At 38.0% G+C, this 244,418-nt stretch overlaps 8 protein-coding genes across 10 annotated transcripts; 5 read left to right on the forward strand and 3 right to left on the reverse strand.

The window, feature by feature from the left end:
* The first annotated feature begins 5,114 nt into the window (after positions 1–5,114).
* Positions 5,115–55,483, forward strand: LOC140137068 (uncharacterized). Of its 2 annotated transcripts, XM_072158729.1 has the most exons (5): positions 5,115–5,261; positions 16,931–16,972; positions 24,718–24,787; positions 32,440–32,507; positions 55,313–55,481. In XM_072158729.1, the coding sequence occupies exons 1-5, from the start codon at positions 5,147–5,149 to the stop codon at positions 55,318–55,320; spliced, it is 303 nt and encodes a 100-aa protein (XP_072014830.1). In that variant the 5' UTR covers positions 5,115–5,146; the 3' UTR covers positions 55,321–55,481. The 2 variants fall into 2 exon arrangements, with proteins under 2 accessions (XP_072014830.1, XP_072014837.1); XM_072158736.1 differs by lacking the exon at positions 24,718–24,787 and having other exon boundaries at positions 55,313–55,483.
* Positions 55,484–77,961: 22,478 nt separating this feature from the next.
* On the reverse strand, positions 77,962–84,743 carry LOC140146622 (coiled-coil domain-containing protein 92-like). 2 transcript variants are annotated; one of them, XM_072168490.1, is made up of 3 exons: positions 84,623–84,743; positions 80,781–80,983; positions 77,962–80,193 (listed from the first exon to the last, which is right to left on the reverse strand). In XM_072168490.1, the coding sequence occupies exons 2-3, from the start codon at positions 80,950–80,952 to the stop codon at positions 79,400–79,402; spliced, it is 966 nt and encodes a 321-aa protein (XP_072024591.1). In that variant the 5' UTR covers positions 80,953–80,983; positions 84,623–84,743; the 3' UTR covers positions 77,962–79,399. The 2 variants fall into 2 exon arrangements, with proteins under 2 accessions (XP_072024591.1, XP_072024590.1); XM_072168489.1 differs by having other exon boundaries at positions 84,614–84,743.
* Positions 84,744–85,095: 352 nt separating this feature from the next.
* Positions 85,096–170,614, forward strand: LOC140146624 (pre-mRNA-processing-splicing factor 8). Its single transcript, XM_072168492.1, has 44 exons — positions 85,096–85,221; positions 89,220–89,353; positions 90,468–90,636; positions 91,033–91,197; positions 91,948–92,163; positions 92,413–92,625; positions 93,187–93,312; positions 101,764–101,869; positions 102,529–102,719; positions 103,156–103,275; positions 109,288–109,477; positions 110,130–110,249; positions 112,292–112,426; positions 113,366–113,575; positions 114,345–114,461; positions 115,370–115,576; positions 118,481–118,644; positions 119,608–119,734; positions 120,085–120,277; positions 124,127–124,314; positions 126,308–126,472; positions 127,462–127,535; positions 135,051–135,197; positions 136,480–136,690; positions 137,191–137,307; positions 137,819–138,066; positions 139,220–139,399; positions 140,045–140,180; positions 140,493–140,662; positions 141,194–141,323; positions 142,004–142,150; positions 142,969–143,129; positions 143,869–144,060; positions 144,640–144,877; positions 145,952–146,080; positions 146,650–146,763; positions 160,922–161,095; positions 161,953–162,146; positions 163,296–163,459; positions 163,786–164,003; positions 165,217–165,357; positions 166,282–166,421; positions 167,288–167,490; positions 168,511–170,614. The coding sequence occupies exons 2-44, from the start codon at positions 89,239–89,241 to the stop codon at positions 168,663–168,665; spliced, it is 7,020 nt and encodes a 2,339-aa protein (XP_072024593.1). The 5' UTR covers positions 85,096–85,221; positions 89,220–89,238; the 3' UTR covers positions 168,666–170,614.
* Positions 148,115–158,580, reverse strand: LOC140146623 (mitogen-activated protein kinase kinase kinase 7-like). Its single transcript, XM_072168491.1, has 3 exons — positions 158,473–158,580; positions 149,806–150,599; positions 148,115–149,283 (listed from the first exon to the last, which is right to left on the reverse strand). The coding sequence occupies exons 2-3, from the start codon at positions 150,587–150,589 to the stop codon at positions 148,433–148,435; spliced, it is 1,635 nt and encodes a 544-aa protein (XP_072024592.1). The 5' UTR covers positions 150,590–150,599; positions 158,473–158,580; the 3' UTR covers positions 148,115–148,432.
* Positions 170,615–195,492: 24,878 nt separating the features above from the next.
* Positions 195,493–219,420, reverse strand: LOC140143176 (uncharacterized). The gene is made up of 3 exons (XM_072165186.1): positions 219,260–219,420; positions 201,059–201,852; positions 195,493–196,863 (listed from the first exon to the last, which is right to left on the reverse strand). Exons 1-3 carry the CDS (start codon positions 219,418–219,420, stop codon positions 195,899–195,901), a joined length of 1,920 nt encoding a protein of 639 aa, XP_072021287.1. The 3' UTR covers positions 195,493–195,898.
* Positions 219,421–220,012: 592 nt separating this feature from the next.
* Positions 220,013–224,900, forward strand: LOC140143192 (uncharacterized). Its single transcript, XM_072165187.1, has 3 exons — positions 220,013–220,642; positions 220,881–221,906; positions 224,883–224,900. Exons 1-3 carry the CDS (start codon positions 220,013–220,015, stop codon positions 224,898–224,900), a joined length of 1,674 nt encoding a protein of 557 aa, XP_072021288.1.
* Positions 224,901–225,502: 602 nt separating this feature from the next.
* LOC140143208 (uncharacterized) lies at positions 225,503–229,422 on the forward strand. The gene is made up of 4 exons (XM_072165188.1): positions 225,503–226,132; positions 226,371–227,351; positions 228,477–228,708; positions 229,214–229,422. The coding sequence occupies exons 1-4, from the start codon at positions 225,503–225,505 to the stop codon at positions 229,420–229,422; spliced, it is 2,052 nt and encodes a 683-aa protein (XP_072021289.1).
* A 4,264-nt stretch (positions 229,423–233,686) lies between these two features.
* On the forward strand, positions 233,687–236,235 carry LOC140146625 (uncharacterized). Its single transcript, XM_072168494.1, has 2 exons — positions 233,687–234,517; positions 235,465–236,235. Exons 1-2 carry the CDS (start codon positions 233,937–233,939, stop codon positions 236,210–236,212), a joined length of 1,329 nt encoding a protein of 442 aa, XP_072024595.1. The 5' UTR covers positions 233,687–233,936; the 3' UTR covers positions 236,213–236,235.
* Positions 236,236–244,418: the final 8,183 nt, after the last annotated feature.

Genomic DNA, 244,418 nt, shown 5'->3' on the forward strand with positions numbered 1-244,418 from the left:
CCGTTTTTTTTTTTTTTTTTTTTTAAGTTTCAATCAACTTTGAGAAATTTGCACCCAAAATGGTCAAAAAATGCTGAATTTTCAAAAAAATCATAAAAAGCCAGATTTTCGCCCAAATTTCAAATATTTTTGGGGAAGTTTGAAGTTGGTCAAAATTCAAAAAATATAAAAACGGCTCCTAGATGTTTTATCTAGTTTTTAAAAATTAATAAAAACATTTTGGCCCAAGAATTTTTTTGTTACGTTTAATGAAAAAGAAGTGGGCCAAAAACATTATTTTTGGCAGATAAGGCATCTAAACCCCAGATAATGCGCCGTTAGCCCAGATAAGGGACGTAGACCGCCGATAAAGCAGTCCAAACCCCAAATATCTGGGTTTAGACTACGATATGTTAAGGTTAAGGCATCTTAGCCACAGGTAAGGAACGTAAGCCCAGGATAAGGCCGATTAAACCACAGATAAGGCGCTTTATTCCTAGATAGGATGTAAACCCAAGATATAAGAGACATGAACCCCAGATAAGGCGGAAATGACACACTTATGCTTCTGCTTTCATTCAAAAATCACTTACGCTCTACCAAATGGGGGGATTTCTGGGCAAAAAGTATGTTGTAACGTCAAATTAATGTCAGATTCGGATTTCTTGGGGTCGACTTACCGGAAAAGTGCTTCTTTGTACACGATTTTAGGTAATCTTGTTCAAAACTAAATTTTTCAAGATGGTACCGGCCACCATCTTGGATTTCTGGGTGAAAATGATGCCGTAATGTGAAACTAATGTCAGAATCGGAATCCTTGTACTCGACATATCCGAAAAAGTGTCTTTGTGTATGATTATAGGTGCTCTGGTTCAAAACTTTTACAAATTTTCAAAATGGTGGCGGCGGCCATTTTGGATTTTGGCCTCTAGCGAAAAATTCCGGGATTTTCGCGAGGGACATGGTGGCTATTTTGGTTTCTAAATGGTCCATAGAAGTCGAATCAATCGTCAAACCTTACTAGCCAGAGAGTGGTCACCAAATTGAACTTTTTGACCTAACTATTAAAAACATGATTTAAACGGAGCTGCTCAGCTCTGTTATTTATATTTAAAATGCCAAAATTTTTAAAGTCAGTGTGACTGATGTGATACCAAAAATCCTTAGTCAGGATCAAACGAATGATTTTGTTTTGAGCACATTGGAGTCTTTGCGCGTGATATTTGGAAATGCCTGCATACCATGAAGAGATTGAGTAGTCAAAAGGCAAAGAACAAGAGCTGAGCAGATCGGGTTTTTTATGCTATGATTAAAAAAAATTGCTTGCCTATAAAGGAATTTTAGGCGAGAGTTTACTTTCTTAATTATATTAAAAACAATTTGTTCACCATCAAGATATTGATTTAGTTCGAGCCCAAGATAAACTACAGACTGTTTTGCATTGATAATTTGACCGTCACATGTGATGGAAAAATTAGGATATTTGTTTAGTTTACGCTTAGATCCAAAGAGAATTAGTTCAGTTTTGTCCATTTGAAGCGACAATTTGTTTTCAATTAACCATTTATTACAACTTTGCAGAGTAGTGCTAAGATTCTTAGCAATTTTTTCTGGGTCTTTGTCAGAGTACATCAGGGCACTATCATCAGCATATTGTAATAGTAAACAATCAGCAGAGTTTGACATATCATTCACATAACAAAGAAATAAAAGAGGCCCTAAGATACTGCCCTGAGGTACCCCGCATGTTATGGTAAAGGGATCAGACTCAACCCTATTGATGTTAACAAACTGCTTTCTATCAGAAAGATAAGAATGAAACCAAGGTGTTGATTTTACACCCAAAGCCGACAGCTTATTGCACAGAATTTGGTGGTCTACACTGTCGAACGCCTTCTGGATGTCCAGTAAGATCATCCCAGTGTAGTAACCGTAGGCTGTTTGCTTCCTAATGTGATCTTGCAAATGAATGAGGCAGGTGTCAGTTGAGTATGATCCCATAAAACCACACTGAAGTTGATAAAGAAGCTTGTTTTCAACCAAGTAATTGTTCAATTGAGTAAAAATTACTTTCTCTAAAATCTTTGAAACAACAGAAAAAATACTCACTTGGACTTACTTGGACTTTTGACTTATTGCTTTCCTCCCTCGGTTCCTGGGAACCTTGGAGCTAGCAGCCGTTTCACCATGGAAGTCTATAATACTCACTGGCCTGTACTAAATTTCCGGCATCAATTCTGCTTTTCCTTTTGTAAATTGGAATAACTTAAGCAAGTTTCATATCATTTGGAACAATGCCAGATCTCTAGGAAAAGTTAAAAATATAAGTGATGGGACCTTTAATTACATCTGCTGCATCTTTTATAAACCGAGCAGGGATGCCGTCGAGACCGGTACTTTTATTTATATCCAGACTTTGAATCTCATTGAGAACAAATTTTTCACTGACCTCTTGAAGTTCAAAAGAATCGGGAACAATGTCCTTATATTGGTTTTTAAACATCTCTGATTCAACATCATATAATAATAATAATAATAATAATAATAATAATAAGCATTTGTAATGCGCCATCAATCTAGTAGAACTATTCCGAGGCGCAGACATAAAAAACAAATAAGTACAATTAAACATTAACATACATAAAGTACAAGTACAATTAAAACATTAAAAATACATCAGTTACATCAGTTATGTTTGGTATATGCTTTGCTAAATAAATGAGTCTTTAACAAGTTCTTAAAAGTCTGAAAACAATCACAGTTTCTAATATTTTGAGGTAATAGGTTCCAAAGTGTGGGTGCAACAACAGAAAAGGCTCGATCTCCAAATGTAGTTGAAGCCCGTGGAACGACAAGTAATTGTTTATCAGAAGACCGAAGTGTGCGGCTCGGAGTATATGAAAGAAGAAGATTCATTAAATACTCTGGTGCAGTGCCATTCAAAGCTTTCCAAGTCAAAATGAGTATTTTAAAGTCAATTCTCTCACGAATAGGTAGCCAGTGAAGATCTTTTAATACAAGAGTTATGTGATCAAATTTTCGTGTCTTTATAACAATACGAGCAGCAGCATTTTGTGCAAGTTGAAGTTTGCGAAGTAAGCGATCAGTGATGCCAGTTAGAAGAGAATTTCCATTGTCAAGGCGTGATGTAATAAGTGCATGAATAATGGTTGCAGCAGTTTCATCTGTTAAGATTTTTCTAATACTATTTACATTTCTAATGTCTGATGTGGAAGTATACAGACTGGCAAATACGTTTGACATGTTGATCCATACACAAATTATCATCAAAAACAATTCCTAGGTTACGTGCACTTTTTGAAGCATGGATTGTAACGGTACCGACGTGAATAGAATGCTCTTGAATTTTCTGCTGCTGATATTTTGAAGTCATGATTAGAAATTATGTTTTTTCATCGTTTAGTTTGAGTTTATACATTGACACCCATGATATTTCTAATATACAAGCCTCTGCTTGTTTGCGAGCTGACATTTCATCATTTGGATCATATAAATCAAAGGGTATATATAGTTGTGTATCGTCAGCATAAGCATGAACAAACAAACCGTGTTTCCGAGCAATGTTTGCGATAGGGGAGGAATATATGGTGAAGAGTATAGGTCCAAGCACGGATCCTTGAGGAACTCCATAGTGAAGTGGCACATGCGTAGAAACAGTCCCGTTTATGTTGACTGCCTGAGATCTGCTACAAAGATCAGACTGAAACCATCTCAAAGCTAGACCTTCAACACCAATTGACTCAAGACGTTTGAACAGAATATCATGATCAATGGTGTCAAAGGCAGCTGAGAGGTCCAAAAGTATCAGAAAGACGCCACGTTTACCATCAAGTTCGCGCAAAATGTCGTTGTGAACTTTCAGAAGAGCTGTTTCTGTACCATGGAATTTTCTGTAAGCAGACTGATGTTGTTCATATAAATTATTTGAAGATAAATGTTCTGCATGGCGATTTGCAATGACCTTTTCCACAATCCTGGAAACAAAACGTAGATTTGAAACAGGTCGAAATTTTTTCAAATTATCAACATCCAAGGAAGGTTTCTTGAGCAGAGGGGAAACAAGGGCATGTTTAAAATGATTTGGAAATGTCCCACTTTCCAGAGAGAGATTCACAATATTAGTGATAACTGGTGCCAAAATGTCAACGTGATCTTTAAGCATCCATGTTGGAATCGGATCCAATGGGCACGATTTTAATGGTGAAGAAGTGATGAGTTTGGTGGTTTTGAATACATAATCCTCTATGATCCTCTAGACGTTAAAGTTAAAGTTAAAGTAACTTCATTTCGCAAGGTCTCTATTTACACCACACAGTGTCAACGCCCCGATATCTTCATGGTAGAAATCGCCATGGTAGGTTGAATCCCCAGCCACGCATGACCATTTTATTCCGACCTTATGAGACGTATAATTAGCCAAGTGACCTGACTAAGGCTACTGACAATAGCCGGGGTAATTGATTTCTTGCTGTGTGAGTAAGCTTGTATACGACATTGCGGTCAATGGTCATACTGCCTCCACTGGAGTAGTGAGTGCAGCTATAGCCTGCGCGCTGTAGTCCATACAGGACCAATGCAATATAAAATTAGAATTTTGGTCAGATTTTGAGTTCAAGACGCACGGCCTTTTCTCAAGACGCAAGCTAACGACTATCATATCTGTTCAACACGTACTTTCAAGTGTATGAGACCAGATCTGGTTTCTTGAGACGAAATCATTTACGGGAGATATTCATCATTTTCTACCCTGGTATCCGAAGATTTTCGTCTGATATCAAAATCGTGCATAGCAATTCACGTGTATCGATCCCGGGTATTTATTTTAGTAAGTCTGCTGCACCAAATAATTATTAGCCAGGCGATGTCGGTGTGCACCATACGGAATAACACCATACTGTTGAATTTTTTGCATATTATTGCATATGATATGGTTGATAGCCGACTTGGAGGTTGGTTTATTACCATAATTTCCAACATTCCTAACGTTAGAAGTTAAAAGCATAATATTATGTGACACACGTGGCAGTTTGGTGCACCTGTTCCTAACTATGCCTGTCTATGATCTGCCACTTTTGGTTGACGCTCCAACCACTTCGCATCAAAATTGTTGTGTTTTCTCTGGAAAATATTGATTGGTAGTATTCCTATGACCATGGCAAGAGCTATTATAGTAATACTGATACTACTTGGGTGTTACTTAGTGCTGTCTCAAGGAAAGCTGGTGAATGAAAAAGACGTGAAACAAAATGGCGCAAAAAATGGTAAGTTAAATCACTGATTTGCCAAACCACAACACCGTAAATTAAAATGAAATCAAATTCGTTTTGTGGACAGTGCCTTAAAAATGAAGCAGAAAGACCTGTGAAAAACCAAAAATCACTAGTTATTAGGATGACGAATATATATGACCAGTGATTTCGGTTTTTTCACAGGTCTTTCTTAATTTTAACGGCTCTGTCCATATGTCGACTTAAGCATTATGGAAGAAGGATAGATGTACCACTATTAATGAGCGAACGAATGGAAACTGTGAAAGTAATCTGATAAATACAAAATGATAAACATCAAAATGAAGGTAGGATTAAAGTACATCTATATTTTAATTATCAAACGAGTGAGGCTGTCTGATTGGGACCTATACCATGTGAACTTGAACGATGAACATAGTTGAAATGCTACGTGTTGGGAAATTTTGATATGTGCAATTTAGGCGCTCAATATAATGTCAAAAATTTTAACTTTCTATTACCCGGTACTGGTATATGTGACCGTCCGCGGCGAATGAGCCGTAAATTCCTCCCCAGGTCAATTTTGTTTTATTTCGTGTTTAAAAATAAACATCATAAACTTAAAATGGTATATCATTTGACTTCAAACGATATCCAGAAGCGGGGTTATGGTTTGTTAAACTTTGCTCCTTCAACAAAATTATAGCTTTTACGTTTTTACATGTGTCTCTTTTTCCACATTGTTGGCAATAAATATCAAACAGTCATAATTGGCGGTCATTTCAAATCATCCCCAAGTCAACGAGGTTTAAGAAAGTTCTCTCATTGTTAATTGTTGGTTATACATACCTGCAATGCCTGGTAACCCACCACTTGCACAGGATTTAGCAAAAGCAAACAAAGACCAGAGCTATTAAAAGTTCTATAGCCATCTAAGGTAGAAGCTTATTATCCATTTCAACAATAGGATTATTGATTAGTTTATGACTATCGAAATGAGACAGATGTCGGGCCAGCTTAAGTTACCGATGAATACGACCTTCGTACACATTTTACACCGTAACTCAGAATACAATTTAGGGAATTTACGGCTCATTTGTGCTGCCGGGTCACATATTTACTTTATTCTTCCTGTATCTTTTTAGTTTCTTTATCTTTTAAACATTCCAAACACCGGCCAAACCCCATCTCGTCTTCAGGGGATGTGCAATAATTATGTGTACCCGCGGGGTGGTGAATATTTTCTAATCAATTTATGTATTATCTAGTGTCATTATACCCAGTGGCGTAGCCAGTGTGTGTGTGGGGGGGGGGGGGCAGGGGGCCGGTGGCCCCCCCCCCGCTCGTCATGGCCGTCGGTACATGTAAGGCCGTCGGTAGACGGAAGGTTGTTGGTGAAAAAAAAATCTGGTTAAGAATAGACAATTTTTAGCAAGTGTAACAGGAAAAAGGGGATTTTTGTTAAAAAATGATGAAAAATTGAGAATTTACATATTAATACCGCCTATTATCCTTCTTTTTTTTTTTTTGCTCTTCACTTTTTCAAACCATGCAAAAAAATTGGGTCAACAAATCACAACTTCCGTCGGCAAAAAATATTTCCGTCGGTACATTTGCAAGTTGTGCCCCCTTGGTTCCAAAATCCTGGCTACGCCACTGATTATACCAAAGAATACTTTAAAAGAATAGCATAAACAACGTCTCTCATCAATTGCAGCTTTCTCTAATTCATTTTCTTTCTACATTTAAAGTAACAATTCCTACATTTTTATTGTTTTTTATATATCATTGTGATACTGTTTCTTATATAATGTAACTCTCTCACCAAATAAAATAAAGTTGCGATACTAGCAAATTCCCCATTTGCTTTTATTGTGTCCACGTTATAGTTCCAATAAACTGAAATAAAGCAAAATACTTTACAAGACTGTATTTCATGCTTCTTTTTGCATAAACCCTAACACATTCAAACAATAAACGTAAGTATGCATAATTATCATACAGAAAAATCAAACCACCTTTTGATATATTTTAATATGCTCTCCTGGGTACTCTTCGCCATTAATTTCAAAGTTAGCAGATAGGCGAGATCTGCTTATTCTCTGTTGACAAGGGGCAATCTTCAGTGAACGGCTCTTTTCAGAGCCATCAGTAGGCAAGAGGCGGTCTACATGTCTCATTCTTAGGTACTTCGTCCTGAAGAAGTCAGAGCTACTCCTGACGAAAGTTTGACAGTTCTAAACTTGTCCGACGGCGAACCCGCTAAAAAATCCTAATTGTTATGAATTCCCGTCGTAAAAGCCTATCTTCCTAGTTCAATTCTTTCAATCAAAATTTCACTCCTCTCCTAATGATGACAAATGATAATGGAAGTAACACTACACTATCAATACCATAACTATAGACGAATCCAAGTAGCCAAGTCATGGTCAGGATTTGGTCGGACATCTTTGGGTAGCCGCTAGCACCAACCTGATGTTTTGAGCGTCCAATTGTGCAAATAAAATCCACCTAACACCTAGAGAAGATGAAAGGACGAGGAGTGTTAATAGAATAATAGCTAATAATATAATGGAGATAATTCCGCAGGTAATCCCGTCGCATCTTTTCATACATATAGTCCTTTTGTTCGCAAGTACGTCAATGCATAGATACCGCGTATAGTTAATCCGATTATTAATATGTCACTTCAACAACGAATAGACCATGCTGTGTGTTTTGTCGAAGGAACTGTATTGTGTTATTCTTTTGTCTACCTGTGTTTTTCGCGAAAGGTGTAAAACGGGTGATGGAATGCAGTTTAAAATTTCCGCCAAGGCCGAATAATTTCACATTTTGAGTGCATTGTAGCCGACGGCTACCCAACTAAAGGCTGCTAGTCAGGTGTAGGAATGCGTGTATTTAGATTCGTCTATATAGACGAATCCAAGTAGCCAAGTCATGGTCAGGATTTGGTCGGACATCTTTGGGTAGCCGATAGCACCAACCTGGTGTTTTGAGCGTCCAATTGTGCAAATAAAAGCCGCCTAACACCTAGAGAAGATGCAAGGACGAGGAGGGTTAATAGAATAATAGCTAATAATGTATATAATGGAGATAATTCCGCAGGTAATCCCGTCGCATCTACATAGTCCTTTTGTTCGCAAGTACATCAATGCATAGATACCGCGTATTGTTAATCCGATTATTATGTCACTTCAACAGCGAATAGACCATGCTGTGTGTTTTGTCGAAGGGAACTGTATAGATGAGGTGACCTCAATGTTTATCAACAAAGGCAAGGGACTGGTATCATCTTTATGCTTGAATGAACCCCATGCAACCACTACACTGTTTAATAGTCTTATTGTGATGTGGCGGGAGTTTTAAAAACACGAGCCCTGAACAAAATATGAGGCAAAAAACAATGGAAATTGTGATGATGCGTGCGCATACTGTCAGGCATTGACGTCAGAAGTCACATCATCTATAATTGTGTTATTCTTTTGTCTACCTGTGTTTTCGCGGAAGGTGTAAAACGGGTGATGGAATGCAGTTTAAAATTTCCGCCAAGGCCGAATCATTTCACATTTTGAGTGCATTGTAGCCGACGGCTACCCAACTAAAGGCTGCTAGTCAGGTGTAGGAATGCGTGAATTTAGATTCGTCTATACCTTTATTTCGACAGTTCCTCATCTACTCACAATATTCCTTTTAAGGGATGTGGCTATAGGAATAAAGACCAAACAAACAAATTCTTGTTTAAGCCGTAATATTGTAGTCTTTCAACCCTTTCACAACTTCAGCTGTGTAACTTACAAAAAATCCCGCTAAACATGATGCAGCCATGTCTACAGTAGAATTCATCTCGACCTTTGCAGGACTTAACCCCATTAAAAGCTATTAAACCAAGATAACACTCATTGAAACAGCTCAACTGATTAAATCGGATCTTCTCTGGCTGTGCACATGTGACTGTTTTCATGTGCGATATCGCAATAAAGTTTGCGTATTATAGCTTCAGTTGGGTAACCGATTATAAAGGAAACGAAAGGAAACAATGGTATGTGTACTTTTGTTCACGAAATGAGACAATGGCGTGCTTTTTGTAAACCAGCATTCTTGAAAATGAGCAACATAATGATTGTTGACTTAACACGGTTTGGAAATAATTTCTTCATATTTTTGGTGTTATCTGTCGTTTACATATCCTTCCTAAAACACAAAAGTACGACCCTCTCCAAACACCTAAATTAGCTAAAAATTTAGGACATGTTACAAAACTATATTGTCTAGAATTTTAGAAGAGTACTTTTAATATTGGCCGGTTATTTTTCACACAGCGACGTTAACTAGGCAATGTACTATTACCTATAACATTAACTAAAACACCAAAGTACGAATATTTCCAAACATCTAAATTAGCTAAAATTTAGGACATGTTAAAAACTATATTTTCTAGAACTTTAGAAGAGTACTTTTAATATTGGCCGGTTATTTTTCACACAGCGACGTTAACTAGTCATATCCCCATACTTTTAACGTAGGGCTATTTGTAGAGGTCACGCGTCAATGGGAAAGAGCACTGTGTATTGTGTATAGGAAAACGGACAGTAACTGCAGTATGAAAGGGGTTCTTTTAATTTTAGAAAATACATTAAAAATCGCATTGGACTTTTTGTACTGATCGTACTATAAATGACCACCAGCCTATAATGTTCTGATCACACTATAGACTGGGATTACATGTGACGTCATTGCCAGACAATTTGTCTCTATTGTTCCTTGCCCGAAAATATGCCCACGCAGTCAGGGACCGTGCTTTGAAAACGCCCGCCAGATCACAATAAGGCCATTGAACTGTGTAGTGGCCATACGTAGTCGCACTTTCCTTATCGACTCGTTAATAATGTGTGGAAATAGGTCAAGGTAAAAAAAAAAAGGTAAAGGAGACGATCCTGTATAAACAGTGATCGGAGTGCCCATCTCTCTTTCATTGGCGATTGGGCCAGACTCCTCCATGTAATGTTGCTATAGGGGATCGCTACACCTCCTCTACAGCGAGTCTGTTACCTTCCCAGCATTTAAGAATGCCGGTACCCATTTAAACACCTGGGTGGAGAGGAGTAATCGAGATATAGTGCCTTACTCAAGGACACAACACGATGGCGTAGCCGGGGCTCGAACCCGCAACCTTCCGATTATGAGTCAGCGCCCGTTCCGCTAGGCCACCGTGCTCCCTTTAGTTAAGGACGGCATTCTGATAATTCTAATCCTTTCTTTTGAGGTCAATAGAATAAAGAAAAGCCTTGAACACAGGTGCCTGGTTGTAGATAATATTTGATCATCGAAGCTGCTGGCATAAGATATTTCGAGGAGGCAGCGCTTATTATTTCTTGTAAACACAATCTAATGTGGTACTCACTACATGTAGAAGAGATATTGCTTCATGTTCAGGGTAATCAATCAAAATACTATGACTGGATATCAAAAAATCGCGAGGCATTCCTTCTTGTTATGGACGACAAGTATTAATTTTTATATTATTATGACAAAATCCAGTCCCTTTTCAATTGATTAGGCTCCGGGATTAGGCTTTCTTTTCGAAAAATAAATCATAGGGCCTAGAGGCCATGATATAGGCCTAACCTAAACCCATATTCGGTGGGTATTCGGTATGCAGAAACCTTCACAGTCCGGGCGGCGCTTGCACTCGCATCGCATTAAACAGGCAAAGTTCGCTAAACTGAGGTCTGCTTCAATTGCCAACCTTTATCGAGGGGCGAGTTTGAGGTTCATAGTCATCTATTACCTATACCATTTTTCACCCCGATATGGCAGTTACGTTAACGCGTTGAAACGTCTGCTTCGCTCGCGCATCTATGCGGCGTCTTTAAGCGCGTGCGTATGTACACCAGCGCTTTGATCGAACTCTAGCGAGTGAGGCTGCACCACAGAATTAGAGAAGGAGAACCGGGACTCCCTATACCGCCACGTACAATCGCGCCGTCAGCTGTGGGGAGAAAATTGGGGGTATTCGGGTCCTTGCCGACGGTGCGCGGAGACGAACGAAAACAACTCTGCGTCTCATCTGAAGCGTCTTGGTACTCGCGTGCAGGTCGCATCAAGTGCGTCCATCATCTATGTCGCGCTTGCATGACAACGAATGCCTCGAGCGCATTCCGAGGGAAACCGAATACCCCCAAATTTTGCTCCATGCCTGTATCAAGATGGCGGTCGAGTCCTGGTTCTCTGGTTTTAATTCTGTGGGCTGCACCTAATAAAATTCGTACAGTATTGACGTGACGTCACTGTCACATCAGGGTGAAAATGGTATTGAAAATCGCAAACCAGCCAAATTTGTCATAGGTTTGAATAGCTAGTAGAAAAACCGTGAATATAGTGTCAGAAAGTCTCACACATCTTAGCATAACCTTGTCGTTAATGTGACACCGAATGCAGCGCCATGTTTGGAATATATTCGATCATTGTGTGGGCAAATATTTGGTCAAATGTAGGCTTGACATTGAGACAACACTACGTGTGAAGTTTGAGGTAAGTAAAGCTTTTCCTTGTTATAAAAAACAAGGAAAAGGCAGTCATTTTATCACAACGCGATATATTAAAAAGTACATTTTGAGAGGGCCTACGCTGGTTCGTTTGATTCTAGTTTGAAATATGTTCATCACCTGCAGTCCGATTTGGTATCTATGGTTTCATCAAAGTCTTAGGAACTAATGTGGATGGTATTTTGGTTAACAAAAACGATACTGTTAAAAATATCGGTATGCAAGCGACATTTCTAATATGTAAAATGCATTGAAAATTGCCGGCTAAAGAGTGTATAAATTAAAATCGCGAAGAGTAGTAGTAACAATAACTATCCACATTCCAAGCGGAAACGCTTTTCAAAAACATACCACCTTTTTCGGGCAATCGCTGAAACCGAAATATGAAATTCCAGGTCATCTGTAAAAAAAAAGTGCATGGGCGGAAATGACCATGAACTTGGGTCATCGAAACAAATGAATATATGAATACAAAACCCACCCAAGTCCATACGTTGGCCAAATTGAGTTAAGCATGGGAAATTGTTGCTATACATAGGCCTGTCATGTATATGAAAGAACAACTCAAATTCATCATCTGTGTCTATTGAGCATGTGAGAAATAGCATGTATGAAAGAACCACCCAATTACGTGATTTGAGTCTTGTAACACATTGATTGAAATCCAGTATGTATAAAAGTCCACTTGTAACACATTCATTGCCGGAGTGACTTTTGAACCAAAAATGGGTTTAATAAAGGAACGTGTGTGGTTTATATTACATGGCAGAATGCTTATCAACATTATACATACCTGTGTGCTTTAATTTGTATTATCTTACTAGTGGTAATCTCATTCCAACGTTGTTGTCTTTGTATATGATTCAAAAAACCACCTAAGTCCAAAATTTAAAATGAACCCTACAAAGTCCCTGAAATGCTAATCGTCATACTTTATACAGTTTAATCCACTCATTTGCACGTAAAACTTACCATATTGACCAGGTAAATCTAAAATGATACACAGGTTTTTCTCTCAAAATCACTCCCCATGGACTTGGGTGGGTTTTGTATTCATGTATTCAAATGTTTATAATGGTGTCAGGCCTTTCATAGTGATACACAGACTTGTAGTGACTCGACTCGAAATGACTCGACTCGACTCGAGTTTTGGTGACTCGATGACTCGACTCGAGGGAAGGTGACTCGACGACTCGACTCGACTCGAGGGTTGATGAATCGATGACTCGAGGCTTGTGACTCGAGTCACTGTGGCTGAATTGACTTTTTAAAATGACTCGAAAATATAAATTATACCTTAATATTTCTAATAATACCTGCACATTTTCTTCCACACATCTCAGTGTATTGTTTTACACAGTGGGCTTACTATCTCTCAGCATCTTTATAATACCTTAAAATATAAATTATATGTATGTGTGTACAATGTACATGTATGATTGCCTCTCGATCTGGCTAAAGGATCCACCTTTTTTTTTACATGCTTCAAACTTGGCATGGTGGAAAAGTCCATTGTCCATCATTGCTGATTACCAGACTTATAGTGCTCGTACCCGTACTCGAGTCCCAATTTCCATACCCGTACCCGTACTTGTACCCATGGCTTTGGACCCGTACTCGTACTCATGCCCTATTTTGTCTTCGGATTCATGGAATGGGACCCGTACCCGTACTCATGGCCAGGGACCCGGACCCATACTCATGGCATGGGACCCGTACCCGTATTCATGGTCCGGGACACGTACCCGTACCCATGGGAACCATACAGTATATGGCTACACAAATGCAGGAAATCCCACGGTGAGTCCTCTGATCATAATCTAAACAAATAGGTTACATCATGGATGGGGTTGGGTGGAGAGTAACGCATGAATCCAGATAGCAAGCTATAGCAAGTGCCCTTAATTTTATTTTAGCCTGGTCCTGGGCCCTGAAAAGCTCTGAAAAGGTAAATCCAGCCCTGGCTACACAAAATGTACATGAATGCTACACACACACATGTCATTGTAACAGCCTGTGCACACACCCTACATACATGTACATGTATGCTACATGTCTCATTCACACAATGACTGATTAATACAGAAAAAAAACCCAGCAAACTGGGAAAACATTTCGAGATACTTTCTTTTTTGTGGTGAATTTCAAGTTATCATGTTAAAATATCATTATTATAGCTTTTATTAATCATTTTGATTATTCCCCATCCAAATACACTTCTCTACATAGACTCTACATGCTGCACACATGAAGAACTACATTGCAATGTGACTGACTGGTGTGAGCATTTCCACCAGCCACATGTACTTCTTGTGCCCAGGCTTGGGCTTGTGCATCTGAGTCAAATGAATAGAGAGGTTCTTACCATATACAGAAATTTGGGATGTATATGAATTTTAAAATATTAATAAAACATGGATATAATTATCCAGAAGTGCATAATAAGACTCGAAAGCTACATCTTTGCTAAATATATGTTGAAATTAGTATTGTACAGTCTGGCTGTCCATATTGTACATAGACATAGTTTTTTCACTTGCATCCCAAAATGTGCCACCTTTAGGCTAGATTCACTATGACCACCAATATTTGATCTCTTTTTGTACTTGATTAATTAATTTGTTTATACCCATACCCATAATAGGACCCATACAAGTACTCGAGTCCCAATTTCCATACCCATACTCGTACCCGTACCCATGGCTCCGTACCCGTACTCGCACCCTACTTTGGAATGGACCCGTACTGAATACTCATGGCTGGGGATCCGTACCCTACTCATGACCTGAAATCCGTACCCATGGCCTGGGACCCGTACAAGTACACGTGGTCCGGGACACGCACCCGTACCCATACTCATGGCGGGTCCTAATGGCAATACTACAAGTCTGACTGATTACTGATTTCCATAATACACTGGATGGAGCACATAGATTCATAAATTAATATTATGTACTCTCACTGGGATTTTAATTTCAAAAAATACAAATTCATGCAAATTGGGCTATCAAGTTGACAGGTGGTATCATGAGCATATAAAACGTGAAGTGACTCGAAATGACTCGACATAATATATCCGACTCGACTCGACTCGATAGAATGGCCTGACTCGACTCGACTCGACTCGACTGACGACTTCAAATGACTCGACTCGACTCGGACTCGAAGGCTTCATGACTCGACTCGACTCGAGACTCGAGGGCTCGATGACTCGACTCGACTCGGACTCGACTTTCAGTAACTCGACTACAAGTCTGGTGATACAACAATTAGCCCCCAATATTGGCTTTCATTTGAACAGTTATTTGTTAAACCGCGATTTTTTTTGGTTGAGAAATCAATGAACGTATCAAAAAACTTTTCGCAAATCGATTTAAAATTGCCCGTACCGTTAAAAAGGAATTTTTACTATGGTCAAGATGAGTTTGTTTAAATAAAACCATGATAAATTCAATACTACATTAACTATATTACAGATAATACGATACACAATTAAATTATTTTAAGCCGTAGAAGGAAATTAGATAAAATACTAAATGTAATTAAGAATAATATTATCTTTCACTTTGGTTTTGAAATGCTTGATCGTCTTTATATTCTTTATATGTTTCTCAAGTGAATTCCACTTAATTGGGCCCGCTGCTTTTAAGGTTTTATGAGCGAAATTCGTTTTAGATTTAGGAACCTGGTAATCTTCATTATTTCTCGTGTGGTACTTGTGCAGAGTACTCTGCCTTACAAAATACTTTTGAAATGCTTCTGGAAGTTGATTTGTAAAATGTTTATACATAAAAGTACATAATTCAAGATCATAGGTATCGTAGACATTAAGTACTTTATAGTTCTGAAACAGAGGAGCGGAATGACTTAGGTAATGACTATTTGATACAATTCGAAGTGCGCTCTTTTGCAGCTTGAAAAGTTTATCTAAGTATGTTTTACAAGTACTGCCCCATGCTATAATACCGTAATTAACATAAGGAAGTATCAGTGTACAATATAATGAATATAGAATATGCTCAGGTACGAAATGTTTAATTTTGTTAATGATTCCTATACCCTTAGACATGTTTTTTGCAATGTTATCGATATGATTTTTCCATGTCAGGTTCTCGTCAATAGTTACTCCAAGAAATTTTGTATTTTTAACTCTTTCCAAATTCGTGTTATCCAATACAATGTTAACACTATCATTATAAATACATGTTTTACGACTTGTACCGAGTAGCATGTAATTTGTCTTGCTTGCATTTACAGACAGCTTATTTGCTTTAAACCAATTGACCTCTTCTAGTTCCTTGTTAATGAGATCAAATTTAGATATAATATCTGGGTGTGAATAGGTAATAGTAGTGTCGTCTGCAAACAAAGCAAATTCTAGAACAGAGGTAGTATTTACAATATCATTAACATACAGTGTGAATAGTAATTGGCCTAAAATCGACCCCTGAGGTACACCACACGAAATGCTCATATAGCTGCATTTACATGAATTATAATATACATATTGTTTCCTATTGTACAAATAATCTGTAAACCAATTTAATACATTTCCCCTGAACCCATAATACTCTAACTTGTATAACAAAATGCTGTGATCAATTGTGTCGAAGGCTTTAGACAAATCTAAAAATATTCCTGCTGTAGTTTCATTATTTTCACCTGAAGTACTGATTTTATCAACTAATTCCAAAATTGCCATATACGTAGAATGATTAGACCTAAAACCAAATTGTTTTTCATTTAAAATATTGTATAGAATACAACAGTATATATTAGATACAACAGTGTAAATTGGATGCTGGGATAAGTATTTAGAGAGAAAATGCATTTTTATGACTAATTATCTTGATGTTTGGTTATACATTTGATACTGTTTTAGTTACAATCTGTTAGCATACACATAACACTTGCATATCGAGCTAATCTTGTAAGGGGCTGTGCAACAATTATGTGTACCCCCGGGGTGGTGAATTTTCAAAATGGTCTGCAAAATATCGCTTGCCCCCCCCCCCGGTCGTGCCAAAAAATCATTGCCCCAGCCCTATCGACGTGCCAAAAAACCTTTGCCCCTCCCCTCTGACTTGAATGACTCTCGTATATATTTTAAAAAGTATACATTTTGTTTGTTTACTTTGCTTTCTTTTATAACAGTCAATGCCAATACTTCACCTATAAGGAAGCAAGGATCGCCAAGTGAGTAACAGAAAAAAAATAAAAATAAAACTATTATTAAAAACTAGAATCAGAGCCATAACATCCGGCTGAGGACGCAGTTGGTACTGTGAAAGCGCTCCCGGTAAGCGATCAAATTTTAAGTAGTGTTAGTAGTTAAGGTGGACTTTTTTGTACGCTAGGTCAAAGGTCACGATGACGTCACTTCCGGATCAAAGGTCAACTGAGGTCAAAGGTCATCACGGGTCAAAGGTCGATTTGCATATTCATGAGATGGGCGTGGCTAATTAGCATAAATGAATATTCATGAGATGGGCGTGGCTAATTAGCATATGTGAATAAAATTTTGAAAAAGTTGGAAAAAAATGAAAAAATTTTGAAATAAAATTTTGAAAAAAATTTCAAATAAAATTTCAAAAAAAATTTCAAAAAAAAAATTTCAAAAAAAATTTCAAAAAAAAAATTTCAAAAGAAAATTTCAAAAAAAAATTTCAAAAAAAAAAATTTCAAAAGAAAATTTCAAAAAAAATTTCAAAAAAAATTTCAAGAAAAATTTCAAAAAAAAAATTTCAAAACAAATTTCAAAAAAATATAAAAACATTTTTGAAAAAAATAGAAAAATAATTTTTTAGAGTGACCCTTGACCCTGAAGTGACCTTTGACCCGAAATGACCCGTTTTTGTTCTAGAAACACCGAAATTTTAAAAATACGGGAAAAAATTTGCCTAAAATAACGCGTCGTATCGGGCGTGTTACGGAAGGTATCGGCTTCAAACTCGATATATACGGTAAGGGTCGAATTACGAGCTATCCGCGGGGGTCGAGGGGGTCGAAAGGTCAATGCGCTTAAAAAATTAATTTTGTCTAGGGAAATATCGTATTTTTCGTTTTATATTACGTATCGAGGTAAAACTCCCTCACCATGCTACACGGAAGCGACCCTCGACCGGGAAGTGATGCTTGGCCCGGAGCGACCCTTTGACGAACTTTGACCCCTACGTGTCCACGTACTCGTATAAAATGACTTATGATCGGCGTGACATAGAACTGGATTAAAACCAGTTAAAACCAGTCCTACCACCTCCCACTACCACCATCACATACAACAAAATACACCAATGCGTCGATCGCGTAATGAAATGATCGATCGCGTAATGAAATGCGTCAAAGCGTAACGAAATGCGCCGATTGCGTAATGAAATGCGTCAAAGCGTAACAAAATGTGTCAAAATGCGTCGATCGCGTAACGAATTGCGTCAAAATGTGTCGATCGCGTAACGAAATGCGTCAAAGCGTAACAAATTGCGTCAAAAATGCATCATTGCGTCCTAAAATACGTCAAAGCGTAACAAATTGCTTAAATTGCGTAGTAACAAATTGCGTCAAAAATGCATCATTGCTTCCTAAAATGTGTCAAAGCGTAACAAATTGCTTAAATTGCGTAACAAATTATTTCAAAATGCGTCAAAAATAGAGTGACTCTTTACGTAATTTAAATCTGACATCGTTTCCGGTACAAAATGGCGCACTTCCGATACAAAATGGTGGAATATTTCAAAATGCACTTCCGGTTGACCTTTGACTCGGAAGTGACACTTGACCCCTTAATTGCGTCTTTACGTAACAAATTGCGTCAAATTACATCCATGGCGAGACAAAATGCGTAACGCGAAAGGGATGTTAGAGGTTTAAAATTGGGGTAATAACGACTAAAAGAGGCGATATTTTGTTTCTCTACTTTTTATTGTCTTTAAAATATTCTCGGGTTAATCTTCATCGTCTTCGCCCATGGCGTCCTCGTCATTCTCTTCATCGTAATGGAACAGCCCATCAAATTTAGAGCGATGTTTCGCCATCGTTCTCTTCACAGCTTTATCCACCTCAACGCCATTCTTCATTTTCTCCTCGAGATCATCCGCAATCTCCGTGTAAACTCTGTCGTCTTTGAGAAGCGCGTGGCTTCGTAGAAACGTGCTGTACCGTTCGAAAAAGTCGCGTTTTACGGCCCATACCGTTTTCAAATGGGCCTTTTCCCTCGCCATCTCCGGATCCATGCCGTCGCCGACGTACTTTTCGTATTTTGCCCTCCTCATATCTTCCGTAGCTTCTTTAGCTCCCTCGTACCATTCCCGATAAGCATCGTTGTCTTCCAGTTCGTCGCTCTCTCGGTCCGAGACAACCTCATCCTCGATTTCCGAGTCCTCCTCCTCCTCGTCTTCATCATCATCCTCTTCTTCTTCTTCTTCAAGGTGTACGTGTCGCTTGTGTCTCTCAAGATCGTACTTGCGCGAGAATGTCCTGCCGCACACGGAGCAAGGATAAGATTTAAAAGTATTCATGTTTCTTCGGAAGTTATGATCAAAAGGTTTAAAATGACTGACTTATATATACTAAACTTTTGCGTTACGCTAATCATTACGCAATTTACGCAAATAGTTACGCAATTAACGCATTTTAAAGCAATTTATTACGCTTTGACGCAATTTGTTACGCTTTGACGCATTTCGTTACGCAATCAACGCATTTCGTTACGCTTTGACGCATTTCGTTACGCTTTGACGCATTTTGTTGCGTAACTGACGCAATTTGTTACGCAATTGACGCATTGATTCATTTTGTTGTATGTGGCGGTGGGAGGAGGGGATAGGAGAACAGGTTCTATCCGGTTCTATCCGGTTTGATCCGCATCCATATCGCGATTCCCCTTCACTATCGGAATATGAATACTCCACACGGGTCTACGAAAGCGAAATATTTGATATTTATGGTCAAAATGCACTACATTACCCCACTCTTTGACTAATTTTGAAGCATTTTATCGTGCAACTGATGCAAATGACACATTTTGTTACGCAACCGGCGTCACTTCCGGGTCGAGGGTCGCTTCCGTGTAGCATGATCAGGGCTTTTTAAAAGTTTTACCTCGATACGTGCTATAGAACGAAAAATACGATGTTTCCCTAGACAAAATTAATTTTTTAAGCGCATCGACCTTTCGACCCCTCGACCCCCGCGGGAGGTTTGTAATTCGACCCTTACCGTATATATCGAGTTTGACGGCGATACGTTCCATAATACGTCCGATACGACGCGTTATTTTAGGCATTTTTTTACCCTTATTTGTAAAATTTCGGTGTTTCTAGAACAAAAAAGGGTGAAAGGTCACTCTGAAAAAAAATACTATTTTTTTCCAAAAATTTGTTTAAAAAATTTTTTTTTATTATTTTTTTCAAATTTTTTTTTTGAAACTTTTTTCAAATTTTTTTAAAATTTTTCTTTAATTTTTGAAAATTTTTAAACAATTTTTTAGCCACGACCATCTCATGAATATGCTAAATAGCCACGGCCATCTCATGAATATTCATATATGCTAATTAGCCACGGTCATCTCATGACTATTCATATATGCTAATTAGCCACGCCCACCTCATGAATATGCAAATCGACCTTTGGCGACCTTTGACACGAAAGTGACGTCATCGTGACCTTTGACCCATGACCTTTGACCTCGGTTGACCTTTGACCAGGAAGTGACGTCATCGTGACCTTTGACCCATGACCTTTGACCTCGGTTGACCTTTGACCCGGAAGTGACGTCATCGTGACCTTTGACCTCACCTACAAAAAAGTCTACACTTACTACTAGTGTTGAAGCCAAAAAATTCTTCTAATTTAGAATTACGTGGTTTGTAATTAAGGCGGACCCTACACAAAGGTGTGTAAATGACAAAGGTTTGTAAATACAAATAATGTGCAATATGCAAATAAGCTCATTTGTATTCATCAATATGCAAATAACATGACAAAAATATACAGCACATCAGGCCACCATATACTATCAAAATACCAAGTTAGAAGTTGATCGGTTAAGCTGCAAAGTGAATTAATGAAAATGTTTGTTAATGAAAAATTAATGAAAAAGGTTTGTAAATACAAATAATGTGCAATATGCAAATATTGCACATCCTTTTCATTTATTTTTGATGCCGAAACTCATTAGTTTTACTAAATTCCACATCATTTCGACTTTTGCTGTATCGTTTTGATCCGATAAAGTGGCAAAGCTAGCTATAGCTTTGAATGGCTTTTGTCTAACACTCACGTCACGTCACGTCACGTCACGTCACGTCACGTCACGTCACGTCGCGTCACGTCGCGTCACGTTGAAATGTTATCAAAAGTTCATAATAAATTATTAACTCCACAATTACCCTTATCTCCCTACGTGATAAATAGTCCGTGAAATAGTCCATGGAACCTGAGAGGGTGAACACGTGTTCCTTGGGTGATCAGTCCGAGGAAAACATGAAGTACTCAAACATATACTGCTTAAACATGAGAGCCATGCATGGAAAAAAATTACCAGAAGAATGCCTAAACATGCATGCGCCACACAGTGTCATCGACCCTATATCTTCATGGGAGGAATCGCCATGGTAGGTTAAATCCACAGCCACGATTAGCCATTTGGTTCAAACCTTTAAAGCTCTTTTAAACTAATAATTAGTCGAGGGACATAACTAAGGCTACTCACAATAGCCGGGTAATCGATCTTGGTTGTGCGTGATTAAGCTTGTATACCACATTGAGGTCAATGGTCATCGACTTTTATACTGCCTACAGTGAGTGCAGCTGTACTACACGCTGCACGCTGTAGTCCATAACAGGACCAACGCAATATAAAATGGTCAAATTTTGAGTTCAAAGCGCACGGCCAATTTTCAAAGCGCATTCTAGCGACTATCATATCTGTTCAACACGTATTTCCAAGTTTATGAGACCAAATCTGGTTTCTTGAGAAAAAAATCATGACGGAGATATTCATCATTTTCTAACCCGGTATCAGAAGATTTTCGTCTGATATCAAAATCGTGCATAGCAATTCACGTGTATCGATCCCGTGTATTCATTTTAGTGTCCCTTCTGCACCAAATAATTATTAGCCAGGCGGTGTCGGTGTGCGCCACCCCAAAAATGGTTTGGTTTTGAAAGGGGAAACAATATTTTTGAATTTAGGTCATTAAATCTACTACACAGTCTACACTAGCAACAATGAATGAGCAAAAGGGATTCTTGTCAACCAGTGAAGGCAAGCAAGATACCCAGTTGTGAAATGGAACATTTTCTAAAGCATGTAATGTCAACTTTGAAAATTTTTGAAATACACAAAAAAATATTCATCACAAAAATCAACATGTACTTTGCTTTCTAAACAAACACTCGCGTGCGCCACGCTTGTATTATGCACATGTGTCGCATGGTTAAATAAATCGGCGATCATGATAAAATACACCATCTCAAAGCTAGCTTTACTGCAAATGTTCGCTATAATAAACACAATTACTTTACCACGACAACACGAGGGATTTGTTTCGTCCAATCAGAAATTTATAAACAAGCTGATGTGTACGCTGAAGTGGTGGCTGTACCATACTTGAGACGCGCTGACTGTAAACATGCATGTATCAAAAGTCTTTGTGTAACGCGACGACACGCAGGTACTGCGCAAGCGGCACAAGATAAAAGGCGTACATGTACCGAGGGTGAGCATTGAGCAAACATGTTCAAACATGTACATGCAGTCAACATGTCTGGAGCAAATGTTTTGAAAAATGCCATTTTATGGTCCATGCAAAAATACAGAGCACCCGCTATTTTTGAATGTATTTTTAAAAAGAAAACTTGTACAAAATTTATGACATGAAAACACCCGAACTTTTTGCGAGAGTTTAGCACAAAATCGCATCTTGTACTCATAATTTGAAAAAAAAAAAAAATATATCAAAACTTTGAAACACAATCACAACCACATCCTGATTTACTCTTAATTTGGCAGCCAGCGCAGGGGGCACGCTGACGATCTTCACAATGAAAATCGGTTTACACATAAAACATGGAGAACGAAGTAAATGTGAACTTCCAAAATGTCTGTTACTTTTACCAAAACATTTGTTAGTTTCAAAATCATTTTCCTCTTTCCATACATGAAACATTTCCCGATTATTTTATTCATTGAAGCTTTGCTGTGCTTTGCGGCATTGATGAAAAGCTGGAATTCCATGGACTATTTCACGGACTATTTATCACGTAGGGAGATAAGGGTAATTGTGGAGTTAATAATTTATTATGAACTTTTGATAACATTTCAACGTGACGTGACGTGACGTGACGTGACGTGACGTGACGTGACGTGACGTGACGTGACGTGACGTGACGTGACGTGACGTGACGCGTGTGTTAGACAAAAGCCCTTTGAATTGCCTCATTATGTCGCGGGTTTAGAGGTCTGTATTTTGCGTACGGTACACAAACCTGTATTGTCTGTTCGTAAATGTGTAGAACAAGTCTAATTATAATATTCAATTGAATATATGAATACAAAAGCCACCCAAGTCCATACTATGGCCAAATTGAGTTAAGCATGGGAAATTGTTGCTATACATAGGCCTGTCATATGTATGAAAGAACAACTCAAATTCATCCTCCGTGTCTATTGGGCATGTGAAAAATAGCATGTATGAAAGAATCACCCAATTCCATGATTTGAGTCTTGTAACACATTGATTGAAATCCAGTATGTATAAAAGTCCACTTGTAACACATTCATTGCTAGAGAGTGACTTTTGGAAAAAAATGGGTTTAATAAAGGAAAGTGTGTGGTTTATATTACATGGCAGAATGCTTATCAACATTATACATACCTGTGTGGTTTATTTTGTATTCTCTTACTAGTGGTAATCTCATTCTAATATTGTTGTTTTTGTATCTGTTTCAAGAAACCACCCAAGTCCAAATTTTAACATGAATTCCACGAAGTCCCTGAAATGCTAATCGTCATACTTAATACAGGTTAATCCACTCATTTGCACGTAAAACTTACCATATTGACCAGGTAAATCTAACTGAAGGAAATAAAATGATACACAGGTTTTTCTCTCAAAATCACTTCCCATGGCTTTTGTATTCATGTATTCAATTGATTAATGGTATCAAATGTGTGCTATAAACGTATATAATGACGTTGAAACAATTTTACTACATGATAAAATAAATAACACCACAGATTTAAATTTGAATAGATTCTATTCATTTTGACTAGGTTATTTTGAGGGTGTACACTCTCAGAAAAAAAGGTTCTACTTAGAACCTTTTTTGTCCTGTATAAAGAACCCTAAGCAGTAATAAATCTTTAAGGTTCTTTATAAAACCTTAAAAAGTTCTATAAAAAACCTTAAAGATTTAAATAGACCTGGGGACATTCTAATTCATTCATTCAGGGACTCATTACAAAGTTAAGAAAAGTAAAACGTAGTGTTAACCCTTTTTGGCACTAAAAACCATTTTCATGGATAAAAACCCATTGGGTTTCAATTGGGTTCTTTGTAGAACCAAACAAGGTTCTGTAGCCAAGAAAAAGGTTCTTTGTAGAACCTTAAGCTTGAAGAACCTTTAAGGAATCTTAAAGAAAGAACCCTCAAGTTCTTGGTAGAACAGAAAAAAAGGTTTTTTATCCATGAAAATGATTTTTTAGTACCAAAAAGGGTTAACACTACGTTTTGCTTTTCTTAACTTTGTGATGAGTCCCTGAATGAATGAATTGGAATGTCCCCAGGCCTATTTAAATCTATAAGGTTCTTTAAAGAACTTTTTAAGGTTCTTTTTAGAACCTTATTACTGCTTAGGGTTCTTTATACAGGACAAAAAAAAGGTTCTAAGTTGAACCTGAGAGTATAATAATATCGCTTATTTTGGTGTATTTCCTGCAGATTATTGCATCTCTGATGACTTAAGAGAAGTGTGGAACGAGTTTTGGGGATTTCATAACTATCAATGCTGGTAAGAAATAGATTGAAGAATGTTTGCCTGTTAGTCATGGATGGGGATTGGATTGCCCATAATAAATGTACTACTCATAGAGGTACCAATTAGGGAAAGCTGTCGGTAAAATTTAACCATTATTAATCATTTTATTACCTCCACGACCCATTATTCAAAATCGCGCACCAGAGGATGATTTAAGCACTTCCCAGCAAGTCTTGCGGTTAGCACAGCTGTGTGAGTAAACATGACACCACTGTCCGCCCACTGCATACACACGTGCATGGTTAAATTTGAATTTGGACAGATATATTTACAATAAAAAACACCTTCCAAAAGTTGGTCGATTTCACATTTTATGTTATCTACAGAAGGTGTGAATTATCCTTCATGCATACATCACTTTAGATCTGAAATCGACCAATATAATGATGACGACACACGGGCAATTCTAAAGCAACATCTTTTGCAAAGAGTTCAATGGGATTTGAAAAGTAAAGTGGCAGTTGAAACTCTAGTGATAACACTAGTACAGTGCATGATGGGGCTTCCTTAAATCATCCTCTGATCGCGCACTGTGATTAGTTGAAACGCGTCACGTGAAAGCCCATTAATTAGCAATAAAGTGGCCGGGGCAACGAACTTTATGTTCTTCTCGCATCACAGCGCACAGCAAAGTGCGATGCAGTATATTAGCGTCGTTACGCATTCTACGCAAAGCAATACGCTTGGTTACGCGTTCTGCAATACTCGCTATCACTTACGACTTGGCTACGCGTAGGCTCTCCACCTTGAGGTAAACAACTTGAAATATTTGGGCAAAATGGGATATTTTCTCTTTAAATCGCACTATTTTGTGGTAATAGAATAGAAATAAAGGGTGCAGCATTATATCCTTTACACGCAAATAATGTGTCCTCGGCAGTAAAAACGTTTAAATAATGTTACGAATTGGGTTTGGCATTTTGTACAAGTTTCTCACCCTCTGGTTTGGCACCATTTATTTTCAGGAATACTGCCCTCATTTTAAGTTGGAGGGAAATTTAAATTGGGTTGTCAAGAGAGGGCGACAAAATTTAGTTGGGATTTGGCAATCAATTTTTGGAATCAATATTTTGCACCTGTTTTATCCCTTTGTGTGCTTGATGGGAGTTCTTAGACAAGTTGATTTTTCTGATCAGTCTGAGTTTTGCCAGCCATGCATGCAGATCTAAAGGTAAAGAGTGGTGCATTATTACTTGAGTGATTTTTGGGTATTTGGAGAAATGAATTATTTTTGATATGGGTAAAGCTTTGGCTGTTTAATGTTTGACACACAGGTTGTGATAACATGACTTGTGGCCTGGATTTTGTTTTTCTTGATGGACAAGATTTTTGGGCACTCTGAGGATAGTTTTGTGATGAGTTTGTTATTTTTCTTGAGCTGTCGTTGTTCTGGAGATTGCTGATGACGCCACAGCAGTTTCGAGCAATGGTTGTTCTTTGTTGCTGAGAGTAAGGAAATTGAATTCTCAGTTTTAAATTTTGTTTTTCTTGAGCCGTCGTTGTTCTGGAGATTGCTGATGACGCCACGTGAGCAGTTTCGAGCAATGGTTGTTCTTTGTTGCTGAGAGTAAGGAAATTGAATTCTCAGTTTTAAATTTTGTTTTTCTTGAGCCGTCGTTGTTCTGGAGATTGCTGATGACGCCACGTGAGCAGTTTCGAGCAATGGTTGTTTCTTTGTTACTGAGAATAAGGAAATTGTATTCTCGGTTTTAAATTTTGTTTTTCTTGAGCTGTTGTTGTTCTGGAGATTGCTGATGACGCCACAGCAGTTTCGAACAATAGCTGTTCGTTGCATCTGGGAATGAGAAAATTGTATTCTCAGTTTTCAAATTGGTTTTCATTCATTTCTCTAGAGACTAAAATTACTCAGGGTGTTGAGTTGGCAAATTTGTGGGGGAAATTTTAGACTTGAAAACAAATTTTTGCCTGGCAAAATTAACTGGGCGTGGCAGGACTAATCTTGCAAAATTTATTTGCCTAGTAAAATCTGGGCGTGTCAAGTCTAATTAAATTTCATGTTTTTGATTTCCATCAGTTAAATCTTCCCTATGCATTTCAAAATTTGTTTGTGTTTTTGGGTTTTCATTCATGCACGCTTATCACATTGAAGGTTACAGCCGGGGCGGTTGCCGTGTCCTTTGTGAATGATGCGTTTACGCAGTCTCACAATTTTTTTAGGTTAAAGCGCAACTTGCATTTTTTTTTTTTTCCTGTGTATGCAAATTCCTCAAATCTGGCGCGCGGAAATTTCTTTCCGAGGCCGTGGTTTTGCACCTAATCTGACGAAGACTTGGGTTGTCAAACCGGGGTGGCTGGTTGGGATTTGGGTCCTGGGAGCGGGCTTAAAACCTTCAGTGTTTATTGTTGAGAGCATGTAAATGAAAACTATGAAATGCAATCGGTTTTGAAATTAAGTCGCAATTTATTATTTTGTTTTTATTGTCGCGTTTCATCAAAGATATATTTAAAAGGACAAGTATTTATTGAAATCTCATGTTTAGGCCTTGGGTTAAATTTTTGGGGATGTTAAAATTTAGGTTATATCAAAATTTCAGCCTGGGAGCTGAGTATGGCTTTCATTTATGACTACCCTACTTGAGATGTTTTCTAAATTTTTGTCTTGCTGGTTTCCTTGAGAGCTGGCAATTTTCTGGACAAAATAACGAAAAGTACTCAATTGGAAGTCATGAATGAAAGTCTTGGGTTTTTAGGGTGGTTTAGGTTCCGTGCAGGGTCTGCTTGATCTGGCGATAACTGAGTCGCTTTTGGTCCGATGTTGCACTTCATTTTATTCTGGGTCCCATTTTGTTTTAATATTGTTAACTTCTCTGCTCGGAGATAGACCACAGATTAGTTACACAATATGGGTGGTGGCAGCGCTCGGGAGCTGTGGCAGGACTCCCACCGGTATTTAGTTAGGGCGTTAGTGTTTATGATTTCATTTGGCTGTACGTTTAGTGAAATACGTTTTTGGGGTAGCGTTAAGCCCCAGTTTTTAATGATTTCCAATTCTCTTGGGGCTGGAAAACTTCTCGAGGCCAGTAGCGGTAGTAACGCTGCGCGGTGTTTATTTTATTATTTAATGTTAGGGAAAGACGCCATTTTGGATTTTAGTTGGGGCCCAGGATGGGATTGGGGTGCAATTCATCGGATTTGGAGCGATTTACTTGGCCAGATTTGGTACTGATCTGCAGGCGCGATTTTGCAGGGGATTTAGATATAAATTTAAATGGGGGTTTTATAAGTTCATCATTTTCTTACTTGCATGAGATTTCAACTAAATATCATGATCTAAAAATAGTGCAATTCATTTTATAAAATTTCACTGCATAAAAAAAAATGTCTTCAGTGCAGTATACAGACATTAATAAATTATCTGTTTTCTATTAAAATAAAATGTGCAATATTTTAAAATGAGATTTTGATGCTTGTAAAATGAAAGGAAAGCGCAGAAATATAAATTAAAATGATTTTTGCCAATATTTCTTGTTTCATATTGATTTTTATTTGTTGTTAATTAGGCCACAAAATTCCCTCCCCTCTTCAATTTTTGGAGGGACTTATCCATTTTATTTCATTCATTCCCTTTTTGTCGGCCACGCTACCCACGGCCAGGGAATTGTCGGACTTCGTCGCAAGTCCGACTTTTAATCAATTTTCCCAAACCCCTGGTCTGTGACAATAATGTGTTCGGCTGCGCCTCACCCATTATTTACGTTTTTACTGCCTCGGACACATTATTTTCGTGATAAAGGATAATGCATTACCCTTTATTTCTTAAATATATTAGCAGAAGAATTAATATTGTTATTTAATTTCAACTTACACGTATTACATACATATGCATAAAAGCAGTATCAATCATTTTGACTTAAAGGAGTATTTCGTGATCCTAGCATCCTCTATTTATGTCATTTTTCATTAGATATCCACGAACAAAACCTATTCCCAAAATTTCAGTTGATTCCGATTTTGCGTTCGCGAGGTGTGCATGATTATGTGTATTACACTGCTCCATAGACAATGCGTTGTAATTTCGTTCTGGTGCACCAGAACGAAATTCAAATTTCACGAAATCTTTGCCAGAGGTTTCCAGTGATATAAAAATCTCAATTTTTTTTTAGAAAAGTGGGGGGATGAGGCTGTGGCTCACGAAATGCCCCTTTAACTGTCAAATTACCTTCCCATATGGAACAGTGTTATCCCTTGATAACTTTTTGTGACTCATGTCGACATTAGAAAAAGATCAGTGAATTTATTTACCAAATTGTTTGTTGAAAAAGAAAACTGGAATCAGAACAAGTGATTGCTGGTACTTTACTTTTCTGGTGGTTATCTAAAAGTAGCAAAGATCGGCAAAGCAAGCAAAGCAAGCAAGAGACAACTTTGTTGATGTGAATATACCTCATGACGAACTCACCATTGAAAACCTGGTGAGTTGACTCTTAATAAAAATTCCCTTTAAAGGGAAAGCCAGCTTCAATGCAGTAGATGCCTTGTAATAATATTATTAGTTTGGGTGGTGGCATTTTTAGGATCATGCTTTTTTATGATCCATCATGTTTCATGACAGTCCACCAAACCATCAATGATGAGAACATGCACACAGAAACAGCAAACCAAACAACTGCTATAACTTCCTGTCAATTAATTACTCCAAATTGTTCTGTCTTTTTGTCTTTTCTGCCTTTTAGGCTACCCTTAGCTCATTATTAATATAAAGAAATGCAGTTTTTAACTAATTGGCTAAAAATTGCCATCCTACTTGCCTTATACATGCACATTAATTTTATATTAATTCGCAATTTATACTTAATATAGCACATTATAAAATGTATAAAGACTGATATTGTTCAATTATAATAATCCTACATGTATATAAATTATACCCATATCAAAAATAGGCCCTGAAATTGCATCAAATTTTTCCCGTTGAAAAGACAAAACTGATGTTTAAGATATAAATTATTTCATAAATGACATTTTGAGTCATTTTTATCCATAAAACGATACTTGATATAGGAAAGTTTTACTTTGACTTTTACGTCCATAAAGGTTTTAATCATGTTATCAATACACTCACATCTCATGCTGTGCTGATCTCCAGGAGGTTTGCAAATGTAAATCTAAGAACGCCTGATAACAAGGATTCTATAATTTTCTTTCGTTGATATGCTGTGGAAACTATTATAGACCTGGCATGAACTTTTAATGTCATATTTCCTTCAAACCATAACTTTTGAAATTCTCACTCGTTTTCATTCGTTGAAACGGCAAAACATACTTTCTTTTTCTTACAAATCCAATAACAGGTCTATTATATATTTTCACCATAAAAAGTTCCGCAAAGTAATTCAAACCAATGCTAGTACCCCGTAATCTCTTTAGCAAACAAAGACGATCTCCGAATTAGATAGCCAGCTAACGCTGGCGAAAAGCAGTGCAAAGATAAATATTAAAGAGACAACTTTAGCCGGTATGAAAATACCTACGTGGTGAGCTCCATTCGTGATTACCGATAGAGCCGGTTGCTCACTAAAATGCCGCGGTCTTGGCAAAGCTGAGGCTTTCAAAATATAAAGATAATTTAATCGAAGCATGATCTCAATGAAAAAGTAAATATTGAATGGCTGAAACCTTTGTTTTTCAATATATAAACACATAGTGTGCTCCAAGAGACTACTAAAGTCATAAATGCTAATGATTGCTTTTGAAATAACCTGGTAAACTTAATCTAAGAACTGCATTAAAAATTACAAAATCGGACAGAAAAAATGCCTCTCACGCACTTCACATATCCATTCTACTATATGTATCGAGTAGCCTTGTTTGCCAATTTGTGGTGAATATTTCTGCTTGGTTGGCTTTGCTTCTAGCCTAGTAATAGTAATAAACACACACTACCTATTCACGAAGTTGACAATGATAATTCTTATACTCACTAATTGTATATGATTCTGGAAAGTATTTCTGATTTTGTTTTGAATAAGAATAATACCTTAAGATCAATGTGTTCCCTGCCTCCACCATTAATGGGTGCGGATGGAGAGAGAACATTTATCCACCGACCTTCCTTCAATGCCTCAACGACTGAGAATGGCGCTCTCGTTCACAAGCATTGTGCCGAGCAAGCGATACCGTCACACGTGATTGGACGTCCACAGCGCATCAACGAATCATGCCATTGGCCAAAGCTAGTTACCCGGGAAAACCTGATCTTTGACCCGGCCTGAAACTTGCTCTCTGCAGGTGATAAATTGAGTTTCATTGTGATAAACGCGATGAAACTGTATTCCAACACTTCAAATAATTTCCCTAGTCTTCAACATGGCATAACCTATTAATCGTAGGGAGTGGTGGGTGGGCAAATACTTTTGTTGTTCCAAACTGGATAAAAACAGAAGTGTGCTGTGATATGAAAAGCAAACCCCCGGGAGCAAACCCACACAGATCTTAATTTAATAGATCTGCTCCCATTGATTGAAGACTGGATTAGGCCATTACCCCGCCCTATGATTGGATGGAGCTATGATGCACACGCAAACCATAACAACAAATAATGACCTCACCAGGTCATAAGCACCATTTAAAAGTAATTATAGGGACGCAACAATTTCTATGAACGAGTTAATTGGTGTCTTTAGGCTGCGATCACATAGAAGTATACGGTATACGGTATTCGCTATACGAAATACGCTCATTCGATCAGGCTGAGTTCATATAGGAGTATACTATGTGAACTCAGCCTGATCGAATGAGCGTATTTCATATAGCGATTAGCGAGTATAGGCATGATAGGTCAGTTTACCAATTTTAGTAGGGAGTGGTGGGTGGGCAAACACTTTTCTTGTTCCAAACTGGATAAAAACGGAAGTGTGCTGTGATATGAAAAGCAAACGTTTTAATAACATTAAAATGTCGGGTTAAATAAAGCTCATGATAACGTTTTAAAACGTTTTGTATGAAAACACACTACAAAAATATTTTTAAATGTTTCCAAAAAATGTTATTGTAAACTATTTTTGCAAACACTTTTGCCAAATATTGTGTCAATACTTAAATAACATTATGTTAAAATATATGAACGCAGCAAACACAGAAATGTTCATAAAATGGGTTTTTTTCAAAACCTTTTAATAACATTAAATGTCGGGTTATATAAAGGTCATGAAAACGTTTTTAAAACGTTATTGAAAATATTTTTCGAACATGTTTCGAAAAATATTTTTTCAACCCCAAAATAATATTCTGTTTAGAATGTTTTGTATCAAGTTTTCAAGAATGTTTTTGGAATGTTATTAAAACGTTTTTATACTCTTTATATAACCCGACATTTAAATGTTTTCTGTAAAACATTTTTATTTGTTGAGTAGTCATTTAAACGTTTTCTGACAACCTTTTATAACCTTTTGCGAATGATGTCGAAAACGTTTTGTGTTTGCTGGGATCATCAGATTGAGTGTCCCAGGGTAAAGAAGGCATTTGAGCTAGGCAAATTCGCATACAAATTGTAAATTCACTCTGCATCTGTACAATTTGAAAAAGTCAAAACTCTGAAACTTTCAGAGCTGATGTCATCTGACATTTAAAACTTACAGAAATACTCTTTTTCTATTTTTTTACAGTAAGTGTCAGGTTGGAATGTGGATATCCTGTGGGGCGTTCCCCTGGCAGTGTATTCCCGAGGGTTACGGTAATTCAGAATATGATCTTACATTCTTACAAATATTAAACTTAACTGAATAAGAATGAGAATAAAATATAGGATTTTGTCTTTTGCCTATCCAATATCATGTCATAATGGATGGGCTGGCTAATATTTTTATCGTAGTGGATACCGGCTGTGCTGGCATCCATTATTCAAAATACTGGCTAGCCCATCCATTATGACAAAATATTGGATAGGCAAAAGACAAATCCTATATTTTATTCTCTAAGCAAAATGATGTATCTTGAAGCATGTTTAAATGTATTGGAGATTATTATTACATGTAATTATGCATCAGTAACTTGTATGGAGGGTATTGTGAACAATTTAAACAATTTGCCTTTGTATAAACCGAGGAATATCCTAAAGAGCATAGTAAAAGGGCCAAACCAACATGTTATTAGACTTATCACCATGCTCGATAAACTGGTACAAAGTTATGAACCAAAATCATAACCCACGCTTTGCAAAATACAAGATTTCACTCTCGTAAAAATAAACAATTTTAATTGCAACATTCAATTTGCCCTTAAAAATATCAAACTGAACATGCTAAAAATGAACATGCCACTACAGAATAATTCTGGTATACCCTGCGCACAAGTATATTAAAGTCATAATGTACGATCTTTTTTAAGAATTTACCTTTATTTTTTTCAAAACCGATTTTTTTTTTGTGGCATATTTGTAATACTTACACATGTTCTAACTTAAATCTATGAGCAAACTGTCAAATTCGTCCTATTTGTAGTAAAACGGGACGGTTTTCTGTTGGTCCGACATAAAGTCATAATTTTTTAGAATATGACTTTGTGTCGGGCCCGATCGCAAACCGTAGTCTCGTACAAAACTAGCTTGGTTACGCTCCCTCCACATCACAGGGAAAATATGCCACATAGTGCCAGGTTGGCACTTGCCAACTGATGCCAATGTGGCATTTGCCAGGTTCGGCCAAGAAGAATGTGCAAGGGGTACGCACAACCAGGCATTTGCAGTCATGGGCCAAATTGGCATTTGCCATCAATATCCAGAGTGTCAGTATACAAATATTAACTGTCTATGAGTGTAATGGTCGAAATATAATCACGAGGTGAAAGATGGATTGTTCCATTCCACGAGCCGGAACGGCGAGTGGAATGGAACAATACATCTTTCACCGAGTGATTATATTTCGACCATTACACGAATTTAAGACAGTTAATATTTGTTTTATATCACTCATGTATAAATTCTATTACTAAAACACTATTTAAGGTAGGAAATACATTTATTCATCAACATAGCACCATGTTTTGCGGTGATATACTTCACATTTTGGGGTCCACCCCATAACTAAATCGGCGAGTCCAAGAGTCAGCGCACGGCTTTGCGCAGGCGCACTACGGCAAAGCACATGATGGTAAAGACTATCACACGGAGTGGGTGATGGTAAAAATGGCAAATGGTAGCAAATGGTAATCAACCAATGAACTGTCTAGAATTTATGCATGAGTGATATAAAAATCATTGGCATCTGCCAATTGTACCAGGTTGGCAAGTGCCAATCTGGCAGGGGTTGGCATTACCATTTTTTGGTGATTTACAGATTTTTATTATTTTTGAACAAAAATTAAGATTTTTAGATGGTTTCCAGCAGTGGTTCCCAGTGTTTTAGGCACCGTATTGTTTGACCATACAAAAACATTGCATGATCTTTGTTTTCATTGGTTTTTGTTATTTGAATAAATGAAAATAATAATTTTGTACAAAAATAAGCTATTTCTGATGATTGAATTTCTTTTTCGTGTGTTTTTATTATTCTAATTTATTTTGGAACAAAATGCAATTTTTGGATGGTTTCCTGTGGTGGTTCCCGGGTTCGGCTCCAGGTCGTTTTGATAGTAATTATGAATTTGCAGGTTTGTACTTTGATGTGTTTTTGTTATTTTGCAAGATTGGAACAATTACAATGGAACAAAAAAAATGCACTTTTGGATGGTTTCCTATGGTGGTTCCCGATGTTTTCAGTTCCGTGTTGTTTTGATAGTAATTGTGCATTGGTTGATTTGTGCTTTCATATGTTTTTGTTACTTTGCAAGATTTAAATAATTTTGGAACACTGAATGCATTTTGGATGGTTTCCTGTGGTGGTTCACGGTGTTTCGTCTCCGTGTTGTTTTGATAGTAGGCCTACTGGTGCATTGGTAGTTTGGGTTCTCTCATTTGCAAGAATTAGGCCTAAATTATTTTGGAACAACAATTTAATTGTAAGATGATTTCCTGTCCTGGTTCACGGTGTTTTCGGCTTCATTTATGCATTTATAGATTTGTGTTCAGTCGTCACGTGAGCTCCCTCAAATGCTGTTGTGTGTGAAAGAACTCTAATGACACTTTCAAATTATCATACCAAACCAGTAAATGTGCACGTCGCAAAAAAAGTAGATTTAAGATTATTCAGATGAAAAATTAGTGTGTGTTTCAGTCAAAAGTAAGAAGAAACACCATTATTAAACTTCATTTTTTGTTTGCAATTTAAAAAACACAATCTTAAAAATCACAATGAAAGATAAAACGGTTTTGTACACAATACCACGGAAATGGTGTACATATTGGCGTAAATCAACCGGGAGGTTGACAAGTATTGGCGAAGATTAAATAAGTTTTGAAATTTTCAGTCTTTTTTTAAATTTTGTTTACTTTTTTATGGCTTGAAGAACTGAATCGCGTATTACGCTGCCCACCACTCGCATGGCGCAGAGCGCCACGCAAAGTTCATTGCGCGTACCGGCGCGTAATTTGAGCGCAAGCGCGAATAAGCCAAGTTGATTGATCGGTGACGCAAAATCACCCACGCACGAGAAATGCATTATTTACGATCTGCATCATTTTCTAATGGTTGATTTGTGCTTTCATGTGTTTTTGTTACTTTGCAAAATTTAAGGGTAGACGAGGTATTGTTGGTCGAAGCAACCTAAAAATCGATTTTCATTATCTAGATCAATATATTAATAAAAAGTAACACCTTGATGTTTTGCAAAAGTTAATTCTACAAATCGTATAGACCTTTTTCTCAGACGTCACCAATCAATCGATATTGGGGTCCAGCATTCGAGTCATCAGCACCCAAACGCATATACCGCGCCGGCGCGCGCGATGAACATTGCGCCACGCTAGGCGTCCTGCGCGGAATTGCCAGCTCACAGTACGCGTGTAGTTCTTCACGGTGTAAAAAGTAAACAAAATCGTGAAACAAAACAAAGATTTAATTTTAAATAGCATCGCTGTATTTCCGTATTTTTTGTATTTTGTGGCATCAAACTGGAACAAAGGTAGGCCTAAACTATACAGTTCCCGTTTAAACAATTATTTTATTGAAGCTAAAGTGAAATATGACAAAACAGAGGAGAAAATACGCAGTATTTGGTGTTTTACACCGTGGACACGTGAGAAACGCACGTGTTGTTTGTTTACATCTCAGACCCCAATATCGATTAGGTGACGTCATCAGAAAAAGGTCTATACTTTGCAAACTTGCTTAATTTATTGTTGTTAATGAGTTATGTACGTTTTACAAAAGTGTTGTTGCTTCAGCCCTCTTTACAACGTAACTCAAGAACCGCAGCACCTATAAAAGTATATCTGTGATAAGTTAATTCTTCTACACGCTCGCTATGAATTGAGCAATGCAGTTTTTGCCAAAGCTCACTACCATTCGTAAGATGCTGTGAACTACCAAATCACAACAGTTTAAAATAATTAATAACCTTAAATTATTTTGGAACATTGAATGCATTTTTGGATGGTTTCATGTGGTGGTTCCCGGTGTTTCGGCTCCGTATTGTTTTGATAGTAGGCCTAAAGCATCCAGCATACTTTCCTGCCGCTTGCCGCTGCGGCAAGCGGCAGGGCGTTTCAACCAATGACAAGCCTTGATTGTGTCCGTTTGTCTGCAATACGCGTGCGCCACGCCGCTCAGCGGCAAGCGGCAGGGTAGTATGAAACCAGCATAATGGTGGTAGTTTGTGCTCTCATGTGCTCTCTTGCTCTCATTTGCAAGAATTAAGCCTCCAGCATACCTTCCTGCCGCTTGCCGCTGCGGCAAGCGGCAGGGCGTTTCAACCAATGACAAGCCTTGATTGTGTCCGTTTGTCTGCACTACGCGTGCGCCACGCCGCTCAGTTTTTGGATGGTTTCCTGACGTTGTTCCCAGTGTTTTTGGTTCCAGTGCGCGTAACTCTCATGCATCTATACTATTAAAGAGGAACTTGCCGATAATCGATACTTTGAAGAGGAACTGATCGATTCATCGGTATCATCTCGGAGATTATAGATAGATTATAAATTAATAAATAGATAAATAAATAAGTTCTAGCATTTCCAGATGAATGGTAAATGCATAGATAGATAGATAAATTAATAAATACAAATAATTATTTGGATTTATTCGGTAGATCGACCAATGGTGGCCCCGCTATTGTAGGCCTACGGTTCGTTAACGCGTTGCTTCGTTGCTACGGACAAGCTACGCGTATACTATACGCGCATGTTTCGTATTACTTTGTAAAATTGTTTGCAATGGTAGGCCTACTGTAATGTAACCGCTACACAGATGATTTTCGAAAAATGGTCCAAGTGATCTAATTTTTTGAAAGTGATATTAGTTTATCCGTTCGTGGTGACTTCGATGGAGAGTGGGCATTATGCGGCATGGTAACTGCAACCGCTACAATAATAAATCAACTGCATTCGTTTATGATAACTTTCGGAGTCTTCTTTGTGATGACTTTCCGAAAATTTTAAATTCAAGGTAGGTCTAGGCATTATTGGAAAGTAATTTGAGTTTATTCGTTTGTCATGTTGTGATGAATTTCGACGGGGAGTGTGGGCATTATTATCATGGTAACCGCAACCGCTAAATATCTCAACAATGGCGTAGATTTCTTTTTGACATGGGGTAGGAGGGATGAAAACATTTCTTGAAGTAGGCATATTAGTGAATCCGGCATCTTTTGGCAACATTAACAATGGCGTAGATTTCTTTTGACATGGCCTACTGGTGAATTATATTGTGCAAAAGTGGAACAAATTCGCACGAAGACAGCAAAAATTGGCACTTTTTAGTTTCGCCAAAAATGAGGTTAATTTTGTCAGAAACCCACATCTACATGTATTATACATGTTTCAACTTGGGGGTGATTGTACGGACCATTGACCGTATCAAAATATGGGGGGGGGGGGGGGATCCCCCACCCACCACCGGAAGTTACGCCTATGTAAATCAACCTTCTTGAAACCCAATGTTGCTATAGGCCTACTTGATGAAACAGAAACAAATATAAAAGAAAGAACGAACGAAAGAAAGAAAGAAACCCACATACATGCGTCAACATGGAGGTGTATAAGAAAGAAAGAAAGAAAAAGAAAGAACAACGGGAAAGCAAGAAAGAGAAAGGGAGAGAGAAACGAAAAGAAAGAAAGAGAAAGACAAAGAAAAAATAGACAGACAGAAAGAAAGAAAGAAGCGAGAGAGAGAAAGAAAGTGAACAAGCAAGAAAAAAAGAGAGAAATGGAAAGAGAGAGAGAAAACTGAAAGAAAAAAGGGAAAGACAAAGAAAAAATAAGTAAAAAGGGGAAGGAAAGAGGGAAGGAAAGAGGGAAGGAAAGAGGGAAAGAAAGAGGGAAAGAAAGAAAGAAAGAGAAACAATGGGAAAGCAAGAAAGAGAAAGGGAGAGATAAACGAAAAGAAAGAAAGGGAAAGACAAAGAAAAAATAGACAGACAGACAGACAGAAAGAAAGAAAGAAAGAAAAGAGAGAGAGAAAAGAAAGTGAACAAGCAAAAAAAGAAGAAGAAAGAAATGGAACGCAGGAAAGAGAGAGAGAAACTGAAAGAAAAAAGGGAAAGACAAAGAAAAAATAAGTAAAAAGGGTGTTTGGTACAAAAATTACGCAAAAGATTTTATGCTAAGGAAGTCGTTTGCAAAGTAGAGGCAACAAATGGTAGGCCTACCACATCACTAACCGCGTAATAATTGAGCTGTTAAAAGCGATACCAATTGCCATGATTACCATTTCCATCGTTTATACTAACCGCTCCCGTTTACTAACCGCTCCCATTTACTTATCTAGCGGGTACCCGCTAGTACTAATTAATTCATGACATTCCACGAAGAGCTACTAATTTCTTTATTTTAACACGAAAAATTATGACACTTTCAAATTATCATACCAAACCATTGAATGTGCACGTCGCAAAAAATCAAGTAGATTATAGATTATTTTGATGAAAACTTAGTGTGTGTTTTGAACTAACAAATTTCAGTCAAAAGTAAGAAAAAAACACACCATTATTAAACATCATTTTTTGTTTGTAATGTAAATAACACAATCTTAAAAATATATAACGGTTTTGTACACAAATATCACGAAAATGGTGTACATATTGGCGCAAATCAACGGAGGTAGATTGACGAAGATTAAACGTGCTTTGAAATTTTCAGTCCTTTTTAAAATTTTGTTTACTTTTTTATGACATGACGAACTGAAACGCGTATCACGCTGCCCACCACTCGCATGGCGCCGCGCGCCACGCAAAGTTTATCGCGCGTGCCGGCGCGTTATTTGCGTTTGATCGCGAGCGCGGATAAACCGAATTGATTGATCGGTGACGCAAACTTTGCCACGAGAAATGCATCAATTCAGTAAAATTTGCATTTTTCCATCATTTTGAAGAACAATTTAGTCTTATAACAAAAACTTTCTTGTCTCATTATTGAAAAAATATTGAAAAAATATTTTGCGAAAAATGTTTGCCCAAAATATTTTCAATAACGTGTTAAAAACGTTTTCATGACCTTTATATAACCCGACATTTAAATGTTATTAAAAGGTTTTGAAAAAAACATTTTAAGAACATTTCTGTTTTTGCTGGGTTCAAATATTTTAACATAATGTGATCTAAGTATTGACACAATATTTGGCAAAAATGTTTGCAAAAATAGTTTACAAAAACATTTTTTGAAAACATTTAAAAATATTGTTGTGGTGTGTTTTCATACAAAAAGTTTTAAAACGTTATCATGACCTTTATATAACCCGACATTTTAATGTTATTAAAACGTTTTTACCTAAACCAAAAGCCAAAATATAACTTATTTAAAACGTTTTTGTGTTTGCTGGGATCCTATCTACAGTAGGCCTATTATAAGCAACGTGTATAAGTAGGCGTAAAACTAATTTTGTTGGGTTTAATTAAAATGATCTTCGGTTTATATAGGCCTATCAGGTAAAAATGTACCAGTCTCTATTACTTAACTTTCCAGCAAAATCATGAAACGTTTCGTAATATTTTAAAAAGGCCTACAAACGGTGCCTTAAATTTAGAGAATAAAAGATAGGATTTTGTCTTTTGCCTATCCAATATCGTGTCATAATGGATGGGCTGGCCAATATTTTTATCGTAGTGGATACCGGCGCACTTTTGTGTGGACATCCCCGTTGTAATTTTAATTTTTTTTTAATAATTTTTTTTTGCTGGGTTCGTGCAAGATCTCGACAGAAAAAATACGTTGAATTTTATTAGTGTATATTTAAGTGGCATTATTTATTATAAGGGCGTGTATAGGCTAATCTTAAAACATATACAATTTGATATAAATTCTGAAAACAATAGGCCTATAGGCCTAATGCTTCAATTTACATGTAGAACCGTCATAATATATTCAATTTAGTGATACAAAAGTTCAGCAGTTTAAAAATTGTAAAATGTATTCCACATCATTTTGTGCCAATTTTTATTTATTTCGTTTGTACATAAATTAACACGGAATAAAGCTAAATTAACTTTGAAATATGATTTTCTCAAAATCAACTGATTTTGCAAAAATTATGTATGACAAACGAAAAAATGATTATGTCGAAAGATACCAGCCTCTTTCGTCATGCCTAATAATGAAACTGCCGTTGAAATATTAACCATTTTTAGTCAAACGGTAGGTCTACTCATCTTACTCATGGTTGTAAAAGAAATATGTAGGCCTATGTATAATCATTTTCAAATAAACGCAATCTACAGCTGCTATAAGTTCTCAAGAAAGTTTTATATTTTTTGCTTACGGTACTTAAGTTCTTGCTGACGTTTACCCGAACATTTATTTTAACGAACGTCATGTACAAGGTGTCCCATAAAAAGGTTACATGTAGAAAATGAAACGCATTTTGTGATGGTACAACAAAACAATGTGATTTTTTCAGATATTATTTATTCATCCTTCTTGTAACTGGTTTCTAAGTTTCAATTCTGTATCTTAAAAGCAACTTAACTTATATTAGCGCAAGATGACAGGGGTGTCAAGAGCGCGAGCGGCTATAACCATCAAAATATCGCACAACGAAAGTTGAACACAAGTACACCTTTGTTTTGAGATTTTTTCTTTATTATATTTTATGTTTCTCTTATTTTTCATTATTGAACTTATTGCACAAAAGAAACATATTGAAAAATTAAATATTGTACACTGAAAATAAATCAGTTTTAGACCTTCTTGACTCAATCTTTTGCATTTTGCTTGAAATCGATGCTGTTTGTTTTTACATTTCTGACTAAACTATTGAAATAAAATTGAACAAGTTTTATTATTTGTTTATCAAAATAAAATACTCATATACTGCACTATCTGCCATGTTATGACATGGCTGTGACGGCGATATAATGAACCTCGTGTTGCATTAGGCCTATGTCACGTAAAGAGCTTGGTCAGGAATGCCTGGAATACAGGCTTAGTACGTATATTGTGAACTTGACATTCACAGAGGTACTAGTAGAAGGTATATAGATTATGTCATGAAACGGGTATTTATATTTATTAACATTAACTTGGATTTTTTTTCAAAAATCTACATGGTACCTTTATTTTGGGACACCCGGTATATTCCTGAAAACAGTCACCAGCATCTACTTTTCAAATAATTTAGCTATTCTATTTTGATAATTTCATAAATAGTTGAAATTGTAACAAATTGACAAAAAACACCCCAATTATGTTAAGAGGCTGGTATCATTCGACATAATCATTTTCGTTTGTCATACATCATTTTTGTACGACGCGGAGCATGCACGTTGAAAACAGGCGCAATAGTCCAGTCGAATCGGGTCATGACGACGGAAAACCCTATACCCCGAGGGCATAAACAACGTTTAGTCATGAAAATATATGAATGAACCCCGTTCATACATGTGCAACATTCTGCGTGCTGTTAATTTCCTCCACAATTAAAAATACCATTATTTTATACTAAAAATTACCAGTTCCTTATTCTTTATAAAAGTTTTTCCATCGCTATAAATTGTGAGAAAATGTTTTACTTGTTCAGTCCATCGTGTTTGGAAGCGCGCGAACTTCGCGTACATCACTCGCGCTTTTCGTAAATTGCGCGCGTGCATACGTGCGTATATCCTACTCGCGAGCGTCCATCGGTTCTAACGCGGCTTGTCAACCGTTATTACTTAATTTCTTTGTATTTTATATTAAAAAAAAATACTATCTTCAGTAGATAGCGGAAAAAACAAACAAAAACAAACAAAAAACATCCAAAACCAACTTTCCTAACAGATGTTTTCTAAATTTGTGAAATATTTTCTGTTGTTTTATCAGGCCCGCAATGCTATCTTCAGAAGATAGTCGTTTGCGCTCGCATTGCAAGAAAATGATGCAGATCGTAAATGATGCAAGCATCAAGCCGTAAGTGGGCTCGCGCTTGTTCACAGAAGATGATGCATGTCGCAACGGGTGATTTGCAAATTGCACCTGGTATCTTGAGTTGATAAAAAACAAACAGACAGACAAACAAACAAACATTAAATATAAAAAAAAAATATACCAAATGATCTTTCTGACTCGTCTCATGCTAAGCTTATGATTTCCATCTTTTTCCATCAAACCAAACTTTCCTAACAGACGTTTTCTAAATTTGAGAAATATTTTCTATGTTGTTTTATTTAAAAGCCCGTAGGCCTATATCTGTCTGCGATTTCCGAGAAAATGATGCAGGTCGTAAGTAGGCGTTGAGCGCGTTTTTTGACAGCAGGTGATGATGCGTGATGTCGCAAAGGGCCTATAATGATTTGCAAATCACAACCGTAAATTCTACCTTGAGTAGATAACAAACAAACAAGCAAGCAAACAACAAACATGTAATAACAAAAAAATATATACCAAATGAAATTTCTGACTTTCATGATTAAAAAAAACCCAACTTAGTTCATACGGTTTCAAATGGTATCATCAGTAGATAACATAATATTGTCAATCTTTCTTACTTACTTACTTTCTTTGTATTTTATATAAAAAAATACTATCTTGAGTAGATAGCGGAAAAAAAACATAAAAACAAACTTTCCTAACAGATGTTTTCTAAATGTGTGAAATATTTTCTGTTGTTTTATCAGGCCCGCAATGCTATCTTCAGAAGATATCCGTTTGCGCTCGTAAATGATACAGATCGTAAATGATGCAGATCGTAAATGATGCAAGCCGTAAGTGGGCTCGCGCGTGTTCACAGAAGATGATGCATTTTGCAACGGGTGATTTGCAAATTGCACCGTAAATGGTATCTTCAGTAGATAAAAAACAAACAAACAAACAGACAAACAAACATGAAATATTAAAAAAAATATACCAAATGATCTTTCTGACTCGTCTCATGCTAAGTCTTATGATTTCCTTTTTTTTAATTATTATTTCATTAGGTTTACAAATGCTATCATCAGTAGATAGGCCTAACAAAATATATTCAACCTTTCTCAATTTCTTTGTATTTTACAAATAAATACTATCTTGAGTAGATAGCGGAAACATTAACAAGCAAACAAACAAAAGACAAATTTCCTAACAGACGTTTTCTAAATTTGTGAAATATTTTCTGTGTTGTTTTATTTAAAAGCCCGTAAAGCCGTCTGCGAGTTCCGAGAAAATGATGCAGGCCGTAAGTAGGCGTTGAGCGCGTTTTTTGACAGCAGATGATGATGCGTGATGTCGCAAAGGGCCTATAATGACTCTTTTTGCAAATCACACCGTAGATTCTACCTTGAGTAGATAATAAACAAGCAAACAAACAATCTCATCCCGATTCATTGCCTCTTTCTACTCTAGAAGTAATGTTATACATTATTTTCTCTAAATTATTACTTCATCATGTAGCGGCGAATTTTATCTTTCTAATACATCAGTCCCGATCAGAAAGTTTAAAGCGATATTAGAGACTTGTCACTTTCCGCATCTGCCTGTTTCTCTATTTTTACCTCGTTTTTGTCCTTTTTAAAAAAAAAATAGGGCGGCATTAGGCCGAATGCCGATTTTTTTTAAATTCGCGCAGAGTATTATTTTCTCTAAATTTTTACTTCATGATGTAGCGGCGAATTTGTTAATTAATTAATATATATCAGTCCCGATCAGAAAGTTTAAAGCGATATTACAGACTCATCACTTTCCGCATCTGCATGTATCTCTATTTTTACCCCTTTTTTCCTTCTTTTTTTTTTAATATCGCGGCATTAGACCGAATGCCGAATTTTTTAATTCGCGCAGAGTAGCCGTGCGAGTTTTAGGATTTATTTCGCTATATCTACTGAAGAAATCTACGCCACTGCTCTCTATAGGACCATGTTTATTACATTCCATGCTTTGGGCTATTTTTGTATTACCTAAATTTGCTGTTTGGAATATTTGAAAAATCTGATTTACTCAACTCTGAACAAATCAGATTAAATCTGAGCAGTTGGCAGGTATGAAAGCTAGGCCTATTGGGGCCTACGAGCAAAATGTACATTGCAAGCGATGAATGAAGAAAAAAAAAAAAAAATATAGGCCTACCAAATGAAATTTCTGACTTTCATGATTTAAAAAAAAAAAAATTAGTTCATACGGTTTCAAATGGTATCATCAGTAGATAACATAATATTGTCAACCGTTCTTACTTACTTTCTTTGTATTTTATAAAAAAAATACTATCTTGAGTATATAGCGGAAAAAACAAACAAAAACAAACTTTCCTAACAGATGTTTTCTAAATTTGTGAAATATTTTCTGTTGTTTTATCAGGCCCGCAATTCTATCTTCAGAAGATATCCGTTTGCGCTCGTAAATGATGCAGATCGTAAATGATGCAAGCCGTAAGTGGGCTCGCGCGTGTTCACAGAAGATGATGCATTTTGCAACAGGTGATTTGCAATTTGCACCGTAAATGGTATTTTCAGTAGATAAAAAACAAACAAACAAACAAACAGGCAGACAAACAAACATGAAATATAAAAAAAATATACCAAATGATCTTTCTGTCTCGTCTTATGCTAAGTCTTATGATTCAATATATTCAACCTTTCTCAATTTCTTTGTATTATTTTCTCTAAATTTTTACTTCATGATGTAGCGGCGAATTTGTTAATTAATTAATTAATATATCAGTCCCGATCAGCATTAGGCCGAATTCCGATTTTTTTTTTAATTCGCGCAGAGTATTATTTTCTCTAAATTTTTACTTCATGATGTAGCGGCGAATTTGTTAATTAATTAATATATCAGTCCCGATCAGAAAGTTTAAAGCGATATTACAGACTCATCACTTTCCGCATCTGCATGTTTCTCTATTTTTACCTCTTTTTTTCCTTTCTTTTTTTTTAATAGCGCGGCATTAGACCGAATGCCGATTTTTAATTCGCGCAGATAGATAGCCGTGCGCGTTTTAGGATTTATTTCGCTATATCTACTGAAGAAATCTACGCCACTGCTCTCTATAGGACCATGTTTATTACATTCCATGCTTTGGGCTATGTTTCTATTACCTAAATTTGCTGTTTGGAATATTTGAAAAATCTGATTACTCAACTCTGAACAAATCAGATTAAATCTGAGCAGTTGGCAGGTATGAAAGCTAGGCCTATTGGGGCCTACGAGCAAAATGTACCATGCAAGCAATGAATGAAGAAAATATAAAAATGATAGAATAAAAGGGAAATCAAACAAAGCAAGAAAAGAAAAGAGTGAAGTAGGCAAGAATGAAAGAAATTGGAACAAAATTTTCCCCATTTTCTTTTTATTTCAAAATAGGCCTACGTGTTTTATCTACATCTACAAAATACTCAATAACGTTGCAAAAAGCAATATCTAATTGAGATAGGAATGATGGATTTGGATGAACAAAACACATACAAAAAAGAAACAAAATGGGTTACTTCATAATGTGGTCGGAACTAGCTGCTTTGAAACTTTCAGTGCTGGTTATGTTGAGGATGTTTGAAGGGAGGTCGTTCCAGTCCTGTATTGTACGAGGATAAAAGCTGTATTTATAAACGTTGCTGTTGGTTTTGACAACTCTGAATTTGGCAGGATGGTATTGCCTTGTTATTTTCATTGATTGGCGAGTAATATAATCCGGTATGGGTATGGCAATGGTTTCATTTTGTAAAGCGCGCTTCAGACTCCGTATTGTACGCACAATATTGTATGTACAATACTTTTCGTGACGTCAAAAAGTATTACACGTGCAATAAATAGTATGTACCGGGAAAATATATATTTTGCTACAATCATTGGTTGCTTAATTGATACAGAGTTGCCAAATTTCTAAGAGTTCTAAATTTAGTGAGTGCACGGAATGATGAACATCTTTTAATGTCTTCTTGTATTCGACCATGGTAGGTATCATAATACCTACCATGATTCAACTGTACTTGAATTATTATATATTCTTAGTCAGTGGGAGTGGTCTAGTTCGTAGACACATTTCTGATTGGACAATCGCATGATTTCGGGTGCCGTCTATCAGGCCGTAGACGACCCCACGTCATCATGCGTCTTGATAATGCGTAACTCGCGTGTAGAGGTGCGCGTATGTATCGCGCTGGATGCGTAGACTAGTGCGGAATACGCGAACGCGATAGCAATACGCGCAACAGAATACGTGAAGTTGTAAACAAGTTTCGTTCATTTTATAATGAGGGGAGTTTTTATGACGGTAACTTAGTTTTTGCTTAAAAAATTTGTTTACAATTATTAAAATAATATTTAACTGCGCCGGCATCCACTACTCAAAATATTGGACCTGCCTGTCGTCTATCACACGGTAGAGGATAGGCAAAATAAAAATTCCTATCGTTTATTCTCTAATTCTATTACCTCCACGACCCATTATTCAAAATCGCGCACTGTGATTTGTTGAAACGCGTCACGTGAGAGCCCATTATTCTGCAATAATGGGTCAAGCGCCGTAACACATTCTACGCACAGCATTACGCTTGGTTACGCGTGCAATATTTCCGCGATACTCGCTGTCACTTACGCGTACGCGCTCCACCTTGAAGTAAACAACTTTTGTGCCAAAAAAATTTTTCCAAAAAAAGACATTTTCTCTTTAAATTGCACTTTTTTCTGGTAATAGAATAGAAATAAAGGGTGCAGCATTATCCTTTACACGCAAATAATGTGTCCTCGGCAGTAAAAACGTTTAAATAATGGGTTCGGCTGCGCCTCACCCATTATTTACGTTTTACTGCCTCGGACACATTATTTGGGTGTAAAGGATAATGCATTACCCTTTATTTCTTAAATCAATGGGCACCTTTTTAAAGTTGATAATAAAATTGTAATAATAATATAAATGGCACATTCAGATCTTATTTATTTATTTATAGATTTATCTATTTAGGCCTATTTATTTATTTATTTATTTATTTATTTATTTATTTATTTATTTATTTATTTATTTATTTATTTATTTATTTATTTATTTATTTATTTATTTATTGATTGATTGATTGATTGATTGATTGATTGATTGATTGATTGATTGATTGATTGATAACTGATTGATTAATTGATTTAGAGATTCATTTATACTGATATTTAGTCATATATTGATTTAGAAAGTTTAAAAGTATTATTTGTAGGCCTTTGTATTTATTCTGGTTCTGATTTTATTGATACTGATATTTTTGTTAATTTTTAAAGTTTTGGCATAGCATTCGTTACATTATAACACGCTGTGTTATGAATTTGCAACACCTTTTTACATATTGATATGCGTTGAGTTTTTAAAAAGTAATATCCGCCTTTTTTTCTTCTTTTTGAAATGACATACGGTACTTGTTACAAAAACAAATCAGCATGGAAAACATTTTTTTTCGTCAGAGGCAGATATTTGGCCTATTCAGTGTCATAAAGCTACAAAATAGACGATCTTTTAAAATCATTTTTAAATGGCTATTTATTGTTCAACCTTATTGTTTGTATTTGTAATGTTCACACAATCTGAACATGTGCTTGTAGGACAACGATTTTGAATTAAACATGTTAATTGTGATATTTTAATTCCCTAGAACACCACAGTTAAGCGTCCAAAATTGTAAGTGGGTTTTATTTTATTTAACCTCATTATTTCGCTAAAATTACTCGAAAACCCTCCTAAGAGTTGTTGTTACAAATAAACATTTCATAATTTTGGGCAAAGGATAGCCAAATAGTTGACCGAAATCGTATATTTGCACCAATACTTGACTGAACTCGTATATTAACATTACCGCCCCTTCGTGGCTTTATTGGAAGCCAAAGTGTGAAACGAGATTACTTGAAATATATATTTCAGAGTTGAAAGAGTTTCAATCCTACGAATAATATTTCTGAAATATGTCTCTCTGATTGGTTGATGGTCAAGAGGATTACGGCATCCTCAAAGCCTCTTGCTGTAATTCTCTAATCGATATCTATTATAGGACCGATCTTTTGAAATCCATACAACCGTGTCAAATGAAATAGTCTCGAATCATAATTTGTGCACGATCCGCGATACAACGTTGATACGTCAGATTTCGGAATTTTATTAAAAATAGGCATAAATCACATTGAACAGGTTGAATGCTGCCAAATGTCCTTACTTTCATTTTCTCATTTAATTTGTTTTAATTTTGATTAATTTATTTATCCACTGGCTCTCTGGTAAATCCGGTATTGCCAAATATTTCTTGTCCATTACCCGTGTTAATCTATTTATTTATTAAAATGAACCATCTATTAAATTCCTATAATACAATGTATAGGCCTAGTGTATTTGATAACAAATTTGTTTTTATTTTTGATTGAAATTTGGGTTCCATTACACGATTTCATAATAAGATATGTTTGGGCATGGCGGAATTAGTATATGATTAAAAATAGACATACTCTTAGGCCCCTTTTTTAATGTTTGTAGGCCTACATTATTGATATCAATATTTATGTACAAAATGCAAAAGAATGTATATATATTTGATTGTTTTGTAAACATTAAATTTGATGTTTACTCATAATTATGTCTGGAAAGTCAGGGAAAAACTAAGGAGTATCGGTATTTAGTTCCTGGGAAAGTGGATCATATGAGCAGTGAGTAAAAACATTTGCCCTAAATCTTTATTTGATTTTTATTGTTTTATGAATTTATTAGGGCTACTGGTAAAGTGCAGAAAAAACCTCCAAACGCATTCTAGGATTTTTCATCAGCAGCAGTAGAAATTTCTCTTGCATAGATTTTCTGGTGACCTCGCTTGGATTTAGCAAACAATGAACCGTCAGGGTTATAGCGCGTTATTTAATCTGATTCAACTCGTCGTGGCACGTATATTTATTGCACGTGTAATACTTTTTGACGTCACGAAAAGTATTGTACATACAATATTGTACGTACAATACGGAGTCTGAAGCTAGCCTTAAACATGGTGGTTAAACGAGATTGCTTTCTACGTTGTTCCAGTGTTGGCCATTTTAATTTTTTGAGAATTTCTGTCATGGAACCCTTGGCTCTACTGTAATTTTTGGTAACAAACCGAGCAGCCCTGTGCTGTATCATTTCCAATCTTTGGACGTCTGTTGTTGTATGTGGGTCCCACACAGCACAGGCAAACTCTAAATGAGGTCTTACAAGGGCGAAGTAGAGTTGCTCCTTAACTTTCTGCGGGCATCGCCAAAGGTTCCTACGAACAAACCAGAGAGCCTTATTTGCTTTGGCAATTATATTATTCAGGTGGAAAGTCCATTTAAGATTATGCGATATTTCAACACCTAGATAAGGATGATGAGGGACTTGTTCCAGTTGATCATTACACATGTTGTACGATTTGATTAGTGGGTGGTTTTTGGTTGTAATCCTGACAGTTTTGCATTTGGCGGTATTAAATTTCATTTGCCATTTTTCGGCCCAGGTACAAAGAGAGGAAAGATCCTTCTGAAGAATTTCTGTATCTTGGGGTGATTGAATAACTCGGTATAAGAGACAATCGTCTGCAAATAATCTTATCCTGGTAAAACTGTCAATATGGTCTGCTATGTCATTAATGTAAATGAGAAACATGAGGGGGCCTAGAACAGTTCCTTGGGGGACTCCAGATTTAACCTGTGCTGCGTCTGAAATTTCACCGTCTACGACAACTCTCTGCGTTCTTGATGTTAACCATTTTCAACCCACTGTAAAAGGGGACCTCGTATGCCGTAGAAAGTCAGGTTTTGCAGCAATCGCCGATGAGGAACAACATCAAAGGCTTTCTGAAAATCCAATATTTGAACATCAGTCTGCCAATGATTGTCTAGGTTGTGTGCAAGGTCTTCTATCGTAATGATAAGCTGAGATTCGCAAGAATGCCCGGATCTAAAACCATGTTGGAAATTTGAAAGGATGCTGTGTTTTTCTAGGTGACACATAATATGGCGGAAAATGATATGTTCCATAAGTTTACATGTAACTGAAGTCAAAGACACCGGTCTATAGTTTGCAGGTTTGCATTTCTCTCCTTTTTTGTAAATAGCAATTATGTTGGCTGTAAGCCAGTCCTCCGGTAGATCACCTGTTGTGAGAGATTGGGAAAAGATATGACGTATGATTGGGGCCAATTCATGACTTAGGTCTTTTAACAACTGAGAAGGAATGCCATCGGGCCCACATGCCTTTCTGGGATCTATTTCTTGCAGGAGTTTCTCAACACCGTCTAGGTCTATAGACAATTGATCAATTGTAGGAAAGGGCTCTCCATCCAAATTAGGTATTTGATTGACATTCTCGGACGTGAAAACGCTATAATATTGGTTGCTAAGAGCTTCGGCTTTACCCTTTGCAGATGATATTTCTCTACCATCAACATTAAGAGTGGCCACTCCACAACTATCTCTTTTAACGGACTTGACATGTGTCCAGAATCTTTTACCTGCTGATGGAGTTACATTTACATCGCTTGATGTTTTAGTTGGTAGTTCATCAAGCAAGGACATGAAATACTGATTTTTTGCCTTTTGCATACCCTGTTGAACAATTTTCCTGAGTTTTTGGAACTTTTCCCAGTGTGCGTTCGTCTTATACTTTTGATACAGTTTGTATACGCGATGTTTTTTGCGTATCAATCTTTTATTTTCGGGAGTCATCCAAGGGACGTCCCACTTCTGCCTAACTGTTTTTTGAGGTACGTGTTTTTGCATCATACCAGTGACCTGTGTCTTAAACTCAAGCCAACTTGCATTTATTGTACGGGATTCACTTTCGTTTGTGTTTGCTTGGATGAATTTTTCTTGATATTCGTTTGCCTCTTTCTTGATCTCATCTACATTCATTTTTCTAAAAGAAACACTTTGCGAGGAGGTTGTTTGCTATGCTCTGCCTTAACATTAACAACAGCTGTAACCACACTATGATCACTCATTCCCGGATACACGTCAATATTTTCAACGAGATCGGGATTGGTGGTTAACAGTAAGTCCAGTATATTGAGCTTACGTGTTGGCTTACGAACACATTGATGGAGAGCGTGCTCTTCAATTGTGTCAAGTAACAACCTATTCACCTGGTAACCATATTGAGGGGATGGCTTTATGGTGTTATTATCCCACTGAATATCCGGCATATTAAAGTCGCCCCCAAGTATGATGTTTGGGAGAGAACCATTTTGAGATAATTTGCTAAGTGAGATATTTAGTTCGTGCAGTGGTTCAAGTTTATCGTCTGTTGGTCTATAGTACGAACCTACATACAACGGTTTGTTTCCAGCAATACAAATTTTGCACCAAACTACTTCACATTTTGAATCAAGTGAGTATTCAGTAGTTGCAATCAAAGTCTTAGAAATTGCAACGAAGACCCCACCCCCATGCACATTTCTATCCTTTCGGGACACATTATATTCAACAGGAAAAACTTCAGCATTTGTGAATGAACTATCTATGTGAGATTCCTGACCACAAATTACGTCTGGTTTATGGGTCTCTATAAGATCAAGTAAATCAAGTTGCTTGCGCTCGCTTTTTAGGCTGCGGCAGTTAACCAACATGACCTTAATACTCTTTTGGCTGTTTTTCTTTGTAGTTTTGCTTGTACCGTTACCATGGTTACGGGCTTGATCATTTCTAGTATTAACAGATCTTGGACTTGACGTTAACACATTATCAGGAATAATAATATCCGATTCATCAAGTGATTCAAGGATTGAAAATTCATTTGATAATTCAAGATCCGAATCTGAAAATATGAAAGTTAAGGCAGCTGTGTAAGCATACTCTCAGAGATGCATGCAGTAAAAGTACCAAAACTTTGTAATTATTCACGCAAGGCATATAAAAGTATAGGCCTATTTTTTTAAAGGCAACACATCAAGGAATCATAATATAAATGCAGATTTGGTGTAAAAACAATAATTATGAAGAAATTCACAAAAATTCAATTTTTGGTAATTTCTTTTCGGTACATCATAACAACAACAAAAAACATTCTTTCCAAAACATTTTTGTTTTAATTTTTTCTTAATCTTGAGGCTCCATTCCAAAAACGTGTTTTTTTGTTGTTGTTTTTATTTTTATATTGGCCTTATTTTTTTAGATATTGACCATAAGGCATCAAAATGAACTTTTTAAAATCCACAAACGCTTATCTGCACAAAATGATGCCTACAATCTGAAATGGACCAAGATATAAAAAAATGAGAAAATGACTTCTTGATTCGATCTTGCTTTTTGCGACAAGCATAAATTATTTATTATTATTGCTTATACCTATATGCTGTATTATTTTATTGAGTTATCGTGTACCTAAATCGTCAATTCATCGAGAAAGTGAACATGGAAATAATCGCTGTAGCCTGTACTATTTAAAAAAAAACGTATCCAAAAAGCTCAATATCTCGAAAGAAACGACGTCTGGAGTAGGCCTACACAGCCAAGATAAAAATATCCAATTGGACTTAAAAAATGCAAAAATCCCTTCATTATTAAATTCAAAAATCTATGAAGAAAATCGAAAACGGTACAAATAATGAGAAATAATAAAATTTTGTTATGACTAAATTGTTCTTCAAAAATGATGGAAATGGAAACTTTACTGATTTGATGCATTTCTCGTGGGTGATTTTGCGTCACCGACAAGAATTCTGTGGTCACCGATTAATCAATTCGGGTTATCCGCGCTCGTGCTCAAACGCAGATAACGTGCCAGTACGCGCAATAAACTTTGCGTGGCGCTCTGTGCCATTCGAGTGGTGGGTAGTGTGATACGCGATTCAGTTCTTCAAGCCATAAAAAAGTAAACAAAATTGAAAAAAGACTGAAAATTTCAAAACTCATTTAATATTCGCCAATTGTCTACCTCCCGGTTGATTTACGCCAGTATGTACACCATTTCCGTGGTATTTGTGTACAAAACCGTTTTATCTTTCATATTTGTGATTTTTAAGATTGTTATTTAAATTGCAAACAAAAAATGAAGTTTAATAATGGTATTTCTTCTTACTTTTGACTGAAACACACACTAATTTCTCATCCAAATAATCTTAAATCTACCGTTTTTTTTATTTTGCGACGTGCACATTTACTGGTTTGGTATGATAATTTGAAAGTGTCATAATTTTTCGTGTTCAAATAAAGAAATTAGAGCTCTTTCACACACAACAGCATTTGAGGGAGCTCACGACTGAGCACAAATCTAAAATTGCATAAATGGAGCCGAAAACACCGTGAACCAGGACAGGAAATCATCTAACAATTACATTTTTGTTCCAAAATAATTGAGGCCTAATTCTTGCAAAGTGAGAGCAAGAGAGCAAATGAGAGCACAAACTACCACCATTAGGCCTACTATCAAAACACCACGGAGACGAAACACCGGGAACCACCACAGGAAACCATCCAAAAATGCATTCAATGTTCCAAAATAATTTAAATTTTGCAAAGTAACAAAAACACATGAAAGCACAAATCAACCATTGCACAATTACTATTACAATTACTAATTACTAAACAACACGGAACCGAAAACATCGGGAACCACCACAGGAAACCATCCAAAAATGCATTTCTTTTGTTCCATTATAATTTAAATCTTGCAAAATAACAGAAACACATCAAAGTACAAACCTGCAAATGCATAATTACTATCAAAACGACCTGGAGCCGAACCCCGGGAACCACCACAGGAAACCATCCAAAAATTGCATTTTTGTTCCAAAATAAATTAGAATAATAAAAACACACGAAAAAGAAATTCAATCATCAGAAATAGCTTATTTTTGTACAAAATTATTATTTTCATTTATTCAAATAACAAAAACCAATGAAAACAAAGATCATGCAATGTTTTTGTATGGTCAAAACAATACGGTGCCTAAAACACTGGGAACCACTGCTGGAAACCATCTAAAAATCTCATTTTTGTTCAAAAATAATAAAAATCTGTAAATCACCAAAAAATGGTAATGCCAACCCCTGCCAGATTGGCACTTGCCAACCTGGTACAATTGGCAGATGCCAATGATTTCTGACACTCTGGATATTGATGGCAAATGCCAATTTGACCCGTGACTGCAAATGCCTGGTTGTGCGTACCCCTTGCACATTCTTCTTGGCCGAACCTGGCAAATGCCACATTGGCATCAGTTGGCAAGTGCCAACCTGGCACTATGTGGCATATTTTCCCTGTGGAGCGTAACCAAACTGGCCGCGTAGGAGACTAACTCTGAGGCCGCACTCGCTGTCCTAATCCAAATAGTGCGAGATGTTTCGAGGATGATAGAGGTGAAGTTTATGATGTTGTTTCTTTGCAAATTCCCAATGTTTTTCGCGTCCAAATGTATTGGGAACTTTCATAATGATTGCATATTATCATTTTAGAAGAAAAAAAAAAATCTAAAAATTTAAAAAGATCGTACATTAAGGCTTTAAACCTAACCTAGCCCTAACCCTGGGTAATCCAGAATTGTATAACCATATAGGAATACATGGTGCGCAGGGTAAACCAGAAATATACCGCCACTACCAACCAATTACAGCAGCACAAACCCACTGTGGCACAAACCCATGTTATGTGCAAATATGGTATATGAGTATGTGTAAATTGTTCCGTCGCATAGGTTGCATATGCCGAAGGTATTGTGCCACATAATCCTTTGTTAAATACATCACACATGCAGTCAGAAGTAGGCTTGTAAATAACTAAATAAAAAATTTCCTTAACAATTTCGTAATAGTCGGCCTATTATCGTGAGAATATTCCAATCAGAGCATATTGATCGCGATATTGAACACTTTGTTGTGTGACATTAATATCATTGTTTATACATTTTAAGCTTTACTGATGACACTGATTTACAAATTTTACAACACGGATTACAACACGGAAAATGGATTTTAGAAAACGGTAAACTTCGGACTCTAGTCTACTCTCACATCCCTGATCACACATGGAGTCAGAAGTAGGCTGTTAAATAACTAACAAAGTACTACTGATGCAAGTTTTAATATTAATTTTGTCATTTCTGTTATAGGTTATTGATGGGGAATCACTACGTCAAGCCCTTAAGGACATACCCACTAAAGATATGGCCTAAAATTGTTTGATTAGCGTAACATAAACAAAATTAGGGTCGGTCGGTCGGCAATTTTTTTTTACACACACAGTTTATGCTGTAAATTGCTTGGTGTTTTTTTTGTTTGTTTTGTTTTTAAGGGTCGTTCGGGTTACGCCAATCAAACAATTTTTTACGCCTATTGAACATCTACCCAGCAAACACAAAAACGTTTTAAAAACGTTTTTAATAAGTTATATTTTGGCTTTTGGTTTACATAAAAACGTTCTAATAACATTAAAATGTCGGGTTATATAAAGGTCATGAAAACGTTTTAAAACTTTTTGTATGAAAACACACTACAACAATATTTTTAAAATGTTTTCAAAAATGTTATTGTAAACTATTTTTCCAAACATATTTGCAAAATATTTTGTCAACACTTAAATAACATTATGTTAAAATATTTGCACTCAGCAAACACAGCAACGTTCTTAAAATGTTTTTTCAAAACGTTTTAATAACATTTAAATGTCGGGTTATATAAAGGTCATGAAAACGTTTTTAAAACGTTATTGCAAATATTTTGGGCAAACATTTTTCGCAAAATATTTTTCTACCCCAAAATAACATTATGTTTAGAATGTTTTGTATCAAGTTTTCAAGAATGTTTTTGGAATGTTATTAAAACGATTTTATACCCTTTAGATAACCCGACATTTAAACGTTTTCTGTAAAACATTTTTGTTTGCTGAGCAGTAGATTATCAAAAAATGTTTTTTAAGGTTATGAAAAGGTTTTATACTCTTAATATACCCTTTATATAACCCGACATTTAAACGTTTTCTGACAACCTTTTATAACCTTTTGCGAATCATGTCGAAAACGTTTTGTGTTTGCTGGGTAGCTACATGGATTTCTGGAATTAAATACACAACTGCTGCAATTATATAGTATAAGGCCATTATATAGTATAAGGCCATATGTCATAAGTTGGTATGAAAAAGATTTATACTTCGCAAATTGAGAGAAAAGGTCACCAATTCTGATTCAAATGAACAGGACTCTTATTCTATATGTCCGACTGACATGAAGTAAACATATTTTAAAAGATGACTCTATAATAATGCAGAATATGTTAACATCAAATGTTATTATACAGGGTGTGTATGAATTATACAGAAAAAAACCAGTAGGCTTCCAATCATCCCTCGCCAAAATATACGGGATGACCAAAATCATGTATATTAAATAGTGGAATGTTTAATTGGCAATTCATTAATAATTTAGATTTGTGTGTAAACTCTACGGATGATTAGCACTTATTGGCACTTGAATTAAACAATTAATCAAATTTTTGGTTACAAATGATATTTCATTAGGTTAAGGTGTTATTCTTCTTCTTCTTCTTCCTTATAAGTGCCTCCCTCATATGTATGAGTATTATCGCACTGCGTACAGACAAGCTGTACTTATTTTTTTACTCTGGAACCTAGAGTAGATGAGTGTATTTTGAAGTACAGTCAACATGACCGGGATGATCCCCTGCTCTTTTCGAATAGCCTGTGACGTTCTTTAACGTGCACACTACATTAAGGTTATACAGGATTTTGAAATTTTGTGTAGGCAAATTGGCTGCACGTAGCCACCTAAAATATTTTGTTTTTCAAAAAATAAACATGGCAGGCCTAAAAATCATACTTCATCTTAAAGTTGACACTCTAATGATTATTATTGTAATACTTTTAACGTCATAACTCATACACAAATGTACTTTGTAAGTGTTTCAATTTGTGTTCAATTTCATGAGCATGAGGTTTTTTGGGAAAGAGGCCAGGAAAATATGGGGAGAGGGTCCGATTTCATTGCGATTTCGCATATGTGTTACAAACAAACCAATGAAATAATGTACCTATTTATTCTTTCGATAGGTCCTCCTGATTTAAAACAGTAAGCTTACATGTTCACAGAATGTCAATGAAAATGATGGGGTAAATGTCGTCTTTTTTGCAACAACAATATTAATTTAGTGTGCCAATATATTGACACAATTATTCCCTACATTATTTCTTTGAAGTATCAGCTAACACATGCATATCAAAATTTTATGAATCAGGTACGGGAAACATTAAAAATAATTTATTTTATCTCAGCATATCAGGCCAAATGGTCCAAAATGGAGTTCTGAGATATGCACACATTTAGTTTCAAGTACTCACATTTTCTGCTATTTCACAGTATCAATTCACAATCCCATAATATTCCAGGTGCAGTACTCCTGTATTACTACTGATAATCCTTACTGCATGGGAAGTATCAATTGATTTTCACAAAACTTGCAGAAATTGACAAATTTCTGCCAAAACGTCCACACTATCTATATCATGTTCAAACCATGTGCTAAGCTGTTTACAATGCTAGTTGGTGTTGCCAGGGCCAAGGTGATAGTACTTATTTTATTGATTTTGTCTAGTATAGTGCTGGTTGAATACTCATGCTCCACTGTGCTTATGCTTAGTGATTTTAGAAATCAAATGAAAATGATAGGGTTGCCAGTTCATGCACTGGAATAATAATCACTATAAGGGGGCACATCACTAAATAAATGTCCCATTGAAATACATGTGAAAATACAATAAAGTAACTAGGTGCATAATAATTATGAGTCCTGGGGGAGGGTAGAATGGGGGAGGGGGGAGCAGTTTTTGGCAAACCTTTACAGTGCATCTTTATAAGGCTTAGAAAACACTACAGAAACATTCAAATCTGCATCATAATATCTAGGCCATTTAAAGTTTCCACATTGGCAAAGTTAGGCTGCCCGAGAGCAGGGCCAGGGGAGGATGACAGGAAATGTCGGCATACCTTTTAAAATCTAACCCACGGGCCCCCATGTATATTTGGGATTCCCCCTTCCAAAGAAAATGATAGCCCTCACACCTTCTCTTTCTTCCATGAGTTACACCAAATGCGGAAGGATTTAGTGTAGTGTCCCCTTAAAACAAGAACTGTCTTTAAAAAAGAATTTGTGCTGTGGGATATCTAGAGCAAATATTGATACACAAAAATAATTTAAAAAATACTTTGTTGATACAATTTTTTCAATCTACATCTCTGAGATGTTTAATATATACATATACTTCATAAATAAAAATTAAAAAACAAAAGACAAGTTGAGTGGAATTTTCACCCTCCGTAACCTTAATGTGAGAAAATATGCATGTACACGGGACCGACAGCTTAAAGTGCCCTCCGAAGCACTAAGCAAGTAGAGTGAAGTGTCTTGCTCAAGGACACAAAGAGCCGGACCTGGAATATTCGAACCCTTGACCCTTGGGTTCACAGTCCTATGCCTTAACCGCTAGGCCACGCTCTCCTCCTGATTGTAATATCTGTGAAATTTGAGACCCCCAAGAGTAAAACTTTTCCAAAAGGCATCATATTGAACAATTTGTGTGAGTCTATGGCTGCTCCCCTACCAACTGCTCCCTCGATCACCTAGTCCACCCCTGGCTACTTGGACATTTGAAGGATTATCACATTCTTGATCTTCATCTTTTCATCTATATGAAACGATTCACTTTAACAATTTCATAATATTGACATTATATCCATGATCTTCGAGTTTTTATCGGACATAAATGACAAAACTCATCCTTCGAATCATTTAATTTTTTCTTTTTATATGATACGATTCACTTTAACACTTTCCTAATATTCACATTACATCCTTGATCTTCAAGTTTTTAGAGAACATCAACGACAAATCTCACCCGGCACATCCTTGATCCCCATCATTTTATATGATACGATTGACTTTAACAATTTCTAAATATTCACATTTCATCGAATCTTTATAGGACTATATGATATTAATAACAAATCTTATCCGCCACATCCTTGATCTTCGTGGTTTTATATATAGAACATAAATGATAATCTCATCCGTCACATTCTTGATCTTCATCTTTTTATATGAAACGATTCACTTTAACAATTTCCTAATATTCATATTACATCCTTGATCTTCGAGTTTTTATAGAATATCATCCGCCACATCCTTGATCTTAATCTTTTTCTATGATATGATTCACCTTAACAATTTCCTAATGTTGACATTTTCATCCTCGATCTTCGAGATTTTATAGAACAGCAATGACAAATCCCATCCGCCACATCCTTGACCTTCATCTTTTTATATGAAACGATTCACTTCAACAATTTCCTAATATTCAAATTTATCGAATTTTTATAAGATTATAGGATATCAATGACAAATCTCATCCGCCACATCCTTGATCTTTATCTTTTTATATGATAGGGTTCACTTTCAACAATCCCACGATATTCGCATGATATCGGCTTGTTTAGAACATCAATGACAAATAAACGATAATCTTATCCGTCACATTCTTGATCGTCATCTTTTCATCTATATGAAACGATACACTTTAACAATTTCCTAATATTCATATAACATCCTTGATCTTCGAGTTTTTATTGCCAATCAATGAAAAGTCTCATCCGCCATATCCTTGATCTTCATCTTTTTTGGGCGAAAATCGCGAAGCGATTTTCGACCCATATTGCGCTGGGTTTTGTTCTACTTACTTCTTCACGGCGTTTCAGAATAAAAATGAAATATTCGTGCTGTCTATGTAATCAGGAAACTACAGAGGCGATAGTGTCCATTTAAATTTGTCATTACTACTTCATGTTGATATTCAAACAGTGCTATAAAGTTATCTTACCAAGGAATATGTTTGTATTAAAAGAAATAATTGTTTTACAACTTCCATGAACTAGCATTACTTTTATGCAAATCAGAAAATTGCAACAGATATTTTTCATTTCTCTCAGACTGAGCAGTATTGCCAGATTGTACGTACAGTTGGGCTACATTAATTGTTTTACGCTATACCATAGCGTATAGAATATGTTAATGATACTTGGCCTTCACTTGGCTCTGCTGATGTATTTATTTATTTATTTATTGGAACATACACTTTTGTAACAGTGGCACACGCCTAACCAGCGGTGCGTTCAAAACAATATCAAACATAATTATATACAAGAAATGATTTAAAAACAATATACACGCACAATTATTATGGCACAGAACAAAAGCAAAATAAATAAATTGCCTGTGTCAACCCAAGTTGATTTGAAATGGGTCGTTAGCAGGCAAATAAAACGAAATATAAAATAATATTAAAATAATATACATTAACATGGCAAAATACTGGCATTAATTGTGCATAGAATCATTTAACAAGAGAAGCTCTAAGAGCCCAAGCACGTTTAAGAAATGATTTACAAAAAGAATCAAAACAAAAACTACCTTCTTCACTGTCTATGGGGGCCCCCAGCATCAAGCACGTTTTAATGTCCTCATTCCCAGCAATAAATATGTACCAAAAGGCCTCAAGTTGCTGATCATAAAGGTCACTTTCCAGTTTCAGGTACTCTTCTGCGCGAATTGTGTTCAGAGTCCTACAGGTGAAAAGGAAGTGACTAAGATTTTCGCTGCCGCTTTTGCATAGAGGGCAGGTGTCGTCCATGCCCTCGGTCCAACCGTGGATTCTACCATTTAAGGGGAGAGTGTTTGAACGTGCTTTAAATTTGAGGCTTATCCCCCAAAAATCAGTTTTGTCAAGAAGGTAGTTTTCAAAGGCAAGTGTTTGTTTAAACTTAACATATTCAGCCAGAGAAGATTTGGTTTTGGCATTGTCATACCACGAAATTTCATACACATTTTTCATAATTTCTTTACAACATTTGGCCCAGTGTGGATTGATCATGTTGATAGACGCGTCGTTTGTGAAAAGGCGGTTCATATCACATTTATCGAGAGCAGATTTGGTCGAGCTTAACCATTTAAAGCGAATTTTGTCAATATTGCAATCAAGAATGAATAAAGTATTGAAAAGCAGTTTTGGCCATCGATGTAAATCCATTGATCTGAGACGAGCAAAATAGTTAATCCTAATAGTATCTTGAATGGAGGCAATTGATTGCCATCCTAGATCACCATAAAGGGCTGCCGCTGGGGTATTACGCGGTGCCTTAAGAATATATCGGGCCATTTGTAACTGCAGGTTTTCAATTCTTTTGATGTCCGCTTGACTTCCACATGTCCACACTGCGCACGCGTAATTAATACATGGTAGAGCAAGTGTACGCCATAAAATATCCCCATACTGCACCCTATTAAAGTCATCGTGACCATCCAAAATAGATCTAATATAACCAATAAGTCTATTTCCCTTTTTTACAACTTCATTAACATGTGTGTGATCAGAAAGATTTTTAGAAATATGAACTCCTAAATATTTATAACTGTCACATGAGGAAATGGTGCTATCACATAGGTTCCATGTCTTGTCATTACTTACTTGTTTTCCAATTACTACAACATTTGACTTATCATAATTAAAATCTAATTTCCATAAGCGAGAGAAAGAAGATGCAATATTCAGCATTTTCTGAAGTTCGTCTTCATCATTTGCGATCAAAACAACGTCATCAGCCCAGAATAAGCAACCTATTTGAACATCACAAATGCGAATACCGTTACCACTTTCTTTGAAAAGTTTAGCTAGCTGGTTTATATAAATGCAAAATAAAATTGGGGATAAGACACATCCCTGTTTAAGACCTTCTTCCACCTCGAAATATTCAGTGTCAATATCACCAAACTTTACTTTAGCTTCTACATTACAATAAAGACTTTCAATTAATTTCCAAGCACTCCCTCGAATGTAACATCAGTAACGCCCTCACTCAGGCTTGCTGGTTTAACGAGAATCCTTTAATCGGTGTAAATGAATAAGTGGAGCTAAAAGGCGCAAGGTACCATTCGGAAGTAAATTATTATACATGTACCGTGCCAATTGGACTTTCTGAAGGGGGGTTAAGATGAGCTGTAAATCTGTGTATATACTAGATAGAGAGACCTGATACTGCTAATAGGCCTAATATCTGGGTAAACGTGGAAGTTAACTAAAGAACGTCATTTATATTATGACACATTTAAAGCTAAAGACAAAAATGACATGTGAAAATGTTATTCTGATGGCATTTATTGTTAGAACACGGAGATAAAATAGCATTGAATTGTTAGAAGATTTATGCACTTCTCACAACACACGCATCATGGTCATCATGATATCAGGTAAATTACATTTGATCACGCACTAAAAACTTCACACTGTGGAAAGGACATTTACAACCATGCATGACTCATAGATGGATTGATATGAATATTTAGTAGGTACCGAGATTACCCAATCAGCGCACAATGCCAGTAATTGATCACGCAGCAAGTACCATCATGATAATGCACTACTGTTACGTCATGCGTGATTTTCATTGATAGAGCACGGTGATTTCCGGTAAATGATAGACACCTAAATATGGTAATTTTGCAAACATCTATTGATTTTTATTGGCTGAAATTGCACACGTGTTGTTTTGTTTACATGGCCTTTAAAATGAGACCGGTTCACAAAATATTTGAGCACGGGAAAGGAATATAGCGGGTTCATTAAAAATATTGGTTCCCAGTGTTGCACAGTGGCTAGGTGACCGTGTTATGGCTATGTATCTTACTATAAATAGGGAAATGTTGTATCTATGTATGTATCTATGTATGTATCTATCTATGTATGCCTATAAAGGCTCCGTCAGTTTCGATCCAAATGTCGCCAAATTCATACGGGAGATCGATGAATATACGGGAACGTGTTTAAACTTTATTTGGTTGAAAACGGTCAAGAATTGGCTGCAAAAACAGTGAAAATATGGGTAAAAACGGGTTTTTTTATGAAAATCGGTTGTCGGCATACGCGTCACTGCAGCTGGCCGGCAGCGCGTCGGCGCCTCGTGCGTAACGCGCACTACGCCAATGGGCGCGTAAACGGCGCAGAGCCACGCGAGTGCGAGCCAGAGACCAGTGGACATGACGGTACATATGGACGGGTCACGGGATTATGATAACGGGTGAACACGTCCGCAGACACGCTATATGAGAGGACGTAATAAATACGGGAAAAAGATGTTTGTTGTATAAACAACATGAAGCGGTACTATAAAGAAAAATTAAATTTAAATGAGGACAAAAAAGTACGAATAATAGGCCAACGGGTTAAAGTAACTAAATGAAACGGGAACGAAACAAAGAAGGAAAGAAACTAATCAGGAAATGTAAGAAAAATGAAGCTAAAATAATGAGAACCGAGAGAAATAAAAAACATGGAAACGGGAAATCACAAGCAGCAAATAAACAAAGAAGCTAAAGGGAAATGTAAGAAAGAACAGATTTAGAAAAATAAAATGTACCTTTTCAATGATTCTACCTGTTCAGTAATTATTCCTGTTATGGTGAACGCTCCCATCTAGTAGCTTGTAATTACCAGTTGCTCGGGGTTAATATCAGTTGGAAGATGAGTTCCCGGGGTGGGCACTCACATGTTAAGGTGGTACGGGTATGTGCGGCGCTCAAGGGTCCCTTTTTCAGGCTCTCCGGCAGTTCCTTATGCCCCACATTTGGATCTGCTCCAGTTCTTTGAGCCTCAAACTCTGACAATTGTAGCTCTTTAAGCTCAAATTTGGAAATAATTTAGAAATTTTTAGCTCAACAGCCTATAATTTGGCCCTAATTTCAGTTCTTCAAGCCCCTATTTTGCCCGAAAATCAGTTCTTAGTTCCGAAAGTTCGGCGCTCCGCGCCGCACACCCCTACCAAAATTTAAGTTGAGTGCCCCCCCCCCGGATGAGTTAGTAAAATAGTAATATTGCACAGTAATAAATTATAAAATACACCTAGTTTTGAGAAGCTGAAGGGTAGAGGTAAAATCTGAATGTGGTGCTGAAGATATACGATAGAGCTAAGTGTGTTAAATCGGGTGAAGTTTTTGGGTCCCTATACGTGCTCTGTGTGTTGCTGTGTGAGTGGGCCAAACATGGCTGAGGCAATTAGTGGAAGATGTCCACCTAGTTTTCGTAACACTTGACTTTCATTTACCTGTGTTTTCATTGGTCAATAATCTAATGACATTCATATTTTGTTATGGATATGACTGATGCACATAAACTTATTTACATAATAATGTCAACGTAATAACTACTGTGTTATGATGGTGCTTTTATGTTATCTCGATCTTTATAAGATTCTTTTTCCAGTAGGCCTATTATTAAAATTACAAAACTACATTGCATGTGTCTGTAGTAATTATTTGTGTTTCTTTTGAACCACCCTTTTGACAACAATTGCCTATCAAGAATTATGCAGTGTGTTTTTACTACATGCCCTACTTGTCATTTGACAAACGTACAAACATGCTTATTATGAACAATCCCATTTATAAAAACAGTTCGAATAAAATAACTACACCTTTATCTTGGCACTTCCTCAGTGGCTCGCCCTATTCCTTTTTAAAGGAATTTTTATCTATGATTAAAATCACATTACATCCTTGACCTTCGAGTTTTTAATAGAAAGTCAATGACAAATCTCATCCGCCACATCCTTGATCTTCATCTTTTTATATGATACGATTTACTTTCACAATTTCCTAATATTGACATTGCATCCTTGATCTTCGAGATTTTATAGAACATCAATGACAAATCTCATCCACCACATCCTTGATCTTCAATTTTTTGGTGACACGATTTACTTCAACGAATTCCTAATAATTATTCACATTACATCCTTGATCTTCGAGTTTTTATGTACAATCAATGACAAGTCTCATCCACGACATCCTTGATCTTCATCATTTCTATGAAACAATTAATCACATTACATCCTTGATCTTCGAGTTTTTATGGACAATCAATGACAAGTCTCATCCACGACATCCTTGATCTTCGTCATTTCTATGAAACGATTTATCACATTACATCCTTCATCTTCGAGTTTTTATGGAAAGTCAATGACAAATCGTCTCATCCGCAACATCCTTGATCTTCATCTTTTTATATGATACGATTCACTTTCACAATTTCCTAATAATGACATTTTCATCCTTGATCTTCGAGATTTTATAGAACAGCAATGACAAATCTCATCCGCCACATCCTTGATCTTCATCTTTTTATACGATACGATTCACTTGAACAATTTCCTAATAATGACATTTTCATCATTGATCTTCGAGATTTTATAGAACAGCAATGACAAATCTCATCCGCCACATCCTTGATTTTCATCTTTTTATACGATACGATTCACTTTAACAATTTCCTAATAATGACATTTTCATCCTTGATCTTCGAGATTTTATAGAACAGCAATGACTAATCTCATCAGCCACATCCTTGATTTTCATCTTTTTATATTATACGATTCACTTTAACAATTTCCTAATAATGACATTTTCATCCTTGATCTTCGAGATTTTATAGAACAGCAATGACAAATCTCATCCGCCACCTTGACCTTCATCTTTTTATATGAAACGATTCACTTTAAAAATTTCCTAATATTCACATTTCATCGAATTTTTATAGGATTATAGGATATCAATGACAATTCTCATCCGCCACATCCTTGATCTTTATCTTTTTATATGATAGGGTTCACTTTCAACAATCCCACGATATTCGCATGACATCCTTGATCTTCGAGTTTTTTTAGAACATCAATGACAAATAAATGATAATCTCATCCGTTACATTCTTGATCGTCATCTTTTTATATGAAACGATTCACTTTAACAATTTCCTAATATTCATATAACATCCTTGATCTTCGAGTTTTTATTGACAATCAATGAAAAGTCTCATCCGCCACATCCTTGATCTTCATCTTTTTCTATAATTAAAATCACATTACATCCTTGACCTTCGAGTTTTTATAGAATGTCAATGATAAATCTCATCCGCTACATCCTTGATCTTCATCTTTTTCTATGATACGTACGATTCACTTTAACAATTTCCTAATATTCACATTACATCCTTGATCTTCAAGTTTTTATAGATCATCAATGACAAATCTCATACGCCACATCCTTGATCTCCATCATTTTATATGATACGATTGACTTTCACAATTTCCAAATATTCACATTTTCATCCTTAATAATCTCATCCGTCACATCCTTGATTTTCATCTTTTTATATGATACGATTCACTTTAGCAATTTCCTAATATTCACATTACATCCTTGACCTTCGAGTTTTTATAGAACATCAATGACAAATCTTGATCTCCATCATTTTATATGAAACGATTATTCACATTACATCCTTGATCTTCGAGTTTTTAGGTGAAACGATTTACTTTAACAATATCCGAATATTCACTTTGCATCCTTGATCTTCGAGTTTTTATAGGACATCAATGACAAAACTCATCCGTCGCATCCTTTGATTTTTTCTTTTTATATGATACGATTCACTTTTACATTTTCCTAATATTCACATTACATCCTTGATCTTAAAGTTTTTATAGAACACCAATGACAAATAAATGATAATCTTATCCGTCACATCCTTGATCTTCATCTTTTTATATGAAACGATTATTCACATTACATCTTTGATCTTCCAGTTTTGATAGAAAATCAATGACAATCTCATCCGCCACATCCTTGATCTTTATCTTTTTATATGAAACCAATTTCATATGATACAATTCACTTTCAACAATTTCATAATATTCCCATCACATCCTAGATCTTCTAATTCTAATAGAACATTAAGGGCTGGGGTATGAACGTTTGGACAGTATTTATTTTGGGACATTAGAGCACATCAGACATATCGAATTGCATTCTGAATACGAAGAATGTCATTCTGATATCAAATAATTTTGAATTTTTGAAATTCGCAATTTAATCCACATTTTATGGCAAATCATTAAAAATTGATATTTTTGATATTTAACAGTACTTGAAGTAAACTTTATAAATCTGATGATTTATACTTAAAGTGTATGTAGGTGGGTTGAAAAGCCGACGATCAATTGAAAATTTGACCTTTCGTATTGAAGATATGGATTTTTTTTCCCAAAACACCAAAAAAAAATAGGTCTTTTTGGGAAAAAATTCATAGCTTCAATATGAAAGGTCAAAATTTTCAATTGACCGTCGGCTTTTCCTCCCTGCTACATACACTTTAAGAATATATCATTAGATTTATATAATTTACTTCGAGGACTGTTATATATCAAAAATTCGAAAAATATCAAATTTTTATAATTTGTCATAAAATTTGTACTATATTGTGATTTTCAAAAAATGAAAATTATTTGATATCAGAAAGACATGCTTCGTATTCAGAATACAATTCGATAGGTCTGAGGTGCTCTCATGTGCCACAAAAAATACTGTCGAAACGCAATTAACGCTCATTTTAGATCCCTTAATAAATGTTAATCTCATCCGTCGCATTCTTGATCCCCATTTTTTATTGATACGATTCATTTTGAAGAATGTCCTAATATTCACATCACATCCTTGATCTTCGACAATCAATAAAAATTCTCATCCGCCACATCCTTGATTCGATTTACTTTAACAATTCCCAATATTCATATTACATCCTTGATCTTTGAGATGTTAATGGAATGTCAATGATAAATCTCATCCGCCACATCCTTGATCTTCATCTTTTTAAATGAAACGATTCACAATAACAATTTCCTAATATTTACATTACATCCTTAATCGTCGAGTTTTTATAGAACATCAATGACAAATGTCAGCCGCCACATCCTTGATCTTCATCATTTTATATGATAGATTCACTTTAGCAATTTCCTAATATTCACATTAGGGCCTATATCCTTGATCTTCGAATATTTATAGGACATCAATGTCAACTCTCTTCCGCCACATCATTGATATTCATCTTTTTAAATGATACGACATACTTTCAACAATTTCATGATATTCCCATCACATCCTTGATCTTCGAGTTTTTATAGAACATACAATGACCAATAAATGATAATTTCATCCGTCACATCCTAGATCTTCATCTTTTATATGAAACGATTCTCTTTAACAATTTTCTAATATTCACATTACATCCTTGGTCATCAAGGATGCGGCGGATGAGATTAGTCATTGCTGTCCTATAGTCCTATAAAAAATTCAATGAAATGTGAATACTAGGAAATTGTTAAAGTGAATCGTATCATATAAAATAATGAAGATCGAGGATGTGGCGGATGAGATTTGTCATTGATTTTTTTTACAAAAACTCGAAGATCAAAGAGGTAGGCCTAATGTGAATAATTGTCTTAAATAAAAATATGAAGATCAAGGATGTGACGGATGATATTTGTCATTGATTTCCATTAAAAAAAATCTCGAATATCAAGGATGTAATATGAATATTAGGATATTATTGATGAGAATCGTTTCATATAAAAAGATGAGAACAAGGATGTGACGGATGAGATTATTATTTATTTGTCATTGTATGTTCTATAAAAACTCGAAGATCAAGGATGTGATGGAAATATCATAAAAAGATGAAGATCAAGGAGGATGTGTCGGACGAGATTTGTCATTGCTGTCCTTTTAAAAACCCAAGATTAAGGTTGTAATGTGAATATTAAGAAATTGATAAAGTAAATTGTTTTTTGTAAAAAGATAAAGATCAAGGATGTTGCGGATGAGACTATCATTTATTTGTCATTAACATTCTACAAAGACTCGAAGATCAAGGATGTGATGGGAATATTATGAAATTGTTGAAAGTGAATTGTATTATATAAAAAAGATGACGATCAAGATGATGTGAATTATGTGTTTCTCATATGTTAACATTAGGAAATTCTCCAAAGTGAATCGTTTCATATAAAAATATGAAGATCAAGGATATGGCGGATGAGATTTGCCATTGCTGTTCAATAAAATCTCGACGATCAAGGATGAAAATGTGAATATTTGGAAATTGTTAAAGTGAATCATTTCATAAACAAGATGAAGATCAAAGATGTGGCGGATGAGATTTGTCATTGATTTTCTTTAAAAGCTCGAAGATCAAGGATATACATACATACATACATACAAACGATTTTTATAACGCGCTTCTTACAGAGCGATCAGAGCGCACACAAAAAAAGAGAAAACAAAAATAAAACAAAAAATATCAACATTCTGGATACAAATGACACTTAAGCATTTTTTTGAAAGAGTGAAGTGATGAAGCCTCCCTGATGTTACGTGGGAGGCTGTTCCACAATGAAGGTGCCGCAACACAAAACACAAAACACAAAACACAAAGGATGTAATGCGAATGCAAAAATAAAGGTACATGTAGAAGAATTTCTTGACAAGGAAAAGTTATCAGAACAGCCACTTGCAGGGGACTCAGAAGGCTTTGATGGACAGCATTTCATAAGAGTGTTCAGAGTATCTCTCTGATTCACTCAATCTACACAAAGCTCACTTAACACATTGTTTTGCTGACCGTATGCAACTGACTGAGAAAAAGATTTCCGACATACTGGACTGAAGAGTGGTGACAAAATACAGTACTACCATTACTTTATTACTTTTTCAGAAGAAGTTTGAAAGGGCATGAAGGGTGCTTGAGGCAATGGGGAAATGCCCTGCAAGGAGAGGGGGGGGGGTAGAGTATCCCTGACAAAAAAAGAAAGAGAAAAGTGCCTCCTCTGACAAAAAATGAAAAGAGAAAATTGGGGGAGGGGAGGCAACGTGAAAGAAAAGGGGAAAGTTTTGATAGAAAATCAATGACAAATCTCATCCGCCACATCCTTGATCTTTATCTTTTTATATGAAACCAATTTCATATGATACAATTCACTTTCAACAATTTCATAATATTCCCATCACATCCTAGATCTTCGAATTCTAATAGAACATTAATAAATGTTAATCTCATCCGTCGCATTCTTGATCCCCATTTTTTATTGATACGATTCATTTTGAAGAATGTCCTAATATTCACATCACATCCTTGATCTTCGACAATCAATAAAAATTCTCATCCGCCACATCCTTGATACGATTTACTTGAACAATTCCCAATATTCATATTACATCCTTGATCTTTGAGATGTTAATGGAATGTCAATGATAAATCTCATCCGCCACATCCTTGATCTTCATCTTTTTAAATGAAACGATTCACAATAACACTTTCCTAATATTTACATTACAGGCTGAGTCAAAAAGAAGTAAACTCATGTTTGAGGGGCTGTAACTCGAGATCTGCAAGGAATCTACTAAAAATTAAAATACCACTGGAAAGAGCAAATTCTACACGTCTAAATAAAAAAAAAGAATTGTTGCAATTGCTCACAGCCAACTCAAGTTATACTCATTTGAATACAACCACCCATTTTGCACACAGCTGATTGATTTTCATCCATTTCAATTTAGACGAATCAGCAAAGTGCTAACAGGATTTATTGTTGAAAAGACAACTTTTGCTTTTAAGTAATATTCAACAAAGTCCATGACGGTACTATAGTTTGTAGGGATACCAATTAAAGCCTTTACGAACGATCCGGCAGAAGCTTGATTGGGGAATGTTAGGTAAAGGATTGAGCTGATCTTTGGTCTTGCTGTAACGCATGTCTAACTCTAGCAATGTTCACTTGTGATCTAGCAGTTCGTGGTCTGCCTGAAGCTTCCGGCTGTCTGTTCCTTAGTGTCCCATGCACATTGAGCTTGTTCACATTCTTATATACTGCTCCCTTACATGAAACCCGGTTAGCTGTAGGAAATTGGAGACGAAAAAGACGCCGAACTTCAGTGGGACTCTTAGTTTCATGATACTAATCGACAGAAGGTGGAAACGTGCGCTCCCGTGCGGTAAATTGTGGTGCCATGTTGTCATTTGGCCCGTTTTATTATAATAATAATGTAGTGCAATGTGGTAAAATTCATATTGAAAAGAGCCCTTTAACATGTAAGAATTATTGATCGAAACCACACCTGCCACAGAACTTTATTTGCATTTGAATATCGCGCCTTACCAATCAATATAATAGGTAGGCCCCTACTTGGGAAGTGAAACCGTGTGCAGCTACAAAAATGGGTGGTTGTATTCAAATGAGTATAACTTGAGTTTGCTGTGAGCAATTGCAACAATTCTTTTGTTTATTTAGACGTGTAGAATTGCTCTTTCCAGTGGTATTTTCATGTTTAGCAGATTCCTTACAGATCTCGAGTTACAGCTCCTCAAACATGAGTTTACTTCTTTTTGACTCAGCCTGTACATCCTTGATCGTCGAGTTTTTATAGAACATCAATGACAAATGTCAGCCGCCACATCCTTGATCTTCATCATTTTATATGATAGATTCACTTTAACAATTTCCTAATATTCACATTAGGGCCTATATCCTTGATCTTCGAATATTTATAGGACATCAATGTCAACTCTCTTCCGCCACATCATTGATATTCATCTTTTTAAATGATACGACATACTTTCAACAATTTCATGATATTCCCATCACATCCTTGATCTTCGAGTTTTTATAGAACATACAATGACCAATAAATGATAATTTCATCCGTCACATCCTTGATCTTCATCTTTTATATGAAACGATTCTCTTTAACAATTTTCTAATATTCACATTACATCCTTGATCATCAAGGATGCGGCGGATGAGATTAGTCATTGCTATCCTATAGTCCTATAAAAATTCAATGAAATGTGAATATTAGGAAATTGTTAAAGTGAATCGTATCATATAAAATAATGAAGATCGAGGATGTGGCGGATGAGATTTGTCATTGATTTTTTTTACAAAAACTCGAAGATCAAAGAGGTAGGCCTAATGTGAATAATTGTCTTAAATAAAAATATGAAGATCAAGGATGTGACGGATGATATTTGTCATTGATTTCCATTTAAAAAAAAACCTCGAATATAAAGGATGTAATATGAATATTAGGATAGTATTGATGAGAATCGTTTCATATAAAAAGATGAAGATCAAGGATGTGACGGATGAGATTATCATTTATTGGTCATTGTATGTTCTATAAAAACTCGAAGATCAAGGATGTGATGGGAATATCATGAAATTGTTGAAAGTGAATTGTATTATTTAAAAAGATGAAGATCATGGATGTGACGGATGAGATCAACATTCGTTTCTCATGTTCTATAACACCTCTAAGATCAAAGATGTGATGGCGAAAATTAGGAAAAGTGAATCGTATCATAAAAAGATGAAGATCAAGGAGGATGTGGCGGACGAGATTTGTCATTGATGTCCTATAAAAAAAACCTCGAAGATTAGTAATGTGAATATTAGGAAATTGATAAAGTAAATTGTTTCTTATAAAAAGATGAAGATCAAGGATGTGGCGGATGAGACTATCGTTTATTTGTCATTAACGTTCTATAAAGACTCGAAGGTCAAGGATGTGCTGGGAATATTATGAAATTGTTGAAAGTGAATTGTATTATATAAAAAAAAAAAGATCCAGAATGTGACGGATGACGTGAATATTTGTTTCTCATGTTCTATAACAGCTCTAAGATCATGGATGTGATGGGGAATATTAGGAAATTCTCCAAAGTGAATCGTTTCATATAAAAATATGAAGATCAAGGATATGGCGGATGAGATTTGCCATTGCTGTTCAATAAAATCTCGACGATCAAGGATGAAAATGTGAATATTTGGAAATTGTTAAGGTTACACGAAGAAACGTATAAAAACGTATAAAAGACGTATAAAGTTGTTCTCTAAAACCGCGTTTTCTCAGCAATCAAATATCGCAGTGAGTCAAATGTTGGTACATGGATGTATCTTAACATTATTTTAGTTTGTTTATACAAATTTTTAGAATCCGTTTGAAAATCCTTCGTTTAAATCATTTTTACGCACCATGTTCACAAGATCAAAAACACGTTCCATGCAGTTTTTTTCAAATATTCGCTCCGTATAAAACTACGCCGAGTGATTGTTTTCTCCGTTTTTGTATTGTACTACAAATCGACCAAAGAAATAATGTTGCCATGGGGAAGAACCAAAAACAGCTCCGATTAAATTTTATTAGCCCGTTTTTGGGAACAATTTTCGAGAATCTTGTACCACAAAACACTGTTATGTTACATTATCGATATCTGGATTGTGGAACATTAATTTTGATTTCTAACTGTCTACATTATATCTCAAAAGTATGTCGATTCCTTTACCATTTGAATTTCACTCCCAATTTAAGCTACTTTTTTCAAAATTGAGGTTTTTCGCCATCGATACCTCCGACATTTACAGCGGTGATGAGATTGTTTATCATAAGAGCCTGGTATGCACTATTCCATAATAGTCAGTTTGAGATCAATCGATTTCACAGATCACTCAGTAGCTCAATCGGTTAGCGCGCTGGACTCACGTTCGACTATATAATACTATAGTTTTGAGCTGGAAAACTTTGGTACGTGTTCGAGTCCCTAGTGGTCCATTCCATCTATTTTATTTTATTTTTCTCTCACTTTTTTCTTTTTTCTTGTTCGTTTCTTTCTTTCTGACTGCAGCGATTGATTGTTTTTGCCCGTTTTTTTTTTTTATATAATTCAGGAATTTTTAGGCTATACTAGTCTAATAGGCGCGGCCTATGAATATATTTTTACAAATTAGATTAACAAAATATTGGTTGTTGGTTTTGTTATTGTTGTTGTAGTTATTATTGTAGGCCTATATATTGCATAATCAGGGTATAAATAGGCCTACTAGGTCTATCATAGCCTATAGAAGCATTGGTTTTTTCACGACAGATATCATCCAGGATAATTTTAAAAATTGAAAATTTAGAAAATCCAAAGGAAAATGGTCGAAAACGGCTGCCCACAATCACCCCCCCCCCCAGCCCATATGGTCCTATCATGGTCGCCCCTTCCCTATCCCTGCAGCATATAGGATGACTCACGAGCCGCGGTTTGTCCGTGGCCCTAGTTCAGATTGATACACTATTGTACGCATGAGTTCATTCTTTTCTGCATGGCTGTTTCCATTATTAACTTACGCCCCTCTGGAATCAAGACTTGAAAATCAATTGCATTTAACCTTAAAGTGAATCATTTCATAAAAAAGATGAAGACCAAAGATGTGGCGGATGAGATTTGTCATTGATTTTCTTTAAAAGCTCGAAGATCAAGGATGTAATGCGAATGCAAAAAAAAAATTGGTACATTTCAAGAATGTCAGGGGACTCAGAAGGTCAGATGGACAGCATTTCATTAGAGTGTTCAGAGTATCTCTCTGATTCACTCAATCTACACAAAGCTCACTTAACACATATTGTTTTGCTGACCGTATGCAACTGACTGAGAAAGATTTCCGACATACTGGACTGAAGAGTGGTGACAAAATACAATACTGCCATTACTTTGTCATCAAGTCTATCAATCTAATATCAGATTTCAGAGGAAGTTTGAAAGGGTGTTTGAGGCAATGGGGAAATGCCCTGCAAGGAGAGAGAGAGAGAGAGACAGAGCGAGAGGGGGGAGGTAGAGTATCCCTGACAAAAAAGAAAGAGAAAAGTGCCTCCTCTGACAAAAAAATGATAGAGAAAATTGGGGAGGGGAGGCAACGTGAAAGAAAAGGGGGAAAGGAGCCAGTGTCCCAACAAAATTCACCCCAAACTAGTGTAAAATACCAAATTTTTACATGTAGAGTTGCTCTAAAATACTTGCTATGTTACCATTCCCATCTTTCGAAGTCAGAATAAAGCTAATTTATGCCTGGTATGATTGAGGAAATCTTGAGCCTAAAAACTTTGCTCTTGAGGAAGAAATCACAATTTACACCCCTTACCCCATTACCTACCTTGATACCTGTGACTCATCCCGACACCATTTGACCCACCCTGACATCAATTGACCAAGCCACTTGACTCACCTGGACACATCCAAATAAAACTTGACACTCTGTGACCCATCCTAACACCCCATCACCAACCATGACCTAATGACCCCTTCACCCACCCAAATACCTCTTGACCTGCCCATGACTCACAATTTGAAACACACTGACATCACCTGACCAAGCTAAGCCACTTGACCTACCTGACAGCCCTTGACCCAACATGATCTACCCTGTCAACCCATGACTCGCCCTGGCACTTGACAAACCCTGACACCACTTAACCCACATTTACATCACAAGACCCCATGACAGCACTTGAAACCCCATGACCCATCCTGACACCCCTTGACCCATATACACCCTTCATCCACTCTAATACCCGTTGAGCCCCCCTGATTCCATTTGACCCACCCTAACATCGCTTATTCAAGCCACTTAACTAACCTTCTAACAACATGACCCACCCTGATACCCCATGACTCACCTTGATCAATTGACCACTGTTTAAACACCATGACCCAATGTGACATCCCTTGACACCACTTGATCCAAACTCACACCACCTGAATCAACATCACACATACATTTACCCACCTTGACACCACTTGACCCACCCTAACACTGCTTGTCCCACTCTGACACGACTTTATCCACTGACAGCATTTGACCACCCGACACCACTTGACCCAACCTGACACCACATGACTCACCTTGACACCACTTGATCCACTCTGACACCACTTCATCCACTGACAGCATTTGACCACCCTGGCACCACTTGACCCAACCTGACACCACATGACCCACCTTGAACCGATGGGTTCAGAAGCTCGGGCCGCACATCCCCATTGAAAAATAATCCAAGAACCCCCCCCCCACCCTACTTACCATTCCTCAAGAATTGGGATGGCACAAAGCTAAGGTGCAACATGTGTTTTTTTTTATTGCAAAGAAGAGGACAGACAAGTAGTTGCAACACGTCTGTCTAACCATGGGTTTCGATATTGTTTAGAATCAATGCTTTTAATAGTTTCTTTAAAACCACAAAATTACTAAAAAAATTAAAAATTAAAAAAACAACCCTAAAATGAAATCCTAAAAGTAGAACGGTAGATTTCAAGATTGTATAGAAAAAAATAACATGCCAAAAAGTTTAATTAAAACGATAATAAAAAAGCGGAACCGGTCACTGACCCGTGCTCTTTTGTGCTCTCTCTCACGTAAATTCAGATAAGCGTGTGCCAGTCACGCATTACGCAACGCACAACTAGCATTTGCGTGCATGCCATTCTATATCAATACTGTGTTATGAGTCTTTATTTTTTCCGCCTTATATAAGCCGAACAAACAAGAGTACTGGGTCATAATTTTTGTTGTAAAAATGGAAAACTTGCCACCTAATCTACAGACATGGTAATATTCACTTGTACACATAATAAATACAACAACAGGCATAGCGCAATGTATTTTAGATTTTTGAGAGAGACCTTTAATCCCAAATACATACATTGAACACGATTGAACAATGTATCTTTATGTACATTGTGTGATAAAAATGTAAAACTGTGGTAGACTTTTGATGTATAAAAACTTAAACACTGTCATTATACACTACATTATATCATAATTCATATGCACTCCAGCCCAACCTAAAGTCAGTCAGCACCATAAATAAGGTATGTAGCATTTCATGGAACATGACCTTACAGACAAGGGTTGATGACCATAATAAGCATACTTTATAAGATGTTTTCTTTAATTTGAGATACTAGCACAGGGTGTCCCTGAAAGAACTGTATCTTCGTAAACTTAATTGTTTGGGTATTTTAACGCTACAACTAAACATAACTAAATAACTGGTGCGTTTGAGAAATAAATTAGCGATCACATACTTTTTGAATTTTGACAATTTACCACACCGTTTGTGACATATGAATTTTACGAAACTCCCACAGACCTTTCCACAGATTCAAATATAAACATGAATCAATGATTTGTATTCGGAGTGCTAATCACTGCGCATCATCAGCGCATGATCCATCTATTGTCATTTGACATTGATAGATATTTGACTCCGCGAAGCGGGCTGAAAATGAGATAGTTGCGTAAAAATTCTTTTATTTCAAAAACAGAGCGGTCAATTGTCAAAATTCGAAAAGTTTGTGATAGCTGATATATTCTTCAACCACATCAGTTATTTAGTTATGTTTGGTTAATGCGTTAAAATCCCCCCCCCCCCCGAAAAAAAAAATTAGTTTCCAAGGATACAGTTCTTTCAGGGGCACCCTGTATCAGTAACACAAGTGATGCAATATTAACCAATGAACAGTACAAATTCAAAACTTCCATATTGGTGTACACACATCATGCATGTCAGAGATGTTTGCACATGTCCCAACTTTAATTAACAAAATTAAACACATGTCTAATTGGAATCAGCCAAATTTGTTGTTTTTGTAGGACGAACAACAGACCGATTTTAAATCAAAGTCATATTTCACTCAATTTAATTCCCTACCCAGAACTACTCAAGTTAGTAAGTTGAGTTTCTTTCATTTTACCTCATTATTTCGGATTAAAATGGACAAAAAGCATTTCTGCCTGTTGACATAATATTATTTCATAATTTTTGGCAAAGAATAACAACATTTAAATTTGACAGCAATCATAATTATTACAGCTTTTTTTAAAAAAGGAACATGATTTCATCACAAAGTACCATACAAACTATTCCAGTTGAAATTCATACACCTGCTATAGAAGGCATGATCTTAACATGTAATCTCATAGCAGGTTTGAAACCTGAAACCAGGCCAATGAAAAATGCTGATTTGTATTCCATCACATGCATGCATCCAGATAAGAGGGCGCTCGGGCCCTTTTTACCCCATGGTTCTGATGTTATAGCGCCTGGTTGAGCTATAAAAACAAGACCCCAGGCGCTGAAGAAATTCAGTATTGAGCACATTTTCCACATGGCAGGCAAACATGTTGTTTTCTAAATCCAGGTTTCATAAAACTAGGCTAAAATTATGCACATCATTTTCGAAGCAACTGAACCCCTGAAATACCAAATTATGGCCTATCTGCTATGTACACAAGTGATTTTTATCACTTCCAGTGTACTTTAGTAACTGTTTTCCTGACTCTGGAATTGGCAAATTTTTTGCCATCAAACTTTGCTTGTTTTTGTGCCTACATTGGTTGTTCGGTTTATCGTGTCTGTTTGTGCCTACATTGGTTGTTTGGTTTGTTGTGTCTGTTTGTATGCACAGTCTAGTGCACATTTGTATTCCCATTGATCCTTGCTGTTTTTGCAGGTTTAGCACTAGCATACGGTCTAGTCTGTATTTTACTTGTTTCCCCATATCAAGTTGGTGTACTTTGCTCTTTTTCTTTCCATAGGACATACATAATGTACACTTCCGGTGTGGTAACCACAAACCAGTATGTTTTTGTTCACACCATTTAAACGAAACATATCTTGGTGAGAAAAATCAGAGACCCTATAGGAAAAAAAAATCTTTTTCTAGAGTCTGATACCAAAATCTCAGTTATGATGAATATGTTGCGGTGGTGTTTTTCCATATTATATGTTTTAAAAATGTTTTCATGACCTTAATATCACCCGACATATAAATGATTAAACTGCATTTTAGTTTTGGTCAAAACATTTTACTAACATTTTTGACCAAAAACCAAAATGTATTTACATGTTCATAACATTTTCGTGTTTGCTAGATACATTACTTTTCCTTTGATTTATATTGTCACCATAAAATTTGAATGTTTTTTGTAGCATGGTATGTTTATTTTATCAGAAGCTGCATCATAAATTCAATTTATAAAACATACAAATGACAAATCATTAAATGACTCTTTAAAAAAAAAGAAAAATGATGAGTTCACACATAAACACATCACACACACAATCTACCATTCATTCAACATAATATAAAGAGTTTAGTTACAACACGCAACAAAGCTGCCTTATGTGCATTTTTTATATTCATGTTGTATTTTATGTAATTGCAATCCTTTTATGCGAGAGCGCAAATAAGGCTGAGCAGGGTATAAAACGTCCATGTCTTAAAAACAAGATAATACAAAACAAATTTAAAATAAGTGGACTTAATGTAAAATTAATGGCTCGTATGATAAAAATAACTTAAGGCAGCCAATTTAATTTAAATCACATTATGGAAATAAACTCTTCACATCTTGTAACTGATCAGAATTTTATTTCTAATCACTCTTAGACTCTTCAACTTGATATAATTTTTTCTCATTAGAAAACACTTTCTTCACTGCTAGCGTATGTTTTTCTGGCGACTTTGAGTCTTTTCTACCATGAGTCAATCTAGATTTGTCGTCTTTGGCAAGAATGGCTGGACTCGGATGGTGAGGTGTACTCCTTGTCCCCCTCCTGGAATGAATAGGGGGTAAAACAGGGGGTGCTACTTTCACCCCTACTTCTTTACTATTCTTTGGATCGGTTTGAACTAAAAAGGCACTGACATTAACAGTAGCTTCACTCGGATTGTCTTTAGATCTTGCCCGGGAGTACTGTTGCCTCAATTCCGATAAAGTCAACCCTTCGTGTGTTACTCCATCGACGGGTATCGCCCTCATTGGGCGGTGACCTTTGCGGACGGCACCCTCTTCAGGCGACCTTACATGTTTGTGTGGACGGCGAAAGTTTGGACGGGGTTCACTCGGTGGTTGGGGGCTACTAGTTCGTGTGTAGTCCTCATCTAAACTAACAGTTCTCTTATGTTTGCTGAGATTGAATTGGTGGATCTGTGTTGTCAGGTGGGCGATCATTTCTGATTTCTTCTCCAAGTCTGTTTTATACTGATTCCCTGTTTGTTTTTGCTTCTTGATTTCGTCTAAGAATTTCTTCTCTTGGACTTTGAGTTGCTGCTCCAGAATGGCAATCCGTCTTTCTTTTTTGTCAACCTCTTTTTCAAGTTGGTCTTTCTCAGTTTTGCTTTCTTTTATTTCTGTTTCCAAGACTTTGACTTGTTTTATGTAGTGCTCTGAAAAGAGAAAACCAACAGAAAACACAATTAGAGAATATTGTTTTGAGACCCAGTAGCTGTGTCTCTATTACCTAATAAAACAAGGGAGATAGGATTATTTTATAGGTAAAACAATGAGGAAAATTGGCGTAGCGCAAGTCATCCTGGGGGGAACAACCATGATGGGGTAACATGGGGAGGGATTTTCTTTATTTTCAAATCAATTGGGGGCATATGCCCCTATGATGCTACCAGACTTGTAGTATGAGTACGGGTACAGGTCCCAGTCCATGAGTTCGGGTAGGGGACATACATGTATCATGTTTTCATTGCCTAACCGTGGACTAAAATGGTGGATTTTTTGTGTGTATGATATGAAACATAATTTTATCCATCAACTGCTGACTGTAGTTTTAACATTGTGTGGTCCACGGTTTTGAGCAAATATCACTATAATGCATTTAGCATGCATTTGAGTTCTTTTGCAGGGTGAAAGTTTAGGGTGAAAAATCTTGTGTATGTCCTCGTTTGCCGGCAAACACGTGGTCGTACCCGTAGGCACATATTTCTCCTGCAATTATCATAAATGAGCAAATTTGACTAACCTTCATCAGGTGAGCCCTCCTTCATTGCCAGCTCAAACGTCAGCTCAGCACATTTCTTTTGTAGTTTCTGGAGTTCGCTGTGAAGCCCTTGAAGAGTCTGGGCATGCTCTTGCTGCATAAATAATATTGAGCTCTGTGCATTACGCAGCTGAATCTCGACTGGAGCAGCCATTGTGAAAAATATCCTTCGCACTGTTACAATTCTGCAATGAAATACAAAGGTAAATGTTTATTTTAATAATTATTTTGAACTAATCGAGGAACAAAAAGATTAATTTCAGTATTATTTTGAAAAACCACTTCAAATGCATGCATTATTTGTTCTTCTTTGCACATTTTTATTGTGGGTACTTTTCTGAGCGAGCATCCCAACATTTTGTGTGTGTGTATTATTTTGCAGGCTTGGGCGATATAAAAAATGATTTTAACTGGAATTATCATTCTAAAATGACCTCTAATAAACGCCCCTTTTGGAAAATGCAACGCCCCCGAGGGCGACATTTCGTGGAAATACGGTATAGCATTTTGCGTGTATGTCCAACTCGCGATTATATTAGTTTTCAGCAAGGTCCTGCAGTGGTATGATGATTACTGCGTAAACACAAAAACAGGGGTAGCATTAAGGCCCGAAAGTCGGGGTTGTTTTCCCATGTTTTTCACTCCCGAGCTTGCAGAAAATCCAAATACATGGGTAGGCATGTTCACAAAATTTTCAAGTAGGATATTTCACATATCATTTTTGTTTAAAACGGTGATTATTTAACTTAAAAAATGAGGGGTCAACCATGTCTGTAGGTCACAAACTAGCGAAGTTATGGGCAAATGTCTGTTTTTAAAAAACTGCACTTTTCTGCGGCCATCATTGACAATGCCTTACAATGACTTACTGTACAAAAAAAGCATGTAATGCATCATTTTTTACCACGATGATCCATTTTAAACAAAGGCGATTTTATTTTATGAAATCTAACATTCACTGCATGCTGCCTTCTGTATCAAGGATAAAGTACCAGCACTTTTTAGACTACGTCGTCAAGTTTCTGGTGTCCAAATTTCAAATTTTTGTATTTCCCTATGTGGATTACACAGTTAAGCCATTGACTGTGAGCTACTGTGGTCGCAACTTTTTGGATTGAATGTCGCCCTCTATAATAAGCAATGTGGACATGTCTAACATGGGGTGACAATTAAATCTCGGGGGTGAAAAATATTTTGCAGTGTAGTCAGGGGTAGGAGTAAGGTCCAAAAGTAGAGGGTCAGAGTTCACCCCGAGCTTGCACATATTCCCAATATAGAGGGTGAAAAATTAATATTTTTTAAATTTAGGAGGTCATTCACCCCCGATCGGGAGTTAACGCTACCCCTGCACAAAAGTATGGTTCAGATTGGCTATAATTGAAGCACATCGTAATCACATCGGCACCTCATTCACCGAAAAAGCTGCGTAGCATCGCCGATATCGTGTGACCTAGTTCTTTCTACACACTAATCTGGAAGATTTTTTATTTTGTATTGTAACAGTTGTGCAGTTTGTTTATGACCGGAAAACCAGGAATAAATGTTGTTACGGACTTACATTGTACGGTTGTACTTTATACAATCGCAGCTCTTGACCTATCACACACCCTGTTTGTATTATTATAACAAATCCATGAATTATGAAGTGTGACCATCCACAACGAATGCAGTGTACATGATGAGTGGAAAGTAGCAAAAAATTTGTGAAATGAGGGATTTTGAAAAGAAAAATACATCGTGTGTTTCGAGAAATTCGCCATCTTGAATTGATGCAAAATTGCGTCATGCAGTAAAATACTGTCAAACGCGCTTGAAAATACGATACGCGAGCGTAAATCACTGTCAAAACGAGCGTACATCAACTTCTAAGCGTTCGTGCTACGCGAATGCTTGCTTTGGAGTTTGCATCACCGGTTTTGTATTCAGCTCTTTTAATTATGATTATGTCAAAAATTGCGATAAAAAGGGATAAAAACATGGATTTTGGAACAAAATAAAGCTTGTTCGACGAAATAAAAGGTATGTTTGTGTAGCTAAGAACATGTAAAACCTTGATGCGAAATTAATTTGAGAAATTCGTAGTTTTAACCTTAGGGGAGATTGGGGTTAGTTGAAACATTTTTCACAAAATCGTCTTTGTAACGCAAACCGATTACTTTCAAGAAACACTAACCATATCAGTATAAACATATACATACATGCTACAAATACAGCCTTAAATTTTATTGGACCTGCTTATGATTATTCATATAATCCAATTTGAAAATTTGAAAAAAGTGTTTCAACTAACCCCACCCCTGGGGTAAGTTGAAACATAGGGTGAGGTTAGTTGAAACATGGCTTGTAAAAATTTCAAAATAATTATTATTGTGTTGTTAGGGTTATACTTCCCTTGAAGGCACCCTTTAACATACAATCAGTGTGAAAAAATGAATAAATAAATATGTGGGAGCGCGGGTCAATACTTTGGACACAAGGTGACAAGTGTCACCATGGACAAAAATATGAGAAGCCTAAAATATTATAAAATGTCTTTCTGTGTGCACTTTTTGCTTGTATTATATTGCTTTTTAACCATATTAAAGCAATATTGAAGAAATGGTAAACATGTTACAAATTTTTAAAAAGTCAAATTTTTAACCATATTTTTCTATGCGATTTTCACGTTTCAACTAACCCCACCTCAAAAGTTTCAACTAACCCCGATGCCTATTTTTACATTTCAAAGTTCATTACACAAAATAAGAAATACAATAAAACTTTTATTTAACATTATTCTGGGACTTACTACTAGTGCTTATGATACTCAAAAAATAATCCCTGAATCTTCAAACAACATGGAGATAACGCATCTTTTCTGAGGGGTATAAAAATTAGTCAGCAAGTCAAAAACAGATATTCCTTTCCCAAGCCAACACTGGTGGGGCATCAGTGCTGTTGCTAATTTGGTGGATGACCCTTACTAATACCTATTACTAGGTGCCAGTATTTTACCAAATTAATTTTTTGTGTCAGAAAAAAATACAATGTTTCAACTTACCCAGTGTTCCAACTAACCCCAATCTCCCCTATTATAGCTCGGGTGGTCTAAACTATAAAAAAGAAAAGATGCATGATGATCAGACAGGGTCTCTTGAATTCTGCATAAAACCGGGCAACGTTATTTCTATAGATCTGCTGCGCATTCAAATTGCATTGTATTGCATCGTAATTTCATTTGTGTCTATGCTAATTATGTTTACACAACATGAACTCACATGTTTTTAAGCAAATTCGCCGATAATAGGTGATCAAAAGCGATCGGAATGTTACAAAAGAGCAGATCGCATTCAGCTTACTTCATATGAGATGATCTTTGGAAATATACGGCATAATTTGTCTTGGTGTTTGCGGAATGCCATGCAGTAAAATATTAATACGTTGCGGCAATTCATGATTGACGACTAACAATCGGCGTGTCCTTCGTATCCTCCACTGACTGTCAATTTCTTATCCACTCACTAATCCTCACAAAAGCTTTGTGTTGATTACGTAATGTGTGGAGGCAAATTGCAATAAGTACAATGAAATAATGAGTAGGGCGGGCTCCGAGGCGGGTTTCTTCTTCATCTTACGTAACAGTATTGTTCTCCAAAAAAACCGGAAGCTTGTCGTTTGGAGCTCTAGCTGAAATACAGCAAGATAATGTAAGATAGTAAATGTAAACCTGTATTTTAGCTAGAGTATCTCGAGCTAATGATGATGGAATAATGAAATATGAATATGAATATGGATTTTATACATGTCTAAATTTTGCAAAGCAACAATATAATTACCTCACTTACTCCTCTTATTTTACATCATTGGTATGCGAGCATCACTCTTCGGCTTTGGAGTTTAAATCTTCATTTTGAGACATATTTTGACTTCATTTCACGTTTTGTTTACATTGATCAATTTCGTCCATAGAGTTATTTTGGGAAAATGAGGAGTTTCTATTTTTATCCCAATAAATACCTAATGACTATATTTTTATTTTGAAACTTTAAAAATTGTAACCAATTTCTTTTTAAGTTAATGTTTTTTTCAAAATAATATATAATAAGTCTATAAATATTTACTATAAGTCGATAAATAATCAGAAAATTGAAGATGCTATTAGAATTTATTTCTTAAAATAGGGCACCTCTTAATCTCCTTCACAACGCGATCAATCAGAGAGTAAAGTAACATCCTTTTAGCGGCACAGTTCAACATCATCAAAAAGTGACACACATGAATCATGAACTTTCTCTTCTGAGTTGTGAATGACCTTTGACCTGCATCTACTGCGGCCATTTTATAACGGAGCAGCGTGTACGAAAGTACTTTGTTTTCTGTTTTTGATTGGTCCGTGTACACCCTATAAATAAGCTGATAGTTACTGAAGCACCTGCAACAGCTGGTAAGAAATGTTTTCTATTGGAACATTTATTTATTTTGGCGTGAAGAGTGTTTAGGTGGTCATAAATTAAATAATAACGTCATAAACGGACGTTACGTTTCGGCAACGTTTAATCAACAATGCATGAATGTACATGTGTAGCGACTGCCGAATTCGGCACTCATTGAGTCATTCATGCATGACAACTATATTTTGGAACAAACTTGGTTCTAACTTCTATACTTGATTTCAAATTTAATCAGGGCTGTCAACTCTCACTCATTGGGTCACTTTCTGGCAATATCCCTTAATACGCCGGCAGGGTTGTCACTAAACTGAATTTAGTGCCGGCTAAATTTCCATGATATTTGTCCAAAATACTCTCATGCGTCACTTTCTAGCTGTATTTTAGGGTAAAAAGTACAATTTCTCTACTTTAGTGCCAGTTGGAAAGTCCTCATAAGTCATATTCCCTTGAGTGCCGGTTGGTCTGCCTGAGTGCTGGTTACTACCGACCGGCACCGACCAGTGTAGTGACAACCCTGTACGCCGGTGAAAATAAAAGACCCCCTAGCTTTAGACTGCGGAACTCAGTCCTCAATGATAGTCAGTCATTTATCTTTTGGTCGTTATATGACTATCATTTGAGGGACTGAGTTGTTATAATATATCTTCCGAGGGGCATTTTCAGACAATAGCTGGGGATTAGTGGGGCAGAGGTTATCTATTGAATCCTTTCATGACCACTGAAGCATAGTCAAGTCTGCCAAGGACACTCGGTACAAATTGAAAGACCATCACAAAAGAATGCATGCATGTCAGGTCATCGACACCAATTTGGTGTTTGTTATGACACAAATTTGGTGTCTGTTATGCACCTCGAAATATGTACCTTAAAGTCTGTATCTACCCTAGCTTACTGAAAAACTACCCTATACTATATTCAAGACCACTTGATAGAATTTTTTTTCTTTAATAGCCGTTACTCTATTCTTTTTTTTTCCTTTATTTAATACTCTATAATAATAATAATAGTAATAATAATAATAACTCTATTAAAGATTACTTGATCGAATCAACATCTTGGCAATCAATAGCTTTGTCACGACTGAACGCACTCGCTCACACAGGCTGGGGACGGCGCAGCTACCGTGTGTCGTACGGGCCGTTTTATATTTGCCACGACTTAACGCACTCGCTCACACAGGCCGGGCGCGGCGCAACTACGGACTACCGTGCAGTGTGCCGTACGGGCCGTTTTGTCTGTCGGCTGCTTTTAAATAGAGGCATGATTGTATTAAATGTGTCGCAATTAAAATGTTTACTATTTAGGGTTAGGGTTAGTGGTTAGGGTTAGGGTTAGTGGTTAGGGTTGGGTTAGGGTTAGGGTTAGGGTTAGGGGGGCTATTAAGGGAGTATATAATAGTGTCTTGGCTAGCGATCATGCTATATTATTTATACTCCCTTAATAACCCGGTCGCCCATACCTTCAACACGTAAACATGGTAAATCCCGGGCTATTAAGGGAGTATAATAGTGTCTTGGCTAGCGATCATGCTCTATTTAATATTATACTCCCTTAATACGACGGTCGCCCTAACCTTCAACACGTAAACATAGTCGAATCCGGCGTATTTAGGGAGTATAAATATAGGCCTAGTGTCTTTTAACCAAGAAATCCTGAAGCGATTCAACTTGCTTTCATGGGTTTGAGCTACGGTGAACGGCTAGTGTTAGGGTCAGGAACAAAATTTTCTTGTTCAAGTGGTCCTGAACATACTATAACTTTTTTTAGTAAGCTAGGGGGTCTTTTATTTTCACCGACGTATTAAGGGATATTGCCCACTTTCTCACGGTCTCACGCCAAGGTAGTATAATCTCACGCCAAGGTAGTAAATCTCACGCAAAAAGCTGGAAAATGAGTAAAATCTCACGCATCGTCATGAATAATTTGTTGCTCCTACCCCCACCCTCCACTTTTCAGTTTCCCGAGCGCAGTGGCTCAAATATTCATGGTACAAAATGAACATTGGAGACGGCAAATCCCGGTACGCCTCTGGCTCTGTCTCACGCCAAGCAATTACAAAAAGTTGACAGCCCTGATTTAATGGGCTCATACCACTAAACTATCAGTCTGTGCATTACTCGTGAACTCTAGCTTAGAATTTGCACACGATAGTTTTCATATAGTATAATACGGCTTACGTCACGACATGTACGAAGTTCCCGGTGGGGTCACTCAACTTGCAATACTGACCGCACGATCGTTACCAAAATCAAGGAAAAAGGGGTCATTTTTAGGGCGTGTCCGCGGGCAAAATTGTCAGTGAAATTGGAAAAATAGGGGTGTTTTATTGTACAAATGTCAAAAAAAAAAAAAAAAAGGGGTTCTTATTATTTTCTCCTGATCCCGTGGCCAGATAAAAAATCACAGGAATAAATTTGGTTTCCTACTTTGTACTCATCCCGTGATCAATATTGTTCTAGGTTCTGATTTATATGCAAGGGGTACTACTTGAATTCTGTGATGCCCTTGTTAATTACTGAAAAAAAAAAAACATTCATAGGCCTAAAAATCCGTTCCTTGAAATGTTGAAATAGGGTCAAAATTGCAAATGTGTCCTCGGAATCTAAAAAATAGGGGTGTTTCAGAGTACCATTTTGTCCTTGTTTGGGAGTAAAAAAGGGGGTAAAATTTCATGATTTGTCCTTGAAATCGACTCATGAAAGGGGTAATTTGTACTTGTGGTAACGGTCCTATGCGTCCCCCCTGCCAGGGAGTGACCCCACCGGGACGAAGTTACGGCAAGTTCATTGTCTTTTACGGTAACGCATTAGATGCTAGTGCATTGGCCGTTGGTAGGTATGCCTAATCCCCATAGGAAAATACAACAATATGAAATTTGGACACCAGAAACTTTACATAGAAAGTCAAAAAGTGTCCAAATTAGTATACCTTTGCAGAAGTTATACAGTGTCAGTGATAGTAATTTTTTTTCAAAAAAATAAAATCGCTTTTCTCTAAAATGGATCGCCGTGCTGAAAAACGTTGCATGTACTTGCTGTTTTGTACAGTAATTCATTGTAAAAGTACCGTCAATAATTAATGGTCACAGAATTTGGAAAAATATGTTTGCCCATGCATAACTTCGCTAATTTTTGTCCTACAGACATGGTTGACCCCTCATTTTTTAAGTTAAATAATCAGTATCACCTTTCTAGACAAAACAATTTCAGTGTGAAATATCATACTTGAAAATTTGATGATCATACCTACCTACCGTTGGTATCGTTTTTTGGTCGGACATCGGTGCAATTTTTGCACCAGAGGTTATTTATTCTGTTAATGTTGAAATTTGGATGAAAGTTATTTCGATGAACCAACTGTATCTTTTGAGCAACATTTGCCTATTTTTGACAGTCAAATATTTTGCTGAAGTGCCTATTTTTGACAGTTGAAAATTTTGCTGAAGTGTAATTTTAGCAACATTTTTTATGCATTTCGCTTGTCGTGATCGGCTGTGTTTACTTCTGTACTTCCCAGCCCTCGAATTAACCCACTGCACCCATGGCATTTTGCTGTGGGTGCCCATCCCCACTGCCGTAATGCCCTCAAAATATGTCCTTCACCCAAGGCAGTCACTTGCCGTGCCCTCTAATGAAGTTGTCGTCGGTGCCCCAGCCCTGCCCATTCATTATAAAATCATCTATCAGACTGTTTGTGTGTGTTTTGTTCACTTTGCCTTGGTGCCCTTCTCAAATTTTCAACAGTTGCCATGATGCCCTCTTGAAATATTACAAACTGCCGTGCTGCCTTGCCTTTTCACCCCCAGTGAGACAATCTGTGTACCGTACCCTGATAGTAAACAACCCTTAAAGCCACTTGTAAGTGAGTCCTGATGCCGGCTAAATTTAGGTGAACCCAGGACTGGACTCTCTTTTTTTCTACATCTTGTTATGATGATTGATTATGATGAATCAGCTGATGATATTTTGGTTTGTTTTTAAAATGTTTTTAGGTGCTCCAGCTAAACCAAGATGGCTGCAGACTTTGCTGTGCCCCCAGGGGCCTATGTACACATGATGATGCAGCAGCAGCAACAGCAACAGAGAATCCCAGATTACATGGCTGAGGAAAAACTCCAGGACAAAGGTAAAAGGCAAAAACACATGCAGGTGTACACACTCATACAGCACCATGAGCTCATTGGGCTATTCCATTTAAAATCCACACTACCCCTGTGGAAGATTTAGCTAAAGTCTTCCACAGAGGGAGTATGAGTTTCAAGTAGAATAGACTTTGGGTAACTTCCATTTGAAATACTCGGGACGATATAGATAAAGCTATAATACAGGGGTAGTATGGGTTTCAAAATGATTAACACTGACCAATTACATTTGAAAAAAATCTGGGTGAAAAATGGTTTTAAAGAATTTTATTTTATAGGACTGGTTATTGGAAGAGAAAGACAACAACCGATATTTTGTTTCCGAGTATGCGAGGAAGCTTAACCCCCTGGACAATACTGGTCATCTAACAGAATTTTGATTGGTTGATAACTTGAAATGCTCAATTCAATTGCCAATTATGACTAGGCTTTAAACTATTTATGGTCAAACTTGCATTTGCATATGATCTTATTAATACCCTCTTTGATTGGTTCAAAATTGGACACAAGATTCATTTTGGCCAATCGGCAGGTAGTTCTCATGGGGTTAAGTTAGGATGTCCCTAACACTCACCTTAATCCAAACCAGGCTTTGAGTTTTAATTAGGGTGAGTCAGTGTAACGCTCTCGGAAAGCTCACCTTAAGTTGCCCATCGGAGTGTGATTTATATCACACATTTTAAAATCTGCCAGACTCTTTAACTGCTTCAGAAGGGTAGTTTATAGCACACCGACAGCTCGCCTTAACATTTCAAATAGTGCAATGTATTGCACGCAGGCTCCATGGCTAATATTTTCAAAGCCTAAAGCCTGCCAAACTCTATTCTTAACCCCAACTCTATTTCCAATGTAAAATACCCTAAACTTAAAAACTTTTTTGACTAATGACCCTTCGGACAAATGCGTTGTAAACCATACCTAACACTTTTCAGACTAATGACCCTTCGGACAAACGCGTTGTAAACCATACCTAACACTTTTCAGACTAATTACCCTTCGGACAAATAGGTTGTTCCGAAATGATCAAATGATATAGCAGAAATTGTATACCACAAAAATCTCTTACCACAATGTTTTTTTTTCTTTTTTTGATTTTATCTCGCAAATGGCAACAGTTGCAGTCCAAACGATATGCAGAGAAGCGCAAGTTTGGCTTTGTGGAGGCGCAGAAGGAAGACATGCCACCGGAGCATGTGCGCAAGATCATACGCGACCACGGTGACATGACCAACAGAAAGTTCAGACATGACAAAAGAGTGTATTTGGGGTAAGTGGTGGATTGGGTTCATTTTGAAAATCAATGATGCTGCTAAACACAATCAGGGCATTAGCCAGGATTTTGAAAGTAGGGCTAATCTGTGTTGTATTATATCTCCTTTCTCTAAGTCAACATAATTTTGATGTGATATATCTTGTTGTTGTTGTTGTTATTTTGAAACTTTTTTGTTGTTGTTAGGACAGGGGGTTCTTAATACAGGCCATCCGCCTTCCGAGAACCTCCTCATTCAATGTATGTGTTTAATTGTTGTGCTGTTATATTTTATATTTGAATGAAATAAAGATGAATGAATGAATGAATGTGAAGTATCATTTAACACAATATTTGAAGATATTTTTTTCATAATTTGGATTGTACATATTTTCATTTCTTGTATACTCACAGAGCTCTCAAATACATGCCACATGCAGTCCTCAAACTGGTTGAAAATATGCCCATGCCGTGGGAACAGATTCGCGACGTCAATGTCCTCTACCATATTACCGGAGCTATTTCATTTGTCAACGAAGTGGCCAGGGTTATTGAACCTGTATATATTGCGCAGTGGGGGTAAGTAACATAAGTTCCATTTTGATGGATTTTTAAAAATAATATAAGTAAAGTAATGTACCGTATTTGTTCCATTAAGCGTCCAAGGCGCTTAACAAAGTCATTTTGGATGGGCGCTTATTTGTTGTTTAAGCCAACAAAAGTTTTAAAAAAGGCACAAAATATGCATCCATCATCATCAGTGTGTCATATGTTTCAGACCATGATTCAGATTGGCATGGGCAGTTGATAGGCAAAATAACTGATTCTCGATCATGAGAGGATGTACCTTCTGCATCAGCGTACTTTTCATAGAGTAACACAATTGTGCTAACTACATGACATAACCTTGACCTTGCCTAGCAAAGACAGTGTGATTGGTCAATTCTCAAAAGCTGTGTTTGCCCTGTAAGCGCCGGCTGGTGTTTGCGTAGTACGCTCGACGCAAATACCTGTGCGTACCCAAGTTGGCTTTCATGATCGAGAATTAGATATTTTGCTTATAATGTCACAGTTTGCATGTTTTAAAGTCAACATTTGCTGTTTTTGTCCCCCTCTGCGTACCGTCTAGTCTGTATTTTACTTGTTTCCCCACGTCAAGTTTGTGTACCTTGCTCTTTTTCTTTACATAATGTGGTTATATTGTGAAGTTAATTTTACAGCGTATCTCGTCATAATTAGATGACAATTATATAACAAATCACAAAGTAGCCTTTCTATGTGACAGTATGTGAAGCGGACGATGATTTGATGTCTTTTTTTCCAACACAGATCAATGTGGATAATGATGCGACGTGAAAAGCGTGACAGGAGACATTTCAAGCGCATGAGATTCCCACCGTTTGATGATGAAGAGCCACCTCTGGACTACGCAGACAACATCCTGGATGTGGAACCTCTTGAACCGATCCAGATGGAGCTGGACCCAGAGGAAGATGGACCTGTGCATCAGTGGTTCTACGATCATAAACCACTCATGGATGGCAAGTAAGTACAGCAATTATCAGCCTCTAAGAGCTATTTTGATTGGTTATAATGATGGCTGTACAACATGTACCATATATTGAGCCAATCAGATGTACAGTAAGATTAGTCTGTAGGGCTGAAAGGGGGTAAGCTTAAAAGTTGCTAAGACATATCTAAAAACTAATTTGATTGGTTACTCAGATTATTATATCATGTAATTAACCAATCAGTGACTCTGTAAGAAATGTGTTTCTTGTTCTCCCTTTGTAGGTGTGTGAATGGAACCAGCTACAAGTCCTGGCGTCTAACCCTGCCGATGATGTCCAATTTGTACCGGCTGGCCAACCAGCTCTTGACCGACCTGGTGGACGAAAACTACTTCTATCTCTTTGACCTGAAGTCATTCTTCACCTCCAAGGCACTCAACATGGCCATACCTGGAGGACCCAAGTTTGAGCCTCTTGTACGAGATGCAGGATTACAGTAAGTGTAGATAATTACACACAAGCGCTCAGTAATTTTCAGGATTAAAAAAAATAGCGGGCACTACAGCCTACAGTCAGTCTACTCTGAAGTACAAAGTAGCGACGCGGACGCACACATTGTGCCGACTTTGAAGGCACGCATACATTCAGCAGAGACGCATTTCTGCGCAATGTTTACGCGCTGTATACGCGAGCGTTGTCACTTTGTACTTCAGAGTAGACAAACTGTATATCATTTCATAAACCAGTTATTAACAATTTTTGCAGCTTTAAGAGCGCATACCCTAGACATGCCACAATTGATCTTCGCAACCAGGATCCGCTCCCCAGGTTACTGACGAGACAATTAGCAGTAAGTTCCTTGTCCAGGGAATTTCAATCTAACTCAATTTTTATGAGAGCATACTAAACCATCACCAGGGTTCGAACCACGCAACCTCCCCAATCATTTATTTCTCATTACCCCAGCAACCTCTCACACTTTAGGCAAGTACATGTTTTACATCTGTGGTATATATATATTCACTGTATTCTTTGATTTGCTTTTTGTTCATTTCAGGGATGAGGATTGGAATGAATTCAACGATGTGAACAAGATCATCATCAGACAACAGATCCGTACGGAGTACAGGATAGCATTCCCTTATCTCTACAACAATCTCCCCAAATTTGTGGAACTCATCTGGTAAGTGGTTATACAATAAACATATAGTTCATACATACACGCTATATAAGAGCGCGCTTGATTGGTCGAGAGCAGGGCATAAACAACGTTCATGCCCGGTGTCCCGATTGTGTGATCGCCAGGTAGGGAAAGTGCCAGGAAAGTCATAGTTTCTTTTTTAATAATGTTACTTATAATTATTTGTTATTATTTTGTTGAAATAAGAATCACAAAATGTTCTGGTATGTATTGCGCCCCTCGGGCATATACAACCGTTTAGTCATGAAAATATATGAATGAACCCCTAATTCCAAGTTCAAAATATACAACCTAAATGAACAATAGAAGCAGATGCAGATGCATGCAGTAAAATTGGAATTTACTATGTATTGTATCTCTTGAGGGGAAATAGTTTAGGCAGCTTTAAGTAAATGTAAAAAGCAGGCATGAGATTTTCCAGTGGAAACACTGGAATCACACTTTTGTGATGTTAAAATTTCGTCAATTTTGTTTATTTTCAGCGCTTTTTCAGGTGTTTTTGAACAATTTTACGCGCTTTTCCAGCTTTTTTGAAAATGTCCAGACTTTTCATAAATGTGTAGTCTCATGCCTGGAAAAGCTAGCTCTGCATGGTTAGTGTTGAACCATAATGTACTTCCACAAATGTAACACGGCAAAATAAATAAAAGTAACAAAATCACATGGCTTCATGGCTGACTTTTGTTTGGCTCCAATACAAGGGGAACAACATCAGGCAGTAAGCCTGCAAATCAGGATTGAATCAGCCAATCAGATTTACTCATTCACAATCTGGCCACTAGAATGAAATAGATAGACTCAGTACACCGGTCGATCTTACCGTTTCCGATGTTGATTAAGATACTTCTTGCATCGATCCCGAGATGCGGAAAAAACCAATAGTCATTTTGTCCCACATAAATGAATAAATAACAAAACCCCGATCCCGAGTGGACTCACCCATTCGGTGCCGTCACACACCATAATCAACCCTTACCCTCCTTGGTTCCTAGATGAGATAGACGCGTGGATTTTTCTTTACCAACGCTAAGTATCATTACGAACCAAAGGATTGAGATATACAGTTTGTTTGTTACACTGAGGTAAAAACCAACCAGTATAGTCGCTAGGGAGATAGTTTTGACGACATTTTCGCTAGAAAAGTGACAAAACGATCCAAAAACTTAGCTTGTATGTGTGTTTCCGTTCATATACGGGACACACGTTTTCAAATAATAGCCCTTAGGGCGCCATTTTATTTTTGTTCTCACGTAAAACAACTATAACAGACTAGTAAGTTACAATAGATGTTTGTACAGTACTGTGTATACATGTATGGTGAGTGATTATCGCTATGTTTATGGTGTGCTCTATCGTTATATCTTTCAGTGCTGCGTCTGATGGCGCCGAGTTACTGCTAAGAGTTCGGTGGGTTTCGAAGGACCAGCCTGACAAATCTTCCCCAAAAGGTTTTCAGTTTTTCATCCCTTTGTATATATATTTTTATATCATACCACTACATCAGCGTCAGCCACTGTGCGTGTGGGTCTGTTTATTGGGCTTGAGCTTGTGTTCGGGGTAGTGCTGTACGCTCCCGATTACTACAATGTCTAGGCCTTGTCAATCATGCCCTTCCCTTGTACCAGAGTGGGACCCGCATCCACTCTGCTACTCCCACAGGGATTGCTCTAAATCAAATAAGTGTGCTTCCTTTTGCATAGGCTTATCGGACATCCACTTGAGGATTTAGAAAGTAGCGCTTCGTTTAGGTCTTCGACACAGACAGAAGACGAAGACTAAGAAACAGAAGCCTACAGGTAAGATTGATATGGTAGGTACTAGCGAGGCAGGCAAGGGCCACGCTAAGGTAACCTCTGGGGCTCCGGTCCCGGGCAAGCAGGCGGACCCTCCGGGACTGCTAGCGAGCCCGAAGGCCTAACAGCCAGCGAAAGCACTGACTTTACGTCTAAGCTAGTAGCAGGCAGCAGGGCGGTACTTGCCCTAACAGGCGAGTACCAGTCTACCAGTGAGATCTCTAGCGAGCTTCTTGCAGGTGGACACCCGTCTATTGCTGGCGAACGAGCGGGTCTAGCACCCGCGAAGTAGCCGGCGACGGACAGTATGCCAAGGGTACCCGGGCTTGCCTGGGTTGAATCCTAGCATACAGCGTGCAGCGGACTTGCCTCGGCCGGTCTGTAGCACGCAGCGTGCCAGTGGAACCCGGGCTTGCCTGGGTTGATCCACGCACGCAGCACGCCTTTCGTTCCCCGCAAGGGTCGAATGAAAACGTGCATGGGTTTAGCAGAGACGATACCGGGGCTAACGCTTCAGGTGTAGTCTTAGCAGAACCAACTGGGGTTGTCACACGGCAGCGTTCCATGGTGGGACCGCCGAGTGATTCCCTGGGCCTTGGAATGGCTGCCGGCTGTCCTCCGGGACTGGCTAAGCGGCTATACCGGGGTTGGGCTCGCAGTCTCTCACGGGACAGCGACCCAAGTGCAAACAGTGGCAGCTACCGAGGGCGAGCTACGGCTTGACTTCAGTGGTAGCCACTATGCACGCGCCCATAGCTGCCGTGAGTGGTCCGCCACACACAGCGACCTTGGCGAGGCTCAAGAGGTTAGGGTAGGTAGTTTGAACAGCCTGGCTGATCAACAACCCACTTATGTCCTCGAGAGCCAGCAGAGCGTGGGTGATCCATTACAGTCAATGGGTCAATTACCCTCTTATGATCGATCACTATCTATTCAGCGGAGCATGGCTCCATTGATTGATACTGCCTATTCAGGTAGCGAGGTGACTGATCGAGGTATACATCGCTCAGCTACCCGTGATACTAGGCAAGCTCCTTTTAGCCAAGGGACAGCCAGTATAACGGGTACCCATACACTGCAACTTGATCCTCTAGCGGGGAACGCTGTGAGGCATGGGTACAGTGGTACGCAGCCGGGAGCCCTACCGGGCACCTACGCTACAACCACGCAGGTACCGCAGTACTCGTCCTGGTTACCACAGTCTCTGTGGCAACAGGGGGAGGCGGTACTGGTACTGCCGTTCCATGGGGTTTCCTGGTGGCGGATCCTTTCAGGGTCAGCTACCAACAGGGTATGCCCGTGGTATCCGCCGCAGGGTGGTTTCTTCCACGGTCTTCCACCGTGGCAAGTGCCGCCTAGCGTTGGGCAAGCAGTACCACCAGTTGTTACCCAACCCGGCGGCGAGTGGCTAACCCTGATACAGCTCAGGGTAGGCCGCACACTGCTATGGCTAGGGCGCGACAGCAGCGAGAGCGTCACGGATCCCGGGTGCTATAGCTAGCATCTCGGGGTCTAGCGGGAGTACTCCCTCTTCTGCTGGTGTTCAGTTGGCTAGCCACACGGTGGCGACACCTCCCTGTCCACCTTCAGATGCCCGTCGTCAGATCTCTTCCTCATCAGAGAGTGAGTCAGAGTCTGAAGGCGAGGGAAAGGAGTCGGAAGATGAAACCAGTAGCGACTCACAGTCTGTTGAGACTGTGCAGCTAGCTTCAGGTATCCTTCCCCGCTTCCCGTGAGGAACTTCGCTAGCAATGGTCTGCCTGCGGACACCGCTGAGGTGATGAGCCGTGTGGCCCAAGGTTTGGGCCTGGCTTTCTCTCAGGAGGAGTCCGTTCAGGAGGACCAGGGCATCTTTTCAGTAGGATGCCCAGCTAGCGCGTCCACACAAGGGTCGCCTGCACTTGCATTCCCGGCGGACCTCAAGGGTAGGTTTCAGTGGGGCTGTCAGGCTCGCTGGAGCTTCGGGACGCCGCGTGCTTGCACGCTTCCACTGCGTGTTTCGCAGGAGGACTCTGAAACCTACCTCAGGGTCCCTGACATGGATCCAGACGTTGCCAGCGCCTGCCGCTGGCGGCCAAGGCGCCGGGTCGCTTCTCCCCAGTGGGAGGAGGAGCTAAAGCTCATCGATAGCGAGCACGCCGCTTATCAGAGTCTCTAAGCGTCGCTACCACGCTTGCCGAGCACCTCGGTAGGAAGGTAGCGAACGACCTCGGGGCAACGTCGGAACTCTTCCGCGAGGTTAATCTGTTAGCGGTGCTAACAGCTAACCTCAACGAGAGTTCTATGGGCCTAGCCCATAGGATGTCATCTCGCCGCCGGAGAATGCCTGTCTGTCCCTCCAGTCAACTTACGGCTCCGACTTTGCTGATGCAATGAAGAAGTCAGACTCGGTGGAACAGGGGCTACTCGTTGGACAGCCCGTGTGCGCTACGGTTGAGGACCGGGCAAAGAAGGCCACCAATGAGAGCACTCTGAAGAAGTCGGAGGCTGCCCTGACCAAGGGAAGGGCAGTAAAGCGAAGAAGAAGCACAAGAAGAAGAAGTCTTCTAAGCGTTCTTCAGCGCCAGCTCCGGCTTCAGCAGGACGCGCACCACAGACTACACCCGAGCCCGAGGCTACTCCAGCACCTCCCAAAAGACTGGGAAGCGCAAGAGTAGTGCTGGACCAGTATGGCAAGCCCCCTAAGAAGAGCCGTTCTTCTAAGGGTGGCAAACCAGATCGGTCCTGAGGCACGGCGGTCGACAGTCCATGCCGGCAGGTTTGACTTCCCACAGGGATTCCCCTGTGGGCGGCCATGTGCATTACGCCCAGAGATGGCATGCCATGCCATCTCACCGGCGCCTGGGTATTGTCAGTGGTCAGTGGGGTTACAGGCTGGAATTTACCAGCCACCCCTCGTGCGCCTGCACGATTCAGAGGTCCACGGTAGTGCCGCCAGACGGCCCCCAGCGTCGGGCACTACTGTCAGAGGTCACTCAGCTTCTCACGAAGCAAGCGATTGTCCCGGTCTACCCCCTTTCACCAAGGGTTTTGGAGCACGCTTTTTCTGGCTCCAAAGAAGACCGGCGACTGAGGCCCATTCTGAACCTCAAGCCGTTGAACGAGTTCATCAGGCCCAAGAGGTTCAGAATGGAGACTCTCGCTTTCGGTGCTAGCCTGCCCCATCAAGGGTATGTGGGCGGCATCGCTAGATCTCTCGGACGCATATCTGCATGTTCCGATCGCACCTCAAGATCAGAGGTTTCTACGCTTCAAGGTACAGGGTCAAACTTACCAGTTTCGATGCCTGCCATTCGGCTTGTCCACCTCCCCCAGAGTGTTTACACTCCTGGTCAGGGCGGTGGCAGCGTACCTGAAGCGCAGGGGAGTCAACATGTGTTGCTACCTGGGCGATTGGTTCATTTACGGACGCACCCCACTGGAGACACAGTGTCTCGTGGAGTTAGTAGTCCGTGCGGTGCGGGACCTGGGATTTCTGATCAACGTCAAGAAATCCAATTTGGTCCCGACGAGACACCACTATTCTTAGGGGCCCAGATCAACCTCAAGGAGGGATCGCGGCGCCCTCACCCGAGAGGGTGACGAACATGGCGAGGTGTGCCCGACTCTTGGCCGAGTCAGAGGGAGCACCGCTGTGGCATGGATGAAGGTTTTGGGCCTTATGGCCAGTATGGTAGACCTCGTGCACGTGCCGCTTTCACATGAGGCCTATACAACTACACCTTCTAGCCTTTACAGGCCCAGTCGTCACCCAATATCCCTCGCGGTTCCGATGTCGGAGATCGCGCGAGAGGAACTCTGGTGGTGGACCCATCAGCCCAATTTGACTCAAGGTGTCAGGTTCCCTGCACCAGCGGTGCGCCACGTAGTGACGACCGACGCGTCAAAAACTGGGCTGGGGGGCCACATCCACGGGACTCAGTCTCGGCCTATGGTCGGCCACGGAGACGGAGTTCCATATCAACCTTCTCGAACTTTGGGCAGTGGAGAGAACTCTCCATCATTTCAAGAATGTGATCGTGGGATCTCATATCGTTGTCCAAACGGACAACACAACCGTGGTGGCCTACCTCAACAGACAAGGGGGCACAAGGTCACCACGGTTGTGCCTGCACGCACTACGCCTGATAGGGTGGTGCAAGGCCAGGCAGATTACGCTGAGAGCGATGCACATAGCGGAGTCACCAACATCCTCGCGGACGATCTGTCACGAGGAAAGGTGTCGGGACCTACAGAATGGTCCCTTGCTCCGCAGGTCGCCCAGACGATCTTCGAGGTGATGTACCACCCCTCGATAGATTTGTTCGCATCTCATCGCAATCATCAGCTGCCGGTGTACTGCTCGAGGGTCGCAGACCCACATGCATTCGCCGTTGACGCTCTGTCCCTAGTCTGGGGAGGAATGACTGCTTACGCTTTCCCCGATCTCGCTACTCGCAAGGGTGGTGACCAAGATCGGGAGGGATGATTGCAACGTCATTCTGATAGCACCGTTCTGGCCGAAACACCTGTGGTTTCGACCGATGGTGGATCTACTAGCGGCACAGCCGCGAGCACTCCCCGAGTTACCAAATCTACTCCGGCTGCCCGGAGGAGAGGTACCAAGTCTACCACTAGAGCACCTGCAGTTAGCTGCATGGCCCTTATCAGGGAACGTCGGGCGGAGGGAGGCTTTTCATCAGAAGCTGCTTCTCTCATCGCCGGGGTAGACGAGTCTACCCTCCGTGCGTATAGTCAGCGCTTGGCTCCCTACTACGCATGGTGCGATGAGAGAATACATCTCCCACTAGAGCCTCTGTGCCTCTAGTGGCAGATTTTCTGACAGAAAAGTTCAGGTCAGGACTTCAGCAGGCAACGATAGCCAACTATAAGTCAGCCATTCTCTCGATTCATCGAGGATTCAAGACGGGTCGACTATCAATTCAGATGGGTCCCTAAGTCTTCTTCTCGACGGTATGTTCAACGAGCGCCCGCCGGAAAGGAAGGTGGTCCCTCCATGGGACCTCAACACAGTCTTGGAGTATATTAAGGGTCCCCCTTTTGAGCCCCTGTCAAACGCGACCCTTAAATACCTCACTCTTAAGGCGGCCTTTCTTCTGGCGTTGGCTTCGGGACGGCGCTGCTCAGAGTTGCACGCAGTCTCAAGTCAGCCTCCGTGATTACTAACAACGGGCGACGCTGTTTCTTCGCCTGGATTTCCTTGCAAAAATGAGCGGTACATTCCGACACTCGCCCTCTTCCTCCCCAGTATTGGGCAGGGTTCACAATAGCCGAAGACAGGTTGTGGTGCCGGGTGAGGGCGCTACAGCACTACCTTGGCCGAACACAAACCTTAAGAGGGGCTCATGACCGCTTATTTATCACTCACGCAGAACCGCACGGTCCAGCCGCTAAACAGACTCTGGCACGGTGGCTGGTCCAGGTGTTGGTGGACTCGGGGCGGCAAAGACGCCGCCCCAAGGCCCACTCAACCAGATCTATCTCATCTTCGTGGGCCTACCATAGGGGGGTCCCCATAGAAGAGATTTGTCAGGCTGTGTCTTGGAAGAACCCGTCGTCCTTTTCCACGGTTTACTACAAAAACGTAAACCAACGACCAGGCGATAAGTTCTCCAGGGCTATTCTCTGGAGATAATATGGTGGTTGGGTATCAGGTGTTTTATGGACAATCAGAATTCCAACATGGTAAGAACCAGTGTTTCTATTCTTAACCACTGAACTTTCAGTTCAGGGTTTTTGTCTGTTCACGTAGTCTTTCTGTTTCCCGGCCGTGAGGGGGGGAAATAGTTTGACCTCGCGATTACCATGCTACCCACTCTCCCGATCCTTATCAGATGCTGGCCAATCTTGTACCTCCATCCGTCGGTTACTTGCTAGATCGATCTTTCAGATGTTGATGCAAGAAGTATCTTAATCAACATCGAACGGTAAGATCGACCGGTGTACTGAGTCTAGTCCCAAACAAAAATGTTTGGTAGACTCATAACCGGTGCGATCTTACCTTTCCGATGTTGATTATCCCGACCCGCCGCCTCTACAAGTTTGGCCGAGTAGGGGCTGCCCAAGTCGGATAAGGGTGATTATCGTGTGTGACGTCACCGAATGGGTGAGTCCACTCGGGGATCGGGGTTTTGTTATTTATTCATTTATGTGGGACAAAATGACTATTGGTTTTTTCCGCATCTCGGGATCGATGCAAGAAGTATCTTAATCAACATCGGAAAGGTAAGATCGCACCGGTTATGAGTCTACCAAACATTTTTGTTTGGGACTATTTTTGTTAATTTTGCCTCGTTTGAAAAGAGGACACATCTGATAGTGAAATTCAAAATTACACCACCAGATTCCTACTGCTGCCGCCCCCGGAGGTTCAATGCTGCCCAGGTACTTTGTGGCTACCCCAGTGCAGTACTAATCCAGTACCAGTGTGAATACAGTATGTTTGATTCCAATGTGTGTACTCGAGAGAACCGACACAGAGTACCAATAAAGTAGCTGCACAGCAGTGTACCTGTGGGGCGGCAGCAATATTAACCTGGTACATGTAGTGTAGTGTTTGTGAAGACAAAAATTAAATATAAATTTTAACAGAACCTTAAATGATTGCATTACATAATTATACACCATGTTTTGCCTACAGGTATCATACTCCCAGTGTTGTGTTCATTAAAACAGAGGACCCTGATCTGCCAGCTTTCTACTTTGATCCTCTTGTCAATCCTATATCACACAGACATGGAGTCAAGGTGAGTCTGGATTTCATGCATAATGCTATTCGGTTGGTCGGCATGATATCACTTGCGATAGACGGCTTCTTCCCATTAGTTGTTTTTGCCAGGATTTGGCTGTACCATCTTGCACCCTCTGACACAAAGGGGATGCTTACTGTTGCACTCAATGGGGGAAATCACAACATGTCATAAAATAAATACCTCCTGTTGAAACAATTCCAAAGTTCAATTTTTTTAGGGAAATCAACTGCCAAAGAAAATAAAAATTGGTATTTTCTGTGTGCTGAGAAATTTGACTGGAACTGAAATTAAGGTGCTGTAATAGTGCAATAGATGGAACAACCCTGACCAAGAGAATGGTGAAAACATGAATGGAGACCAAAATTTCCAGTTTAAATCCATACACCCCCTATGGAAAACATAAGTCCGTAATCTCCCACACAGGTAGTGTATATTTCAAATGGAGTCACATATTCAGGTAACCCCGTTGAAATTGGATTTCAGCTGCAATAGCCCAATATTGTACCTCCATCATCTGTTGGCAAATCACCAAGATTGAACGATAATGTCATGGAACCTCTTAAACAGAAAATTTTCAGGGCTTTTTTTTAAAGTTGACATTCTGCTTGCAACCTCTTTTAATTCTTTGAGTATATACCATGATGTCTTTCCAGCATCCAGAACCTCTGCCAGATGACAGCGAAGAGTTTGAGCTTCCAGAGTACATAGCACCATTCCTGCAAGACAGACCACTCTACACAGACCACACAGCCAGTGGGATAGCATTGTTGTGGGCACCAAGGCCATTCCATCTGAGGTCAGGGAGACATAGAAGAGCTATGGATGTACCTCTTGTGAAGAGTTGGTGAGTTATGATACTAGGAATTACTTTATTACACAAGTACAGGTACCACAGCTGGTGGGTGAGCACTGAGGCCATTTGACCTAAGATCAGGGATGCATAACAGAGCTATTGATGTACCTCTGGTTGTGAGTTGGTGAGTTATGATACCAGGAGCTACTTAATTACACAAACATGGGTGACACAGCTAGTGGGATAGCATTGCTGTGGGCACCAATGCCATTCCATCTGGTCAGGGTGACATAGACGAGCTATGGATGTACCTCTTGTTACGAGTTCGTGAGTTATACTGGGAGCTAATTTATCATACAAGCACAGGTCAACCAGTAGAGGCCAGAGTCTTGTAGCAGAAGCTTATCAAGTTATATTTGTACTTAATGCACTCAAACACAGGCTGCCAAAGTCACAGGGCTTTTCTTGTTATTTTATGATATTCCAGGTACAGAGAACACTGTCCCAGTGGTCAACCAGTGAAGGTCAGAGTGTCCTATCAGAAACTACTAAAGTTGTATGTACTCAATGCACTCAAACACAGACCACCAAAGTCACAGAAGAAGAGGTAGGTATAGGAGAAAACTGGATGTATTTGCACTATTTGAAGATGTATTGAGGGCCCTCGGTCCATAAGGTTTTGAAAATCACTGCGGTCCTGCCAATACGCTACACTGTTGGTCGTGAAATCTGTCACCAAGGTCAGCAAGACGGACTCAGTGCTGGCTTCAACATCAGTCAATCCATGGCATTAACTGATGTTGATGTGCAAGTCTGAAGTCTTACAAAGTGTCACAAAATGTGAACCAGTATAACATTAAAAACTTGTGCTACAAAGTAGGAAATAGGCTTACAAGTATACATGCAGGAGCATTTCCAAATAGTTTTTTGTGTGTGTTTTTTTTGTGTGTATTTATTTAAGACTAGGGGTCTGTTACCGTCAAGCAAAATTTTAAATATGTGGACAAACTCAAAAAAATAGAAATCCTTGATTCTTTTAGCATGGAAAGGGTTTAGGGGGACATTTTAAAAATGACATTTAAAAGTTGCATTTGGCCTGTTGGCATGGTAACGGACAAAACAAATATTAATCGAAAATGACCAAAATTTACAATTTTCATTTTTGAAAAAGGGCAAAGTTTGGTCGAATGCCACAAATATATAAGATGTGATATGATTTTTTGATTTTTTTTCTTCAGATAGGGGCATGCTTTGGTAGTCCTTGCAAATGAAAAAAGAGCTTGTCACTTTTTTTAAAGATCCTTTAATTTTAAGTAGAAAAAACACATTTTTGGGCAAAAATTGTAAATGCCATTTTACCCCAACATTGAAGGGGTGTAACTGTAAAGAAGAAGTTGATATTTTGTAATTGTATGGTGGCATAGCTAGAGTTAACCCTTGCTGACAGATATATAGTTTCAAAAAATTGGGGTCTCAACTTCTAAAGAAGTTTTGGCTTTTTAAAAGTACCAAGTTTTTGAAAAAATGTGTATTTTTTAAGGGGAATTTATGGCAAAAAGACAAGTTTCGCTTAAAAGGATTGTGTTTAAATAACCGTAATGAAATAATTATTGAATATATTTCTATTGATGAAAAGATTAAGTGACTTCTTAAATTTGAGTCTCAGTTTTAAATGGTACAAACAAGCTATCTTATACATACAGGCCTAACTTTTAAGCATGTTAGCAGGTTAGACAGATCGCAGCGCTATTCAAATACAGATAGAGGGCAGCGCTTGGAAGACAGGTTGCTTTTAGCACCAGACAGCTAGCTACCCAGTCAGTGGCGTAGCTGGGATTTTTCCAGGGGGGCAAGCCTGTATGGGGCGGGGCCCAAATCCACCAAACTAAAAATGGGGGTAGGTGCGGTGGTGCGACGCACTTTTATCGAAAGAAAGTGTACTTTCAAAGAAAAGTACACTTTCAAATATATCAAAGAAAAATAAAAAAACAAAGGTAAATACGTTTAAATTTGGCAATACAGTGGCCCAAGAGAAAAATGGTAAACCGGTTATTACTGAGAAAAATTAGCTTTTTTATTACTAATTTGGTCTTAATAGAAATGAATTTTGGCCATAATTCTTGCTAATTTCCTAGTTAAAGTGCGTGCGAAGCGCACAAAATTTAGCAATGTTACCATATTTCGGTCCAAAACATGGTGTTTTTGGGGGGCCTGGACCCGGTAACCATCTGGTCTAATCGTAAATCCGCCCCAAGTTTGAAATAGCTCAATGGTAAATGACTTAATCGGCCAATTTTGTGTCGATACTGAAAATTTTCGGTTGGGGCATGCTACAAGAAGCATGTTGGACACAGCCTTCTTGACCACCTTTTTCGACTTTTCTTTTTGGGTTGACCATTTTATTGTTTTAGTCAATATACTGTTCCTATAGGTGCTTTTGTGCAATTAGCATTTCAAAAGATTTACATTTCTTTGTCTTCAAGAAGTCATTACAAGTATATTGTCGAGTATATTGATAATAGTCGTTATGGCCCTACATATCGTAGGGCCTATGGATTCCCTCTTTCTCTTTCCCTTCTCTTCCCCATCTTTTTCCTCTCTCTCCATCCTTTCTCTTTTTCCTCCGCACTAGGGGGGCGGGGGCCCAAATATTTTTGCCAGGCTGATTGACAATAATCGTATGGTATTGCATATCGTATAGATTCTCCATCTCTTTCCCCCTCCTCTCCCTATCTCACCCTCTCTTTTCCCCTTCTCTCCCTCTCTTTTTTCCCTTTTTTTCCTTCGCTAGGGGCGGGGGCCCAAATAGCTTAGGGGCACAGGGTCTTAGGGGCGGGGGGCCCAAATAGGCAATTTTGCCAGGGGGCAATGCCCCCCCCTGCCCCCGGCAGCTACGCCACTGTACCCAGTACAAACAACAGAGTTCACCAACTTTACGAGAACACCAATCAGGGGCTGTGCAATAATGGTAAGCCCTGTAGGAAGGGTAAATATGGGGGGTGTCCAAGAATTTTAGCACCCCCCCCCCAAAAGGGGGGGAGCAATTTTTGCAGGTCAAATGAACCTATACCATGTTTCCTAGCCGTCGAGAGGAGCTCATAGGGTAGTGTCAATATACCGTAAACGACATATTTGATTTGCCCAGGTTTTTGTAAGTTTGCCACTGCTTTTAGCATCAGACAGCTAGATACCCGGTACAAACAACAGAGTTCACCAACTCTACGAGAACACCAATCAGGGGCTGTGCAATAATGATTTGCCCAGGTTTTTGTTTGCCACTGCAAGCTAGATGGTGGCAATGGACATTGGAGCACATTTACGGGGCAGACTATACTACAGACACGCTCTGATAAGGGCTTAGAAAAACAGTGCAGAAATGTTCAAATATGCCAAATTCTTTGCTCACTACACTTGCATTATACATGTACATCTAGACCATTATTATAAGGTTTGCAAATTGGGAACTCAAACATATGTCATGTCTTGGGGGGGGCAAAGATTTGTTGGCAGGCGGAAGGGGCAAGCAATTCTTTTGGCACGAGGTTTGGAAGTTTTAAGCTTAGCCCTCAACATCAGGAAGCATGTAAAGTTTCATCTCCAGCAGATGGATCTTCAGGGAATTCAACATCAGAAAATGTTAACCAAGAAACATTTGAAAATCATCAACATCATGAACTATGTGCTGCTTTTAACATCAGGCAGCTACTAGTACTAACCCAGTACAATCAACAGTGTTCACCAATTCTACGAGAACACCAATCAGCAATAGGAAGTATGTGAAGCTGTATCTTCAGTAGATGAATCTACTAGCTACGGTGGATTCAAGAGGTATTGCAAACGCTATTCAGTTACCCAAGGAAACATGTACATCGACATACATAAAGCATTGAAGCATTGACGCTAGTAGCTCACATTCAGTCAGGAAAATATGACAAAATTATAAACATCAAAATTAAAAAGCCTTCTAGCCAAGATAAGAGGAAATACAAACGGACAGCAATGCGTTCTTTCTGAATCAGAGATATGATTAGGTCATGAATTGGCCCTAAAGGTTATATACCACTAATAGGCCTGGGCGATACATGGAAATACGACGAGTAACTATTTGTTTGCATGGCATCTGAAAAGACTGCTTTAAAATCGCTGAAATTGACCAAGTAATATAGCCAAAAAAGTACTTTTTAGGGTTTGATGCTTCAAAATGGTATATTTTCTCTCATTATATGACATTTTTGTTGTAATAGTACCAAAATTCATACGCATTTGCCACGGTTTTAGTAAATATTCGCCTAACATATTGTAACTTTCAGCTTCGAAAAGCGCACTGCCATTTTGAGGTGTTTACGGTTCAGTGCGTTAAAACAAGAAAAGTCTCAGGTCAACCTATGTTGAGTTTTTGATCATTTGGCATCTAAATCATATAGCTTCACCTGATATTAGTGGCATTTAACTGTGAGAGTTCTGAATATGAGAAACGTCCATCCGAAATTAGCCATTTTGCCATTGAACCCCGTGTAATACATAATTAGTGGTATTTAACCTATAGTCAGCAAGAAACAAACAAACCCAATTTCCAAGAAGCAGAAAGAATTTATTATTGATGGGTATGAGCATGGAGAGGTCACTGGGAATCCGGGCTGGGAATAGAGAGAGACCCTTCTGCTGTTGCTAAGCAAATGCGTTTTTTGGCGGATGTAAAATAGCAACAAGAGGGCATTTAGTATGTTTAGCAGGCCTACATCTGAGACGAGTATCTGACCCCACAACACACAAGTAGTTTTTTTTCCGAGAGATCAATGATGAACTTGCAGATCCTGCAGATACAATGGTATATCAAGAGTGCCTAAAGCAAACGGTGCAGAAACCAGAACTTTATCATCCCATTACTCCTACATTACTTAACTTTGGGGACAAATAGATTATTTAGAGTACAAGATGACAAACTTAGCAGTGTCAGCATCAAAACTCTCACAGACATCTGTCAGGCTCTGTTCATGATCTCATTAGAAAATCCCACACATGAGCGACTCACCGTTTATAATTCTAACAACAATCTACACAAAGTAAAGACTTGAGCATCACTTTATGATGGGTTGGCAATGGCTTCACCATGTCCATATTTAACTTTTTAAAAAAATGTGACATTGCATTTTAAAAACAATAATTCAAGTGCATTGTCCAGTCCCCCATGTTTTTATAAACATTTTTCTATTGTTTTGTACAATGTTTGATCGTTCTTACATTTGAGATTTGTTTTCAGTATCATGCAGTCTTAGAACTAGATTTATAGATAACATTGTATAAAACAAAGAAAAATGTTACTTGGTATGTCAGTTGCTGTTGTTGCTATAAACCCCAGATAAGGTAGAAACAACTGGTAAAAAGGACTTTAATATTATAAATCCACGAAATTATCACATTCTCATTATGTTTAAACCATATTTAGATTATTGGTGAGGTATTTCAGATAAAGTCAATCAATGAGTCCAGTAGTGAATATAGGCCTAAATAAGAAGTAGAAATGATTATTATACATGGAAAACCCCTAGCCTACTCCAGAGTAGTGACCAACTGAAATATAATGTGTTTTATTTGGTTTCAATAGTTATAATCGATTTATCCATTGTTTAGGAAGAGTAGAGATTGTATAAGACAGATAACCACCACCAAGAAATTAATGCCCATGGTGAGCATTTTGCTCGGAACTTTGCACATTTTTCATGCATTAAACCATATGGCTGGGGAGGGTCACTGGCAGTTTACTAAGTGAAAATTACTTAAATAAATGATAACCAATGGTTATGATGGGTCAATGAACTATTCTGGGTATGTTATTTGCAAATCATAAGCCAATAAAGGATTTTTTATACTGTGAAAGTGCTATGTAATTAGCTCATTTTTATCAAAAATAGCGAACTTTCTTCAAAGTAAAACTTCGCTATGGGGTAAAGACCCCAATTTTTTTATTGGTTGGTTGATCATCCCCATTCATAGTCATTCTCATCCAACCCCTGACTTTAATCAGCAAACTTCTTCTTGAGAGTTATTGAATTTCAAAGTTATACCACTTTTACTAATGAAAAAAATTGCAAAAAAGAGGGATTTTGCATTGCATATTACACAACATTCTAGGTGGGTGAGAAAACTGGCAATACTATTTTTGTAACGTCTAATACATAGGTATTTATTAGCAGCAATTTAAATTGTTCCATACTTCTAGCAATTTCATTGGTGCTAGCTAGAAAAATGTGTCTTTTTTGAACTGTAAAATTGAAAAAATGAACTTTCCCTGTGGCAATCTTCAAAGAACCGTTACCATGGCAACAAGGGATTTTCGAATTTTTGATCAAGTTACAAAATCATTAGACCCAAATACCTTTCCTATCACAAGATTTAGACAAATTCCATGAACCTTTTTTTTTTTTTTGGCTTTGTCCGCACATTGCTGAATTGATCCAGACCCCCAGTCTTAAGTTGTCAAAATGTTTCAATATAGGGAAACACAGACTACCATTAGAACTAGGACCCTCAAGCTTGGGGAAGATTGGGTTTGCAAGTCAACAAGCAAAGTTGCTCAACTTCTTGATTGAAATTAATTTGATCACTTTTTGTTTTCCAGATTCTTGTTCCGGTCGTTCAAGTCAACCAAATTCTTTCAATCGACGACACTCGACTGGGTTGAAGTGGGTTTGCAGGTGTGCAGGCAAGGATACAACATGCTCAACTTGTTGATCCATCGTAAGAATCTCAACTACCTGCATCTGGACTACAACTTCAACTTGAAGCCAGTCAAGACACTAACAACCAAGGTGAGTTGACCTTTGACCCTGTATATCTAAAGGCATATTAGTGCAGTAATTGGCTAGAAGCTCTGGGGTGTATTTCGCTAAACTTTTAACCCTTCGTAACTCGTTCATAACTTTACGAAGGGTTCCTGTATTAGTTAAACCCTATTACTTATGAAGGGTACCGATCATAAGTCGGTACCCTTGAAGTTTTAGTGAAATGTATTTACTGGAAATCAAAAGTTACGGTTGATTTTGAGTTTATGGAGCTTTGTAAGTAAGTGAAATGGAAAAAAAGTAAGTGAAATGGACCCCTGGACTTTGGATGTGCTGTGTAATAGAGAGATGCTAGTGTATAATCATCGACTTGTGTGCAGTGTAGTTGTTGTCAACCATTCCCCTTGAGAATGCATTCTCAATGTTTGCAACACCTTCAGCATAGCCATTAAAATTTCACACTTTTAACCAAAATCTACAGGATATTTCCAACATGTCTCACAAGAGGGCCACAGATGTAAATGTTGTAGAAGCATGTTTTAAATATGTAAGAAAATGAACACAAAATCTCTTCTTAATATGTAAGAAAATGAACACAAAATCTCTTCTTGGGTTTCTATCAGCTCTAGTCTAAATACTAAATTCATGTTAATCTTTTTTCTATTTATTCTAATTACAGGAGCGTAAGAAATCACGTTTCGGTAACGCCTTTCACTTGTGTCGTGAGATTCTGCGTCTGACAAAGCTAGTGATTGACAGTCATGTACAATACAGATTAGGCAATGTGGATGCCTTCCAGGTAAGTGAAAAAAGGCTGGTAGCTTGTTATCTCAGGAGCGTAAAAACTCTAGTTTCAGCAGTGCTTTTTAATTGTGTCGTGAGATTCTGCATCTGACCAAGCTACATATATTCGTATAATCAAGGGCACCTACAGGGTTAAACAAAACAGTCCATATTTTAAACATATAGTTTTGAACCTAATTTGAATCCCCTCTCGCCCCCATTGAGTTTTTTGGTATACAATATTGATTAAGGGGAGGGAGGGTCATTGAACTGTGAAAGTGTCTCAGCAATTATGCATTTGTTTGTAGTTGTGGACATATCACATACTCTGCATCCTTAACTTGCATCATCCATGATCATCAAAATCAACTTATGTATATGGGCTATTGTATTTTATTAATGTGACCATAATCTTCCACACAGGGAGTGTGAATTTTGAATGGAGTCACCCACTCAGGTAACCGTATTTGAAATTCACACTCCATCTGTGTGGAATATTAGAGTCATGTCTTCTATAGGGGTGAATGAATTCCAAATGGAATCGCCCATATGTTCTGTCCTCAAAACTATTATAGTTTGCAAAAAAGTAAGCTCCTCAGCTCCTAAGTAAGTAGAGTTGGGCGACTATCACTTTTTTCCTAGTCGACTAGTCGGCAGCAAATAGTCGCGACTACGACTATAGTCGCGACTATCTGTGGTTAAAATTGGACTGAAAAATCGGGTGAAAGATTGGTGGCAATTTAGTATTTATAATGCATGATTACAGGACCTGTGATTGCCGGCATCGCATCACAGTTTGCTACACAAACCAGCACTGTTGCGATACAAATTGCTACACTGTATCGCACGTTTGCGATGCAAATATTTGGCTGTAAAATGCTGTAATATAGGCCTAACTTTTCTGTTCAATTAAATTCACTAGCCACTTTCCAGCAACAGCACAAGAAACTTCATATAATTTCTCAAACCTTCAATATTCCAATAGCGATCTTCGTTCGTTCCATGTTTTGCTGTGCATGAAAATATGTAAACATGCCGTGCATATTTTCCATGGTATGCTCATGAACGTGTTGCATCGTGCATGTACGATTAACTTTCACCTCCGACCTACGTCACATGACCTCATCTAGACTACTGCATTTGTCGCTACAGGGGTGGCATTGCAACATTACGACTGTTTGTCAGCTAATTTGTTTATTTTCCTGTTGCTTTCTAAATATTCTGTTACCACAATAAGCATAGCTTTTTGAAATTACTTCTAATCTAATAATATTTTCCTAAATTTTCCCTTTTGGAAAACACTTCTCGGAAGTTCTCGCTGTTTCTTTCCAAAGTTGAAATAATCTCATACCTTCAGTAGTTGGTACAAACACCCAACCTGGGTCTGTACATGCACGCTATGACGCTGCTACACCTGTTATCGCTGCATAAATTATAATCATAATGAGATGTTCGACAGTTCTAAGTAATTTGAGTTTTTTAACGGCTTTTATCTTGTGGGAAAGTAGTTCGATAACAAGTCAATAACACCAATTTAATGATGATTTATGGACATTATGATTACTTGTTGGTTAGTGTTACTATTGGTAAGACAATGACTAACATTTTTTCACATTTTTCGCAGTTTATATGTTAGTATTTGGTTGGTTTTGGTGCGAATAACTGGCACTTTTAAAGTAATTTTTTAACACAAAAATATACTTGCATTAGTCGACTTTTGGTTTTCAATAGTCGTAGTCGCGACTATCAGTAATAGTCGCGACTAAAGACTATTGGCGACTTAGTCGCCCAACTCTATAAGTAAGGTGGGTTTTTAAGGACATATGCCTGTGAAAATCACTGTGGGTCCTTTTTAGCCCCAATTACCTGTTTACAAGAGTTCAAGTCTCTTTGAAGAATTTGTTTGGCTTCCTGAGTGGCAATAAGTAGGGTTGGTATACATGGCTAAAACTGCCATAATGTCGTCATAGCACACAGATTTACAAAAATCAATGAACTATACATTGGCCTTCATGCAACTTCAAAATTTAAGCTTTGTGCATTTTTTAATTCCCGTAGCTTGCAGATGGTTTGCAATACATCTACGCCCATGTGGGTCAGCTGACTGGTATGTACCGTTACAAATACAAACTGATGAGACAGATCCGTATGTGTAAAGATCTCAAGCATCTCATCTACTACAGATTCAATACCGTAAGTACCAGCCATAGATTAATAAACACACAGATTGGAATTTTTCATGCCTATGCCCTCTAAGCGTACTCGAATTCAGCTGATGCCGGTACATCGTTCAGACCTGGCTACATCGCTAATGTTACATGCAAAGTTTCTATTGTGTACGCTCACACTATTTGCGCTATTTTTGAGTTTGCTTAAGCGGTACCTGACTTAGCATTGATCCCCATAGGCAACATGCCATGATTCCGCGGTATGGTATGTGCATTATGACATGTCGTCAGTTTTTTTGTATTGGTATTGTTATTGCTCTTGTGCTCCTCAAAAGGTCCCTGATGTCTTGAGCCAGCCAGGAATCCCACAGACTTTTGGAAAGTCATGGGAAATTTTGAAAATGGCAAAAGTCATGGAAATTTGATATTAATTTAGTCATAGAAATTGCAGAGAAAGGTCAAAGTCATGGATTCTTTTTGAAAGAGAAGGCAGGAATGCAAAATTTTAAAATAGAAGAAATGGGAAAAAACCATTTTTCACAAATTGGGAGGCATGGTCTGCATGATGAGGGGTGGTCAAAAGCTGATTACTAGTTTATGTTGTTGTATCTGTCCGTTTGGTAATTTTGTGATTCTGTCATTTCAAAAAAGACATTGAATTTAAAAGTGAAATCTATGGGAATCATTGCTGTATTATGTTGCACTTACAGAAAATATTATCCAGCACTTCACACTTTCTGGAAGAAGTTTTTTTTTTTCTATATCCGAAAAAGAGCTCTCAAATGTTTAGTTGGCCATTTTTATTCTAAACATGCTCAGTATTGATTCCAAAATTGACACTAGAAAAATCTGTGAAGGAATTTCACAGACAGTCAGGCGTTACCATGATCGGAACTGACTTTGGGATCTTTGTCATACACTGCATCTGCCCCTTGTCATTCACTTGCAATTTCTTGTTTTTCAGGGTCCAGTTGGCAAAGGTCCCGGCTGCGGCATCTGGGCCCCAGGCTGGCGTGTCTGGGTGTTCTTCATGCGTGGCATCACACCGTTGCTGGAGCGTTGGCTTGGCAACCTGCTGTCACGTCAGTTTGAAGGACGACATTCCAAAGGAGTGACAAAGACTGTCACCAAGCAGAGGGTGGAGAGTCACTATGACTTGGAGTTGCGTGCATCGGTAAGTGTTGGGCTCACCCTCCTTCTGTAGAAGATTCAGGTTGAATCTTTCTCAGAGGGTGTATGAAATTCAAATAGAGCTGCCTAATGTGCTAATTCCATTTGAAATTCATACTCCCTCTGTGGAAGATATTTCCACAATCTTCCACAGGGGTAGTATTGATTTCAAATGGAATAGCCCAATGTATACTTCTTGCAATATAGCCTGTATAGCATGATCAGCTCGTAATAGACTCATAATACCTTGGATTGATATAGAATGGCTCTGATGAGAGTTGCAAACAAACTTGATGTGAGAGGCAGAGCAACTGTTTACAAGGCTCAAGCTTGCAGTGTGATGGAATACGCCTCGCTGTCTTGGACGAGTGCCAGCACCGCCACTCTAGGTTTATTAGATTCTATCCAGAGGAAGGCCCTTCGAATCATAGGTGTGAGCGAAGAGGAAGCGCTTACAGAGCTGAATATCACATCTCTCCATCAAAGATGTCAAGTTGCTGCAGCAACAGTCCTCTGGCCAGGTTTTTTGTGTCTATATGTGTGTTAGGAAGATTACGCAGATCATGTGGGGTGCTTGTAGTACTTTTTAGCCTTTTGTAGCCTTGGTAGCATTAGGATTACAATACTTATTATCATCATCAGTCATGTTAAATGCCTAAAAATGGTGAATCAAATCACATGTTGAATTGGTCAGAAAGGTATGCATACTAGTGTAAGCTCAGCTGAAAAGATGTTAAAGTAAAAATATTTCTGACTTTTATTTTTCGCCACAGGTGATGCATGATATCTTGGACATGATGCCAGAGGGTATCAAGCAGAACAAAGCTAGGACCATCCTGCAACATCTTAGTGAAGCCTGGAGATGCTGGAAGGCCAATATACCATGGAAGGTTAGTGATTGGGTGTAAGGTCAACACAATATCTTAGTCATGATGCCAGGAGGTATCACACAGCCTGGAGATGCTGGAAAGCCAACAAAAAACTGTTGCAAAATATAACTTTTTGTGATTTTCCACATGATGCCAGAAAGCATTAAACAGAATAAAATAGTAGTACAATCCTGCAACATTTAAGTGATATTTGAATTTATCAAGAAAAGTAATAATGAACGAGGAGGTGGCCTATATGCTTCACCATAGCAGGGTGTAAGACAATGCGAGACACAAATGTATCTATACAAGGATATAAACAATGCAAGCCAGAGAAAATCCCTAAGTTTTGTCTCGCAAAAATTTTCATATGTCAGTTTGCTCGAGCCCCAAAGAAAAGTAATTGTTAGATTGTTGGATTGATGCTTTTACAGATTACATAGTCACTTTTCATTTGCAAAGGAGTTTGACCCATTTTCGGCCTATATGCTTCACCATAGCAGGGTGTAAGACAATGCAAGACACAAATTTATCTATACAAGGATACCAAAATGGTCTATTGCTGTACTTTTGAGCTTAAATGGCAATCATAATAATCACAAATATCCATTTAGTTATTGCATTGGTAGGTATCTACAGCCTGTAGCCCATCTTATGGCGTTGGCTGTTCGTAATACAATGCTAGATCAAACCCAGTTATATGCATAGTTGGGTGGTATGACTTATCAATAGTCTACCATCCTGGATAAAATACTGGCACAGATTTGATTGATGGTAATTTTTGTTGTTAAATATGCGAAATTTTTCGAAAATTTGGGGGTGGGACTTACTCGAAGGTGAGACTATACTCGCGTCAGTACAGTATTAAATTGCATGAACGGTTTAAAATTTCAGATCAATTAATTAAATGTACATCTCTTTACTCTTAGGTGCCAGGATTACCTACCCCAATTGAGAACATGATCCTCAGATACGTCAAGTCAAAAGCCGACTGGTGGACAAACACGGCTCACTACAATCGTGAGCGTATCCGACGTGGCGCCACCGTGGACAAGACAGTGTGCAAGAAGAATCTGGGCCGACTGACGAGGTTGTACCTGAAAGCTGAGCAGGAAAGACAGCACAACTACCTGAAGGTTGGTTTTAGTTTCCTCCTCCACATCCTTTTCTTCTTCCTTCTCCTCTTCCTCCTCTTCTTCCTTCTCCTCATCCTCCTTCTCCTCATCCTCCTCTTCCGCCTCTTCAACATGATGTTTCTTTTTTTTATATCTTTCCACAGAGCACACAAGGTGCCCTGTGTATTTATTTATCAAACATGATCTCAGTTATACATAGTTATATAAGCCACAATTATACAGAATAATTACAATAATATTACATTGATGAAAGTAACTGTTATTGCATATTTATAGAGTTCCATCTTTTATTCCATTCATACATTTTACCTTTATTGTTTGCAATGTGTTTTTCAGTCTCAGCGACATTATTAAGCATACCTTTAAAACTTTGTATGTCCAACTTATTTTTATTACATCTTGCATTATAAATAAACTTTTTCCCCTGAAGAACAACAAAATTATAATGACAATAATCAACATCTAATATGCCCATCAGAACATCCTTCATGGTAAGAGTAATTCTTTTTTTAAAGATATTGTCTTGAACCTTCTTCCAAAATTGAGCAGAAGTACCACATTGCCAAAATAAATGTGGGATATTTTCTAACTCCTGATTACAAAAAGTACAAAGATTTGAATCAACATAACCATATTTAAATAGATTTTCATTTATACCTATAATTCTATGCAGAATTTTGAATTGAAAATACCTAAGTTTGGTTGATAGGGAGGAAGACAAGGGAATCCTGTAAATATCGTTCCAATTTAAATTCATATCATCAAAAAAGACGGCCCATTTGGCCTCGGCTTTGGGCGTCTTAAACAACTTGTCAACGCAAATTTTGTGAACCAATTTGCAGACTTTCTTAGAGGAACAGATAAGAGCAAGCATATCATCATGAGCATTCTGAACACTTCCCAAGCCCGCCCCCTCTCGACACTTCTGATCCATACATTTGGAATGGCATAGATTAGAGCAAAATATTCCAAAAAGTTACATTGTAAATTATACTTGGTCTTCAAGATATCAAGGGGAAGAAAACTATCATCTTCATTTAAAATATCAGAAATAAATTTAATACCTTTCTCATGCCAGACTTTTTTGTAAACAGTGTTTTGGGCGATAACAATAGATGAATTATTCCATAATATTTGATGTCTAAAATGACTTGAAGGAGAATCATATGTAATTGTACACCAAGCGTTGAGAATTTCACCAATAAACACATTCTTAATAAGCTTAATACATTTCTCCTCTGGTTTAGTGTTACATTCCCAAAAAAGATTACCACCAATCTGTTTCATATAAAACATATAAAAACATTTCCATTTACCATTGTTGTTCACATCCAAGAGACGTTTAACCCAAGCCACTTTAAGCCCATTAATAACTGATGGAATGTGAACCATCTTGAGGCCCCCTTTCTCATAGTCACCAATGATGGACTTTCTGCTGAGCTTATCTGGTTTTCCTGACCAAATAAATTTAAATATTATCGAGTCAACCTCCTTCAAAAAATTATCAGGTGGTTTAGGTAAAACAGAAAACAGAAAAATTAACATGATGTTTCTCCCCTTGTGCTCCCATTCTGTCTCCTTTTCCTTCCATTTGTTTTTACTCATCTCATTTTCATTTGCAAAGGAGTTTGACCCTTTTGGGAGATACCAAAATGGCCAATTGCTGTACTTTTGAGCTTTAGTGGCAATCATAAGAACCACAGACATCCATTTGGTGATTGCATTGCTAGGTATCTGCAGCCTGTAGCCCATCTAATGGCGTTTGTTCGTAATACAATGCTAGATCAAACCCAGTTATATGCATAGTTGGGTGGTATGGCTTATCAATAGTCTACCATCCTGGATAAAATACTGGAACAGAATTGAATGATTCATCAATTCATTAAGGGGGTACTACACCCCTGTGGTAAATTTGTGATTATTTTTGCATTTGTCTCAAAAAATAATAGCACACTGATAACAAAAGTTATGTATATTATTGGGGCAAGGAATCCAATTACTACACTGAAATTTCAGTGACTCAAGACAAGCGGTTCAGTATATATGATAGGAAATGAGGTACATCCTAGCGATACCTTATTTCTTATCATAAATAACGAACCGCTTGTCTTGGATCACTGAAATTCCAGTGTAGTAATTGGATTCCTTGCCCCTATAATATACATAACTTTTGTTACCACTGTATTATTAGTTTTTGAGAAAAATGCAAAAATAGACAAAAATTTATTGAGGGGTGTAGTACCCCCTTAAGTGATCGCAATTAAGCCAATTTATATACCTCTTTGGATCATTTCTGCATGATTTTTTGCAACTATCTGAAGGTAGGTTTTAGTTTCCTCCTCCTCATCCTTTTCTTTTTCCTTCTCCCCTTCCTCCTCTTCTTCTTCAACATAATGTTTCTCCCCTTCTGCTCCATTCCTTCTCCTATTCCTTCCACCTGTTTTCACTCATCTCATTTTCTTCATTCTTTACATCTCTAGACAGGAGTCCTTCTTCTCCTGCTTGTCCTTTGCTTCCTCCTCTCTCTCTCCTCTTCATCATAATCTTCCTCCCCTTCTTTTCCCATTGTTTCTCCTTTCCCTTACGTCTTCTCTCACTCCTTTGATTTTCTTCACCAATTTACATCTCCAAATCAAGAGTCCACCTTGTCCTTGTCCTGTATGTCCTCCACTTCCTCCCCTTTAGTATAATCTTCCTCCCCTTCTTTTCCCATTCTTTCTTCTGTTCCCTCCCGTATTCTTTCTCTCACTATTCTTGTTTTCTTTCTCCCTCACTGACTCCATTCAGGACCCTACTGCCATGCTTACACACTCAAATAACACATTGTTGAATTCACAAAAACAAATTTTAGTGGGGTATGTTTTTAATTGACTTCATGTTGTTTGTTGTTGTTACTCATCACAGGATGGTCCATACATCACTGCTGAAGAAGCTGTAGCCATCTATACCACCACCGTGCATTGGTTGGAGAGTAGGCGTTTCTCACCCATTCCATTCCCTCCTCTGTCATACAAACACGACACCAAGCTGCTCATTCTAGCCTTGGAAAGACTCAAGGAAGCATACAGGTATGGTCTAATTATGAAAGCAATTTTATCCATTTAGTTTTATTGCATCAAGCTTTTAAATGTTTAAGATTTTGTAAAAGTGAGCTTGTCCTTGGAAAAACAACTACAGGCTTTCAAACTCTTTGATACCCACAAGTTTAGCCATAACTTGGGTAAATTCAGGACCATTGTGTCTTTGCTGTTGTAGTTTGGCTTGTATCTCAATCTCAGTATTAACTACAGCAGACTATTCAGTCACATCAGATGAAACCAAGGCAAAATATCAATCTAACAAAATGTAAAAACCTGCTGTCCGAAATACTACAAAATTTACTATATTAGAAAATTGGTGTCATTCAAACTAGTGTAATATTCCCTTTAAAGAAGTGAAGAAATGAAAATATTTCAAGTGTGGATTCAAAAGAAAGTGAAAGTTTTGTTGGGAGGGTGCAGTATTATTTAGCATCAAAAAAGAGGAAAGATATTCAGTGCACTATGCCATAGCCAGGGTTAGATTTAGTCGGCCCAGGTCCAGGGGCCACGATTTAGGGGGGCCCAACTTTTTAGAGGAGAAAATATAATATTAAAAAAAATTGGAAAAAAGAAGTAGAACTGCAAATATCATAACACACAGACAACCCTCAGAATTTTAGCATTGAAATAGCAAATTTGTGTGCACAATTTTCTATCTAAAATGGTGATGAGGACCTGTCAACGGGATTGCTTGGAAAAAACTTGGGTTACAGTGGTGAGGGTGGAGATGTGACAGTTCAATTCAAGGAGCCAAGGAGTTGGGTAGCCATGAATCCAACTCTGGCCATACCCATAAGGTGCTCTGCACACTTCATATCTAGTGGGTCATGCACATCCATTTAGAACAAAGATTCAATGACAATTGTGTCAAGGAGTTTCCTCAAAGTTGCCAACATTTTTATGACAATTTTTGATACAATAATAACATATATTTACTGATTTGTTTTTCAGTGTCAAGTCCCGTTTGAACCAATCACAGAGGGAGGAATTAGGTCTGATAGAACAGGCTTATGATAACCCTCACGAAGCCCTCAGCAGAATCAAGCGTCACTTGCTAACACAGAGAGCCTTCAAAGAGGTAAGCTTTGACCTTTGACCTACCACTAACTAGTGTGGTTGCCTGTTTCTTCAAATCCTGACCACAGACACCAGTGATTGGACATGGTTTCTATTGTTTGGAACAATAGTAACACTGATAATCTGCTGGATCTACTAGGACGCCAGTGTATGGGTTTGGTTTTGAAGCTGTCCCTAATATGTGATACAGCATTACTTCGTAACAAGTCTTCATAGAGCTGAGCTGAGTTTGTTAATCTTTGCTAATCTGATATTGTTAAGTAAGTCATCAGTATTGTTAAAACTGGTTAAATAGTTTTTAGTTTTTCAACCCTCGTAAACCTGTTTACCCATCTCATTAACCCTGTTTAGGTTGGTATAGAGTTCATGGATCTCTACAGCCATCTGATCCCTGTCTATGATGTAGAACCTTTAGAGAAGATCACAGATGCATACCTAGATCAGTACCTATGGTATGAGGCTGACAAGAGGAGATTATTCCCACCGTGGATTAAACCAGCTGACACAGAACCCCCACCACTGTTGGTATACAAGTGGTGTCAAGGTATGACTTGAAAATGAGTGGATGGGAGAACCTTAAATTTGGCTGTTCCATTTGAAATCCATATACCCCTATGGAGGACATGACCTTAATCTTTCACACAGGGAGTGTGGATTTCAAATGGGGTTACCTGAATGGGTGAATCCCTGTGAAATCTACATATGCTGTGTGAGAGCTTAAGGTTTGATTCGATTTGATTTTGTTTTGTTCTGTTTGGGTTTTGACAACCCTGGATAACCCAAGGAAGCCTCTATTGAAGCTTGTTTCCATTGGGGTCCATTTGAACACCAGGATGGGTTGGGAACAGTCAGGGGTTAACACCCTACTCTTTTTGAAACTGGCTGTGAGATACATGTACAGGTATTGCTCTCTGCACACAGGACCGGCAGCTTAATGTCCCCTCAGAAGGACAGAGTACTTTCATGATTCATTTAGCCAATTCTAAAGAAACCAATGGGGAGAGCGGAAGTCAGAATTAAATCTACAGAGGTTGCCACCTAATTTCAGATATTGTTTTTCCAAGTCAATATCCCAGCAAATCGCCACCGCTGAATTGAACCAGGGACCTCATGCACTAAAGGCAAGTACCCTAACCATTAGGCCATGCTCTCCGCTTTTGTCTTCTATATGGATTTCAACTAGAATAGCCCATTGTATGCTCTAGACATCTGTTATTTAGGTGAATTGAGACTAATGTATACCTATGGGTGGGACCTACTCACTGATACCATTGCATAGCAGGATATTTTAGCGTTACTATTTTGTGTGTGCAAAATTTGCAGTTATGAGCAGTTTTGCCAGGATTTCCCAGTTTCAAAGATAAACATATTAAACCCAGCGTGCAAAGATTTTTTCATACTTCCAAAAAAAAATTAAAAACCTCCAAAAAACATGGAAAATTTCTTTCTATTTAGTCATTTAATTTAAAGTATGAATGTGATGGGGTTGCAACAACTCCCACCTGGTTAGATTACAGTTTAAACTTGAAAGAAAACCTAAGGGCATGTCATGAAAAAAGAGAATTCTGTTGCCACATATATACTAATGACAAATCTTCTGGAATGATGCACTTCAGTGTGTTATACATATAGCCACTGCTTTTTTGGCGTAAGTGGCAATCATAAAAATGGGAAACATTCATTCATATGGTGAGAGAATTAAAGTTTGTCTTCAGGTGTCAAATGTTAAAATGGCATTGGTAGGTATCTACAGCTTGTAGCCCATCTATGGCGTTGGCTGTTCGTAATGCAATGCTAGATCAAACCCAGTTATATGCATAGTTGGGTGGTATGGCTTGTCAATAGTCTACCATCCTGGATAAAATACTGGAACACACTTTATTGTCATGATTGATTGATTGATTGATCGATCAATTATAAGCAGTTCATAGATATGTGACTTGTAGTACCAGATGTGAGTTCTTATTTCGAAAGACAAGAGATTTACCTTCTTAATTCAAAATTGATTTAGAAACGATAAAACAATAATTTATCACACATGTGATTCGTTCAATTACAACCCACAAACGATGGATAGTTCCCAATAAGTAATTAGATTTAACACCATGGACACAACTTACAACATCACCCCTGATTGGTTAACTACATGATATTATCATCTGAGGAACCAATCAAAATACAGTTTAAATCCATGGTCAGTCACTACTTCCAACAGTGCCCCTGATTGGTTAATTAAATAATATAATCATCTGAGTAACCAATCAAAATAACGCTTTTAGATCTCTAGCAATTTTAAGCTCAATCCCCTTCAGACCTACTCACCATTCTTACCATATCTCTGATTGGCCCAATCAGTAATGTAGCCCTCTTTGTAACCAATCAAAATAGAACTTACAGTTCGATAGTGCTCATACGGTTAATGATAACTTAAGGGATGGGTTTATATGTGTGTAAATGGAGGAGAAATGGGAGGATTTTGGCATGTTTGCTGTGATTGTTTGCCTAGCAATATTGATCACAAGTACACAATTGATGGTGCATATCAAGGACCAAACTCTATAGTTTTATATTTGAGCACGATCACTTCTGTAAGGTCATGGGAAATTATGTAAATCGGCTTTTATATTTGATGTTGCATATCGGCTCACACACTTTTTTTTTGTACCCAGTATTTCACAAAGTCCCTGTACTCTGATGACCCTATGACTTATTGCTGGTATGTTGAGCACTTTAAACAATTAATTATAGTACTTACCTCCTACTTTAGGAACATGCATATGCCTTAATGTATGTCGACCATGTCAACAACCCAGTGTAGTTTTACATGGTTGGAAAAGTCTATTTCCTTTCTCTATTTTGCCAATCATAATTCATACTTTGTCCAACTTTTTTGACAAAAAAGAGTTTTGCAACTATTCCGCCAGCAAGGAAACACAAATTTATGTGTATCCAGTGCGTCCTTTACGTGTAAATAGTTCAGTTTATTGTCAAGTTGTGCCTCTATACGCCATATATTTACGGAATTGATGATACAAGCTGATACGGAATTTTTGAACCCAAATTTCTTGAAATATACATTACCTTTTTAACTTCTCGCCACGAAATTGGATTCATAAGAAGGTCAAATACAAGCCTTCCATTATGGCTGGTATCATCATCTCGATTGGTGTCTTGTGTTAGTATTATTCCATATTTTGCTGGTAGAAGTTCAATGAAACCCTCCATAATTCACGACTTCTGTCACTTGTGTTATAAACTCGATGTGTTTACTATATTGTCGCTCGGGTCCGCGACTAATCGCAGGGACCGGTCTATCATTAGCTATTCTATACACTTTTCAATAGCCTTATTGTGATGTGTGGGAGTTTTAAAAGCCGAGCCATGAACAAAATATAAATGCGAGCACCCCGGGGGGGGGGGGGCATCAACTTTAGAGGTGACGGTATGTGCCTGTCTATATATGCCCCTCTTTTGAAGCCGACTATACCCGATGACCAGGCACCTTCAGTTTTCAAAATATTATACCCAATGACCCCTTTTTCATTTTGATTGTACATAATGACCCTTTTTTTTATTTATTAAAAAAACCCCAACGGTTTGTACTGATTTGTGCCTACTTCGCGACGCTTGTACGCACATATACCTATCAATTCTAAAGTTGAGTGCCCTGGGCGAATGCGATACTGCGGGCCAATGAACAATGAGATAGTGGCTTTTCTGATATAGCTTTGAGGAACTGTTGAAGTATAAATCAGCCAACGAGTAGGTGTGTCCAAATTGCACATCTTGAATTGAGACCAAGACATGCTGTTATTTCAATTGTTATACCGTTCCGGTTGGTTTATTACCTACCATTGCCTACGAGATGCAGTTCTAAGGTGACAGAGGGACAGGTCTGCAATTCGATTCCACAACCATTCATACCTTTCATCTGTTTTATTGTATTATCGCATGCGACTGTTCCGTGGTACCTTACGGGTACCTGAATTTTATTTGAATGAAGGTGACTCTGTCATGCTTTCGACGTCATATTGCATAATTTCTATACAGTATATGCAATAAACCAACCAGAACAGTATAACAATTGAAATAATAGGTTAAGAAGAATATAACGTCACAATTCTGTATTATTATTCAAGGTTGTAAGGTGTGTCTATGCTGTCATGTAGGCCTACCTGGCAACAGACACGCCCCCGGTACATACAGATGAAATTTGTAGAAAAGCGTGATTATGACAAAAAACATTAAAAAATGATACTTTGAGGTATTTTTTTTAAATTTTTGTATGGCAGATCATACATACACATGTGCTGAGGTCAAAAAGGTAAAAATTTTGTTTTTGACCCCTGACTCACCTGTCATTCCAAACAACCCCTTAATTCTCCCGATACAGGCATCAATAATCTCCAAGATGTGTGGGACACGACAGAGGGCGAGTGCAATGTGATGATGGAGTCACGATTCGAGAAGCTTTACGAGAAGATAGATTTGACGCTACTCAACAGACTGCTGCGTCTCATCGTAGATCATAACATCGCCGATTACATGACGGCCAAAAACAATGTGGTCATCAACTACAAGGTACTAGTCCAAGCATTGTGTTAGGGTCTATTCAGAGAAGATATCTTACCCTTCCCAGAATCCTTTGCAACATGATACATCACCTCATTTCATCAAATGACACTGCTGTTATTTTGTATAGTTTCCATTTGTTTTTATAAAGTTAAACATGAGTTGATAGTCATGAAATAAAGATAATTTGCAAGATCTGGAGGTGCTCTGTATCGACCCATGTTGCAGTGGATAGCAAATCAGTACAGGAAATTGAAATGAAGGCAGTGCATTGTGGGAAGTGTAAGATATATTCTCTGGGTCCCATTGCAAATCTAAAAACATTTCTGACTGAGTTTTCATTTTGCTTGTGTGAATTAGTTTAAAAGTTTCAAATAATTATGTCTAAAAAAATATGTTACAGATTTTACATTTTTCTGCATTTGGCACTCTGAGAACAACTTGCATGCAAGTGAACATGTAATGTTGCACATTAGCGCAAAGTGCACATTAGCTCAAAACTTTTGTTTTCATATATTGTTGGCCTTAACTCAAGAACCACACTGCAGTTTATTAGTTCAATGACTAAAACTAGACAAATATGGCTCCTGCTTCAGAATATGGGCTATTCCAGTTGAAATCCATGCACCCTCTATGGAACACATGACCTTTATCTCCCACACAGGGGGTGTAGATTTCAAATGGAGTCACAAATTCAGGTAATCCCATTTATAAGGTCATATCTTTCATAGGGAGTGTATGGATTTCAACTGGACTAGCCCAATTAGAGATAGTATACAAATATATACTGCCATGAGAGGTTCTGGTTAAAACTATGGGCCCGAGGTAAGATCAATAAAAATAGTATTAATTGATCTCAACGAGGGACCATAGTTTTAACCAGAACTTCGAATAAAGGCGGTATATATTTGTTTTATATACTTCATTAATATGTTCTTTGTTCATTGATTGGTTAAAAGAAAATTATTTCAAAATGTTTTGACTCTCCAGCTTCTATCCTGAGTGAACAGCACAACCAATTTAAGCACAACCTATATTTTGCCCTTCAAAAAAATCGAATAGGCTAAAATCGGGCTAACCGATTACAGCAGCGCGAATTCACGCTATGGCAGTTTCGCGTGCGTGCATCAAATGCGCGCACGCGGAAGGCATGGTCAAAAGTACTATTCACGGCTTAAAGGTACTATTTACGGCTCATCCGGGACATTGAAAATACTATTTACGGCTTAGAGGTACTATTTACGGATAGGAGTACTGATGGTAGAACTATTTTTGGTCATGTGATCCACTTTTAACCAATCAATGAACAAGAATATATTAATGAAGTATATAATATGGAATAAAAGAGTGATGTAACGCAAGTAACCAAATAACTTGGAATTACCCATATAGGGTAGAGATTGCATTGGTAGGTATCTACAGCCTGTAGCCCATCTAATGGCGTTGGCTGTTCGTAATACAATGCTAGATGAAACCCAGTTATATGCATAGTTGGTTGGTACGGCTTATCAATAGTCTACCATCCTGGATAAAATACTGGGACAGATATTATGGACTATTTTCGCAGCAGTGTTATCACACGTGTAAAAGTATCTACATGCACCAAGTAACACAGAACACGCTGAATTTCAATGCTGGTGCCGCTGACTGGAGGTAGGGAAGTAGAGTATACCTACTTGCTCTATTGGTCTATTCCAGGTACCAGTTGAAATCCATACACCCCTAATGGAAAACATGGTCTTAATTTTCCACACAGGGAGTGTGAATTACAAATGGGGTTACCTGAATGAATGACTCCATTTGAAATCTGCACCCCCTGTGTGGGAGATTTAGGTTGTGAATTCCATAGGGGGTGCAATGTGCATGTGTTTCAACAGGAATATCCCATCTTAAATGATAGCTAAGAAATAAGGTTTTTCAGTATCAAGTTCGTGAATTTGTGTCAGATCAGTTAAAAAATCTTCACATTAAATTACGACACTCTGTTTTTGTTTTCCTACAGGACATGAACCACACCAATTCTTACGGTATCATCCGAGGTCTCCAGTTCGCCTCCTTCATTGTACAGTACTATGGCCTGGTGTTGGATCTTCTTGTGTTAGGTCTACATAGGGCTAGTGAGATGGCTGGCCCACCACAGATGCCAAATGACTTCTTGCAATTCCAGGTCCGTATTGTTCTTGTCCATTCTTAGATTTTTTGTATAAGCAAGTATACCGTATTTCGTCAAATAATCGCCCCCCCCCCCTCAAGTAAACGCCCCCCACCACTTTTTTTCAACCAAGATGTTTCAAAAATTCGATATTTCCATGCTATCTTGTGTAGTAAGCTTACCAAGTTGCCCACATGGTCAATAATAGCGTCAATAAATGGCGAAAATCTGCATCGTAAACCCGGAAGTGAACCAAAAGTCAGTGTCAAAAGTTCATAGTTCGTCATTTTAGCGTGACTTTTAAGCTTACCTTTAGAATGATTTTAACGGGAATTGTCGTGCTAAAAATGACCTCTAATAAATGCCCCCCCTTGGGAAAATGTAACGCCCCCCGGGGGCGTTTATTTGACGAAATACGGTATCTCTTGCAGGGTTGTAGCTACACTGGGCGGTGGTGGGTGACGGAGCCCACCACTCAGTTTAGGAGCCCACCATTCAGCTGCAATTTTAGCACTAGAGCTCACCACTCAGAGGCCAAAATTGCACAATTTTATAGTCAACAAATTGCTAAATATGCAAGATTTTCATTACATGCCACCCAGCACAAAAAATATCCTAGCTACAACCCTGACCTCTTAAGAGCCCATGTCGACCATTTTGATCTTTCTACTGGTGTTAGGTCTACACAGGGCCAGTGAATGACATGCCCCCTACCACAGATTCCAAATGACTCACTTGACTTCAGAGCCCATAATATTGTGGGCTGTGCAACTAACAGAGCTGTGTGTGAAACCCAGTAATTGTAATTGGTACAAAGTTTTTCTTCAATGTGCTTAATTAGCAATGACAATCCAACAGGAATTGTCTGCTTCTACTGTATCTTTATTTCAATGTATCTATAGAAGTCATTTAGATTAGACTATGTTCAAATTTATTTGTCATTGCTAATATATTGACGAGCACTTTTATATATATTGACGAGCACTTTTATTATTTTTCCACAGGATGTTGCCACGGAGACCAGTCACCCAATTCGACTCTACTCCAGATATATCGACAGAGTTCATATTTTCTTCAGGTAAGTAAAGGAGCCATTCCATGGCAACTCCAGGGATGTGCACCGCAGCACCTCTTTTTCTGTGTGGTGGTAGATATTGATGAGAAAGTAAAATCCTGAAAATTTGAGCTTCATACTCCATTTCGTTTTCCCGTAGCATCAATTTGAAATTGAGGGGGGTCAGCATAAAAAATGTGTCGCAACGCGAAAGACGATGTTTGGAGGTCCATAAATGTATAAAGGGAACCCCCAACAACTTTGAAAAGTATGTATCCTGAGGTACGTTTTTGTGTAGAATTCAAATCTGGCATAAGTAAACTTGTGTCTCCTTTACTTTAAAAGATATAGGGCCCTCAAAATGCAACTTCGTCCATCCAGGACCAACTTCAGGGGGTCAGAACTCCATTAGTAAAAATAATTTTAGTGTCCATTTTTTTGCCAGTCAGCCCTTTGGTAGGACATTACTCTTATCCCATATTGAGCCTATTAGAATACTTTTAGCTGAGATATTACCCATGCAAAACAATTGTACATTTTTTGTACATTTTGACCCCCCTGAAAACCAATGTCAGACATTTTGCCCCACCATCAACTTCAGGTATGTTGAAAATATGTTCTTAGACAACATTTCTGAGAGATATTGGCTTTGGGACTCCATGACTTTGCTTTAAAAACATCAGTTAGGTTTGCCTACTCACATATACATGTATCTCATTCAACCACATCAACAAAATGGGTTGGTTGGTCAGTGGCCATCCACTCAAATTTTGCTGAAAATCATTTCTAGCATACCTCTATGAGCATAATGAACACATGTATGGAAAAAAATGAATGCTCAACTCCAAGCGGTTTTGGAGATATGGCTTGTCAAAATTTGGCCCGGGCCCCCACTTTTTGCTCTCTCAAGTTGCATCGTTGAATTAGTAGCGTTTTGGAACATGGAATGGCTCAAAGGAAGTATTGGCTATTCCAGTTGAAATCCATACACCCCCTATGGAAGACATGACCTTACATCTCCCACATAGGGAGTGTGAATTTCATATTGGGTTACCTGAATGGACATGCCTTCCATAGGGGTGTATGGATTTCAACTGGAATAGCCTATTTGGGTGGGTCTAACTTGTTACCAAATATTATCTAATTTTGGGGGCAAAAAGTTATGAAGTACAGATTTGCTGTGGCATATATTGCATCTTTGTGGTCACCCATATTACCACATTCCATCACAAAAGGGATTGCATTGCTAGATATCTACAGCCTGTAGCCCATCTAATGGCGTTGGCTGTTCGTAATACAATGCAAGATCAAACCCAGTTATATGCATAGTTGGGTGGTATGGCTTATCAGTAGTCTACCATCCTGGATAAAATACTGGGACAGATACTGTAAGAATACCAATGAGGAAAAACTGAAGCTGGTACTATGGAAATTATTAAATATACGGTGATGGAAAAAAAATGCCCCATTTTACGGGCCCGACCAACCCAGATTTTTACGAAATTGGGGATAAAAAATTTTCCTGTGCAAATGAATGCAAACCAAAATTTCACGAAATTTATTTTGTATTTCAAAATATTTCAAAATATTTAGTCATTTGCCAAAAAAAAAGTCCCACTGAACTTACTTGAAAGGTCCGTTCAACTGTAGAACAGGGTTATTTTTCATCCCCTGACTCATTTCAACCCTTACGAATTGTAAGTTTTCCTTTGGAATGATCATGCATTGATGATTCCTCATTGATTACTGACCTTTTCAGCAGGTGTTCAGAAATCTTCAGAAATTGGTTTAGGAAGATGCTGCATGCAGTAGACAAACCACACAACCAATACAAACACTGTCAACAGTGTGTTCAAAGAGTATGATATTATTGTTCACACCAATCATGTATGGTGTTGCTCTTGCTTGATGCAGTGTTTTGAACATCATGATTGTTTGATGTGATCATTTATTAATTTTTCTAACAAAACTTCAAATTTTCATTTCTAGACCAACATTTATCATATTTTTTACCTATTTTTAACATAGATTTTCCTTTCTTGATCAAATTTGTCATCTTTTTCTGCCTTTTTTGTGGTAATTTGTATCCTATAAATTGTATATTTGTGTGCAAATTGAGGGCGCTATTTACATATATTTTTAAGTTTAACTTAGCCTAATAATATGATATGTATGTTTTTTGCTTCTAATATCAAAACTACTGTACTATGATCAGCTCGTAAGTGGCGAGAATTATTCGGTTTTGTTACTGCGCGAGTCAGTAAAGTTCCAACTTACGCACGCCTAAATTCACAAAAGTGTACATCAGTCATGCAAAGCGCAAAGCAGCTCTTGTAGATGCTGCGCCCAGCTGCGTGGACGCCATTCTATATCAGTACACAATGTTTTATGAATCCCGCCTAGATTATAAGCTGATCAGAGTATAGTGCAATTAACTCAAATGATTATTTTAGTACATGCCTCAATATGAGGTACAAAACACAATGTGAAAAAATCTGACCATCCACCTTAAAATACTGAACCTATTTGCAAACAAGTTTTCCATATTCATCCTAATTAGCACCCCAGGCACTTAATTCAGTCATTTTCAGGTGTCCCCCAGTTAAAATTATGAAGTGAAAGTTACAAATTGCAATATGTGTACATCCATATAAAAACGATGCACTTGTCGGCTGCTACATGTGTCTCATTTCATGTAATAGCTAGGAATAAATATCAGAGTCATCTCAAGTGGAGGTCACTTCCAATCATCCCAAGTCATCGAGGGTTAAGGAATGTTCTATGTATTCCTAAACCATGTGACTTGGGATGATTTGAAGTGACCTCTGCTTGAGATGAGTCTGGTATTTATTCCTAGCTATTATGTGAAATGAGACACATGTAGCACCCGACAAGTGCATCGTTTTGATATGGATGTACACATATATGTGCACAAACATTCAAAATACAGTGTATCCTGAAGTCAAAATCATCATCCTAAACATCATCAAGTTGTACAGGTGTACTGAAATTGGGTCGCTTAGGCAGATGTCACTCAAAGACGTTTTCTAGGGGGCACTTATTTGAGAAAAGGTGCTAATTTAGTCAAATACAGTACAGAGTATACTAGCAGAGGTAATTTATAGCTCCTCAACACGATTCTGTAATCTCCCTTTTATGGACAAGTTTATTTGCCGTTGCAGTGTGACATCAAAATCGATTGTTGCATTATATTGCTAGGTCAACTGGTCCATGCTATCTGTGTTCAGAACCACGATCAAAATGATCACAACACAAAGTCAGTGGGTTGCAAATATACAAGTAGCAAAAGTTTTGATTACTAGTCTGTACTGAAAAATATTGAGCTATTCCAGTTGAAATGCATACACCCCTATGGAAGACATTACCTTAATCTTCCACACAGGGAGTGTGATTTTCAAATGGGATTACCTGAATGGGTGACTCCATTTGAAATTGCACACCCAGTGCGGAAGATTAAGGTCATATCTTCCATTGAAGATTAAGGTCATATCTTCCATGGCAGTCCTAGTTGAATGGTACAGTGCTGAGGGTCTGCATGTGAATGGATTTCAAGTAGAATAGCCCATTAAAAATGGTAAACGAGGATCATGGACTATTTTGAAATCACTAATCATAGTCGCGTTCTTTTCTTTTGAATGGACTTCCTTTCATTGCAGTTCCATTTATTTCAACATAAAGACAGGAGTCTGTGCTTGTGCTATAGTCAGTTGAATATGTGCCATCCTTGTTGTCCTTGGCAAACCATGTGCGGTCTGCATTCCATCTGCGATCATTATGCTCCGTTGAAACCGATACTTTAGCGCCACCAATGGTAATTTTGTGTCCACTGTGATCAACAGTTTGAATAATGGCTGTCCTCCTTTTCTTTGCACATGGCAGTCCTAGTTGAATGGTACTGTACTGTGGGTCTGCATGTGATGTCCACCCTATATCGTACAGATCTCGCAGCAATTCTTGAATCTTTGCCGTAGCAGAATGGTGATACTCGGTGAAAACAAAGTCTGTCTTGTGTGATACAGTAGTAGGTAGCTCTATTCGTTGTAGTTCAGTCAGTCTGTCCTTGATTAGTTTTCGTGAGTTCAGGAGCTGCATAGAATTGCTCATATCACATGACTGGTTAGCAAACTCAGAGGCGCTAGTCATTTGGGCGGCGAGAGAGTCTATGGATACAATGCTTGCGGTAACATTGTCCATCTCTTTCTTGTACAAGTTTTTCAAGTCGGTGTGAGCCATGGTGTAGTTAGTGTCAATCTGTCGGTGCAATTTCTGTACACAGTCTTGCATTTCTTGCGCTTTCTTTTTGAAGTTGATAGTTAGAGTTTCTTGGCGGCCTTCCAGTACCAATCGCTTGCCAGCCAACTCTTGGTTTCTTATATCAACTTTTTGTGAAAAACATCAATAATGTGAGCAGTGACTTCTGGTAGCTCAATAAGGTCGTGACCCCGATGGTCAAGAAGGCCGCATGTTGCACAAACTGGCATTTCGCAGTCCTCTTCTAGACAGAACATAGTCACATCTTGCTTGGGATGTTTTGTACAATAGTGCTGCTGTTGCATCATGGGATTGCATTTGTTTTCTTTTAGCTCCAGCATTGTTGAGAGGTTATGGTGTCTGTGAGGGCCAAATTGCTTGTGCGCATCTAAGCATCTCTGGCACAGGAACAGACCACAATCATGACAAAAAGTAACTGCTTGCCGTCTATCACAACTGCCACAAGAGATGGATGAGTTCAAAATATCTTGATACTCCTTCAGATTTTCCACCATGAAGTTATTAGGCAGACTATCGACAGTTCCCCCTGGTAATGTGATCACTTTGCGACATTTCGGGCAGTCAATCTTTGATTGCGTACCAGCAATTCGTTGTAGACACGCCTTACAATATGTATGTAGACAAGGCAGACATTTCGCTTTACGTTCATAATTGTTGTACGACTTCGCGCAAATGGAGCAAGTCGAAAGCTCTTCTGTAAAATCTTTCTTTCTTTGGACTGATGACACAGAAGCAGCCATGTTTTTATATTTCAGCAGTTAGTACAGATATGATGATGTAACATGAACAGGATGAATTAAAAAATTGGCTCTTCGATTTGAAATCGATACACTCCATAATAGAAGACATGACCTTAATCTCCCACAGGGGGGTGTGAATTTCAAATGGGATTACCCGAATGGGTTACTACATTTGAAATCTACACTCCCAGTGTGGGAGATTAAGGTCATGTCTTCCATAGGGGGTGTATGGATTTCAACTGGAATAGCCCATTGAGTAGGTTTGTTTATATAGCCAAGTATTGGTCAGTTCTGCATGGTACACACTGATAAGAATGGCGACATTTTGTACTTGTCTGAGTGTTCCAAGATCTATTGCTACGGTTAGAAAACAACCCTGATCTGTAGTTTCATGTGCATTCATAGGCCGTATCAAAAAGCAAAATGTGTAAAATTTATCACTTGTTGATTCATTGTCTGTTATCAATTATGTACATTTTTTATTGACTTGAAACTGGAAACTCTCTATATACTACATGTACATCCAGTGTTACTAAACTTGTGATATATATTGGAAGCCCAATTGGGTGTTTTACTATTTTAAAGCTTTTGAAGGCAAATTTGGACCATTCCTACAGAAACTAATAGTTAGAGAAACTGTTAGTGAGAGTCGTGTCCCACAGAAACCAATAGTTATAAGAGAAAAAATGGCATCGGCTACTGTAGTTTTAGTGAAAATCTTATCTCATAGAATACGAGAGTAAAGAGAAAACTGGGGAACTATAACATTGGGTAGCTCAATATTAGGTAGTATCCTGTTCCATAAACTAATACATAGTTAAGAGAAAAATTGGGTTATTTTCCAGAAATTTGTCTGAAAATATATGGCAAAACCCTGTATGTATCCTGTTTGAAAAATGATAATGTTTCAAGTGTTTGTACATATATTATTTATCTATATTTTTTAATCAGTCATTGACTTGGACAGGATTTATGACAAAGTAACCTTTTTCTGTGCATAAGTTAGTTAACATACATATGATATGATCTAAGCAGCATTTGTCGCTAATATTGATTGGGTTAGGAGCAAACTGTGTTTGGAAGGTGGGACTAAAATAATAATAATTTTTATACAGCGCTTTGCATCAAAAGCTCCCAGAGTGTTTACAAAGTACAAAACCACCAATTTATGCAGACAAACATTTCTCTAATATTGATTGGGGGAAAGCCCAATAGACCTTTTCAAATCAAGATCGGAAAAGATCGGAAAACCACAGTATTTATTCAGTAAGCTATTGGGGCACATACCCTTTTGAGTGAAAATACAACATATTTAGCCAAAATCAACATGAGTCATCACAGAGAAATATTTCTAAGGTATTGAACTTCAACTTCCACTATTTGGCACTTCACAATGTGACAGTAAAAGAAAGAAAAAATGCAAATGACTGTCATCTGCAGCACATTTGATTTGGTCTTGGTGTGGTCTTCGCAATTGATATAAATATCAATCTCTTGCACAAGCCATACCCAAACGCTTGATTGTGTCTTTCACACAAATATGTGTTCAGATCAGTCAGATGTAATAGTTGCGTAGATGACCCGGAAATGTAAGCGGGTCATCCATAACAAACTTCGGAAAACTTCGATTTGAAAATGTCTATTGAGTTGGGGGGGTCAAAAATGACCACATGGAGTAAGATTTGAAAGAATAAAAGGGTAAATTTGTGTGTGTTTTTTGTATGCTTGAACCATAGATTTAAGAGAAATAAGATTGTGCCCCAACACCCAAAGTCCCCTTGCCTTGTATGCAATGAGGATTCTCCCATATTCATTGGACCTTATTAACAGATGATGTTGAACTTTGCTAGCTGGTGCACAATGTCTCTATTATTTGTCATCAATGGTTAGAACTGTCAACCAGGCAGACTTGTACAGAGACAAATTTCAGTCTATGCACTGGAGTTGAAGTAGTACTGTATGATGTACTGCTACTCGGAACATGTGATCTGGGCAATGAACCCAATACACTTGATTGATATTTTAGCCAATAGGCATGATTATTACTCATGACTCCAAGTCTGTGAATTAAGTTACAGTTATTGTTAGAAAACATGCTAAGTAAGGGGGGGGGGTCATCATTTTTTTGTTCTAAAATTAATTATTTTTCTGACATTGGGAACAGAACTGTATACTGTATAAGGGAACAAACCAAACGTTTGATGATATCCTATAAATGAAAGTCCTTTCAGGGGGAGAGGTCAAAAAGTCTGATAATGTTTATAAAAACCTAGTTAAAATTTCAGTCAATTGATATTTCAGGTTGGAATATTTCAACATTTCACACTTACGTTACAGGGACTTAGGGAGGGTCAGACTCCAACAAAAGCACTTTTGTTTGTAGGTTGTCATCAAGCCTATGGTTAAGCCATGCTTTGACTGTGGATCATGTTTACTTTGAAACCTGACTTTTAGACTTGCATTATTAATCAAATCTGATACAATTTTTCATTTTATATATTTACAGATTCAGTGCGGAGGAAGCCCGGGATCTCATTCAGCGCTACCTGACAGAGCACCCTGATCCTAACAATGAGAACATTGTAGGATATAACAACAAGAAATGTTGGCCCAGAGATGCACGGATGAGACTTATGAAGCATGACGTCAACTTGTAAGTTGAACCCCATTATTGGCACTATCCTTTAGTCCACCTCAAGTTTGGTAGTGACATATGTGCATATTTCTCTGGTCGTAGTATCGAATCTTTGCGTAAAGTTACATGCAAAGAGCATACACTCATGCATACAAAGGTGGTTTGTTGGTACGCCTGCTGCGTAACCGCGACAAGGCATTTGCGTCACTACCAAACTTGAAGCAAAGCAATGTATACCAGCATACTTGGATACACAGAGACCTGTATCAAATATGGACAACATTTGAGTGTGTTTATTATCTGTTCCAGTTCCAGTGATACCTCATGTATATTGTCCTGGGTAAGATTAGGCTAATATTCACTGGATGGGCACGAAAGCTAGCACTACAGCCCTGTTATATTGGTTTTTCAAAGTAAAATGCTAATACCTATTACAACACATTCAAAGGTCCAGGGAAATTAATGAGGTGTCACAGACTCACCAGAGCTGGAATAGATTTACACAGTCCAGATTGTTTTTTTTTGCATAATATTCTATTGTTATGATAACCCATATTTACCAAGTTATTATTATTATTATTATTATTACAAAGGGATTGCATTGGTAGGTATCTACAGCCTGTAGCCCGTCTTATGGCGTTGGCTGTTCGTAATACAATGCTAGATCAAACCCAGTTATATGCATTGTTGGGTGGTATGGCTTATCAATAGTCTACCATCCTGGATAAAATACTGGGACAGATACTGTAAGAATACCAACAAGGAGTTGACCAATTACAGTTATGTGGAATTCTTCATTTTATGTAAATTTCACATTTGGTCAGTGATGCCAAATGAACAAGATCATATATTATTAGCAACGGTGAATATTTTCCTACATTTTGTTCAAACTACGATTGTGGTGTTTCCTGGGATCTCAAGAACCGCTTGCCCAAGTCTATCACCATCTTTATGTGGATTAGAGACAGCTTTGTAATGACATACCATCATACATATTATTCTTCTTTTTATAGGTTTTGTGGTGCATCCTGGGATCCCAAGAACTGCATGCCCAGGTCTATCACCAATTTCGTATGGGTTAGAGAAAGCTTTGTAATGATATCCCATAATGCATTTCTGTATTACTGATTGTCATTATCAAAAATACTTCATTTCCACAGGTTTTGTTGTGTATTCTGGTATCCCAAGAACTGTAAGTCCAGGTCTACAACCAAATTTACAGAGGTTAGGGATAGCTTTATAATGATATCCCATCATACATATCTGTATTACTGACTGTCCTTATGTTCCATTTCCACAGGGGTCGTGGTGTATTCTGGGATCTCAAGAACCGCTTACCCAGGTCTATCACCACCTTCATATGGGAGAGTAGCTTTGTGTCTGTGTACAGCAAGGATAATCCCAACTTGTTATTCAACATGTCTGGATTTGAGTGTCGTATCCTTCCCAAATGTCGCACCACGGCAGAGGAGTTCACCCACAAAGACGGTATATGGAATCTACAAAATGAGGTAAGCTTTCAAAAAATATGAAGATAGTGATAAATTGCAAGATGTTGTAGCCCAGTTTGAATGTAGTATTCTACCCAAAAGCCACACTATCCAGCGCTATGATAGACAGTGATCCCATTTATGAATATCTTTGCTTGGACGCTGGTCAGGTTCCATGAAACCACACTACCCTGTGTCTGAGGATCGTACCCATGTAACAATACAACCCGGGGAAGATACAGTAGAAGAGAAAAGCAAAGGTACTGGTTTTAAGTAGATACTTTGTGAGAATCAAACGATTGCCGCAAAATGCTGGCATTGATTCTCTCACTCTGCAACAACATTCTTGCCCTGATATTTTGTCACTTAATTTAAACGATCCTTCACTCGGTAAATTTTAAAGATAATAATCATAATATCTCTGAATTTGTCTTTGTTCCAGGTCACCATAGAGATAGCTTTGTGCTAATATCCCATCATGCATGTCCGCATATTGATGATTTTCATGTTCCATTTCCTAGGTCACCAAAGAGAGGACAGCACAGTGTTTCCTGAGAGTGGATGATGAGTCCATGGGACGATTCCACAACAGGGTCAGACAGATACTCATGGCATCAGGGTCAACAACCTTTACCAAGGTATTTGATTGACAGTTTTCAGTTTCCATCATCAGTTCACAAGTTTACCCATAATTAGGAAAGATAAATGTAACATGATCAAAGGAAATGGGTCTAATGGTGAAACATATTCAATTTCAAGTCTTTTTACTAGCTTTTCAAAAGTGGTTACCAAGTCATAGTCAATTTACCAGTTGCTGAAAACAGTAAAAAACAATAGAATTTGAACAACTTTTTTGCCAATAATTCAAGATCAATATTACAACATTAGACTCATTCCTGTGTACATCAGAGAAATTGCCAATTAAATCTGCACATATATGTAATAAACAAAGCTTTCAGAATAATATAATGTGGTTGTTTGATTTTAGCTGAACTGAAATATTGGCCTGATATTCTGCAGGCCTGATGAATCTTATGTATTCTTTTAATTTTAAAGCAAAAAAAATTATGAAATCATTGTGTAATATTAATGTTCTCATAGCTTTTGCATTTTCACGAAGTTATTAAGTATCTTTATGTCCTATTGTAGATTGTCAATAAATGGAACACAGCTCTCATTGGTCTGATGACCTACTTCCGGGAAGCTGTCGTCAACACCCAAGAACTGCTGGACCTTCTGGTCAAATGCGAGAACAAGATTCAAACACGTATCAAGATTGGACTCAACTCCAAAATGCCTAGCCGTTTTCCTCCCGTGGTGTTCTACACGCCCAAAGAGTTGGGAGGACTGGGTATGCTGTCCATGGGACATGTGCTCATACCGCAATCAGATTTAAGGTAAGAAATCAGTTTGAATATATCTAGACTCCATCCAAAATGCCTAGCCGTTTCCCTTTTGTAGTGTTCTACATTCCTAAAGAGTTGGGAGGACTGGGTATGCTGTCTATGGGACATGTGCTCATACCATAATCAGATTTACGGTAAGAAATCACAAACTTTTTCAGGCTTTTTTTCAAAACACTTCAGGTTTTTTCATGGATGATCATTCTCATGCCTGATATATAAATTTTTATGTTAACCCATTTTTAACCAAAATTTCATCGCAAAAGGAATCGCATTGGTAGGTATCTACAGCCTGTAGCCCATCTAATGGCGTTGGCTGTTCGTAATACAATGCTAGATCAAACCCAGTTATATGCATAGTTGGGTGGTATGGCTTATCAATAGTCTACCATCCTGGATAAAATACTGGGACAGATAACTGTAAGAATACCAATAAGTCAGAGACTTGATCAAAGATGGCATAATACTCTATTAATGACTGTTTTCAAATGTTTAAAGAATGAATATCCATCATACTTATCTTCTCAATTTGATTTTGTTCATGATAACCATAATCATATAACTAGAAATCATACTTCTAATACATTGATTGTACCAAAATTTAAATCAAATTCAGGTCAACGTACTTTTCATGTCAGGGCAGCCTATGCATGGAATTCTTTGCCACCGACAGTAAGAGCTCAGATGGAAAATATGACTTTAGGCCAATTTCAATCAAAAATTAAAGAAATTTAGGCCTGTCTTTATCTATATTTTATTCATTTACTTGCTTGATTTTTGTATATAAATATAATTATTGTATTTCTGTATTTTGAATCATGGTATTTATAATTATCTTGTAGTTGATGATACCATTATACTTATTTGTAATATATTGTAAATACATTGTAAATACTGTATGATACTTTGTAAATATTGTGTATCGTAATATATTTTGTTGCTATATAACTTGTATCAATGAGGGCCTGCTTGAAAAGCAGTGCTTGTCACTGAAGCAGTATAACCCTCAATAAAGAAAGAATAAATAATAATAATAATAATAATATAAATCTGTAACAGTGATATTTTACATACATTTTGTTCAAACTATGATCATGGTGTTTCCTGGGATCTCAAGAACATTGCTAAGATTTTATTTCAATTACAGGTGGTCCAAGCAGACGGATGTCGGCATCACTCATTTTCGTTCCGGTATGAGTCACGAGGAGGATCAACTCATTCCCAACTTGTATCGCTACATCCAGCCATGGGAGAGTGAGTTCATCGACTCACAGAGAGTGTGGGCAGAGTATGCGTTGAAGAGGCAGGAAGCTAATGCACAGAACAGGTGGGTGTGAATTGATATTGTGATTTATTGAGATACTTTTTTCACCCTGAAGTGGCAGTGACGCCAGTGTGCATTCATTAGGCACAGCTTGAATCACCCGCAGCTTGCCCAAAGACGCCACATAGATCGTGATACAATTTTTTGGGTTTTTTTTCAATTCTTTTTACGCTATGAAGTAAAGATAATACAGATGTTAAAATGGATGTCAAACTGACCATACAAAGTCCTATATACTAGGAGGGGCATGATGAGTGACGTAGAAAAAAAATCATACCGTAAACACTCGATAGTTAGCGTATGTGCTTACTATCAAGCGCTCAAACCCTTTATACTTTTGTGGATGGGGCTCTTGATTTTGAAGTTTCAAAAGCGCTCGATACTAAGCACATATGCTAACTATCGAGTGTTTACGGTATTGGCCAGACTATTCATTTGTTCAAGGTGACTGTCACACCATTTGCATGGGAAGTGAGCATATGTTGGTTGAGTTTAAATATGAAAACTTAACCATATTCCTAAATACAAATTTCATCATGCAAAATTTAAAATCCATAACAGCTCAAAGTTCTAAAATGTTTTTCTTTGAAAAATATTTGTCCACTGTGTCTTCAATTTAATGATTTTGCATAAATTTGTGCTTTGCAGACGTCTGACTCTGGAGGATTTGGAGGATTCCTGGGACCGTGGTATTCCCCGTATCAACACTCTGTTCCAGAAAGACAGACATACGTTGGCTTATGATAAGGGATGGAGAGTCAGAACAGACTTCAAACAGTACCAGGTGAGTAGGCATTGATTACTTGATAGAAGCTTGTATCACACAAGTTTTTCCCATAACTGTAACCGCTCAGGTGTAAACCTATCTCCTAGATGAGAGATTCTTAACCCAAGGGAATAAGATCATCTAAATGGAAGAGATTATCTATCTACAAATAATCTAACATGAACTTTGTGGGTAGACCATACCCAATCTCACTTAACTTATTTGATATACACAGGGTTAAAAAAATTGTCGGCCCAATAACCGGAGACAGCCATACAGAATGAGATTAATTTTTAATGCAAGAATCTGTTTATTTCTTCATTAATCTAGGTCCTGAAGCAGAATCCATTCTGGTGGACCCACCAGCGTCATGACGGTAAACTGTGGAATCTGAACAACTACAGGACAGACATGATCCAGGCCCTGGGTGGTGTGGAAGGCATCCTGGAGCATACATTATTCAAGGGAACATACTTCCCAACATGGGAAGGTCTTTTCTGGTGAGTATGATTGAATTGAATATAGAAATGTTATGATAGAATGTATTTTTAGCAAACTTTGCTCAAAGGATTATACTTTGCTACATGGGGAGGTAATTTTCTGTTGATACATACATGACATAATGCAGGTCCTTGGTGATATAAAAGGCATTCTTGAAGAAATGTTGTTCAAAGGAGTATACCTATTTCCCTAGTATGATGGATATTCCTTTCTGGAGTATAAAAGAATGGAATTTAGAAATGTGAAATGTCACATGAATATTGTTCTTCAGTGTATACCCTGCAGAGGGAACATACCAACTGCTTAGAGCACAAAAAGGTTAACTAATAAGGTTAAACAAAGGCAGTTAGTGTTTTTGTGCTTTTTAGCAGTTAACTTTTTTGTGTTCCAAGGAGTGGCTAATTTCCTTCATGGGTGCGTCTTTACCCGAGTGTGTGAATGAATTTCATAACAAAAATGTCATAATATAGGCCCTCTGTGGTGTAGAAAGTATTGAATATTGATCGTTTGCATATATTGTATTTTTACAGGGAGAAGGCCAGTGGATTTGAGGAGTCAATGAAGTACAAGAAACTGACCAATGCCCAGCGATCTGGTTTGAACCAGATCCCCAACAGAAGATTCACCCTGTGGTGGTCTCCTACAATCAACAGAGCTAATGTAAGTGGTGTAAACCAGATACAGGGAGGGGAAAGCTTTCAGAAATTGACAACCAGAAAAGTTTGAGTGAAAGATGGAAGACAGGTAACAAGTGAACGAGAAATTTGTCACATAATAGTTTGACAATTTTTCTTATGGTTGTAGTCTTGTGCAGGCATATAATTGTTGATGCTGCTGGTTCTTCAAACATCATTATTCAAGAGATGGAGATTTCAAAGAGAGGTTAATTAAATCTCTCCATGTGGGTGTCGACTGCAGACGACAAGTTTCATTTTAAAAAAAATTCAACAATTTCAGAATTGTAAATTTTCATGACCATAATTGGAATCAGCATGAAAAATGCATTAAAATGAGTACAAACAAGCATATATGGTATTGGTTCACTGGTTCTTCAGGTAGCGCTTGATATTTTGAGAAAATATCTTAGAACTTTGACATTTTTATATGTTGAAGCATATGGCTGGCAAGCAGAGCATTAGGAGAGAGGTGAAAAGGAGATGGGCACAAGTGAGAGAGGGAAAAGGAAGGAGAGAGACCAAGGAGTAAGATATGTCAGAAAGAAGGAATTTGGAAAGCAAGGGACTGCGAACACAGGGGGGACTGATAGCTAACAAATAAACAGCAAAATAAATGTATAATACTGGTTTATCTTTGTTATTTGTTCATTCATTGTGTTACAGGTGTACGTGGGTTTCCAGGTCCAGCTGGATCTCACAGGCATCTTCATGCACGGCAAAATCCCAACCCTGAAGATCTCCCTTATCCAGATATTCAGGGCTCATTTGTGGCAGAAGATTCACGAGAGTGTGGTCATGGACTTGTGTCAGGTAAGAGCTCAATGAAGTAAAATGTTGGATGCAGACTCCACCATGTTGCTGAGTTGTTTATGGAGGGGAATATAGTGTATCAAAGTATCAAAAACTGAATTGTGTCTCGTCTGCCGACTGTGCATGTCATTGCGTTATAATGCTTGTTGCTGAAAACAGCATTCCAAGTTAAAATATATGGGCGTGACTTGTGGACTAACACATATTCTGCCATGCCTGTTGTGTGTCTGCATGCCGGTGTGACAGGAGCGCATGATGAGTGCTTTGAAAATGCCGAATTCAGCAGGTTTAAAAGTTAACTGGATACAACTGCAGGGTCAGTTCCCCAGATGTTTGAGATCAAGTGGGACAGTAGCTTAATAAGAATGTTCACTGACTGAGAGCACCAGTGCATGTGTACCATTGTCCTGCTATGCACATAGTAAATTTGTCCATACAGGATGCTGCAAATAGAGCACTGAGTGTGCATACCCTTGTAATGCTCATGCTCTCAGATCCTGGGATACCTAATATCGTACAATTATTAACTGTTATCTTACAAGAGTCAGCAGACTTCTAAATCTCAATATGCATAAATGAAATGAAAACTCGCTTTTGTAAAGTGCAAAATGTGATTAACTCCCTTCGCTGTGCGGCTTTATGGAGTCCACCTCTCACTGAAAGTTTTGATAAGAATTGTCTGAAAGAAGAGATGTAGACAAAGCAAGACTTTGCATGACAAATTCTGGGTTGTACAATGCATATGACTTGGATTGGAGAAGAATACAATGTGTTTGGGTTTCCTTATGTTTATAAGCATCATCGTTTTTGTGTTGCAGGTGTTTGATCAAGAGTTGGATGCATTGGAGATTGAGACTGTCCAAAAGGAAACCATCCATCCCAGGAAGTCTTACAAGATGAACAGCTCATGTGCTGATGTCCTGCTGTTTGCTGCCTACAAGTGGAATGTATCAAGACCGTCACTGCTTGCTGACTCAAAGTAAGATTGAAAATCATTTGTTGACGACAGAAATGTCACTTTTCCAGAAATTTCCTGAAGAAATGGGCTATTTCTGTTATGATGAAATTTTCATAGAAAGCAAGGGAGAGAGAGTTGACGCAGCGGTTGTTCCCTCGCCTTGTACCACTGAGGTCCCGGGTTCAATCCCCGGCGTGGCCCAAGGACTTGTGCACTTGGTTTATCCCGCTCCCATGCTCGCTCTCGCAACTTAACTCTGGGGTCTCTGGTTTCCTCCTGCCTTTCCAAAATCAGTGATTATTAGTTGTGTGGTTATCAAAAACTTCCTTTACCCAATGGAATTAGGGGAGCTACACAGATAATTGGTGGATTTTACAATCTAAGTGTGAATAGTGTAGAACAATTTAAAACTTATTCACACGAGCAATAGTAAAATTTCACTTACGAGTGGAATTTTCGTGTCTCATCCAAGATCACTTCTTCAGCACTGAGTTGGCGTAGTACTGGGAGGCGTACCGCTACTCTAAGTGTGAATAGGTTTGCGACAGGTTCAGCTGCAACCAGCCTAGTTGATGCGATCTGATTGTGATGAATTACCATGGCAGCAAAATTACAGCGCTGTTAACCCTCCAAGATCTGGGAAAGCACTGTACTAAAAATCCCTGCATTCACAGATATTCTTAAAAAAATTAGACGCCTACCCTCACAAAATATGTGAATATCTTTTTTAATGTATATTACTTTGTTATCAACCCTTCAGGGATACAATGGACAATACAACCACACAGAAGTACTGGATAGATGTGCAGCTGAGATGGGGAGACTACGACTCTCACGATATAGAACGTTATGCCAGAGCCAAATTCCTGGACTACACCACAGATAACATGAGTATCTACCCATCTCCAACAGGGCTGCTGATTGCCATAGATCTGGCTTATAACCTGCATAGGTAAGACATTAGGGCCAGTTTCTCAAAGCATGGCTAATGGTCAGGCTTCTTAAGCCATCAGGGTTAAGCCCAATTAGTCCTATTTACCAGTGCTTACAATTTCACATCGTAGATCGCCTAGAAATGGATCCACATTGGTAAGGCTAGCATGCAGGCTTAGGAAGCTGGACCACTAGACAAGCTTTGAGAAATTGGACCTGAGTGACTTCCAACTAAAATTCTTCTAGAACTGAGCAGCCAAATGTGTTTACTTAAGATCTACATAATGTAACATGATCAAGAGATATTGGCAAACTGCCAGAAAATAATGTACAAAACTTCCAATTGAAAATTCCAGACATGCGACTCATTCCCCTTGATCATGTGACATAATTATTCTGTGCAGTGTTTTTAAAAGCATGCACTGCACTTAAGATTGATATAGTCCTTGATATATGCATGCATGCCTTTGTATTGCTTATATTCAAGCACTTATGTTGAACTCTGTTTTCATGTAAAAATACAAACACCTGTAAAGCTTAACAAAATAGATTGATCTGATATTTTACCCAAAATCCCCTGAATTTATTCCATTTACAGTGCATTTGGAAACTGGTTCCCGGGTTGCAAGCCTCTCATCCAGTCGGCGATGGCCAAGATTATGAAGGCCAACCCTGCGCTGTATGTGTTGAGAGAGCGCATCCGTAAAGGTCTGCAGCTGTACTCATCAGAGCCTACTGAGCCGTACCTGTCATCGCAGAATTATGGCGAATTGTTCTCCAACCAGATCATTTGGTTTGTGGATGATACCAATGTGTACAGAGTCACCATTCACAAGGTAAAGTGTATAGAGATGAACATGATACACTATTCTCAGTTGGTTTAGCAGGCCATCAGCATTGGGCTATTCCAGTTGAAATCCATACACCCCTCTATGGAAAGACATGACCTTAATCTTCCACATCTGTGTGAAAGATTAAGGTCATGTTTTCCATAGGGGGTGTATCATCATGTATTAATGGATTTCAACTGGAATAGCCCATTTACTTTCTGAAGCAGGGGCCATATTTGTCTAGTTTTAATCATTGAACTAAAAAATTGCAGTGTAGGCCTACTTTTTAATATTCAAACACTTGTAGGAAATGAATGGAAGCCAATAATCATAGCCCATTTTGGATTTCAGACATAGTAATTATCTTCACCCAATGAAGTCTGTATTTTATGGAAGGAAGTTAGACCACAAGTTCTTTATCTGTGTACTGCAAAATGTTTGATTTACAGAATTTAGCAGAAAGATCATGTTTAATTTAAAGCAATATGATGACTCTTTGTGACTGGGTTTTTTGTGGTGCTTGGTTCCTTCATTTCTTTAAATTACCAAAGTATAAAAGGTTATGGATAATTTTGGATTTCAGACATAGTAATTATCTTCACCCAGTGAAGTCTGTATTTCATAGAAGGTAAATGACACTATGTGTCTCAAGTTGAGAGTACAAATTGTACCATCAGTGCGTTTACGTGATTGCTCGCCAGCGTACGGACTTACTGCACTCGGCTTTTACGCGCTGCATACGCTCTGTGGGATTAGGTTAGCAAGCTCGATTCAAAACTGCTACTGCGACATCAAACATGGTATTACTCGTAACTTCAGAGAAAGTAGCTGAATAAGTCGCCCATTTCCCATTTCCGCCATATGCGAGGAGGGCCTCTATCTGGCAGCATACACAAATGGGAATTGAACCAGTCATATAACATTGTGTAAAGCTACAGAATTCTTCCTTTCATGTCTGCTGCCAGTTCGAGACTCTTTGCATATGGCAGCACTATGCAATGGGCGAATAGAACAAGACCACTACTCAATCAAATTTCAACCAAAATTAATTTCAGATTTCCATTTCTTTGTCTTATACAGACCTTTGAGGGTAACTTAACCACCAAGCCCATCAATGGAGCCATCTTTATCTTCAATCCAAGAACAGGACAGCTTTTCCTCAAGATTATCCATACCTCAGTATGGGCTGGACAGAAACGTCTTGGTCAGGTGAGTGATACAATCTCGGGGGTGGGGGGGGGGGGGTAAGTTTTTGAATGACAAAGCATTCCATGGGCAAGATTTTGGGATAAGGGGCTACCAATAATGAAAGACAGAGATAAAAAGACTAGTTCGCATCTGAAATTCTGACAACTAGACAGAAAATGCCATACTGCGCAGGTCGGCAACCAATCATGGTGCGCCTTTGCCCTGACGTCAGATGCGATTTAGTCATTTTTTCTCTGTTTTCATTATAAGGCTTTGGGGTCAAGATTGAGACATGTGGGATGTAATACAGTCATGATTGATACAAGATTTTTATTTTTTTATTAATGCATCAATGCAAATTGCTGATCTGGTGTTAATTATTTCAAAACCCATACTCCTATATTACGGTAGTATATTTTTCACAACTCGAGTATTTCAAATAGAAGTGACCCAATTTGGTCAATTCTAGTTGAAACCCCATGCTCCCTCTGCGGCAGATAATGTCAATCTGCTACAGGGGGAGTGTGGATTTCAAAGTAGAATAACCCATTGTAAATGAATACGCTGTTATTCATTCCGTCACATTTCAGCTTGCCAAGTGGAAGACGGCTGAAGAAGTTGCCGCTTTGATCAGATCTCTGCCAGTTGAGGAACAGCCAAAGCAGATCATTGTCACTAGGAAAGGCATGTTGGATCCACTTGAGGTGAGAGAAAATATAGTTTATACTCTGATCAGCTCGTAACAGGCGGGACTCATATCATCATGGATTGATATAGAATAGCGTACAAAGAGGTTGGTACACCACCTTCGTGAACCGCGCTTTGCGTACTGCTTGACTGACGCTTGTTTTTGTGAATTTACACAGGCATAAGTAGGACCTTTATTGACGCGGGCAGTAACAAAAACCGAATATTTCGAGCTGATCATGGTACAGTTCAATCTTTCTGTTTTGAGGGTAACAACTTCAGTGACCAGCACTGCTTTCCAAGCAGCCTCTCAGTCAATATAAAACAAAATATTCATATAGTATAATACAGTATAATAGTACACAATAGTGATACAATATAAAAATAAAAAAGGCAGTGTAAAATCAGGAATTCATAAACATCTTTACTTTAACATGAAATAAGAATATATGCTTTGAATTGTCACAAAGACATATTTTCCATGTCAGTTTGAATCATGTGTGATAAACTGTTCCAAATATGGACAGCTTTGACATGAAATGTACGCAAACAAGAATTGGTGTTGAATTTTGGAACAATCAATGTATTAGAAGAATGATTTCTGGTTACATGAGAATTATGAACAAATTCAAACTGAGATGATAAATTTGTAGGACCAAGATTTCTTAAACATTTAAATACTTAAGAATAAGCATATGATCTTTCATCTGTCACTTAGTTGGACCCACCCAAGTGAGTTTAACATAATCTATTACTGGTGTCCTAATAAGGCGGCCTAAAGGCCAGGCTATTAAAGTCTGATGTCTTGCGGGCATTTTTTTCCATTACACAACCAAACTGTTTTGTCATTGACCCCTTATGCAGATCGTGTCACATATATATCCAATAGGAAACAGCAATTCAGCTTGCATGGGGTTAGAGGGAACACACTTGTTCTTGTTATATGTGTTTATACATTACCTTTAAGGGATCTGGAATGACCGTTTTGAGCGTTTCGACAGTATTTTTTGTTGGACATGAGAGCACATCAGACACATCGAATTGTATTCTGAATACGAAGAATGTCTTTCTGATATTAAATAATTTTCATTTTTTGAAATTCATGATATAATACAAATTTTATGACAAATTATTAAAATTTGATATTTTTCGTGTTTTTGATATATAACAGTCCTCAAAGTAAATTGTATAAATCTAATGATATATTCTTAAAGTGTATGTAGCTGGGAGGAAAAGCCGACGATCAGTTGAAAATGTTGACCTTTCATATTGAAGATATGGATTTTTTTTCATAAAAAGACCTAATTTGTTTTGGTGTTTTGGGGAAAAAATCCATATCTTCAATACGAAAGGTCAAAATTTTCAATTGATCGTCGGCTTTTCATCCCACCTACAACCTACATACACTTTAAGTATAAGTCATCAGATTTATAAAATTTACTTCGAGTAATGTTAAACAATTTTTAATCATTTGCCATAAAATGTGTATTACATTGCGAATTTCAACAAATCAAAATTATTTGATATCAGAAGAACGTTCTTCGTATTCAGAATGCAATTCGATATGTCTGATGTGCTGTAATGTCCCACAATAAATACTATCCAAACGTTCATACCCCATCCCTTAAGCTCTTAAATACACTGGATATTTGTACAAACATGATTATGAGATATTTGTTTTTGAAACTACATGGTGTATTTTAGAATGGATTTCTCATAAGAAACCACCAGTGATCCATCAGGTGTCATGGACAAATCACAGGGAGAGTACAGTCTCTTGGCTATGCATTGTAGGAATTCACCTGTGGGACCGTATCTGTGAATGTGACCTGTGCTGAATACTACAACATCTTGTACATCTATCATCATTGCAACGTAAATGTTATCATTGTCGTCACACACTATACCACGTGATACGACCCCTCTACATGTCACATCCTCATCTATCTTGGGTGTGAAGCTAAACACCTCATTACCTGAGTAATCTATTGCTACTACCTTACTGTACATTGAACCTGATGGTCGGGAATGAATCAGGATTTGATTCTTGCTATTGACAACCATGCTTGCACTATACCCTATTGAGTATTTGATCGTATCGACTATCCTACGATCTGGACATGTATGGATTGTGATGATATTCATCTCCCTATCACCTACCAATAACCGCCCTTCTCTATCTATGGCAAGACACTTACTCTTAAAAGATGTATTGGAATCGTCATCAAGTGTGAAGCAGTGATTGTATTTCCCTTCTGTAGTAAACACATGGACATATCCACATGAATAACTTACAACAAAGATGTATCCTAGGGATACACATATGTTATAAACTGTGTTCATTTTAGTGTCAGAGTCTGTTTCAGGTGACACCAGCGGCCTTTTGCATTTTCCCTCACCGTCAAGGAGATAGAGTTTGTCCCAAGCAGCCAAGACCATGTCTCCATTTGGACAGCAGGCAGTGTGGCAACACCCAAGTTGTTTTCCTTGATGTTCAGGATGGATTGCTCTCTCTAATGTCCAGCAAGCGCCTAATGCTATGGAAAGTGAAAGATGCAGATAAATCATTTACTATTTCTCTGTATTTGACAGGATTCAAACATGTTAGTGTAACATGTATACAGGGAGGGGCCCGCCCTTGCTCCCACTGAACCTCGGTGATATGCAAACTGCCAATATGTACCACATAATCATAGCGTTCACATGGCCTTGTATCTTCTGTAGATGTGTGTCTGTGCTGTGTCATTAGCATTGTAAAGAATGCATTGAAAATAATGAAAATGATTTTTGCATGTGTGTGTGTGTATTAAATAATTGTGGGTATTGTACCCATGTAGTGAAATTGTTACACATGATTAGAAGAGCATGTAGTGTCTCATAATTATTGTGACACAAACACATCCATTCTTTCTGATGCTGAAACCCTGTATCTCTTTTTACTATTAAATTTTAAATAAAATCACAAGCATCATATTTTCTTCTTTCTTGAATAGTTTATTATGTTTATCGTGATAAACTTTGTTCAGTTGGTATAATATGCAAGTAATAATTCTACATACCCTTTGCAATTGATGCACTTGTAGGCCGTTGTTTAGGATCACTATTCCAGCATTGCTGCATGATATCTGACAGATCTTCGGGACAGCCTTCCGGTATGGATGGCTTTGCTCCGTTGCCAACTTCAAAGACCACCCGGTGCCATTCCAAGTGTTGAAATGGTGGTTTCCTTGTGCAGATGGCTAGTAGCAGCATCCCATAGGCCCATATATCAGCTGGTCTTGAGTAGACAGCCCTTCCACGCTCATTCCCCACATGAATTTCTGGTGCCATGTAGCGGCAGGTTCCCTTCTGGCTGGATGTTGTCTGAGACTCTTCTATCTCGCGTGCAAGACCAAAATCACACAATTTCAAGAGGTTGGCTTTGAAGAGAAGGCAGTTCTGAGGCTTAATGTCCCTGTGCAGGAAGTTATGTCCATGGAGATATTTGATTGCAATTGCCGATTCTTTTGCCCACTTTTTCTGCAGCTCATATGGGAGTGGCTTTGATGGATCTTTTAGGTAATCGTGCAGTGAACCATTAGGTGCATATTCCATGACAATAAGTTTAACACTTGCGACTTCACAAATTCCAAGCAAGTTAACTATGTGTGGATGATGTAGTTTGCTCATGACTTCAACCTCTTGCTTTGCTAATGTATAAAGTACTGTTTTGCTGGCAGCTTCTTTGTATCCTTTGTAGGGCTTTTTAAATGAAACACGGCTGACGGACCCAAATCCACCTTCTCCAATGCATTCATGGAAGTTGATATTGCTAGCATCCAGTTTATCAACAGAAGCACCCATTTTGATGTATCTGAATTTAAAATAAAATAGAATTTAAAAACAGTAATAAGAATTTGCTTTAGAAGACCCTGCTTGAAAATTGGACAATACAAATCTGAAAAGAAAAGAAAAACCAACAAACAAAGGAACAAGCAGTAAAACATACCTCAAAAAAAGAAAGTTGCTGGGGATCTCATACTCAGCAAACTTAAACAAATAAAATTAGTTCTGAAAGTGTTATAAAAGCATGGTTTTTGTCAAAACATTTCAATAATATTTCAAAAGTGTATGTAAAACATGAGTGTTATAAACGTGTTATGGTTTTGGTCAAATATCGGGTTATATAAAGGTTATAAAAGTATCTTTAAAATGTTTGATCAGAAAAACACCACAACATGCTATGTTATTGCAAGACATATTTTTGGAATAATTTTTGTCAACATATTTTGTCGGCACATAATAATTAACATGCTAGAATTAAGCCAGCGGTCGGCACTGTTTTTGATGTCGCCATGTGGGAAAAATTGATACAAAACTACAGTGCGCAAAAGAAGGTACCCGTCATGTTCACCTGTATATCCTACACTAAGACAGATATGTCCGAATTGGAACCAGCAGCCAATAGCTGCATCTTTTAGCTCAGACTGTTGGCATTAAATTCCCCTGGACAAGGAACTTGCTGCTAATTGTCTTGTTGCAACCTGTACGAACTCGGGGAGCTGATCCTGGTTGCGATGGTTATTTGTAGAATGTCTAGGGTATGCGCTCTTGAAGCTGCAAAGTCCCTGTGTTGTTCTTTAATGCTTTGTGGGATGATGTTTGCCCGTAGTGGTCAGCGATAACCTGTGAAGTGTGCTGAGGCTTGTGGATCAAGGTCTAGGTGTTGTGCCTGTGCGTAGTGCACTATAAATAACTGCCTTTTTTTAATAGCTCCCCAATCCTAGAGTCCAATCCAATAAATTCTCAAAACCATTGTGCAAGTCATGTTAAATTTGCCATAATTGGCGGAGATACAGTACCAGGGTTCACAGTTTGCTATCAAATAACCGGGTCCACTTTTTTATGCTGGACCCATTCAGATACCATTTAGTTGAAATTTGCGGGTCCCAAATTGATTTTTGTGGGTCCAAATTGTACTTATGTACGAAACTCCAGAAACAGCGGAAATGTATTTTCAGTACTGGCGCAAACGATAAATATTAAAGTATGCTGAATTCGGCACCCAAAACTTACCAAAGTCGAGTCAAATTACTGGGTAAAAGACGACTTGCCGCGATCAACCAACTTTCTCATAAAGAACTATAATTACTACCTAATAACATGCACTACTTTAATCATCTAATTATTTGGTTATTTTGTTATATTTACTCGGTTTAAATATATACAACTACCGCAAAAACGTGTTTTCGTGATGTCACCAGGAATTGACCCTGTTTTGTTGACATTTTTATTGTAACATAATACGATCCGAAAGAAAATCATAAGTCAACCTCTTCCACAGTTCCCCTCGTATCGCTGATCAAATATCTGTGCATGAAATAGCGATGAGGTGTGTATCATGTTGCAGCGATTTTTGTAATTGTATGTAATTTATGAATGAAAAGTGAGCTGATTCAGCTGGGTTATCGCACAATGACGATCTATGATGATATTTTCTATTTCTTGGATGGGATTTTTTCCGGGTCCAAGCACAGCCTGCTGGACCCATTCAGGTTACATAATCTTACTTTTTCCGGGTCCAGTGAGTTCAAAAAGCGTCCTGGACGCGAAAACGCGATAAACTGTGAACCCTGTACAGTACTTATAGCGCTAATCACTAGAGGCTATGGAGGCATTTCAACAGCAGCCTTAATTTGTTGGGAAAGGTCCTTGAAAACACAGGGGTCTAGTTCAAAATTGCTTGGACTTTGTTAAAAACACACAAAATATATACCTCTATTCATAAGGATTCAGAAAAAGTATAGTTTGACCTATCTACAATGTCTGGTTATGGAGTTGTGTTCAACAGGTTAACATTGTAACTTCATGCCTAATTTTGGCCCCACATAGGACAAAAATGAAATTGCTCAAGATTATTTGTTACAAATGGTCTCATATTATTTGTCCTCCCATGATAAATTAGAAAAAGAATAGTTTGCAGTATATTGGATATTTCATTATCTTGGTAACACATCAAAATAGGACAATACCCATTGAGTTGCATTGAGTTTTGTATTGAGTCAATTTGCCCTGACAATTGTTGTGTTACCTCGATAAGAAAGCACCACAGATAGTTAGAACTATTCTTGTTTACAATTTCTTGCAACAAGATAAATAATTTGAAATAATTTTCATAAAATCACGGTTGTTTGAATGGATCATTTATAAGTTTTTCAAACAAAACATCATGTACAACCAAATTTTAGGCTTAAACAGCTAAATGTGATATTATACTAATGTATACAGATGCTTTTGAGTCATTCTCAACTTAACTTTCCCCTCTTTTACAAAATTATTCACTTTTATAGCATTTTTATAGGTTTTTCGGGTATAAAATGACAAAATTGGTGGCGCTATTTAGTTATTATGAAATTACTCTTTCAAGCTTTTAATACAAATAATTCCTTTTATTGTTTGATAAAATATGTTTATAAAATTTCCTCGTTTCTTGTTTCAGCTATTTCAGCTGTTTTAATGGCAGTATTAATCACCTATCCCTTGCAAATAAAGAAATATGATTTAGGATAAATAGCGCCATCTATAGTTTGCATTTAGTTAATAATGAAGTTAATTCTATATACATCAAACAACCGTGAAATTCAGAGCAAATTTCATTTTCGCCCCCTGCTGGGGCAAAATTAGACATGATGTCACAATGTTACTCTATAACCATACATCATAGATACATGTATAGGTCAAAGTACTTTTTAATCCTTATTTGCCAGAGGGATCACAATGGTGCTGGTTTGAGGTATTTTGAACTTGACTCTGTGCAAAACTTCAATGACCTTTTCCCATTAAAATAGGGATACTGTTTAAATGCCGCCATAGCCTAGATTAATCGGCACTATAAGTAAACTGTCAAATATGACAACTTACACATGATTTGCACAATTATAGTGCATGTGAACTGAAATCTCTTGCACTACTAGTCAGCTAGTCTATGTAAACCAAGTGTTGATTGAATATGTCATTGCACTATAGAGCGCAATTTTATCAGGGTTATGCAGTCACATGGGCTTAGTTAGAGTGTTTTGTAGAACATTTTCAAAATTGTTTTCTGAACAGTATTCAAACTTCACCCTTTATATAACCCGACATTTAAACATTTTCTGTACAATGTTTTGTGCTAGCTGGGATTGTAAGCAAGACATTAGAGAAAACATAAATAAATAAATACACAAATTTCTGTGCCCTTCAGGTGAAAGTAGAGTGTTGTGAGGCCTACACGATAGAAACATGTAAAACATGATTTGGGGTCATTCTTCGGTAAGGTGCACGATTGCAGTCCCTCCACTTTCAGGAGTCATAACTAAAATACGAAACATGATTTCGAATTTTATTTTTTGCAGTTGTTTAGTATTGTTGTGGTCACAGGTTATCAATTACGGCCCCCTTTTAATTCTACTCAAGAGTTATGTTGATTACGTATAAGCATGTGATACCTGAATATCCATGTCTTAATTAATGGACACGTCACAAGGGAGCATTATCATAACAGTCCATAGCTCTTTGCAAGAAGCTAACAACCTCCTGAAGGTCTCTTAACAATACAATGTTAACCTCATGGTCCACCCAGATTTCTTAGTAACAAAGGTAAACAAAGGATACCAGTGTTCCTCACATTGTTCTACTCGCCCACTTGCTCATCTTGGAAATGGTACCTAATGAATATTAACTATTACAGTGATTGGTTAATGATCTGGCTACACTTATTTCTGAGGGGCCTTATTGGTCAAATACTTAGTTTACAGTGATCTATTATTTATCTTATAGTGGTATATACTTTTTGCCTTTGCCTAAGGAGAGGGAGTAGAGCAGTAGAACAGTAGATGAGTAGGAGAGATTCAGTGCAGTATTCTAAACAGTACTCTTAGGACTTTTACAGTTGTTATCTGACACCGATCTATGTTACGTGTATTTTACGCATATCTAATAAACCAGTAACTAACACAAACTTGGAAGTATATTGTTCATTAATGCTTGTGGCACTTCATCTTACTTCATGATAATATTGTGAACCCATGGTTTACAACACTGGTGGCAGCGTCGGGATAAGAATTGCACACGTTATTAATTTGACAATTCTAACTCACGCTACCAAAAATTCAGAACTTTAAGAGAAATAAGGAGCAGCATAATGGCATACCACGTACATGCACCCAGTCTGTTTTTGATTATTTTATGTTTGATCACCATGGGTGTGATCATTGTAGCAGCAAATACAAAGGACCAGGTCATAGGAAAGGAGCTCAACACATTCTATGTGGATTCTGGAAATAAAAGTGTCATTATTATACGTGATTATGAACATGGAAACGTGGACATAGATTGGACAAAGAACTTGAACTGCGCTTTTAAAACTCAGCAATATTGGATGAAGGACCGCTTGCCCATGATAGATCGGAAGGTCTATGAAGGCGCACTGTAGCATGACACAACAAGACATGATCATGTTCAACTCCAAATTCAGGCTCAGCAAGCACGGACTCCAAACTAACTTTAGCACTTCATTTCAGTAAGTTGCACTTACGAACCTTCAATATGGCTTTCACCAACTAAGCTAAGTAAAATCTAGTTTGTTACCTATTCAGAACTGTTTTTGGTGCGCATTGAACTGAAACAATAACTTTGACAATGAACTGACAGCCACAAACATTTTGTCTATAATACTAGGATATTCTGCTGACTTTAGAATGATGGTAATCTTTATTATTAATGATGTGTGTTGAAACTTCACGGAGCAGTATGGCAGTATCTATGTAGACTGGGTCTACATCCTTTGGAACTGTTTAGGGTGCACTCACCAATCAGTTGCCAACACTTTAGCATGCCTTAGAAACATGGCCAAGTTTCGTTAACAAGGCACCAAGGAATTCTCCAATTCCTCCCAGTGACGATCACTATCGTCGGAGTTTTGGACATTACAAAGAATTAGCGAGTCAAAATAGGGGACATGACCAGTCCCGTCCGGAAATTTGAAACGGCTGATGATGCTTTGTCTAGTAATGCACTGCATACTGCAGCAGAAGTATATGGATTGATCATGAACATGACGAGACATCTTCCAAAGATGGGAGAATAAGCTCCCATAATGGCCCGAAAGCCAACTAGAAGTTCTCAGTCACCACCATGGATCAATGGCTACACATCTTTAATTAAGAAGAAGATTCCAACTCATTGGATCTCACGCCGTCAGCAAATAACTTTGGGTTGATAGCGCTTACAAATACCGAGTTCTGGATTTCAGAAGTAAATTGCTTGCGCAATTACCCTTTGAGCGATATTTTGAACATGGACTGCCAAACACAATTTTTAAACAAAACGGACAAACAGATGCACAAGTATTCATTCTGGACGCTTATCTTCAGAGCATTACTGTACTTGAACTTGGAATTGAATGAACTGCTTATAAGACTGTCGATACACAATTTTAAAAGTGAAGACAAGTTCAAATAAGGACCTTAGTACTGAGTTAAAGAATTTTGTGACATGTATTGTTATTTTTGATTCTGTTTACTATAAGAATAACAATTCAACTGGCCTTTAACAGATAAATTTAGCGGGCTTTTAGGCAATATTTAGTTAAATTTTTGATCTTGCAGTGTCCTAAATTGTCTGCATTGTTAACAATTTAGTTCTTTTTCTTGAAACAAGATATTTGGATCTAGACAATGTCATGCAAAACTGTTATCAATCTGTTCTAACGTGTTACAGGTTGATTATGAAGTATTTGGAATATAACTCTGTGAGTTCAAATTCAGTGATTTTTAAATGTAAGGAAGTTTTTAATTGTCTAGCTTTCATCTAAAGTTGAATTGGAATATGATTAAGTTTGATTATAAAGAAGTATAATTGTTGCACCAACATGTTCCTGTACACATGTTAAATGAAAGTAACCGAAGTAGCGAATGTGTATGTATTAACCAATTTCGATAAGTTTACTAACATACGATTTCATTGTAAAGTTAAATATTGGAATGTCACTAATGATGTGATGATTCATGTTGGCAAAATTCAACAATTGTCATAATAATGTCTATAGATTAGATTGTGAAAGGAGGATGAGTAATTATTGAAATTAAGCACCAAAGAAAAATCTTGCGCATGAGATATCACATCATCTTATTCATCTGTTCAAGAAAAACCCACAATTAATGGCAATGTCCTACTTATATTCATAAGTTCTTTAGCTATTGTTGTATTTTCCTTGAAAACCTTGTAATTAGATGGTTAATAACTTCAGGTCTTATGTAGCAGTGAAAAGTTGTTTTTGCCAACTAATTCAGCAATTAATTATGACATATTTACAACAGTATCTTTTATATCTCAAAACATCAAAATATTAAAAGAAGTTCTTATTTTCGAGAAAATTGCTTATACAGGGTGTCACAACCCCGAAACCCCATGTCCCGATTAGGGGTCATCAAAATTTTGATGCTGATATATCTTTTAGTGGATAACTTCAGCATTGTAAAAAACACCGGGAATGACAAGTTATTTATTGTATATTGTAGAAAAAGTTATTGTAACACATCTTTCATAGCCAGGAGTAAAAATAATTTCACCCTATATGTCTAAAATGTCCTGTCCCTATGTCTGCGTCATCTACCGTCACGAAAATTTAGAAGCGCCTGGAGAAAAATACTAATTTTGTAAGGTCATTTATTTGACCTAGAGTGCACAAGTCAATATGCAGTAAATTCATTTAGACATTTTTTCCTCATGTTGGCACAATAAATTCATCAAAACTATAACCATTTCTTCACTAACACGGGTGGGTACCTTTATTAATCATCATCTCCGAACGCTTCTGATACCTAAAATGTTCGCATTATTTATTTTACTTTTTTCAAAATTACAACAGTTGTACGTTTATTTCTATTCACCTCCTTTATTGACCATGTGTATGTTATAGTTGTACCACTAGGGTCGTAAATTTGTTAATTTCGTAATATACCATCACGTCATATCCGTCACAATTTTGTGACGGATATGACGTTTGGGGTGATTTTCACCATGAGAGAATCATTTCCGTCATGTGACGGAGATGATACAGCAGAATTTCCATTCCTTGACATCATCTCCATCACTCTACAGATAACGCCCTGCTTTGACCTTAAAACTGGTCAAATGGAAATGTAATGATATGTTGCATAATCTTGGTTATACTCCCTTCCTCTATAGGTAAAAAACAAATGTTCAATGTGTGACACATTTTTGGTATCAGTTGAACTTTGTTGCAATTGTGACGGAGATGACGACCGTGATGGAGATGACATTAGCTGCAGATAAAGCCAAAAAATTACATCAAGCTGCTAATAAAGATTGAGCCAAACACTTTTTTACTTCACTGGAGACATGTCTCTTTGTTAATCTGTAAAAAAATTTAACAGAAAAATCATTTTGAAATGTCTATTTTCAAAACCTTCAAAAGTGCACCTTACCGAAGAATGACCCGTAGAACGCAAGCATGCGTGCAAGGGTAAAAGCGTTGTAAGCATTGTGTATGTTGTTTTCTACATTAAATGTCCACACAGTTTATGTTCTACTCTTTTATATTCTATTTGCTATATTCCATTAGTTATATCCAGTATTTCAGTCCTGTGTGTAATTACATTGTATTTTGACTTGTGTCCTACATGTACATTAAAGGAAAAAATGTATTTTGATAATGTAGTCATATTTCACACACAAACACTTACCTCAATTGAATATGTTGAACATGAAGCCAACAATTGTGTAGCGCGTACTTTCTACTTCCTTATCGTAAACTTAACAAATCTTGCCCATTGCTGTGGTATACATATTGAAATTTGAAAGCAGTGTTGCCTGAATGTAATTGATTGTGACAAAACAATATTCTGTTGACAAAATATCCCCAAATCCAAAACAGGAAGCTGTACAGGAATTTCATTACTAGACTTCAGTGTTGTATCCTTATTATGTGGCAAAACCATGACCTTGACATCTCAATTGTATCCCAATTGTGTGGATTAGGTGCATATGTGGCAACCCTGGCACCCAAATTTGGTAAATTCAAGGCTTCAGGAACTCGTCCCCAAGTGGCATTGTGACAGGTTATCTTTCGGTTGGTTGAATTTGGTGTTTATCGTAAGAAGGTGTCTTCGACTTTGAGACTATTCACAGATCTGGATCTGTTTGTGACCAAATCATAATGAACAATACTTGCTCAATCAACTGTGGCAAACTGGGAATTTCCCTTTGGATTATTTTCACTCCAGTACATTAGTAATGTTCACATATTTTGTGAAGTTTATTGGACAAAATAAAATAGTATGCATGGAAAAGGTTTATTATTATTAAAACTTAAGTTTGTGTGATATTTTAAACTTCCTTTCTTTTTTTGCTTTCGTTTTACTAAATTGATAATATCAGATTAAAAAATCAATGAAAGTTTTAAAAGGCTAAAAATAAACTGGTTCCTATTATTTCAAGGATATCTTAACTTGCCAACTCATGTCAAGTTGATATACATCTGGAATTCCCCATGTTGTGTTACGATTCAGTTTATTTTGCAGCTAATAAATGGATACCAATATTAGGCTATTCCAGTTGAAATCCATACACCCTGTATGGGAGACATGACCTAAATCTCCCACACTGAGTGTAAAATAATGTCAAATGGGACTTACCTGAGTGGGTGACTCCATTCGAAATATACATCCCCTGTGTGGGAGATTAAGGTCATGTCTTCCATGGGGGTGTATGGATTTCAACTGGAATAGCACTTCCATAATGATAGGTCATATATAGTATACTAATATATACTGCCATGAGAGGTTCTGGTTAAAACTATGGGCCCGAGGTGAGATCAATAGTACTATTTTCCTGAGGGCAGCCCAGAAGGAAAATAGTATTAATTGATCTCAACGAGATATACTTCATTAATATGTTCTTTGTTCATTGATTGGTTAAAAGAAAATTATTTGACGTTTTGACTCTCCAGCTTCTATCCTGAGTGAACAGCACAACCAATTTAAGTACAACCTATATTTTGCCCTTCAAAAAATCGAATAGGCTAAAATCGGGCTAACCAATTACAGCAGCGCGAAATCACGCTATGGAGTTTCGCGTGCGTGAACTGTTTCATCGCATCGAATGCGCGCACACCGAAGGCATGGTCAAAAGTGCTATTTACGGCTTAGAGGTACTATTTACGGATAGGAGTACTGATGGTAGAACTATTTTTTGTCATGTGAGCCACTTTTAACCAATCAATGAACAAGAATATATTAATGAAGTATATAACACAAACTATTCTTTCTTTTTTCATCCTTGTGATCAGTCAAGTAATTTGGTATTATATTATTCAACAAGATTGGAGCATTTTTAATTTATTACCCCTATATGACCTTTTATGACCTGTAGCGGTCACCAGGGGTCAAAATTTGAAATTTGTACACCCCCTATGTAAGATACTACTTTAACCTCCCACACAAGGGATGTATATTTCAAATGGAGTCACCCCTTCAGGTAATCCCATTCAAAAATCACACTCCCTGTTTGGGAGATTTAAGGTCAGGTCTTCCATAAGGGTTATGGATTTTAAATATAATGGCCCATTGTTGGGTTAATATGAGCATCATTTTTTAATGGATATCGGCATATAACAAATTAATGTACTGTTATTAACAGCATTTTAACCAAGAATAGTTTGCCATATCTCAGTGGTTTGTTACCTGGCAAACATAATAATGTTCCAATTTTGTCAAGAAATTGTTTTTTTTTAAGTGAGCTGTTGGAAACTACTTATCCACAAAAATAGCATTTAGGGCACTGAGCTTACGGTCCTAGCAGGATCTTTATCAAAGGCAACGTCTAGCAGGATCTTTATCAAAGGCAAAGTCTAGCAGGATCTTTATCAAAGGCAAAGTCTAGCAGGATCTTTATCAAAGGCAAAGTCTAGCAGGATCTTTATTAAAGGCAAAGTCTAGCAGGATCTTTATCAAAGGCAAAGTCTAGCAGGATCTTTATCAAAGGCAAGGTCTAGCAGGATCTTTATCAAAAGCAAAGTCTTAACATTTGATAAAGATCATGCTAGGATTGAAAGCTCCAGCCCCACAAAATGACAACTTATATGATTCCATGGATGGCATTCTTAATGATGCATGTCATTTTGTCATGTTACAGGTGCATTTACTGGATTTCCCCAACATTGTGATCAAAGGCAGTGAGTTGCAGCTTCCGTTCCAGGCATGTCTCAAAGTGGAGAAGTTTGGGGATTTAATCCTGAAGGCCACGGAACCGCAGATGGTACTCTTCAATCTTTATGATGACTGGCTGAAGACAATCTCATCGTACACGGTGAGTAAAATCAAATTCACTTGATGTTCTAATAAATACACTGAAACTAATGAAAAAAAGAAGAGAGTGAGTGTAAATCAAAAACCAAGAGAGAAGTTTGGCATTTTAATGCCGAAAGATCGTTGAACCACAGGTGGTAACACTTGTATTAACCAGTGAAGTAATTTTCTTCTGCAACTGAGAGACATAATCCTGAAAGGCGCATGTATCTTACGAAGATTAAAGACACGATGCTAGCATACAGCATCAATAGTAAAAATAAATAAATTTTGGATTTATAAAGTGCATTTTTCCAGAGGTTACAAAGCGCTGTAATTTCCCTGCCACTGGCGAATCATCAGAATCAGATCGCATCAATTAGGCTGGTTGCAGCCGAGCCTGGCGTAAATCTATCCACACTTGTATTGTAACATCTACCAATTATCTGTACAGCTCCCCAAATTCAATTGGGTGAAGAAAGTTTTTGAAAACCAAACAACTAATCACCGATTTTGAAAGCAGGAGGAAAATGTAGATCCCAGAGAAATTAAAACTGCCATTTATTTTTGGTTGATAGTTGGTTTGCAAGGAAACATTCCTTGTTTTCAGATCTACGGGTGTAGTTATGATTTCTCTACAAATTATGTACATCTACTTTTTCAATTAGAATCTTGCTATCATAGGGATAATATGAGACCCTCATATTGATTACTTACTTGTCATGCTTGCAAATTAAGCTCACTTTGATTTTCATTCTTGATCATTATGAAGAACGTTGAAACTTACAAGTTTGTAATTTTGATGTTGCATGTTGTTACACTCAATTTGAATTAACAGACTGTACATTATTCAAATTTGATCCTGTTGTGCCCTTGCAGGCATTCTCACGTCTCATCCTCATATTGAGAGCACTACATGTCAACAACGATCGCACCAAAGTGATCTTGAAGCCAGACAAGACGACCATCACCGAGCCACATCACATCTGGCCGACGCTGACTGACGAAGAATGGATCAAGGTTGAGGTGGCTCTGAAAGATTTGATCCTAGCGGATTATGGCAAGAAGAACAAGTGAGTTGCATGCATTCAACTTTACCATTGCAATCTAGAGGAGATATCTTACCCTTCCCAGAATCCTTTGCAACATGCCGCATCACCTTGCTGCATCAATATAGCACTTCTATACTTTATACAGGCTTCCTTTGTTTTCATGTTGAGAATAGAATGGATAAACATGGGTCGATAGTCAAGAAATAAACATATTTTGCAAGATCTGGATGTGTTCTGTTCATTGAGGCGCTTGTTGTCACTATTGACCCATGTTGTACTATACTCTGATCAGCTCTTAATAGGCGATACTCATAACAACGTGGAGTTATATAGAATGACGACACACAGCAGGGCGCAGCACCTACGCGAACTGCGATCTGCTTATTGCGTGACTGACGTGCGTTTTTGTGAATCTACGCTGGCCTAAGTTAGCACTTCAATCGTGCAGCAACAAAAACTGAATAATTCTCGCCTATTCTCGCTGATCATAGTATAAATAGCAAATCAATACAGAAAATTGAAATAGAAGAAAATGCATTTCGGGAAGTGTAAGATGTATTCTCTGATATTCCAATCACACTTAAGCTGAATTTACATTTGATCGCATAGCGATGCATTGCTTGGAAAAGTTATGGTTCATTTGTCGCTTTTGCATAAATACTAATCACAGCAATCAAACTTGATGCTGTAAATTGCTGTTGCACTGGCAGATAATATAATATGGATTATTTGAATTCACAATAACATTTTTAAAATAATTCAAATCACACTATGACAGCATGTTGTTCTTGTGTTAACACTGTAGGTTTATTAGGCAATTTGCCTAGAAACCTTCCAAGCTGGGGGGCTGGTAGCCCACAAAGGGGGGCTGGAGAGGCCAAAATGTCCCCAAAATTTTCATAGGCATGCAACGAAATGCAGGGCTTCAAGCGGCCCTTTATTTTATTTTATTTTTATATTTTCCTATGTTTCTGCAAAATGTCCTATATTTTTTTTCACTTACATAGGTGAATTTTATGCGAAATTTAAAAATTGTAACTTTGGTCAACAGGTATTTTTTATTGGCCTCTATATTTTGCCAGTATATTTTTTATAGACACCATACCAGTTCAAAAGTGGGTTTTAACAAATTTGGACTCAACATGTTTACCTTTTCTTTCTTTTCCGTAGTGTCAATGTAGCCTCCCTGACTCAGTCTGAGATTCGTGACATCATCTTAGGTATGGAGATATCAGCGCCCTCGCAGCAACGACAGCAAATTGCCGAAATTGAGAAGCAAACTAAGGAGCAGTCACAGCTGACAGCAACCACTACTAGGACTGTCAATAAACATGGTAAGATTTTGGATTGAGTGACAGCTTATACAGTCTTCCTAATCCTGAAGCTCCTGTGGTTACTGTGCAGGTCTCCCAAACCTGAGGCCCCTGGGTTTGACTCCCAGCAGGATTACTTTTACTCTTTCCACCATTAAAAACATGTAACAAAAAAATTCTCTTTAGTGCTTGTTGGTAGAGACACTGGAGTGATATGATTTGGAACCATGTGCATATAATGCTTCAATGCCATGATGCCATGTTTGCATGATTGGCATCTAGATTGCGATCTACATGCTGTAATTCTTTGTGTTATAATATGTAACATTTATTTTTCTTAACCTTAGGTGACGAGATCATCACATCAACAACCAGCAACTACGAGACGGCAACGTTCTCCTCCAAGACGGAGTGGCGTGTGCGAGCCATCTCCGCTACTAACCTTCACCTGCGTACCAATCACATCTATGTGTCATCAGATGACATCAAAGAGACAGGATACACCTACATCCTGCCTAAGAATGTCCTGAAAAAGTTCATCACCATCTCTGATTTGAGAGCACAGGTAAAGATATGGTGCCAGTCAGTGCTGCCCTAATGTAGTGAAAGGGTGTATAATGTATTTAGGTCAAAGTGTTCAAAATAGGCCGGGCCCTCATGCTAGAAAGAAGCCAGTGAAAATGTCTGTGGTCATGCCAATATGCTACTCAGTGTGAGAATGAAGTTTACTTGGTGGGGGGGTACTCAGTGGAAAGTTGGTTACCAGGATGTACGGCAAAGATGGGGTGCATTTTCAGGTATTTCCAAGAAATTTTCTAGAATTTTACAAATTTAGACTAATGTTGAAGCAAAATAATAAAAAAAAATTGGAGGTCTGTTTTGGGGGATCCCAACTGCACATCCATACCCAATCCAAAACCATGTTGTTGATTTGTAAGTCTGAAGTCTTACAAAGTGTCACAAAATGTGGACCAACATAACATTAAGATTTGACAACTGAAGACAATCACTAGATTTGGGCTTATTTCGAACACTGGAGGGTCATTGAAAAATGTTGATTGGCCAAAGAATCTTGTGTGTTGGGCTACTTTTATTTGAATTCCACACCCACACCTTTTGTGGAAGGTGACAATGATGTTGCAATTCCAGTTTGATCTGAATGGTCAAGTCAGGTGGAATTTTGCGTGCATTTTTTTTTAAATCTAACCAAAAGACTTTACACAATTTGACCCAAATTTTGGGAAATTTTCATTTGGAATTTCAAAATCTTTCAAACCTTTCTGATGTTTTGGGACAAAAAAGAAGTTTAAATGGCTAAAGCTGTTGAATTTTTCCAATGGGTGTGTGATTTCAAATGTCTGAATTTTCTGTAAAGTAATATGTAATTAAATTGTTACAAATAAGGCTATATCATGTATTGAGCTAATCAGAGGTATGGTAAGAATAGTAAGTAGGGCTGTAGATGATCAAGCTTAAAATTGCAAAGAGATCTGAAAGCTATATTTTGATTGGTTGTTATCTGATTTTATCATCTAATTGAATAACCAATTGGGGCTCAGTAAGTAAGGCAGCAGTGCCCGCAAACACATGATAAAAAGCCAAACTTTTCTTATGAAATGTATTTTATCGGTACAATTGCCAAACTGGGCACAACTTGCTCGACTAAAGTCTTGTTTACGGAGTTTAGTGTTTGGGTTTATGGTTGGGGTGGGGCAGTCTTTTAATGGGACTAGTAGAGTTGTTCCCAATTCAATAATCATTCCATTTTATCTATGCAGATTGCAGGTTACTTGTATGGGGTGAGTCCACCTGATAATCCACAAGTGAAAGAAATCAGATGTATTGTGCTTGTACCACAATGGGGAACTCACCAAACAGTACATCTACCAAATCAGCTTCCTGATCATGAATTCTTGAAGGTAAGGATCAAGTAATCAACCATCATTGATGGACCAGCTCTTCTGTCAAGATGTCTTAACAATTGTTATATGGCTAACATGTGATTTTCATTTGGTAAAAACTAACATATCATCATACCCCTGACAAATCCAACACCCAGGGTGCCTCCCTATATAGTGGAGCGGTGGTGGGCAACACTGAGGCCGCCTCACCAATACTATTTTTTCTGCTTTTGGGTCAGTGGCGTTGCTGTGTTGAGGTAGCTGTTTCGTGTACATCTATGCGACATTTTTACATGTGTGCGTGTGTACACTAGCGCTTTTAGCGAACACTTGCCATTTGAAGCTGCGCCCAATGAAATGCAACTGATGTCACTGATGCCAAGATGAAAAATAGTATAGGTACGGGTTAATGCTCAGAACTAGGCTATGGAGTATGCATGCTACTGGTCCGTATCCATGTGTATACGACTGTCATGTCAGGTGGTGCATTCTCTAAATTCAGTAAATTTCCTTTGTCAGCCGTGTAATTGAATGGGATTATTTTGAAATTTGAAAAAATCAATGGGTGTAGTACCCCCTTAAAATATCACAAACAAGTAGGCCTATGTTAATAAATAATATTAATACAAGCTAAAACCGTTGGGGTTCGATAATGAAGCCTACAAAAGTAACCTTCAAATTAATTAAATACAGTAAAATTTGATTATTACTGGGTGTGAGAGTCAACAAAATTCGCTGTGTTGGTTAGGCTCCGATCGCTCAGTGTGCAAATTGAACGGATTGCGAAATTCAGAGCCGATTTAGTTACGTGTTCGATTGTATGGAAAGTGCCATACGGCTGAGCAGTTTTGCCGGCTCTCTCTATCATGTCATCCGCCGCCTGGTCATGAGATGCATATGTAATAGTCATGTTATAACGATGTTTTCTTACTTGATCTATAGGAAATGGAACCACTTGGCTGGATCCACACTCAGCCCAACGAGCTGCCTCAGCTCTCCCCTCAGGATGTGACCACACATGCTAAGATCATGGCTGATAACCCAGCTTGGGATGGTGAAAAGACGATAGTCATCACATGCAGGTAGGTGTGCTTAGTTGCAGTCATTGGGTGTGCCTCAACTAGCCAGTCAGACAGGGACCAGTAACAGGCCTTACATAAACTTTCACCTGCCCATTTTGGTGTATTTTCTACTTATGCCAGCAAACAGCACAAAAACATTAATATGTATCCTAAATTAACTACCACCCATTTTGGCATGTATTTTACAAATTCATCAGCCCAAGTTATCAGTTAAAGTACACCAGTCAAAAAAATTAAAGGATCAGATAGTCGGACAATCCTGATTTGTGTTGTGTTGTCTGAATATTACTGAATGCAATGGCACTCATCTTGTTTGCAGTGTTAATGTTTAACCTAACAAATAAATCTGATCCTTCACATTATTTTGAGTAGTGCACACCCCTGATAGATGCAGGTTTGATCTTTTAATAATTTGTCCAGTGGACTCAACTTTTGTAATGGAAATATCTGAAAATAAGATAAATATACTGGTACATACAGTAACCTTTGGTAGAACATTCTCATTTGAAATATTTTTATCACATCTTTAATGTATTTCATTAGAGGAAATGATGCAAGAATCCTAATTAACTGTGACATAGTTTGAGAGAGGAAATTCCTGGAGCAACTTCATTATCACTGTTTATTGTCACCATAATCCTTACCCTAACTTTAAATCATAAGCCGTAACTCTAATCTCAATCTCTTTGTGCGACGACAGTGATAATTACCTTTATCCAATTAATTTTTAGGAATCACACCCAAAGAGAATCTACCCTTTTTTGTGACTTGGTGATTAATAACTGGTTGAAAATTTGCCAAAATATAAATCCAAAATTTATTTATTATTTATTTATTATTTACCAATTTTATTTTATTCTTCACAGTTTCACCCCAGGATCATGTTCCCTGACAGCCTACAAGCTAACACCCAGTGGGTTTGAATGGGGAAGACAGAACACGGACAAAGGCAACAATCCCAAGGGATACTTGCCATCTCACTATGAGAGAGTACAGATGCTGCTATCAGATAGATTCCTGGGATTCTTTATGGTCCCAGCTCAAGGATCATGGAATTATAACTTTATGGGTAAGTTACTTTCAAGCAATGATACAGACATTTCAGGTACCAATCATGTTACACGTACTGTGAGAAGGGCAAGGATTGGGCCCCTAGGTCTCGAAGGAAGGAAATGATTGAGTGTCCCAGGTTATTGAGGTCAAAGAAATAATCAAACGAACTTTTATGAAAAACTCCAATCATGCACAGCCAATGTCAACCATCAAGACATATTCAATCAATCAATCAAGTAATGGACATTCAATATGCTGGGTCAAGAGCACAGTGGTACAAGATTGGTGTGAACAATCATACCATGCAACACACTCATCAAACATTCTGTCGGCAGTATTTGATTGGTTGTGGTGTTTTTTGTTTACCATATGCGACATCTTTCAGAACTTATTTTTTCGAAGATTTTCGATCAACTGTTGAAAAGGTGTATTAATAGTTTTAAGCCTCTGTAATGCATTTATTGTCTCATAACACGGTGGTATCATTATTTGAAGTAGAGCAATGAGGCCACTTAAAGCCAAAAACAAGACAGTGTGTTAAATATTCATGATTCCGACTAGTGACAGTAAAGACTTCATTGAGGAATTAACTTGAGCAACTTACAGAATAGCTGTGTAATCTTGCAATGGAAGATTTCTGTGCTAAGCTAATTCTGTACAGTTTAATACAAAGGATAAACCCACAAATAATGCTATTGCATATTACATGAAATGGTAGATGCATGACAGAGGTTTAAACTATACATTTAGATGTTAATGAAATTATTTAAAAAAAAATTCTAAACAGTAAATCCTAGATTCACCCATAGAACTGAATGGTTACCTGAATAGATCAGCCCTGTTGTCATTGGGTAAAATCAGTTGGTTCCAGCAGCATTAATGAGCATTGCGTTGACATCCATATTATATTGTCTCGCATAACATGGCGAGTTTGTACACCCTGCCCTGGGTATCATGGGAGAATAGGAGCTGAACTCTGAATGATTCAATCAATCTTACTTATTCCTTGACTCTCTCTCATTTTCTCATTTTCTAGGTGTGAGACATGATTCAGGCATGCGATTTGACCTTCAGCTAGCCAACCCAAAGGAGTTCTACCATGAGGTGCACAGACCGTCACATTTCTTGAATTTCTCTACTCTGGAAGAGAGCGAGGCGATAAGCAGCGACAGAGAAGATTTGTACCAGTAGATTGTGTTTGTGCTAGGCACAATTGTTTCAAATTATTGCACAGATTATCTCATTTTCTAAACTTCTGTAAGTAAATGAGAAGATGACTTGAAGTAGACCAGCAGTAACAAAGTGGAAGTGTTTAAATGGTCTGTATTTTATAGGATGGAAGGGTTATTCTTACTGATGATGACAATGACAGAGGCATGTACTATTGCAGGGGGCAACCTGTGGCCCTCGGTGACTTCAATGCAGCCTGCATAGGCCCCTCCTACACTAGCCTTCAGAAAAGAACGGCACTCCCTTGCCAGATTGACCGGACACCGTTAATGAGCAACATACAGTGCTTTGTGTTTCTGCTGTGTATGCTTACCTTGGAAAAGATAGTGCCGTTCTCTGAAAGCTAGTGTAGCAAAATGTAAAACAACTACTATAATCATATAAATCCAAAACGGGAATGGTTAATATGCATTTTGTACTCTTTTCTCAATGTTTAACTTATGGGATCATATCCATGATGGGGATCCTTTAGAAAATACAGTTTTTGTCGGTTGAAAGCTGACATCTCATAATGATCATCAGTCTCAAGTCATAAACACACAATAAACTTCCTCTCAAGTTTCTCAGTTTACCTCTGCAGTCGGTGAAGACAATGGACATTATTTTATGATGGCAAGAGGTGTTTATTGTAGACAAATAATGCAAAAAAGGATACTATTTGAAGGCCTGTGTGGAGGTTTCCATGCAGTACCATGTATAATAAATCTATTTTCACTATTTTGTTAACTTGTAAATTGAATTTTTGAAATAGTGACAGTTTTAAGTTTATCTTGTTGATATAGTACACATCATGTCAGGGCAGGTCCAACCCTTGCTTGTAAACCCTTCTGGAAAGACTGGGTGTTTTTTTTCCTTAAAAATTTGCAAAACAAATACGAAATGTAAAAGAAATTTGATATAAGTTGTTTTCCAACTTCAGATTACCATACTGGAATATACAGGAAAATGGGATAATGTGGGGATTTCAGTGCAGTCCAACGCCTTTTATTTTGCCATGATGGGACAAAGCATTGGCCGGATAAGTGAAAAATCTGGATAAATGAATTATGTACCATTCTGCATTGAATTAATTTTAATGTCCCAATTTAGGAAAAGAAACATATATCCGTAAGGTGTACTTGAAATTACGGTGTCAAAGCATAGAAAAAAACGGAAAAGGGAGTTTTTGTTCATGAAGCTGTAGTGTTGTATTTTTAAGGTGAACTTTGATTTGTAAAATAATGTGCTATTTCTGTCATAACAAAATGCCAAGTAAGCCAAAGAAGTTATTGGAAGATGAGTTTGTAAAAATTAACATAATCACATGAGGAATGAAATTTGATTGGAAAAATCATGAATTTAAAAAGTATTCCGATGTCCATCATATGGCAAAATACTCTTAAATATCCAGTTCTGAATATATAGGATTGGAAGAAAATGAAATTGTTGACTGATGGGAAAAAATGGTAAATAAGGCTCTAATTGTAGCATTTCATAAGTAGCATTTGTGGTGACACTTGTCACTTATCCAAAAATATTCCATTACATGGGTGGGAGCACAAGGGAAGACATGACCTTAATCTTCCACACAGGGAGTTTGAATTTCAAGTGGGGTTACCTGAATGTGTGACTCCATTTGAAAAATACACCCTCTTTGTGGGAAATTAAGGTCATGTCTTCCCTGGAATATTTTTGTTGGGACACTTTTGTGGGTGATCAGAACCACTAGGTTCCTACCAGAAAGTAGAACTTCTTCTGAAGACTTTTTTTTGCCTTACCAATATTGAATTGTAAAATACTGAAGTCTATGCTTTATTGTCTCAAGCAGTTGCTATGGCTCATTTTTGTAATGTAATTTATATTATAATGGTTGTAAAGAACTTGTGGGATAGGACCACCATTGGTGAATAAATTGCTTGTAAATAACACAATTTTAGTGTTTTGTTTCATTTATTTGTTGCATCTTTATTTTCCATGTCAGAAACACTGTTCTTTCCTAGGAAAGCCACCTGTATGTTTGTGACAGCCTGAAATTACAACACAGTGGACTATGTTCATGATGGGGTGCTGTTAAGCCACAAATGCAATGTCCGAATCAAATTTATATTTCTATTGGACCATCGAGGTTGCTAAAATCATGAAATACCCCTTTTAATCGAAATGGTTCATATCGTTATGAATTCGGCAGAGTGACGAATCGAGAATTTTGAGTAAATTGAGTTATTGTATACTTATGATTATGTTTCAGGTGATCTTTTATTTCCACCAAAAATTAATGGTAAATGTTACCCCCTGACGTAGATACCAAAATTTTGATTTGGACGAATCGCGCCTGAGTGCAATTAATGAATTCGACCAAAAGACGAATCGTATACTTCCCTGTACAAATCAGGTTAATCTGTAGTATTGTATAGCTGGAAACCCCGAATTTTCTATATTAAATGTCCTATACTATTATATTTGATACCAATGGATAGCTATAGGTGTCATCTATCTAGCGATATCAATATAAGTACAAACATTCCCCACATGATATCGCTATGGCTTAGTAATGTGAGTGCGCCCTCGTAAAATCCCAAAAATTGTATGCAAAATATAGGCCAATATTGTTATTTTTGGTTTAAAATCCTCGGGTTTTGCTCAATATTACAGTGATGACTATTTTATAACTTATAAATCAAATATAAAGTCTACAGCCTTTGACAAACCAATAATTTCTACACAAAAGCCCAAAATCAAGAATGCGTGCTATAGTTTTACACGTTGTTGAATGCGTATTCGACCTCGTATACAACTATTTGTGCAGCGATAGAGACATTTTGGATTCAGCATAAAGCCGAATAGCTGTAAATACCCATTTGGAGGGATGATATCGATTGTTTCAGAACATTTGATTATTGCAAATAATTCGCGCACATTCACTTCTATAATATACATTTCAAATGAGTGCTCAATAATGTTCTCAATTTTTAGAAGGACCAATGGAATGGTACCAAGATTTTCAAGCGCCGTTTACTCAGAACAGCAATTTTGCGTATTCGGCACTCTGCCGTGTTCATAACGATATAATGTACATAGAGCAAATCTGTGTATATAAGGGAATAAACCAAAAGATTGATGACGTCCTTTAAACGCGTAACTAGTTTCGCTTTCTCAGCCGACCCTCCTCCCTGCCAGAAACGTAATAAAGAAATGTTGAAAATTTTGACCTAATAATAATAATGACACATTCTTCAGACCGATGTTTTTGTACAAACGTAATCGAGTATTTTTACCCCCCCCCCCCTAAACGAAACTAGTTTCGTTTATAGGACGTCCTCGATCTTTTGGTTTCTTCCCTAAAGGTATGAGGATATGCAATTAAAAATATGTAAAAGATATAGGAAAAAAGTCCATGATTCAATGAATCATTTAAGGATTGAATCTTAATGATAATTTTTGTGTGTTGGTAATTAATTTTTTTAATTATTTTTTTATTTCTTGCATTTCTGGAATTGGATGATGATAATTCATCATAAAAAGAGCCAAAACAATTTTTTTAGGAGTGTGATGTGCCCTGAGTAATTTAATTTAATTTAATTATTTAACTTTGTTTACAAGCTGAAAGTATGTCATGAGATGGGAAAGCCCCTTGTACGTGCAAGATAATGGTGTGGAAAGTCATTTTTGGAATTCCCCCAAATTATTGTAAACAAAGTCAGAGCTATGTTTGGAACTTGGAAAGCCCCAGTTCATTATTGCACCATCAGGAAAACCCCCCAGGAAGTGATGTAATGCGAATGTAGTATAATTAATCTTGGGAAATCCCAAGATTGCAGCAATGTTGTGAAAATGTGATTGAAGTAATGGTTTATTAATAGATGATGGGTTTTTGCATGAGTACTGATATAAAAAGCTGAAGGCTTTTGTTGGGACTTTACAGAATGTCATGTGAGATTGAAAACTCCACATGTGTGTGATGGTCTTCGTGCTTCAAAAAAGAAGTACATTTTAACCAGTTTATATAGCCAATAATTGAGCTAATTTTAATACAGCAACGAAGAAGACAGCGAGCACACAAAAGTGCTCTTCCTAATCAAAGGATTAAAAGTTCTTCTGTCAAATTGCTGGAGTTTGCTGGGTTTGTGAAGGCCACGCATCTGTCAAAAAACAGCGGAGCTGTGTTAAAGAAACCTGTCCCCTGGAGAAAGAGTGATTGGTGAAAGAAACACCATTTTTGGAGAAAGCAGCGCAAGGAGATATATTTGTGGAGATAGCAGCGCAAAGGAGATTGGAGGAAGCATCATCATTTTCGTATGAGGATTTTATACATGAAGGATTTATAAATGCAAGTGTACTATGGACATCGCTGATTTTCGCAGGACAAGTGAATAAGGATATATTACATCAGTCGTCCAGAACATTGCAAGAACTCTAGGATCACCAACAAGAAGACAGCTGGTTAAGTACTTATATAGTAAAACTGTCATTGTGTGATTTTATTGTATATGCGATATTGTTATTATATGTACCAATCATACTCTGTTTTCAATTAAAGACTTAGATTTTGTTAGCTAAAACAAACAGTGTGTTTGTGTTGTGCATTCGTGTGAGTTCGGGAAAAGGTGATTTTGGCCTTGAGTCAAGTAATGCGACTCGTAACAAAATGGAGTGATATCTTGCAGCCAATTCCCAGGACAAACCCCCTAAATGTTCAGTACCACGTGCAAGCCCTGGGCCACCTGTCCAAGGACCAGATGGATGTTCAGGAAATGGATATGTTGCCCATTTACATCCCTGCTCCTTAAGGTAAGTGTAGATTCTTTTAACTCCATGTGTGATCTAGAATGTTCATTGGGAAATATTAACAGAAATAATTAATAACAGATTATTATGAAATATTGAATTGAGGTATGAAAACATGTAGTCTAGAGTCCGATGTTTTCTGTTTTACGGAAAACGGAAGAAAATCACAGAATCAGAGGTACAACACGGAAAATGACATTTTTGTATGATGTGACAAAAATTGTTAAAAGATAAGAGAAATAAATGTTAAAAACAATCATGAGTTGTGTATGTCAATTTTTATGATAAAAATACTGTTTAATAATACCGAAATAAAGGTATATATTACCAAGACATGAACCCCCTATATCCCTCCAAACATCGTAATAGTCGGCCTATTTTCGTGAGAATATTCCAATCATAGCATATTGATCACGATATTGAACACTTTATTATGACATTAATATCATTGTTTATACATTTTAAGCTTTATTCATGACACGGATTTACAAATTTTACAACACAGAAAATGGATTTTAGAAAACGGTAAACTTCAGACTCTAATGTAGTCACCATCAATGGGCTATTCCAGTTGGAATCCATACACACTCTATGGAAGGTATGACCACACATAGGTGTGTAGATTTTAAATTCAGATAACCCCATTTGAAATGGGAGATAAGGTAATGTCTTCTAGGGGGGTTATGAATTTCAACTTGATTAGCCATTAATAAAAATCGGTGCCCTAAAACGAATTGTTGTATGCAATGGAATGCATACAAATGAGGATACTCTTTCAAACTCAGTAAACCAACTAAATTGGAATACATAATGTGTCAGTGAACCAATTAAATGAACTAAATAGGAATACATGCATGTGTACCATGCTTGGAGTGTAAAGCAGTATACAGACTCCGAGTATTAGACGTACAATATGTATGTTATTTAATCTATTGCCATTCTATTTCCAGTAATGTTTAAGTTCTAATGAATGTTTAATGACGTAAAATAGATAATGTGTTACGTATTATATCTGGTAGAAATATATTATCGATTTTACGTCATCAAACATTCGTCAGAACTTAAACATTACTGGAAATAGAATGACAATAGATTAAATAATGTACATATTGTATATACAATATTGTACGTCTAATACTCGGAGTCTGTATACTGCTTACAGCATTCAATAGGAGCCGAAACAGCCCCATTCCCAATGGCAGAGTTCATTAACCCTATCCAACAATCAAATTTCAAAATTTGACCTCAAGTTGTTGAGCATGATTTTGTTATACCCAACACATTCAAAGGTCATTCTATGAATGTACAAACATATTGGGGTTAATGAACTGTATCTTCATAGTGGAGCTTGGTTGAAATCCAGGTAACAATGTTTGTCTGATACAAAACCTTAAGGGCTGGGGTATGAGCGTTTGGACAGTATTTATTGTGGGACATTAGAGCACATCAGACATATCGAATTGCATTCTGAATACGAAGAATGTCATTCTGATATCAAATAATTTTGATTTTTGAAATTAGCAATTTAATACACATTTTATGGCAAATCATTAAAATTGATATTTTGATATTTAACAGTACTTGAAGTAAACTTTATAAATCTGATGATTTATACTTAAAGTGTATGTAGGTGGGATGAAAAGCCGACGATCAATTGAAAATTTTGACCTTTTCAGTATTGAAGATATGGATTTTTTTTCCCAAAACACCAAAAAATAAATTAGGTCTTTTTGGGAAAAAATCCATATCTTCAATATGAAAGGTCAAAATTTTCAATTGACCGTCGGCTTTTCCTCCCTGCTACATACACTTTAAGAATATATCATTAGATTTATATAATTTACTTTGAGGATTGTTATATATCAAAATTTGAAAAATATCAAATTTTTATAATTTGTCATTAAATTTGTATTATATTGTGATTTTAAAAATGAAAATTATTTGATATCAGAAAGACATGCTTCAGATTCAGAATGCAATTCGACAGGTCTGAGGTGCTCTCATGTCCCACAAAAATACTGTCGAAACGCTAATAAACGCCATTTTGGATCCCTTAAGGGCCATGTATATTCCAAATATTTGATGTAGAATATTCTTCACCAAGTTGTTTCTCAATCTGTTTTAATTCATTTTTATCTTTTAACAAATGCTTGTTGACTGAAGATTATGTACGTTTGATGTCGAATGTCTGGTGGAAATATATTAGATTTTACATCATCAAACATTAGAAGTTAAACATGACTGGAAATAGAATGGGAAAAGATTAAATATAAACAAAGACATTGCATCAAATATTCTATGTCGAATAAAACTTACACAGCCGGCCTTAATATTCTGCAGCATTGGACAATATAATGTGTTGTGCTGCCCTCCCAAATTCATGCTCTAAATAAAAAAAATTAAAAAAACAAATAGGTTGGCCGAAGAGGGCAACAACAATTTGTCCATAATTATACAAAAACAAATTGTCACGCATGCGAATATTACTTGCTTCAAACATAGACCCTAATTCCAGGGTCTATGCTTCAAAGTATTCTTTAATGTATAGTGGGATATGGGGGGGGGGGTATTCTAGTGGTATTCATTTTCCACAGTGCTGTTCTAGGATGTCACTTATTCACATCTCCAACATATACACACTAAAGTCTATCGTATGGGTCTAAAATATTTTTGGGGATTATTAAAATAAATTTCACAGTTCTAAAATACTGCATGCTTGAATAGTCCTGTGTATCATAATTTGGTCCAGAAACATGTATAATTATGTGTATCATTGTGTGAGTGTAATCGCCCCCTTACAAGGACACATATGTCTCTACATGTCCAATTATGAGGTGATTACATGGGCACTATTTGTATTTTTTTATCAATCTATGCCTACAATAGTGCAGTTTATCTTAAGTCATGTAAGAGCTGGAATGAACTTGGACTATTGTTATGTAATATTATATAAACTTTGTAAAAAAAACCAGTATGGTTTGTAAGTCTTTATAACCACAAAAGTATTGTGTCATGGTGACAACAAATGAATAGTCTTCATGGTAACTGTTTTGTTATGTATGTTTGTTTATGCACAGCCTCAAGAAAGAACAATATTTGAGGACTGCCTCTGTGTTGAAATAATAGTATATGATATCTTACAATGTATTCTCTTCTTGTATGGTCATCAAGTTTGAAGGTAGAGCCTCGATCTGGCAGCATGCATGAATGGGAATTGAAAAAGTCATATAACATTGTGTAAAGTGATGTAATTCTTTCTTTCATGTCTATTACCTGTTTGAGGCTCTACCAAATATGGCAGAATTAACCATGCAAGGGGTGAATAGTTCTAATAGACCATACACGACTCACACACAGCGACCTCTTTTGATCAATATTAATTAAATTTTTTGAGTAAAATTACATGTATATTCTCAATGTTTTGGTTAAAGTTTGTTGCACTTGTTTACACAATGCAGGATTTGGGTCAATGAGTAACTGTAAAATGAGCTATTCCAGTTGAAATCCATACACCCCCTATTGAAGTCATTAACTTAATATTCCACACAGGGAGTGTGATTGTCAAATGGGACTACTGAATGGGTGACTCCATTTGGAATTCACCCAATGTATGTACATGGTAAATGCAGACAATACTTGTGGTTTGAGAAGTAATTCATTGCCTTCGTAGAATAATTTTTCATGGACTAGAAAAAATATTTTATTTTAATATGAGACAATTCTTTTTGTAATAAGTCAAAATGAGTAATCTTTTGCTCAACTAATTTTAGCACTTCGGACATTCAATGCAAAATTCATCACAATATCCTAAACCAGATTTTACACTTATCTTCAATACTTGGTCCCATCATGTCTGGGGATAAAAAGGTTTAACTATAATGAATATACATCTTTGTATAATGCAAGTGAAAAGGGTAGAGGAGTTGAACCTGCATTTTTACAGGATGGAATGCCCATCTCTCTTCGTTAGCGATTAGGCCAGACTCCACATGAAATTTTGCTGGGGGGATCGCCACACCTCCACAGCGAGTCTGTTACGTACCTTCCCATTATACACCTGGGTGGAGAGGAGTAATGGTATGATGGCATCACCGGGGCTCAAGCCTGCAACCTTCGGATTCTGAGTCAGAACCCGTTCCATCGGCCATCATGCTCCCGTATAATACTCATGAAAGGAAATAAATTGGTATACTTAAGTTTTCATTGATTAAAAAAAAGGTTCTCTAAAAATTCCCCATGCATTTTATTTTGCAATAAGGAAGTATTAAATATGAATTTGAAATAAAAATAGATACTATAAAATGTGTGACTCAATATTATTGCTGTACTTATATTGATAACTAATAAATAGTACATTACTCTTTAAATCTCTGTTGAACAATACAAACAAAAATAACAATAAACCAGTTCAGATATGGGAGATAACACCCATTGTATGTACCACAGTCGCGTGATATACCATACAATGTGATATATTAGTCAACATCTTTATTATTTTGTGTCTTTTATTTTCACATTTTGTTGAGTGTAAAGTTGACAGAATTTTCTTCTTCATTTAATCAATAGTACAATCAATTCTATGTAATGGAGAAGATTAAATTTGCTGCAAAGGTTCCTTGAGGAAGTTATATCTTCTGTAGTAATGGCATTTTTGGGTAAAAATTGTGGTAAAATAACATGAAAAGTATGTTTTTCAAACTTAATATCTTAAGTCATATTGAAATGTTTCACTTAATCCATGAAATGTTTCACTTAATCCCATTTCAAGAATTATTCAGCATTGTAAGCTCTACATCTGTGCCAAATTTGGTGTATTTCCTATAAAAGAATGTAGGATTTTCCCAATCATGATTTTCCCACAATAGGGCTGGACGATGATGATAAAACATCCCATGTGTTGTGATGTCATTGCACTGTAAATTTTACAAATGCAGTTTTCGTCCGTTTTTAGTAATGCCACAGTCATGCCAAAACGAATCAAGCTATTTCAATGAAAGTTACAGAATAAGTAGGAGACATGTGTGCCATTGTATTACATTTATTAAAATTAGATACACTGTTGATCATATATTTTAATATTTTTTACAAACATGGTATATAAATCATAATGGGACACCCTGTAGTGAATTGAGATATGAATAGTCATCATGATTGGGCCATTCCAGTTGGAATTCACACACCCTCTATGGAAGACATGACCTTAATCTCCCTTACATGGGGTGTAGGTTTCAAGTGGAGTCACCTATTCAGGTAACCCCATTTGAAATTCACACTCCTTTTGTGTGAGGTCAAAGTCATGTCTTCCATAGGGGGTGTATGAGTTTCAACTTGAATAGCCCATTAATAAAAATTGCTACCCTAAAATGAATAGTCTGTCCTATGCATTGTTATGTATACCCGGGATGTATACAAATGAGAATACCCTTTCAAACTCAGTGAACCAACTAAATTGAACTTAATAGGAATGCGTGAGTATGCTTGGACTATATAAAGCATTCAATGTTGCCAAAACAGCCTCATTCCCAAAGGCAGAGTTCATGAACCCCCATCCAACAATCAAACCTCAAAATTTGACCTCAAGTGGTTGAGTATGATTTTGTTATACCCAACATATTCGAAAGTCATTCCATGACTGTACAAATACATTGGGATCAAAGAACTTTGTCTTCTTCGGTGAGCATGATTGAAATCCACATGACACAAAAACTTAAGGGCATGTAATACCATGATTTTCATCAGTACCCCTCTTCTTTTTTTTCTTGCAAATTTATGAAGTACGTAAATATGTTCATCACCTCATGTCCTGTCCTGAAAGAATGCAATAAATCTTTTGTTATACTATCTATAGAAAATGTACTCAGCCATGCACGCTAATTAACACTGAATAAATTAGACAAGCTCTTCCACAGTGGATGCATAGTCAATTTAATACTAGCTTCTTTCATGTGTTGTTAGGAAAAGAGATTTCATATGTCAGGTCATCATATGTCAGGTTATAGGTCACTTGGTTCAGGTCAAATTTAGGCATCCATTTTGAAATACATGTGATAGTCTGTGATATCATAATGAGGCATCAATTTTGATATTTTGTCTAGTTTTTCTTTTACTGGATATATATTGAAACTACATGTGGTGGATATACTGCGCCAATAAAGTATCCTTACACTTGGAAAAATAATCTCAATTTCAAAACTGAACAATATTGGGGTACATTTGTTTTTTTAATAGATGCACTATCTAATCCTGCACATTATGACACCATGTTGAATCCAATGTGACCTCAAGAAGTAAAGTTACAAGCAATTGAATAGACGAAGGTCCGGTTTTAAAAGTGACAAACTGGCCTATACAAGGCACAAAAAGATTCCAACAAGCGAAACAAAGAGACAACACAGTTTCTTCAATGAAGCGTTATTTAAAGCAGTTTTTATTTCAGTTTTTGCTTCTCTGTACTTTTCATTTTATTTGTCAGTTCTTTTGTTTCAGTTTTCTTTTTGTTCCTTTTGTTTTAAATTAAAGCCAAACGCATAAATTAGCCATTCACCACTCTCAAACCAGATGTCCAGTCTGTGGAGTTTTGAATAGGCCAGTTTGTCACTTTTAAAACTGGACCTTCGTCTAATCAAATGCTTGTAACTTTGCTTCTGGAAGTCACATTGGATTCAATGTGGTGTCATAATGTGCAGGATTAGATAGTGCATCTATCAAAAAAACAAATTTACCCCAATATTGTTAAGTCTGGAAATTGTGATTATTTTTCCAAGTCTTCTTCTTAGCGTGTCCACGGCACAAGATTAAATGTGTTTCAGCCAGTGCTGCACACATTTTTCAGCATTCTCATTGTAAACTGCTAAGTCAGCAGTTGTGCATGTTTGCTCCAGTTGAGGGCAACACAGTAAGTGATCCATTGTTTGTGGTTCTGTTCCACAATCGCAGGTTACATCTGTATTCTTTCGATATCCCCATTTGCTGAGGTTGACTTTACATCTTCCTACACCAGACCTTAACCTATTAAGGCATTTCCATTCAACCCAACTTGCATCTGCACCAGGTGGTAGTTATTCGCCAACAGGAATACATGTATTCAAAATTGGTGGGTGATTTGTAGATCTCTCCTCCCATTTTGCTACTCTTTTACTGTTGGCTGATGTTTCAAGTGGAGTTACACTGTTCAGGAAGCTATCTCTGGACTTCAGACGACTTTCTGGGGGGACATGCCCAAACAGGGGATGTCTTACATCAGTGGCTTGGCGCTGGCGTTCTTTCATGCTTGCTACGTTACGTCTAACATCTGGTGGCGCTATACCTGCTAGAGTGTACAGGTTCTCAGTCGGTGTTGCTCGAAGACATCCTGTTATCAGGCGACAGCTAGCATTCAGGGCTGGATCCACCTTCTTTGCATGAGGCGATCTCTCCCATACAGGGCATGCATACTCTGCTGTTGAGTAGCATACAGCCAAGGCCGTTGCCTTCAGAGTGTGAGCACTTGCACCCCAGCTTGTTCCGGTGAGCTTACTCAAGATGTTGTTTCTTGCACTGACTTTCATCTTTGTCTTCTCAACATGATTCTTATAGGAGAGACACCTATCCAGAGTAACTCCAAGATAGACAGGGTGTTCACAGTGTTCAAGCGCTGTACCAGACCAGGTGACCTTGAGATGTCGCTTTGCTTCACGGTTGCGTAAATGGAAGGCACACACCTGTGTCTTTGATGGGTTGGCTCGCAGGTGGTTATCTTCATAGTATGGAGTGAGGTCATCCAGAGCTTTAGAGAGGCGTTCTTCCACAACTGTGAAATCTGGATCTTGAGCTCCAATACCCAGATCGTCAGCATAGATGAATCGAACAGTGTTCTCACTTCTTGGTTGGTCGTTTGTGTAGATGTTGAAGAGGAGTGGTGCAAGTACACTTCCCTGTGGAAGACCATTCTTGAGCCTACGCCATCTGCTCTTCTTGCTACCCAGCTCAACAAAGAATAGTCTATCCTTAAGCATGCTTTCTATCAGTTCTGTAAACTGTATATCTTCAGTCAGCTCCTGGATCTTGTGGAGGAGACATCGATGGTTGACTGTATCGTAAGCTGCTGATAGATCGACGAACACAACCCCAGATACCATTCCTTTCTCGTAACCTTCTTCGATGTACTGGGTGAGGTTGAGAACCTGGCTAGTTGTTGACTTGCCAGGGCGGAAGCCGGCTTGCTCAGGGATGAGGCGTTCATCGATGACAGGTGTGACTCTGTTGAGTAATAGGCGTTCAAAGAGCTTATATGTATGACTCAGAAGTGATATTGGGCGATAGTTCTTTGGAATTGATGGATCTTTTCCAGGTTTCAGAAGTGCTGTCACATGAGCTTTCTTCCAGATATTAGGGAGCTTGTGTGTTGCCAGACATTGATTGAGGAGCTGTAGGAGCCACTTCCTTGCTTCATGTCCAAAGTTTTTGATCTGCTCAGTTGAGATGTAGTCTAGACCTATCGCTTTTCCTGGTTTTAGAGTGGAGATTCCTGCTTCTAGCTCCTCCATGGTGAAAGGTCTTGTGAAACCATGGTCCTTGTTGTACTTTTTACGGTTGAGCTTGATCTTTTTCTGCTTTTTTCCACTTCTACCATTCAGGAGTAGTTGGTGTGCGACTTGGTTTGCTGTAACTTTGGAGTGTGGCGGAGCTGCTTTGGGATCACCTCTGAGTTTGCGGATAGTCGACCAAGCTTTCTTGCTATTCTTTGACATGTCTGTTGATTCTATCAAGGCATTCCAGGTCTTGCGGCGCTCTTGAGAGATACTTTCCATCACTTTCTTTCCTTTCAAAGTTGTTTCGTCAGAAAAGGGGTCTGTCTCAAACATGGTGACATATTCCTCATAAAGCTCAGAACTTTCCTTTGAGAGTCCAGGGATGTAATTTACTCTGCAACCTCGTGGGATGTATCTTCTAGCAGTCTTCCTAACTAGTTGAGTGAATTGGTCGTAGTTACCTGCTGTTGGCTCAATATGTTTCACCTTCAGATCTAGCTCGTCAGTAAAGCTCTGCCACTTGGCTTTCTTGTAGTTGAAGCGTCGAGCGAAAGGCACTGTTGTTGGTTTGACGACTGCATCTACTTTGATACCAATTGGACGGTGTTGACTTTGTGGGATGGAATCCATTACGAACTTCTGGCACATGCCTGCGATGTTGCTAGTCACTATGGCGAGGTCTGGATTGTATCCACGTTTCCAGCGTGCACTGTGGAATGAAGGAGGGAGCTTGGGGTCATGAATGAGACTGAGTTGGTTTGTGTCCATCCACATTTCTACCGCTTCTCCATCCTTGTTGGTTTCTTTATACCCCACAGGGTGCTGTGGCTATTAAGGTCACCAATGATGATTTGAGGCTTGTTGTGCACATTGGGAACAGGTTGGTGGAACTTGAAGACAACAGGTGGTGGTTTATACACAGAGGTCACTACAACACTACTCATTTCCACGGTTAAGATCTCAATGTCTTCATCTGCAGAGAAGGACGTAGCTTCTATGATTGAACCAGCCTTGACAAATACAGCACTGCCATGCTGTCGATGAGGACGTTCGATGGCTAAATCCATGCCAGGTATGGTAGGGCGGATGTTGTTACTTCCTCGATGTGTCTCTTGCAAACAGAGGACATCACACTGGAGATTGTTGCACATCTCGGCTAATAAGCTTTGCTTAGCAGTTGAGAAACCTTCGACATTGAATGATATGACTGTCAACGCAGGTCCTAGAAAGGGCCCTCGTTGTGGTAGTTGTCGAGGCATCGTTGTGATGTTTCTTCTATGTTACTTGTGCGTGGTGGTGATAGGATTAGTTCAGCTGGTTAGAGCTTTATCCAGGGTCGCGTGTACATATGTACGGGCGCTCCTATCATGTGTAAGGATATTTTATTGGCGCAGTATATTAACATACCTTGGGATGTAAATGGTCAGTATAATTTAGATTACATTGTCAACATTGCTGTAGTATGGTTGTGGTAACCTGTTACCTATGGCTTAATTAAGTTTCAGTGAAATAATGTCGCTAGTTAAAAATGTAGCGCAACATTGAAAATAGAAGCATTTTAACCAGTTCGTTTTTTGATAGGTGTGGAGCACCAAGTTCATGAAGTCATAAAAGAAATCAGGAACCACTTATTCCCATTTAAATATCAACATTATTTCTCTAATGCGTTAGCAACACATCTGTATAAATAAAAGGAAGTCGCTAAATCTTGTCCAGACGCAGGCTCCGAGATGATTTGACTTTCAGCTCTGATTTATTCGTACATTGATCGGGTACATATTGCCATTAAACCATCTGACGTTCATTTTTGCAAAACTATTCAATCACTATGGAAATAACAAAAAAAAATGGTCAGTTACTAGGCCGTTGAGGTCAATAACCTTATGGGTCAGGTCATGACAGCAAACGCGTCAAGTGGCGAGTCACGCACCTGCGCGTACACGGCACCATGGTTTCACGCGCTTTACCGCGCATGGTATGGACGCACTTAATGTTGGCTTACCGCGCGTATGCCTACGTATGTACGTGACTGACTTCTTCTGTGAGACAGTGGCGGATCCAGAAATTTGGGAAAAGGGGGTGGGGGGCACACTCGAAGTTTTTGCCACCACCTTCTTGAATGGCCACGAAGCCCCATTGTGACGCGCAATGTGCGGTGGGTTGTGTCCCCTCAGAATTGGAAACGTGGTCAAAGTAAAGGCCTTGAAGCCATTTCGTGGGGATCATTGGGTGTAAGCTGATGAAAAAGGGGGTCATTGGGTGACAGATTTGCAAAAAAGTCCACTTTTCAGAGGGAATGTTAAAATGTAGCCAACAGGGACCGAATTAGTCGTTAACTGTTCAGTATTAGCTCGAAAAGGTTAAATGTTAGGGGTGGGTGAAAGTCCACAAATACGGAAATGTTTTGCCGCAACTTTTAAACATGTTTCTTACATGTTTTATACTATTATTACCCGGAATTGAAACGTTTTCTAGCAACCTCTTCTAACCTTAATGTTTTATGTTTGTTGGGATAAAGTTAAAATCAATCATTCTGTCACGAGCTGTTTCAAAAGTAATCTGAGGGATTGAGTGAGTAGGCCTAACAACATTATCACAGGTCTGGATAATTATGTTTATCAAGCTAACATGATCATTACTATACTGGATGAATAATCTATACCAAGACACCATGATTATCATCACCGTTTACCATGTTTACTAACCACTCCCGTTTACTAACCGCTCCCGTTTACTCAACTAGCGGGGACCCGCGCGCGGGTCTCCCGCTTATCCAAAATTTTCACGAAATCTGTTGATAGTAAGCTTTCCAAAATGAAGTGAATTTAAAACATCAGTGATGTACCACCTTTTGGCTTCTACCTTTAAAAGCATACCGATGCCACCAATAGAACGAGAAGATTTGCCTCTTCATTTTGCATACCACTTTGTCCAATTTATTTTCTCATTTCTTCACAAAATGCTAAAAAAAACACACACAAAATGCAATGGGTGTAGTACCCCCTTAAGGTTAGCAACTATTTTAAACTGTTACGATTAGGTAATTCATAGCATCTTGCAAATGGTAGTGAGCTTTGGCAAAAATTGCATTGCTCATTTCATAGCGAGTGCAGAAGTATTCAAATATCACAGATATACTTTTGTTGGTCTTGTGGTTCTTGTGTTAAGTTGTAAAGAGAGCTGAAACAACAACACTTTTGTAAAACGTACATAACTCATTAACAACAATAAATCAAGCAAGTTTTCAAAGTGTATGATTTGTAGAATGAACTTTTGCAAAACATTTTTAATAATATATTGATTTAGATAATGAAAATCAATTTTCGATTAAAGACAACACTATTTTTTTTGTCCATGTACAAAAACCAAAGAGGCCACTTGGTGTTGTTAAAATTTCCTGAAAAACATGGAAAATCCTGGAAATGCACTTTTCCCTATCCTTTTGCACAGGAAGAGTAGAAATTTTATATGCATGCAAATATTACATGTGTCGATCATTACCGTATAGGGGGATATTTTTGAGAACCGTTTGGTGGTGCCACAGATGTCACATGATTAACTTCCGGTCAAATGTCATCCACTTCCGGTCAATGGCCAAAACTTGGATTTTCACTAAAATGCTACTCCTCCCACATATTACATAGCACCGTGACGTCACTTACACACATGCATCACCTATAGCCAGTGTCTAAAAGTTCCTCACAAAATTGGGATCAAAGGTCATTAAGGGATCACTTCCGGTAAAAGTCTGAAAAATTTGTGAAAAATATTCAAAAAATCACTGTCTTTACAAATTATATAGCAGAGAGTCGCCATTAGCACACATGCATTGCTACTAGCTAGGGTCTTTAGGATGCCTACAGTTTTGGGGTCAAAGGTCATTAAGGGGCTACTTCCGGTCAAAAACCAAAATTATCAAAAAAGTTTAAAATTTTTTTATCTCAAAATGTAAACAGACCAGAGTAATATAATCATCATACATGAATCAGTGTTACCTGATGTATGCATGGTATTTTTATTTTGGGGGTCAAAGGTCATTAAGGGGTCACTTCCTGTTTTTAGCTAAATAACTTTAAGAATTTTTATCTCGACAAATAAACAAAGTAGAATTTGTTAATTCAAATTGGAACAATGCATTTTGTCGGTGTACAAACGGTTTTTTTTTCATTGAGGTCAAAGGTCATTAAAGGGGTCACAAGGTCAATTTAAAATTTATAAAAATCAAAATCCATGTATAAGTTCCGATTAAGCTGAAATTCACCAGGAATATTCCTTATGACATCCTAAGCACTATGTAATATTTTTGCGGGGTCAAAGGTAATTAAGGATCACTTCCGGTTCTCACAGATTCGGGGTCATAACTCATTTGTCACTGCTGGCTGTGCATCCTCGCGGTCGCAGGCGAACGCAATCAGATCTCGTTCTTTCTTCTTTCTGTCAACATCACATTAAATCGGCCATCGTAGCCACATGCTTTCAGGCATGTTGACCATACTTGGTCAGTAGAACCGTTTGGTGGTGCCACAGATGTCACATGATTAACTTCCGGTCAAATGTCATCCACTTCCGGTCAATGGCCAAAACTTGGATTTTCACTAAAAATGCTACTCCTCGCACGTATTACATAGCACCGTGACGTCACTTACACACATGCATCACCTATAGCCAGTGTCTAAAATTTTTATCTCAACAACTAACCATAGTAGATTTTTTTAATTAAAATTGGAACAATGCATTTTGTCGGTGTACATAAGGGTTTTTTTCCATTGAGGTCAAAGGTCATTAAGGGGTCAAAATGTCAATCATAAATTTTAAAAAAAATCAAAATCCATGTATAAGTTCCGATTAAGCTGAAATGTCACCAGGAATATTCCTTATGACATCCTAAGCACTATGTAATATTTTTGCGGGGTCAAAGGTAATTAAGGGATCACTTCCGGTTCTCACAGATTCATTTGTCACTGCTGGCTGTGCATGCTCGCGGTCGCAGGCGAACGCAATCAGATCTCGTAACTGTTCTGTTAATAAACCATTTATACATTCTGTAGGTATGGTTGTGGAATCGATCTAGAGACCTGTCCCTCTGTCATCTTAAGCTATCTTAGAACTGTCCTCCAACATGGATGCCATTTCAATTCATGGAAAATAATTAAGTTATAGCATCCCGGGGGTGTGGAGGAGGGGTGGCCAAAAATTAAAGGCAAAATTAAAACCCCACAAACCGTGAAAGACTGTCAACAACCGCCACTCAATAGGGATATCCAATTAGATTGCCCCGCAGCGCTACAAAGAACCACAAACCGCGAAATTTGGATATCCAACTAGATTGCCCCCGCAGGCCTACAATTACAAAGAACCACAAACCACGAAATACGGATATCCTGCAAATTGAAACCAAAAACCGTGAAAGATCGCCAACAACTGCCACTCAATATTGATATCCAACTAGATTGCCCCGCAGGGATACAAAGAACTACAAACCACGAAATTTGGATATAGAACTAGATTGACCGCAGGCCTATACAGAACTATATACAAACCGCTCAATATGGATATCCAAAAAACCACAAACCGTGAAAGATCGCCAACAACTGCCGCTCAATATGGATATCCAACTAGATTACTCCGCAGGGCTATATATAATGAACCACAAACCGTGAAATTTGGATATCCAACTAGATGACCCCCCAGGGCCACAAAGACGCACACAACGCGAAATATGGATATCCATCAAGCTTAAACTATATATAGGGTCCACAACTTATAAGTTCCCACTAAATACTTTTTAAAATAAATCGATATTTGACGAAATGCAAACGTGTAAAAAGATATAAGTAGCCATATTTGTTTTACACATATGGACCATATTATAGTGTCACACGTCATTGAGTTCAGTCACAATGGTTCATTATGAAAAAAAAGATACCGTTTTAAGCAGCGTTAAAAGTGACATCTTTTATTATTATTATTATTATTATTATTCCAAAAAATTGGTTTTAAATGTTGACTGTACCCACCAAGTTTCATGCCCATACAACAGTTTTTACTAATTTGACCTCAGATGACCCCTGGTGACCCCGAAATGACCTTCCAAAAATGTGACGGTACCCACCAAGTTTCTTGCCCATCCGACAGTTTTTACTAATTTGACCTCAGATGACCCCTGGTGACCCCAATATGACCTTCAAAAATTTAGCTTGAAATGTTGACTGTACCCACAAAGTTTCTTGCCCATACGACAGTTTTTACTAATTTGACCTCAGATGACCCCTGGTGACCCCGAAATGACCTTCCAAAAATTTGGCTGCAAATGTTTCCTGCACCCACCAAGTTTCATGCCCATCCAACAGTTTTATTAATTTGACCTCAGATGACCCCTGGTAACCTCAAAATGACCTTCCAAAAATTTGGCTTTAAATGTTGACTGTACGCACCAAGTTTCATGCCCATCCGACAGTTTTTACTAATTTGACCTCAGATGACCCCTGGTGACCCCGAAATGACCTTCCAAAAATGTGGCTTTAAATGTTGACTGTACCCACCAAGTTTCATGCCCATCCGACAGTTTTTACTAATTTGACCTCAGATGACCCCTGGTGACCCTGAAATGACCTTCCAAAAATTTGGCTTGAAATGTTGACTGTACCCACCAAGTGTCATGCCCATACGACAGTTTTTACTAATTTTACCTCAGATGACCCCTGGTGACCCCGAAATAACCGTCCAAAAATTTGGCTTTAAATGTTGACTGTACCCACCAAGTTTCATGCCCATCCGACAGTTTTTACTAATTTGACTGCAGATGAACCCTGGTGCCCTGGTGACCCCGAAATGACCTTTTAAAAATGCTTAAAATGTTGACTGTACCCACCAAGTTTCATGCCCATACGACAGTTTTTACTAATTTGACCTCAAATGACCCCTGGTGACCCTGAAATGACCTTCCAAAAATTTGGCTTTAAAATGTTGACTGTACCCACCAAGTTTCATGCCCATCCGACAGTTTTTACTAATTTGACCTCAGGTGACCCCTGGTAACCTCAAAATGACCTTCCAAAAATGTGGCTTTAAATGTTGACTGTACCCACCAAGTTTCATGCCCATCCTACAGTTGTTACTAATTTGACCTCAGATGACCCCTGGTGACCCCGAAATGACCTTCCAAAAATTTGGCTTGAAATGTTGACTGTACCCACCAAGTTTCATGCCCATACGACAGTTTTACTAATTTGACCTCAGATGACCCCTGGTGACCCCAGAAATGACCTTCCAAAAATTTGGCTTTAAATGTTGACTGTACCCACTAAGTTTCATGCCCATCCGACAGTTTTACTAATTTGACCTCAGATGACCCTGGTTACCCTGAAATAACCTTCCAAAAATTTGGCTTTAAATGTTGACTGTACCCACCAAGTTTCATTCCCATCCAACAGTTTTTACTAATTTGACCTCAGATGACCCCTGGTGACCCTGAAATGTCCTTCCAAAATTTGGCTTGAAATGTTGACTGTACCCACCAAGTTTCATGCCCATCCGACAGTTTTTATTAATTTGACCTCAGATGGTAACCTCAAAATGACCTTCCAAAAATTTGGCTTCAAATGTTGACTGTACGCACCAAGTTTCATGCCCATCCGACAGTTTTTACTAATTTGACCTCAGATGACCCCTGATGACCCTCAAATAACCTTCCAAAAATTTGGCTTTAAATGTTGACTGTACCCACCAAGTTTCATGCCCATCCAACAGTTTTTACTAATTTGACCTCAGATGACCCCTGGTGACCCCGAAATGTCCTTCCAAAAATTTGGCTTGAAATGTTGACTGTACCCACCAAGTTTCATGCCCATCCGACAGTTTTATTAATTTGACCTCAAATGACCCTGGTGACCCTGAAATGACCTTCCAAAAATTTGGCTTTAAATGTTGACTGTACCCACCAAGTTTCATGCCCATCCGACAGTTTTACTAATTTGACCTCAGATGACCCTGGTGACCCCGAAATGACCTTCCAAAATTTGGCTTGAAATGTTGACTGTACCCACCAAGTTTCATTCCCATACGACAGTTTTACTAATTTGACCTCAGATGACCCTGGTGACCCGAAATGACCTTCCAAAAATTTGGCTTTAAATGTTGACTGTACCCACTAAGTTTCATGCCCATCCGACAGTTTTTATTAATTTGACCTCAGATGGTAACCTCAAAATGACCTTCCAAAAATTTGGCTTCAAATGTTGACTGTACGCACCAAGTTTCATGCCCATCCGACAGTTTTTACTAATTTGACCTCAGATGACCCCTGGTTACCCCGAAATAACCTTCCAAAAATTTGGCTTTAAATGTTGACTGTACCCACCAAGTTTCATGCCCATCCAACAGTTTTTACTAATTTGACCTCAGATGACCCCTGGTGACCCCGAAATGTCCTTCCAAAAATTTGGCTTGAAATGTTGACTGTACCCACCAAACACCACGTCCATACGACAGTTTTTACTAATTTGACCTCAGATGACCCCTGGTGACCCCAAAATGACCTTCCAAAAATTTTACTCTAAATGTTGACTGTACCCACTAAGTTTCATGCCCATCCGACAGTTTTTATTAATTTGACCTCAGATGGTAACCTCAAAATGACCTTCCAAAAATTTGGCTTCAAATGTTGACTGTACGCACCAAGTTTCATGCCCATCCGACAGTTTTTACTAATTTGACCTCAGATGACCCCTGGTGACCTTGAAATGTCCTTCCAAAAATTTGGCTTGAAATGTTGACTGTACCCACCAAGTTTCATGCCCATACGACAGTTTTTTACTAATTTGACCTCAGATGACCCCTGGTGACCCCGAAATGACCTTCCAAAAATTTGGCTTTAAATGTTGACTACCCACCAAGTTTCTTGCCCATCCGACAGTTTTTATTAATTTGACCTCAGATGACCCCTGATAACCTCAAAATGACATTCCAAAAATTTGGTTTCAAATGTTGACTCTACCCACCAAGTTTCATGCCCATCCGACAGTTTTTACTAATTTGACCTCAGATGACCCCTGGTAACCTCAAAATGACCTTCCAAAAATTTGGCTTTAAATGTTGACTGTACCCACCAAGTTTCATGCCCATACGACATTTTTTAATAACTTGACCTCAGATGACCCCTGGGTGACCTCGGATGACCCCGAAATGACCTTCCAAAAATTTGACTCTAAATGTTGACTGAACCCACCAAGTTTCATGCCCATATGACAGTTTTAGTAGTTTGACCTCAGATGACCCCTATGTGACCCCGGATGACCCCAAAATGACCATCCAAAAAATTGGCTCTAAATGTTGACTGTACCCACCCAGTTTCATGCCCATACAGCAGCTTTTGCTAATTTGACCTCAGATGACCCCTGGATGACCTTGGGTGACCTTGACCCACTAACCAATACAAACTTGTTCAGTCTGGGGTCAAGATGCACCCACCCACCAAGTTTGAGGAACGTGCGACCCCTAGTCTCTGAGAAAATGGTATTTTGCTTGTTACGCATAAATTATGCAAATTTGGTACTTAATTACCATATTTTGCGCTCAAAATCTAATCAGGTCGAGAACCTCTGGCCCCGCTACTCCCCACCTTGTTACGTCACTGTACCCCATACAGATCTCCAGATAAGCTGTTCACAAGGTTTTTTGCTTGATACGCATCAAATACGCATAAATTAAGCAAATTAGGTACTTAATTAGCATATTTTGCGCTGAAAATCTAATCAGGTCGAGAACCTCTGGCCACGCAACTCCCCACCAAGTTACGTCACTGTACTCCATACGGATCTCTAGATAATCTGTTCACAAGGTATTTTGCTTATTACGCATATATTATGCAAATTAGGTACTTAATTACCATATTTTACGCTCAAAATCTAATCAGGTCGAGAACATCTGGCCACGCTACTCCCCACCAAGTTACGTCACTGTACCCCATACGGATCTCCAGATAATCTGTTCACAAGGTATTTTGCTTATTACTCATAAATTATGCAAATTAGGTACTTAATTACCATATTTTGCGCTCAAAATCTAATCAGGTCGACACCCTCTGGTCATGCTACCCCCTATAAAGTTTCATCATCATAGCACTTACGGTTCTCAAGATAACGCGTTCACAAGCTTTTTCCGAACACACACACGCACGCACCCCCCCCCCCACGCACGGACACACACACACACACACACACACCATAGTGATTACTAAGTCTCTCCCTGAACATGTTCAGGCGAGACAAAAAGTGGGGGGATGAGGCTGTGGATCATGAAATGCCCCTTTAAAGACGATTTCCTTCAAAATTTATTTTATACCCAAAATGCTGAAATAATGCTAGTAATAATTATCGGGAAGGGTTTCTGTCCATTTTGAGCTGAAATAACAAGATAAAATGAAAGAAACCCTGCTGGTTAGTTATTTTGGCCATTTAACACGCTGTTCTATAGGAGAACATAATGTCACAATTCTTTAAATTATATAAATGGCATTATGTCGAACTTTGTTCTGTTGACCTACAAACACAACCAATTTGGCTGATTCCATTTAGGTGCAAGTTGGGACATGTGTAAACATTACATATGCCCAAAAAAAATCAGGTTTGAAAAATATTAACCAATTTCATATTATAAGATCGTACATTGTGGCTTTAACATTTCAGAACTTACGTACCATAGTCTTTAGAATAACTCAAAAGGCAATGTGTTATTTTAGAAAATATTGAATTAGAATACTTGCTTACTTGCTTAAGATGAGTGGTGTCCTCGAACTACAACAGCACGCCAAACCCTTCTGTCCTGCATGGCCGTTCCCAAATCCATAACATCCAGTCCAGTGTCCTGTTTCAATACATCCACGTATGTTAGAGGGGGTCTACCAGGTTTTCTGCTTCAATGTTTTGGTGTCCAATGGATCAGCTTAGCTACAGGTTCATTTTTGCTTCTGTACGCGTGCCCTGCGAAACGTGTCCTTCTCTCTCTGATCTTCTGTGAAAGTTTCGGATGTGCTGCTTCCAATTGATGTTGTATACTGTTCTAAGCATTCTTGTGTAGCAACCATCAAGTTCTTTACATACTCTGGGAGACATAGTCCATGCTTCACATCCATAGGTTAGAACGGATTCGACGGTAGCAGCAAACAAACGGATCTTGAATTTCTTTGGGAGAGTTGACCTCCAGACTTTGTTCAGGCTGTTACATGCTCTCCATGCAGCTGCTTTGCGTGTTTTTACATCTTTTCCGTGCTAGCCATCCATGCACCCAGATACTTGAAGTCGCTTACCTCTTCTAGGTTGGTGCCATTGTTTGTCTGGATAGATATCTGTTGATTGTGGTTGAAAGACATGAACTTAGTTTTTGAAGCGTTCATTTTGAGGCCTACTTTTGCAACAGATGATTCAACCCTTTGCAGTAGCTCTTGTGCTTGGTGGATTTCCTCAGACAATAGGGCTATGTCGTCTGCAAAGTCTAAATCTGTTAGCACTTCAGGTCCGATCCGTCTGCTTCTTCTCTTCTCCAGCCGGAATCCAAGCTGCTCTTCTTTGCCTTGAACTGCCTCTCTCAATGCATAGTCCAATACAACCACAAAGAGGTATGGGGCAAGGGTGTCTCCTTGCAGTACACCAGCAAGTATATCAAACGGTTCAGTTTCTCCATCTGGTGAAACTACTTTTGCCTTGGTGTTTTCATACATTCTTGCTATGCCTTCCACAAGTTTATTAGGGATTCCATAGGCCTTGAGAATTTGCAGCATCTTTCCTCTATGAATGGCTTTCCTGAAGTCTATGAAGGTTATTATTGCAGGCAGGTTTTTAGCCTTCACTCCTTCTATGATCCTCTTTAGGGCCAGTATGTGGCTTAATGTTGTTCGGCCAACCCTGAAGCCATTCTGGTTGATCCTAAGAACTTTGTCTACTTCAGGCCTGATCCTGTTGAGTATCATTTTGTTGAATATCTTGGCAACAACTGAGCTTAAGCTAATCCTCGATAGTTCCTGCTTGACTAAGATCTCCTGACTTAGGAATTGGTACTATGTTGAGAATAGACACTGGTCAGGCGTGCTTCCTTTAATCAGTGCATTATTGCAAAACTCCAGAACTATGCCATCCAGATCACATCTTTTCAGTACCTCTGGTGGTATACCATCCTCTCCGCAACTCTTCCCTTCTACCAGTGCAGTCTTTGCCTTTGCATATTCCTCCTGACTAAATGGTGCCACATTGATGTTTAGATCCTTGGCCACCGGTACAATATCCTCATCTTCTCCATCTATTTCTGGAGGGCTACCTAGGAGATCTTTGAAGTGGGTGAACCAGTTGTTAATCCTTTCATTCTGTGTGTCTCCCTTCAGCTGACCTTTCACTGATGCTTTCCTTCCAGTTATTTCATTAATTAGCTATTAATTAGAATACAGTTAGCTTAGAATATGTATGAATATAATATCTAGAAGAATAAACAGGGAAACAATATTTTGATGATATTCATTATGCACTGGACTTCAACTTGAAAGAGGGTAAAAGCAGGGATATGAGGTAGAAGTTAAAGGTTTAAAACTGGACCTAAATGCTGAGAACCTCATTAGTGCCACTTACTTTCAACTAGAGAGTAAGTGAGCCCAGGTTAGTTTTGCTGCTTTCTTTACGTTGTCAACGTTTTGTGGTAGATGTAACATAACAAGTATCACCATCTATCAAGAAATAATCATCGCCGTTTTTATTTTATCGTAAATTAAAAATAATCCTTGTAATCCATGAATCCTTGCATCACTCCGCAACACGTTGGGGAATGATGCAATGGGTTTGGTCACATACAATGGGTTCAGGTAGTTATGTGCAATGCATTTTAGAATATTTTAACCCAAAATTGTGTATATTTTTTCAAACTGGTACATTATGAAAGAGTTGTAGAATTATGCATCATTGAATGATGCATTTTTAATTGGTCGTTACTACAGCAAATTAGACTTTCTGAAAACTATTTTTGTTTCATGGGACAGGGATGAATAAATTTGCTTTGCATTCTAGTTTCAAAGAAAATCAACCTTATTTTAAAAGTTTAGTGCTAATAAGGGATACTTTTGCGTTGCGGAATGATGCTTTCAATAAGAAAAATTGGTAATTGAATAATGTTGACGAAGATACACGTTATAATATATGAAAATGTCTGGTGTTTATATTTTGAGTAACTTAGAGACTTCATATTCACATGCATATTTTTTTCCAAAATTTTACAGTACAGAGCTTAAAATCTTGCTGTTTTTACCAAATTTATGCAAATGAGGATATTTTTCTGACAATGAACACCATTTCACCAGAAAAAAAGTATGCTTTCAGAAAATAATGGACTTTCAGCTACAATATGAAACCAAAATCACATACTTGTTATGATTTTTTAATTTTGACATGTATTCTCCACAGGAAATATGAAGTTATAGCTGTTTTGATATTGACATTTTGGTTTAAAAAAAGGTAAAAAAATCACAAAAACTGCATTTTGCAACCCAAATATCTCAGCTCACGTCACTTTTCAGAAATGCCAACCGGAATAAACAGAAAGATGAGACTCTAATGATTAATTCTAACGCCACTGGCACCTTTGCCTAAAATAATGCACACAAATCTGAAATAGAACAGATTGACCGATTAGACCTCTCTACTATAATATGTAATTCATGTTTTCCAGGTCTTAGTTTTCCAGGTCTTAGTTTTTCAGGTCTTAGTTTTCCAGGTCCTAAGAACGTAAATGGGTCTTAGGTCTCAGTTTTGCAGACGCTTTTTATAGGCCTTTAACTTAATGTGAGACACTTGAATTAGAACATCAAAGAATGATGAGCACTGATAAAAGAAAGATCATAATTCTCTTGTCTTTTCTTCCCTCTTGAGCCTTTCTTTCCCCTTTTTATTTTCCTTCTATCTTCTTTCCTTTCCCCTCCTTTCTTTTCCCGTTCTTTCTTTTCCTTTCCTTCAATCTTCCAGGGTGGAAGAGTAACCCATCCCTAGAAAAGCCACTTTTTAGAATTGATTTGCGATTAGCAACCACCAGTGACCCATCAGGTGCCATAGACAAGTCACTGAGACAATGAAGTCCTCTGACCATGCATTGTAGGAATTCACCTGTGGGACTGTATTTGTGAATGTGACCTGTGTTAATGTATATACTTTGAAGATGTTCAAACATTACAACTATCAACATTGCAACATAAATGTTATCACTGTCATCACACACTATCCCATATGATACTGCCTTTCTGCCTGACACATCCTCGTCTATCTTGGGTGTGAAGCTAAATACCTCATTGCCTGAGTAATCTATTGCTACTACCTTACTGTACACTGAACCTGATGAGACGGAATAAATCAGGATTTGATTCTTGCTATTGACAACCATGCTTACATTATAACCTATTGAGTATTTGATCTTGTTGACTAGCCTACCATCTGGACATGTATGGATTGTGATGGTATTCGTCTCCCTATCACCCACCAATAAATGCCCTTCTCTATCTACAGCAAGACACTTCCACCAGGCAGATGTATTGGAATCATCATCAGGTGTGAAGCAGTGGAGGTATTTCCCTTCTACAGTAAACACATGGACAAATCTACAGGACACACTTGCAACACAGATATATCCTAGTGGTGATACACATATGTTACAAATATATTTGCCAATTTTCCTGTCAGAGTCTGTTTCAGTTGACCTCAGTTGCATTTTGTATTCCCCATCACCATCAAGGAGATAGAGTTTATCCCAATCAGACACAACCATGTCCCCATTTGGACAGCAGGCAATACGATGACACTGAAGTTGTTTCCCTTGATGTTCAGGATGAAATTCTCTCTCCAATGACCAAGTACCTAATGCTAGGGAAAGTGAAAAAAAAATTGTTTACTTTTTGTCAATTCAGTTTTTAATTATTGTATTTTTTTTTTTTAGGCATCAAAGCGGATATGTAGTTGTTGTTTTTTACTTTAAAATGCAGTACCAACATTGAATATTGGTGATATACTTCCCTCTTTGTATACCTACCACTGTAACAGTTGGCTTTCCAAAATAATGTTAATTACAGTATGTTAATTTTTATTTTCTATCACGAAATTCTAGTACTGAAACCTAATATTTGAAATGTTGATCGTATTTTTGTTATCAAATATCTTGAACAAGTATTTAGCAAGAGAGAAAATCCGCATCACCCCTGCAAGTTTAATGGACTATTCATTACTGCCATAAGAACAATTAGAAGGAGCCTATTTCACTTAGAACTTTACATTGTTGAGAGTAAGACATAAAAACTGGTTGGGATCAGCAATTTTCTCTGGTTATTTTTTCAGAACCATGACAACGAAAACAGGCAGTAATCTGATATTATTATGCACAGAGGTGGGTGGACAGGATATGAAGACATCTGAATAAGAATAAACCGATGCTGCATCAAAATCTTGGAATTGTCGAAATTCTGGAATTTTGACAATTCCAGGTGGTTTCTGACACAGCTTGTTAAAAACTTGGAATTCCGACAGTTCAGACAGTAGCCTGTCCAAAACTTGGAATTGTCAGAATTCTAGAATTGCGACAGCGTCGACTGTCGTAATTCTGGAATTTTGACAGTTCCAAGTTTTAGACAGGCTGTGTCAGAAACCTGGAACTGTCGGAATTCTGGAAATTCGACAGAGGGCGCTGTCAAATCTTGGAATGGCGAACAGGAACGAAATGACCTCCATGCTGTTTGTGTAGACGGACGCTGATTGATCCATGCTGCCAGAAGTAGGAAAGATCTTTGGGGAATTATAATCGACCATAGATCTTTTCATAAAACTTCTGGTGCCCATACATCAGACTCTGAAAGCAGTTAAGCTTTGAGAACCTCCTTGCTTCATACAATTGAATATAGCATTCATACAAAGTTTTAATAATTGATGAAAAAGTTCTACTTCTAAAAATAATGATGGCTTACATATGGAAAGGTTTCTATACAAAAACGTTTCTCTTATAAACCATCATGCGCACACTGAATAGATTCATCAGGTTTGAAGATAAATAATTATATATTTTCATGAAAACAAAACCAAATTTTACTTACTAGTTTGACGGTTTCGCTTTTCATGGTCGAAAAGCATCATCAGAATATTGATTGATGATCACTTCTTCCGGTTGGACGAATCCCGACCACAGAGGGTGTAGAATTGTCACTCAGTAGAGGATCATATACATGACTTAGAAAGTGGGCCCCGTCGTCCCTATTCATGACGTTGGGTCCTCTTTTACGAATCCAGATCGATTCCTTGATGCGTCTTATGGGGGTTGCACTTTTTGCTAAGAATTTTTGAGTTGTCCCAATCTATTACGTGGTTCTGTTGAACTGCATGATCTGCGATAGCTAATTTTGATTGTTCAGTTTCTGACTGTTTGCGTGTTTGACGCGTATAGTTTTGTTTTGTCTTTTCCACCCTCAAAGTTTTTTTTTTTATGCTCTTTGAGTCGCGTTGCAAACTTCCTTCCGGTCTCACCAACATAAGTTTGGTTGCAATTGGTACAAGGTATCTCGTAGACACAATCCGTGCTATTAATGGGATCGACCTTGTCCTTGGGGTGGACCAGCACTTTGCGGAGGCTAGTGTTTGGCTTCATGGCTGTTGCTATGCCATGTTTTCTACGAGGGGCAGTCAGTATGTTTTAAGAGTGGACTCGTGACGTCATATGTGGATTGTTTTCATGGCATTTCTCAATGATTACATAAACACGGTACCTTTGTCTTTCAAACAACACATGCAAAAATTATATCACACACATGATTACGTAACAGCATTAGCATAAAATCAATGGTCTAGAGTCACTGGTGAAATTGAGTCGTTTTTGATAAGGGAAATGAGGTATTGTTGTATTTTTTACATTTTCTCGGGAATTAAAGAATGGAGATTTCTGCCTTTTGGAACAGTAATAGAACACAAACTACCAGTTCATTAAACCATGTTTGTTGGGTTGTAAAGGTTTTAGTTTGTTTAAAATGCATGGTCAAATATGTCTTATTTTTGACAAAAACAAGGCTTTTCTTTCTATACAAATCTTGATATTGCCAAAAATAGCAAACGTGGAAATTTAATTTTTTTGGCCAGTTCTGTTGACTAATCTCCAAAAACTAAAACGGGAGTCTCCCTAGAAAATATTTGAATCCGTGATTAAAATATAACTGTTATTCTACCATTGTTACATTTATACAAAAAGTAGTGGTACAGAGAGAGAGGCCATCGTTTTAATAAGAAATTTATTTTTAAAACTTTTCTGTTCATTTCAGGTTGAGATCATCCATAAAAATTCACATAAATATTTAAATTAAAATTTTCATAGCATTTTGTAATATTTTAGGCACTATTTACATGGAATTTTGCCATTTTCGTGCATTTCCACCATGTTGTATCGGTCATCCTACCTACGCATGCGAAGATTATTGTTTGATTTGCACCAGTTATCATCGCACTGAGTACTAGCTCTCACACGTGACCAGTCATTATATTTTAGTCTGTTTCATTTTGGAGATAATTAATGTCATTTGTAATAACTGCTTTTTCATTAACGCCATTTTTGCAGAATAATTTTGCTTCCATTCAAGCCCTAAAGTTGTTGAAGTTTCCAGACGTCCCATTTCCACCACAGTTTAATGACAAGTTTCATATTTTACCAAATGCAAACGGAGGACCTAGTGTTTATTTCTGCCAAAAACTAGCCTTATGCCCCTTGTACTTTTTCTGTTCTCGGACATTGTAAACACGTGTCTTTGCTGTAATTTAAAAGGCCCGCCTTTTTGCGTGATTTGGCAGTGTCCCTAGTATATTGATTTTATGCTAATGCTGTTACGTAATCATGTGTATGATATAATTTTTGCATGTGTTGTTTGAAAGACAAAGGTACAGTGTTTATGTAATCATTGAGAAATGCCATGAAAACAATCCACAAATGACGTCACGAGTCCACTCTTAAAACATACTGACTGCCCCTCGTAAATATCCTATTGGCTTTTTCCGCAAGCCCTTCCACGTAAGGAATGACAACAAGTCCTTTCTTATATATCCACGTAATAGATTGGGACAACTTAAAAATTCTTAGCAAAGAGTGCAACGCCCATATAAGACGCATCAATGAATCGATCTGGATTCGTAGAAGAGGACCAAACGTCATGAATACAGACGACGGGGCCCACTTTCTAAGTCATGTATATGATCCTCTACTGAGTGACAATTCTACACCCTCTGTGGTCGGGATCGCGTCCAACCGGAAGAAGTGATCATCAATCAATATTCTGATGATGCTTTTCGACCATGAAACGCGAAACCGCAAACTAGTGAGTAAAATTTGGTTTTGTTTTCATGAAAATATATAATCATCATGCGCACAGTTTCCACCTCGATACACCTGAGCACATATTTTCGACCAAGACCTCTCAAGCAAGCAGTGATTGTCTCCGCTACAGTCTTTGATTACACTACACGGTTGAGTGCATAGCATCGAAGAGCTGTGAAGCTTCTAGCTGAAAAATGGGCCTCTTTGATCGGTTTTTTGTCGAAACCTCAAGTATCAAACGAACGCTAACACTTCCCCCTAAAACAACTTTTCGTCACTAGGTCAACAGATCACACAATTCAATGTTATAGCAAGGCGAAAGTGGTAAATCTGTTGAAAACTACCTATCCAAGCACAATTTTAGACCAAAATGTAGGTTTTAAAACTCAAAACCTGAATTGTTCCTTACAATATTTTTCAAATTCTATGTCATTAAATGAAAAAGCACACTTATATTGTCCGTATACTAGCGTCACTAGAATGAGCAATGGCCAATTCTCTTTAAATTGTAAATTTTATGCAAAAAATTACTATTTTTCGCCTGTTTTGTCATACGGTTGTAAATTCAATGAACTATGACTTTGGTAAAAGAGCGCTTACAAATTGGTGTTTGCCCTAATGCACTTTGTTTACTCACCCTGTATTTTCTTTCTTGGAAAGTATCTTTATCATGATCAATTTTGTTCAAATTCATTTAAGTAACAACACAAATATTCTACATACCATTTACAATTGATGCAATTGTAGGTCTTTGTTTAGGATCGTTATTCCAACACTGCTGCATGATATCTAACAGGTCTTTGGGACAGCCTTCAGGTATAAATGGCTTGGCTCCGTTTCCAACTTCAAATACCACCCTGTGTAATTCCAAGTCTGGAAATGGAGGTTTCCTTGAGCAGACCTCTAGTAGCAGCATCCCATATGCCCATATGTCGGCTGGTCTTGAGTAGATAACCCTTCCACGCTCATTCCCTGCAATAATTTCTGGTGCCATGTAGCGATAGGTTCCCATCTGACTAGATATTGTCTGAGACCCTTTTATCTCACGCGAAAGACCAAAATCACACAACTTCAAGAGGTTGTCTTGAAAGAGAAGGCAGTTTTGAGGCTTAATGTCCCTGTGCAGGAAGTTCTGTCCATGGAGATAGTTGATTGCAAGTGCTGACTCTTTTGCCCACCTTTTCTGCAGCTGATATGGAAGTGTCTTTGATGGGTCTTTTAGGTAATCATGCAGTGTGCCATTAGGTGCATATTCCATTAGAATAAGATGAGCGCCCCCAGTTTCACAAACTCCGAGCAAGTTAATAATATTCGGATGGTTGAGTTGGCTCATGACTTCAATTTCTTTCTTTGCTAACTCTTCAAGTACAGATTTGCCAGCAGCTTCTTTGTATCCTTTGTATGGTCTTTTAAATGAGACACGTCTGACAGACCCAAATCCGCCTTCTCCAATGCATTCATGGAAGTCAATATTTCTAACATCCAGTTTATTAACTGAAGCACCCATTTTAATGTATCTGTATGATGAATGAATAACACAAAAAAAACAGCAATGAAAATTTTCTTACAAGAAAGTTGCTTGCACGTTAGGACTAAACATGAAGAAATGGACGGGGGTGATTATTATTATTATTTATTAAATACCCAGGGTATGCCCGAATCAGCTTAAAGCTGTTCTAACCGGGGCCCTGCAATATACAAAGTTACAACAATATTAAGACACTCATATAAAACATAGTAATTATACATGAAAACACATTAAGATATATAAACAATTATGACACAAAATTTCATATAATTATAGGTATATACAACTTTTAAAAATACCCCATCAAATCATGTGAATATGCAATCTACTTCAGATGGCTACTTTTATTGTATTGGGATGTTCTTTTAATTGTAACCTAATCATGTTAATTGATTAAGCACGTGCCCTGAGCAAACTACGATGCGTACGCACACTGCAGGGCAAAGACCCGGGGGAACTCCTATATATTGACATTCGTCATGTGCCCATGAAATTACTCCGTTATTTTTGGCAAATCCTACACCAAATTACCCCGTTTTTTCAGTAGCCTACACTGAATGACCCCCTTTTTTGAACAATATTATTAGTCCTCAAAATTGACATTTCGGCGCGCTTCGCGCGCATTTTGAAAACAAAAATAGATGAGTTTTGTCTATTTTGTACTGTAACATTGGGTAAGAAGCTATTTTTGATTGTTAATGATGTGAAATTTTGGGCGCTCCCATACAAAATCACAAATTTTTGATATTGCCAACACCGAATGACCCCCTTTTTTCTGAAAATTTCTACATTGATAGACCCCTAGTTTCGTACGCTGGTGGGCACAGGTACGTCACTTTCATGTTTCGTTATTTTGCGTTATCGATCAGGTGACACAGGGCCTTATAGAATGATTTTATCACACCAACACATTTTATGCATATATCTAATGAAAGTTGACCTTTGACCCTATACATTAAATATTTGGATGGAATTTCTTTATGACCACATTATGTGTAAATAATAACATGTTCTTAATTACGTAAGAGCATTAGCAAATATCAGAAGGGCATCCCTCATATTCAGAAAGCATTTCGATATGTCTGGTGTGCTCTTAAGTTCCAGACAAAATACTGTACAAACGTTGCTATCCGAGCCCTTAACAAAAACGACTCATTTTCAGCAAGTGACTGCAGACCATTGATTTTTATATGCTAATACTGTTACGTAATCAAGTGTGCGATACAATTTTTTACATGTGTTGTTTGTCAGTGTTTATTTGATCATAGATAAATGCCAAGAAAATAATCCATTATTTGGTTACATGTCAACTTTTATTACATAAATAAAAGTAATCCATTATTTGGATTAAATGAAAATAATCCATTATTTGGTTACATGTCAACTTTTATTACATAACACTGACCCTCGTATATTATTTATTCTATTGGTACAAACTATGTGCTCTGTAGATGTAGACCATGTCCAACTTGTTGCGACATGTAGTCATAAGGGGAAAAGACTAAACAATAACGTTTTTGATAATGCAGATATCCAATCGCTACATTATGTTTTACATTTTATTTCGTATATAAACACTTGCCAGAGAGTTGTTGTTGTTGAACCCAGGAGTTGAATCCAATTTAAAAGTTGTCTATACTTGTAATTTCCTTTTTAATATCATAAACGTAACCAATATCTGCCCCATATAATATATCCAAACTTGACTGTTGACTGTTGCTTCCTATTGACTGTTGGTATTTACACAATATTCTTGCTGACAAAATATCATTCAAAACAGATATTTAAGGTGTATTTTGGATGCAATAAGAGTGATATCTTCTCACTGAGCTAGAGACGATTTCGGTGTTGTATCTCCTTTACTTGTACGTTGGCAAAGCCTTCATGATCCAATTGCCTTGGTAAAGGCCCGGTCACACTATGACGACAGATAATCAAGGAAAGGTGACGAAGGTGAAAATCACAAAATTCGCTGACGAGTGGGAACGACCTTCAGCGACAACACGACGGCAATGGACGAAAGGCTGCGGCAGGAAACGGAGACTAGCGACCAAAACCGGACGTTGTCTGGGCGGCGAGTGACGATGTCTCGACGGAGCCCGACAACAAGCAACGAGGTCAGACGGCTGGCAGCGGATTTGCTTGCGGCAGGGAACGGCAGCTGACGGTGGATTACGGCGATGATGGCGTGACTCAGCGGCCGACATCAAAGCCTGTGTGTGTGCGGGTCGTATAGTCCACTTTGGCGTTCCCACTGGTCCACTCAAAAATATCAATATCAATAATAATCAAAAATATTAGCATCAATATCAATAATAATCAAAAATATCAAAATCAATATCAATAATAATTCAAACTATTAATATCTATATCAATAATAATCAAAAATATTAACATCAATATCAATAATAATCAAAAAAATTACACATATCAATAATAATCAAAAAAATTAACATAAATATCTGTAATAATCAAAAAAAGTAAAAATTAATAATATAAATATCAATAATAATTAAAAAATAGTAAAATCAATATCAGTAATAATCTAAACTAATAATATCTATATCAATAATAATCAAAAATATTAACATCAATATCAATTTTTTTTCAAAGATATTAATATCAATATCAATAATAATAAAAAATATTACACATATCAATAATAACAAAACAAACAAAAAATATCAATAATTAGCAAAATATTAAAATCAATATCAAAAATAACCCAAACTATTATATCAATATCAATAATAATCAAAAATATTAACATCAATATTTCAATAATGATCAAAAATGTTATTATCAATATCAATAATAATCAAAAATATTAACATCAGTATCAAATAATCATCAAAAATGTTAACATCAATATCAATAATAATAAAATATCAATATCAATAATAATCAAAAAATATTAACATCAATATCAATATCAAATCAATAATATTGATATAGATATTAATATTTTGATTATTATTGATATTTCTTTTTATATGAACTTCAAAATTGCAGCGTGCCGGACAGTGTATTGAAATCGAACTGACGTCAAAAAATGTCAAAATCGCACAAAAAGTTAAAAATCGTGGACCATCGTTTAATCGTAACCCATCGCAGACCGCCATTTCAATGCCGCAGGTACTCGCAAACGACCCGCCATCAACAGTCAACGTCCGTCACCCTCCGGACGGACAAAATTCGCAAGTCACTGTCGCACCAAGATCGTTACAATTTCGTTACTTGCCACAATGTGTCGTCAGGGTTCGAGATGTGACGTCACTTGCCGTTGTTTTTTCGTCAATGGTCGTTGATAACACACTACCAACGAAATTGTGACGACCTCAAAACGACTAAAGACGGCTTCGCACGGTATGGAAACGTCAAAGAAATGAGGGTGGCCGTCTCCAACGAAATCTGAACGGAATCACAACTACTTCTTTTGCCGTCACAACATTTTCAACATGTTTCGGCAGTCCGCGGTCGCTAACGGATTCGTCAGCGACAACTAACCATGCTAACGGCAACACACGATGAATGACGGTAAATTCAAAATTGCAATTCGCAGCTTAACGTCGCTTGCCGTTAACCCCTATTCGTCATAGTGTGACCGGACCTTAAGCATGGTAATTGTTTGAAGTGTCAGAAACTCATCCCCAAGTGGCATTGTGACAGTTGTGTTTGGTTGACTTTGGTATTCATTATGAGAATGTGCCATTGGCATTAATACTATTCATACCTCTTATTCTGTTTGCTGTCATTGTTAATCGTACTTGCTCATTCACCTGTGATGAACTGAATTGGGAATTTCCTGGTATATTTTAACTAAAGTGTAATTTTCACATGTACTGAAGTTAAAAATTACACATTTGTGTTTATGTTTTCAGATATTTTAAAATTTGTTTTTTATTTTTCGCTTCCTAGCAGAGTGACATAAATATCTAAAGCTTACAAAATTAGCTGTTTGCTTTCATTTTAGTATCTTAAACTTTCCAACATCTACAATCTTAGGGGCTGTGCAATAATTATGTGTACCCCCGGGTGGTGAATTTTCAAAATGGTCTGCCAAAATTCGCTTGCCTCTTTACCCCCCCTTTTGACGTGCCAAAAACCTTTGCCCCCCCCCTTTTGATGTGCCAAAATTCTTTGCCCCCCCCCTCCTTACACATGCAAGATTTTGGGGAACCCGAATTCAAATAATCATATAATGCGAGCGCAGCAAGCAGGAAATTTTGCATATTTGAATGTGCTCCTAACGTTTTCCTACACCTTTTTAGGGCGTAATATAGAAATGTTGCCCAAAATATCTGTGCCCAAAATCGCTTGCCCCCCTTTCGACCTGCAAAAAAACAAAAATCGCTTGACCACCCTTTCGACCTGCCAAAAATGCTTGCCCCCCCCTTTGAACTGCCAAAAATCTTTGCCCCCCCCTATAATTCACCACACTGGGGGTACACATAATGATTGCACCACCCCTTAGAAATAATTGTTCGAACAGTTTAAAGGCCTTATTGGAAATGGTTCCCCTTCCACCCCCGTACAATGTTGGCATGCCTAATATGCTCATCTTCACCGTATCTTCTCCTAACATTTTTGGTGGGGAAAGAGGAGGGGGTACGCGTAAGATGAACATTGCGACAACACTACTATAATAGTTTCCAGTGACTCATATAGCGTGCGCACTATAGTAAGAAGAACATGAAAAATAGAGCAGGTGTTCGAACACATTTTTCCGGGATTGTCTACAAACCTGCTTACGAAAATCATCTGATTTTAGTTTTTTGTCAATATCTCTGCAGTTTTAATACAATACGATTTTAATACAGTTTGGCACACATGTCAGAAACATGACTTGCTATCATCTCTCAAAAATGGAGGAAGGCAGTGAAGTTTTAGGGAGCGGTCAGTTACTATAGATTTAATATAGCGTTTTGTACACAAAATTTGTATATAGGCCTGACACATCCGTCTTTTTCGCATTCGACCTGTGCTAGAAATCTTTCAGGTTTATAAATAGCGCCATGTGCGGTATACTTTGGTAACTTCTAGAGGGTTTCAATTCATACTTATAATTCGCTTATGACGACTGGGAGGAGATGAGATTTCAACCTGGGCTAAACCCTTCTGTTACCGTTGGGGAGTGCAATACGTGATTGATTAAAATCAATAACTCGCAGCTTGCCGATTGATTGTAGATCACTATAAATCGGAGGAGCCTTTTGTAAGCTATTTGACCCCGATCTTATTGTTAGAATACAATACACACCGTCATCATCCCTATATCTTCGTGTTAAAAATTGCCGTGATAGTACGATGAATCCTCACGTTTTTCAACAACTACGCATGGTGATTTTATTCGAGATAGGCCGTGCAACTCAGGCTAAGCATACAATTTGAGATTTTGAGCGCCTGCCACACTGTTTCTATTCTATGTTTTACGATTTTCGCATGATAAATATATGGCTGGCCGTAACCGCCACAACGTGGAGCTGCTACGCGTAGCTTACTTTTCGCTTCGCGGAGCTAAATTGACCTATCATGTTAGATCTTTTCATTACGCGGAGCCAGTGGATGCATCCTCGTTCCAGAGAGAGAAAACTCTTGCCAAAATTAATGTTTACTATGGGGATTTTAAATGAATCGATTGTAAATAAACCACGACCAGTTGTACAGGATCAATACAATTGTTTGATTAGTGTATATTCAATGTTACATTGCATGCATGTGTCATGTGTGTGGCGTGTTTGTTTGTTTGTTTGTCTACTGTGTCAGGCCAGGATCACTGACACCCACGGTACTGATACTCTCATACTATCACGGTGATCATATTGTTGAATGTTGTTGACTTTAAAATAATCATGATGCAGTCATGTCTACAGTAGAACTCACCACGACCTTTGAAGGACTTAAACCCTATTAAAAGCTATTAAACCAAGATAACACTCAATGAAAACGGCTCAACTATGTTACATCAGATCTTCTCTGGTTAAATACATACTGCACTTGTGTCTGTTTTACCTGTGCAATGAGCAATGAGCTGGTATTATAGTTTCAGTTGGGTGAACGATTATAAAGCGAACGCAAGGTAACAATACTGTGGGCTTTTGTTTACGAAATGAGACAATAGTCTGCTTATTGTTAACCAGCGTTCTTGAAAATGAGAAGCTTAATGACTTAACACGGTTTAGAAATAATTTCTTCATATTTTTTGGTACAAAAGTACCAATATTTCCAAACACCTAAATTAGCTAAAATTTAGGACATGTTACAAAACTATATTTTCTAGAATTTCAGAGAATACTTTAAATATTGGCCGGTTATTTTTTACACAGTAGTGACGTCAACTAGGCAATGGCCTATACTTCTAACATACACTATTTGTAGAGGTCACGCGTCAATGGTGAGCGCACTGAGTATTGTGTATAGGAAAACGGACAGTAACTACAGTATGTATGGCCTACTACTAGTATATAAAGTAAATCCGAACTGGTTTGCAGTTTGCTGAAGGTCGAATTCCGCAGGGACACCGCGCAAGTTATACAAATTAGCTCCCGGCGATACACTGCAGATCGCAGAACTGTGTGCATAGTTTACCACCACTCTGCCTAGCTATATAGTTATGTACAATACTGTATGAGTTTCTTATGAGTGCATGTCCATCTTAATAATAAGTCAGTTCGTACTTTTCATAAACTACTTTTTGAATCATAACTTTCGTGACCGAGGATATCTTGCAACTACGTGACGCTCGTCTGGCAAATTCTTAATGAATAAATTCGCTTCACGAAATGAGTAAGTCGTACTTAATTAGTCAGTTTTACCTCCGAGTAATGAAAAACTCTAACATGATCATGATTGGTCAATTTGGCTCCACGGAGCAAAAAGTCAGCTACGCTTATATCCAGCTCCACGTTGTGGCGGTTGCGGCCTACCATATCAGTATCCCATATGATATTTCTATTGCAAGAAAATTTTATTTGTTGTAAGGTTTTATCTTAAATACACTAACTGGAAATTAAATACACTAATTAGTGAGGACCGGTATTTTGCTGTGGATATGTTTAACTAAAAAAAGAAAAAAAAAATTTGAAATCCTGAGTAAAAATTTTGATCATATTCAACTCTTTGAGAACAAATTTATATAAAAGAATGCATGTAAAATCCAGCTGCAATACAATGTACATTATTGACACACTATCACTTTCTTTATCTACGGCAATAATAGAATATCGATTTCAATCGAATTGAATACGATGCTCAGTTTTGAGTATATAGTTGACTACTAAGCGACCTAAGCGATCGATTGCTAGCCAATCAGATAGAACTCCTTTTCTTGCGTTCGGTGAAATACCAGTCGCCCGTCGCTCACCAACGGAGTATTAAATTTATATTTATCGAATAGGAAGTCGACACTGTGCAATAGCTACCTTCTAATTACGTTCCCATATCAGGCCAAAAGGATGTATGCTTTGTGTCAGATGTATCATGGAAGTATGTATGTACTGTCTTTCTTTGTCGTGGTACGAAATTCGAGACCTAAAGTCCCGAAGCTTTATTATAAAAAGTACAGATAAAACGCATTCTTCTTTTGGATTTTTGAGACAAGAACTATTTTGTGTGCAAGATAACACGGATAGATTTTCTTTTGAGACTTGAAATTCCTTGTAAATCGTCAGTTTTACCGAGGTTTCTTGTAAGTTTTTGTTTCCATGAAAGTGGTCAAGAAAAAGTTCAAAAATATCACATTTTTGGCCGGCAAATTTAAATTTTATTAAGGCTATCTTGCAGCTTCGACTTTAAAGTAAAGATATATATGGGACATTTCATATTTCCTTGAGGTGTTCTCTGAATGTTTATGTCAGAAAGATCATGCTTCAATACAAAATATTCACCAAAAATAGTAACTTGCCAACTTGATATAATTTATTTTAAAGACGGTCCCTGCATGCATGCATACATGGCAGGTATGGTACAATATAGGGACGCACCATTTGATATCAAGGTGGGGGGGCTGAGTCGTGACAATTTTTAGTAGGCCTACCTCGGTGAAGCAATTTTTAGCGCCTCGATGAAGCAAACAGTTTACATTTTGTAGCACCTAAATTTCGCATAGCACGAAAAACGTTCTTCTTATGTTAAAATGAGTTCATATCAGGAGCATAGTCAGCTTTCGTGATCAGAGGGGAAAATAAAGGTTTTGGGGAAAATACAAAATAATCATCAATTTGAACCGGTATTATTAATGCGATATGTACATACACTGGGTTTTTTTTAGCGAGACTGTAGGGCCTACATATAAACTGTTAAGTTTTCGAGCCTCCAAAAACCGGGCCAAAATGTTTTTATTGAGACAATGCTCGCGCGCGCGCAAAAATTTGGTATTTTACATTCATTTTGGTGCATGATCGGGGTAATTTTGGTGGGAAACAGGCTCCTTGCCCCTTTCTTTTCCTATGCCTTCCCGATTTCTTTCATTTTTTGTTATGCGGGCACTCTTTTCAGGGAGCACTCTGCCCCCGCTGGTTAGTACATGATGCAGTCATGTCTACAGTAGAATTCATCTCGACCTTTGCAGGACTTAACCCCATTTAAAAGCTATTAAACCAAGATAACACTCATTGAAACAGCTCAACTGATTAAATCGGATCTTCTCTGGTTGTGCACAAGTGACTGTTTTCATGTGCGATATCGCAATAAAGATGGTATTCATAGCTTCAGTTGGGTAACCGATTATAAAGGAAACGAAAGGAAACAATGTTATGTGTGGCTTTGTTCACGAAATCAGACAATGTCGTGCTTTTTGTAAACCAGCATTCTTGAAAATGAGCAACATAATGATTTTTGACTTAACACGGTTTAGAAATAATTTCTTCATATTTTTGGTGTTATCTGTCGTTTACATATCCTTCCTAAAACACCAAAGTACGAGTATTTCCAAACATCTAAATTTGCTAAAAATTTAGGACATGTTACAAAACTATATTGTCTAGAATTTTAGAAGAGTACTTTTAATATTGGCCGGTTATTTTTCACACAGCGACGTTAACTAGGCAATGTACTATTACCTATAACATTAACTAAAACACCAAAGTACGAATATTTCCAAACATCTAAATTAGCTAAAAATTTAGGACATGTTAAAAACTATATTTTCTAGAACTTTAGAAGAGTACTTTTAATATTGGCCGGTTATTTTTCACACAGCGACGTTAACTAGTCATATCCCCATACTGTTAACGTAGGGCTATTTGTAAAGGTCACGCGTCAATGGGAAAGAGCACTGTGTATTGTGTATAGGAAAACGGACAGTAACTGCAGTATGACCGGTACGCTTCTGGTTCAAATGGTGAGTTTTAGCATGTTTTTTTCATGAATGTTTTCAAAGGAGATCATGTCTTGTGATTATTTTCTTCAAAATATAGGTTCATGTGAGGATATCTCACCAAAACCATACTCTGATCCATCCACTGACCCCACATATGGCTCCCATCATCACGTGGCATAGATTTCTTTTTGACTTTGGGGTGGACTCTGTTGAAAATCTTTGAAGTGGAGTGAATCAAGTGTATTCACTCACAGAATAACCTTTCACAAACAAATGCGAACAAAATACTTGCCAGTTTGAAGCTAAAATAAAATTAATATACCTGATGAAAACTGGAGCACCCTTGCCACCAAATTTTTTTTCAGGTCCGAGGTGGTGCAATGTTTTTTTTTTGGGGGGCTTTCAAAAACTACCAAGCCCCCCCCCACCTTGATATCTAATGGTGCGTCCCTTATATAGGTTTATACATATACAATACAGTGTTGTATTTTGTTTATTCGACATCGAAGTGATTACATAACTTGGGTCACGGCCGGTCGTTGCATCAATCAAAGAAGTTTAGTCAGACTGATTCGGGGGGACACTCCCACTTTGGAGGTGACGCGTACTAGTATGTAGGGCTGTTAAGACCCCCCTTTTCAGCGTCTCTGTCACCCACAGACCCTATATTTTTTACGAGCACATGCTCTGTCACCCGAAGACACCCTATTGTTCCATTCGATCTGTCACCAAAAGAGTGCCGCACCAGAGGTGCAGGGGAGGTGTGATGTGATGCAATACTTATCCCACGGTGTTGAATTATAGGGGAAGCTTTTTGGCGGGACAAGGGGGAGCCAATATTGGCACAGGTATAGGTATTTGCACCGTTTCGATATTGCGAATGTGATGTAGAAACATGTCAGGATAGGCCTAAATTCAAATGGTAGGCCTATAAAGAGGAGATTTTGGCATGTCAAAATATTTTGATGTATAGGCCTAGCCATGATAATCTTTACCTATTAAAACCAAAAAGAAACTGTCTTTGGGTCACTATGTTTGAAAAAAATCGTTTTGATTAACAAAAGTTGTAGCTTCGGAAATACTAAAAAAATGCCATTTTGCCGAATTTAATCAAAGTAAATGAGATATTTCAATTTTTCTCTTGAAAACATTAGTCAAGTTACATAAAGTAGTGCAAAATATGGGTTCGAATTTGATTGCAAAGATGGTTTCTAGAAAAGGGGTAAATTTATTTTGTTGCAAAAGCCCTTACATCCACAAAAGGCACGATATAAACGAAATAATAAAATAGATAAAAGGCTTGAAAATTGTACCAAACCTATTCTTTTAGGTTCTATTTATCAACACTTTATTCAAAACCAAAATGAATCAAATCGAACTAGTAATAATTGAACAATTTTTGAAAAAGCTGTTTTTGTCAAAAAGTCAAAAAGTAGATGTATAAAGGGCTTTTGCAACAAAACTCTTTATATATTAATATCATCAGTATTATTAATATTAGAAAGATTGACTATTATTTTGTTGTTGATATTATAAGTACTGAATTTACTAGTCAATAGTAGGCCTATATTGTTATAATTCAATGTTAATTAAAATGTCAGCAGTAGCCTAGGCACATCAACAATATTTGGTGGGTATGTTCCCCGGAATGTTTAGGTGGTGGTTCTTTGGGAGATGCGGGCGTACCAGTAAAAGGGGGTCTTTTGCAGATGATGGTGGATGCGATATCGCTATTTTTGACGTCGCCATTGGATTAACACATAATCATGAAATCTTCACAAACAATTCTAAATTTGTTATGTGGTATCAAAGCAAAATTATCTTACTCTAAAACCGTTGGGGTTCTGCAAAGCCCGGGGGCCACTCACATAAATGGTCTGTACGCATGCGTGACCAAAAAACAAGTAAACAGGGGTGGTTTTTTTAGCCAAGGCAAGTTACGCGCGTGACGCATTTAGGGTCTAAAAAACACTGATTTTCAAGAATAAGGGTAGTTTTCTGAAACTGAACAACTTGTTTAGGGTATCTTTTCAAATTTTTGGTAAATTACGAATCCCAAAAGGGTACATTTGTTGCATTTTTATTAGCCAAAAACTCATTAGGGGGTAAATTCTATATTAAATTACCTTATTAAGGGGCTAAATTTTCTGATAGGGTAAAACTTGTTTAGGGGGTGTTTGAAAAAAATTTGGTCACGCATGCGTACACTGTCATATTTGAGTGATCCCCCCCGGGCTGCAAAAGTACCCCACTGCAAGTATGTTAATTGTCCATTTATAATCGCTAACCGTGAATTGTGAATGGGGCTGTCAGCCCTGTATCTTCGCCAGCCTCGTACGTCCGTGTTGCGTGTCCTATGCCGCCTGGTCTTTTGGAGCTGCGAACAAGTAAAATATGGGGACTTTTGGAGCTGCGAACAGTCAAAATCAAGGGTCTTTCTTGGCTTTTTGCTTGAAAATCCCAGAAATATGAGGAATGAACAATTTTGGGGTCTTTTAGAGCTAAATATTTATTTATCAAAATCAAGGGTCTTTCGGAGTTCTATTTTGGTCAAATATAGGGGTCTTTCGAGCTGCGAAATCCAAAAAGGGGGTCTTTCCGGGGGAGCATACCCGTATGGTCATTTGTGTTAAGTGCCCTTCCCCCCGTGAGTATAATGCATTTGCCACTTCCGAAATTTTTTTACTGATAAGCATAGGAACCGCATAGTCAGAGGCAAGGTTCATTATTGATTGGAGATTCAGTAGGCTATAAAGAGGCAAGTGCGGTAATAGCATTTCAAGTGTATGCGCTTAATTTCGTAATCAATAAGAGCAATGAACAAAATCATTTCTGACAGAACTGCTAGCACAGTAGTGTAAGCGCTCGACTGTGAAACCGGAGGTTGTGGGTTCGAACCCCGTCAGAATTTTAATTCAGATAATTTTCTTTTTCTTTCGTGAAGAAGAAATAATAATTGAATCCGTCTTATAAAATTTAACATAGTAGCCTATAGTAGAATCATGTAGGCCTATGTGTTATCAGATAAGATCTTCTGTAGATTACCATATCAAAAGAATTTCGAAGTTTTGTCAAGCAAGTTTCTAAGTGTGCCCCTAATCGTGGTTTGTATAGAATTGAGGTGATAGCTTTGTTTGATAATAACCAATGACAGAGCCGCTACGATTTTAAATTAAAAACAGGTCACCGCTTGAGGCGCTGCATTTAAGACGCAGCCTAAAAAGTTTATTACGGGACAAAATAGACGTGCTGAATGGTTGATGTGTTATCATCATCGCGAATATTTTATCTATAAGGGACCGGTCATTATTTCTACCGGGGGGGCGGGAGCAGACAGAAAGTCACTGCCGAAAACTATATGACCCCCCTTCTCCGATAATAAAAACCATATGACCCCCCTCCTAGCTACATGAAAATCATATGCCCCCCCCCCCACGTGACGTATGCACACGCACAATGACGCGCAATAGATGCGCGCATGGAGCAGCTGCCTCAACACATCACGTCACTGCCACATATCAGGCTGACAAATTATGCCTTTACTGTTTTTCCCAACCGGCTATCAGTATACCAATTTTTCACAAAAAGCACCTAAATTTACCCCAATTGCAGTACATTGGGCACTTTTCTCCAAATATTGGTCTTTACTGAATAGCCACCCATCAATATACCAAAATCGCTGAAAAGGACCCCAAAATCGTGGCACATCCTCATATACCTTCAAGTAGGTAGAACCCCACAGGGTATTTTAACTTGTTTTATTTATTTTTCTAAGATATTATTTATTTCACATGCTTACACAGTTTTTGGTTCAAACTGCCACCCTGTGCTCCAGCTAGTATGTACATGTACTTCAATACCACAGGTCCCTGAACAAACGACAGTGATATTATCCATAGGACTACAGTTTTTTTGCACCAACAACAATCTTTCTAGCGGCAGGTTTGGAAACTTGGGGTCAAAATTATTATAATTCATTAGTTTTATGTGATTAGGCTAAAAATGGCTGTAAAACGAATTTGTAATTGAATTCAATCATACAGAATATAAAAAATCGAATGAGTTTAATAAACTATCAAGCTGATTTATTAATTTTCAATCTCTTAAATTGTAAGTACCGGTATACATCAACTTCTCATACATGTTGATACTGGGTGCAGTACATAGCCCCCTTTGGTTTAAAGTGAATGAGTTGCAAATTCTTCTTCATCAGTATAATTATTAAAAGGAATAAAAAGTAGTTTGTGACATATCTTACCATAAATCAGTGATGTACAGTGGCGTAGATTTCTTTTTGACATGGGGGGGGTATTTGGAAAAAAAGTCTTGAAGTATAGTGAATCCAGCACCTTTTGGCGACAAAATAAGTTTATGGTACAAATGCGCGCGAAGCGAGCAAAATGTTTTGATATTTTGAAGCTAAACTGATGAAATATGGTGCAAAAGTGGAATAAATGCGCGCGAAGCGCGGAAATTTGCACTTTTGGGGCTAAAATGGGCAAATATGTAGTTATATTCAGGCATCACTTTGGGGGGGGGATTGTATGGAGCATCCCCTGGCAAAATATTGGGGGGTCTACGCCTATGGTGATGTATCGATCGGACTCAAGTCCACTTTTGCCGGACTCGGACACAAAAGCTCACAAACAGACTCGGTTCGGCTCAAACTTGGACACAGAAAGTCCAATTAGATCCATGTAAAATGTGAAATGATTATCTTAAAATGTCTAAATAGATCTCAAATTTGATTCAAAATTTGTTGTCATAATATCCAACATATCCATAAAATTATTTAGATTTATCTGTCACTTACCAGAATCATTACTGTTATCGTTAATGAAATAATAATAATACATATTTTAATTAATATTTTGACTGTATAAAAATATCTAAAATTTCTTTCATGGAACTTTAATTTCTAATTCATTAAACTCTTGAAAGAGAGAAACATGTACACCCCATCCATAGGGCTAGGGTGGCTGTGGTTTGTGTGTGTTCTCTACTCAGTGGCAGTCACTGCATATTTGTCCGGAACATTTTGTCCATCACACAACCATAATATAATTTCTATTAGTATTAGTATTATCATGATGATGATGATGATGATGATGATGATGATGATGATGATGATGATGATGATGATGATGATGATGATGATGTTATTTTTCTATAATGTATTTGAATACATTGCCCAAGTTTACTGTCATGGTGGTTTGGGCGAGTCTTTGTAGTTTTAATTAGGGTATGGAAATGACACCTGTGTGGGGTGGTGTTTGATAGCGGATGTGTATTGGGGGAGCGGTTTGGGGTGGTGTAGTTGTCTCTTTTCATTGTAAAAGAACAAAGAAGAGTCTGACCACAGCATTACTGTGCAGCAGCTTGATTATTCTTAATTCTCTATTACGAAAATGGCAGTGTACATGTATATTTATGAAATATGGTTCAAAATTCTCTTATTTCAGCAAATTTGTATTGTACATTTGGCAATTTAGAAGCAAAATCTAGAATTTTTCTCCATTTTTGGAATGTTTTACCCAATGACCCTTTTTTTTCAAAATGTTATAATAAATTACTTACTTTTGGTGCAAATTTATGTCAATTCACACCATGGCAGGTGAAAAACAGGTTGAGGCCCGACTTAAGTCCGGACTAGGACCAAAGTGTCGGCCGACATGCAAAGCGCAAATTGAATGGTCAGTGGTCCAGGGGCAATGTTCCAGATGGGGGTCCAGGGGGCGAAGCCCCCAGAAGCTCCAGGATTTTTGAGATGCAAAATCATCTGACCCCCCCTTTCAATAACTAACAAACCATCTGACCCCCCTTTTGCCTGACAAAAACATCTGACCCCCCCATGTATTCTCCCGCCCCCCCCTCCGGTGGAAATAATGAACGGTCCCTAATAAAGTACGTTGGAAAAACTTTTGCTTTAAAAACTCGGTGGGAGGTGCAGGTGATGCCTTTGCAAATTGCATTCTTGTAAAGCTAATCATACACTTCTCCAGGCACTGCATCGATCAAACCATGGAAGAAAGAGATGAGAAGGAACCACAACGACTTCGATCGGCCAAGTTTTAATCCGCTTATCCATTGACGCATGAAAAGAAAAGCTATCAATGGTACTTACTTTCATGTATGATCCATTTACCGCGATCGATGCTTGGCGAAATCATTACTGGAAAAAACTATAACAAACCCATCCAAGAACAAACAAACGCTACCCAGAAGTAAGATTATGGAATTTCACTGATGCTCTGAACATGTATAGTAGCTTTGTTTTGGGATCTACAGTCAAACTGTTTTCTTGATCGTGTTGTGTAGAAAATGTCCTTTAACACATCGAAAAGGTCATCAAAATCGGCCGTTTATTTGCTGAGTTTCAACTTTAGCAAATAAGGTAAGATTTTGGTGACTTTTTCGATGAAAAATAGATGCAAAATGTTCTTAAATAATGCGCAATGTTCCGGTTGAGTCCGGTACATGAAACCTGTTTAATTTAATAGTTTATATGTGTATAATCGTAACTAGCTAACTCGTTTCAGTGCCAAAGACTGCCAACTCTGAGAAAAAGTCATCAAAGTTCGGGAAAATTGGGCGAAATGGAAGAAAAAGATGTAGGCCATCAATGACCGATGATCACGTCACCAGAGAAAATCCTATAGAGTGCTTGCACGGAAGGTCATTAGTTCAAATCATCCTTCAGACACGCTCCAGAAGACATGCAAATACATAGAGTACAATACCAATCACCTATTTAACGCGGGGTATTGATAAAAGTAAATCCTCATGAATAACAATGTCAATTAAATGTCGGTAAAGGGAGTGGACAAAGTGAATGTGTTCGTTGTGGTTCCTTCTTATCTCTTTCTTCCATGATCAAACACTAGGTCAACTGGGGCAGATACTTCACGCCCGGGGGGGCACTTCAATATGAAATGGATATAGGTGTAGGGCTGGCACTTTCGCACTAAGGGGCATTCGGTGAGAGCAAAATGTAAAAAATATGGGGTCATTGGGTGAGAGCTTGATTTTTGGCATTCGGTGAGAGCAAAATGTTAAAAATATGGGGTCATTGGGTGAGAACATGACCTTTTTTTAAATGGAATCTTTAGGTGAGAGCCAAAAAAGCGCCACAAAAACCTCGAAAATCGAATTTCTAGTTCAAAATGGCTTCAAATTTCATTGTTTTTTCAAAATAAGTAACAAAGGGTCTTTGGGTGACAGATCAAATGGAAAAATAGGGGTCTTTGGGTGACAGAGCATGTGTTCGTAAAAATGTGGGGTCTTTGGGTGACAGCGATGCTGAAAAGGGGTCTTAACAGCCCTACATACGCGTCACCTCCAAAGTTGGAGTGCCCCCCCCCCCCCCGGGCCTTCACGTCCTAACATCATCATATTAGGGCTTTCACCGGTAGATGCTTGGACACTCGATCTATATGCAAAGCTTACATATGGTAGACACTTGTCCCACCCCTGCTGTTCTTGTAGTGGCAGCAACATCAACGACACTGCATTGGTTACGGTACGATTGTACCTTTCTACTAAACCATCGGACTTAGGGTTATAAGGAGTAGTCCTCGTTTTGGTGATGCCCAGTATCTTGCACATCTCACTGAAAACCTCTGACTCGAAGTTCCTAGATCCCTTGATCTGAGTGCAGTTCTAGGGGGACTCCAAACCGGCACATAAATTCATCCACTAATTTGTTTGCTACCGTCTCGGCACGCTGATCAGGTATGGGATATGCCTCCATTCATTTAGCCCAGTAGTCTCCTACCACAAGGACATATGAATTTCCTTGGTGAGTTTCTGTAAGGGGGCCTATAGGTCATCGATTACCACTCGCTCTAGGGACTCCCACACGGGTTTGCTGCAAAGGGGCTCGACGCTTGCACGGGTGGTTCTTCTTCCGGGCACAGTCTATACACTGTCGCACATAAGCTCTGACGTAAACGCTCATGCCAACCCAGTAGTACCGCTCTCGCAGTCCCGGCAAGGTTTTCTCTCTACCCAAATGGCCTGCAGTCTTTGATGCATGCAGTGCATCAAGTGCCTTCCTCCTTAATGACTTTGGAAGCACTTCCCATCATCACTTTCCCATCGCTTCAGAAGGAGGCCCTCTTTCACCGTCAACATGTCCCACTGGCCCCAGTATGTCTTTAGTGCTGCCGACTGGTATGCAACTTCTTCCCATTTGGGTCTTTCACCCCCAGATACCTTCCACACTATAATGAGTGGCATAGTCTCATCAGCCACCAGTCAGTGAAACTTCAGGTATGGTAGTGATATGCCGTAGCCATACTTCAGTGTCACCAGTGTCATTGTTTTCTGCTGCTTCTGTCTCTTGTGTGTCCTGCGTAACACCAACCCCTTCAGCCACAGGAGTGTGCTCTCCACTGCTGCTATACTCTATGTCTAAGTGTCGGCTTGGGCAGGCAATCTTAGCCCTCTCATGACTTTCCAGCTCATTTTCTGGCTCTGTCTGGATCCCAATTTCATTTGTGGCCATGGGGATCTCATATCCTTTGAGTATAAGGGCGTAGCGCTGATCACGGCTGCTTTCGCTCTCCCAAGAAGTTAAAGTTTTCATTTGATCAGCGATGTTATTTTGGGCTAAATTTTGTGTCATCATATTTGTTATAGCCTCTGGATCAGAATGATGTGCCTTAAACTGATTTTTCTGTCAGGATTTGTCGTCATTTTGGCGAATTTGTTGTCATCATCTGTAGCAGAATTGTCATGCACGGAATCGCTATACGATCACGTTGATTACCATTCTGAACAGCCCATCAGGGTAAGAAATATCGACTGTTTTCAATCACTTTCGATCGTAATGGAAACTAATCAATCTGAAGCCCCGGATTTCATGCGGAGTTTATCTCACACTGATTATCATGACTCTAAACTTTCAAACGAAACTTTTGAAGTATTATCATCTCTTCATCTATTGCGTTACCCATGTAGGAAAAATGAAACCTCCTCACATAGGCGTTCTCACAATAATAAGCGTTGGAGACATCGTGGTAGACGTGCTGGTAGAAGACATTTAAGAAGAGAAAATCAGATACCAGAAAATCAGATACCAGTTATCATATCCAATTCACGATCAAATATTTATGTTGGTGGGCAGAATGGATGTAATACTAATAATTTGATACCAATATCTAGAGCTAAACCATTCTCAAACCTAAGCGTGTATCATTGGAATGCCCGATCTATAGGCAACAAAACAGTAACATTAGTTGACTATGTCATTGAGAAAGATATAGATATCTTCTTCATCACAGAAACGTGGCTTGCCGTCGAGGATCCCGTAGTCATCGGCAATTGTACGCCACCCGGTTATGAGTTCATCAGTATTCCTCGAGGAACCTCCAATCATGGCGGAATAGGTGTTCTGTTTAAGAAACCCCTTAATCTTGTTGTCTCCCCTACCGGTTTTGAAGCGATAACGTTTGAACATGTATGTGTTACTGACAAAAGTAAATCTATTCAGTTTGTTGCTGTTTACCGCCCATGCCCCACCTCTACAAATCGTCTGACAACAGGCCAATTCCTATTGGAATTTCTTGATGAAATTTGTGTAATACCTGGTCAACTTGTCATTCTGGGCGATTTCAACATTCATGTTGACGTTCAGGACCAATGGGACACAAAACGATTTCAATCTAGTTTGTCTATGTCCCATGTATGGCTTTCAGCAACACATCTCTGGCCCTACTCACATACACGGGCACACTCTCGACTTCCAGGCTATTATTCAGGACACTTACACCGATCCATTGTTCTATTCAGATCACAATATCATCATGTGCACTGTTCAATATGAAAAACCGCAGCCTATGAAGGTGACTAAAACATCACGTGAATATCGAAAACTTGATATGCAACGGTTTGGCGAATGTCTTGACGATCGTCTCCGCTCAATACCTTCAGACTGTAACGATCCTGATACACTATGCGATATGTATGAATCAATTACGTTATCTGTTCTTGATGAACTCTGTCCTGCCGTCACGAAAGAACGCGTGGTAAAGGCTAGGCTTCCATGGTATAGCGATAACATCCACCAGGAACGACGCGTCAGAAGACGTCTGGAACGCAGATTGCGCAATACTCGCTCTGTAATAGACGATGATGCACTGATCGATCAGAAAGACAAAGTTAATAAACTCATTGTTCAATCTAAGCAGCAATTTTTCACTGAAAAGTTTCTTAGCTCAAATACTAAAGATATGTTCAAGACATTGAATGGTCTTTTAAACACATCCTCTCGTGTCTTGCCGAATGCAGACTCTAACACTGATCTTGCTAATGACTTTTTGTCATTCTTTGTTGAAAAAGTTGAAACAATTAGATCTAACAACACTACCACAACTGAGAGTGTTGTTAACCACAAAGTTTGCGAAAATAATATGTCTGGATTTGAATCACTTTCAACTTCTAGTGTTTCTGAAATTATATGTCAAATGTCTAACAAATCATGCTCTTTGGACACTCTTCCATCGTGGCTTATAAAACAAAATTTACCACACTTGTTATCCATCATCACAAGAATTGTTAACGCATCTCTTGTGTCAGGTGTTTTCCCAGAGACATTAAAACACTCCATAATCACTCCTGTCCTGAAAAAGACCAATATGGACCCAAATGCCCTGAAGAGTTATCGTCCGGTAGCAAACATCAAGTGTATTGCCAAAGTTATTGAGAAGGCCGCGTCGTGTCAAGTAATTGAGTATGTTGGCCATAACAAACTTGGTGAGATTTTCCAATCTGCTTATAAAGCTCATCACTCCACTGAGCATGATGCAGTCATGTCTACAGTAGAATTCATCTCGACCTTTGCAGAACTTAAACCCCATTAAAAGCTATTAAACCAAGATAACACTCATTGAAACAGCTCAACTGATTAAATCGGATCTTCTCTGGTTGTGCACATGTGTCTGTTTTCATGTGCGATATCGCAATAAAGCTGGTATTATAGCTTCAGTTGGGTAACCGATTATAAAGGAAACGAAAACTTGGACACAGAAAGTCCAATTAGATCCATGTAAAATGTGAAATGATTATCTTAAAATGTCTAAATAGATCTCAAATTTGATTCAAAATTTGTTGTCATAATATCCAACATATCCATAAAATTATTTAGATTTATCTGTCACTTACCAGAATCATTACTGTTATCGTTAATGAAATAATAATAATACATATTTTAATTAATATTTTGACTGTATAAAAATATCTAAAATTTCTTTCATGGAACTTTAATTTCTAATTCATTAAACTCTAACTCTTGAAAGAGAGAAACATGTACACCCCATCCATAGGGCTAGGGTGGCTGTGGTTTGTGTGTGTTCTCTACTCAGTGGCAGTCACTGCATATTTGTCCGAACATTTTGTCCATCACACAACCATAATATAATTTCTATTAGTATTAGTATTATCATGATGATGATGATGATGATGATGATGATGATGATGATGATGATGATGATGATGATGATGATGATGATGATGTTATTTTTCTATAATGTATTTGAATACATTGCCCAAGTTTACTGTCATGGTGGTTTGGGCGAGTCTTTGTAGTTTTAATTAGGGTATGGAAATGACACCTGTGTGGGGTGGTGTTTGATAGCGGATGTGTATTGGGGAGCGGTTTGGGGTGGTGTAGTTGTCTCTTTTCATTGTAAAAGAACAAAGAAGAGTCTGACCACAGCATTACTGTGCAGCAGCTTGATTATTCTTAATTCTCTATTACGAAAATGGCAGTGTACATGTATATTTATGAAATATGGTTCAAAATTCTCTTATTTCAGCAAATTTGTATTGTACATTTGGCAATTTAGAAGCAAAATCTAGAATTTTTCTCCATTTTTGGAATGTTTTACCCAATGACCCTTTTTTTCAAAATGTTATAATAAATTACTTACTTTTGGTGCAAATTTATGTCAATTCACACCATGGCAGGTGAAAAACAGGTTGAGGCCCGACTTAAGTCCGGACTAGGACCAAAGTGTCGGCCGACATGCAAAGCGCAAATTGAATGGTCAGTGGTCCAGGGGCAATGTTCCAGATGGGGGTCCAGGGGGCGAAGCCCCCAGAAGCTCCAGGATTTTTGAGATGCAAAATCATCTGACCCCCCTTTCAATAACTAACAAACCATCTGACCCCCCTTTTGCCTGACAAAAACATCTGACCCCCCCCCATGTATTCTCCTGCCCCCCCCTCCGGTGGAAATAATGAACGGTCCCTAATAAAGTACGTTGGAAAAACTTTTGCTTTAAAAACTCGGTGGGAGGTGCAGGTGATGCCTTTGCAAATTGCATTCTTGTAAAGCTAATCATACACTTCTCCAGGCACTGCATCGATCAAACACTAGGTCAACTGTGGCAGATACTTCACGCCCGGGGGGCACTTCAATATGAAATGGATATAGGTGTAGGGCTGGCACTTTCGCACTAAGGGGCATTCGGTGAGAGCAAAATGTAAAAAATATGGGGTCATTGGGTGAGAGCTTGATTTTTGGCATTCGGTGAGAGCAAAATGTAAAAAATATGGGGTCATTGGGTGAGAACATGACCTTTTTTTAAATGGAATCTTTAGGTGAGAGCCAAAAAAGCGCCACAAAAACCTCGAAAATCGAATTTCTAGTTCAAAATGGCTTCAAATTTCATTGTTTTTTCAAAATAAGTAACAAAGGGTCTTTGGGTGACAGATCAAATGGAAAAATAGGGGGTCTTTGGGTGACAGAGCATGTGTTCGTAAAAAATGTGGGGTCTTTGGGTGACAGCGATGCTGAAAAAGGGGGTCTTAACAGCCCTACATACGCGTCACCTCCAAAGTTGGAGTGCCCCCCCGGGACTTCACGTCCTAACATCATCATATTAGGGCTTTCACCGGTAGATGCTTGGACACTCGATCTATATGCAAAGCTTACATATGGTAGACACTTGTCCCACCCCTGCTGTTCTTGTAGTGGCAGCAACATCAACGACACTGCATTGGTTACGGTACGATTGTACCTTTCTACTAAACCATCGGACTTAGGGTTATAAGGAGTAGTCCTCGTTTTGGTGATGCCCAGTATCTTGCACATCTCACTGAAAACCTCTGACTCGAAGTTCCTAGATCCCTTGATCTGAGTGCAGTTCTAGGGGGACTCCAAACCGGCACATAAATTCATCCACTAATTTGTTTGCTACCGTCTCGGCACGCTGATCAGGTATGGGATATGCCTCCATTCATTTAGCCCAGTAGTCTCCTACCACAAGGACATATGAATTTCCTTGGTGAGTTTCTGTAAGGGGCCTATAGGTCATCGATTACCACTCGCTCTAGGGACTCCCACACGGGTTTGCTGCAAAGGGGCTCGACGCTTGCACGGGTGGTTCTTCTTCCGGGCACAGTCTATACACTGTCGCACATAAGCTCTGACGTAAACGCTCATGCCAACCCAGTAGTACCGCTCTCGCAGTCCCGGCAAGGTTTTCTCTCTACCCAAATGGCCTGCAGTCTTTGATGCATGCAGTGCATCAAGTGCCTTCCTCCTTAATGACTTTGGAAGCACTTCCCATCATCACTTTCCCATCGCTTCAGAAGGAGGCCCTCTTTCACCGTCAACATGTCCCACTGGCCCCAGTATGTCTTTAGTGCTGCCGACTGGTATGCAACTTCTTCCCATTTGGGTCTTTCACCCCCAGATACCTTCCACACTATAATGAGTGGCATAGTCTCATCAGCCACCAGTCAGTGAAACTTCAGGTATGGTAGTGATATGCCGTAGCCATACTTCAGTGTCACCAGTGTCATTGTTTTCTGCTGCTTCTGTCTCTTGTGTGTCCTGCGTAACACCAACCCCTTCAGCCACAGGAGTGTGCTCTCCACTGCTGCTATACTCTATGTCTAAGTGTCGGCTTGGGCAGGCAATCTTAGCCCTCTCATGACTTTCCAGCTCATTTTCTGGCTCTGTCTGGATCCCAATTTCATTTGTGGCCATGGGGATCTCATATCCTTTGAGTATAAGGGCGTAGCGCTGATCACGGCTGCTTTCGCTCTCCCAAGAAGTTAAAGTTTTCATTTGATCAGCGATGTTATTTTGGGCTAAATTTTGTGTCATCATATTTGTTATAGCCTCTGGATCAGAATGATGTGCCTTAAACTGATTTTTCTGTCAGGATTTGTCGTCATTTTGGCGAATTTGTTGTCATCATCTGTAGCAGAATTGTCATGCACGGAATCGCTATACGATCACGTTGATTACCATTCTGAACAGCCCATCAGGGTAAGAAATATCGACTGTTTTCAATCACTTTCGATCGTAATGGAAACTAATCAATCTGAAGCCCCGGATTTCATGCGGAGTTTATCTCACACTGATTATCATGACTCTAAACTTTCAAACGAAACTTTTGAAGTATTATCATCTCTTCATCTATTGCGTTACCCATGTAGGAAAAATGAAACCTCCTCACATAGGCGTTCTCACAATAATAAGCGTTGGAGACATCGTGGTAGACGTGCTGGTAGAAGACATTTAAGAAGAGAAAATCAGATACCAGAAAATCAGATACCAGTTATCATATCCAATTCACGATCAAATATTTATGTTGGTGGGCAGAATGGATGTAATACTAATAATTTGATACCAATATCTAGAGCTAAACCATTCTCAAACCTAAGCGTGTATCATTGGAATGCCCGATCTATAGGCAACAAAACAGTAACATTAGTTGACTATGTCATTGAGAAAGATATAGATATCTTCTTCATCACAGAAACGTGGCTTGCCGTCGAGGATCCCGTAGTCATCGGCAATTGTACGCCACCCGGTTATGAGTTCATCAGTATTCCTCGAGGAACCTCCAATCATGGCGGAATAGGTGTTCTGTTTAAGAAACCCCTTAATCTTGTTGTCTCCCCTACCGGTTTTGAAGCGATAACGTTTGAACATGTATGTGTTACTGACAAAAGTAAATCTATTCAGTTTGTTGCTGTTTACCGCCCATGCCCCACCTCTACAAATCGTCTGACAACAGGCCAATTCCTATTGGAATTTCTTGATGAAATTTGTGTAATACCTGGTCAACTTGTCATTCTGGGCGATTTCAACATTCATGTTGACGTTCAGGACCAATGGGACACAAAACGATTTCAATCTAGTTTGTCTATGTCCCATGTATGGCTTTCAGCAACACATCTCTGGCCCTACTCACATACACGGGCACACTCTCGACTTCCAGGCTATTATTCAGGACACTTACACCGATCCATTGTTCTATTCAGATCACAATATCATCATGTGCACTGTTCAATATGAAAAACCGCAGCCTATGAAGGTGACTAAAACATCACGTGAATATCGAAAACTTGATATGCAACGGTTTGGCGAATGTCTTGACGATCGTCTCCGCTCAATACCTTCAGACTGTAACGATCCTGATACACTATGCGATATGTATGAATCAATTACGTTATCTGTTCTTGATGAACTCTGTCCTGCCGTCACGAAAGAACGCGTGGTAAAGGCTAGGCTTCCATGGTATAGCGATAACATCCACCAGGAACGACGCGTCAGAAGACGTCTGGAACGCAGATTGCGCAATACTCGCTCTGTAATAGACGATGATGCACTGATCGATCAGAAAGACAAAGTTAATAAACTCATTGTTCAATCTAAGCAGCAATTTTTCACTGAAAAGTTTCTTAGCTCAAATACTAAAGATATGTTCAAGACATTGAATGGTCTTTTAAACACATCCTCTCGTGTCTTGCCGAATGCAGACTCTAACACTGATCTTGCTAATGACTTTTTGTCATTCTTTGTTGAAAAAGTTGAAACAATTAGATCTAACAACACTACCACAACTGAGAGTGTTGTTAACCACAAAGTTTGCGAAAATAATATGTCTGGATTTGAATCACTTTCATGCTCTTTGGACACTCTTCCATCGTGGCTTATAAAACAAAATTTACCACACTTGTTATCCATCATCACAAGAATTGTTAACGCATCTCTTGTGTCAGGTGTTTTCCCAGAGACATTAAAACACTCCATAATCACTCCTGTCCTGAAAAAGACCAATATGGACCCAAATGCCCTGAAGAGTTATCGTCCGGTAGCAAACATCAAGTGTATTGCCAAAGTTATTGAGAAGGCCGCGTCGTGTCAAGTAATTGAGTATGTTGGCCATAACAAACTTGGTGAGATTTTCCAATCTGCTTATAAAGCTCATCACTCCACTGAGCATGATGCAGTCATGTCTACAGTAGAATTCATCTCGACCTTTGCAGAACTTAAACCCCATTAAAAGCTATTAAACCAAGATAACACTCATTGAAACAGCTCAACTGATTAAATCGGATCTTCTCTGGTTGTGCACATGTGTCTGTTTTCATGTGCGATATCGCAATAAAGCTGGTATTATAGCTTCAGTTGGGTAACCGATTATAAAGGAAACGAAAGGAAACAATGGTATGTGTACCTTTGTTCACGAAATGAGACAATGGCCTGCTTTTTGTAAACCAGCATTCTTGAAAATGAGCAACATAATGATTGTTGACTTAACACGGTTTGGAAATAATTTCTTCATATTTTTGGTGTTATCTGTCGTTTACATATCCTTCCTAAAACACAAAAGTGCGACCCTCTCCAAACACCTAAATTAGCTAAAAATTTAGGACATGTTACAAAACTATATTGTCTAGAATTTTAGAAGAGTACTTTTAATATTGGCCGGTTATTTTCACACAGCGACGTTAACTAAGCAATGTACTATTACCTATAACATTAACTAAAACACCAAAGTACGAATATTTCCAAACATCTAAATTAGCTAAAAATTTAGGACATGTTAAAAACTATATTTTCTAGAACTTTAGAAGAGTACTTTTAATATTGGCCGGTTATTTTTCACACAGCGACGTTAACTAGTCATATCCCCATACTTTTAACGTAGGGCTATTTGTAGAGGTCACGCGTCAATGGGAAAGAGCACTGTGTATTGTGTATAGGAAACCGGACAGTAACTGCAGTATGGACCGCTCTTCTCCATGTTAGAAGCGACATCCTTCAGTCAATGGATGCCAACAAGGCTATTCTGCTTGTATTGCTTGACATGTCGGCGGCCTTCGACACTATCGACCATGCAATTTTGTTAAATAGACTCGAAGGTCGTTTTGGTATCACCGGGCCTGCCTTAGATTGGTTCAAATCGTACCTTGAAGATCGTAGAACAAGAGTGATGATTAACAGTGTTATGTCAGATCAGCATGTTTTCAATTATTCTGTTCCACAGGGCCCCATTGTAGGACCACAGTGTTTTATCATGTATGTCCATCCTGTTGGTGACATAATTAGGGAGCATAATGTCAAATTTCACTCGTATGCTGATGATACACAATTATTTTGTGAGTTTGACCCTAAGGTTCCTGGAGATTGCGACCGTGCTCTTGGTGTACTTTCTAACTGTATATCCAAGATAAACGCCTGGATGTATCAAAACAAGTTGCAACTTAATCAAGCCAAAAGTGAGTTTGTGGTAATCGCCACACCAAGAATATTGAGTACATTGCCTGTTATTGAAATGGAGCTCGGTAACATAACCATTCTACCTCCTACCTCTAGGCGTCATATTTGATTCCACCATGAATATGTCCGACCAGATCAGTGGTCTGTGTAGGAGCGTTAATTTTCATATTCGTAATTTATGGCGAATAAGAAGGTTCATTACACAAGAAGCCTGTCATCACGCTGTACGATCTTTGGTCCTGTCCCGAATAGACTATGCCAATTTGTTACTTTTTGGCGCCAAGGAAGTCGACCTCAAGCGTATTCAGCGCCTGCAGAATAAGGCTGCGCGGTTGGTATTTGCTTGTTGACGGGACCAAAGTTCGTCACAGCTTTTGTGTACTCTTCATTGGCTTCCGGTTAAGGACAGAATTAAGTACAAGATACTGTTATATATCTATAAATGTCTTCATGATCTAGCTCCTAGCTATCTTACCAATGATCTTGTTTTGTACAATGTTTCAGATGGCAATGATGACTCTAGGCGTCGACTCCGTTCTTCCTCTGATGTTACCAGGCTTGTTGTTCCACGCTCGAGGCGTACGGCTGGTGACAAAGCATTTCACGTGGTTGGCCCATATCTTTTGAACCAGCTTCCTGTTGGCATCAGAGAGACGGCGTCCGTCCAAATCTTCAAACGCCATCTGAAAACCCATTTATTCCCTAAAGTTTAGGGATTTGTTTATTATGTGCTTCTTTTTGATTTTTGCTTCTTGGTTTATTTGTAATTTTGTATTATTGTAAGGCGCTGTGATCTCTGTAGAGCGCCATATAATTATTCGTTAATAATAATAATAATAATAATAATATGTTTCTGTTAATTCAGTCTCATCAACTTCTGCTTCCTGTCTTTGGTTTTCTTCCGCTTCTTTCGCCATCTGCCCTTCCCATCGACCACACTGTTTACATGGGCGTCTGGATAAACCATCTGCATTCTGGTGAGGTCTACCAGGGCTATACTCGAGGCAGTGATCAAAGCTTTACTACTTCTAACCACCTGGCAAGTTGGCCTTCAGGATTCTTGAGGTTCGACAACCACCTTCAGGACCTGTGATCTGTCCTCACTTTCAATTGCCCCCTCCCTAGTAATGTCTGTACTTCTTCAAAAACTCTACAATTGCTAACAGCTCTCGCCTCGTCACACAGTAGTTTCTCTCAGCTCTTTTCAATGAATTGCTACCATGTGCAATCACGGTCTCCTCTCCGTCCTGTTCTTGTGGCAAAACACAATCGATTGCAAAATTACTTGCATTTGTGTCCAGAATGTACTGTCCTGCTTATTTAGGGTAAGCAAGAATTGGCACAGTTACCAATGCTTCCTTCAACGTCCAAAAGCTTTCTCACAATAGTCGTCCCACTCGAACTTTGTACTTTTCTCTGTCAGCTTGTGCAATGGTGCAGCCGTGTCGGTAAAATCACGTATGAATCGCCGATAATATGACGCCTGCCCCAGGAAGCTACGGACCTGTATCTGTGTAACTGGTGTCGGCCAGTCCTTCACGGCTTCTATCTTGTCTGGGTCGGTATGTATCCCTTTCTCGGACACAATTTGTCCCAAATACTGGACATCTTTCAGTAGTAGAGAGCATTTGCTCGGCTTAACCTTTAACCCGGCACTCCCAAATCGGTCAAACACTGGCGACAACCTTTCCAGAGACTCTTCAATTGTACGGCCAAATACAATGACGTCATCTAGGTAGACTAGCAACGCTTCCCAACGCAGGCCTGCTAGCACATTGTCCATCAACCTCTCAAATGTGACAGGTGCATTACACAGCCCAAAGGGGAGTACATTCCAGGAATACAGGCCACTAGTTGTCCTGAATGCAGATTTGTCACGGGCATCTTCGTCTAGCTCCACTTGCCAGTAGCCTGACGCAAGGTCCAAGGTAGAAAAGTACTTCGCCTCTCCTAGCGCATCGAGCGAACTCTCTATTATCAGACTTCAAACCATCACGTAAAAACGCAGGGGTTTTATATCGGAGCACCTCGGACTAAATGCCTGTTGATCTTATGGAACATCTCTTTGGAACTTTTAACCTTTACAAGACATAAAGCATATTGTTATGACGCTATTTGCTTGCCATAGCTAATTTAAATATATATCGCTCCGCGGCGTTCTCTCCTCAATTACCCCGGACTATTATTCTGGGCAGTTGTCAGCCAGCCATAGCCGGAGGATGAACTAAGAATATTTCGCTCATCTATTATATTATTGTGATCACTTTGTTGATGAGAAATTAAAGTTTATTTGTGAAGTTATATTTTGCTCTCCGTTTGTTTCTGTTGAGTCTTTCCCCGTCTCAGATGGAAGATCTACTAGCCATGTATTTGGTTTAATTTCTAGTAATCAGATAACTGGTTGGTGGATCTTCACATCAATTCTGAGTCATAATAAATGGTGCAGAATCCGATCTTTTCCGGTACCAAGCAAGCTGTGACTGGCTGTCAGCTGCCCCTGGTGGGAAAAACCAACCCCCAGGTAAGTTAATTTGGTATTATTATTTATAGCAATATTGAATTGATTCATATGTATATATATTATGTGATATTTTTGATAGATTAACTGAAATACGCTTCTAGTGATTTCCCGCCAAAGTTGAATTTTGGCGCGAAGAATTTTGTTGCGTGTTTTCTGTTTTCGGCCATTTTGTGAATAATATTGCAGCGTGATATTCTTGTATTGATACAATGTATATTAATGGCGAAAAGTAAATGTGATTATGGCTCCTATAGGCATACAAGTTGCCCTAGGCATGCACCGAGGCATACCAATTGCTGACTCAGAGCAGCCAGAGAAGGTAATCCATAGTACAGAATATAATGATCTTCTCCGACTCAGTCATGAAATAGTGAAATTAGTGGATACAAGTAGTAGGGCAATAGTGAATACAGTGAGAGTAGTACACGAAAACGTAGGACGTACAAACAATTGTTTTGGCGAGGTCAATGAAAGGATATTGTCCAATGAGAGGTACATTGAATCTATTGAACAAAATGTAAATGATCGATGTCATGCACCTGTAAACAGTAATAGCTGTATTGATCAGAGTCCGTATACGTGTAGAGAGGTTAATGACCGTAATATGAAATGTTACAGATGTAATACACTAGGTCATAGCTACAGACAGTGTCCTGAAAAGGAAGATGTGTATAATCGGGGTCGTAGTAACTGTTGTTATCCAACTGATGAACAGGTAAAACATGCACAAACTGTACAGAAATTTGTTTCAAATAGTTGTAATGTAAACAGTGTGACTGACCAAACGCGTCAAAAGAGCAGTAATTCTCCGTGTAATTCAGCCCAAGTTCCGCGCAATGGAAGATTTGATTCAAATTTTGCCGCGTCTGAATGCGATAGTGATAACGTTGAAACAGATTTTGATGAAGAAGTTTATATTTCTGTCACTATTGGTAGCCAAAACATTGACTGTTTAATTGACACTGGTTGTACAATGAATCTAATCGATCATGAGTACTGGCATTCTTTAGAATTGTCACACCAAATTGTAGTGTCAAAACCGCGATTAACAAAAGCCCGTACCGCTAACAAATCTGTGTTGCAAATCAGTGGTTTTGTTGTTGTTCCGTTGTTTATTGAAGGTTCAAAATTTCTCGTGCCAATGTATATTGCTCGAAATCTTAGTCAGGAAATCATGTTGGGAAAGAGATTTCTAAAACAGCATAAGGCCAGATTAGATTTTAACACACAGAAATTGCGATTGTTTAAGAAAAGTAATTTGCGTGTAATTGAAAGGCAAGAAATTCCGCCTCATTCACAATCAGTGGTGCGTGCGAGGTTATCGAATAATCTTCCAAAAGGCACAATAGGATTATGTCAGGGAGGACGGAGAGTCACTGCTTTAGGAGTATTGATTGCCAATACAGTATCAAGTGTTCAACCTATTGCTAACAAATCTAGTTGTAGTACTCAATTACTTGTGTTAAACACTAGCAATGAACCAATTGTGTTGTATCCTAGAACAAAACTTGGTACATTTACACTTGTAAATAACAGTGAAATCATTCATTTTACCGATATAGATGACTCTGTAGTAGATGAAGTACCTGTAGCATCAGTCCATGTAAAGGCACAGAATTCGCCAGATCCTAAGGTACGTGAAGTTCTTTCTCAGGTCAATTTCAATGATTCTCATTTAACTGATACCGATTCTGATATGTTATCTGATCTTATATCTGAGTATGTAGACGTTTTTCAAACCAAAGATAGTCCTAGAGGAAGATATACGAAAATTGAGCATGTCATAAGAACTGGTAATCATCCGCCAATCAAATGTCGTCCTTATAGACAACCTCCTCATGTGCAAGCTGAAATACGTAAGCAAGTCAATCAGATGTTAGAAGATGGTTTAATCAGAGAATCCACCAGTAGTTGGAGTTTTCCTGTTGTAATGATTCCTAAACCTGATGGTACACTAAGATTCTGTTGTGATATGAGATTATGTAACCAAATTGTGGAAAAGAATAATTTTCCTCTACCTCACATAGATGATGCATTAGATAGCTTAGGCGCAGGAACACCAAATTATTTTTCCACACTAGATTTAGCGTCAGGTTATTACCAAATTGGACTTGAAGAAAGCTCAAAACAAAAGAGTGCTTTCATTACACAAGATGGTTTGTATGAGTTTAATGTAATGCCAATGGGGTGTACAAATTCTCCAGCCACGTTTCAAAGAGTTATGCAAAGAAGTGTTCAGAGGTTTAAATTGGAAATTTGTATTAATATATCTTGATGATGTAATAGTGTTTTCCAATTCTTTTAATGATCATGTAGTTCATTTGATACAAGTATTTCAGAGGTTGAGAGAAGCCAATTTGAAGCTCAAGCCTAAAAAGTGTACTTTTTTGCTCAAGAACAGGTACGTTATTTAGGACACATTGTAAGTAAAGATGGGATAGCTACTGATCCAGAGAAACCAAAGTAGTCCAAGAGTATCCAGTTCCAACGAAGGTATCGGAAGTAAGATCATTTCTAGGTTTTGTAGGCTATTATAGGAAGTACATTAGAGATTACAGTAAAATAGCCGCACCTTTAACATATCTCACTCGGAAAGATGTTCAATTTATTTGGTCAAAAGAGTGTGCAGAAGCGTTTGAAATCCTGAAACAAAAGCTAGTAGAACCTCCAATTCTTGCCTACCCTCGTTTTGATGGTACTCAATTTATGTTGCAAACAGACGCCAGTATAAGAGGTCTTGGTTTCATTTTAGCACAGGTACAAGATGGTGAAGAGAAGGTAATTTGTTATGGAGGTAGAGCTTTGCATGATTCCGAAAAGACGTATACAACTACTGAACTTGAAGCTTTGGCTGTAGTTGAAGGGATTAAGAAATATTCCCCATACCTTCAACATACTGTAAAGTTCATAATTCAGACTGATCACTGTGCATTGAAATGGTTGTTTGGTCAAAAGCGTACAACAGGTCGCCTCGCAAGATGGGTACTGAAGTTACAATCATATACTTATGAAGTAGTCCATAAAAGAGGATGTAAGAATGGTAATGCAGATGCACTAAGTAGAATACCAACTCAAGTGTCAGAATCTTGTAATTCATGTAACTCATATCATGTTGACTCCCCTACTTCCTCAGCAACAGATTCAAACTGGACAGAATGTGGCTTGGAGACAATGACTGATGATGTTATCAATGATTCTCCTGCGTCAGAGACAAAGCCAGATCCAGAAGTGAATACTGTTCGAAATCTGAGATTTCAGAGGAATAGACGACTGGATGGAGACAAAAAGTATGTAGATATTCAAAAGTTCCTTCTTTACCAACTGATGTTAATGTGGACCATTTCAAAGATGCTCAATTAGCTGATCCTTTTGCTGGTCCCATGATAAGATTTTTGGATGAAGACATATTGCCTGATAATCAAAGACAAGCACGTGATATTTTATTGCAGTCAGATCAATACTATGTCCATGAAGGTATTTTGTATCATATATGGCACACACCCGCCAAACGTCACATGCCAGAAAGAAATACTGTGCAATTTTATGTACCTGTAACCATGATTGATATCATACTTAACAACTGTCATGATAATGTTTTAGCAGCTCATTTTGGTTTTCAGAGAACATATCACAAAATCCGCCAAAGGTATTTCTGGAAACGTATGTATAGAGATGTTGACAATTGGGTAAGATCGTGTATATCTTGTGCTCAGAGAAAAACACATAGACACAAAGTTAGAGCTCCCATGATGACCATGAAGGTCCCCAGTGCATTTGAACGTGTAAGTGTGGATATCTTGGGTCCTCTACCTATTACAACCAATGGTAATCGGTATGTATTGTGTTTTACAGATCACTGTACCAGATGGCCTATCTTAGTTCCAATTAAGACTATGGATGCAGCTACTGTAGCTAGAGCATTCTTTGATCATATATGTCAACATGGTTGTCCGCAATATTTGCTTAGTGATCGAGGTACAAATTTCCTCAGTAAACTGGTGCTTGAAGTGTGTAGAATTATGCGTACATCAAAGTTGAATACAAGTAGTTATCATCCACAGTGTAATGCTATTCAGGAACGTTTTAACTCTGTTATCTTAGATACCTTGTCACACTATGCTAATGAGTATCAGACAAACTGGGATGAGTATATTCCAGCCATTCAATTTGCATATAGGTCTACACCAGCAGACAATTCTGTAGGATTTAGCCCTTTCTTTTTATTATATGGCAGGGAAGCAAGACTACCCCTGGATGTGACATTGATGGCTAAGAGTGAATACCCAGAGAAGACAGTGAGAGAACATATCCATCATTTGGTATCTCAATTAGAAGTGTTCCGTGCAATATCTAAGCAACATCTTGAACTTAATCAAGCTAGCATGAAAGACCGTTATGATGAACATGCAAGTGATGTACAGTTTCAGGTGGGTGATACAATTTGGTTATATATTCCAGCCACTCAACCAGGCTTGTCCAAGAAGCTCATGAAATTTTGGTCAGGACCATACTTACTCGTAGAGCAAACGGGGCCCGTGAATTTCCGTGTTCGAAATCTGACAAACAATAAGTTGATGTCAGCCCCAGTGCATGTTAATCGAATGAAGTTTGCCTATGATCGATATGCCAGACCAGAAAATCATGTCATGCCCAAAGATTTTGTGCAAAGGGATCCTCTAGAAGGTGTTGTAGATGCTGATTGTCCAGATGACTCGTTTGCCCCACTTATGGCATCCCAGGAATTGGATAAGCGCATATCTTTTATACCGGGTCTACCTTTGACTCCTGTTACCACAAGTAGTGAGTATGAAGTAGAGAAGATTTTACGTGGTAGGTACAGGGACAACAAGCTTCAGTATCTTATCAAGTGGCGTGATTTCCCAAGTTCCAGAAATACTTGGGAGCCTGCTGATAATTTAAACCCAGCTGCATTGGACTTTTTGAAAAGTAATCCTGTGAAGATATCTGGCAAAAGCAGATGAATGTGTTGCAATTAAATTTTGTAATACTATTGTTGTGCATAGAGCAGATTGTAATTTATGAATTTTTGAAAACTGTGTGTTCAGGAATTTTGGATGTATTCATTTTTCAAATTATGTGAAGAATAAAGCAGATTGTAATTTCAATTATGAATTTTTGAATTGAAAATTGCGTGTTTATGGAATTTTGGCTGTGTTAATTTTTCAAAATTTGTGAAGAATTTAAGAAAGGCAGCGTGTGTTATGTTATGATGTTATACTGTATAAATCATGTTATATTGTAGCTTATTGTATATGGTATACGGTATTCTTATGATTATGGAATTAAGAAATATGCTAAATTAGATAGTATGTATGTGTTATACTTATACTGTGTATTTTGCTTGAGTTTATATTTCAGAGAATTCGAGTCGTGCTGAATGGATTATGGAGTTCTTTGGTCATTTTCGTGGTCAATCATCTGAACAATAGGTGCATTTGGATTTGAACTTGACACAGAAGAATTTTGTTCCAGTTGGTATGCAATATGTGTGATTCTGAAATGATTGTGAATTTTCGTCAGTACAATAATTGTGATTCCAGAATAAGATTTGATTCAGAAATAAAAAAAAAATATGATACGGGTTAATTAACTGTGACCTGATACATGACATCCATTTCATGCAAAGTAGTACGTAAACTTTGCATACGATTTTCATGTAAGCCCGTTATTCTGAATCAAATATTATCAAGGTATTGGTCTTCAGCGCTGAATGTTTATTCCGTCGTGTGGAATTGTTTCGTCGTGTTCGTCAAGTACTGTATCTACGGGAGGAACTGCGTCTTATTTTACAATGTTGGTGCATTGAAAACTGCAATTATATGAAGAAATTAATTCGTCTGTTATTTATATTGACATCCGTCATCAGTTATCGTCTAATTGCAAAAGCAATTTTTATTACGTCATGTTTAAAATTTTATGGAAAACATGATCTGAATCACACCGACAAATTAAATGTCAAGTTCATCACGCAAGTGTCAAGTTCAACGTCAAGATCAGCGTCAAGTACAGTGCAGCGAATGGGTTCAAGTCGACAGCGGTGGATCTACTGGCCAGGGATTCAGCGATTCAAGATTATGAACTCTAGGGTTAATTTTAAGGTGTAGTTTAAGGTGTAGAGTAAGATCTTCGCACTTTCTGAAACACATGGAACTTGACATTGTAAATGCCCAGTTTGGGGATTGTGCAAGGTCTTGGTCGATGTCTTTCAGAATTGTGTTAGTTGTCATCCCCTTTTCCCTTTTTCCTTGTCTGCTGTACGAGCTTCAGAGTTTTAAAAGATGTTGTTTTTAAAAATAATAATTTTCTTCCCATCCAATCGTGTTTTGGAGTTAAAATGTTTCAGATTAAAAGATGCAGTTAATTATTAGTCATGCAGTTACTTGATGGAATGTTATGTCTGATGTTAAAGTTTGTGTTAGAAAGATATATATATTTTTAAATCATAGGTTGATCAATTCAAATTGCTATTTTAAAAAGTTATATTATTAAAATTAGAATTGTCAGGCGCCAATTCAAGAAAGGCAGGGCGTGTGTTATGACGCTATTTGCTTGCCATAGCTAATTTAAATATATATCGCTCCGCGGCGTTCTCTCCTCAATTACCCCGGACTATTATTCTGGGCAGTTGTCAGCCAGCCATAGCCGGAGGATGAACTAAGAATATTTCGCTCATCTATTATATTATTGTGATCACTTTGTTGATGAGAAATTAAAGTTTATTTGTGAAGTTATATTTTGCTCTCCGTTTGTTTCTGTTGAGTCTTTCCCCGTCTCAGATGGAAGATCTACTAGCCATGTATTTGGTTTAATTTCTAGTAATCAGATAACTGGTTGGTGGATCTTCACATCAATTCTGAGTCATAATAATATCATGAAAAATAACTCACAGATCATTTTATTTTAAAAAATCCAGTTTAAATTTACATGCATTCTTTCATACAGGATGTCTCAATAAAAACACAACCCAGCAGTTCGACATGAAATTTATAAATATAACAGTGGCTCCGGAACCGGGGGGCCTGGGGGGGGCCGGCCCCCTCAATAATTTTGGTGAGGGGGCCCAAGTACCCTAGAGCCCCCCTCCCCAATAATATGCGGTAAAATTCATAATTCGCACCCACCCCCTTTAGCGTTTCGCACCTCGGACCGGACCGAAAATTTTGGGCCCCCCCAATATTAAAAATCTTCTGGAGCCTATGTATAACATACATATTGTTAGAAATATAAATTGAAGTATAAGCTGAATGTATAAAGCTTAATTTTGTGAGGCATCGCTCGTCGCTTTTGCATTTATACTTATCACGGCGATGGCGATTGCAGACTACAATCAAAATATTCTAAATACCACAAAATACATTTTTCGAACATCCGTTGCTGACAATAATTATTGCTTTGATTTCATTCATTACCGAAAGTTAATAATCAAGAAAGCAAAATAATAGATCCAGTTGGTTGGAAATGATTGGTTGATGTATTCATTCATGTGTCAAGCGACATCGCTTGGAAGTTGAGATTTTTTTCAACTTGCAAAAGCGACATCCTTGTTGCCGCGGCGAGTGTCGATTAGTAAACTTCGCTTGTCTGCAAACTTGATTGATTATAAATTCAGCATAACAGCCAAAATATAGAATGCAGAGGCAAACAACACTTGTTCACAGATTCAAAGATCTCCTTGTTCACAATTAAGATTTCACTTCACACATCCCAGAATTAACTAAAACAAGGACAAAATATGTTACATATACTATTGTTATGATGCAATAATGACAGATTTAACTAATCATCTTTCATTTTCATGCAGATTAAAGTACTTTCCTTAATATGTACAAGTGTTTGTGATTTAAATTGGAAATTTTATAGTTATTTAAACTACAGTTTCACAATGACAACACCAGTCCAAAAGAAATTAATCTGAACCATAGTGTGAAGTATCCAATACGGCATGGTCCATACTCTTTAGTTGACGTTGAATATTCAATGCATCAAGACTTGTATTTGCTATTCAATCTATTATTTCCTGCAATTCTCGGTATTCATAATTCGTTGCGCCACCTATCGACTAAGCGAAATCGGCCGAAAATCGCAATGCATGATGGGTATTTGTCGACATCCAAACGGTACCAAACCAGGAAAATACTCGAGTTGCTACGCGATTTGCACGCAAACGTTTATGGCAAGCCAAGGGGTCCAAAAGTGTGGAACAGCTACGCGTAGCTTCTTTCTCGTTACGAGCAGCTGTTTGACCAATCAAAATAGTCAAATTTAATCACGTGGTTGGGTCGTTAGCTGCGCGTAGTATAGTTATAGGTATCCTCTTTCACAATTATTATCTTGTAATTAATTTACGGAATTAGCATAGATAACGAACGGGTAAAGGAGGCCAAATCACAGCACGTGTCAAGAGAACATGTTGCTAATGCCTGGCTAAAATGACACAAAGCATATTTATTTAGTGTTTCCAAGTTTACACCGTGTTTAATAGCAAGTAACTTTATACTCGGGCTGTATTAGCGGTGCAGGGGATATGAAGGTCAAACAACAACTACTACTGATGTAAAGCGCTGTGTAAAGATATTGCAGGAAAGCGATATCACATGCCACTGTGTAAATATGGAGAGAGTAAAATGGGTCATCATTTTTTTCCGAACGGGGTGGGTTCCTAAATTTACAAAAAGTCTGCGTCAATAAAATTGCGGCCCTCACTATTTCGGCATCAAAATGTTATGACCCCCGACTCCCACCACCGATACACCTTACCCCCTAGACAGGCTAAAATTGTATTGAAATCAGTCTTTTTGAATACAATAAACACACTATCTGTAGTCATCTTGTGACTCCCTACATTTTGTCATTATCAATTTATGACCCCCTCCCCCGTTATTAAAAAAAAAAAAAAAGTATGACCCCCTATATTTGGGATCCCTTCCGAAGAAAATGATAGCCCCTAAATATAGAACAATCATCATTCTGTTCAGATATTACTTTAATAGCACCTATACCATTTTTTGCTGATATACTACAGATATTTTCATTTACAAAAATTAACAACGTAATATTTGTGAGAGAGGATGTTTACATCAGCTCCACGTGTTTAAAACCGCGAATCTGATTGGTTAATAAGCTGCACGTAACGAGAAAGAAGCTACGCGTAGCAGTTCCACGCTTTTGGACCCCTTGGCTTGCCATAAACGTTGGTAAATTGATCGAACCAATTTTAGCGATATATGTGACCGTCCACGGCGAATGAGCCGTAAATTCCTCCCCGGTCAATTTTGTTTTATTTCGTGTTTAAAAATAAACATCATAAACTTAAAAATGGTATATCATTCGACTTCAAACGATATCCAGAAGCGGGGTTATGGGTTGTTAAACTTTGCTCCTTCAACGAAAATTATATTACATGTGTCTCTTTTTCCACATTGCTGGCAATAAATATCAAACAGTCATAATTAGCGGTCATTTCAAATCATCCCCAAGTCAACAAGGTTTAAGAAAGTTCTCTCATTGTTAATTGTTGGTTATGCATACCTGTACAAAATACAATGCCTGGTAACCCACCACTTGAACAGGATTTAGCAAAAGCAAACAAAGACCAGAGCTATTAAAAGTTCTATCTAGACATCTAAGGTAGAAGCTTATTATCCACTTCAACAATAGGATTATTGATTAGTTTTTGACTATCAAAATAAGACAGATGTCGGGCCAGCTTAAGTTACCGATGAAATTTAGGGAATTAACGGCTCCTTTGTGCTGCCGGGTCACATATTTCCTCGATTTTTATTTCATTTTCAACCATGGTCAATAAGTGTGAGGCGGTCGAGTGTTATTCTCATGCGAACTTAAGCTTAAAAAGAATTGCGTTCAGGCGAAGCTAATTGATTCTATTCATTGCCGTCCATAATTACTTTAGGGAAGATTGCCAGACTCGAATCTGTTTAATGTATATCATTAAAGGTCAGGTCTATAATTTGCAAAAACAAGTTTATCTCTATTCGAAGAGAATAATTATTACATTACAAGTTGAAATTGTGTGGGTAAAGTTCAGCCTCGTACGTGTTCTTCCCCCGTTTGAAGCGTACGTGTTCTCCCTCCGTTTGGCTGATGACGTAGGTAAATGAAGCGGACATTCTCTCATTCTCTCATCATACAATCACAATCACTTTGACAAGTTTGACATTAGCAACAATGAGTTGTACTATCATTTACCATAACAATGCTGCATAACAATATGCAGACTATTGTTCTCATTTCACAAACAAAGCCCACACAGTACTATGCGTTTGCTTTGTAATATTTCATCCAACTGAAACTATAAAAACTACATGAGTTTGTGGACTTAACACGGTTTATATGCTAGTCTCAGATAAAATTCTAAGCTCAAATTATTTATTTATTTTTTAGGCCTAATATTTCTCATGATATTGATATACATATGAATTGTAATATCACAATTTACTAATATATATAAAAGAAGCGGCTGATTTTATCCTTATGTCTAAAAACCATTAAATTTGTAATACTTTTTAGATTTTTTTTTTCTGTGAACAACAACAGTATACGTTCTGTCCATTGAGAGCGTTTATAGTCCCTTTTCTCAAAGCGGGCACATCTCATTTCATGACGTCACCGTTTTTCTAGGCCAAATCTGTCTCGTTCGAAGGAACTCACCGCTTAAGTTGGTTTTTGCGGAATATCAATTTAAACGTCTTATTTTCTCAAAAAAGGAGTCAATTTCATTGTCCTGATAATATTAGCTTCCAATCATATGATGTTGTTTTTGCTATAGACCTGCCCTTTAATGACAAGGCTGGTTAAAGTATTTTGCTTGGAATCACTGGGGTAAGCTAGCTCGAGATACTCTAGCTAAAATACAGGTTTACATTTACTATCTTACATTATCTTGCTGTATTTCAGCTAGAGCTCCAAACGACAAGCTTCCGGGTTTTTTGGAGAACAATACTGTTACGTAAGATGAAGAAGAAACCCGCCTCGGAGCCCGCCCTACTCATTATTTCATTGTACTTATTGCAATTTGCCTCCACACATTACGTAATCAACACAAAGCTTTTGTGAGGATTAGTGAGTGGATAAGAAATTGACAGTGGAGGATACGAAGGACACGCCGATTGTTAGTTGTCAATCATGAATTGCCGCAACGTATTAATATTTTACTGCATGGCATTCCGCAAACACCAAGACAAATTATGCCGTATTTTTCCCAAGATCATCTCATATGAAGTAAGCTGAATGCGATCTGTACTTTTGTAACATTCCGATCGCTTTTGATCACCTATTATCGGCGAATTTGCTTGAAAACACGTGAGTTCATGTTGTGTAAACATAATTAGCATAGACACAAATGAAATTACGATGCAATACAATGCAATTTGAATGCGCAGCAGATCTATAGAAATAACGTTGCCCGGTTTTATGCAGAATTAGACCCTGTCTGGGGTAAGCAGGAGAAACCAAGATGTACCACTGCTATCACATGTACTTCAGCGATCGCACGGGGACCAACAACAGAAGATGTCGACGTAAGTGGCCCTTTCCGGCATATTACTATAAGTCGATAGATGGCACAATTTATTTACCGAGAATTAAAACCACAGAACCTGGACTCCCTATACCGCCACGTACAGTAGCACCGTCAGCTATTTTTGTCTTCAAAGATATCGTTATTGTTGGGAAGCTACTGCATCTTCCACCAGTGGTAGAACCGTTATGAACCTCATCTAATACTTTTGCTCACCAAACTTGAAGCTTATCTATTTGTGACTGTATACCGTGAGTCTTTTTCATTTTTATGTATATAGACTCACCGTGAGTCTATATACATAAAGCAGAGTACTACAGAGGGTTGACATTACCGATTCATGTTTACTGCTAACCTGCAAAGCTTACAAGGAAAGCTCTTTCAACTTGTTGACAAACTCTCATTTGCAAAAGCACCCAAGGCTTTGCCGCTGCATGATTCTGCTCGCAATCTCGCTAGTGAATTCTCCACATTCTTCAATGAGAAAATCACGAAGGATAATGATGAACTTGATAGGTGCAGCAATTAAGTTTGAGGATGTTGTTCCAAACATCCCACTCGTGCACGCAGTACCTGAGCTCAGCGAGTTTACTCAGGTGTCACACAAAGAAAGGCAGGAAGTCATCACCAGCTCCAAGTCAAAGTCCTGTCCACTAGACCCGATACCATCTTGGGTATAGAGGTTATCCACGTCACTCATGTGTGACTTCTATAACAAAAGGCGCTGGTTCCCGTAGTATTCCTCATTCAAACCAATTCAATGCACGACCTCGGAGTTACCTGCATGACTTTGGCGGGTTAGTTTGAAACAGTCATGGTTGCACATGCAGGTACTTCTTTTGAAAATCCTAAACAAGGTATAGCAGTCGTTGATAGAATATGCAGCTTATATAACACGGATACTCTCTATTGAAAAAGTGCCTTGATGATCTGTTACCCACCATCTGTGACATTGTTAACATTACATCTGGTGAAGTACCTGCTGCCTTAAGCTCGCCTGACACCACTGATCAAAAAAATAGTCCCTTGATCCGGAATGTTTAAAAAACTATCGTCCGGTGTCAAACCTATCCTTCCTGTCAAAGATCACCGAGAGATATGTTGCTAAACAACTTACGGTGACAGACAGTCAGCATACCGTAAGAACCACTCCACAGAAACAGCGCTCACACGTGTAGCAAATGACATTCTGCAATTCATGGATGCACATGGTGAGGTGGTTCTTGTCCTTCTTGAATTGACGAATGCCTTTGACACCATCGATCACGGCATCCTTCTGCAAAGACTCACAGACCGATATGGGATTAATGGTTCTGCGCTTCAGTGATTCCAATCTTATCTTTCAAATCGTTTTCAAGCAGTTGTGATCGATGGTGTCCAATCTGAGTTTTCACCACTCGTACCCCTGTGCTTCTCTATGTACACAGCACCGCTCGAAGACATTGTTAGATCTGTTGACGGCATCCAACTAATGGGATACGCGGATGATACTCTGATTTATAAGTACTCAGAAAAAGTATAGTTTGACCTATCTCCGATGTAAAGTTCGCGAGTTATATGAATGAAGGCGATTGTAAAATTTTGGTCCCCAACATTTCCACAAGGGTAATAAAATCAAAAGATGCTCCGAT

Source organism: Amphiura filiformis, chromosome 2, assembly GCF_039555335.1.
Source record: "Amphiura filiformis chromosome 2, Afil_fr2py, whole genome shotgun sequence".
NCBI lineage: Eukaryota > Metazoa > Echinodermata > Ophiuroidea > Amphilepidida > Amphiuridae > Amphiura > Amphiura filiformis.

What these genes read in the sequence shown, in the direction of transcription:
- LOC140146624 (XM_072168492.1), top strand. Translation starts at nt 89,239, where the DNA reads ATGGCTGCAGACTTTGCTGTGCCCCCAGGGGCCTATGTACACATGATG. An exon ending in TCTACTACAGATTCAATACC is followed by an intron (nt 112,427 to 113,365) that starts GTAAGTACCAGC and finishes CTTGTTTTTCAG; the next exon opens with GGTCCAGTTGGCAAAGGTCC. An exon ending in CACAGAGAGCCTTCAAAGAG is followed by an intron (nt 119,735 to 120,084) that starts GTAAGCTTTGAC and finishes AACCCTGTTTAG; the next exon opens with GTTGGTATAGAGTTCATGGA.
- LOC140143208 (XM_072165188.1), top strand. Translation starts at nt 225,503, where the DNA reads ATGGAAACTAATCAATCTGAAGCCCCGGATTTCATGCGGAGTTTATCT. An exon ending in AGAAGGCCGCGTCGTGTCAA is followed by an intron (nt 227,352 to 228,476) that starts GTAATTGAGTAT and finishes TCTGTTCCACAG; the next exon opens with GGCCCCATTGTAGGACCACA. An exon ending in GCAACTTAATCAAGCCAAAA is followed by an intron (nt 228,709 to 229,213) that starts GTGAGTTTGTGG and finishes ACAATGTTTCAG; the next exon opens with ATGGCAATGATGACTCTAGG.
- LOC140143192 (XM_072165187.1), top strand. Translation starts at nt 220,013, where the DNA reads ATGGAAACTAATCAATCTGAAGCCCCGGATTTCATGCGGAGTTTATCT. An exon ending in AAGCGATAACGTTTGAACAT is followed by an intron (nt 220,643 to 220,880) that starts GTATGTGTTACT and finishes TATGGCTTTCAG; the next exon opens with CAACACATCTCTGGCCCTAC.
- LOC140146622 (XM_072168490.1), bottom strand. Translation starts at nt 80,952, where the DNA reads ATGGCTGCTCCAGTCGAGATTCAGCTGCGTAATGCACAGAGCTCAATA. An exon ending in GGAGGGCTCACCTGATGAAG is followed by an intron (nt 80,194 to 80,780) that starts GTTAGTCAAATT and finishes TTCTCTTTTCAG; the next exon opens with AGCACTACATAAAACAAGTC.
- LOC140146623 (XM_072168491.1), bottom strand. Translation starts at nt 150,589, where the DNA reads ATGGGTGCTTCTGTTGATAAACTGGATGCTAGCAATATCAACTTCCAT. An exon ending in AAGTGCATCAATTGCAAAGG is followed by an intron (nt 149,284 to 149,805) that starts GTATGTAGAATT and finishes CACTTTCCATAG; the next exon opens with CATTAGGCGCTTGCTGGACA.
- LOC140146625 (XM_072168494.1), top strand. Translation starts at nt 233,937, where the DNA reads ATGTTGCAAACAGACGCCAGTATAAGAGGTCTTGGTTTCATTTTAGCA. An exon ending in CGACTGGATGGAGACAAAAA is followed by an intron (nt 234,518 to 235,464) that starts GTATGTAGATAT and finishes ATTATATGGCAG; the next exon opens with GGAAGCAAGACTACCCCTGG.
- LOC140143176 (XM_072165186.1), bottom strand. Translation starts at nt 219,420, where the DNA reads ATGCCACTCATTATAGTGTGGAAGGTATCTGGGGGTGAAAGACCCAAA. An exon ending in TGGGAAAGTGATGATGGGAA is followed by an intron (nt 201,853 to 219,259) that starts GTGCTTCCAAAG and finishes TTCATCATACAG; the next exon opens with ATACATTAAAATGGGTGCTT. An exon ending in AATTGCATCAATTGTAAATG is followed by an intron (nt 196,864 to 201,058) that starts GTATGTAGAATA and finishes CACTTTCCCTAG; the next exon opens with CATTAGGTACTTGGTCATTG.
- LOC140137068 (XM_072158729.1), top strand. Translation starts at nt 5,147, where the DNA reads ATGACCATGGCAAGAGCTATTATAGTAATACTGATACTACTTGGGTGT. An exon ending in AAGGAAGCAAGGATCGCCAA is followed by an intron (nt 16,973 to 24,717) that starts GTGAGTAACAGA and finishes TATTTCCTGCAG; the next exon opens with ATTATTGCATCTCTGATGAC. An exon ending in TTTCATAACTATCAATGCTG is followed by an intron (nt 24,788 to 32,439) that starts GTAAGAAATAGA and finishes ATTTTTTTACAG; the next exon opens with TAAGTGTCAGGTTGGAATGT.